The 277,713-nt window shown below is 47.3% G+C and overlaps 2 protein-coding genes and 1 long non-coding RNA gene across 6 annotated transcripts; 1 reads left to right on the top strand and 2 right to left on the bottom strand.

Annotated features, from left to right (window-relative positions):
• Nucleotides 1–15,951: 15,951 nt before the first annotated feature.
• LOC135911673 (uncharacterized) lies at nucleotides 15,952–18,426 on the bottom strand. Its single transcript, XM_065444015.2, has 2 exons — nucleotides 16,356–18,426; nucleotides 15,952–16,233 (listed from the first exon to the last, which is right to left on the bottom strand). Exons 1-2 carry the CDS (start codon nucleotides 18,420–18,422, stop codon nucleotides 16,147–16,149), a joined length of 2,154 nt encoding a protein of 717 aa, XP_065300087.1. The 5' UTR covers nucleotides 18,423–18,426; the 3' UTR covers nucleotides 15,952–16,146.
• Nucleotides 18,427–74,809: 56,383 nt separating this feature from the next.
• LOC139059570 (uncharacterized) lies at nucleotides 74,810–236,334 on the bottom strand. 4 transcript variants are annotated; one of them, XR_011514204.1, is made up of 4 exons: nucleotides 236,039–236,327; nucleotides 191,946–192,044; nucleotides 91,450–91,472; nucleotides 74,810–74,899 (listed from the first exon to the last, which is right to left on the bottom strand). XR_011514204.1 is itself a non-coding variant. In XM_070538007.1 (4 exons), the coding sequence occupies exons 1-4, from the start codon at nucleotides 236,108–236,110 to the stop codon at nucleotides 151,108–151,110; spliced, it is 339 nt and encodes a 112-aa protein (XP_070394108.1). In that variant the 5' UTR covers nucleotides 236,111–236,334; the 3' UTR covers nucleotides 149,928–151,107. The 4 variants fall into 4 exon arrangements, 1 of the variants encoding a protein (XP_070394108.1); XM_070538007.1 differs by lacking the exons at nucleotides 74,810–74,899; nucleotides 91,450–91,472 and adding exons at nucleotides 149,928–151,172; nucleotides 155,063–155,165 and having other exon boundaries at nucleotides 236,039–236,334; XR_011514202.1 differs by lacking the exon at nucleotides 91,450–91,472 and having other exon boundaries at nucleotides 236,039–236,323.
• A 7,737-nt stretch (nucleotides 236,335–244,071) lies between these two features.
• LOC139059568 (uncharacterized) lies at nucleotides 244,072–277,453 on the top strand. The gene is made up of 3 exons (XR_011514201.1): nucleotides 244,072–244,211; nucleotides 272,036–272,253; nucleotides 276,570–277,453. It is a non-coding gene; the product is annotated as an uncharacterized lncRNA (long non-coding RNA).
• The last annotated feature ends 260 nt before the right edge of the window (nucleotides 277,454–277,713 follow it).

Genomic DNA, 277,713 nt, shown 5'->3' with positions numbered 1-277,713 from the left:
CAGACCCAGGCCCTGCACAGGTGACTCTTTTGACTCCTAGATCTCCTGCGAGCTTCCACGGCAATGCCTACGAGGATGCAGAAGACTGGCTCGAGGAATACGAGCGCGTAGCCAAGTATAATGAGTGGCACGAAGAACAGAAGTTATCCCATGTGTATTTATCTCTTGAAGACAGACCCCTCACATGGTTCGTAAATCGCGAGGGAATCTGGGTAAGTTGGGATGAGTTCCGCCGCCAGTTCCTCGAAACGTTCGGGAGCACCGAAAGGCGAGACCACGCGCAGCGTCTTCTCGAATCACGGATTCAAAAGCCGAATGAAACTTTTGCCATGTTCGCTGAAGAAATGGCTCGTCTTAGTCGTCGTGCATACCCGGATATGCCCGAGGCGAAATAACTCAGCCACCTCATGCGCGGCGTAAAGGAGCAGCTGTTAGCCAGTCTTGTGCGGAACCCGCCAACAAGCGTCGATGAATTTATTAAAGAATCGACGGCCATAGAGCGCACGTTACACCTACGCAGCTGCCAGTATGATCACCTGACCAGCACTGGACTGGCAAGCGCCGCAGCAGTGACGGTCACAGGCGAGGGTTCATTGTGCCAGCTGATACGTGAAATTGCTCAGGAACAAATTAAAAAGCTCACTGCCAGGCCAAATGAATGCACAGCTGCGTCGGTGGCTGAAGTTGTGCGCTAAGAAATAAAGCAAGCGTTTGCAGCTCCCCAGGCAAATCCCCTACTGACGTGGCAATCCAGCTACGCAGATGTTGTCCGTCGACCGCCACCTCCAATGCCGAGGTCGCAGTATCACCGGCAGTCAGCACCTCCATCACCTTGGTACCATAGGGAACTACCGACGCGACCACCGCTTCGCAGAACTGACATTTGGCGCACAGCTGGCCACAGGCCCTTGTGCGTGCACTGTGGGGAAGCGGGCCACATCTGCCGTCATTGCCCTTATCGCGTCGAAGGGTACCAAGCGTTCCCATCCATTGCTCCTCGTGCTTTTGACGGCAGCCTAGCGAACATCGACGCGAATCCAACGAGCTGACAAGCCGATTCTCCCGGTTACCGGTCACGCTCCCCTTCTCTGGGACGTGGTATTCAAGCTACAACACGCAATTCCACCGACGTGGCTGGAGGGCGATCTCCCAGCCCAAGCCGGGGAAACTGAAGGCCGCGACCTCAGGGGTTCCCCCCTGAGGTCGCGGGTTCCCCCAGGGGTTCCCCCAGGGGTTCCCCCCGCTGCCACACGCCGAAGTGCCGAAAATCCCCCATTGCCGTCGAACGAGAAGCCGATACAGCCGGATGATTTGATGACAGACGACATTGTTAGCGCCGATGTTACTGTATCAATTGACGGCCACGACGTGACGGCGTTTGTGGACAATGGCGCGGACCTTTCAATCGTAACTGAAGAACTGGTGGACAGACTTCGCAAAGTGAAAATGGAATGGTCAGGGCCGCACATTAGAGGCGCTGCAGGCCAGCTACTGACACCGACTGGCAAGTGTACTGCAAGTGTCAACATAGGGGATTTGTCATTCATCGCAAATTTTTTTCATTCTCCCCAACTGCTGCAATAATGTAACCTTAGGTATGGACTTCTTACGCGAGTACGGCGCCGTCATCAACATGCCAAAATATATAATAACCTTTTCTGGGGACGAAAGTGCAGAACTACAGCGCAAGTCTTTGCGCATCATAGACGACAGGACCGTACCACCGTTATCTTGCCGTCTTGTTTCCGTCAGTTGCGACACAGAGTACGATGGGGAAGGTATTGCCGAGCAGATAATTACGCTTTTGCTCAGTGAAGATATTGCTACGTCCACAAGTCTCGTCAAGTTAATGCATGGGGAAACATAACTACTACTGACAAACTTCAGCAAGCAACTACGACACATTGCAAAGGCGCAGCAGTTGCTTACCTCGACGAGATTGCGGAATTCGGCGAATGCTTTGCATTACAACAAGGAGAACAAGACACTTCGGCACCGTCACCTGTTCTTGACGTGAGCGCGAGCTTATGACCAGCGGAAAGGCAGTCCGTTGTGTACCTGCTTTACCAGTTCCGTGATTGCTTCTCGTCGACATCTAGAGTTGGTGAGACGCCATTGACGAAACACTGGATTATCATGGAGGAGACAGCGAGACCAATCCCACAAAGCCCGTACCGTGTAGCACCAAAAGAACGCGAAACTATCCGAGGGCAAGTGAAGGAAATGCTCGACTACGACGTTATCCAACCATCAAAAAGCCCGTGGGCATCGCCGGTAGTGATGGTCAAAGAGAAAGATGGCAGTCTACGTTTTTGTGTCGACTACCGAAAGCTGAACTGGGTGACAAAGATATATACCCATTACCGTGTATCGACGATTCCCTCGACAGGCTGAGGCATGCCCGCTGCTTCCCGTCGATGGGCCTCAAAAGTGGCTATTGTCAAATCGAGGTTGACGAGAAAGACAAAGAAAAGACTGCTTTCGTAACGCCTGATGGACTTTACGAATTCAAGGTCCTGCCTTTTGGTTTATGCTCAGCTCCAGCAACTTTTCAGCGACTCATGGATGTGGTTTTGTCAGGCCTGAAGTGGCAGGCATGCCTAGGATACCTCGACGATGTCATAGTTTTTCGGAAACGTTGGAGGAACACCAGAGACGGCTGCTCGCGGTTCTACATACTATCCGGTCCGCAGGCTTAACACTGAAAGCAGAAAAGTGTCACTTTGGTTTCGAGGAACTCCAGTTCTTGGGTCATGTGAGTCATCAAGGCGTCCGCCCTGCCCCCCACAAGATCACGGCCGTCGCAAAGTTTCCAACGCCAATGGATAAGAAGGCAGTGACCGAAGATTTATAGCCAATTTTTCACATATAGCTTCACCGTTAACGCGGCTTACAAGAGAAGACGTTGCGTTCGTATGAGGCGAAGAACAAGCAGCGTTTAATGATCTCCGACAGCGCCTGCAAACACCTCCTGTACTGAAGCATAACTGCGAGTTGGTCTAGTTGGAACAGATTCATTATTGCACTAGATCACTTTGACGAGAACGCTCCTACCATGATTCATACGGACGCTAGCAACACAGCTCTAGGCGCTGTAGACGCAGGACGCTCTCACGAGCTCAGTCTAATTACTCAGCCACAGAGAAGGAATGCCTTGCGGTGGTGTGAGCCGTTATGAAGTTTCACCCGTATCTCTATGACCGTTCCTTCAGTGTTGTCAGCGATCATCACTCACTTTGCTGGCTGATGAAATTGAAGGATCCGTCCGGTCGTCTAGCGGGTTGGATCCTAAGGCTTCCAGAAGTAAGTAAGGATCATAAGGCTTCCAGAGGTAACTCGACATGGCAGTGGTGTACAAGTCCGGACGAAAGCAATCCGATGCCGACTGCCTTTCAAGGTCACCCATTGAGCAATAAGTCACAGAAGATGATGAAAACATGGCTTTTATAGGTGTTCCAGACACGGCTGCGATTCCTCGTCAGCAGCGGGAAGATAACAAAGTGACTCCGCTTATTGAATTTCTGGAAGGCCGGATTACAAGAGCGCCGAAAACATTTGTAAGGAGCTTGTCATCATTTTGCCTCCGTAACGATGTTCTTTACAAGAACTTCTCTGCAAGCGGAAGCAGCCGCCTACTTGTCGTCCCAAAGTGCCTCCGTAATGAGGTCTTGCAAGCCTGCCACGATGAACCTACATCTGGCCCCCTCGGCTACACTCGAACACTGGCCCGAGTCAAAGAGAAATATTACTGGCCAAGGCTTGCCACCTTTGTGAAACATTACTTGCGCACGTGCCTCGATTGTCAGCGCCGCAAACCACCACATACGAAACCAACTGGGATACTACAACCAGTCTAAGTGCCCAGGACCCCATTTGCCCAAACCGGCATGGACCTTCTCGGACCATTCCCAACTTCCAATACTGGAAATAAGTGGGTAAGAGTTGCCACCGATTACCTGACAGGTTATGCAGAAACCAAAGCACTTCTAAGTGGCACCGTAGTCGAAGGAGCGCGATTCTTTATTGAAAACGTGGTACTGACGTATGGTGCACCAGCTGTGATAATAACGGACAGAGGGACTGCCTTTACGGCTACACTTCTAAAGACAGTGCTTAGCCTCAGCGGCACGGCTCACCGAAAGACTACAGCCTATCACCCGCAAACGAACGGCCTAATAGAAAGCTTGAACAAGACTATCGCCGACACGTTGAGTATCTACGTAGACGTGGTGCACAAAATTTGGGATGACATTCTACGGCACATCACATTCGCTTACAACACTGCTCAACAGGAAACAACGTGACAGACACCATTTAGCCTTCTTCATGGCCGTGAATTAAGTGGCGACGATGCTCGCACAATGTTGCCACATGACAGCGGAGATATAGGTACGGACGCTGAAGCTTTCGCTCAACATGCTGAAGAAGCGAGACAACTCGCCCGCGTCAGAATCGCCCGACAGCAGGACTACGACGCTGGACGCTACGATCTACGGCGCCGCTCCATCACATATCAGCCAGGTGACAAAGTGGGGCTCTAGAGTCCCATCCGTCGGCGAGGACTTTCAGAAAAACTGCTCAGGCGGTACTTTGGTCCGTACAAGGTTTAACGACTCCTCAGCGACCTGTGAACTATGAGGTTAACCCTGGCAGTCCTGCTTCCTCCAGGGCGCGGCAGCGTCCACCAAAAGTTGTGCACATTGTGCGCATGAAGCCGTATTGTACAGAATGAAGTGCCAGCACGTCGTCTGACACATCTTCCTGCCACTAGGTGAGCATCGGGACGATGCTCCTTCTGGAGGGAGGCAAATGCCACATCCAATACGCGGCAGGTAGAGGAATACGAAGCTCTCGAGCATTGAGGAAGTAGAAGAGGTCCCTGCGCGATCGTTTTCAGTAGGCCTGCAATTAAAATGTCCTGCCCTTTTTATCAGTTCCTGCTGCTTGTGAACCGTGACAATGTATTTTATTCAGGAACCTGTGCACGTGTCCGCATTGTCACTCTCACATGTGCAGATAAACATAAAGACGTAAACCTTATCTGCTGGGTAACAGCATAGACCAAGACTGCGACAAGCTGTCACCTAAATAACCATGAGTCATTCTTACAGCATCATCAAATGAGGAAGAGATAACATTAAAATATATACAGAGGAAGAAAAACCGGAAGAGACCACAAGTATGTGAAATAAACGAATATGGCACTTAACAAATAACCACCATAAATGTGAAGGAATGGGGACATAAAACAGTTTGAAGAAAGCAAGAAAGGCAAAGAAAAATGTAATAACAAATGGGCCATATTATACCGATAAACAAATATGGTAATTACGTCATGAAAACATGAAGGCTCCAAATATGGATTATTTAGTTATTTATTCAAAATACCTTAAAGGCCCGAAGAATGGGCATTGGGTAAGGGGGGAAAAATTGACACAGTATAAAGAGCAAACAATTATACAAAATTATACAATTATACAATGCTTTGTTAATCAAAACACAACGAAGAGTCAAGTTTACACCAAGTAAATAATTCTAAGATAAAAAGAAAAAACAGCATACAAGAAGCAACGCAGACAATTTTTTTTTAAGTAAGAAATGAATGTTTATGTCGTGACAGAATTTTTCTTTGTTAGCTTCAGCTACCAGGATATCGGGAAGGTCGTTCCACAAGCGGATGACACGTGGAAACGCAGATGAGTTAAAAGCGTCTGTTTTGCCGTAGATGCGCGTGAAAGAAAGATGATTATGCAATCTTCGTGAGGTGAATGGAGAAACTTGCACAGCTATTGGTGATGGCCTCAGTCCGCGAACGTACTAGTGAAACAGCATTATAAGTGCTACATCACGACGAGTGGTCAAAGAAGGAATTGATAGATTGTTTTTAATTTGCGTTATACTTTCGTTCCAGTTGTAATTTTGTGAAATAAATCTAGCGGCTCTATTCTGAACTGATTCTAGCATAGTGGTTAACTAAATGTAATGAGGGGACCATACTGAAGAAGCAAATTCAAGTTTAGGGCGAACAAATGTAAGGTAGGATAATTTGCGGATATTTGTCGGCGACTTACGGAGGTTCCGGCGTAAATATCCCAAGGATCGGGAGGCATTTCCGCAGATATTGTTTATATGTGTAGTCCAGGAAAGGTTTTTTGTCAGGGTTACGCCTAGGTATTTGAAAGAAGTAACTACAGACACAGGATTGTTATAAATATAGTATGGAAAGCCGGAAAGGAAATGTTTGCGAGTGAAAGACATTACTTTACATTTATCTGGATTAAGCGAGATTAGCCAAGTCCTACACCAACTGCTAATAAGGTCCAGATCATTTTGAATTTTTACGTGGTCATCAGTACCAGCGATTTCTCGGTAAACTATACAATCGTCAGCAAAGATCCGCACATGAGAAGAAATGTTATTCGGTAAGTCGTTAATATATATAAGGAAAAGAAGTGGACCGAGGACACTAGCCTGTGGCACACCAGAAGACACGTAAGAGAGCGGGGAGGAAAAATTATTAACCACGGTGAACTGCTGCCGACTGGTAAGAAAGTTTCGAATCCAAGATAGCGTTAGTGAATCTAAGGACAACGAAGACAGTTTAGAAATTAGTCGGCAGTGAGCTACGCGATCAAAGGCTTTTGAAAAATCTAAAAACATGCAGTCAGTTTGCAGTTTTTTGTCCAGATTGAAATGTAATTCAGTCGTGAACTCAAATAGTTGCGTGTCGCACGATAAACCCTTCCTAAATCCATGCTGGTTTGTGAAGAAAAAGTTATTATTATCATTTTGGAGGTTGGAATGCGCAACAGTTTGACGATACACACAGAAGAGACGCACACCACAGAGCGCTACTTGCAACTATCGTTTTATTCCCTTGTCAGTGGAATAAATACAGGAAGATACTCAGGGGGGAGGGCGGTAGCCTTGGGATACATTGTAGAGATTGCGGATGTCGGCCATTATTCAAGAATTGTAAGATTGTGAGCAAAGATGGCAGCCAAATAACGCGGGAGATAATCGAAGCTGCTGAGATTGCGCGTTTGGGTAGTATGTGCGTGAGCACGCCCTCAGTTTCTCTTAGTGCAAAGGAATTAGATTTCCTCAAGCGCTAATCGGAAATTTCGTATCCGGGGATTTTTGTGATGAGTGCAGCGAAAACGATCGCATGACAAAGCCGGCTTGGCATTAGTAGATGGCAATATTTGTCAAAACTATTTTAGTTTTTTGTTTGTTTGGTTTTTCTTGTCGCTACCGCCCTCCCCCCTGAGTATCTTCCTGTATTTATTCCACTGACAAGGGAATAAAACGATAGTTGCAAGTAGCGCTCTGTGGTGTGTGTCTCTTCTGTGTGTATCGTCAAACTATTGCGCATTCCAACCTCCAATATGCTATACCAACACGCCCAGTCGTCAACCTTGGCAAGTTATTATTCTCTAAATGGTTGTAAATATTGGAGGTGATTATATGCTCTAGCATCTTACAGCAGATGGAAGCGAGTGAAATGGGTCTGTAGTTTAGTGGTGAATTTTTATTGCCAGATTTAAAGATGGGAATGACCTTCGCGATTTCCCAGTCTTGGGGAAGCATTCCTGTCGATAGCGACTGTCGGAATATGTGAGATAATATTTTACTCGAGACTGATATCGTGTTTTTTAGTATTTTTGAGTTTATGTCGTCAATGCCTGCTGATGTGGACACTTTCAGATTATTTATAATGGATGCGATGCCGTCGACAGTAATGTCGATGGGCTGTAAGAAAGGGTAGTCAAGATCAGCTACCTCAGGCACGTTTGAGTCGTCTTCTATGGTGTATACTGATGAAAAGAATGAATTGAACGCGTTTCGAGAGTCATATTCTGGAATGGGAATGTGGTCGTTATCATGCAAAATGATGTTGCCATCCTGTCGATCCGGACACACTATTTTCCAAAATTTTTTTGTGTTAGTTGTGAGCAGGGATGGCAAATCGTGCGAAAAGTACTTATCTCGGGCAGCGCGTACTCTGGAGCAGTAGCTTTGCAAGAAGTCGATGTATTTTTTCCAAGATATTGGAGTGGACGCGCGTTCTGCGGACGCGTACAATCGTTTCTTTTTATTTCTCAGTTGGTTAAGTGACTTAGTGAACCACGGATTGCATTTATCATTTGTTATTTTAATTAACGGAACATGTTGACTAACCAGTGTTATTAGCTTGTTTTTGAACAAATCCCAGTAATCTTGAACTGTTCGGTTACTGAAACGAGGAAGTAATACACTAACAAGAAATGTTTCAAGTTCAGCGTTAATAACACTGTAGTTTCCTCTGTTATAGTCACGAATTATCTTAGTTGTGGTACCAGAAAAACGGGACGGTACTTTAAAGTTTAATTGCATTAATTTATGGTCACTGAAACCATCTAAATATGTTATTTTTTCAACAGTATTAGGGACCGTTGTCAATACTAGATCTAGCATGTTGGAATCACGAGTGGGTTGACTTACGATATGTGACAGGTTGAAATCTAATGTTAAGGCAATGAAGTCTGAGGAAAGGCGGCAGGTCGATGACAACTGCTTCCAGTTTATGGAGGGAAGATTAAAGTCGCCGAAAAGAAAAATACTTTCAGCCGGACAAGCCCTAATGGCGTGAGTTATGCTGTTTCGCAGGTCGCTAACAAACAACACACTTGAGTCAGGAGGACGATAACAGCAACCTAACAATAACTTTTCAAAACGAGTCATGCACGCAACCCAGACAATTTCTAGGTTAGTGTCGCAATCAAATAAGATGTTACCGTCTTCCTAACGCCTATAAGTACGCCTCCACCTCGTTTATTAGTGCGATTGCATCGGTAAATATTATACGTGGTATGTATGGGACTTATTTCATTGTCTGAAATGTCAGGATGCAGCCATGTTTCCGTGAAGATGATAATGTCAGAACCTGTATCGTCTATGAAAGAAGAGACTTGACCGAGCTTGCGCACCAGGCTTCGAATATTAGTAAATGATATTGATTGTGACGGTATGATCCGAGGTTCTGATGCCTGATGGCAGTGATGGGTTCGAGTGCTATGCTTTAGCTATCTGCTCAGCTGTACTACTGTGCTAGTGACGCCATCGTACACGTAGGTTGTGTCATCTATGCGCATTCTGTCGACGCTGAGCTTGAAATATATATATATTTTTTTGCCTTCGCGAATTCGATCAGTTTTCTTCTTGCTTCTCGTGCAGCTGGGGAGAAGTCCTCGTATCGAAAATCCGGAGCCCTTAAGTTTTCGTGTAGTTGACAAGATGCGTTGTTTAACCTTGTAAAAGGTCAATTTCGCTATGATCGGTCTCGTTTTGTTATCGGCGTGCTTGCCTAATCTATGCACCCTCTCGAAGTGCGTGCTTGATGGGCTTAAGTCAAGTTTTTCGGCACAGAAATCGACAATGTTGTGCTCCGACGCAGCCCAGTCCTCTTTTTCGTTGTCCGCTATGTTAAAGAAGAGCAGGTTTGAGCGTCGCATTCTATTCTCAGTGTCATCGCACCGTGAAGAAATCGTGGCCAATCGATCAGACACACCGCGAAGGATATCAGCGCCTGCTGTTGTAACAGCCGAATTTCCGGATGCGGGAGTATCGACCAGCGCGGCGATCTTGGCGTTCAGCAGCTTGATTTCCCCTTCAGCGGCCTCCTGCTTTTGTTTAGAAATTTTTAGTTCAGCGAGTAGTGTTACCTGCTCGTTTTCTAGGTTTTGAAACTTGCTTATAACTGCCGTATTACTGGCTTTGACACTAGTTAGTTGAGAAAGCAAGTGTGAGTGCGCTTCTTCTAATTTCCTAATAGCCTCTAGTGCAGCAGCAAAAGCTTCTTCTTGAGCCTTAGTCATTGGTCCAGGATTAGTTTCAACGTCTCCCGACAGCATCAGTGTTATAGCAGACAAGGCATAGCATATTGTCAAGTGGTGGTGACGTTGAATAACACAGTAGCAATACTTTGAACAACAAAACCAACTTTTATTGGGCGAACCTGCGCCCACAAAACAGGCTACATTTAAAGCACAACGATAGCGGCGAACACAGTCGGCGATCGTCGAAAATCTGATCAGCGGTTCAAGGGCGTCGGCTTTTATACACAATCGTCGAATGTTCCAGACTAATCATTGGGACGCGCGTGCCTTCCATAAAGTTCTACATCATTCGCGTCAGGCGAATAAATCAGATAACACAAGTTTCGGCAACAACAGACTGCGGATAGAAGCATCGATAACTTTCCAGAAACTTCGGATACATGCAAGCGCGTCCCGCACTGTGCGAAAAGATTTGTTATGCGGTGAAACCTGGTCGCCCGATAAATATAAATACACGTGTCAATACCCCTCTCTTAAAGAGCATCGTCCCGATGCTACAAAGAGAGCGAAACACAAAGGGACACTTATTAAACATAAGTAACAAAACAACGGAAAGAAATAAAGTCCAAAGGTCAGTTACGCGAAGTCCCAAAGTTTGTCAACGCTGGTGGTACTGCTTGAGCCGCACAACGTGGACAATTTCAGGTCGTGAGCGGCGCCGCTGTGACAGCGAAATGCCGTCTGGCATGACCTCGTAGTCCAGTGCACCAATACGTCGGATGATCTTGTACGGTCCAAAATAGCGACGCAAAAGCTTCTCGCTCAGTCCTCGTCGGCGTATAGGGGTCCAAAACCAAACACGGTCACCGGGCTGGTACTCGACAAAGCGTCGTCGGAGGTTGTAGTGTCGGCTGTCGGTCCTCTGCTGGTTCTTGATCCGCAGGCGGGCGAGCTGTCGGGCTTCTTCAGCGCGCTGGAGATAGCTAGCGACGTCGAGATTTTCCTCGTCAGTGACGTGGGGCAGCATGGCGTCGAGCGTCGTCGTCGGATTCCTGCCGTAAACCAGTTTAAACGGCGTGATCTGTGTTGTTTCTTGCACCGCCGTGTTGTAAGCGAATGTTACGTACGGCAGGACGGCATCCCACGTCTTGTGTTCGGCGTCCACGTACATCGCTAGCATGTCGGCGAGGGTCTTATTCAGCCGCTCCGTAAGACCATTCGTCTGCGGGTGGTAGGCCGTTGTCCTCCTGTGCCTTGTCTGACTGTAGTTCAGAATGGCTTGGGTGAGCTCCGCTGTAAAGGCCGTTCCTCTGTCGGTGATGAGGACTTCTGGGGCACCATGTCGCAGCAGGATGTTTTCGACAACGAATTTCGCCACTTCGGCTGCGTTACCTTTCGGCAGTGCTTTAGTTTCAGCGAAGCGGGTAAGGTAGTCCGTCGCCACGACGATCCACTTATTTCCGGTTGTTGACGTCGGAAAGGGTCCCAACAAGTCAATCCCGATCTGCTGGAATGGTCGGCAAGGAGGCTCGATTGGCTGTAGTAATCCGGCTGCCCTTGTCGGCGGTGTCTTGCGTCGCTGACAGTATCGGAATGTTCTGACATAACGGGCGACGTCGGCGGTCAGGTGCGGCCAATAATACTTTTCTTGTATCCTTGATAGTGTCCGGGAAAATCCTAGGTGTCCAGCGGTCGGATCGTCATGTAGGGCGTGCAATACTTCTGGACGAAGTCCTGACGGGACAACAAAAAGGTAGTTGGCGCAGACTGGGGAGAAGTTCTTCTTCACGAGTAGATTGTTTTGAAGCGTGAAGGAAGATAATCCGCGCTTAAATGCCCTGGGGACAACGTCGGTGTGCCCTTCCAAATATTCGACGAGGCCTCTTAGCTCCGCGTCTGCCCGTTGCTGTGCAGCGAAGTCTTCCGCGCTTATCATTCCGAGGAAGGCGTCGTCATTCTCGTCGTCTTGCGGCGGCGGGTCAATGGGGGCGCGTGATAGGCAATCGGCATCGGAGTGTTTTCGTCCGGACTTGTAGGTTAGAGTGATGTCGTATTCTTGTAGTCTGAGGCTCCACCGCGCGAGTCGTCCTGAAGGATCCTTTATATTCGCTAGCCAACACAACGCGTGATGGTCATTGACGACTTTGAATGGCCTGCCATAAAGATAAGGGCGAAATTTAGCTGTAGCCCAAACGATGGCGAGGCATTCCTTTTCGGTCGTAGAATAGTTGCCTTCCGCTTTTGACAGCGACCGGCTAGCGTAAGCTATCACCTGTTCGACTCCGTTTCTCCTCTGGACTAGAACAGCACCGAGGCCTAGGCTACTGGCGTCAGTATGGATTTCTGTATCGGCGTACTCGTCGAAGTGCGCAAGTACCGGCGGCGACTGCATGCGTCGTTTGAGTTCTTGAAATGCGTCGGCCTGCGGTGTTTCCCACTTGAACTCGACATCACATTTCGTCAGATGTGTTCGCGGCTCCGCGATGCGTGAAAAGTCCTTGACAAAGCGCCTATAGTAGGCACACATGCCAAGGAACCTACGCACTGCCTTCTTGTTGATGGGTTGCGGGAACTGTGCGATTGCAGCTGTCTTTTGCGGGTCTGGACGGACACCAGATTGGCTGATTACGTGGCCTAGGAACAGAAGTTCATCGCAAGCGAAGCGGCATTTTTCCGGCTTCAGAGTAAGCCCTGACGACTTGATGGCTTCTAGTACTGTCGCAAGCCGCTTGAGGTGATCGTCGAAATTCCCGGCGAAGACGACGACGTCATCCAAGTAAACGAGACAGGTCTGCCACTTCAGTCCTGCTAATACTGTGTCCATGACGCGCTGGAACGCTGCAGGCGCCGAACACATTCCGAATGGCATAACCTTGAACTCGTAGAGGCCGTCCGGCGTGATGAAGGCGGTCTTTTCGCGATCCCTTTCGTCGACCTCTATTTGCCAGTAGCCAGACTTGACGTCCATCGATGAGAAGTATTTAGCATTGCAGAGCCAATCCAATGCGTCGTCTATCCGTGGGAGGGGGTATACGTCTTTCTTCGTGATTTTGTTCAATCGACGATAATCGACGCAGAAACGTAGGGTTCCGTCCTTTTTCTTCACTAAAACAACTGGAGACGCCCACGGGCTTTTCGACGGCTGGATGATGTCGTCGCGCAGCATTTCGTCGACTTGGTGTCTTATAGCTTCGCGTTCTCGCGTCGAAACTCGGTAAGGGCTCGGGCGGAGTGGTCGAGCGCACTCTTCGGTTATTATGCGATGCTTTGCGACTGGGGTTTGTCGAATCCTCGATGACGTCGAAAAGCAGTCTTTGTATCGTCGAAGCAGACTTCTGAGCTGTTGCTTCTTAATCACGGGGAGACTTGGATTTATGTCGAAGTCTGGCTCGGGAACTACGGTCGTCGGGGTAGATGCAACAGAATCCGAGAGGACGAACGCATCGCTGGTTTCCTGAAATTCCTCGATGTATGCGATCATCATGCCCTTGTTGATGTGCTTGAACTCCTGGCTGAAGTTTGTCAGCAACACCTTCGCGTTTCCTCCGTGCAGTCGAGCGATCCCTCTTGCGACGCAAATTTCACGGTCGAGCAGTAGACGTTGGTCGCCTTCGATGACGCCTTCTACGTCAACGGGTGTTTCGGGGCCGACCGAAATGACAATGCTGGAGCGAGGCGGGATGCTCACTTGATCTTCGAGCACCCTCAAGGCATGGTGACTACGAGGGCTCTCCGGCGGTATCGCTTGATCTTCCGACAGCGTTATTGACTTCGACTTCAGGTCGATGATTGCGCCGTGTTGGTTCAGGAAGTCCATGCCGAGAATGACGTCTCGTGAACACTGTTGGAGGATAACGAAGGTGGCAGGGTAAGTCCGGTCATGAACGGTAATTCTTGCCGTGCAGATTCCAGTCGGCGTAATCAGGTGTCCTCCAGCGGTGCGAATTTGAGGGCCTTCCCATGCAGTCTTAACCTTCTTCAACTGGGCGGCGATGTATCCACTCATGACGGAGTAATCAGCACCGGTGTCCACTAAGGCGGTAACTGCGTGGCCGTCAAGAAGCACGTCGAGGTCGGTGGTTCTTTGTGTGGCGTTGCAGTTAGGTCTTGGCGTCGGATCACGGCTGCGTCGTGTTGAACTGAAACTGGAACGTCGCGTCGTCAAGTCGTCTTTCGTCGGTGTAGTCTTGGTTTGCTGACTTCGTCGGGACTGCGGCGTGTCTTCATTAGGTCGTCGAGGTAGTTTCTTCGTCGTTTTCGTTGGCGGCGGAGGATCTGCCTCAGTTCGACGATCAGCAACCGCACCTCCATCGGTTGCTGCTTTTAGTTTTCCGGATATGGGCTCGCAGAGCGGTCCCGGGCTGGGCCGGTGTATGGTCGGCGCTGCGGCGACAGGTAGCGGCCTGGTGACGGCGAACGGGACGGTCGTCTAGGGCTCCACTGAGTAGCGGCGACGTAGTCGGCGATATCGCGAGGGCGTTCACCTTGTGGGCGCGGTGCGTTGACGGCGAAACCTCGCAGTCCCATGTCCCGGTATGGGCATCGGCGATACACATGGCCGGCTTCTCCGCAGTGATAGCAGAGCGGGCGGTGGTCGGGGGCTCGCCAAATGTCCGTCTTCCTCGCGTAGGTGCGCTGGGCGACGGGTGGGCGTGGTGGCGGCGGCGGCGGCGGACGACGGAATTGCGTCGTTGCAGGGCCCTGGCGGGGTCGCGGAGGGGGACCTTGACGGCGTGCGACGGCGGCGTAGGTCATCGCTTCTGGCTGGGGCTGCGGTAATTGAGGTTGCACCTCAGGAACCCCAAGCGATCGCTGAGCCTCATCTTTCACGATGTCAGCGATGGAAGCTACTTGAGACTGCGACGGAGGCAGGACCTTGCGCAGTTCTTCACGCACAATGGCCCTGATGGTCTCTTGAAGGTCGTCCGAACCCAGTCCTTGGATGGCATACTGCGGCGTGTGCCCCTGGCGGTTATATTGCCGGGTGCGCATCTCCAGAGTTTTCTCGATCATCGATGCCTCTGCAGAAAACTCAGCCACAGTCTTCGGTGGGTTACGAATAAGTCCGGCGAAAAGTTCTTGCTTGACGCCCCGCATCAGGAAGCGAACTTTTTTCTCCTCCGACATTTCCGGGTCGGCGCGCCGGAAAAGACGGGCCATCTCCTCCGTGAAGATCGCGATCGTCTCGTTTGGCAGCTGCACTCTGGTTTCTAGTAGAGCTTGGGCTCGCTCTTTTCGCACGACGCTTGTAAACGTTTGCAAGAAGCCGCTTCGGAACAGGTCCCACGTCGTTAAGGTGACTTCCCGATTCTCGAACCACGTCCTGGCGGCGTCTTCCAATGTGAAATAGACATGCCGCAGCTTGTCGTCGCTGTCCCAACTGTTAAACTTAGCGACACTCTCATACGTCTCCAGCCAGCTTTCCGGGTCCTGAAATGTGGAACCGCGGAACGTCGGTGGCTCCCTCGGCTGCTGCAGAACTATTGGGGCTGCTCCGGCTGCCATTGGGGCTGTCTTCTTGGTCGGCTCTGGACGAACTTCTCTGACGCTCTTCTTGGTCGTCTCTGGTAGAATTCCGTGTTCCGGGGGCAGCTGCTGGAGCCGGCGGCTTGCTCGATGTTCCGGGACGGCGCTGGTGTTGTCTTTGCGGTCCGAGCTTGAATTACGACTTGTCGGGGGTGTCCTGTACATGAACGTAAAGCACCTCCACCAGATGTCACGTGGTGGTGACGTTGAATAACACAGTAGCAATACTGTGAACAACAAAACTAACTTTTATTGGGCGAACCTGTGCCCACAAAACAGGCTACACTTATAGCACAACGATAGCGGCGAACACAGTCGGCGATCGTCGAAAATCTGATCAGCTGTTCAAGCGCGTCGGCTTTTATACACAATCGTCGAATGTTCCAGACTAATCGTTGGGACCCGCGTGCCTTCCATAAAGTTCTACATCATTCGCGTCAGGCGAATAAATCAGATAACACAAGGTTCGGCAACAACAGGCTGCGGATAGAAGCATCGATAACTTTCCAGAAACTTCGGATACATGCAAGCGCGTCCCGCGCTGTGCGATAAGATTTGTTAGGCGGTGAAACCTGGTCGCCCGATAAATATAAATACACGTGTCAATATTTCACACGCAAGAGCCAAGAACTGTTTGAACACATCATTCAGGTCTCGTGGGCACGACACCACCAACAAGCAATAATTACTGGATTTACCGCAAGCAGCACCTTTCAGGTAACTAACCTGAAAAGGCAACGGACGTAAGCCTGCCATTCTGGAAGTCGTGTCGTGCCCAAGTGAAGCGGCTGCCAGCTGACGTTTATGTAGGCAGCCGGTTGCGTCCACCGTAGTCGTGCTGGATCAATGTTGCCAGATGAGCTGGCAGGTTGTGTCCAAACTTGGCGTCCTGCGCAACCATGGCGGCCGTGCTGTAAGCGGATCCTCTGCAGCAACATGGCACGAACCGAGCAGTCCGAAACACACGAACCAGGTGAGCGTCATCTCAAAAGGCAACGGACGTAAGCCTACCATTCTGGAAGTGGTGTCGTGCCCAAGTGAAGCTGCTGACAGCTGACGTTTATGAAGGCAGCCGGTTGCGTCCACCGTAGTCGTGCAGGATCCCTGTTGCCAGATGAGCTGGCTGGTCGTGTCCAAACTTGGCGTCCTGCGCAACGATGGCGGCCGTGCTGTAAGCGGATCCTCTGCAGCAACATGGCACGAACCGAGCAGTCCGGAACACACGACCCAGGTGAGCGTCATCTCAAAAGGCAACGGACGTAAGCCTGCCATTCTGGAAGTGGTGTCGTGCCCAAGTGAAACGGCTGCCAGCTGACGTTTATGAAGGCAGCCGGTTGCGTCCACCGTAGTCCTGCTGGATCCATGTTGCCAGATGAGCTGGCTGGTTGTGTCCAAACTTGGCGTCCTGCGCAACAATGGCGGCCGTGCTGTAAGCGGATCCTCTGCAGCAACATGGCACGAACCGAGCAGTCCGGAACACACGACCCAGGTGAGCGTCATCTCAAAAGGCAACGGACGTAAGCCTGCCATTCTGGAAGTGGTGTCGTGCCCAAGTGAAGCGGCTGCCAGCTGACGTTTATGAAGGCAGCCGGTTGCGTCCGCCGTACTCGTGCTGGATCCCTGTTGCCAGATGAGCTGGCTGGTCGTGTCCAAACTTGGCGTCCTGCGCAACCATGGCGGCCGTGCTGTAAGCGGATCCTCTGCAGCAACATGGCACGAACCGAGCAGTCCGGAACACACGACCCAGGTGAGCGTCATCTCAAAAGGCAACGGACGTAAGCCAACCATTCTGGAAGTGGTGTCGTGCCCAAGTGAAGCTGCTGCCAGCTGACGTTTATGAAGGCAGCCGGTTGCGTCCACCGTAGTCGTGCTGGATCCATGTTGCCAGATGAGCTGGCTGGTTGTGTCCAAACTTGGCGTCCTGCGCAACCATGGCGGCCGTGCTGTAAGCGGATCCTCTGCAGCAACATGGCACGAACCGAGCAGTCCGGAACACACGACCCAGGTGAGCGTCATCTCAAAAGGCAACGGACGTAAGCCTGCCATTCTGGAAGTGGTGTCGTGCCCAAGTGAAGCGGCTGCCAGCTGACGTTTATGAAGGCAGCCGGTTGCGTCCGCCGTACTCGTGCTGGATCCCTGTTGCCAGATGAGCTGGCTGGTCGTGTCCAAACTTGGCGTCCTGCGCAACCATGGCGGCCGTGCTGTAAGCGGATCCTCTGCAGCAACATGGCACGAACCGAGCAGTCCGGAACACACGACCCAGGTGAGCGTCATCTCAAAAGGCAACGGACGTAAGCCTGCCATTCTGGAAGTGGTGTCGTGCCCAAGTGAAGCGGCTGCCAGCTGACGTTTATGAAGGCAGCCGGTTGCGTCCGCCGTACTCGTGCTGGATCCCTGTTGCCAGATGAGCTGGCTGGTCGTGTCCAAACTTGGCGTCCTGCGCAACCATGGCGGCCGTGCTGTAAGCGGATCCTCTGCAGCAACATGGCACGAACCGAGCAGTCCGGAACACACGACCCAGGTGAGCGTCATCTCAAAAGGCAACGGACGTAAGCCAACCATTCTGGAAGTGGTGTCGTGCCCAAGTGAAGCTGCTGCCAGCTGACGTTTATGAAGGCAGCCGGTTGCGTCCACCGTAGTCGTGCTGGATCCCTGTTGCCAGATGAGCTGGCTGGTCGTGTCCAAACTTGGCGTCCTGCGCAACCATGGTGGCCGTGCTGTAAGCGGATCCTCTGCAGCAACACGGCACGAACCGAGAAGTCCGGAACACACGACCCAGGTGAGCGTCATCTCAAAAGGCAACGGACGTAAGCCTGCCATTCTGGAAGTGGTGTCGTGCCCAAGTGAAGCGGCTGCCAGCTGACGTTTATGAAGGCAGCCGGTTGCGTCCACCGTAGTCATGCTGGATCCATGTTGCCAGATGAGCTGGCTGGTTGTGTCCAAACTTGGCGTCCTGCGCAACCATGGCGGCCGTGCTGTAAGCGGATCCTCTGCAGCAACATGGCACGAACCGAGCAGTCCGGAACACACGACCCAGGTGAGCGTCATCTCAAAAGGCAACGGACGCAAGCCTGCCATTCTGGAAGTGGTGTCGTGCCCATGTGAAGCGCTGCCAGCTGACGTTTATGAAGGCAGCCGGTTGCGTCCACCGTAGTCGTGCTGGATCCATGTTGCCAGATGAGCTGGCTGGTCGTGTCCAAACTTGGCGTCCTGCGCAACCATGGCGGCCGTGCTGTAAGCGGATCCTCTGCAGCAACATGGCACGAACCGAGCAGCCCGGAACACACGACCCAGGTGAGCGTCATCTGAAAAGGCAACGGACGTAAGCCTGCCATTCTGGAAGTGGTGTCGTGCAAAACAACCATAGCATGCAAAACACTATAGAAAACCATTAATGCAAAACAGCCATAGAAAGTGGCGTTGATGGCAAAGTTTTGAATTTACAAGCATGACATTGCAATGAGTGAAACCTGTAGAAAAATTTAACGCTCGGTGGCCTACAGCCAACAAAACCAAGAGACAAAAACAAAAAAGAACCTTGGACCACCAAGAGGATTTTTGTAAAAGGCATATTCCGGAAAATTGACTTCTGGAAGCCACTAGACAGATGGTTTGCTCATAGATTTGCCGCCATTTTTTAGTATGTAGAACGCTTCGACAATCTCCCTTTCAGTCTAATCCCTCGAATAGAACAAGGACATTGTGTTATTATTTGGTTTGCAAGGATTGTTCTTCCGTCGTCTTTATTTTCTCTGCATCTGTCGCAGTGCAGGGCCAAAGTGCTTCCTACCTTGTTTTTTAGATGCCACTGGTGTTCCCGCTCTCTTTCATTGAAACACTTCCCAGTTTGTCGAATACAAATGTCACATGTCCGGGGAATCGAATGCACTACCCCACAAACACAATCTGTGTGGTTAGTTTCAGAAAAAGACACTTGGCAAAGGACAACGGGAAACTTTTTTCAATCAAACCTGCAGACGATGGTTGGCAAGGACCCCTTTTTAGTCTGATCTTCAACTGAAGTCGTCAGACAACTGGAAGAAGGTCTTCCGGCGCCTACGACGGGGTTCTCGATTAAGTTCCAGGACCTGTGCTACTCAATCCCGCATGAAGGTCTGTTAACCGCAATAAGGCAACAAATTCAAGGAACCGGAGAAGTAGCCTTTCAGAATACAGCAGGGGTAAGCACAGAGCCTTAACTTTAACTGCTAAGCTTTTATTTAGGTTGGACAGCCATTGTGTATAATGGAATGTACTATGTGCAGAAAGCTGTAAAATGTATAGGTCCTTCAGTTGCACCTATTTTTTGCGACATCTATCTGTCGACGTTTCATCAACGAGTTCAAACATCAATTTCCGAGCATCACGTCGTGCGCATTTTCTGTTATGTCGATGACTACTTAGCCATACTCAACGTGTCCACACGATATAACCTTACTGATGCCGTACATTGCGTAATAAAGGTATTCCAACGAGCTTCAAGGGGGCTCATATTCACCCACGCGTTAGCCATGGTTAACTACCTTCAGGTTTTGGACCTCAGTCTTCATTTTGACTCAAAACGCATCTGTTCGTATCAAATGATAAAGACGGCCAACATAACTCTACCTCGTAAGTCCGCCCTTCAAAAATCATGCGATCATAACATAGAAACCAGTTTCTATCAGCAAGTTAGGCGCTTCCTCTCAGCTGCTTACCCTCAGAGTTTATTCGCAGGCGCCTGCGCAAATCTTTTGCAAAAACACATAGGTAGAAAGCAACATAAGGGGGGCATCAAGCGAAAAAAACTCCAGGTCGTGCCCTGTACCCGTCGAGTTTCACACATCGAAAAAGTAGCAAGCCAGAACTGGGTCAAGGTCGTTTATTTCGGATTCATGCAAGCTCAGTTGAGTGTGCCCCATGGTGACAAGTAAGAAAAAGAGTAGGCCACAGTATTCAACCATGCACAAGACACATTACAAATTGCGTTTGCGGGGTAGTGTATTCGATTCTCTTGACATGTGACATCATTTATATTGGACAAATGGGCAGATGTTTCACTGAAAGGGCGCGGGAACACCAGGGAAATTTAAAGAGCAGGGCAGCAGGTATTTTGGCCCAGCACTGTGACAGATGCAGACGAAAGAAAGAGGACGGAAAACAATCCTTGCAAACCAGTTTTTATTTCGCAACGTCCCTGCTTTATTCGAAGGATCAGACTGAAAGGAAGATTGTCGAAGCGTTTCACATACCAAAAGATGGCGACAAACGGATCGGCGCGCCATCCGTCTCGTTGCTTCCAGACGCAGCCAATTTTCTGAAATATGCCTTAAAAGAAATTTCTTTTGGCTGTCTATGGTTTGTTTTGGTTTTGTCTTTTGGTTTTGTTTGTTGTAGGTGTTTTGTGCTGTGAATGACGGCGAGCGTTAGTTTTATCACCACTTCACTCTTTCCATAGTCACGTTTATAAATTCACAACGTCGCCGTCATACCCACTTTCATGGTTGTTTTCATTATTAAATATGTTGAGCCGTCAAACTTTCAGAACGCGACAGCGACATTTGGTTATCGGTGTGATATTCCAGTTTGCTGTTATGTAGATTTTTTTCTTTCTTGCCTTTTTTGCTTTATAAACAATTTTATGCCCACATCCTTCGGCTTTACAGTGGTTATTTCTTAGGGGCTCTCACATATAAGGGGGAGGTAAAAATAAAATTATAAACGAGGAAAGGTTTCAAGAAGACGACGAGGATGGCGTTAAGGATGACGTGGATTAACCGAAGAGTGACGAAGATAAAGAAGAAGTACGCGGTGAGGTGACAAGGGACACTTTGTGGAGTTACGTTAACTTATTTTATCAAAATTCTTCGCTGCTGAAGACAACGACGGGGGCTGCAGCATTCCTACCGCACTCGGTGAACACCGCCAGAAACTGCACAAATAGGAAGCTACGGTATGAGACTGCCATCCTGCTTGTGTTTCCATGCCCACTGGTGACGATACGGGACATGTCGGCTACTATGCTTGGCGATATCTGTGTTGACGTCCCTCTGCCTAGGTGGCGGTGCTGGCAGTGTCCAGGAAAGGCGTCAGGCGCATTTCAAGTGGCAAAGCCAAGATGCTGATGGATAGGTGGGTGCGATTCAACACCGTCGACGAGCCTGGAAACTGTGTTCGTCGAAGAAATGCTGCTGAAGACAACGACGGGGACTGCAGTATTCCTACCGCAGTTGGTGAACATCGCCAGAAACCGCACAAATAGGAAGATACGGGATGAGACTGTCATCCTGCTTGTGTTTCTATGCCCACTAGTGACGATACGGGAGATGTCGGGTTTTATGTTTGGCGATATCTGTATTGACGTCACTCTGCCTAGGTGGTGGTGCTGGCAATGTCCGGCAAAGGTGTCAGGCGCGTTCCAAGTGGCAAAGCCAAGATGCTCAGGGATAGGTGGGCGCGATTCAACCCCGTCGACGGGCCTGGAAACTGTGTTCGTCGAAGAAATGCTGCTGAAGACACTGACGGGGGCTGCAGCATCCCTACCGCAGTCGGTGAACATCGCCAGAAACTGCATAAATAGGAAAATACGGTATGAGACTGTCATCCTGCTTGTGTTTCCATGGCCACTGGTGACGATACGGGAGATGTCAGGTTTTATGCTTGGCGATATGTATTGACGTCACTCTGCTTAGGTGGTGGTGCTGGCAGTGTCCGGCAAAGGTGTCAGGCGCGTTCCAAGTGGCAAAGCCAAGATGCTCAGGGATAGGTGGGCGCGATTCAACCCCGTCGACGGGCCTGGAAACTGTGTTCGTCGAAGAAATGCTGCTGAAGACACTGGCGGGGGCTGCAGCATTCCTACCGCAGTCGGTGAACATCGCCAGAAAATCCACAAATAGGCAGATACGGTATGAGACTCTCATCCTGCTTGTGTTTCAATGCCCAGTGGCGACAATACGGGACATGTCGGCTACTATGCTTGGCGATATCTGTGTTGACGTCACTCTGCCTAGGTGGCGGTGCTGGCACTGTCCGGGAAAGCGGCCAGGCGCGTTCCAAGTGGCAAATCCAAGATGCTCACGGATAGGTGGGTGCAATTCCACCCCGTCGACGCGCCTGGACACTGTGTTCGTCGAAGAAATGCTGCTGAAGACAACGACGGGGGCTGCAGTATTCCTACCGCAGTCGGTGAACATCGCCAGAAACTGCACAAATAGGAACTTACGGTATGAGACTGTCATCCTGCTTGTGTTTCCATGCCCACTAGTGACGATACGGGAGATGTCGGGTTTTATGCTTGGCGATATCTGTGTTGACGTCAGTCTGCCTAGGTGGCGGTGCTGGCAGTGTCCAGGAAAGGCATCAGGCGCATTCCAAGTGGCAAAGCCAAGACGCTCACGGATAGGTGGGTGCGATTCCACACCGTCGACGCGCCTGGAAACTGTGTTCGTCGAAGAAATGCTGCTGAGGACAACGACGGGGACTGCAGCATTCCTACCGCAGTCGGTGAACATCGCCAGAAACTGCACAAATAGGAAGGTACCGTATGAGACTGTCATCCTGCTTGTTTCTATGCCCACTGGTGACGATACGGGAGATGTCGGGTTTTATGCTTGGCGGTATCTTTGTTGACGTCACTCTGCCTAGGTGGCGGTGCTGGCAGTGTCCAGGAAAGGCATCAGGCGCATTCCAAGTGGCAAAGCCAAGATGCTCACGGATAGGTGGGTGCGATTCTACACCGTCGACGCGCCTGTAAACTGTGTTCGTCGAAGAAATGCTGCTGAGGACATCGACGGGGGTTGATGCATTCCTACCACAGTCGGTGAACATCGCCAGAAACTGGGCAAATAGGAAGATACGTTATGAGACTGTCATCCTGCTTGCGTTTCGATGCCCACTGGTGACGATACGGGAGATGTCGGCTTTTATGCTTGGCGATATCTGTGTTGACGTCACTCTGCCTATGTGGCGGTGCTGGCAGTGTCCGGGAAAAGTGTCAGGCGCGTTCCAAGTGGCAAAGCCAAGATGCTCATGGATAGGTGGGTGCTATTCCACCCCGTCGACGCGCCTGGAAACTGTGTTCGTCGAAGAAATGCTGCTGAATACATCGACCGGGGCTGCAGGATTCCTACCGTGGTCGGTGAACATCGCCAGAAACTGCACAAATAGGAATGAGACTGTAATCCTGCTTGTGTTTCCATGCCCGCTGGTGACCGTGCGGGAGATGTCGGCTTTTATGCTTGGCGATATCTGTGTTGACGTCACTCTGCCTAGGTGGCGGTGCTGGCAGTGTCCGGGAAAGGCGTCAGACGCATTCCAAGTGGCAAATGCAAGATGCTCACGGATATGCTCACTTCAGAGCGATCCAGGCAGCAAGTAGCACCTGCCATGTACTAAACCCGGACCTTGCATCTTTGCAGCTTTTCCCAGTGAGCGGATCAACACGGATCTAGCGTCGCCGTACCTGCTGAATCCTCTTCTGACGGCGCAGCTGTGAGGCATATCTACGAAAGATTGCTTGAGAAGAGGGTAACTCAACTGGTGGCCTACGACGGACCTATCGCCCGAACGGCTGATCGCGCTGTCACCACAGCAGCTCGTGCGCGCAGCGGCTATTCTGGCAAACGACGCACCTTGGCTTTGCTATAAGAGCCCTGTCTGGATGGAGCCAGCATCACTTCAGAGCGATCCAGGCAGCAAGTAGCACCTGCCATGTACTAAACCCGGACCTTGCATCTTTGCAGGTACGTAAGCGTTCAAACGTTCATCTCGAGTTGAAATTATAGCTGCTGGATCGCTCTGCATTGTTGCATTGTTGCTCTGTTGTACGAAAATTGTAATGGGTGAAAATCCGCTGAAATCATTTGGACAGGTTCTTGCGGACAAACCGCCGGGTACCATTAAAGAACTAGCTAAAGTCTTGCTTGACATAACCTCAAAGCTGGAAAGTATCACAACAAGCATCAGAGCTGACATAAGAAGCTTAGTAGCAGACAGCAAACAGTCCCAGTGGGACATGCAGGACATCAAGACATCCATGGATGTCATGAATAGGACATTTGAGCAACTAAGGACTGACGTGCACAACGTGCACCGCGAACTATCAGAAGTGAAACACCAGCAGGCTAGTATTATTGGCGATGTGCACCAGCTGCAGGGGGAAGTGAGGGAAATGCGACAGGAAATAATCGAGCTCAAGCAATGCAGTCGTCGAAACAACTTGGAAATAAGAAATGTTCCAGTGTCGGCAGACGAATCGCTGCCAGACATGATGCAAAACATAGCGACTTGCTTGAAGATGGAACTTCGTACCGAAAATATCGATGTAGTGCATCGAGTTCCGACCAAAAACAAGGCTCAACAGAATATTTTGGTAAGGTTTACATCCATTGCAGTCCGAGGCAAAATGATAAAGAATGCCAAGAAAGAGAGATTGTCTACATCAGCCCTTCGCTTCCAAAAGAATGAGCCCATATTCATTAATGAACACCTCTGCCAAGAGAATAAGATTCTTCGCGCAAAAGCTCGCCAAGCGAGAAGAGAGAAAAATTGGAAGTATGTATGGGTATCGCAGGCCAAAATTCTAATGCGCAAAACCGAGAATTCTCATGTCTTGCACATCATTTCTGAAGACGACCTGAAAAAGGTAGTTTAGAGCCTCTTGTGCTAAGTCTTGTTTGCCACGCCAATCATGGCGTTCTCAATCCGCGATGTTGAACGAAAATTCCACAAAACCCAGGGTATATCGATACTTCACTGTAACATTCGAAGTTTTCGAAGAAACAAAGATACATTGTGTTCCTTTTTGGCACAGCATAATTTTACCTTTGATGTAATTGGCTTAACGGAAACCTGGTTAAAAGAAGGTGAGCACATCTCCATTCCGGGATACAGTCTTGTAAGCAATCCTAGGAATACAGTATCTCGTGGGGGTGGAGTGGCTCTACTAATCACGCAGACAGTACCTTTTAGGATAATCACCAATACTGAAATAAGTAACAATACGGTTGAATCTCTCTTTGTTCTTTTACATCCACGCATACTTGTTGGTACAATATACCGGCCACCAAACTCGAGTCTGCCCGTTTTTTATCAATCGTTGGAATCTATCCTTTCCACCCTAAGCAGTATACTGCATACCATGTTCTTATAAGAACTATGGTATCATCACTATTGCTGGCGACTTTAACATTGATATCAGCAAAGACACGAATTGTGAATACACGCACCTACTGGATTCATACAACTTCAAAAATACAATCCAAGAACCTACTAGATTGTCACCAAGTGCATCTACAACTATAGACCATGTATTGTGTAACAGTGACAACATACATTCTAGCGTATACGATACGAGTCTCACGGACCACTGCCCTATTTTTGTGTTATTACACAGCGCAAATAATACCATTGCAAAAAAGACTCTCTTGGCAAATCGCAGGATTAATTACAAAATACTGCGACAAAAAATTAAAGAAAAGGTATTTCAAGATGAATTTAGTAGTGACGCTCATATCGAATGCGCGAACTTTACAAATGCATTAGCCCACATGATATCTCAGAGTACCACATATAAACAAAACAAATACGAGGAACCTTTCCGCCCGTGGATGAATAACACCATACTTACAGCAATAAAAGAAAAGGACTGGTGGTACCAAAAATGGAAAAAACATAGAGATAACACCTATTATTTGAAAAATTATCGAATATCTCGTAACCACGTAGTAGCTGTTATCCGGAGGCGGAAAAAAGAATACAACGCATTCTTAATAAAACAAGCACAAGGCAATACTGAAAAAATGTGGGAAATTATAAAAGCAGTAATTGATAAACCAAATAAAAACCAATCGCTCCTGAACATGTCGATGCCAAGTGCGCCGACACTTTTAATGCGTATTTTACTAGCATTGGCCCAAACCTAGCGGAGCGTATTCCAGTTACTGAAAGCAATGTCGATTGCCCCATCATCCATGCATGTTTTTCCTTGGATTAAGTGGACGAGCATACCATAACCTCAATTATATCAGGCATGCCTTGCTACAAAGCTACTGGCCACGATGGCATTACTGTAAAAGCATTGAAAGACAATATGGACATTCTTGTGCCAGTACTCACTAAAATAATTAATACCTGTATAAGCCGAGGCACATACCCTGATATATTAAAGATAGCTAGAGTTTCTCCTATATATAAAAATGGTGACGTCAATGACCCTGGAAGCTATCGGTCTATCTCTGTGCTTAGCATAATAAATACTGTATTTGAAAAGGTAATCGCGGCTCAACTAAAGCACTACGTAAACGAAAACAAGCTTCTAACAGATTCCCAACATGGATTTAGAGCCAATCGATCAACGTCATCAGCAGTGTTAGAATTAACCCAGAGTATATACACAGCTCTGCACAAAAACGAGATTGCCGTAGGATTATTTTTAGATTTAAAGAAAGCATTTGACACGGTCTGTCATTCCATACTTCTAAAAAAATTACGAACTTATGGTTTTAGCGAAATTACAATGGACCTCTTTTCAAGCTGCCTAAATGGTCGAAAACAATATATAAAATTTGGCTCCTTTGTTTCCCAGTATACTACTATAGTCACAGGAGTTCCGCAAGGATCAGTTTTGGGGCCCATAATGTTCTCGCTATATGTAAACGACCTCCCAACAATACTAAACTCATCAAAATGTATCATGTACGCTGACGATACCACGCTAATATTTTCGGGTAAATCTCCTGGAATATTGCAGAAAACTATAAACAGCGAGTTATCCAACATATCAACTTGGTTTGCTTGTAATAAATTAGCACTTAACAGAGATAAGACAAAATACATAGTATTCAACTCCCGTTATTCCATGGGTGACACAACTGGCATGCAAATTCACCTTCTAGGTGGAACAATAGAACAGCTCGATCACATAAAATATTTAGGGGTATTATTGGACTGCAACTTGAACTGGAGACCACATATATCTAGTATATGCGCGAAATGAGCTTCGGCTTGCTATTTATTAATAAAATGCAGGGAATATCTTGACCTCAGCGTACTTAAAGTTGTTTATTTTTCCATATTTCACTGTCACATCACATACTGTTCTGAATCATGATCTAGCACATATGAAACATACATAGATCCCGTTTTTCGGTTACAGAAAAGGGCCTTGCGCAAACTGCACAAATAGGAATGAGACTGTAATCCTGCTTGTGTTTCCATGCCCACAGGTGACGGCGCGGGAGATGTCGGCTTTTATGCTTGGCGATATCTGTGTTGACGTCACTCTGCCTAGGTGACGGTGCTGGTAGTGTCCAGGAAAGGCGCCAGGCGCGTTGCAAGTGGCAAAGCCAAGATGCTCACGGATAGTTGGGTGCCATTCCACACCGTAGACGCGCCTGGAAACTGTGTTCGTCGAAGAAATGCTGCTGAAGACACCGACGGGGGCTGCATAATTAATAGCGCAGTCGGTGACGATCGCCAGAAACTGCACAAATAGGAAGATACGGTATGAGACTGTCATCCTGCTTTTGTTTCCATGCCAACTGATGACATTACGGGAGATGTCGGCATTTACGCTTGGCAATATCTGTGTTGACGTCACTGTGCCTAGGTGCCGGTGCTCGCAGTGTCCAGGAAAGGCGTCAGGCGCGTTCCAAGTGGCAAAGCCAAGATGCTCACGGATAGTTGGGTGCGATTGCACCCCGTCGACGCGCCTGGAAACTGTGTTCGTCGAAGAAATGCTGCTGAAGAAAACGACGGGGGATACAGGATTCCTACCGCAGTCGGTGAACATCGCCAGAAACTGCATAAATAGAAAAATACGGTATGAGACTGTCATCCTGCTTGTGTTTCCATGGCCACTGGTGACGATACGGGAGATGTCGGGTTTTATGCTTGGCGATATCTGTGTTGACGTCACTCTGCCGAGGTGGCGGTGCTGGCAGTCTCCAGGAAAGGCATCAGGCGCATTCCAAGTGGCAAAGCCAAGATGCTCACGGATATGTGGGTGCGATTCCACACCGTCGACGCGCCTGGAAACTGTCTCCGTCGAAGAAATGCTGCTGAATACACTGACGGAGCTGCAGCATTCCTACCGCAGTCGGTGAACATCGCCAGAAACTCCACAAATAGCAAGATGCGGTATGAGACTGTCCTCCTGCTTGTGTTTCCATGCCCACTGGTGACAATACGGGAGATGTCGGCTACTATGCTTGGCGATATCTGTGTTGACGTCCCTTTTTCTAGGTGGCGGTGCTGGCAGTGTCCACGAAAGCGGCCAGGCGCGTTCCAAGTGGCAAATCCAAGATGTTCACGGATACGTGGGTGCGATTCCACCCCGTGTACGCGCCTGGAAACTGTGTTCGTCGAAGAAATGCTGCTGAAGACAACGACGGGGGATGCAGTATTCCTACCGCAGTCGGTGAATATCGCCAGAAACTGCACAAATAGGAAGATACGGTATGAGACTGTCATCCTGCTTGTGTTTCCATGCCCACTGGTGACGATACGGGAGATGTCGGCTTTTATCCTTGGCGGTATCTGTGTTCACGTCATTCTGCCTAGGTGACTGTGCTGGGAGCGTCCGGGAAAGGCGTCAGGCGCAATATAAGTGGCAAAGCCAAGATGCTCACGGATAGGTGGGTGCGATTCCACCCCGTGTACGCGCCTGGAAACTGTGTTCGTCGAAGAAATGCTGCTGAAGACAACGACGGGGGATGCAGTATTCCTACCGCAGTCGGTGAATATCGCCAGAAACTGCACAAATAGGAAGATACGGTATGAGACTGTCATCCTGCTTGTGTTTCCATGCCCACTGGTGACGATACGGGAGATGTCGGCTTTTATCCTTGGCGGTATCTGTGTTCACGTCACTCTGCCTAGGTGACCGTGCTGGGAGCGTCCGGGAAAGGCGTCAGGCGCGCTCCAAGTGGCAAAGCCAAGATGCTCACGCATAGGTGGGTGCGATTCCACACCGTCGACGCGCCTGGAAACTGTGTTCGTCGAAGAAATGCTGCTGAAGACATCAACGGGGGCTGCAGGATTCCTACCGCAGTCGGCGAACATCGCCAGAAACTGCTCAAATAGGTAGATACGGTATGAGGCTGTCATCCTGCTTGTGTTCCCATGCCCACTGGTGACGATACGGGAGATGTCGGCTTTTATGCTTGGCGATATCTGTGTTGACGTCACTCTGCCAAGGTGACGGTGCTGGCAGTGTCCGGGAAAGGCGTGAGGCGCGTTCCAAGTGGCAAAGCCACGATGCTCACGCATAGGTCGGTGCGATTCCACACCATCGACGCGCCTGGAAACTGTGTTCGTCGAAGAAATGCTGCTGAAGACATCGACGGGGGCTGCAGGATTCCTACCGCAGTCGGCGAACATCGCCAGAAACTGCTCAAATAGGTAGATACGGTATGAGGCTGTCATCCTGCTTGTGTTCCCATGCCCACTGGTGACGATACGGGAGATGTCGGCTTTTATGCTTGGCGATATCTGTGTTGACGTCACTCTGCCAAGGTGACGGTGCTGGCAGTGTCCGGGAAAGGCGTGAGGCGCGTTCCAAGTGCAAAGCCACGATGCTCACGCATAGGTGGGTGCGATTCCACACCATCGACGCGCCTGGAAACTGTGTTCGTCGAAGAAATGCTGCTGAAGACATCGACGGGGGCTGCAGGATTCCTACCGCAGTCGGCGAACATCGCCAGAAACTGCACAAATAGGTAGATACGGTATGAGGCTGTCATCCTGCTTGTGTTTCCATGCACACTGGTAACGATACGGGATATGTCAGCTTTTATGCTTGGCGATATCTGTGTTGACGTCACTCTGCCAAGGTGACGGTGCTGGCAGTGTCCGGGAAAGGCGTCAGGCGCGCTCCAAGTGGCAAAGCCAAGATGCTCACGCATAGGTGGGTGCGATTCCACACCGTCGACGCGCCTGGAAACTGTGTTCGTCGAAGAAATGCTGCTGAAGACATCAACGGGGGCTGCAGGATTCCTACCGCAGTCGGCGAACATCGCCAGAAACTGCTCAAATAGGTAGATACGGTATGAGGCTGTCATCCTGCTTGTGTTCCCATGCCCACTGGTGACGATACGGGAGATGTCGGCTTTTATGCTTGGCGATATCTGTGTTGACGTCACTCTGCCAAGGTGACGGTGCAGGCAGTGTCCGGGAAAGGCGTGAGGCGCGTTCCAAGTGGCAAAGCCACGATGCTCACGGATATGTGGGTCCGATTCCACACCGTCGACGCTCCTGGAAACTGTCTTCGTCGAAGAAATGCTGCTGAATACACTGACGGAGCTGCAGCATTCCTACCGCAGTCGGTGAACATCGCCAGAAACTGCACAAATAGGAAGATACGGTATGAGACTGTCATCCTGCTTGTGTTTCCATGCCCACTGGTGACGATACGGGAGATGCCGGCTTTTATCCTTGGCGGTATCTGTGTTCACGTCACTCTGCCTAGGTGACTGTGCTGGGAGCGTCCGGGAAAGGCGTCAGGCGCAATATAAGTGGCAAAGCCAAGATGCTCACGGATAGGTGGGTGCGATTCCACACCGTCGACGCTCCTGGAAACTGTCTTCGTCGAAGAAATGCTGCTGAATACACTGACGGAGCTGCAGCATTCCTACCGCAGTCGGTGAACATCGCCAGAAACTGCACAAATAGGAAGATACGGTATGAGACTGTCATCCTGCTTGTGTTTCCATGCCCACTGGTGAGGATACGGGAGATGTCGGCTTTTATCCTTGGCGGTATCTGTGTTCACGTCATTCTGCCTAGGTGACTGTGCTGGGAGCGTCCGGGAAAGGCGTCAGGCGCAATATAAGTGGCAAAGCCAAGATGCTCACGGATAGGTGGGTGCGATTCCACACCGTCGACGCTCCTGGAAACTGTCTTCGTCGAAGAAATGCTGCTGAATACACTGACGGAGCTGCAGCATTCCTACCGCAGTCGGTGAACATCGCCAGAAACTGCATGAATAGGAAAATACGGTATGAGACTGTCATCCTGCTTGTGTTTCCATGGCCACTGGTGACGATACTGGAGATGTCGGGTTTTCTGCTTGGCGATATCTGTGTTGACGTCACTCTGCCGAGGTGGCGGTGCTGGCAGTGTCCAGGAAAGGCATCAGGCGCATTCCAAGTGGCAAAGCCAAGATGCTCACGGATATGTGGGTGCGATTCCACACCGTCGACGCTCCTGGAAACTGTCTTCGTCGAAGAAATGCTGATGAATACACTGACGGAGCTGCAGCATTCCTACCGCAGTCGGTGAACATCGCCAGAAACTGCACAAATAGGAAGATACGGCATGATACTGTCATCCTGCTTGTGTTTCCATGCCCACTGGTGACGATACGGGAGATGTCGGCTTTTATCCTTGGCGGTATCTGTGTTCACGTCATTCTGCCTAGGTGACTGTGCTGGAAGCGTCCGGGAAAGGCGTCAGGCGCAATATAAGTGGCAAAGAGAAGATGCTCACGGATAGGTGGGTGCGATTCCACCCCATCGACGCGCCTGGAAACTGTGTCGGAGAAATGATGCTGATGACACTGACGGGGCTGTAGCATTTCTACCGCAGTCGGTGAACATCACAGGAAACTAAAAAAATAGGAGAATACGGTATGAGACTGTCATCCTGCTTGTGTTTCCACGCCCACTGGTGACGATGCGGGAGATGTCGGGTTTTACTCGAGGTGACATCTGTGTTGACGTCACTCTGCATAGGTGGCGGTGCTGGCAGTGTCCAGGAAAGGCATCAGGCGCATTCCAAGTGGCAAAGCCAAGATGCTCACGGATAGGTGGGCGCGATTCAACCCCGTCGACGCGCCTGGAAACTGTGTTCTTAGAAGAAATGCTGCTGAAGACATCCACCGGGGCTGCAGGATTCCTACCGCAGCCGGTGAACATCGCGAGAAACTGCACAAATAGGAAAATACGGTATGAGACTGTCATCCTGCTTGTGTTTCCATGCCCACTGGTGACGATACGGGAGATGTCGGCTTTTATGCTTGGCGATATCTGTGTTGACGTCCCTCTCCCTAGGTGGCGGTGCTGGCAGTGTCCGGAAAAGCGGCCAGGCGCGTTCCAAGTGGCAAATCAAAGATGCTCACGGATAGGTGGGTGCGATTCCACCCCGTCCACGCGCCTGGAAACTGTGTTCGCCGAAGAAATGCTGCTGAAGACATCGACGGGGGCTGCAGTATTTCTACCGCAGGTGGTGAACATCGCCAGACACTGCACCAATAGGAAGATACGGTATGAGACTGTCATCCTGCTTGTGTTTCCATGCCCACTGGTGACGCTACGCGAGATGTCGGCTTTTATGCTTGGCGATATCTGTGTTGATGTCACTCTGCCTAGGTGGCGGTGCTGGCAGTGTCCGGCAAAGGTGTCAGGTGCGTTCCAAGTGGCAAATCCAAGATGCTCACGGATAGGAGGGTCCGATTCCACCCCATCGACGCGCCTGGAAACTGCGTCGGAGAAATGCTGCTGAAGATATCGACGGGGGCTGCAGCATTCCTACCGCAGTCGGTGAACATCGCCAGAAACTGCACAAATCGGAATATACTGTATGAGACTGTCATCCTGCTTGTGTTTCCATGCCCACTGGTGACGATGCGGGAGATGTCGGGTTTTACTCGAGGCGATATCTGTGTTGACGTCACTCTGCATAGGTGGCGGTGCTGGCAGTGTCCAGGAAAGGCATCAGGCGCATTCCAAGTGGCAAAGACAACATGCTCACGGAGAGGTGGGTGCGATTCCACAACGTCGACGCGTCTTGAAACTGTGTTCGTCGAAGAAATGCTGCTGAAGACATCGACGGGGGCTGCAGGATTCCTACCGCAGTCGGCGAACATCGCCAGAAACTGCACAAATAGGTAGATACGGTATGAGGCTGTCATCCTGCTTGTGTTTCCATGCACACTGGTGACGATACGGGAGATGTCAGCTTTTATGCTTGGCGATATCTGTGTTGACGTCACTCTGCCAAGGTGACGGTGCTGGCAGTGTCCGGGAAAGGCGTCAGGCGCGCTCCAAGTGGCAAAGCCAAGATGCTCACGCATAGGTGGGTGCGATTCCACACCGTCGACGCGCCTGGAAACTGTGTTCGTCGAAGAAATGCTGCTGAGGACATCAACGGGGGCTGCAGGATTCCTACCGCAGTCGGCGAACATCGCCAGAAACTGCTCAAATAGGTAGATACGGTATGAGGCTGTCATCCTGCTTGTGTTCCCATGCCCACTGGTGACGATACGGGAGATGTCGGCTTTTATGCTTGGCGATATCTGTGTTGACGTCACTCTGCCAAGGTGACGGTGCTGGCAGTGTCCGGGAAAGGCGTGAGGCGCGTTTCAAGTGGCAAAGCCACGATGCTCACGCATAGGTGGGTGCGATTCCACACCATCGACGCGCCTGGAAACTGTGTTCGTCGAAGAAATGCTGCTGAAGGCATCGACGGGGGCTGCAGCATTCATACCGCAGTCGGCGAACATCGCCAGAAACTGCACAAATAGGTAGATACGGTATGAGGCTGTCATTCTGCTTGTGTTTCCATGCCCACTGGTGACGATACGGGAGATGTCGGCTTTTATGCTTGGCGATATCTGTGTTGACGTCACTCTGCCAAGGTGACGGTGCTGTCAGTGTCCGGGAAAGGCGTGAGGCGCGTTCCAAGTGGCAAAGCCACGATGCTCACGCATAGGTGGGTGCGATTCCACACCGTCGTCGCGCCTGGAAACTGTGTTCGCCGAAGAAATGCTGCTGAAGACATCGACGGGGGCTGCAGGATTCCTACCGCAGTCGGCGAACATCGCCAGAAACTGCACAAATAGGTAGATGCGGTATGAGGCTGTCATCCTGCTTGTGTTTCCATGCCCACTGGTGACGATACGGGAGATGTCGGCTTTTATGCTTGGCGATATCTGTGTTGACGTCACTCTGCCAAGGTGACGGTGCTGGCAGTGTCCGGGAAAGGCGTCAGGCGCGTTCCAAGTGGCAAAGCGAAGATGCTCACGCATAGGTGGGTGCGATTCCACACCGTCGACGCGCCTGGAAACTGTGTTCGTCGAAGAAATGCTGCTGAAGACATCGACGGGGGCTGCAGCATTCATACCGCAGTCGGTAGGAATTGCTAAATTAATCGAGTCTTTGAAGCACGATTCATCTCCGGGGTGTGATGAAATTAGTTGTAAATTCCTAAAAAGTACCTGCGCGTATAGTTCAATTATACTAACAAAACTGTTCCAGCAGTCGCACGATTCATCAAGCCTCCCTAACGACTGGAACATCGGGAAGGTAGTCCCACTCCACAAATGCGGTTATAAGCACTTGCCTCAATATTATGGTCCCATTTCACTCAATAGCACATGCTGCAAATTACTAGAACATATAATGTTTAAATACATCGCCACCTTTCTTGATGATAACTGTTTTTTTTTTCTTCAGCGCAACATGGTTTCCGTCAAACATACTCCTGCGAAACGCAGTTACTCTCATTCACTGATAAATTGCACTGCATTCTGGACCAGTCATCTTGCGCCGATTGAATCTTTTTAGATTTCGCGGAAAGCTTTTGACAATGTATGCCATCAATTGTTGCTTTATAAATTAAGTCATGCTAATCTTGAGCCACATGTCTTTAGATGTATTCAATCCTTCCTTCTCAAGCGCTGGCAGTTTGTTTTCACTAATGGCACAACCCCGCCGCTTACTAACGTGCTATCTGGTGTACCGCAAGGATACGTCCTCGGACCCCTTCTACATTTAATTTATATTAATGACCTTCCGTCCACCCTATCTTCTGCCTGCCACCTTTTTCATGACGACTGTGTAATTTTCCATGAAATACGTAACCTCAACGACATTAATACTCTCCAGGCCGACCTTAATTTGGTCCCTAACTGGTGTAAAACTTGGAACATGGAATTAAATATTAACAAATATAAGTTCATGCGTGTTTCTCGCTGCTCTAACACTCCCCCTTCTTCTTAGTGGCATTCCTCTTGATTCCGTCGCATCATATAAATATCTAGGCGTACATATATCCCGAAACTTAACATGGAATGCCCATACTGAATACGATACCAATAACGCTAATCGCATGTTAGGGTAGTTACGTCGCAACTTCTCTGCTGCTCCTTCATCCTTAAAACTCCTATTTTATAAATCGCTAATACGACCTAAACTTGAATACGCGTCATCTATATCGGACCCTGGGCATGAAAATCTTATATATTTTCTTGAACTTATACAAAATAACTCCGTTCGCTTCATTTTTTTTTTTTCAAAGTACAACCGTACTGCAAGTATCACAGTCATGAAAGCTAACCTTTCGCTCCCATCTTTAAAACTCGTCGGAAAATCAGTCACCTCACTCTGTTCCACAAGGTATATCATCACGTCAGGCTACATGACGATCTTATTTCACCACCGGAATACATCTCCCATCGCACTGATCATCGGCACAAAGCTGGCATCCAAAACTGCAAAACTAAAGCTTGTTTTCAGTCATACCTTCCCCAGACATCTGTCGAATGGAACTGCCTCCCTCCCGATATTGCAGCCATTGAGGATAAACAACGATTTCGTGATGCACTAACCTTTGTTTGTTTTGGAGAATGTTGAAATTATGTTCCAACAAAATTCACTGCATTATATTTATTGTCTTTGTAACCTATATTACCCACTCCCATCTGTAATGCCTTTCGCCCTGAGGGTGTAATAAATAAATAAATAAATAAATAAATAAATAAAAGCGCTTGTGCATGCTTACCAAGTGGTTTGGCAGAAAACCACGCGCGTGCTGGAAAGAGCAGCATGCGCGTGCTAAGCGCGCGGTTTCAAAGAAATCCACGTGCGCACGGCCAAAAGCAGCATGCACGTGCTTAACACTTTGGCTTGGTAGAAAACCACGTGCGCAGCCAAAAGCAGCATACGCGTGCTTCGCACATGGTTTTGGCAAAAAGGGCACGTGCGCGCGCTGGCAAACGCTGCATGTGCGTGCCTAGCACGTGGATTGGCAGAAGACAACGTGTGCGCGCTACCAAAAGATGCATGTGCATGCTTGCCAAGTTGTTTGGCAGAAAGAACGCGCGCGCGCTGAGAAGAGCAGCATGGGCGTGCTCAGCCCGTGGTTTGGCAGAAATCCACGTACGCGCGCTGCCATTAGCAGCATGCGCGCGCTTAGCACTTGGGCTTGGTAGAAAAATACATGCGCAGCCAAAAGCAGCATGCCTGCACTTAGCACACGGCTTTGGCAGAGAGGCAAGGTGAGCGCGCTGCCAAAAGCTGCATGTGCATGCTTAGGACGTGGTTTGGCAGAAAACAACGTCCGCGCGCTAAGAAAAGCTCCATGTGCATGCTTATTAAGTGGTTTGGCAGAAAGCCACGCGCGCGCACTGCCGACACCAGCATGCGCGTGCTTAGCCACTTGGTTTGGCAGAAAACCACGTGCGCGCGCTGGCAAAAGCAGCATACGTGTGCTTAGCACTTGGGCTTGGTAGAAAAACACGAGCTCAGCAAAAAGCAGCATGTGCGTGCTTAGCACATGGTTTTGGCAGAAAGGCCACGTGCGCGGCCAAAGCTGCATGTACATGCTTACCAAGGGGTTTGGCAAAAAACCACGCGCGCGCGCTGAGAAGAGCAGCATGCGCGTGCTTAACCTGTGGTTTGGCAGAAGTCAACGTGAGCGCGCTGCGAAAAGCAGCAAGCGCATGCTTAGCACTTGGGCTTGGTAGGAAGCCACGTTTGCAGCCAAGAGCAGCGTGCGTGCGCTTAGCACATTGTTTTGTCAGGAAGGCCACGTGCGCGCGCATCCAAAAGCTGCATGTACATGCTTAGTACGTGGTTTGGCAGAAAACGAGCGCGCGCTGCCAAAAGCACCATGTGCATGCTTAACAAGTGATTAGGCAGAAAAGCATGCGCGCGCGCTGAAAAGAGCAGAATGGGCGTGCTTAGCACGTGGTTCGGCAGAAATCCGCGAGCGCGCGCTGCCAAAAGCAGCGTGCGCGTGCTTAGCCCTTGGGCTTGGTAGAAAACCACAGGCGCAACCAAAAGCAGCATGCCCGAAATTAGCACATGGTTTTGGCAGAAAGGCCACGAACGCGCAATGCCAAAAGCTGCATCTGCATGCTTAGCACGTGGTTTGGCAGAAAACAACGTGCGCGCACTGCCGGAAGCTGCATGTGCATGCATACCAAGTGGTTTGGCAGAAAAGCACGCGCGCGCGCTTCCAAGTGTAGCATTCGCGTGCTTAGCGCTTGGTTTGGCAGAAAACTGTGTGCGTTAGCAGGGAAGAAGTTTGGGCGTGTTGGTGGGATGCATTCAGACTGGGATACATAGCGCAAAAAATTACACAGGGAGAAGCAGAACACAGGACGAGCGCTAACTTTCAACAATTGATTTATTGCAGCTGGTGAGTATATATATACTCACTGGGACGCCACTAAAATAGAACACACTGAAGGGAAGGGGGAAAAGACAGTCATGTGACTATTATACCCAAAAATTCAAGCTCTTTCCTTGATAAAAATATAGACGGCGCGCTAACGCACTCGTCACCTGCTCTGGCTATCTCAGCTGCTTCCACAATTTCCCTCGTAATCTTATTCTTGTGGCGATAGACAACAACAGTTCGTTCTAATAGCGGGAAGCATGGAGCCTTCGCGTCACATTTTCTACAATGGGCAGCCAGATGCCCATCTATTGCGATGCTCTCCACATTGTTACTATGCACTGTGTTACTATGCTTGTTACTACTACTATGCGCATTGAATGTTTGGGCATAATAGTCACATGACTGTTTTTTCCCCCTTCCCTTCAGTGTGTTCTATTGTAGTGGCGTCCCAGTGAATATATATATACTCACCAGCTGCAATAAATCAATTGTTGAACGTTAGCGCTCGTCCTGTGTTCTGCTTGTCCCTGTGTAATTTTTTTCGCTATGTATCCCAGTCTGAAAACTGTGTGCGCGCGGAGCCAAAAGCTGCATACGCGTGCTTACCAGGTACTTTGGCACAAAACCACGCGCACGCGCTGCCCAGAGCAGCATGCGCGTGCTTAGCCACGTGGTTTGGCCGGAAGCCACGTGCGCGCGCTGCCAAAAGCTGCATACGCGTGCTTAGCACTTCGGGTTGGTAGAAAACTACATGCGCAGCCAAAAGCAGCATGCCCAAACTTAGCACATGGCTTTGGCAGAAAGGCCACGAGCACGCACTGCCAAAAGCTGCATGTGCATGCTTAGCACATAGTTTGGCAGAAAACAACCTGCGCAAACTACCAAAAGCTGTATGTGCATGCTCACCAAGTGGTTTGGCAGAAAACCACGCGCGCGGGCTTCGAAGTGCTCCATGCACCTGCTCGTAGCATGGTTTGGCAGAAAACCAAGTGCGTGCGCTTCCAAGAGCAGCATGCGCATGCTTAGGGTGGGCTCGGTGGCATTGCCACGATGCGATCCACTCACCCGCTGCTGTTCTTCATGCAGGTTTTGACGTCAGTTATCATGCGAATGCTGCTGCTTCTTCTTGTGAAATTAACGTGCGTCACTTTGGGACGATCACACCCGTGCTCCGATGACGTATTAAGATCGGACATCAGAACCAATGTGGATTTAACCCATCTGGCCACGCCACCAGTGAAAGAATGGATCCTCGACGAAAAGCCGCTGGCCCTACTACCATCGTCAACAACAATCCAGCTGCCTATAAAAGGGGAGCGACTACCCCTGCCGCAATGTGGGCTCGGTGGCATTCCCGCGATGCGATCCACTAACCCGCTGCTGTTCTTCATGCAGGTTTTGACGTCAGTTATCATGCGAATGCTGCTGCTTGTTCTTGCGAAATCAACGAGCGTCACTTTGGGACGATCGCACCCGTGCTCCGATGACGTATTAACATGGGACATCAGAACCAATGTGGATTCAACGCATATGGCCACGCCGCCAGTGAAAGAATGGATCCTCGACGAAAAGCCGCTGGCCCTACTACCATCGTCAACAACAATCCAGCTGCCTATAAAAGGGGAGCGACTACCCCTGCCGCACTGTGGGCTCAGTGGCATTCCCACGATGCGCTCCACTAACCCGCTGCTGTTCTTCATGCAGGTTTTGACGTCAGCTATCATGCGAATGCTGCTGCTTCTTCTTGCGAAATCAACGAGCGTCACTTTGGGACGATCGCACCCGTGCTCCGATGACGTATTAACATGGGACATCAGAACCAATGTGGATTCAACGCATATGGCCACGCCGCCAGTGAAAGAATGGATCCTCGACGAAAAGCCGCTGGCCCTACTACCATCGTCAACAACAATCCAGCTGCCTATAAAAGGGGAGCGACTACCCCTGCCGCACTGTGGGCTCGGTGGCATTCCCACGATGCGATCCACTAACCCGCTGCTGTTCTTCATGCAGGTTTTGACGTCAGTTATCATGAAAATGCTGCTGCTTCTTCTTGCGAAATCAACGAGCGTCACTTTGGGACGATCGCACCCGTGCTCCGATGACGTATTAACATGGGACATCAGAACCAATGTGGATTCAACGCATATGGCCACGCCGCCAGTGAAAGAATGGATCCTCGACGAAAAGCCGCTGGCCCTACTACCATCGTCAACAACAATCCAGCTGCCTATAAAAGGGGAGCGACTACCCCTGCCGCACTGTGGGCTCAGTGGCATTCCCACGATGCGCTCCACTAACCCGCTGCTGTTCTTCATGCAGGTTTTGACGTCAGCTATCATGCGAATGCTGCTGCTTCTTCTTGCGAAATCAACGAGCGTCACTTTGGGACGATCGCACCCGTGCTCCGATGACGTATTAACATCGGACATCAGAACCAACGTAGATTCAACCCATCTGGCCACGCCACCAGTGAAAGAATGGATCCTCGACGAAAAGCCGCTGGCCCTACTACCATCGTCAACAACAATCCAGCTGCCTATAAAAGGGGAGCGACTACCCCTGCCGCACTGTGGGCTCGGTGGCATTCCCACGATGCGATCCACTAACCCGCTGCTGTTCTTCATGCAGGTTTTGACGTCAGTTATCATGAAAATGCTGCTGCTTCTTCTTGCGAAATCAACGAGCGTCACTTTGGGACGATCGCACCCGTGCTCCGATGACGTATTAACATGGGACATCAGAACCAACGTAGATTCAACCCATCTGGCCACGCCACCAGTGAAAGAATGGATCCTCGACGAAAAGCCGCTGGCCCTACTACCATCGTCAACAACAATCCAGCTGCCTATAAAAGGGGAGCGACTACCCGTGCCGCACCAAGGCCGATTCAAATAGGTCGCGAAGCTTCAGGCGAAAAGCGGTTCAGTACAGATTGTCACCGACATCAGCATGGGGGGTTATGGGAGCAGCGATCGAAGCGCGACTATGTTTGGAGGGAACAAACATTGGGAAAGAAAAACGCCTTTTTAATTCAAACGAGACACAGTTAGATTCATTCAACGAAAATAAAATTCCTAGTCAATTTTATATATTCGTGATGAGTTAAATAAATACGTTTAATTTTATTATTATTAATAAATGCATTTCTTTTCAGCGCCAATCGCTACAGGGGGCGTTGACGCCACTATCACTCGCAATGCAATGCACGTCTTGAAATGGGCAGAAAGGCGCACTCGTATCACCTGTTGAAATACGCCCCCCTCACAATTTGTGCTTTCTTGCTTGTCGAAGTTTGTCTGAATTTGGTGACGCGGGTAGCTTCATTGCTTCTTAATCTGTTCAGTCAAAAGTAGTGAGTTACGACCGCCAGATAATTGTGTAGTTGTTTTCGTGCGACTGCGCTGGCCGACGGACTTGGCATCCGACAATAGGATCAGCACTCTACACCTAAAGCTTTCGTCGGCCTCCAAAGAAAGTATGTTCTGCGCAGGGATGCGATTTCGACAACCGTACGGCTGGCCTTTTCCTGCATCACTTTCCACGCTGAAAGCTCGAAACGCCCATCAAGTCGAATGGCGGGGCATTTTAATATATAGCTCCAAAGGAAGAACAACAAAACAAATTTCGCGCCTTCGAAAACAAAATGACGTCACTTCTGCTTTTAACGGACATGGCGTCACGTTATTTTTTCTTCCGCCGGAAGTGTTCCCACCGCATACAGATGGCGCTAAGCCCCATGAACCGGCGATGGACCGCCATGTTTTGAACGTATGGGCTCCTATGGAAGCTTCGCTACCAGGTACATTTACCTTGGCCGCACTGTGGGCTCGGTGGCATTGCCACGATGCGATCCACTAACCCGTTGGTGTTCTTCATGCAGGTCTGTGAACCAAATTCTCTTTACGCTAAGAAAACCAATAATTGCTCTCTTGTGCAGCTACCGAGCCCGCAGTGCTGCTTGTGTGTTGTCTCTGCGTGCTTCTGTGTTATGAAATACCTGTTGTTACTCTCTGGGGACATTGAAAGTAAGCCCGGTTCGTATTACGCCGTATTACATGCCGAAATGAAGAAGGTATCCGCTGGCCAAGATACGATTATCGCTAAGATGCAAGATCTCAAAAACAAACACATGGCTACGATTGCATCTCTAGAGGCTTTAAGCGAGAGGCTGACGCACCTGGATGGCAATTACCGACGTGTTTTATCCATGCAAGCCGATATGCAATCCATACGGGAAGACAGTGAACGAACGACGCAGCTGGTTCACAAACTGGATTCCCGTGTAGATAGATGATGCTGAGTACCGGTCAAGGCGAAATAATTTCATTTTTTATAGCCTTCCCGATCCATCAGCATCAGAGCCATCAAACGAACCAGGAAAAATTATCTTACGCCTCTGCTCGGAACATCTGAAAGTACCGCTTGAGCCTAAGGAAATAGAGCGAGCGCATCGAATTGGTCGGTATTCCCATGATCGCAATAGCCCAATTATAGTTAAATTTGTATTCTTTAAAACAAAGAAAGCCGTCCTTTCTAATGGCCGTAATCTTAAAGGCACTGACTTCAGCGTTGCCGAAGATTTTTCGCCGGCTGTTAGGAATGCTCGTAAACACCTTGTCGTTTTCGCAAAAGCTAAGTCTGTGCCGTTTTCCCTACGTTTTAAAACACTATTCATAGGTTCCAAGCGCTACATATATGACGAAGCTTCGCAGACGATTAAAGAAGTATAGCAACCACTTCGTAATCAAAAAATAAATCGACGCCCCCGAATAGCACATATACCAACCACTTCTATTTCAGTAATCTTTACTAAGATACGAAGCTTCATTGCAAAACGCGAATACGTGTCTAACCTTGCACTAACGTCTAAAAGCAACGTGCTGGTACTCACGGAAACCTGGCTTATTGACCATATTCTAGACTCGGAAGTGCTGGCTGATTTACCGAATTTTAACGTGTTTCGGAAAGATCGCACGACAACACGAGGAGGAGGCGTCCTTATAGCTGTCAGTCAACAATTATCGTGTTCTGTTGTTAGCGTCACATCCAACTTACAAATCCTTTTCATTCATTGTCACGCCGCTCCACAATCAGTTCTTTTGGGCGTTTGCTATAGACCCCCTCGCAGTAGCCCAGATTTTGCCTGCCAACTTAGCAATGTACTCTGCAAACTAACTTTTCAGTACCGCAAAGCTGACCTCCTCCTCTTCGGAGACTTTAACTTTCCAGATATCGATTGGCACAATATAGCTCCGTCTCTTGTAAATCAGACAGAAGCAAGAAATTTCCTTGATGTTTGTTTTAATTTTAACCTCGCTCAACTTGTATCTGATCCAACGCGCGTCACACCAGACACAGCTAACGTATTAGACCTAATACTAACAAGTCGACCAGACAGTTTATCGTCAATTACATATCTGAAGGAAATTAGCGACCATAAGTTTATTCACGCTTCCTTTCACTTTGCGCCAATGCCACGCCAGAAACGTCAAAAGACAATACATCTTTATAACGAAGGCAACTACGAGGCTATACGCGATAATCTGTACGACTTCTTTATTTCATTCGAGGCATCCTTTAACAAACACGATATCCATACCAACTGGCAAAGGTTCAAAGAAAAAAATAAATGATCTAGCTGACAGGTTCATTCCAACGATAACGTTTCAAACGCAACTTCAGAAGCCATGGTTCACCAATTCTTTGAAGAGACTTGATAATTACAAAAAAACGGTTGTACCGTGCAGCAAACGGCAGGACAAACACATGCGTCTGGAATAAATATTACGCAGTGGAACGTGCATACTTATCAGCTATTCGGGAGGCAAAACAGTCTTTCTTTCAAGAAGATCTACCAAACATGCTGGTCACTAATCCAAGAAAGTTGTGGCAGGTGTTCAATCCTCGGGAAATAAGCAGTATTGCGTTAGTCAACGAGAACGGTGAAACGGTCGATGATGTTGAATGTGCTAATCTTTTTAATACAGCTTCTGTGTCAGTCTTCTCCCATGAACCTAGCTTGTCATTTCCCTCTACAGTTAACAACTCAATTAGTGTCATGCCATCAGTAACCTTCTTTGCCGATGGTATTTTGTCTCTAATTGATAATCTTAAACTAACATCCTCAGCCGGAGTGGATAACATAAACTCAAAAGTGTTAAAAAATACTAAAGACATCAGTGCTACTCATTTGTGCTTGTTGTTCTCGCAGTCACTCTCATCTGGCATCATACCACATGACTGCAAGGTGGGGAGGGTTGTTCCCATCTACAAATCAGGTGGCTAGAACTCTCCACTTAACTGCCACCCCATCTCACTGACAAGCATACCTTGCAAAATCATGGAACATGTCATTTATACAGAAATTATGAAATATTTAGACGCAGGAAACTTGTTTCATTCTTCACAGCACGGATTTCGCAAGGGATTTTCCTGCGAGACGCAATTGGCACTTTTCCTTCATGATCTTCACACTAATCTAGATACTAACCAGCAGACAGACGCAGTATTCCTAGACTTCGCGAAAGCATTCGATAAGGTACCACATCAACGACTATTACTAAAGCTATCTCTAGCGAACGTGCACCCCGATATATTGCGATGGATTGAAGCTTTCCTTAGTAACCGCTCACAGTTCGTTCTTATTAACAACAGCCCATCTGTTTCCCTACCGGTAACTTCTGGGGTTCTACAAAGATCTGTCCTCGGGCCTCTCCTCTTTTTAATATATATTAACGACTTACCTCTGCATGTATCCTGCAATATTCGCATGTTTGCAGATGACTGCGTCGTTTACCAAACAATTATTAACATGTCTGACCAAATCTCCCTTCAGGAGGATATTAACCGCTTGCAACAATGGTGCGATTGCTGGTTAATGACACTTTACCCAAATAAATGTAAAGCAGTGGTATTCTCCCGCCGACGTAACCCATTAGCTTACCCATACACAATAAATAACGTAGACTTAGAAACTGCGCAGTCCTATAAATACCTTGGTGTTACCCTTAGTAATGACTTGACTTGGAGCACACATATTCCTAACGTCATCTCATCTGCTAATAAATCTCTAGCTTTCTTAGAACGAAACTTAAAGCAAGCACCCAAGCATGTGAAATTACTAGCCTACAAGAGCATAGTCAGACCCAAACTCGAATATGCATGTGCCGTATGGAGCCCTCATCAAGCATATCTAATCAACGCACTTGAATCGGTGCAAACCCGTGCCATAAGGTTCATCCACTCAACGTATTCATATGATGTCAGCGTGTCATCACTGAAAAAGGAATCCGGAGTGGTTACACTCGCTGATCACCGTCGCATCTCAACTCTTTCCCTTTTTCATAAGTTTTATCATACTTCACTTAATCAACCACCATACATTATTCCCGCTGCCCGTGTATCACATCGCACTCGGCACGTGTACCAAGTTGGCCGCCCTCGCACTCATACTACCACTTGTTCAGGCTCATTCTTCTTTCGCGCAGCAACAGATTGGAACAACCTGCCCCACCAAATTGCCGCCATAACCTGTGCACCTACATTCATGCAAAGACTGACAGACCATTTTTCAGAATAAAAAAAATGAACGGGATATGCTATCTATGTGTGTACTAGATGGAATTATGTACTTAATGTTCACGTGTGTTGTGACTTATGCTCTGTTATTGTTAAAATGATGTATAATAAATATATGTATGCCCACCCCTTATGTAATGCCCCTATGGGGCTTTTAAGGTAATAAAATGAAATGAAATGGTCTTGGCAGCAAGCGACGCGCGCGCGCTGCCCAGAGCATGCGCGCGCTTAGCACTTGCTGTGGCAAAAAAAACACGTGCGCGCGCAGCCAGAAGCTGCATGTGCATGCTTAGCACGTGGTTTGGCAAAAAACAACGTGAGCGCACTAAGAAGAGCTGCATGTGCATGCTTACCAAGTGGTTTGACAGAAAACCACGCGCGCGCGCTGCCAAGAGAAGCATGCACGCGCTTAGCACATGTTTTTGGAAGAAACGCCGCGTGGCAGCAGCAGCAGCAGCCGCCGCCGCCGCCTTGCCAGCCGCGTCGGTGGGTTGTTTGAGAGCGTGCATAATGAACATGAGAGGGACGCGGGGAAGGCGTGTGCGAGTCCTTTTGGCGAGAACTTCGTGGACATCGCTACAATACTCTTTGGACCTCTTTGGCCGTCACAATGCCCACTGAAACACCCTGGCCATCGACACAACGCCCTCTGGAAGACTAACTACGTGCTAGCCCCCTCCTCCCCCCCCCCCTTCCGCAAAAGTAGTTCAGAAGGTACAGCGCTTACTTTTGTACTCACATGCAACAGCGCAGAGGAGAGATAGTATGGTACTATGGGGAGACAAGAGAATGCTTAAAGCCAACACCCAGACGAAATGTCATCACAGTTCCCACACTTTGCCAAGAAATTGTTGTTGTCATTCAATAGCCTTTACCACAACTGCACCCTCGCCGAGCAAAGAAGTTGGGCGATTGTATAGGCACAGCTATTGACTGGGAACAATACGAAATTGCTCTGCTAGCGGTAATTTGAGAGCGAGAGTGGTTGGGTTGAAAATGACTTGTCTACCGCATGCACAAAATACCTCGATTGTGAATATATCTTCTCATTACCCGCAAACTGCTATTCTAAGCAACTGCAGTAAGACAGAGACCGACATCACATTATAACAACGACAACTCACGGTGCTGTCCACCAAATGGGAGTCGTTGTTATATTTGTTCCTTCGTTTGAGCAGTCCTTCGTCCTTCAAACGAAGCAGTCCTTCGTGTTCCTTCGTTTGAGCAGGCCCCACTCGCTCACCCGCTCTTCAAAAAAAAAACGAGAACTGGATTCGCTTCGGTTGCACATTCACGACACCACGCAAAGAAAGACGTCTTGTACTTGGAAACTTAAGGTCTTCGTATAATTCTGCACATGTGAAATCTTGTGGTATCGGCTATACGTTTAGAAAGCTGTTATGCAAGTACTTCTATATCTGTCGTTCGTCCAAGCTATTTAAAATTTACGTGGGCACACCAGTTCAGAAATATGAGCATTGTTAACTTCTTAAAAATGCCAATTAAAGCATTTTTTTCTACCTCTCTCTTTCTCTGTGCATAAAAGAAAAGACATACTCGCAAGTACCTCTGCATCTTATACAATCAGGAAGGGCCACGTCTCTTTACAAATGAACGTCCAAACAAAAAACAAGTAAAATCTAGAAAATGAATTCACTCACACGCAGTTACCAGTCCATCTTTACCATTCCATTTGATTTGATACCAGCCAATGTTTCTGCGAATAAATTTTCAGTGAAACTACCCGTAAACACAGAAAATAATTTAGAGGCGTAGTTCAAAGGAATATTCAATAACACACGTAGTTCAAAAGAATATTTGTATTTATGCCTAGAAAACGAAACCGAAATTGAAATGAGTTCCCCCGCCAGGTGTCGCCGCTATGGCCGCTACGTCATTTCCCGCGTCTCGCGGCGGGCCCAGGCCCCGTACACTCTCAAGTTCAACTAATGGCCACAGAGGGCGAAAAAATCGACCGCGCGCCGCTGCTAACAAAGCCGACCTAGTAGCATCACCTCGGGATGCGTTCGTTAGTTCCAACATTTCCCGGTAGAGGCGTCGTAATAAGCGCAATTTTATCTTACAAACTTTCTCTTACAATTACCGAAGCATTTTCTTTTACATAAAAACAGGGCAAAATTATCATTGCTAATTAGATATTGTACTCTTTGTTAGTAAGTTTATTGTTTCTTCGCCATTATGAACGCAAATAGCGTTCAGCATCATCGATCTTTCACGTGACCTCTGGCCTGGATTTAAAATTTTTACCGGTATTTCCGAGTGCACGGCGGCACGGATTCATTCGTTCGTACACTCAAGACTGGTTGCTTCTTTGTTTCTAAAACTAGTTTCTTGCGCTTCTATGTAACTTGGGGTGAAGTTACGTGTTTGCAAGCGGACATGTAAGCCCGGCAGTTGGGTTTCGGTCGTGAGCCATTCGGAACAGGTCTGCATCGAAACGGGAGCTGGATTTTGCTGCGGCTGACAACGGCAATAACGGTGAGTCGTTTAACACCGCTGCTTCAATCGTTATATAATATCCGTCTCATTACCTTCCAGGCGGGCACAAGTTAACGAACTAGATCCTGCATTACATATGGGCAGTGAGGATCTCAGTTGCTGTTTCCTAAATAAACCTTTACTTGCGAGGCTGTCGTTTGGTTTACACACACAACCAGGAAAGAAAGAGCGATATCGGAACGCGCGTCTCATTTTTCATGTTATTGTAGCCGTGGTTGTAGGTGACTGAGTAGCCTTATCAATATACATATTAAACTTTTTTTTCGAGTCGGTCGGCAACGTCTTTCGTCCACAAAACCGAATAATCCTTTGGTAAAATGAAGTGAAAATACAGAATTTAATGTATTAAACAGTTGCAAGCATGATAATTCACCCATATTTCGTACTTGTTGGTTCCAAATGTTCTTGCTGTTCAGATTGGTTTACCGTAGGGCATTTATTTTTGCAGTAGTGAAGCGGTGCATCACGTTCGTGGAGAAAAATAATGCATCAGTTCTAATAGCTTCATGACTTTCATGCATTTGCTTGAGTAACTAGCAGTGTGATCACTTCTAGAGCATAAATGAACCCACAAATGTTCTCATTTGTGATCTTAATAGTACTTGCGCTGTTGACATGCATTGTAGTTAGGCAGACATCAATTTTATGGACAATAGCAATATTTATTTAACATGCTGCTTAAGCACCCTAGAATAGACAGTGTACACTTGCATGTGTTCTGTAGTCGCAAATCATTACAACATATGTCACACCTTTTTGCATTTCATATTGCAAAACTTTGCTTTTTCAATTTCTGATTCAGTCAAAATTTCTGTTCCAGACATGCAGTAATGAGGACGGCACCAGTATAAAGCAACACACTCCACGCACTAAACAGAAGCTGCTGCCTGCTACGACAAGGTCATTGTGTGGACATTGGCTACTACTACAAGGTAAACAACATATGGTTCAGAAATAAATATGTTTGATCTATGCTGTATTGGCTTGCTGTTTGCAGCAGATATGAATGTTTGTTCATATATATGGTTCAGTATAATTGGTTCGAACATATAAAACCCACATAAATTTGGCTAATCTGTGCTGTATCTCACGTGTCACCGTTTTGCCCCAACAGAGTCTATGCCAAGCACATCTTGGTCATCACAGGAGCTCCTATCTGCACCAACAGGAAAGGGCTGGAGCCGAATTTGCAAGGCTTTTACACCAAGAACAAAGAAGCACATGCACAAGAATATGGATGAGATATCAAGTCTGCAAAGGACTGTGTTAAGAATGCAAAGAGCTTCAGCCACCATTCCACCAGCACGGACATTTGGCTGAGTCATCCAAGTAACTCAAAAAGGACTTTCTAGAAATTCTTCGTCTTCAGATGCACCTGCAACATCTGACCAAGCACGGACGACGCTGGCCAAAAGATTGAGTTTCATCAGTTCGTCCTTAATCAGCTTCCAAGCCATGTTAATTCCGTTTGTGCGAAGTGTAATTTTTCTTCTATAAATGCAAGCTTTCTCATTGCCCATTTTTGTTAGAGGTTATTCATCCTCATCCAAATATAAAGGTCAACCTTTATATTTGGATATTTCGCGGATACTTAATACCAGTCACTGTCTAGCAGCCTAACATATCTGTAGCAGTATCTTCTAGTGTATGTTGTCATGCGCAATTACTCTCCTGAAATAGCTGATGCAGCATCGGCATGCGTCTTGCATTAACCTATGCACATGTGCTATGCACCATTTTACTTTTCTTGGTGTTTTTAGCCTTCAATGCTTGCAGAGCAGAGTGGCTTCTCTCTTGAATGCAAGCTTTCTCATTTTCCATATTCCTAGTCTCGTTGATGATTGCTCCTCTTCCTTGATAGCCTGGGTCTTTGTGCAAGCTACAGTGAAGTGATTGATTGCAGAATCTGGTTTTGCTGCCACACTTGGTTGTGGTAACTGTGTTACAGATGTGGGGGCCTGGTCAGTTGCATTGGTAAGCAGTCCCTCGAGGTAAGCATTTGCTCCTGCAGTCCGCAAAGCGACATAGACTCCCAGTATACACACACCGTAACTGGTGCGCCCCGTTCGTTCTGGCCTGCTGCAGCCATGGGCAAATTGTGCTTGTGGCCTACCTCTGCCATGATTTGCTCAAAACGGAGGCCAGCATATGTGCTTACATGGTTCGAAGTGTATGAAGTTGATAGCCGTATGGGTGGAAAGGCCCGCAAGAATGGCTGCCGAAGGTGATGCCCACAAAAGCGACTTGTCCACATTGCGACAAAGTGGGACACAAAGTGTGAGCCACACATAGCGGCCCCCGAAAGAAAATAAATGTGCAGGTTGGAAAGGAGTTAACGCTAAAATGCCGGGTAGTCCATGTCGCTGTGTTGGTTGCGGCAGCAGATGCCTGCGTCACCTGATTGCTTCGCAATGGAAGTTGCTCATCTTCAACGGCAACTGTTGGTTCAAACAGGTGCAAGGCTCTGTCCAATCTGTTTGTACCACAGGTTGTCGCTCGTTACCAGACCACCACATGTGACAAAGGCAAGCATTATGCCTGTAAGATGGTTCGTAGCCAATGTATAATGTATTGTCTGAACCTCAAGCGGTGACTGATTGCCGTTTAATTTTGCTGTTATGTCACTTGGTTACGGTCGCAGTTTTATGTTTTTCGAATATTGCTGCCTGGTCGGTTGCACTGGGAAGCAGCCTCTCGAAGTAAGAATTTGATCCTGCAGTCTGCACAGCGACATAGACTCCCAATTTACGCACACCGTGATTCGTGCTCCCCGTTCACCCTTTCCTGCTGCAGCCATGGGCAAATTGTGCCTCTGGCCTTTCTCGGCCGCGATTAGGCATGAACGGAGACCAGCATAAGTGCTTACATGGTCGGACGTGTATGAAGTTGGGTGGAAAGGCCCGCAAAAGTGGCCGATGAAGGTGTTGCCCATGAAAGCGACTTGTCCATATTGAGACAACGTGGGACACCAAGTGTGAGCCACACATTAGCGGCCTCCAAAAGAAAAAAAACATGCAGGCTGGAAAGGAGTCAATGCTAAAATGATGGGTAGTCCATGTCGCTGTGTAGGCTGCGGCAGCAGATGCCTGCGTCACCCGACTGCTTTGCACTGCAAGTTGCTCATCTTTAACAGCGACTGTCGCCGCAAACAGGTGGGACACTCTGTCCAATCTGTTTCTGCTGCTGGTTGTTGCTCGTTAGTAGACCACCACGTGCGACGAAGTCGGGCACTACGCCTGTAGGTAGGCAGCTCAATGTACCCTAAGAGACCCGTGTATGTGAATGCTCACTGTTGCCATATGGTTCGTCGCCAATGTATGATGTATTGTCTGAACCTCATGCGGTGACTGATTGCTGTTTAATTTTGCTGTTATGTCACTTGATTATGGTCGCAGTGTTATGTTTTTCGAATATTGCGGCCTGGTCGGTTGAACTGGGAAGCAGCCTCTCGAAGTAAGAATTTGATTCTGAAGTCTGCACAGCGACATAGACTCCCAATTTACGCACACCGTGATTCGTGCTCCCCATTGACCCTTTCCTGCTGCAGCCATGGGCAAATTGTGCCTCTGGCCTTTCTCGGCCGCGATTAGGCATGAACGGAGACCAGCATAAGTGCTTACATGGTCGGACCTGTATGAAGTTGGGTGGAAAGGCCCGCAAAAGTGGCTGATGAAGGTGATGCCCACGAAAGCGACTTGTCCATATTGAGACAATGTGGGACACCAAGTGTGAGCCACACATTAGCGGCCTCCAAAAGAAAGAAACATGCAGGCTGGAAAGGTGTCAATGCTAAAATGATGGGTAGTCCATGTCGCTGTGTAGGCTGCGGCAGCAGATGCCTGCGTCACCCGACTGCTTTGCACTGCAAGTTGCTCATCTTTAACAGCGACTGTCGCCGCAAACAGGTGGGACACTCTGTCCAATCTGTTTCTGCTGCTGGTTGTTACTCGTTAGTAGACCACCACGTGCGACGAAGTCGGGCACTACGCCTGTAGGTAGGCAGCTCAATGTACCCTAAGAGACCCGTGTATGTGAATGCTCACTGTTGCCATATAGTTCGTCGCCAATGTATAACGTATTGTCTGAACCTCATGCGGTGACTGATTGCTGTTTAATTTTGCTCTTATGTCACTTGGTTATGGTCGCAGTGTTATGTTTTTAGAATATTGCGGCCTGGTCGGTTGCACTGGGAAGCAGTCTCTCGAAGTAAGCATTCGCTCCTGCAGCATGCACAGCGACATAGACTCCCAATTTTCATGCACCGTGATTCGTGCTCCCCGTTCGCGCTTTCCTGCTGCAGCAATGGGCATATTGTGCCTCTGGCCTTTCTCGGCCGCGATTAGGCATGAACGGAGACCAGCATACGTGCTTACATAGTCCGATGCGTATGAAGTTGATAGCTACATGGGTGGAAAGGCCCGCAAAAGTGGCCGATGAAGGTGTTGCCCATGAAAGCGACTTGTCCATATTGAGACAATGTGGGACACCAAGTGTGAGCCACACATTAGCGGCCCCCGAAAGAAAAGAAACGTGCAGGTTGGAAAGGAGTGAACGGCTAAAATCTGGGGTAGCCCATGTCGCTGTGTAGGCTGCGGCAGCAGATGCCTGCGTCTCCCGATTGCTTCGCAATGCAATTTGGGCATTTTTAACGGCGACTGTCGCTGCAAATAAGTGGCACACTCTGTCCAATATGTTTCCGCTGCTGGTTCTTGCTCGTTAACCTGACCACCACGTGCGACGACGACGGTGAGCCGTTTACGAGCTCGCGTCAATGATTCCAGCGTATCTCGACATGCAAATTTTATTTCTGCTAGTGCACGAGAATGTACACTGCTTGTCTTCTGCCAATAAAGTCGCGCGTTCTGTTCACTCACTTGTGGCTTGTTTGTATGGGCGTTAGTAGAGGCTCTTGGCAATTAGAACGCACCAGCTAAGCGGCAGCGAAGGCATTGAGGCATGCCTGCAGGGCAAGCACGGCACGTACCAGCGTACGCGACCGGCAAAAAACGGCCATATTGAATTTTGCGCTAAAAAAAAAAAGTTTGCACTTCCGCTTCCGGATTGAGCAACGTCATCTGGCGTCCCCGAAAGTTAGTTCCATGCGCTGCCGCTGCTTATTTTCGAACCACTGCCAAAGGTACAGTTTCCCTTCTCTAAAGTTGTTCTTTATTCTATGGCGGGCCGCCGGGGGCATGTGTATGTGTGTTCTCCGTGACATTCTTGAAGTTGTGAGTAATTAGATTGTTTTTTGCTGCGTTTAGGTTGTACCACCTCGTTGTTTCCGTGTACTTTTGTGCTCATCGACGCCAAGTGAGCGTCCGGAGTGAAGGCGACGCCATTATGCGTGAGAAAGAAAGGCAGCAGCGGCCTACGACATCGGTGTTTCTTTGCGACAGTGTGTTTACTATGCCTACGACAGCCGTCATTCGTGGTGAAGGAGAAAACATCTTTCATTCGGCCTGAACAGTGATTAAGTGGACGTCTTGTTTTTCGGCAGAATGCATCGTCAACATCATCCATCCACTACGTAAACGAAATGGTGTGCCCAGTTTTGGTAGAAAGGCCACGTTCGCGCGCTGCCAAAAGCTGCATGTGCATGCTTAGCACGTGATTTGGAAGAAAACATTGTGCGCGCTACCAAAAGCTGCATGTGCATGCTTACCAAGTGGTTTGGCAGAAAAGCACGCGCGCGCGCTGCCAAAACAACATGCGCGTGCTTAGCACCTGGGCTTGATAGAAACCCACGTGCGCAGCCAAAATCAGCTTGCGCGTACTTAGCACAAGCTCTTGGCAAAAAGGCCACGTGCGCACTCTGGTAAAAGCGGCATGGGCGTTCTTAGCACTTTGGCTTGGTAGAGAACTAAGTGCACAGCCAAAAGCAGCTAGTGCGTGCTTAAAGCATGGTTTGGCGGGAAGCCACGTGCGCGCACTGCCAAGAGCAGCATGAGCATGCTTAACACGTGGTTTCCCAGAATACAACGTGCGCGCACTACCAAAAGCTGCATGTGCATGCTTGCCAAGCGCTTTGGCAGAAATCCACGTGAGCGCGCTGCGAAAAGCAGCATGCGCGTGCTTAGCACTTGGGCTTGGTGGAAAACCACGTGCGTAGCCAAAAGCAGCATGCACGTGCTTATAGAGTGGTTTGCCAGAAAAATACGTGCGCGTGCTGCCAAGAGCAGAACGACATAGAATCCTTATCAACTAGCTCAGCTTTCTGTCGTTCTAAGCTTCAGTGAGGCAACTGCCTGTCTGCCCTATGTACACTTTCCCGCAAGAGATGGGGAAGCTGATATATGTGATCTTGCAGCTGAAATTTTCCTTGTGTTCCTTTGGCCTGTACAATTGTTCCCTTGGCCTGTACATTGACGCATTTGCCTGCCAGCCCTATGTAGATTTTGCCACGGGAGAAAGGGAAGCGTTATAAGGTACATTCCAGATCCTGGTAATGAGGCATCTTCCTGTAGGCACTATTTACACTTTGACGCACGAGAAAGGAGATATACGAAACCATCCTATTCAATTTTTTTGTGTTCCCTTAGCCTGGCATTAGGGTATCTGCCTGTTTGCCCTATGCATACATCTTGCAGTTCAATTTTTCCTTGTGTTCCCTTACCCTGTCATTCAGGCACCTGCCTCTCTGCCCTCTGTACACTTTGCCGCAGGTGAAAGGGCAGCGATGTACACAACGGTGCAAATTAATTTTTCCTTGTTTCCTTAGCCTGTGATTGAGGCACCTGCCTGTCTGCCTTATGTACACATCGCTATAAAGAAAGGGAACCGATATACGACACCTTGTCGTTAATTTTTTTTTGTCTGTATACCCTCAGCCTGTCATTGAGGCATCTGCCTGGGCGTCCTATCTACACTTCGCCGCACGAGAAAGCGAAGCCTTATATGTCACCTTGAAGTTCATTTTTTTTTGTGCTTTTGATACATAGCATGTCACTGAGGCATCAGCCTGTCTGCCCTATGTACACTTTCCCGTAAGAGAAAGGGCAGGGATATACAACACCATGAAGTTCAATTTTTCCTGGTGTTCCCTTAACCTGTCATTGAAGCATCTGTCTCTCTGCCCTATGTACCTTTTGCCGCAGGAGAAAACGAAGCGATATACGACGCGTTGCAGGTCAATTTTTCCTTTTGTTTCCTTAGCCTGTGATTGAGGCACCTGCCTGTGTGCCCTAAGTACACAGGTACACTTAGCAGTACGAGAAAGAGAAGCGATATACGACACCTTGCAGTTCATTTTTTTGTTTTTGTTACTTAGCCTGTCACTGAGGCATCTGCCTGTCTACCCTATGAACACTTTGCCGTAAAAGAAAGGGAACCGTTATACGACACCTTGCCGTTTATTATTTGTTGGGTCCCCTTAGCCTGTCATTGAAGCGCCCGCCTGTCTGCCCTATGTAAACTTTGCCACAAGAAAAAGGGAGGCTCTATACGAACCCTTGCAAATCACTTTATAATTGTGGTGTCTTAGCCTGTCATAGAGGCATCAGCCTCTCTGCCCTATGTACACTTTGCCGCACGAGAAAGGGAGGCGATATATGAACCCTTGCAATTCCTTTTATAATTGTGTTTTCTTAGCCTCTGATAGAGGCATCAGCCTATCTGCGCTATGTACACTTTGCCGCACGAGAAAGGGGGGCGATATACGTACCCTTGCAATTCACTTTGAAATTGTTTTCTTAGCCTGTCATAGAGGCATCAGCCGGTCTGCGCTATGTACACTTTGCCGCACGAGAAAGGGAGGCTCTATACGAACCCTTGCAATTCCTTTAATTATTGTGTTTTCTTAGCCTCTCATAGAGGCATCAGCCTGTCTGCGCTATGTACACTTTGCCGCACGAGAAAGGGGGGCGATATACGAACCCTTGCAATTCACTTTGAAATTGTTTTCTTAGCCTGTCATAGAGGCATCAGCCTGTCTGCGCTATGTACACTTTGCCGCACGAGAAAGGGAGGCTCTATACGAACCCTTGCAATTCACCTTATAATTGTGTTTTCTTAGCGTGTCATAGAGGCAACAGCCTGTCTGCCCTATGTACACTTTGCCGCGCGAGAAAGGGAGGCGATATATGAACCCTTGCAATTCACTTTATAATTGTGTTCTCTTAGCCTCTCATAGAGGCATCAGCCTGTCTGGCCTATGTACACTTTGCTGCACGAGAAAGGGAAGGGAAATACAACACCGTGCAGTTAAATTGTTACTTGTTTGCCCCCTGACAGTCGTTTAGGTATCTGTCTGCCTGCCCTATGTACAGTTTGCCGCAAGAGACATGGACGCGATATACGACACCTTGCAGTTCAATTTTTGCTTGTGTTCCCTTAACCGGTCATCCACGCATCTGCCTGTCTGCGCTATGTACATTTTGCCGCAAGAGAAAACGAAGCTGATATACGACATCTTGCTGTTCAATTTTTCCTTGTGTACCCTTAGCCTGTCATTGAGGCATCTGTCAGTGTGTCTTATGTACACTTTGCCACAAGAGAAAGGGAAGCGATATACGATACCTTGCAGTAATTTTTTTCTCTGTGTTCGTTTAACCTTTCATTGAGGCATCTGCCTGTGTGCCCTACGTACACTTTGCTTCAAGGAAAGGGAAGTGATGCACGAAACCTTGCAGTTCAATTTTTTTTTGCGTTCCCTTGGCCTGTCATTGAGGCATCTGCCTGTCTGCCCCATGTACATTTTGCTGCACGAGAAGGGGAAACGATATACGATTTTTTTTCTTAGCCTGTGCACAAATGGCGGCCGATGCTTCTTCGTGCAGCCTCGGCGCGTCTTTCTCACCAGATCAGTGGCCTTACATTTGCATGATAGCTTTTGGGTAGCTGAAGATACGACGTCCGCATACACTTTTTGGGCCAGCTTCTTCAAACCATGTGATATTCCATGCATGTACGGTACAACTCTTTCTTTCTCCTTTCGTGGCTGCGCTCGCGCTCATCACAACGCGGCTTTTTATTTATTTATTTATTTTATTTATTCATACTGCAGGCCAACATACTGGCCCATGCAGGAGGGGTAATACAGTTGACAAGGCAATAACAATGCGACAAAAATAAAAAATAATAAATGTAAATAAAAATAAATAAATGATAATAAAAAATGTATATATAAGCAGTGCATGAAAATGATGCATCCCATAGCCACGTCACAAAAATCACAATGCTTCCCTTAGCACAGTAACTACAACAAAATAATCGCATATTTGAATGTGACATCTCTGTCAGGCGCCCGGTGGCGGTCCCGTGCTGACGATGACCTCTCGGTGAGCGCATATTTCCCCCCTCATCCCTTAAGAGGTTCAATACTTACAGGCATTTGTCTCGCAAACCATATTTATTTCAAGGGAATTCTCCATGTCTCAATAATTTCTCTCGTCGTATTCGAGTGCTGATTGCCGTGTTACAGTTTGTTAAGGAAGCTTTCCCCCAAGTCTAAATATTTTAAGGTAGTTTTCCTAGTCTCTAAAGCCGCTCGACTTCACGCTGCTCCTCTGGCGGCCATTTTTCCAAGAAATTATGCCTTCCAGACAACATCAGTCCCTTTCCACGTAAGTATGAGGCTCGGAGCAGGAGCTATGGCGCTTGAAAGTAACCCGGGGCCTGACGAACCAACCGACTGAGCTATCTTTCCGGGCAACATCCAAGGGTCATGAGTTCAAATCACCTGTCATGTTCCTTTTTTCCCTTTTTTATTTTTTTTTTCTTTCTTTTTACTGTGTTTTCCTTTATTTTATGACTGCACGGGAACCCTCTTAAATATATATATATATATATATATATATATATATATATATATATATATATATATAGTCATATAATGAGAAGCCAACAAACACTGACACCAAGTACAACATAGGGGAAATTGCATGTGCTTAATAAATGAAATAAAGTAATGATAAATTAATGGAAATTAAAGTGGATGAAAAAACAACTTGCCGCAGGTGGGAACCGAACCCACAACCTTCGCATGTCGCGTGCGATGCTCTACCAATTGAGCTACCGCGGCGGCGTTTCCCCATCCACTTTCTTGGGTATTTATGTGTACTAGTAGAACCCTGGGAGTGTTAGCCAGCGCCCCCACTCACAAGCCTTGGCGGCGGACGTGGAACGTCTTTTTTGCCGCAGGCGTCACGAGAACGTGATCTTTTCGGGTGAAGGCAACTGGTCAATAAACCCACATATGCTACCTGAAGGCATCAATGTTGCCGGGTTCGAGACCCTCGTTATGTAATAAACGAGAAGAAAGGGGGTTAACCGAGGGACCCGATAATTATTAGTCATATAATGAGAAGCCAACAAACACTGACACCAAGTACAACATAGGGGAAATTGCATGTGCTTAATAAATGAAATAATGATAAATTAATGGAAATTAAAGTGGATGAAAAAACAACTTGCCGCAGGTGGGAACCGAACCCACAACCTTCGCATGTCGCGTGCGATGCTCTACCAATTGAGCTACCGCGGCGGCGTTTCCCCATCCACTTTCTTGGGTATTTATCTTGGGTATTCTACTAGTACACATAAATACCCAAGAAAGTGGATGGGGAAACGCCGCCGCGGTAGCTAAATTGGTAGAGCATTGCACGCGACATGCGAAGGTTGTGGGTTCGGTTCCCACCTGCGGCAAGTTGTTTTTTCATTCACTTTAATTTCCATTAATTTATCATTACTTTATTTCATTTATTAAGCACATGCAATTTCCCCTATGTTGTACTTGGTGTCAGTGTTTGTTGGCTTCTCATTATATGACTAATAATTATCGGGTCCCTCGGTTAACCCCCTTTCTTCTCGTTTATTACATAACGAGGGTCTCGAACCCGGCAACATTGATGCCTTCAGGTAGCATATGTGGGTTTATTGACCAGTTGCCTTCACCCGAAAAGATCACGTTCTCGTGACGCCTGCGGCAAAAAAGACGTTCCACGTCCGCCGCCAAGGCTTGTGAGTGGGGGCGCTGGCTAACACTCCCAGGGTTCTACTAGTACACATAAATACCCAAGAAAGTGGATGGGGAAACGCCGCCGCGGTAGCTCAATTGGTAGAGCATCGCACGCGACATGCGAAGGTTGTGGGTTCGGTTCCCACCTGCGGCAAGTTGTTTTTTCATCCACTTTAATTTCCATTAATTTATCATTACTTTATTTCATTTATTAAGCACATGCAATTTCCCCTATGTTGTACTTGGTGTCAGTGTTTGTTGGCTTCTCATTATATGACTAATAATTATCGGGTCCCTCGGTTAACCCCCTTTCTTCTCGTTTATTACATAACGAGGGTCTCGAACCCGGCAACATTGATGCCTTCAGGTAGCATATGTGGGTTTATTGACCAGTTGCCTTCACCCGAAAAGATCACGTTCTCGTGACGCCTGCGGCAAAAAAGACGTTCCACGTCCGCCGCCAAGGCTTGTGAGTGGGGGCGCTGGCTAACACTCCCAGGGTTCTACTAGTACACATAAATACCCAAGAAAGTGGATGGGGAAACGCCGCCGCGGTAGCTCAATTGGTAGAGCATCGCACGCGACATGCGAAGGTTGTGGGTTCGGTTCCCACCTGCGGCAAGTTGTTTTTTCATCCACTTTAATTTCCATTAATTTATCATTACTTTATTTCATTTATTAAGCACATGCAATTTCCCCTATGTTGTACTTGGTGTCAGAGTTTGTTGGCTTCTCATTATATGACTAATAATTATCGGGTCCCTCGGTTAACCCCCTTTCTTCTCGTTTATTACATAACGAGGGTCTCGAACCCGGCAACATTGATGCCTTCAGGTAGCATATGTGGGTTTAGTGACCAGTTGCCTTCACCCGAAAAGATCACGTTCTCGTGACGCCTGCGGCAAAAAAGACGTTCCACGTCCGTCGCCAAGGCTTGTGAGTGGGGGCGCTGGCTAACACTCCCAGGGTTCTACTAGTACACATAAATACCCAAGAAAGTGGATGGGGAAACGCCGCCGCGGTAGCTCAATTGGTAGAGCATCGCACGCGACATGCGAAGGTTGTGGGTTCGGTTCCCACCTGCGGCAAGTTGTTTTTTCATCCACTTTAATTTCCATTAATTTATCATTACTTTATTTCATTTATTAAGCACATGCAATTTCCCCTATGTTGTACTTGGTGTCAGTGTTTGTTGGCTTCTCATTATATGACTAATAATTATCGGGTCCCTCGGTTAACCCCCTTTCTTCTCGTTTATATATATATATATATATATATATTGTAACGACGTGGGATCGACGAGTATGCGTAGCAGCACCGCCAAGAAACGCACTTTATCAGTCGTCCAAGGGAACAACAACAACGTCTTCTTCGTTTTCCCCCGCTTCACCTAAAAACCCGCGCTACTTCACCGTCGTCCTCACTGGCGCATACCCGCTGAATTATGGTTCTGCCCAATATAGTTGTGTCATTTGCTCCCCCTTTAGAAAAGATCATCGTCCCGATGATAGAGGCTTGGAAAGCAGCGGTAAAGAACTGCGCAGTCTTGGCAGTCCTCATAGTACGGCTTCATACGCAGCACGTGAACGACCTCGGGTAAATGCCGCCGGCGCTTTGAACAGTGCGAGCTGTCTGGAACGACTTCGTAGTTGACGTCACTGATGCGTCGGAGAACTATGTAGGGCCCGAAGTATTTGCGTAGGAGCTTTTCAGAGAGCCCACGCTGTCGAATAGGTGTCCAGATCCACACTTTGTCGCCGATGTTGTATGTTACGGCTTTGTGCCGAAGATTGTAGCGTCTGGCGTCAATGTCCTGTTGTTCGCGGATTCGCAGACGCGCAAGCTGCCTAGCTGCCTCTGCTCGGTGTGTTATCTCTTCAGCACCCGTCTCGTTGTCGTCAAATTCATGAGGGAGCATTGCGTCTAATGTTGTTGTAACCTCACGGCCGTATACGAGACTGAAGGGCGTCTTGCGAGTGGTCTCTTGACGAGCCGTATTGTACGCGAAGGTGACATAAGGTAAAACCTCGTCCCAGTTCCTATGCTCTACATCTACGTACATGCTGATCATATCAGCCAGTGTCCTATTGAGTCGCTCTGTCAGTCCGTTCGTTTGAGGGTGATACGCTGTTGTCTTCCGGTGGGCGGTACCACTTAAACGTAGAACGATATCTAAAAACTTGGCCATGAACGCAGTACCTCTGTCCGTGACGACTACTGCGGGAGCGCCATGCCTTAAAACGATGGATTCCAGAAAAAATCGTGCCGCTTCATCTGCTGTTGCCCGTTGCAGGGCACTTGTCTCGGCATATCTAGTGAGATAATCCGTGGCAACGATTATCCACCTATTACCAGTAGTAGACGTTGGGAAGGGGCCCAGAAAGTCCATGCCTACTTGTGCAAATGGTGTGGCCGGTACGTCAACAGGGTGCAGTAAGCCGGCTGGTTTGACGGATGGCGGTTTACGACGTTGGCAATCCAGACATGTCTGAACGTAACGTTTAACGACCGCAGTAAGTCTCGGCCAGTAGTAATTCTGCCGAATCTGTGCCAATGTTCGAGTATAGCCCAAGTGCCCAGCAGTCGGCTCGTTGTGGCAGGCGTGTAGGATTTCACGTCGAAGCGGTGATGGAACAACAAGTAAGTAGTTGCTGCCGCTAGGCGAGAAGTTCTTCTTGTAGAGGACGTTGCGACGCAAGCAGTATGATGCCACCCCTCTTGCAAAGAGCCTCGGCACGCTGTTGGTTCGTCCTTCAAGGTAATCAATAAGCGGCAGTAATTCAATGTCATCCCGTTGCTGGCGTGAAAGATCGGCAGTATCCACGAGTCCCAGAAAAACCGTGTCGTCATCGTCTTGTGCTGCCGGCTCAACAGGAGACCGAGAAAGACAGTCGGCGTCTGCGTGCCGTTTTCCCGACTTTTATGTAACAACAAAGTCGAACTCTTGGAGTCGAAGACTCCAGCGTGCGAGCCGGCCGGAAGGATCTTTCAAATTAATGAGCCAGCAGAGGGAATGGTGGTCACTAACGACGGTGAAAGACCGACCATACAAATACGGACGAAATTTCAGAACTGCCCATACCATTGCGAGGCATTCTTTTTGAGTGGTGGAGTAGTTAGCTTCGGCTCGGGATAGTGTTCTACTGGCGTAAGCAATCACTTTTTCGCTGGCGTCCTGCCATTGTACTAGCACCGCCCCTAGACCGACGTTACTAGCGTCTGTATGCAATATCGTCGGGGCTTCCTCATCGAAGTGTGCTAATACGGGAGGAGATTGCATGCGTTGCCGGAGCTCGTGAAATGCCCGTTGCTGGTCTTCGCCCCAAGTAAAAGGCATATCTTCTCGCGTGAGCTGTGTTAACGGCCATGCGATACGCGAGAAATTCGCAATAAATCGCCGGTAATATGCACAGAGTCCCAGAAAACGTCGCACGGCTTTTTTGTCTGATGGAATCGGGAAATTAGCGACGGCGGCAATTTTATCCGGATCAGGTCGGACTCCTTGGCTACTGACGACGTGACCGAGGAACTCGAGCTCATGAAAACCAAAATGGCACTTCTCAGGCTTCAAAGTAAGACCGGCAGAGCGTATCGCTTCAAAAACAGTTTTCAGCCTTCGTAAGTGTTCGTCGAACGTTGCGGAAAAGACAATCACGTCATCCAAGTACACCAGGCATGTTTGCCATTTGAGTCCGGAGAGCACAGTGTCCATTAGACGCTGAAATGTTGCTGGCGCCGAACACAAACCGAAAGGAAGTACCTGAAATTCATAGAGTCCGTCAGGCGTCACAAAGGCTGTTTTCTCGCGGTCTCTCTCATACACTTCGATCTGCCAATAACCGCTTTTCAAGTCCATTGAGGAAAAGTAGCACGAGTTTCGCAACCTATCCAAGGAATCATCAATACGTGGCAGTGGATAAACGTCCTTCTTTGTGACCTGATTGAGCTTCCGATAGTCGACGCAGAAGCGCAGGCTACCGTCCTTCTTCTTCACTAAAACTACAGGTGATGCCCACGGACTATTAGATGGTCGAATAACGCCATCTTCTAGCATCGTCTTCACTTGTTTTTGTATTGCTTCGCGTTCCTTTGGGGCCACACGATAAGGGTTTTGGCGGATGGGTCTGGCGTCGACATCAGTAATGATGCGGTGTTTGGTAAGTGGCGTTTGACCAACTCTTGACGCAGAGGAGAAACAGCCCTGGTACTGCTTGATGAGCTCAAGCAGACGGTTCCGCTCAACGTCCGTTAACGTCGGATTAACGTCTACAATAGGTGCAGCTGTGTGGATTGTAGAGGCCGACTCCTGCGCTAAGTGGCAGTCTTGTATTTCTGTCACTTCGTCGAAATAGGCAACAGCAGTGCCTCTAACGATGTGTCGGCGCTCCCTAATAAAATTTGTCAGCAAGAGTTCGGCGCTTCCGTCGATTACATTGATAAGTGCTCTGGCAATAGCCACACCGCAATTCAGTGCTAGCGCACTGATGTGTTCAGCTACTCCAGTCCCGCTTTGCAGGCTGTCACAGCGCACCTGTACGAGAGAGCAACTCCGCGGCGAAAGTATGACGTCGTCCGCGGCAATACGTAAGCGAGGTTGTTGTGGCTTCTCATGGGTGACATTATCTGAACTCGTGGCAAATGTAACGCTTCTGTCACGGATGTTAATCACGGCGCCGTACTCCCGTAGGAAATCCATGCCCAATATAAGTTCTTTACAACACTCAGTAAGGATGACGACGTTGACGACGAAGGTTGAACCGGCGATTAAGAGTTGGGCCGTGCATTTCCCGACAGGTGTCATCAACTGACCTCCGGCGGTTCTTATGTTGGGCCCATGCCATGGTGTCTTCACCTTCCTCAGTTTGTCAGCGACCTGTAAGCTAAGGATTGAAAAATGGGAGCCAGTGTCAACCAGAGCGGCTATTTCGTGGCCGTCAATGCAAACTATGAGCTCGGCGCTGACGATGTCAGTTACGTCTTTCGTACTTCTATCCGTCGTATTCGTCGTTATGCTGGGCGTCTTTTTCGTCAATGTCGTCTTCACGTCGTCGTTCGTCGATAACGGGGGATGTGGAGCAGTTCGAGTATTGGCAACCTCACCCCCGGAGGTCGCTGCGGCTAGTTTCCCCGTCGAGGGCTAGGCGATCTGCCCCTAGTGACGTCAGCAAAACTGCGACGAGTCGGCGAATTGTAGCACGCCGGAGATGGAGAAGGAGAACGTGGTCGGGGCGCCGTCGTATTTGGTGGCTGACTGTTCACAGGAGCGTCGTTGTAAGCGCGTCGACCGTCGTACGGAGAATAAGCATAGTTGGCAGGAAAGCTTGGGTGTTGAGCGGTGCGATAGTTGTTCCATTTGCGGCAAACTCTATAGACGTGTCCAGCTTCACCACAATGGTAGCACACTGGTCGACGGTCGACGGTGCGCCACAAATCGGTTTTCCGACGCTGGTAGTTCGGCTCTCCATGGAGCCAAAGAGTGGCGTGCGCATGTCGAAAATACGGCGTTGTTTGTGCTGGCATGATCGGCGGGGTTGGTAGAGTCGACGAGGGTGACGATGTCGGCTCTATTTGTGGCGTAGGTGGTGTTGTAGTTATGGGAGTCAACGGCGTTGAAGTTGCGTTGAGTGGACGGCGAACAGCTTCCGCATAAGTGAGGCGCCGCGGAACGTTGCCACAGTCTGGCGCTGAAAAAGCTTGCCGGACTTCCTCCCGGACTACATCAGCAACGAAAGATAACGCTGGCGTCGGTTCCGTAGGCGCAACCACAAAGCCGAGCTGCCGAAGCTCTTCTCGCACCACCTCTCGGACAACTTCACGCAGAGACATGTCATTACTCGCAGCCAGTACGGAAGTGTTCGCCGTCGAGTTGCTCATGTCATGCTGGCGGTATCGTTGATGCAGGGCCCGTTCAATGGCTGTAGCCTCTTTTGTGAACTGTGCCACTGTTGTCGGTGGATTTCTCACAAGGCCGGCAAACAGTTGCTCCTTCACTCCTCGCAGGAGATATCGCAGCTTTCTTTCCTCTGGCATGTCTGGGTCTGCCCTACGGAAAAGACGGGCCATGTCTTCCGAGAACATAGCAACACTCTCATTGGGCTTTTGAACGCGGATTTCAAGGAGTCGCTGCGCGTTTTCCCTCCTGTCAATGCTTGAAAAGGTATCCAGCAGCTGTGCGCGGAAGTCGTCCCACGTGGCAAAGCTCCTCTCCCGGTTTACGTACCACGTACGAGCATTGTCCTTCAAATAGAAATAGACACTCGAGAGTTTGTCCGCCGAGCTGGTCTTATGGTTGTACTGGGCGACGCGCTCGAACTGGTCTAGCCAATCTTGGACGTCTTCAAAGGCATCACCATGAAAGCTCTCCGGGACCATAGGATTCTGTAGTGTTACTTGCGATGGAGCTGCGGTGGCCATATTATTTGTAGGAGGCAAACGATTTCTCGAAGTTTCTTGTAGGGGACTGGACTCGGGCGCTAAGCCTAGCAGGCGACGACTGAAGCGTTGGACCGGAGTTTCGATGCACGATGGTGATTCCGGGCTCGATCGTCGGCTCCGCGAAGGGGTGCCAAGCATGAAGAATACGCCGCACCTCCCCCAGTGTAACGACGTGGGATCGACGAGTATGCGTAGCAGCACCGCCAAGAAACGCACTTTATCAGTCGTCCAAGGGAACAACAACAACGTCTTCTTTGTTTTCCCCCGCTTCACCTAAAAACCCGCGCTACTTCACCGTCGTCCTCACTGGCGCATACCCGCTGAATTTTGGTTCTGCCCAATATAGTTGTGTCAATATATATATATATATATATATATATATATATATATATATATATATATATATATCCTCAATTAGGTATGACGACACATGTGCAAGTCATAAATACCAGGTTCTCTAGTCGAGTGCCATCCTTGCCATATAACCGATCTCAGATTGGTCAACCTTGACTGATCAAATAGGGCACCACTGTAGGTTAAATGAGGCGTACAACTCCTGCGGGACCCGCCGTGGTTGCTCAGTGGCTATGGTGTTAGACTGCTGAGCACGAGGGCGCGGGATCGGATCCCGGCCACGGCGGCCGCATTTCGATGGGGGCGAAATGCGAAAACACCCGTGTACTTAGAATTCATCATCATCATCATCAGACTGGTTACGCCCACTGCAGGGCAAAGGCCTCTCCCATACTTCTCCAACAACCCCGGTCATGTACTAATTGTGGCCATGCCCTGCCTGCAAACTTCTTAATCTCATCCGCCCACCTAACTTTCTGCCGCCCCCTGCTACGCTTCCCTTCCTTTGGGATCCAGTCCGTAACCCTTAATGACCATCGGTTATCTTCCCTCCTCATTACATGTCCTGCCCATGCCCATTTCTTTTTCTTGATTTCAACTAAGATGTCATTAACTCGCGTTTGTTCCCTCACCCAATCTGCTATTTTCTTATCCCTTAACGTTACACCTATCATTCTTCTTTCCATAGCTCGTTGCGTCGTCCTCAATCTGAGTAGGACCCTTTTTGTAAGCCTCCAGGTTTCTGCCCCGTAGGTGAGTACTGGTAAGACACAGCTATTATACACTTTTCTCTTGAGGGATAATGGCAATCTGCTGTTCATGATCTGAGAATGCCTGCCAAACGCACCCCAGCCCATTCTTATTCTTCTGATTATTTCCGTCTCATTATCCGGATCCGCGGTCACTACCTGTCCTAAGTAGATGTATTCCCCTTACCACTTCCAGTGCCTCGCTACCTATCGTAAACTGCTGTTCTCTACCGAGACTGTTACGCATTACTTTAGTTTTCTGTAGATTAATTTTTAGACCCACCCTTCGGCTTTGCCTCTCCAGGTCAGTGAGCATGCATTGCAGTTGGTCCCCTGAGTTACTAAGCAAGACACTATCATCAGCGAATCTGAAGTTACTAAGGTATTCTCCATTAACTCTTATCCCCAATTCTTCCCAATCCAGGTCTCTGAATGCCTCCTGTAAACACACAGTGAATAGCACTGGAGAGATCGTATCACCCTGCCTGATGCCTTTCTTTAAGGAGCACTACGGTGGCTGTGGAGCCGCTATAGATATCTTTCAGTGTGTTTACATACGGCTCGTCTACACCCTGATTCCGTTATGCCTCCATGACTGCTGAGGTTTCGACCGAATCAAACGCTTTCTCGTAATCAATGAAAGCTATATATAAGGGTTGGTTATATTCCGCACATTTCTCTATCACCTGATTGATAGTGTGAATATGATCTATTGTTGAGTAGCCTTTACGGAATCCTGCCTGGTCCTTTGCTTGACAGAAGTCTAAGGTGCTCCTGATTCTATTTGCGATTACCTTACTAAATAGTTTGTACGCAATGGACAGTAAGCTGATCGGTCTATAATTTTTCAAGTCTTTGGCGTCCCCTTTCTTATGGATTAGGATTATGTTAGCATTCTTCCAAGATTCCGGTACGCTCGAAGTCATGAGGCATTGCGTATACAGGGTGGCTAGTTTCTCTAGAACAATCTGTCCACCATCCTTCAACAAATCTGCTGTTACCTTAAACTCCCCAGCTGCCTTCCCCCTTTGCATATCTCCCAAGGCTTTCTTTACTTCTTCCGGCGTTACCTTTGGGATTTCGAATTCGTCTAGACTGTTTTCTCGTCCATTATCCTCGTGGGTGCCACTGGTACTGTATAAATCTCTATAGAACTCCTCAGCCACTTGAACTATCTCATCCATATTAGTAATGATATTGCCGGCTTTGTCTCTTAACGCACACATCTGATTCTTGCCAATTCCTAGTTTCTTTTTCACTGTTTTTAGGCTTCCTCCGTTCCTGAGAGCATGTTCAATTCTATCCATATTATACTTCCTTATGTCAGCTGTCTTACGCTTGTTGATTAACTTCGAAAGTTCTGCCAGTTCTATTCTAGCTGTAGGGTTAGATGCTTTCAAACATTGGCGTTTCTTGATCAGATCTTTCGTCTCCTGCGATAGTTTGCTGGTATCCTGCCTAACGGAGTTACCACCGACTTCCATTGCACACTCCTTAATGATGTCCACAAGACTGTCGTTCATTGCTTCAATACTAAGGTCCTCTTCCTGAGTTAAAGCCGAATACCTGTTCTGTAGCTTGATCTGGAATTCCTGTATTTTCCCTCGTACCGCTAACTCATTGATCGGCTTCTTATGTACCAGTTTCTTCCGTTCCCTCCTCAGGTCTAGGCTAATTCGAGTTCTTACCATCCTGTGGTCACTGCAGCGCACCTTGCCGAGCACGTCCACATCTTGTATGATGCCAGGGTTAAAGCAGAGTATGAAGTCTATTTCATTTCTAGTCTCATCGTTCCGGCTCCTCCACGTCCACTTTCGGCTATCCCGCTTGCGGAAGAAGGTATTCATTATCCTCATATTATTTTGTTCCGCAAACTCTACTAATAACTCTCCCCTGCTATTCCTAGTGCCTATGCCATATTCCCCCACTGCCTTGTCTCCAGCCTGCTTCTTACCTACCTTGGCATTAAAGTCGCCCATTAGTATGGTGTATTTAGTTTTCACTCTACCCATCGCCGATTCCACGTCTTCATAGAAGCTTTCGACTTCCTGGTCATCATGACTGGATGTAGGGGCGTAAGCCTGTACAATCTTCATTTTGTACCTCTTATTAAGTTTCAGAACAAGACCTGCCACCCTCTCGTTAATGCTATAGAATGCCTGTATGTTACCAGCTATGTTCATATTAATCAGCAATCCGACACCTAGTTCTCGTCTCTCAGCTAAGCCCCGGTAGCACAGGACGTGCCCGCATTTTAGCACTGTATATGCTTCTTTTGGCCTCCTAACTTCACTGAGCCCTATTATATCCCACTTACTGCCCTCTAATTCCTCCAATAGCACTGCTAGACTCGCCTCACTAGATAACGTTCTAGCGTTAAACGTTGCCAGGTTCATATTCCAATGGCGGCCTGTCCGGAGCCAGTGATTCTTAGCACCCTCTGCTGCGTCGCAGGTCTGACCGCCGCCGTGGTCAGTTGCTTCGCAGCTGCTGGGGACTGAGGGCCGGGGTTTGATTGTTGTGTTCATATAGGAGGTTGTGGCCAAGTACTGCACCAGGGTGGCCAATCCTGCTCTGGTGAGGGAGTGCGTTACCGGTTGTGGTCACCGGGATCAGGCCACACTCCAGGCCTGTTTGTGCAATTTTATCAACACGCGGATTTTTTTTAATCCGGTGGAAAATTGCCGGCACGGGGATTCGAACCACGGACCTCTTGCACGCGAGGCGGGTGTTCTACCTCTACGTTAATCAACAAGCGTAAGACAGCGGACATCAGGAACTATAATATGGATAGAATTGAACAGGCTGTCAGGAACGGAGGAAGCCTAAAAACAGTGAAGAATAAACTAGGAATAGGCAAGAATCAGACGTGTGCGTTGAGAGACAAAGCCGGCAATATCGTTACTAATATGGATGAGATAGTTCAAGTGGCTGAGGAGTTCTACAGAGATTTATATAGTACCAGTGGCAGCCACGACGATCGTGGAAGCGAAAATGGCCTAGAGGAATTCGAAATCCCGCAGGTAACGCCAGAAGAAGTAAAGAAAGCCTTAGGAGCTATGCAAAGGGGGAAGGCAGCTGGGGAGGATCAGGTAACAGCAGATTTGTTGAAGGATGGTGGTCAGATTGTTCTAGAGAAACTGGCCACCCTGTATACGCAATGCCTATTAACCTCGAGCGTACCGGAATCTTGGAAGAACGCTAACATAATCCTAATCCACAAGAAAGGGGACGCTAAAGACTTGAAAAATTATAGACCGATCAGCTTACTCTCCGTCGCCTACAAAGTATTTACTAAGGTAATCGCAAATAGAATCAGGAACACCTTAGACTTCTGTCACCCAAAGGACCAGGCAGGATTCCGTAAAGGCTACTCAACAATAGACCATATTCACACTATCAATCAGGTGATAGAAAGATGTGCAGAATATAACCAACCCTTATATATAGCTTTCATTGATTACGAGAAAGTACTTGATTCAGTCGAAACCTCAGCAGTCATGGAGGCATTACGGAATCAGGGTGTAGATGAGCCATACGTAAAAATACTGGAAGATATCTATAGCGGCTCGACAGCCACCGTAGTCCTCCACAAAGAAAGCAATAAAATCCCAGTTAAGAAAGGCGTCAGACAGGGAGATACGATCTCTCCAATGCTATTCACCGCATGTTTACAGGAGGTATTCAGAGACCTGGAGTGGGAAGAATAGGGGATAAAAGTTGATGGAGAATACCTTAGCAACTTGCGATTCGCTGATGATATTGCCTTGCTTAGTAACTCAGGAGACCAATTGCAATGCCTGCTCACTGACCTGGAGAGGCAAAGCAGAAGGGTGGGTCTGAAAATTAATCTACAGAAAACTAAAGTAATGCGTAACAGTCTCGGTAGAGAACAGCAGTTTACGATAGGTAGCGAGGCACTGGAAGTGGTAAGGGAATACATCTACTTAGGGCAGGTAGTGACCACGGATCCGGATCATGAGACTGAAATAACCAGAAGAATAAGAATGGGCTGGGGTGCGTTCGGCAGGCATTCTCAAATCATGAACAGCAGGTTGCCACTATCCCTCAAAAGGAAAGTGTATAACAGCTGTGTGCTACCAGTACTCACATATGGGGCAGAAACCTGGAGGCTTACGAAAAGGGTTCTGCTGAAATTGAGGACGACGCAACGAGCTATGGAAAGAAGAATGATCGGTGTAACGTTAAGGGATAAGAAAAGAGCAGATTGGGTGAGGCAACAAACGCGGGTAAATGACATCTTAGTTGAAATAAAGAAAAAGAAATGGGCATGGGCCGGACATGTAATGAGGAGGGGAGATAACCGATGGTCATTAAGGGTTACGGACTGGATTCCAAGGGAAGTGAAGCGTAGCAGGGGCGGCAGAAAGTTAGGTGGGCGGATGACATTAAGACGTTTGCAGGGACAACATGGCCACAATTAGTACATGACCGGTGTAGTTGGAGAAGTATGGGAGAGGCCTTTGCCCTGTAGTGGGCGTAACTAGGCTGATGATGATGATGATGATGGATCAAAACGCTGTGCCAAACAACAATCGGACACTAAACATAACTAAATACAGGAAATTTCACATATGAAAACGAGAAAAATAGTGAAAAAAATTGTGTTTATGGTTGTGTTATTTTATGTGAAAAATAGTTTTCCAACGCATTTGTGAAGTTCCCCGGTAGAAGTACTTCAACGGGGAGAGAATTCCATTCGTTTATCGTACGCGGATAAAAACTATTCATGTGAGATTTTGTTTTATCAAATAATGGCGTAAGAGAAAAGTTTTGTCTATGTCTTGTTTTTCGTGCATTAAGAGGCGTTCCATATTGAGGTATTTGAAGCCCGATTTTTCCATTTATGATGTTATGTAAAAACTGGAGACGACTAACGTTACGCCTGTGTTCTAGTGAAGTGATTTTATTCCTAAGCATTAGTGAGGACGAGAATCCTCTCTTTTATATTTTCCAAAGATAAATCTAACGGCCTTTCTTTGTACCCGTTCCAAATTCATGATGTCCTTTTTGGTATGACGATCCCATGCAACCGCTGCGTATTCAAGTTTCGATCGCACGAATGTGTTATATGCTAAAATTCCTGTGTTTACCGGTGCCTTTTTAAGTTTCTTTTTCAAGTACCATAATTTCCGCAGGGCTGCTGAACATGTAAGGGAAATATGGTTTGACCAGGAGAATCTGTTAGTGAATGTGACGCATAAGTATTTGTATTGTTGAACTTTAGTTATTTTTGTGTCGTTTAGAACGTAGGAAAATATACTAGGTTCCTTTTTTCATGTTACTCGCAGCAAGGCTATTGTATGTACATTTAATTCCATGCCCCAAATTTGCACCAATTGGCAATTGCCATGACCGATTTCTGCCTGCATGCGTGATTGTTTCGTGAAGCGATTTTTAAAATTATGACACAGTCATTCGCAAACAGATTGACATGCACATCATCAGGGATCGCGTCTATTATATCATTATTATAGATAAAAAATAAAAGCGGTCCTAATACGCTGCCTTGCGGTACGCCTGAAGTTACCTGACGGACACTTGAGGAACATTTATCAATTTCTACGAACTGCTGCCTGTGTCGGAGATAGGCTTGGATCCGTGATATAATATTTAAAGGAAGACCAATGCACTCGAGCTTGTAGATTAATTTTCCGTGGGGTACCTTATCGAACGCTTTGCTAAAATCTAAAAAGAGCTTGTCAACCTGTCCGGACGAGTCAAGTACTTCAGCGATTTCATGAAGGACTGACACAAGCTGAGTTGAAGTCGATAATCTCTTTCTTAACCCATGTTGTAGTGGGGATAGGACATTGTGATTTGTCAAATACTGACGAATAAAGCCTGCAACAATGTGCTTTAATAATTTGCTGCATGTGCTTGTATAGCAACGGGACGATAATTTGACGCTGTGAGGTGATCGCCCTTTTTATGAATTGGGACAACTCTTGCCTTACGCCAATCTGATGGTACCTCTGGTAAATGTAAGGATAATTTGAAAAAATCTGTTAAGAATACACATATCTGTTCCGCATACCTTCGTAAAAACGCATTCGGAAGCTTGTCAGGGCCTGCAGATTTCCTAACGTTGATATTAAGGAGCATTTCCAAGACACCTTCTCGGGAAATCGTTATATCATGCAAAAAACAAGACAGACCTATTTGTATTGGACCGTTCCAAATCATCTAGGTCCGAGAATACACTGCCGAAGTAATCATTAAAATGCTCAGCAATTATGTGGGCGTCTTCAATAATTTTACCATTAATGTTTATTTTATATTCTGCCTCTTTTGACTCACTTAAATAGAACCAAAACGTTTGTGGGGCATTTGAAATGCAATCAACAAGACTATGACTGAAGAATCTTTCTCGCGCAGCTTCCAATTTTTCCAGTAATTCATTTTTTAATTGTGTGACTTGCGAACTCCTTGTTTTTTTATGTTTTCCTTTCATTCTTTTCAGCTTCCGTCTAGTTTGGATGATATCTCTGTTGATCCAAGGGTTTGATGGATGTTTCTTGACCTCCTTCAATGGAATAAATCTTTCAATACAATAAGTAACAGTTTCCCTGAACCTTTGCCATGAAAGCTCGACATCATCCTGGACAATGTTAAGGTGCAGGTCCAAGTAATCAATAATCGATTCATCATCTGCCTTAGCATAATCCCTAATCTGCATGTCCTTTTCGGGTGGTCTGACATTATTCACGGTCATCGATGACGAAAAAGAATTCAGTTTATGGTCGGAAATGCCAGTTTTAATTTCGACGGTCCCTTCACCAAAAACTTCGCTGAGGAATAAGAGGTCAAGAATATTCCCTCCCCGAGTACATACACTGACAACCTGCTGAAGATTGAAAGTTAGCATGATATCAATGAGTAAATCAGAGGAAAGACTGTGTCCATAACTCCAATTTTGGCATTCTATTTGTGGGAGATTAAAATCACCAGTTTTATGAAGTTTTTTCCTCTATATTTCAAAAGGTCATCATATAACTGTTGCATAAAGTGATCATGAGCATTTGGTGTCCGATACACAGAACATAATATGAATGGCACACCCCAAACAGAGACACTCAAAAACAACCTTTTATGATTATCTCTCTGATCTAATTCCCTAACTACAACACTATTCTTTGCAATAACTGCGACGCCACCGCCTCGGGAGGACCTATCTTTTCTAAACAGCTGGTGCTTTGGCGAAACGAGTTCATCATCATGTACCCCGTCGTGCAACCACGTTTCTGATATAACACACACATGAGGATCGTATACTAGTAAAATATCTTGCAGTTTCTCTATTTTGTTGACTATACTTTGGGCATTTAGTGAAAGCAGCCGAAACTGCTTCGAGTGTGACTGCTAGTTGGTGTGGTTTGGTCGTAATACTGCGCTCTCTTTTTCTTTGCAATGAGTTTCCGTGTGTGCTGTACGTCATCCGATTCCTTCCTTTGGCCATGGCATAAGGGTTTGCAAGATCCTAAAATCGGAGCGGCAACGCTCGATACAGATCCACAGGAGCCTCATGTACCGACGCATGCATTTGTCCACACAATGGAAAACGGAGGCCAATAATGCTGTCCGGCAATTTTTTTTCTTGGAGAACGGACAAGAGAATTTATGTGGTATAGCATGCTTTCAAGACTGCGAGCCGCCATGCCCGCCACACAGCAATCGTCGCGGCCAGCCGTCAGGGCGTCGTGCGAGGTTCGCCTTCCCGCCTTCGTCGGGAAAGGGCTCAGCCTTCGGACCAAGGTCGCCACCCAACTAAGGAATTCAGCCCCCGAGCTGCTCTCATTTGCCCGACGGGTCGGCAGTGCCGCACTGGATAGTGATGGTGTTCGTTGTATGGGTGAGCGCGTCGATGTACTTTCTCGTAGGAAGAAAGCGGTAATTCATGACCGCTTTTAAACCCGCTTGAGAAAACGCGATTTCCAACACTGGCCGCCGCAAGCGAAGAGCGCACAATAACTCACCAGCCGTGTCGGCTCGCCCAACCTGCACACCCCACGCAGTATTGTTGCAATACGATCCAACCACAACTCCGCCCCAGACAGCATATGGGTTCACTCACGCAAGGCAGCGTCGCAAGGTGAGCAGCTTGCCTCATCCCCCCTCTGCGCACACTGAATCTGCGCACACTCAATTCTCCACCCATCCGCCCCTGGACACTCCCTTAAGAGCGTTTGAACATGAGCACACATTTTACACGCACGAAGAGACAATCATTTTCGACTCACACTCGCGCTTTCTCTTGCTCCTACAGTATATCGCGCACGAGGCGCTATCTTATCGCACTGTCTTATACGGTAAATCACGGCGGAATTTCACCTGGAATATCAAATAATTGCTGTCGCAACAAATACTGTATTTCTTCGTCTTTGCAAAGCTGTTTTCTCCTACATGCTGGCTGCGTTGATCAGCAACATCAGTGGTCTGAGACAGCCCAACAACACTGGAGAGTACAAATAACCAATGCTCAGAAATTATGCTTTATTGTTTCGCCGTACAGAGACCTTTGTAAGCGCTCCGAGATGTCACAGCATTCCTGGACGTTTCACCTGCGAATAAGAGCAACGACGACGATGTTAGAGCGCAGAAACAGGCTGGCATGCTTTCTAAATTGTATACAAATATTTCCTTCGTACCAGCAGCACGAATTTGTAGTTTTATTCTAGAGGGATGCTTAGTTGCCCACTTCGAGGCGCGTGTTAACGTATCTGGCTTCTAACGCCGAAAGCCACGGACGCATGATTCGACAAGCAGCAAGAACACCCTTTCTCGCGGGTGTTGCACCAGGTGGAGTTTGGTCCAGTAATGCACCAGCCCATCGACGCGTGCGTCCGGTAGTTGCAATGAAAAAGAAAAGTTTTTATTTTACATTATTTACCCTGGCTACAGTTATGGAATTCCCCTCCATGTAGGAGAATATTAAACGTCTGAGTTCACAACAAGACACGTTAGCAGCACCCTCACTGCACCACTGGTTTCCGCTATTAACACCATCGTCTTCCCTAGGTGACTAGACTAGGGAATCTGGTGGCTATCGCTGCCCATCACAATCGTCGAATGGGTTGCAACATCACGCCCATGATATCACACGGTTCCGCTGCGCTCCGCCTCCGAGGTTGCACCGCCATAAGACGCAAGGGCGCAGCAATCTCGGAATCCGAAGTTGAAGCTGTTCCCACGGTAGCATCCGACGTTGGCCCTTTTCATGAATTAGTTTAGGTTACCAGGTTCAGGTAGAGGGGTCTTCTGTTAACCCGTCAACAGTCGGCGTCAACGGTGCGTCGACTTCCGCATGGGAGCTGATGAATGGGGGGGGGGGGGGGGGGGGGGTTACCTCGTGGTAATCTTCAAAAGAGTGTTTATTACCGTATGGAAACGTAACACGAGCAAGCCAGCGCGTGTCGATCCACATTTGCACTAGAAGGAACCGACGCATCAGAAACAACATGAGTGGAACACAGCATGGATCCACCACTGAACATTTGAGCAAATAATGTATGTATGATGTGCTGCATGTAAATGTGTGCATATTGTCACGTGGTGTTGACGTTGAAGAACACAGTAGCAATACTGTGAAAGACAAAACTAACTTTTATTGGGCGAACCTGTGCGCACAAAAACAGGCTACACTTATAGCACAACGATAGCGGCGAACACGGTCGGCGGTCATCGAAAATCTGATCTGCGGGTCAAGCGCGTCGGCTTTTATACATCAATCGTCGAATGTTCCAGACTAATCGTTGGGACCCGCGTGCCTTCCACAAAGTTCTACACCATTCGCGTCAGGCGATGAAATCAGCTAACATAATGTTCGGCAACAACAGACAGCGGATAGAAGCATCGATAACTTTCCAGAAACTTCGGATACATGCAGGCGCGTCCCGCGCTGTGCGACATTTGTTATGCGGGGAAACGTGGTCGCCCGATAAAGATAAGTACACGTGTCAATATAATATCCAGCCTGCTTAAATTAACTGCAACCAAACGCATTTTTCGTATAACATGCTGCTTTTTCATACAAATATTAATACCTCGAAAAGAACTATCCATATCACACACAGATGGTTGATGAAGCAATCCCACCAAGAATGCTTCGCTTAACTCAGATGTCAACTGAATATGAGTCTGCCTGTTTTTTTTTTTTACTTTCTGTAGCAAAAACAATAACACGTATTCCTTTAAATAGTTATGTACCCTAAAAGCCCGAAAGACCTTACATAGAAGCGACGGGGGGGGGGGGACACGACAATGAATAAAACAGAGTAGCGTAACTTCTTTACATACACAACTAAGCCTAAAAACAATATCAATACAGCATAGATTGTGTGGCAACAAAAACTAATGCGACATATGACAAACAAATGCGCAATTAATATTTATAACAGCAATTCGAAGTACTTCAGACATGATTTACAACTGCGTCGTAACCAGAAATACAGGCGATTCCTATTATAGTCGATAGAGATAAACTTTTTTTTGTTTGATCAGGCCCCTTAAACATGACCCCAAAGGCCTCTTTAATCCAGGTAGTCATGGCTCGTTGCCGGCGCCCGCGGTCTGTTCAGTAACCATAGCTGGTTTTTCGGGGTCTTGCGTCACCAGCAGAGCCTACCAGTCATCTTTCGATTCTTCTGGTTTCGCTTCTTCCTGCTCGTTATCGCCTGGTGGTGGTGATGATGGTGGTACGTTTGGATTATTCCTGCAGCTCATCACCATGTGGTGCAGGGTGTTGAGCGTGTCCGGCGGGCAGAACTTGCAGTCCTACCCGTAGGTCTCCGCACACATGACGTGGAACAGTGTTCCATACGGGTAGGTTCCAGCCTGGAGTCTTCTCGAGGTCACCGCTTGTTCCCTACTCCTCTTATGTGCGGGCCGGTAGCAACTCCTCTGCTTCCTTAAGTGTGCCAAGATCTCGGAGTACTTGGATATCGTCCAGCCTCTTTGTGACAGCCGTTGGTCCGTGTTCTCTGCGTGTCGGAGATGGCGTGCATGATCTCGAGCCGCGGCGGACGCCGCCGGGTTTCCCGCGAGAGATTTGTGTCCCGGCATACAAAGGATGTTTACTTCTTAATAATATATGGGGTTTTACGTGCCAAAACCACTTTCTGATTATGAGGCACGCCGTAGTGGGGGACTCCGGAAATTTTGACCACCTGGGGTTCTTTAACGTGCACCTAAATCTAAGTACACGGGTGTTTTCGCATTTCGCCCCCATCGAAATGCGGCCGCCGTGGCCGGGATTCGATCCCGCGACCTCGTGCTCAGCAGCCTAACACCATAGCCACTGAGCAACCACGGCGGGTGATGTTTACTTCTTCTATATCGGTGTTTCTTAAGAGCTGAAGTGCTGCTTTTCCGGTCCTTCCATCCATATACCTCCTGTGCGCTACTTGTGAATGCGTCAGCACGATAACCAGGGTCTTCTTGCATGTTGCGATGGCGAAGGCTATGCGCAGCTCTTCCGCTGTGCTGGAGTCCATGGCACGTATGGACGTGGCTGCAAGTTCTTCGACCTTCTCGTCGATCACACTAATAGCAAATCAGTCGTTTGTTGTGTACGCAACCACGTTTGTGTGCCTCACGTTTTCTTTGTTGCTGGTGCATTCGAGTGTTTGCCTGATGACTTGTACTCTCGCCTGTCTCCGTTGCCTGTCGTACTCGGGACGCATTTTTCTGGGTATGGTACTTACGTGTAGCTTTTCTCTGATCTCGTGTGGGTTACACTGCGGAAGGTACCTCTCATCCTCGATTTAATAGCCCAGAACTTGATGCAGGCCCCTGTACAGTGGTGCGCCGCAGACGAGACATCACCCGAGGCTCCAAGAAAGGGGAGAACAAGTGAATCCCCGTTTATTGAACAGCCGTGAATATATACACTAAATTGGGATAAGATGCGTTGCTTCACCGCCAAGTTGCATGTGTGACACAGATATCGGTCACGTCACATGTGCCGCAAATGCGAAGCTCGCGCTGCGCCAGAGACGATAAAGAGATACGATAAATCCCCTTTTGTTCGAAAAAGAAACAAAATAAAGAACATTGATATAACTGAACGTTCAGAATGAAATTTTTGGAACCCGCACAAAGCTTAAAAAAATTAAATTATGGGGTTTTACGTGCCAAAACCGCTCTCTGATTATGAGTCACGCCGTGTGGAGGACTCCGGAAATTTCGACCACCTGGGGTTCTTTAACGTGCACCTAAATCTACGTACACAGGTGTTTTCGCATTTCGTGCTCATCGAAATGCGGCCGCCGTGGCCGGGATTCAATCCCGCGACTTCGTGCTCAGCAGCCTAGCACCATAGCCACTGAGCAACCACGGCGGGTGCACAAAGTTTCGATCATAGCGAAGCCTCTGCGGTGGCCTCCGTTCTCGGGTTGACCTTCTGAATACAGCCTGCTAGTAACAGCGCAAAATGTAGACAAGAGACGAGACAGGAAGACACCACAAGCGCTGACTTTCAACAACGTTTATTCCGAAAGAAACACGGCTTCTTATAAACATTGCCCACACGTGTCGCAGTCACGTGATCGCACATCATGTGAAACAAGCATTTTTTTTTATTTTATGCACTCAAGATAGCGGTTGCACGTGCAAAAGCTCAAGTTCTTTTTTTGTCAGTAACAAGGACGGCGTGCTAACGCATTGGTCACGAAGTTTGGTAATCTCGGCTGCCTCAATTATCTCCCGGACCAGCTGGTCATTGTGTTTCTTTAGCACTTTACAGCGTCTAAATTCTGCGGCGCAATCTTTTGAGGGGCAACCCCTGATATGTATGCCTAGATTCCTGTTAGCCTGCTCGACGCTAAGTTTGTGTTCCTTTAGTCTTTCATTTGTGCATCTAGAAGTTTGCCCTATATACCTTTTTCCACATTTCAGAGGTATTGAATACACCACGGCTTCTGTGCACTCCACAAAACGATTCTGGTGATTAATCGTGCACCCTTCCTGGTTTATCGGCTCTTCAGCATTGACGCGTCGGCAGAGGGTTTTTTCGGGGCAGTAAGCACTACATTAACTCCAGCTTAGCGCCCAATCTTTTTCAAGCGGTGAGATAAGTTGCGCACGTATGGTAGGGCCACGGTCCGTCGTTTTTCTTTCATTTTTGGCTTCTCGCCACCTGGCTCGCCGTGGGCACGCTCGAGTTTTAGGTTAGGTTCTTGCTCATTCTTTCCGCAACGGACACAAGAAGGTGCGACGGGTAACCAGCCCTAGTAAGCCGGTCAACCTGCCGACGAAAACTTTGTTCCATTGCGTGGATGCACGATTTTTTGAGCGCATTTGTCAGACAAAGGTTTGCAATTGCTCTCTTCACTAGTTTTGAATGCGCTGATTCGAATGGCAGAGGCGCCTTGTCGCCTCTGGGCTAATAGGCCCAGCAGACCTTCCCTTTGGAGAGCTCGAGTCGGAGACCAAGGAATCTCAAAGACCCTTGCGTGGGGACCTCGTGGGTAACAGCAAGCGGCTGAAGCGCATGACTGAAGCACGTTAGTGCCTCCGAAACTGCGTCATCTGAATTCGTGCCAGAGCCATCACATAGAACCAAGTAATCGTCAACATACCGAAAGACTCCCCGGACGTTTGTTCTGGTTAGGGCGTTCTGAAGTAATCTATCTTTCTGGGCAAGAAACAAATCGCTAAGTACTGGTGCAATACATGACCCTATGCAGACGCCGCATTTCTGGAGGTACACATTCCCTTCCCACGTAACGTAAGTGGATTTCAAATATACAGAAAGGAGTTCCAGGAACCCACCAATTGAAACCCCGGAGGCGTTCTGAAAAGCGACAGCACCATGTGCATCTATACATTCTTCCACACACTCCAAAATTTCATGTTGGGGCATCGAATAATATAAATCTTTAACGTCTACAGCGCATGCTGCAAAGTCAATGCTAGAATTGTCTTTTAAAAACCTTATTAGATCGTCAGGGGATTTCACCTGGAAAGGATCGTCAATAGTTAGTAGTTTTAGTTTTTCTTGCAAAAACAGGGCAATCGTTTTCTGCCAAGTGCCCTTGTCAGATACTATAACCCGCAGGGGCCACTCAGGTTTATGCGTTTTTACAGTGAAAAACATGTCAAGGGATGATTTTTTGCTAGTTTCGATGCTACGCACAAAGCGGTCGAGCTTGAGATTTCCGCATAGCTTCTTTGCAGCTGACTTTGCTTTCCGCAGAAAAGACTTTTCATGACTGTTAAAAACAGAACTTATGGCCTCTAACGCCTTATATTGGTAGACGTCTTTCGGAATCACAGCGAAGCCCCCCTCCTTGTCAGAAGTAAGCAACGAGAGGGAATGTTCTTTCAAATACGTCACCACTTGTCGCACAGGTAGGCTGTTCGTGCCCATTTTGCAACGGGCGACCACGTCGACTCCGTCGGACAGGCACCTGGCACTTTCAAACTCTGGCCCTGAGCGCGCAACTCGTCGCACCATTGTCAGTAGTTCCGGTGTAGAAGTCCTCGGCTCGACGGCAAATTTCGGTCCATGACGTAGAACCTCCAGGATCGAGTGAGGCAGAGCCTCGACTCCGCTGGTATGGACACTGCTTCCAGGCGTCCGTGTTTATGCTGCTCTTTGTTTCAGGACACTGTCGGTGCGCAGCTTCGCCAGGGTGACGTTCCACAGAGCCTCGGTAGACCTGTCGATGACGCGCAACGTATCCCGCCATTGCCGGGTGCAGCTCGAGAGACGTAGGCGTAAGCAGTCCCTGTACAGACGGGCCTGGCGGTACCATTCAGATTTTAAAATCTTCAAGCATCTTCGCCCGTGGCTATCAGAGGGTGCATGCCCTCCAAAGAGGGCAATTACTTCCGGCGGAAGAATCTTCATACGTGCGCAGAACGACATGGTTCTCCCTCGGCAGACAGCGTTGACAATGAGGGCAATGAGTGCTGGGAAGTCGAGAGTGAAACATTGAAAAGGCCCGAGGTACTAGAAATGTATTTCGCTAGAATAGCAGCTTGGGCTTGGTGGTAACACCACTAACACACTAACACTAACACTAACACTAACATGCTTTAGTCATGCGCTTCAGCCACTTGCTGTTACCCACGAGGTCACCACGCAAGGGTCTTTGAGATTCCTTGATCTCCGACTCGAGCTCTCCAAAGGGAAGGTCTGCTGGGCCTATGAGCCCCGAGGCGACAAGGCGCCTCTGCCATTCGAATCAGCGCATTCAAAACTAGTGAAGAGAGCAATTGCAAACCTTTGTCTGACAAATGCGCTCAAAAAATTGTGCATCCACGCAATGGAACAAAGTTTTCGTCGGCAGGTTGACCGGCTTACTAGGGCTGGTTACCCGTCGCACCTTCTTTTGTCCGTTGCGGAAAGAATGAGCAAGAAACTAAAACTCGAGCGTGCCCATGGCGAGCCAGGTGGCGAGAAGCCAAAAATGAAAGAAAAACGACGGACCGTGGCCCTACCATACGTGCACAACTTATCTTACCGCTTGAAAAAGATTGGGCGCTAAGCTGGAGTTAATGTAGTGCTTACTGCCCCGAAAAAACCCTCTGCCGACGCGTCAATGCTGAAGAGCCGATAAACCAGGAAGGGTGCACGATTAATCACCAGAATCGTTTTGTGGAGTGCACAGAAGCCGTGGTGTATTCAATACCTCTGAGATGTGGAAAGAGGTATATAGGGCAAACTTCTAGATGCACAAATGAAAGACTAAAGGAACACAAACTTGGCGTCGAGCAGGCTAACAGGAATCTAGGCATACATATCAGGGATTGCCCCTCAAAAGATTGCGCCGCAGAATTTAGACGCTGTAAAGTGCTGAAAAAACACAATGACCAGCTGGTCCACGAGATAATTGAGGCAGCCGAGATTACCAGACTTCGTGACCAATGCGTTAGCACGCCGTCCTTGTTACTGACAAAAAAAGAACTTGAGCTTTTGCACGTGCAACCGCTATCTTGAGTGCATAAAAGAAAAAAATGCTTGTTTCACATGATGTGCGATCACGTGACTGCGACACGTGTCGGCAATGTTTATAAGAAGCCGTGTTTATTTCGGAATAAACGTTGTTGAAAGTCAGCGCTTGTGGTGTCTTCCTCTCTCGTCTCTTGTCTACATTTTGCGCTGTTACTAGCAGGATGGAAAACCAACAAGCCCAAGCTGCTATTCTAGCGAAATACATTTCTGAATACAGGTTTTTGGTGCTGCTCCGCGGATGCAGGAGAGTTGAATGGGGCAGGAATGCTGCCAGTTGTGGCCAGTGACTCCGCAACATCATTGCTGCTGTATGCTGAAGCACTTTGACCTGCTACTTGGCTGCAGTCCTCCTCATACTCATAAAGGCTTCTCTGACGAAAAGCCTCTCTTGTAGGTAGCAGATGCAGCCGATTGTGCCGCAGGACTGTGCCGTCTTCGGTGATTATATAATAATAATAATAATAATAATAATAATAATAATAATAATAATAATAATAATAATAATGATGTAATGAAGAAAGGAGGAGAATGGCATACCGATCATCATCAAGAACAGAGGGCACGAGACCGGCGTTCGAAGACCACCATCTTGCTCTCCGCGCTCACTGTTCCGAGCTACCGCCCGTTTGTTGGACTCGCTCAATAAACATCCTTACATTTGGTGGATCGTGCTGGGTACGCACATCGTCGGCACCCTGGAACTCCGATCCCGCACGTTGCACTCGACCATGCAAGCTGACGCAGCCCAACAGCCGCCACCTCTCCCGGCCGCCGTTTGTCCCGGCCCCGTTCGCCAGCGAGACCCCCCGGTATTTTCGGGTACGGAAGACCAGGACGTCGAGGACTGGCTGTCGTCCTACGAAAAAGTTAGTGGACCCAACAAGTGGGATGACGCTACTAAGTTGAGTACCGCGAACTTTTACTTGGCTGGCGTGGCGAAGCTGTGGTATACGAACCACGAATCGGAATTTGAAAACTGGTCTGCTTTCAAGGAGGCAATATCTGCCGTTTTCGGTCGCCCTGCCGTGCGGAAGTTACGCGCCGAGCAACGGCTGCGCACACGGGCACAGGAACCGAATGAAACATTTACCGCCTATATTGAGGACGTACTCGATCTCTGCAGGCGCGCCGATGCCTCAATGAGCGAAAGTGCCAAAATACAGCACATCATGAAGGGCGTCGACGACGATGTCTTTCAGATGCTTCTTGCGAAGTCTCCTGGCACAGTGTCTGAAGTGGTAACTCTGTGCCACAGCTACGACGAGTTGAGAAGGCAGCGGGCTCTCACCCGACGTTCATCTCAGACGTACAATCAACCGCTCGCTGCACTGGACATCATGCCTGCCCAGCCATACCTTATCGCACAAATGAAAGAATTTGTGCGTGAGGAGGTGGCCCGTCAGTTGCCTCTCCTGCCGTTTGCTCAGCGTCAGGAGCTCCCACAACAGCAGCAACTGCAGCGACCAATCCCGTTGGCTCCCGTGCTTCGACACGTCATTCAAGAGCAGATTTCCGAGGCCATGCCGGTGCCCATTCAGCAGCAACCTGTCGCCGCGCCTCTTAGTTACGCTGAGGTAGTAAAGCGGCAGCAGCTTCAACAGCCCTCACCACCCCATGGTGTGTCGTATGCTGCAGCCCCGATTCAGCCGTCCGTGACATGGTCTGCTCCCATCCCTGCAAATCCCTGGCGAACGCGCGACAACCGGCCGATCTGTTTTGCGTGCGGTGGCCCTGGTCATATCGCCCGATTCTGCCGCCGTCGCGCGCCAGGATATTCAGACGCCCGTTCACCGAACTACATAGATCGTCCCCGCTCTCGTTATGAAGATCCGGGTCCCCAACCAAGCACGTCTTCACGTGACTATCCGCAACCCACGTCTCGTCGCTCACCTTCACCCCGTCGCCGCTCCTTGTCGCCCATGCGTCGTCGACCAGCCCCTGAAAATGAGGGAAACTAGCCTCCGCAGTTCGTGAGGCAAGAACTGCGCTGTCGAAATGCTCAAGTCCTCGAACTTTGCCGTCGAATATTGTCGAAGTTTTCGTAGAAGGCATCCGTGCATATGCTCTTGTAGATACCGGTGCTGCCGTTTCTGTTATAGACGCCACACTTTGCCGCAAGCTTCGGAAAGTGACAACGCCTCTTGAGATGATGCCCTTACGTACAGCGAATGGAGACCCTGTTCGGCCTATAGCTGCCTGCACTGCTCGACTTATTATAGCTAAAGAACACTACATTGTCGAGCTTATCGTCCTTTCCTCTTGCTCGCACGACATTATACTTGGCTGGGACTTTCTATCGTACGTATAATCACGCCGTTATTGATTGTGCCAGATCTGAACTTGAGCTCTTCCCCTTGTGTGACGAGTCCTACTACCCCGCTCATCAAGCCGCACACAACATAGTCGTCACAGAAGACACAGAAATTCCGCCGACAGCAGCTGTTTTGCTCCCCGTATTCTGCAACAGCATATGTGATGAAGCTGCATTCTTTGAACCATCATGCCTTCTTCTAAATCGGAAGCCACTTCTTTTGCCTTATTCGACCCTCTCTATTTCGAATGGAACAAGCGCTCTCTGCCTCACAAATCCTCTTCCATATCCCATCAGACTGCTTAAAGGTGAATCCCTTGGATGCGTGCAACCCATTGATGTCGGCCAAATTTTTTCCGTGCAGCAAGATTCAGCTCGACGCGACCTCGACGTCATCAGTGCTCTTACCCCTTCTGATGTTCCAGCTGCTGACCTATTCGATTCGTCCATCGCAGACGGACTGTCCCCATTTGAACGCACTGCTCTTCTCCAGCTGCTCTACCAGTTCCGCGACTCCTTCGATGTTGCCCAACGTGCCCTTGGCCGAACTTCTACCATTGTTCACAACATCGACACCGGCTCCAACTCGCCAGTGCGACAACGCCCTTACCGCGTCTCCACCGCGGAACGTCAAGTTATTACCGACCAGGTTGACGATATGCTTAAACGCGACGTTATTCGCCCTTCACAAAGCCCGTGGGCATCCCCTGTGGTTCTCGTTAAAAAAAAGGATGGATCGATTCGCTTCTGCGTGGATTACCGGCGCCTAAACAAGGTCACTCGAAAAGACGTGTACCCTTTACCCAGAATTGACGATGCCCTTGATTGCCTACAAGGTGCCGAGTTTTTTTCGTCGTTAGATTTGCGTTCCGGGTATTGGCAGGTACCTTTAGCAGAGGCCGACCGTTGAAAGACAGCCTTCGTCACGCCTGACGGTCTATATGAATTCAATGTCATGCCCTTCGGCCTCTGCAATGCGCCTGCCACCTTCGAACGCATGATGGACTCGGTTCTGCGGGGTTTGAAGTGGCACATGTGTCTCTGCTATCTCGACGACATTGTTGTCTTTGCGCCAGATTTCGCAACCCATCTAGAACGCCTCAACCATGTCCTGACGTGTCTGAAAACCGCTCAGCTGCAACTCAATCTCAAGAAGTGCCGTTTTGCTGCGCGAAAACTTACAATTCTTGGTCACGTTGTATCAAAGGATGGTGTGCTTCCGGACCCAGCTAAATTACGTGCCGTGACTGACTTCCCCAAACCGACGACTCTAAAGCAGTTACGAAGCTTCATAGGGTTATGTTCCTACTTTCGTCGGTTTGTGCGCAACTTCGCCTCTATAATTGCGCCTTTGACCCAACTACTAAGCAGCGCCTCCAATATCTCGTCATGGTCTTCTGAGTGTGACCAAGCCTTCTCCACCCTTCGCCGTCTCCTGACGTCACCACCTATACTGCGCCACTACGATCCTACGGCCGCAACTGAGGTGCACACAGACGCCAGCGGTGTCGGCCTCGGTGCTGTTCTCGCGCAACGAAAGCCTGGGTTCGCAGAGTATGTCGTCGCATACGCCAGCAGAACGCTCACCAAGGCTGAATCAAACTATAGCGTCACCGAGAAAGAATGCTTGGCAATAGTCTGGGCGCTTGTCAAGTTCCGCCCTTACTTATATGGCCGCACGTTTGATGTAGTTACGGACCATCATGCATTATGTTGGTTGTCTTCGTTGAAGGATCCGTCAGGTCGCCTTGCCCGCTGGGCTCTTCGACTTCAAGAGTTTGACATCCGCGTTATATATCGTTCCGGACGCAAGCATGCCGATGCTGATGCACTTTCGCGGTCACCACTATCCACCGAAACTGCGTCCATATCCACTATAGACCTTCCATTGTCAGCTCTTGACGTCGCCACCGTCTCCTCTGCACAGCGCCACGATCCCTGGATCGCTTCGCTTCTTGACATTTTATCCGGGGCACCCACTCTTTCGACCACTCGAACTCTGCGACGCCAAGCTTCGCACTTCAGCATCCGTGATGGCCTCTTGTACCGGCGCAACTACTCGCCAGATGGTAGGAAGTGGCTCCTAGTTATCCCTCGAACGCTTCGCTCTACAATCTGCGCTTCCTTTCACTCCGACCCGCAGTGTGCTCACGGTGGTGTCTTCAAGACCTATGAACGCTTACGGAAAAGGTACTACTGGCGCGGAATGTTTCGCTTTGTCCGCAAGTTCATTCGCGGCTGCCACGAGTGTCAGCGACGAAAAAAACCACCGCATCCTGCCGCAGGTTCATTGCAGCCCCTTCCATGCCCAGAACGCCCATTCGACCGCGTTGGAATTGACCTTTATGGACCTTTACCTTTGACCACGGCCGGAAACCGATGGGCTATCATTGCTGTCGACCACCTTACACGATACGCCGAAACCGCTGCTCTTCCCACGGCGACAGCACAGGACGTCGCCTCTTTCATCCTGAGGCGTTTTGTGCTTCGGCATGGTCCTCCTCGCGAACTCCTCAGTGACCGTGGCCGCGTATTTCTCTCCGATGCAATTCAAGCACTTCTCCACCAGTGCAAAATTGTACATCGGACGTGTACTGCCTACCACCCTCAGACGAACGGTCTCACTGAGCGGTTTAATCGGACTCTGGGCGACATGCTTGCGACATATGTTGCATCTGATCAATCAAACTGGGACCTGGTTCTCCCATTTGCGACATACGCGTATAACACCGCTACGCAAGTCACAACCGGGTTTTCCCCCTTCTTCCTTTTGTACGGTCGCCAGCCGACGCACACTATCGACACGTTGCTGCCATACGCACCAGATACCTCAGAGTGCACGCCCGTGTCAGCAGCGGCCCGTTACGCTGAAGATTGCCGACAACTAGCCAAGCGCTTTACTACAGCCGACCAACAACGCCAGAAAAACGCCCGCGATGATGATCACTCTCCGGCCGCAACATTCGCTCCTGGAGCACTTGTGTGGCTGCTTGTACCACCCTGCGCCCCTGGCTTGTCGTCCAAACTGCTCCCAAATTATCATGGTCCCTACCGCATCGTCGAGCGTACTTCCCCCGTAAACTATGTCATTGAGCCTCTTACGCTGCAAGGCGACCGTCGTCGACGTGGACGTGATGTTGTTCACGTAAACCGCCTCAAGCCGTACTTCGACCCTCTTGTACCCACCTGTTAGATCGCCAGGATGGCTCCACCTTTCTCGACGGGGGCAATTGTAATGAAGAAAGGAGGAGAATGGCATACCGATCATCATCAAGAACAGAGGGCACGAGACCGGCGTTCGAAGACCACCATCTTGCTCTCCGCGCTCACTGTTCCGAGCTACCGCCCGTTTGTTGGACTCGCTCAATAAACATCCTTACAATAATAATAATAATAATAATGCCCTTATTTGTGTCGCATGTAGGGTACACGACACTGGAGGCCAGCAGTAAAAGCTGTCATAAATGACAGCTTGACAATGACAACTTGACAGTCCTCTGGTACAGGTTCTGGGCAATGTACTTACCATAACTCCCATTGTAGCTGCCGCAGACACTTGCGCGAGAGTTTCTTCTAGTAATTCTTGTATGAAACTCTATGGTATCGACCACACTGCCGTGAGCCCTTGTCATGCAGAACGCTATACATCACCGAAAGTGGCCGATGTATCGCTTATCTCATGAGAGAACGCACAGCTGACAACCGAGAGTGTGCACTTGTCGAGGCATGCAAGCAGCAACAAAATGATTTGGACGGGCTGGTCCATGTTGAGCATAACTCGAAGCAGCGCGAAGAAGGCGAGGACCGCAGAACAGGACAAGCGCTGACCATACGCACTCGTTAGTTGATCTGCGACAGGACGATGATCAATTAAGGGATCAGCGCTTGTCCAGTTTGTTTTCGGTTCCTGTCCTCGCCTGTTTCGCGCTACTTCGAGTTATATTCATTTAAGGCAATGTAGATCGACTCTGATGTTTGAGTGTTCCAGAGTGTTAGGCCGGCGAAAAGTATTCAGAGGTAAATGCAATTTAAAAAGAAGGCTAGAAAACACGCACTAAAACGAGAACAGCACAAGCACTCACTAACAACTGATCTACTTCAGGAAAAAGCGAAAACAAGTTCAAACCTTACGCATGCGCGAGAACAAGCGCCACCAGGGACGTTCAAAAGTAAACGAAAAATCGCGTTATATGTAATTAACATTTCCATTAAATTACCGCACACTAGAGGGTCGTCGCGGCAAAGTCTCTTTGTGCAGTTTTCACCAGAACAAATTGATATGTCCGCATGACGCCAACGGCGAGCTTGTGCCGCTCTCAGTCTGCTAAGCCCGGCGTTTCCTGGTTGCAGACAGGCAACGCTTCCTCAGCAACGGTACGTATATTGCGGGGAGGTGCCATAACGCGTACTGAAGAGTAAACACAGGTATCGAGAGTACACGGCACACATGTCACATCCCTTGACCGGTGGCACCATACGATGCAACTGCTACATGTCGGACCACTTCCGAACGAGACGGTAGGCCTAGCTCGCTGACAGCCGCAATCAGGGCCAACGGTACTTACGATCTGGCCACAGCCCGTCAGTTTGCTTATTTTTTACAACGTAATTAACGTGGGCTTAAATAAATAAGTTTTCCTAGTGTCCTCGGTGCAAATTGCAAACGAAACGACTCTAAGAGACAAGTATCACAGGTCATAGTTATTGGAAAAACACTTACATATGTAAAAGTCATTGCGCAGCACTTTAACTGCTTTTTTCGTAGCGTCTTTGATAAGACAACTCCTATTACGCCTCATAAAAAAATGTTTCGACTGACTCACGTTGACTTCATATCATACCCTGGTGTAGCTTCAATACTTCTGAACTTGAAGACAAAATCATCTTGTGGTCCAGACAACATACCTAGTGCATTTCTTCGCTGTTATGCAGAAATCATCGCTCATTTTCTCATTGTGCTGTTTTGATTTTCACTATTAACTGCAAAACTACCTAGTGATTGGAAGAAGGCTGGTGTTGCTCCCATCTTTAAGAAAGGCAACTATTTATTCTTAGAAAATTACCGTCCTATGTCATTAACATCACTAACTTCTAAAATGCTTGAACATGTAATAGCTAAACGCATTGCGGAATATCTTGAAGAAAACTCTATACTAACTCTCAGCGTGGCTTTATAAAGGGTTATTCAACCGTAACTCAGTTAGTCACAGTGATTCATTCATTTGCAGAAACTCTGGATAAGAATGGCCAAATGGACGTCATATTCCTTCATTCCTTCACAAAGATATTCACCACAATCTAATTACGAAACGTAAGGACATAAATCTGCCAGATATATTTATTGCATAGCTTGAAGACTATTTCGCCGACGATGCCCAGTTTGTTTCAGTTGATGGGAACACTTCCAGCCTTCTTCTAGTAACATCAGACGTGCCGCAGGGCAATGTTCTGGGGCCACTGTTGTTCTTACTTTATATGAATGACATTGTTAACGCAGTACTAGCAGGAACTCAATTCAGACTGTTCGCGGATGATCGTGTGCTCTTTCGTCAAGTTGCTTGTACTAACGATTAACAGAATTGGAGTTTAAGTCTTACTAACATATTAAATTGGTGTCATGAACACGGTATGGCTCTAAATGCACAAAAGACTGTTTATCTTTGCGTAACTCGCACAAAAACACCTCTTGACTTTACGTATAACCTTGGCTTAACATCAATACATCCAGTAACGAACTACAAATATCTCGGCGTAACAATAACTAATGACTTGTCTTGGAATATACACATACACAACATATGTTTTGCCGCCTTCCGTAAGTTGTGTTTTCTAAAACATAAGCATAGAAATTCAAGCTTAGAACGACAGAAAGCTGAGATAGTTGGTAAGGATTCATTATGCAAAAAAGAGGTGAGGCGTGCAGACAGGACGCAAGAGTAGACAAGTGGACAACACGAACGCCCAATATCAACTGAACTGAAGGGAGCACTGAGGCGAAAAAAGAAAGAAGACACAAAATCATCGACAAAACTTGCCGCATGACGGGTTGCTAAATTCCGTAAATGAGTGCATTGAAGAACAAGTGCAAGAGTCGGCTTTTATGGACAGATGCGGTGTTTCCACGGGAGCTTTTCTAGAAATTTTTCAATGCACTGGAAGTCGACGCTGATTGGGTGGAGAGATGGCGTTTTTCTTCAGAAATCAGGCATTTGTATTGGCTCAAAAGTTGCCCCTATTTTTAGCAATGTTTAGCTGAGTAAGGGTGACAATCTGCTTCAATTGATTAGAAAACTGTATAAACTATAACCTTCTTTTCTTTCTTTTTACACGAATTGTGTACTCAAGTGCTGAAAATGCGTACTACTTTAATTTCATGTGTGACCTCCTGAAAGCCTGCCACTGCCATGTTGCTGCCAATGTACGGGTGGCACGGCCTAGTCAGGCAAATGTTTGCCTTTAGCCGTGTCCCCTAAGACAATCTGTTCATTGTCTTAAATAAATCAATAAAGAAAGAAAGAAAGAAAGAAAGCTGCTTAGAGAAAGGCAGAGGTGTTAGCGTTATCAGTATACTTCGTTACGTTGGTGATTACCTGATTTTCTGCAATAGGGAAGAATTCGATTCCGCTGCTACCTCAGTAACTAAGCAATTTCAACTTGATGGACGAGGATTAAAGTTTACCAAGGAATTTCCTCAGCGACACGTAATTCAGTTTCTTGACATTTCCTTGGTCTTCGAACAAAATCACGGTTGTTGGCAGTACTCCCCAAGATCTTCGAAGCCGTTGCTAAACTTTCAATCCAAGCATTCCAAAGCAGTAAAGAACGGAATTTCCATGTCGTACCTTAAGTCTTCTCTCACCAGATCCTGCATGTAAAAAATGAGCGCCAGTTTTAATGCGCAGGTCCGGCGCCTATTAGAAGCAGGTTATCCTAGTGAAGCAGTGGCCACTGTGGCTGAGCGCCTAAAGAAGTCGGTTTCGAGGGGGACGGATGCGATTAAAGAAAGCAGTAATAGCAAAAAAAGAGTAGTGGCTGTTTCGTATATTCGTTCAGTGTCGCACAGGCTTAAAAAAGTTGCAAGTAGATATGATGTTAATGTTGCTTTCACTGCTCCCAACAAGCTAGGTAAGATATGCGCTGCCGTGCAGGGGAAAAGAGAGCAGGTAAAAGGCAAAAAAAGAACAGATAATAGTCCAGTGAAGCACAATAAGAACAACCGGTTTACTGACTGTCGTATGGGTGTGGTTTATAAAATTCCCCTTAGCTGTGGCCAGTTCTACGTAGGGCAAACGGGGCCGTGTATCAATCAAAGGCTAATAGAGCATAAAAGGTCGTTAACCGGTGGATCGCCTTCTAATCTTTCCCTACATTGTGAAGATTGTAACTGCACGCCAGAGTTAGATGACAGCGCAGTATTGTACAGGCATAAGAATGAAGATACGCGTCTTATGGTAGAGGCAGGGCATATCTATAACGGTGGAAGTGCGTGCGTGAGTCAGCCTTCGATTACCTTACATAAGGAAGAGATTAAGTGCCTGAACAGTAGTAGCGACAGTAGTAGGAATGTAGGAAAAGGGGTTTATTTTACATTATTCATACTGGCTCCAGATACAGAAGCCCACTCTGCGTAGGAGCATGTTAAACGTCTGAGTTCACATCAGGACACGTCAGCACACCTCCTCACTGCACCAAAAGTCTCCACTTCTAAAACAGTCGTCTTCCCTAGGAGACTAGACGAGAATCTGATGGCTATATCTCAGCCAACCCCAATCGCCGAATCGGTCGCAAAATCCCTCCCTTGATGTCGCACCGTTCCGCCGGACTCCGCCTACTATGTTGCAAAAGGACTTCTTCTTGGGCAAGTTGGTGCTTAGATTTCCTAGGTATACTTTGTGGCGCAAAATACATTTCTGGAAAAGGGACTGTCTCCCTTTCTTCTGTCCCTTTTCCAGAAATGTATTTTGCGCCACAAAGTATACCTACTATGTTGCAATGTTGAACCTTCGCCTCCGCACATGGCGCAAGCGCTTGGCAATCTGGGAATCCAAGATCGACGCTGTTCCCATGGTAGCCTTCGACGTTAGTCCCTTTGATAAATTAGTGATAAAAGTGTGTTTGCGCGTCCCGGTCTATGTTGAGCCTCGTCAATGTCTGGAATCGCGCTGATGAAAGCACGTCTTCGTGGGAAACGTCTAAGGAATGCTCATCGTATTGGGACGTAACAGACTAATCCGGCGCCGAGATTCAATCTGAGAAGGGTGACCAGCTGTCGGGTTGCCTAAAGTGTCGGTGTTGATTCGCGACCTCGAGGATTGTTCTAGAAGTGATGGCTCATGACACATTGCACCGTGAGATCACAACGTTCGAACGCGTGGCAGTTTGGGCGAGTTGACTGGAACGCTCACTCTGTTATCCGTTCCTTTTCATTACCCTTCCACCTTCCTTTTCGCTCTTTCCGAGCTGCGCTACAAGCCTAGAAAAGTCCCAAAGTTCGCTTTGGGACTTTGCGACATGGACACACACTCCATGCGGCGCTCCTCAGCGACACGCCCACCGGGCGCCATGATCCCTGCATCGCTTTACAATGTTCTAATCACCTCTCTCTGTGTATCACTATTTTTTGTCGTGCTCAGCCCACGGCAAAACAAAAGTTGCCTATCTAAATAGCATCCATAGGTATACGTTTATTGCTTAAAATCCCTGGTCTGCATCCGTCTGCATCCTTATTCTGGCTCCCCTTCATATACTTGACCACAAAGTTGTATTCCTGCAAAATGAGACTCCATCTCAGCAGTCTCCCTTTTTTTCGACATTTACTTCAGCCAGGCAACAGGACAATGCTCGCGCTCTACCGTGAATTTCCTGTCTTTTATATAGGATCCTAGTTTAAGAATTGCCTATATTGTGCACTGCTGCGACACTAGTTTGTGTCGAACCCGGCTCCATACGCTAGTGTGGCGGAGCCTTCCGATTGAAGAAATCCGGAGCTCGGATGTTGGGAAATCGAAAAACAACCGTTTTGCTGGAATTTCAACAAAACTTATTTACGTCGTTAAATAGGATCAACAGCAAAAGGTCAAGTGTTCAGCAACGAGCTTCTGGACGAGCCTCGTTTCTAGGGCTCTGAGTAGCTTGTTTTCTCTCCGCACAGGATCTCTGTTCCACCCTGCCTCCTGGCGTTAGCCACTCACGCAGTGTTCACAGCCCACCGGGACGACAGTCAATCGAGAAGACCAAATAACACTGCCGCAGACGTAATATCAGACCGGCGGCCCCCATCAAGTTCCAGCGGGCGCAAAGGCGGAACAAGGGTCTGGCCATGGGAGAGGAGATCGTTTGCTCCCAACTGGTCTTCTCCGCTGCATCTCAGTATGGGGCAGGCACCAGTTCATCCATGAAACGTCCACGAGCCTTTCGCGTCGTCTTTCGCGTCATCGTCAAGAAAAGAGTTGTCCGGAGTGGCATCTCTTTGATGATGTATGGGGTTTTATGGCGCAAGGGCTAGGTATGACCAAAGAGCGCCATGTCTGTGGTAGTGGGTTCACAGTGTAATTATGATTACTATGAAATTGATGTGACGTGGCTGTAAAGGGGCCTTAAAATATAGGCTCTAAAGTGCATAAAATCTGTATAATAAAATTATGGCGATGACGTATGACTTGTACTATGAACATTTAGATGCATTTAAAAGAATGATACGATAGGTAAAATATATCTGTTTATACGAAATCCTAGAGCACTACTGCCTCCTTAGAGCCCTTGAAACACAAGGGCCTGGAGGCATGTGCTATGCAAAACAATTATCGCAGCGGCATCCTCTAAAGAGAGAAAGCGCTACGAATGCATGGGACTAATAACATGTAAGACCACATCTCTGAGGAAATCTATAGGACTGTGTCGGCATTAAAAAGCGGTTCTGGACCAAGAAGCATTGCAGGATGAAGAGGAATGTGCTGTCGGTATGGTAATGAAAAATGTCTCTTTCTCTCAGATTCGGCTTCCCGACACTCCAGGAGGACGTGGAGTACGGTCAGCCTCTCCCCGCATCTACCACAAGTTGGAGGCTCACTTCCGGTGAGTAGAAAATTATGGGTGCCAAACGTGTGTTCTATTCTGAGACGACAGAATAGGACATCTGTTTTGCGCGATATTGTAGTAGAGGGCCAGAATCCTAACTGTGGTTTTATCAGGTGGAGCTTATTATTCGTTTCCGGGTCCCACATGCGTTGCCAGCGGTCCCGCAATCTCCTTCGCAAGAAAGGCCTCAGATCTGTGGCAGGCACCGCAGCGGTAGGGTTACCGGCTTGCGATGCGATAGACGTGGCCATCTCGTCCGCCACAACGTTGCCCTCGATGCTCCTATGGCCAGGCACCCAGCATACAATGATACGCTGGTTAATAATAATAATAATAATAATATTAGATATGTACGCTTTGCACAAGACGCTGTAGAGTTCATTAAGTACTGAATTTTTGTGTCTATAGAGTGACATCAAGGCCTTCACGACGCTTAGGGAGTCTGTATATATCGCCGATTTTTGAAGTTTTGATTTTTTTATATGATTTACAGAAGACAGTACTGCGTAGGCCTCCGCCGTGAGGATACTTCTTTCCGGGTGCAGTACACCAGACTCTGAGAAGGATGAGCCGAAGGCAGCATAAGACACCCCGGCATTTGACTTTGAAGCGTCTGTGTAGAACTCTGCACAGGAGTGCTTGTGCTGGAGTTCTAGAAAATGCATTCGGATTTCTATCTCTGGTGCGTGTTTTGTTACTTCTAGAAAGGATATGTCACATTCTATCAGCTGCCACTCCCAAGGTGGTAACAGCTTGGTTGGATGCATTAGGCGAAGCTCGAAGAGTGGGACACGCATTTCATCACTAAGCTCCCTCACTCGAAGCGAGAAAGGCCTTCTCAGAGAGGGACGATTATGGAAAAGTGTAGTACATGTCATATCGTTAACAGTGGGAAAACATGGATGTTGATGATTGGAATGTATTTTCAAGAAATATGTAAGGCTGATGTAAGTTCTCTGTAGATGGAGGGACCATTCATTTGATTCCGCGTATAAGCTTTCAATAGGACTAGTCCTGAAAGCGCCAGTGGCTATGCGGATACCTAGATGGTGAACAGGATCTAGAATCTTTAGTGCACTCGGAGCGGCAGAGTTATATACGACGGCACCATAGTCCAATCGTGATCGAATTAGACTCTTATAAATATTCATCACACTTCCTGTCACTACCCCATGTTGTGGTGGGATAGAATTTTAGGTAAATTCATTGTCCTTAGACATTTTTCTTTAAGATATTTAATGTGTTGAATAAAAGTAAGCTTGGAGTCAAGTATAATACCTAGAAATTTGTGTTCTTTGTTGATAGGTATTTGATGTCCATACAGTTGGACACAAGGATCTGGAACAAGGCCTCCCTTTCTAGTAAAAAGAACACAAGAACTTTTGTGGGGGCTGATTTTAAATCCGTTTGTGTCTGCCCACTTGGAAACCTTGTTCAAACCCTGCTGCACCTGCCTCTCGCATACTGCGAGGTTACAGGATTTGAAGCAGATTTGAATGTCGTCGACGTATATGGAATAAAATATGGCAGGTGGTAATGAAGCACGAAGCGTGTTCATTTTCACAATAAAGAGCGTACAACTAAGCACGCCTCCTTGGGGTACACCTGTTTCTTGTGTGAAAGGTCGCGACAATACGTTGCCGATTTTCACGCGGAAGATGCGATGTTAAAAATAGCTTTCGATTATTTTCAACATATTTCCACAGATGCCAATTCCCGACAAGTCTCGCAAGATGCCGTAACGCCATGCTGTGTCATACGCCTTCTCCATGTCAAGGAATATTGATAAGAAGAACTGTTCATGTACATATGCATCACGAATATATCCTTCAATGCGTAAAAGATGATCTGTTGTCGTCCTGCCTTCTCTGAAGCCACACTGATAAGGATCAAGTATATTGTTGAATTCAAGGAAATGTATGAGTCTGCGATTAATCATTTTTTCAAAAAGCTTGCACAGGCAGCTCGTAAGCGCTATCGGGCGATAGCTTGCCGCCAGGGATGGGTCCTTCTCATGCTTCAAAACAGGGACCACAATTGCTTCTTTCCATGTGTGTGGAAGGTATCCGGCAGCACAAATAGTGTTGAAGAGTGCGAGTAGTGTAACTTGTGTGTCATTGTGCAAGTTTTTGATCATGTCATACATGACTCGGTCAGGGTCATGTATGGCAGTGCTGTTGCATGAGATCAAGGCAGCTCTCAACTCTGCAATACTGAATGGCCGGTTATACGCTTCGTCGTGTCTGCATTTATGTACAACTGGCTTAAGCTCTTCTATTTCTTTATATTTAAGGAAAGATTCAGAATAGTGTATTGAGCTCGACACATGCTCAAAGTGTTCCCCAAGAGAGTCTGCCTGGTCTTGCAGGGTATCCCCTTGGTCGTTCACAAGAGGCATTGGATGGATTTGTTGCCCTTGTAGCTTTCTCAAGCCATTCCACACTTTTGCCTCCTGCGTGTATGAATTAATGCCGGAGAGGAACCTCACTCAACTTTGTCTCTTTGCCTGACGTCGTGTCCGCCTTCCCTGTGATTTAATCTGTTTAAAGTGAATTAGATTTTCGGCATTAGGCGATCTGCGCAATACGCCCCATGCCTTGTTCTGTTTCTTTCGCGCCTCTCTACAGTCTTCGTTCCACCAGGGAACACGTCTTCTTAGTGAACCACCATTTGTCTGTGGAATAAACTTCTCGGCTAAATCAATAATAAAAGCGGTAAAATATGCAATGGCATCATCTATAGTAAGATTATTTATCAAATCTGGTGATAAATAAGATGATTCTTTAAAATGCTCCCAATCCGCCGATGCTAATTTCCATCAAGGAATATGCGGAGGGTTTTCATGCAAAGTGATCAGGTTTAAAATTAGAGCGAAGTGGTCACTTCCATACAACTTAGTGATCACAGAACATTTCAGGAGAGGCAGAAGAGAAAAAGAACCGATTGCTAAATCTATTGCTGAATATGTGTTGTGTTGGACACTGTAATACGTCGGTTCCTTCTTGTAAACAGGCAGGCACTAGAGGTCAAAAGGAAATTTTCAATTATTCGACCTCTCGCGTCGCATCGCGAATCTCCCCACATGGTGTTGTGGGCATGAAAATCACCGACGAGTATGTAGGGTTCAGGAAGCTGATTAATTAGATTATGGAAATAGTTTTTTTTTCAGGCGACAGTTAGGCGGTATGTATAAAGAGCACACAGTCACCAGTTTGTTAAAAAGGATTGCCCGAACCGATACGGCCTCAAGGGGCGTCTGGAGGGCAATCTGTTGAAAAGCTACAGATTTATCCGCGAATATTGCAACACCGCCGGAGGCGTTAGCCTCGTTGCGGTCTTTGCGATAGATTATGTACTGACGTAAAAAGTTTGTCTGTGTGGGTTTCAGATGTGTCTCTTGAACACACAGCAACCTTGGATTATGTTGGTGTAACAGTTCTTTAATGTCGTCGAGGTTACGTAAAAGTCCTCGTACATTCCACTGTAGTATTTGTGATCAAAAATAACGTACAGCGCAAAGGACAAGGACAGCGATAGACGACATACACAGCGCTGACTTCCAACAAGATTTTATTGCGTTGCCACATCGTGTGTATATATACAGGGAGAGGCATGCGCAGAAAATGTACAACAGTCACAGGGGGTGTCCTAACAGCAAGTCATTGAACTAAGCACATGGTCACCTGAAAAAATAAAATAAAAGTTAAGCATTACGATTAATATCTGTTTAGAAACGCGACTTCACCAGGGGTCAGCGCGATTGAGGGCGCACTAACGCACATATTGCCAAGTTGTCTGATGAAATCTGCTTCCACAATTTCCGCATCCTAGAAGAAGCAGGGATAAATGCCGAGGCAGAGTGCAACGCACACAAGATTGCGCTCAGCGCGGCGGTAAGGGGCACTTTCAAGGTAGAACCGCTTCCGAGAAACGTCCACCCGCAATTCAACGAGGGGCGCCGAAAGGCGAGGGCCCGAGCACTGCTGAAATCGATCGCCAACTGCCCGGGCCTGGCGGCATTTGTAGACGCGGCCCAGTATGGGCGCAGCGACCGGTACGCGGCCGTCTCGGTACGCTGGGATGGCACAATAATTAACGCAGCATCGGTCAAGGGGGTAACGTCCGAAGTGGCCGAACAGGTGGCAATAGCCATGACAATGAGAGACCCCGAACGTCCTTACGTCTACACAGATTCGCGAGCGGCGGCAAGAGCATTCGCCTCGGGCTCGATATCCCGGGAAGCGGCGGCCGTCCTCGGCAGCGAGGGAGCCGCGGGTCAGCACCTCGTCAAATGGTTTCCAGCCCACATGGGGGCCGACGTGCACCCCGAATTTTCCAACGCCAACGAGCTGGCGCACGGACGCGCGCGAGGACTCACGCACCGCGGCGATCGTGGCGAGCGAGGTGGCGGGGAGGGAGGGGAGCACCGAGACCCGCTGCTCACCTTCAACGAAATAACAACACACTATCAGCTGTCGAGGAGGACCTTCCCACTCCCCCACGCTAAACTCACTAGACCACAGTCATCGATATTCAGAATGCTTCAGACAGGGTCGTTCCCCTCGAGAGGCAGACTGAGCCGTTATTCACCAGAAGTAGAGCCGCAATGTCCGGATTGTGGCGAATCCTACTGCTCGCTAGCGCACATGCTTTGGCAATGCTCCGCGTTAAGCGGCACCGTGTTCACTAAAGAAGAAGACTGGGTGGACGCCCTGCAAAGCGACGACCACCAGACCCAGCTCCGGGCCGTCCAGAGGGCTCACGAAAGGGCGGAGGCTCACGGGCTTCCCGTCCCAACGTGGGTGCGGCCCGCGACCCCTGCCGCCCACTAAACCAAGAGTGGGTGGAGAGGGGTTCCTCAGGACACATTAAAGTTATTTCCTCCTCCTCCCTGGTGAGCTGGGAAAGCCGTAACAACGTCCGCAGCACTGTACAAGGCCACCTGGGCATTCATTGCCGGGACTGCGGCTGCGTGCCATTCTTTGAAGATACGCAAGTTTTAGCGAGACACTGCTCACAGCTCACCAGGGAAATTGTGGAAGCTGATTTCATCAGAAAACTTGGCAATATGTGCGTTAGTGCGCCCTCAATCGCGCTGACCCCTGGTGAAGTCGCGTTTCGAAACAGATATTAATCGTAATGCTTAACTTTTATTTTATTTTTTTAGGTGACCATGTGCTTAGTTCAATGACTTGCTGTTAGGACACCCCCTGTGACTGTTGTACAATTTCTGCGCATGCCTCTTCCTGTATATATACACACGATGTGGCAACGCAATAAAATCTTGTTGGAAGTCAGCGCTGTGTATGTCGTCTATCGCTGTCCTTGTCCTTTGCGCTGTACGTTATTTTTGATCATGAATTACCAACTAGCCCAAGCAACCACCCTAGTAGTATTTGTGTTTCCATTATGATAATGTATTGGGTGCTGTGTGTTTAAGCGATAAGGATTAGATCACGGGCCTTTTTCAGGCGCCGTGACGGGAGTTTTGTCTCTTTTGGAGCGATCGAGAGTGCCTCGCCGCTCCTTAGGCGCTGGTGGCGCCGTCTTGCTGGTGGTTGTGTCCATCGCCTCTTGCGAGGCGCTGGACAAGCGCTCTTCCGAGCGCTTTGTTTGGCGTGAAGACCTCGGCACGTTGGACGAGGCCTTTGAGGTCACCTGCCCGGAGGCCGATGGCCCCTTCTGCGGGGTTGGCGTAGCAGCGCTAGCTGCAGCCGCCAGGGGGGCGCACTGCCGCCTCACTGGGTGTGAGTCGGACAGCCGCCGGAGACCGTTGTGGCGCTGCCCCCTGACGCGCCACTTCGGCAAATGTGTTTTTGGGCAGGTAGGATACTCGCCTGCGTGCCTCCTTGAAACTAATACTTTCCTTGACTTTTATCGTCACAATTTCTTTTTCTTTTTTCCAGGATGGGCACGACCGCGAGTATGCGGCGTGCTCCCCTTCACAGTTTACACAATGGAGTGTTCTCACAAGCTTCACAGGTATGTTCGTGGGCACTGCACTTCGCACAGGTTTGACGGCCTCGGCAGCTCTGCGAACTGTGGCCGAAACGTTGGCATTTGAAACATCTGAGCGGATTGGGCACATATGGCCTAACACGGAGCTTGATATACCCTGCCTCGATTGACTCGGGCAGGACACTTGATCCGAAGGTGATTATCAACTGCTTGGTTTGGATTTCTTTGCCATCTCGCCTAATATTAATTCTTTGCACATTGACTACATTCTGTTCACTGAAGCCCTCCAAGAGTTCGGCCTCAGTGAGCTCGAGCAAGTCATCGTCCGACACAACGCCGCGGGTGGTGTTCATAGTACGGTGCGGCGTTACTGTTAGTAGGTTATCCCTAAATGACACAAGCTTAGGCAGTTTCTCGCATTGTTTCTTATCGCGAAGCTCTAGGAGGAGATCACCGCTTGCCAACCTGGTCGCCTTATAACCGGCTCCAAAAACATCGGTCAAAGTCTTTGATACAAGGAACGGTGAAATAGTGCGCACTGGTTTGCCGGGTTTTTCCGAGTGAACCACATGGAAACGTGGGAAGTTGTGGACTTGGCGTCCGAAAAATTGAAAAACTTCATCGGTGCGCCCTCTTTTCTGAGGGCGATCAGGGAGTGGAGGAAAGGAGCTATCCATAAATATATGTGAAATTTCGGCAGTAACGCCAGCCACCCACCGTGGAGTCCTACAAGGGGACGCTGCAGGGCCTGAAAAACAGGGCCTGCAAACGCCAGCTGTACGTTACCACTATAACCAAATATGAAATAACCTAGGTTGGCTATTCACACAAGGTTCCCCTTTGCTGCCTGGAAAAATTGGAAGTAAAGAGAAGCTAGGAGAAGACAGGAAAGATGAAAAGTGAGAGCAAGACGAAGGCTAGAGGGAGAGAGAGACAGGAAAAGGCAACTACCGATTTCCCCCGGGTGGGTCAGTCCGGGGGAGCCGTCTATGTGAAGCAGAGGCCGAAGGGGTGTGTTGCCTCCGCCGGGGGGCCTTAAAGGAACAAACACACAGCATCAGCTCAACCCCCGGGATCCCCCTTTCCCCAGACACGCCTAAGCCACGCACGGCTACACGCGGGAGGGTCCAATCCTCGTGTGCTCGGGTACGTGGTGTCGCAACACACCAAATGCCTGCTGACGCAGACGCCGCTGCGGGGGAGTGGCAACTCTTTCTTGCCATGTGGCGCGTCTGGTGTGGCTAGGGGAGCTCGTTACAAAAAAATTAGCAGCGCCCAGCATCACGTGGGAACTGTCCGACCATCTTTTCAGCGTAGTTCTCGCATTCTGCTCTTGCACGTCACAAACTGCATGTTGTCTGCTGAAGGCATAACAGGACAAATACTATTTCTCAGAAGTACTGAACGCATCTTCTCGGGGTGTCAGTTTTCGACTGAGTTACAGCAGGGGATGCTCTTCATCGTTTTCATTGAGTTGGGCAAGAATGACATCTAGACCATGGTTGCTGGCGTCACCTTGGAGAGTGAGTTCTCAGCGAAAGTCTGGCGAGACAAGCTCACGCCGTAAAGACAAGGTTCTCTTCTCAAAACAATCCACACATGCCGAATAAAGCTCCGCAAATTCTCCACTTTCGTGTGACCCACGCACTAATATTTTCTTTCTTGTGCACAAAGGACCCACATTGAAGAAAAAAAAACAGTACCTAAATTACGCGCTCGAAACTACACGAAAATTTGAGCTTATTTCTTAATAATTCCGCTCGCGCTCTAAGCGCTACTCAAGATGATGCTGTCTTATGAATACACGTGAGACACGCACCAATGCCTTGTTTCTCTCTGTGAGAGCAAGACACGCCTTAAAGGAACAGTATAAACACTCTAAAATTGTTCGGTTAAACAACGGCGCCTCCAAATAACCCGCCTTATTTTCTAAGAAGATCTTGCGATCCCTTCCGAAAAGTGAACGGATACTCGAGCGCGCCAGTACAGGATTATACAATTAACCTGGATTGGACGGTGCAAGTGTATCTCACAAAGAAAAAATTAAGCCTATCTGCTCAAAAATAAGGAACGACATATTGAGAAAACAGCTCCTACAATTTAAGTGCGCGAGAACCATCCTTTCCACAATATCGATGAGTTTCTAAAATGAATAATATAAACAAAACTGCACAGAAGCACAGAAATTAATGTGAGCTCACCTCGCGCAGACATGCGCGAGGCGAGCATGTCTGCGCGCCTCTGGTCGCGAGTTCGTCTTCTACAACAGCTGGGCCCGATGGCGCTCATAACGCCATGCCGCTCATAATACTGCCCCTCCTTCCTTGAAAGCGCTGGCAGTACTGCCCGGTCAGTGCGGTTATTTCGGTCTGAAATTCTTTGCCTCAATATATCGCGAAATGAAAACACGTATCGAGCTGCGCTCAAATTTCGCGTTAGGCAGTATCGCAATCGTGGGACATTTCTCACTACATCCTTAGTTGCTGATTATCGTGACGTGTTCTCGGCATCGTGAGGTATAATTTAAGACCACTTTCGTGTTCTTATGGCATCTGCAAGTGACCTAATCGACCATTTCTTTCTAGAAGTGGTTACAAGATACTCAGATCCTAGATGCGTCAAATGCGTCTAAACTCGACTAATAGGACCTTGCCTTCAAAAATACGCGTTTCTTGAGTAAGCTGCTAATGAGAAGGAATCGGTTAAATAGACATAAAAAACTCCCGTTTCTTTCAAACACTTGGTGCATGAAAGCTGGTACTTCTTGTATATCACCAGCCTGGCTACGCCCACTGCAGGGCAAAGGCCTCTCCCATACTTCCCCAACAACCCCGGTCATGTACTAATTGTGGCCACGTCGTCCCTGCAAACGTCTTAATCTCATCCGTCCACCTAACTTTCTGCCGCCCCCTGCTACGCTTCCCTTCGCTTGGAATCCAGTCCGTAACCCTTAATGACTAACAGTTATCTTCCCTCTTCATGACATGTCCTGCACATGCCCATTTCTTTTTCTTGATTTCAACTAAGATGTCATTAACTCGCGTTTGTTCCCTCACCCAACCTACTCTTTTCTTATCCCTTAACATTACACCCATCATTCTTCTTTCCATAGCTCGTTGCGTTGTCCTCAATTTAAGTAGAACCCTTTTCGTAAGCCTCCAGGTTTCTGCCCCGTAGGTGAGTGCTGGTAAGACACATCTATTATACGTTTGAGCTTATACTTTTCTCTTGAGGGATAATGGTCAATCCGCGGTCACTACCTGCCCTAAGTAGATGTATTCCCTCACCACTTCCAGTGCCTCTATACCTATTGTAGATTGCTGTTCTCTTCCGAGGCTGTTAAACATTACTTTAGTTTTCTGCACATTAATTTGTAGACCCACCCTTCTGCTTTGCCTCTCCAGGTCAGTAAGCATGCATTGCAATTGATCCCCTGAGTTACTAAGCAAGGCAATATCATCAGCGAATCGCAAGTTACTAAGGTATTCTCCGTTAACCTTTATCCCCATTTCTTCCCAACCCAGGTCTCTGAATACCTCTTGTAAACACGCTGTGAACAGCATTGGAGAGATCGTATCTCCCTTCCTCACGCCTTTCTTTATTGGGATTATGTTGCTTATTTTATGGAGGACTGCGGTGGCTGTGGAGCCGCTAAAGATGTCTTTCAGTATTTTTACATACGACTCGTTTGCACCCTGATTCCGTAATGCCTCCATGACTGCTGAGGTTTCAACAGAATCAAACGCTTTCTCGTAATCAATGAAAGCTATATATAAGGGTTGGTTATATTCCGCACATTTCTCTGTCACCTGGTCGATAGTGTGAATATGGTCTATTTTTGAGTAGCCTTTACGGAATCCTGCCTGTTCCTTTGCTTGACAGAAGTCTAAGGTGTTCCTGATTCTATTTGCGATTGCCTTAGTAAATAGTTCGTAGGCAACTGACAGTAAGCTGATCGGTCTATAATTTTTCAAGTCTTTGGCGTCCCCTTTTTTAAGGATTAGGATTATGTTAGCGTTCCTTCAAGATTCCGGTACGCTCGAGGTCATGAGGCATTGCGTATACAGGGTGGCCAGTTCTCTAGAACAATTTGCCCACCAACCTTGAACGAATCTGCTGTTACCTGATCCTCCCCTGCTGCCTTCCCCCTTTGCATAGCTCAAAAGGCTTTCTTTACTTCTTCCGGCTTTACCTGTCGGATTTCAAATTCCTCTAGATTATTATCTCTTCCATTATCATCGTAGGTGCCACTGGTACTGTATAAAACTCTATAGAACTCATCAGCCACTTGAACTATCTCATCCATATTAGCAATGATATTGCCGGCTTTGTCTCTTAACGCACACACCTGATTCTTGCCAATTCCTAGTTTCTTCACTCCTTTTCGGCTTCCTCCGTTCCTGAGATCGTGTTCAATTCTATCCATATTATACTTCCTAATGTCAGCTGTCTTACGCTTGTAGATTAACATCGAAAGTTCTGCCAGTTCTATTCTAGCTGTAGGGATAGAGGCTTTCATACACTGGCGTTTCTTGATCAGATCATTCGTCTCCTGCGATAGCTTACTGGTATCCTGTCTAACGGAGATATCACCGACTTCTATTGCACACTCCTTAATGATGCCCACAAGATTGAGTTAAAGCCTGTTTTGTTCTGTTAAAACCTGTTCTGTAGCTTGGAATTCCTCTATTTTCCCCCTTAACGCTAACTCATTGATCGGCTTGTTATGTACTAGTTTCTTCCGTACCCTCCTCAGGTCTAGGCTAATTCGAGTTCTTACCATCCTATGGTCACTGCAGCGCAGCTTGCCGAGCACGCCCACATCTTGTATGATGCCAGGGTTAACGCAAAGTATGAGGTCTATTTCATTTCTAGCTTCACCGTTCGGGATCCTTCACATCCACTTTCGGCTATTCCGCTCGCGGAAGAAGGTATTCATTATCCGCATATTATTCTGTTCCGCAAACTCTACTAATAGCTCTTACCCTGCTATTTCTAGTGCCTATGCCATATTCCCTCACTGCCTTGTCTCCAGCCAGCTTCTTGCCTACCTTGGCATTGAAGTCGCCCATCAATAGTGTTTTGTTTTCACTCTACCCATCGCCGACTTCACGTCTTCATAAAAGCTTTCGACTTCCTGGTCATCATGACTGGATGTAGGGGCGTAGGCCTGTACAACATTCATTTTGTACCTCTTATTAGGTTTCACCTAATAGGAGGCCTGGAGGCTTACGAAAAGGGTTCTACTCAAATTGAGGACGACGCAACGAGCTATGGAAAGAAGAATGATAGGTGTAACGTTAAGGGATAAGAAAAGAGCAGATTGGGTGAGGGAACAAACGCGAGTTAATGACATCTTAGTTGAAATCAAGAAAAAGAAATGGGCATGGGCAGGACATGTAATGAGGAGGGAAGATAACCGATGGTCATTAAGGGTTACGGACTGGATTCCAAGGGAAGGGAAGCGTAGCAGGGGACGGCAGAAAGTTAGGTGGGCGGATGAGATTAAGAAATTTGCAGGGACGGCATGGCCACAATTAGTACACGACCGGGGTTGTTGGAGAAATATGGGAGAGGCCTTTGCCCTGCAGTGGGCGTAACCAGGCTGATGATGATGATGATTAGGTTTCACAACAAGGCCTACCACCCTCTCGTTAATGCTATAGAATTCCTGTGTTACCAGACATATTCGTATTAATCAGGAATCCGACTCCTAGTTCTCATCTCTCCGCTAAACCCCGGTAGCATAGGACGCGCCCGCTTTTTAGCACTGCATGTGCTTCCTTTTGGCCTCCTAACTGCACTGAGCATATTATATATTATTTACTGCCCTCTAATTCCTCGAATAGCACTGCTAGACCCGCCTTACTGGATAACGTTCTAGTGTTAAACATTGCCACATTCATATTCTAACGGCGGCCTCTCCACAGCCGGGGATTCTTAGCACCCTCTGCTGCGTCGCAGGTCTGACCGCCGCCGTGGTCAGTTGCTTCGCAGCTGCTGGGGACTGAGGGTCAGGGGTTTGATTGTTGTGTTCATATAGGAGGTTGTGGCTACGAACAGCACCAGGGTGGCCAAACCTGCTCTGGCGAGGGGTTGCGTTACCGGTTTTGGTCACCGGGATGAGGCCACACTCCAGGCCTGTGTATGTAATTTTATCAACACGCAGATTTTTTTTTTGCAGTCCGGTGGACAACTGCGCGGCACCGGGATTCGAACCACGGACCTCTTGTACGCGAGGCGGGCGTTCTACCTTTACGCCACAACTGCACCTACCTTGTATACCTTGTATTGTGTGAGTGTATATATATATACCAGAAAAAAAGCAGTTCTGTGTCCGGGTAAATATTCACAGTGAAGTAGACGCGCGTATGAAGCGGTTTATTGACGTTTCGGCCGTGGTCCGGCCTTCATCAGAAACTGGGGACTGTTATATATATATATATATATATATATATATATATATATATATATATATATATATATATATATATATATATATATATATATATATATATTGTAGTGACAAATACGGGCGCCAGCAGAAGAAGTAGAAGACGGTGGTTGTTGGTGCTCGCGCTCGCTCCGCTGGGCCTTGCCAATTTCTCTGCATTAATATAAAACCACTGAGTACGTGCTGGTGGGAAAGTTAGTTCTGCACGATTACAACGAAGGCGCCAAATAAAACAACGATTGTCTCGTGTCTCCGGGATGAGGCCATACTCCAGGCCTGTGTATGTAATTTTATCAACACGCAGATTTTTTTTTGCAGTCCGGTGGACAACTGCGCGGCACCGGGATTCGAACCACGGACCTCTTGTACGCGAGGCGGGCGTTCTACCTTTACGCCACAACTGCACCTACCTTGTATACCTTGTATTGTGTGAGTGTATATATATATATATACCAGAAAAAAAGCAGTTCTGTGTCCGGGTAAATATTCACAGTGAAGTAGACGCGCGTATGAAGCGGTTTATTGACGTTTCGGCCGTGGTCCGGCCTTCATCAGAAACTGGGGACTGTTATATATATATATATATATATATATATATATATATATATATATATATATATATATATATATATATATATATAAACGAGAAGAAAGGGGGTTAACCGAGGGACCCGATATTTATTAGTCATATAATGAGAAGCCAACAAACACTGACACCAAGTACAACATAGGGGAAATTGCATGTGCTTAATAAATGAAATAAAGTAATCATAAATTAATGGAAATTAAAGTGGATGAAAAAACAACTTGCCGCAGGTGGGAACCGAACCCACCTGTGCGACATGCGAAGGTTGTGGGTTCGGTTCCCACCTGCGGCAAGTTGTTTTTTCATCCACTTTAATTTCCATTAATTTATGATTACTTTATTTCATTTATTAAGCACATGCAATTTCCCCTATGTTGTACTTGGTGTCAGTGTTTGTTGGCTTCTCATTATATGACTAATAAATATCGGGTCCCTCGGTTAACCCCCTTTCTTCTCGTTTATTACATAACGAGGGTCTCGAATCCGGCAACATTGATGCCTTCAGGTAGCATATGTGGGTTTATTGACCAGTTGCCTTCACCCGAAAAGATCACGTTCTCGTGACGCCTGCGGCAAAAAAGACGTTCCACGTCCGCCGCCAAGGTCTGTGAGTGGGGGCGCTGGCTAACACACCCAGGGTTCTACTAGTACACATAAATACCCAAGAAAGTGGATGGGGAAACGCCGCCGCGGTAGCTCAATTGGTAGAGCATCGCACGCGACATGCGAAGGTTGTGGGTTCGGTTCCCACCTGCGGCAAGTTGTTTTTTCATCCACTTTAATTTCCATTAATTTATGATTACTTTATTTCATTTATTAAGCACATGCAATTTCCCCTATGTTGTACTTGGTGTCAGTGTTTGTTGGCTTCTCATTATATGACTAATAAATATCGGATCCCTCGGTTAACCCCCTTTCTTCTCGTTTATTACATAACGAGGGTCTCGAATCCGGCAACATTGATGCCTTCAGGTAGCATATGTGGGTTTATTGACCAGTTGCCTTCACCCGAAAAGATCACGTTCTCGTGACGCCTGCGGCAAAAAAGACGTTCCACGTCCGCCGCCATGGTCTGTGAGTGGGGGCGCTGGCTAACACACCCAGGGTTCTACTAGTACACATAAATACCCAAGAAAGCGGATGGGGAAACGCCGCCGCGGTAGCTCAATTGGTAGAGCATCGCACGCGACATGCGAAGGTTGTGGGTTCGGTTCCCACCTGCGGCAAGTTGTTTTTTCATCCACTTTAATTTCCATTAATTTATGATTACTTTATTTCATTTATTAAGCACATGCAATTTCCCCTATGTTGTACTTGGTGTCAGTGTTTGTTGGCTTCTCATTATATGACTATATATATATATTGACACGTGTACTTGTCTTTATCGGGCAACTACGTTTCGCCGCTTAACAACTGTAATCGCAGAGCGAGGGACGCGCCTGCATGTATCCGACGTTTCTGGAAAGTTATCGACGCTTCTATCCGCGTGTCTGTTGTCGCCGAACCTTGTGGTATCAGATTTCATCGCGTGACACGAATAGTGTAGAACTTTGTGGAAGACACGCGGGTCCCATCCGTTAATCTGGAACATTCGACGACTGATCTATAAAAGCCGACGCGTTTGACCCGCTGATCAGATTTTCGACGATCGCCGACTGTGTTCGCCGCTATCGTTGTGCTTTAAGTGTAGCCTGTTTTGTGGGCACAGGTTCGCCCAATAAAAGCTAGTTTTGTCTTTCACAGTACTGCTACTGTGTTCTTTAACGTCACTACCACGTGACATCTGGTGGAGGTGCTAGTGCGTTCATGTACCGAACGCCCCCGCAAAGTCGCGATCCAAGCCCAAAGCCCGAGGACAAAACTAACATCGCCGAAGACCAGCGTGCTAGCCGCAGACTGCAAAGACTGCCCCCAGAGCACGGACTTCTGCCTGAAACGACAAAGAAGATAGTGATCAAGACAACCCAAATGGCTGCCCCAGTGTCCCCCGTTATCCTACAGCAACCTCGGGACCCACCAACTTTCCATGGAGCAGCAACTGAGGACCCGGAGTACTGGCTGGAGACGTACGAGCGAATCGCGACTTTCAACAACTGGGACTCCGACGACAAGTTGCGGCACGTATACTTCGCCCTAGAAGACGCCGCCAGAACGTGGTTCGAGAACAGGGAGTCGACATTGACAACATGGGACCTGTTCCGTACCGGCTTCATGCGCACCTTTACAAGCGTCGTGCGCAAGGAAAGGGCCGAAGCCATGCTGGACGCCCGAGTGCAACTACCGAACGAGAACGTTGCCATCTTCACGGAGGAAATGAAGCGTCTCTTCCGCCACGCCGACCCGGATATGCCCGAGGAGAAGAAAGTCCGCCTTCTCATGCGTGGTGTGAAGGAAGAACTTTTCGGCGCAATGGTACGAATCCCACCGAAGACCGTATAAGAGTTCCTTCGCGAGGCAACCAGCATCGAGAAGACACTCGAGATGCGAAACCGGCAATTCGACCGCCGCACGAACGCGACAAACTACGCCGGACTTCAGTCACTGGCCACCGACGACCTGCGCGAGACTATCCGAGCTGTCGTGCGGGAGGAGCTACAAAAGCTGTTCCCATCATCACAGCCTCAGGTGGCTTCGATTGCCGATGTCGTGCGTGAGGAACTCCAACAACAACTTGGAGTAGCCCCTGAATCGCCGCAGCCCGAGCCGCAAGCAATGACCTACGCCGCCGTCGCACGCCGTCAAGGCCCCTCTCCGCGACCGCGCCAGGGCCCTGTCACGCCGCAGTTTCGTCGTCCGCCGCCGCCGCCGCCGCCGCCAGCACGACCACCCGTCGCCCAGCGCACCTACCCGAGGAAGACAGACGTTTGGCGCGCTCCTGACCACCGCCCGCTCTGCTACCACTGCGGGGAAGCCGGCCATGTGTACCGCCGATGCCCATACCGGGAGATGGGACTGCGAGGTTTCGCCGTTAACGCGCCGCGGCCAGATTGGCGAACGACCTCGCGATATCGCCGACTACCTCGCCGCCACTCAGTGGAGCCATCGACGAGCTTCCCGTTCGCCGTCACCAGGCCGCTACCTGTCGCCGCAGCGCCGACCATACACTGGCCCAGCCCGCGGCCGGTCCGTCAGCCCATATTCGGAAAACTAAAAGCAGCAACCGATGGAGGTGCGGTTGCTGTTCGTCGAACTGACGAAGATCCTCCGCCGCCGACGAAGACGAAGAAGCAACCATCTCGACGACCTAATGACGACACGCCGCCGTCCCGACGAAGTCAGGAAGCCAAAACTACACCGACGAAAGACGACTTGACGACGCGACGTTCAAGCTTCAGTTTAACACGACGCAGCCGTGATCCGACGCCAAGACCCAACTGCAACGCCAGACAAAGAACCACCGACCTCGACGTGCTTCTCGACGGACACGCGGTTACCGCCTTAGTGGACACAGGGGCTGATTACTCCGTCATGAGTGGACACATCGCCGCCCAGCTGAAGAAGGTTAAGACTGCATGGGAAGGCCCTCAAATTCGCACCGCAGGAGGACACCTCATCACGCCGACTGGAATCTGCACGGCAAGAATAACCATTCATGACCGAACTTACCCTGCCACTTTCGTTATCCTCCAACAGTGTTCACGAGACGTCATTCTCGGTATGGACTTCCTGAACCAACACGGCGCAATCATCGACCTGAAGTCACAGTCAATAACGCTGTCGGAAGATAAAGCGATACCGCCGGAGAGCCCTCGTAGTCACCATGCCTTGAGTGTGCTCGAAGATCAAGTGAGCATCCCGCCTCAATCCAGCATTGTTATTTTGGTCGGCACCGAAACACCCGCTGACGTAGAAGGCGTCATCGAAGGCGACCAACGTCTTCTGCTCGACCGTGAAATTTGCGTCGCAAGAGGGATCGCTCGACTGCACGGAGGAAACACGAAAGTGTTGCTGACAAACTTCAGCAAGGAGTTCAAGCACATCAACAAGGGCACGACCATCGCATACATCGAGGAAATTGTGGAAACCAGCGATGCCTTTGTCCTCTCGGATTCTGCCGCATCTACCCCGACGACTGTAGTTCCCGAGCCAGACTTCGACATAAGTGCAAGTCTCCCCGTGATTAAGCAGCAACAGCTCAGAAGTCTGCTTCGACGATACAAAAGTTGCTTTTCGACGTCATCGAGGATTCGACAAACACCAGTCGCAAAGCATCGCATAATAACCGAAGAATGCGCTCGACCACTACGCCAGAGCCCTTACCGAGTTTCGACGCGGGAACGTGAAGCTATAAGAGAACAAGTCGACAAAATGCTGCGCGACGACATCATCCAGCCGTCGAAAAGCCCGTGGGCATCCCCTGTTGTCCTGGTAAAGAAAAAGGACGGAAGCCTACGTTTCTGTGTCGATTATCGTCGACTGAACAAGATCACGAAGAAGGATGTATACCCCCTCCCACGGATAGACGACGCATTGGATCGGCTCTGCAACGCTAAATACTTCTCGTCGATGGACCTCAAGTCTGGCTATTGGCAAATAGAAGTCGACGAAGGAGATCGCGAAAAGACCGCCTTCATCACCCCAGACGGCCTCTACGAGTTCAAGGTTATGCCATTTGGACTGTGCGCGGCACCTGCAACGTTCCAGCGCGTCATGGACTCGGTTTTAGCAGGATTGAAGTGGCAGACCTGTCTCGTTTACTTGGATGACGTCGTTGTCTTCGCCGAAAATTTCAACGATCATCTTAGGCGGCTTGCAACAGTACTCGAGGCCATCAAGTCATCAGGGCTCACTCTGAAGCCAGAAAAGTGCCGCTTCGCCTACGATGAGCTTCTGTTCCTAGGCCACGTCATCAGCAAGTCTGGAGTCCGCCCCGACCCGCAGAAGACAGCTGCCATCGCAAAGTTCCCGCAGCCCACCGACAAGAAGGCAGTGCGTAGATTTCTTGGCATGTGTGCTTACTACAGGCGATTTGTCAAGGACTTTTCACGCATCGCTAAGCCGCTGACACAGCTAACTAAATGTGACATTGAGTTCAAGTGGGAAACGCCGCAGGCCGACGCATTTGAACAACTCAAACGACGCATGCAGACTCCGCCCGTACTTGCGCACTTCGACGAGCACGCCGATACCGAAATTCACACTGACGCCAGTAGCCTAGGCCTCGGTGCCGTCCTAGTCCAGAGAAAAGATGGACATGAACACGTGATAGCTTACGCTAGCCGGTCGTTGTCAAAAGCGGAAGGCAGTTATTCCACAACGGAAAAGGAATGCCTCGCCATCGTTTGGGCTACAGCGAAATTTCGCCCCTACCTATATGGCAGGCCATTCAGAGTGGTCAGCGACCATCACGCGTTGTGTTGGCTAGCTAACTTAAAGGACCCTTCAGGACGGCTGGCACGGTGGAGCCTCAGACTACAAGAATACGACATTACTGTAACATACAAGTCCGGACGAAAACACTCAGATGCCGATTGCCTATCACGCGCCCCCATTGACCCGCCCCCGCAAGATAACGAGGATGACGACGCCTTCCTTGGAATAATAAGCGCGGAAGACTTCGCTGATCAACAACGAGGGGACCCGGAGCTAAAAGCCCTTGTCGAGTATTTGGAAGGGCACACCGACGTTGTCCCTAGGGCATTTAAGCGTGGACTATCTTCGTTCACGCTTCAAAACAACCTACTCGTGAAGAAAAACTTTTCACCAGTCCGCGCCAACTACCTTCTTGTTGTTCCGTCGGCGCTGCGTCCAGAAGTACTGCACGCCTTACACGACGATCCAACCGCTGGGCACCTCGGATTCTCCCGGACGCTGTCGAGAATACAGGAAAGGTATTACTGGCCGCGTCTGACCGCCGACGTCGCCCGTTACGTTAAGACATGCCGAGACTGTCAACGACGCAAGACACCACCGACAAGGCCAGCAGGGTTACTACAACCGATCGAACCTCCTCGTCGACCATTCGAGCAGATTGGGATGGATTTGTTGGGGCCGTTTCCGACGTAAACATCCGGGAATAAGTGGATCGTCGTGGCGACGGACTATCTCACCCGCTTCGCTGAAACAAAAGCTCTACCGAAAGGCAGCGCAGCCGAGGTGGCGAAATTTTTCGTCGAGAACATCCTGCTGCGACATGGCGCCCCAAAAGTCCTCATTACCGACAGAGGAACGGCTTTTACAGCAGAGCTCACCCAAGCCATTCTGCAATATAGCCAGACAAGCCACAGGAGGACAACTGCCTACCATCCGCAAACGAATGGTCTTACGGAGCGGCTGAATAAGACCCTCGCCGACATGCTAGCGATGTACGTCGACGTTGAGCACAAGACGTGGGACGCGGTCCTGCCGTATGTAACCTTCGCTTACAACACGGCGGTGCAAGAAACAACACAGATCACGCCGTTTAAGCTGGTTTACGGCAGGAACCCGACGACGACGCTCGACGCCATGCTGCCCCACGTCACTGACGAAGAGAATGTTGACGTCGCTAGCTATCTCCAGCGCGCCGAAGAAGCCCGACAGCTCGCCCGCCTACGGATCAAGACCCAGCAGCGTACCGACAGCCGACACTACAACCTCCGACGACGTTTCGTCGAGCACCAGCCCGGCGACCGTGTTTGGGTATGGACCCCGATACGCCGGCGAGGACTCAGTGAGAAGCTGCTGCGACCCTATTTCGGACCCTACAAGGTCATCCGACGTATTGGCGCACTAGACTATGAGGTCGTGCCAGACGGCATTTCGCACTCACAGCGGCGCCGCGCACGATCTGAAGTGGTCCACGTGGTGCGCCTTAAACCATTTTACGGACGCTGATGAACTTCCTTAGTTTGTTGTTTTCTTTGCTACGAGTGCTTTTCTTTGTTACTTTCGTTTGTTTGCAGCATCGGGTCGATGCTTTTTAAGAGGGGGGTAATGACACGTGTACTTATCTTTATCGGGCAACTACGTTTCGCCGCTTAACAACTGTAATCGCAGAGCGAGGGACGCGCCTGCATGTATCCGACGTTTCTGGAAAGTTATCGACGCTTCTATCCGCGTGTCTGTTGTCGCCGAACCTTGTGGTATCAGATTTCATCGCGTGACACGAATAGTGTAGAACTTTGTGGAAGACACGCGGGTCCCATCCGTTAATCTGGAACATTCGACGACTGATCTATAAAAGCCGACGCGTTTGACCCGCTGATCAGATTTTCGACGATCGCCGACTGTGTTCGCCGCTATCGTTGTGCTTTAAGTGTAGCCTGTTTTGTGGGCACAGGTTCGCCCAATAAAAGCTAGTTTTGTCTTTCACAGTACTGCTACTGTGTTCTTTAACGTCACTACCACGTGACAATATATATATATATATATATATATATATATATATATATATATATATATATATATATATATATATATATATATATATATATATATATATATATATTGTAGTGACAAATACGGGCGCCAGCAGAAGTAGAAGACGGTGGTTGTTGGTGCTCGCGCTCGCTCTGCTGGGCCTTGCCAGTTTCTCTGCATTAATATAAAACCACTGAGTACGTGCTGGTGGGAAAGTTAGTTCTGCACGATTACAACGAAGGCGCCAAATAAAACAACGATTGTCTCGTGTCTCCTTCCTTCGTCCGTTGTTCTATTTGGCGCCTTCGTTGTAATCATTAATATAAAACGCCGAGCGCATCTATCACGCGTCTATCAATTGGTGGCGCTTACTGATTCCATTTTATCATCGTGGAACTCCGTACTCGAACTCTACCACCAGCCTCGGGTACTGATTTGCCCGAGCAAAATGCTACCGCACCACCGGTCGCCGCCTGCTCCGGAGCCCTGAGGTATGGAGACCCTATCTTTTTCAACGGCTCCAACGAGCACGACGTCGAGGACTCGCTTGGTATGGGCTGGTAAGCACCCACAATAGGTGCGATGACGGCGACAAACTCCGCAGCATCAACTTTTACCTGGAGGGTGTGGCTGAGCTGTGGTTCCACAGCCACGAAGCTGATATTACCAACTGGTCATTCTTTAAAACAAGCTTTGCGGGAGTTACCGGCCGAGCCGCTGTTCGCAAGCTCGGCGTAGAACAGCGTCTACGCGGTCGCGCCCAGCAATCCGGCGAGAACTTCACGTCCTACATTGAAGATATTGTCGACCTCTGCCATCGCATTGTTGGAACCTCAGTGCTGACACCCGTTATTGCAGTCGCACCGCTGGCACGAGTTGTTGCAAATGGGTCGCAAGCCCCAAGGGTAGCGTTGGCCTGGCGGCCTGGGGCACCACTGGAAGCATCCGAAGGTCCTGGCAAAGCATGAGTCGACTGCTAACAGAACAACTTGTTTATTCTAGCATCGCAAAAGAGCGGCCGGTCAGGTCGACCGAAGTGGAGAGACGGGAGAGCACGCTTCTCGACGGAAGAATTCGGAGCCTCTCTCTTGGCGTCCGGGAGCAGCTGCTTTTATACTCTTGGCGTCGCGGGCAAGAAGGAAGGTCGCGGGATGACACCACGTGACAGCGAGGCACGGACGGACTGAGAGACATGTAGAGACGAGTGTAGTGACGCATCAGCCGGGCCGGCGCCGGTCAGACCTCCTCGCTTCACACTTGGGGAGCTCCTCTCCCCGGCTGCCGCGCTTTGACAAGCGTGGGCACACACACACAGACGCACACACAAAGACACGTGGCACTGAACACGCCGGGACGCGCTCGGCGGGGATGCGTCGCGGCCGCTCCGAACGGGCCAAAATGTCCGCCGCTTTGAACGAAGCCCCGGCGTCCGTTGCATCTGCGCCGGCTACACCGCGCGTCGTAGGCGAAACGTAACAGAATCAACCCTGCCATGTCCGAAGCAGCTAAAATCAGACACATCATGAGCGGGATCGAGGATGACGCCTTCCAAATGCTCACTGCCAAAAAACTACAAAGTGTCGCGTACGTCGTTCAGTACGTCCAGAGCTACGACGAGTTGCGGCAACAGCGCATTTCTAAACGCCTCACGAGTTCTGACACGGCCAACATGTCAGCATTAACTGTAGGCGCCGTTTCTACTGACACCACAATGTTAATGCAGCAAATACAGCAGTTTGTCCGAGAAGAAGTGGCACGACAATTGGATCTTCTTCCTTACATCCCGGACTCCGCTCAAGCGCTTGCTCCGACGCTACGGCAGGCCATGGAGGAACCAATTTCTGAAGCGCTACCAACCTTTTACCAGCATCCGCCTGTTTCCGCTGGTCTGACCTATGCTGAAGCCGAACGCAGGCAGTCACCAGTAATGCCATTCGGCACGGATCCAGGTAAACTAGCAAATGTCTTCTACGCTGCGCATCCGCCTGTTCGGAACCCGTCACTTTTCGCCGTGCCGCACCGCTGTCCCCTAATCCTTGGCGCACCTCGGACAACAAGCCTATCTGCTAATTCTGTTGTCTAGATGGCCATGTCCCACGTTTCTGTCGTCGTCGTGACTTCCGTACTAGTCCGGGCGAAAAAAAAATCAAGGTTACTTACGTCCTGAATCCCGCATCCCATCTCCTCCCACTCAACGATGGACACCTGCTCACCGAATCGACGTGTCTGCGACACACGTCGATCGCCCTCACCACATCGCCGTTCACTTTCCCCTATGGTTCGTCGTCCCCCCTTCAAGCGCAAAACTAGCCATCGCTATTGTGGAGGCAAAACTTGCGCTCGTGTCGACAACTTCAAGGCCTCGATTTCTACCTGCGAACGAAATAACCGTGAATGACGAAGGTGTTTGTGTGCAAGCGCTCGTCGATACTGAAGCCGCTGTTTCTGTTCTTTGTAGAGAACTGTGCCGCAAGTGAAAAAAAATTAAGATTCCGCTTTCCGATGTCTTCCTCCGTACCGCAACCGCGCAGCACATTCAACCTTCAGTGGCATGCAGAGCTCGCCTTGTCATTCAGGAAATTTTGTACGCAGTCCAATTTGTCGTTTCTTTTTCACCGTGTTTACACGACGTTAATTTGGGTTGGGACTTTTTGCCAGAAACCGTGCCGTTGTTCACTGTGTGCGTGCCGAACTTGAGTTGCCGCCGATGTGTGACGCCTCATCTGACAAGCCACCTTGTCGAGTGGTCGTAGCCGCGGACACTGACATAGATCCTTTGTCTTCTGTTTTTATTCCGCTTTCTTGAGGCTATGCTCCCTCTTCCACCGCCCTGTTTGCACCCTCTAAAGTCTTCACCTCACAAAAAATTCCTGCTCCTTTTGCAGCTCTCGCAGTCGAAATCCCGTGCAGCGCAATTAATGTCATGAATCGGTTACCTTCCCCAGCCACTTTATTCCGTGGTGAAAGTATGGATGGGCTTGACGATATTGATTCCGTCTACTCTACTCAACTTCCTGACGGCACGTTGGCTTCTCGTCGACAGCATTATTTCTATTACCACTGCCAATTCGTCCTCCTTAGTGGCCTTCCTTCCGCCAATTGATTACAAACTCCCGCCTGCACAGCGCACCCAACTCTTGGAGCTCCTCGACCACTTTCGGATGTCGCTCGATTATAAGCAATCTTCCTTGGGCCGCACATCCGCCATCGTTCACCACATTGACAGCGGCACCCATGCAGCCCTACGCCAACGTCCATGCCAAGTTTCTCACGCCGAACTATGCGCCATTGACGAACAAGTCCACGACTTCACTTCACTCCACTTTGTTACCTTAGAGACCCCCAATAAGGGGATATTAAACGAGGGGTTCATACAGGTACCACTAATCGCATATGCAAAAAAAGTTATTGGTTAAATATGGCAGTTATACAATGAGAAAATGTAAATGGACAAGTGGCTTAAGTGACGTCGTGTGGAAGGCCATTCCAGTCTATGGCTGAGCGAGGAAAGAATGATGCAGCAAACGTTCTAGTATGAGTATGTGGAAGAGCCATTTGCAGGGAATAACCAATGCGGAGTGAAATGCGTGCCATAAGGCTGATGTAGGGCGGAATACGAAGCGACCTGAAAATAAAACTTATGAAACAAACACATACTAGCGATTCGAAGACGAAAAGCAAAATTTGTTAGACCGTATTCCGTTTTTAAAGATGATATGCTGGTATTGTACAAATAACACGAATGAATGAATCTAGTTGCTCGATTCTGTGGTGATTCTAGCGAAGTTATCAGATAGAATTGGTTAGAGCTCCAGATAGGGGATGTATATTCCGACATGCGACATGCTTCACCGTGGCGTTATTCAGCCCTAGTCCTTGGGCCTCCCCAGTTGTGCTGGTCAAGAAAAATGACGGTAGCATCAGATTTTCCGTTGATTAAAGATGCCTTAACAAGATGACGCGAAAATATGTTTATCCGCACCCCAGAATCGACGACGCTCTATAGTCGGATACACTTTAGAAAAAAGGGGAGGCCCCGCTGGCCCCGCCCAGACGACCGAAGCGCGACAGCCGATTGCCTCCGCGAGTAAAATAATCCCGCTAAAAGGATTGTGCTTCTGAAACGCGCAATTCTCGGTATAAACAAAGACTTTTCTATTTTGATGACTGGTTTAGTAGAGCTCTCATGTGCTACAGCACATGCTGGATCACGACAAAAAAAAATTACCCCGTGCCTTCCACAATGCTTCCTGTCGTCTGCTCTTTCGCTTCATTGCAAGTGACAAAAGTAGACAGAGCAGCTCTGCATGGCTTTTGCGCTTGTTTACAGGTACACGGCACATTTACTACTCTTTTTCCTAGCCCAAAGTGAATCAGTTGCTATTGGACAAGTACTTATATGAAACAATGTATTTATCGCAACAATTACAAACCTGGGGCGTGAATACTCGAGACAAGAAAGGTACAAAAATGCTTCATTCATCGTATTAAATCAACACTCATGGTGTTAAATAGCATAAAATTAACATTTTTTGGTTTTGTGTTTCACAAATGGTTTTCCTTTTTTTGCGATCCTGAAATCTCGCCAGTTCGCGCAAGGTATTCCGTTTGAGTTTTCCGACATGGAGCCCAACGGGGTGACATCGGAATATGCGATTCTTTTTTGCCACACGACCCTTGTGTAGCCTCGATGTCCACACCACCAATGATCGTCGACAAGAACAAGAGTGGCCACATCCTGAATAGCGATTCACGCAATATGATCCTCCACTGCTACACGTATTGGCGTAACAGGGAGCCTGAACACAGCGTGGAGGCCACGACCAAGTTTGTCGCCGAGATGCTCGGTGTCAGCGAAAGCAGTGTTCAAGGTGAGGAGGGAGGACAAAGCATCGCATATTTCGGGTGGCAAACTGTCGACGCCCTCGCGAAAGCGCCCACGAAATGCGGAGAAAAGAAGACGCAGCACGAAGTATGACAGCTTCACGTTGTGCGCGCTGAGGTCATGTGTGCACGATTTCTTTCGCCGCAACGAGATACCGACGGTCGAGAAGATAACTAACGAGTTCTCGAAGCGTATGGATCTCTCATCACTGAAGTGGTGTACTGTGCGTCGTCTGCTTGTCCAGATCGGATTCAAGCACGAGAAGAGGAGCCGCAATTCGCTGCTTATCGACCGCGATGACATAGCTGAATGGCGGAATCGCTACCTTCCTGACGTGGAACGATACCGGGCGGAAGGCCGAAAGATCTTTTTCCTGGACGAGACATGGGTGACGGCGGGACACACTCGGTCGATCGTGTGGACAGACACCGTGGCGCAGAAGCGCGGACGCCTATCTGCGCGAGCACATGGTCTGTCGACGGGTTTGAAACAACCTTCTGGGAAAGGCCAGCGCCTGATTGTGACGCACATCGGCAGCGAGGATGGCTTTGTCGACGGGTGCTTAAATATATTCCGAGGCCAAAAAACGGGCGACTACCACGAAGAAATGGACGGCAATCGCTTCGAGGAATCGTTTAATAACGTTCTGCAGAAGTTGCCTGCTGATAGCGTCATTGTTTTGGACAATGCACCTTATCATTCCCGGCGAGAATAGAAATTACCGACGACAGCTTGGAAGAAGGAAAAAATACAGGAGTGGCTCAAAAGCAAAAACATCACCTACAGCGAAAGGATGGTTAAAAAGCAGCTGCTTGAGTTGGTAGCATCTGTAAAGCGACGCTTTCTGAGCTACATCGTAGACAATGCAGCTGAAAGAGGCGGTTGCATTGTACTCAGGCTCCCACCGTACCACTGCGAATTTTATCCTATTGAGCTCGTGCGGGCAAAGGTGAAAAATGGCATCGCTGCGGACAACAGAGATTTCAAGCTGTCCACGGTCGAAGACGTCTTGAGGGAAAAAATCAAGCATGTAACGGCGGAAGACTGGAAGAAGAACATTCACCACGTGATGGATCTGGAGGCAAAGTTCAGGCTTGATACATCTGGGAGTGACCATATCCAACCCATCATCATCCAGCTGGGTGAAGATGACAGTGAAGAAAGCGACTCCGACTGCGAGCTGTCCGGCATTGAGCCACTCAATGAAGAATAACAGCTTCTTATCAACGAAAGAACAGCCCTTATTAGGGCTACCCAAATTTTGCCGGAGGGTTCGCAGCAGCCAAGGATTCTCCCGTGACCTCTCAAATAAATAAGCAGTTCATTTGGTGACACATTTCTTTTAATGGAAGCTCAATTCTGAACAAGCAATTTACTGCACAGATCGTGCTCAATATAAGTATTGGCATGGAAACGTGCTGAAATGCTGGAAAATATGAATGCAGATGCAACTATTAACCTTGAATAAATATGTGGGGCCCAAAATGCTCGTTCAGGCAGCCATTATCCAGCTTCACACGAAAAAGCAGTAGTCAACGTGAAATTGACAGCCACACTTAGCAGCCTGCACGCGATAGCACATTCATGTGTTTGCATTGTTTATTTTGGTTATCTGGTCCAGGCAAGTAATGCGAAGACAACAATTGTCAAGCATCATTAGCTTAATGAGGCCCAAAATACTCATTCGGGTAGCTATTCATAGCAGTACACTCTAAGAAAAGTTTACACCCTTTGGAGTGCCCCTTCTGCCGCACAACAATAATCGTCATCTGCCTTGATGCGTTTCCTTTCTTGAAAACGCCGCGCCCACTACTTTCCTGTCAGGAATGCTATCATGCTGATAACGCGCATGCCGTTCGTTACTGAAAAGTACCGGGCTCGCAGCGTTAAAGAAAGGAAACGCATCAAAGCAGATGACGATTATTGTTGTGTGGCAGAAGGGGCACTCCAAAGGGTGTACACTTTCCTTAGAGTGTAATCGAGGGCATGCTTGAAAGGCACCATTAGCAGTCTGCAAGTCAAAGCGCAATCATGCTGTCGCCACTGTTGGTGAAACGGCAGCAATCAACGCGAAAATGACAGCCACTGTTGGCAGCTTGCATGAAAAAGCACGTTCATGAGGTGGCATTGTTTAACATGGTTATCTGACCCAGGCAAGTAATGCGAATAAGACAACAATTATCAAGCATCATTAGCTTAGTGAGGCCCACAATACTCATTCGGGTAACTATTAATAGCATTAGTCGAGGGCAAGCTCGAAAGACACCATTAGCTGCACGTCAAAGCGCAGTCATGTCGTCGCCACTGTTGGTGAAACGGCAGCAATCAATGCGAAAATAACAGCCACTGGTGGCAGCTTGCATGAAAAAACATGTTCATGTGGTGGCATTGTTTACCCTGGTTATCTGACCCAGGCAAGTAATGCGAATAAGACAACAATTATCAAGCATCATTAGCTTAGTGAGGCTCAAAATACTCATTCAGGTAACTATTAATAGCAGTAGTCGAGGGCACGCTTGGAAGGCACCATTAGCAGTCTGCACGTCAAAGCGCAGTCAAGCTGTCACCACTGTTGAGGAAATGGCAGCAATCAATGCGAAAATGACAGCCACTGTTGGCAGTTGCATGAAAAAGCACGTTCATGTGGTGGCATTGTTTAACCTGGTTATCTGACCCAGGCAAGTAATGCGAATAAGACAACAATTATCAAGCATCATTACCTTAGTGAGGCCCACAATACTCATTCGGGTAACTATTATAGCAGTAGTCGAGGGAATGCTTGAAAGGCACCATTCGCAGTCTGCACATCAAATCACAGTCATGCCACAGCCATTGTATTTGTTTATCTGACCGGGCAAGTAACACCAATGTAAGCACAATTATTCACCCTGAATAGCTCTGCTAGCATTGTTTGTACTAAAAAATGCTGAGTGAAGCTGAATGTGTTTTATTGAGGCAATTATTTAATTCACAAGCCATCGGCATAGTGATGGTCAGCCAGGTTCAGACAATGACATTTGTGAAGTAATAAATAGTGAAAGTTGCAAAAGCTCTCAGTACACTGCTTCGCTGGGCTCCATTCACAGCAAAATGCCTTTGCAACGACGAAGGCGTCAGGCAGGAAATGACTCCCCACTGCACAATGTTATTCGTGTTGAAAACTTTTACCATCATATGTGATGGGCAGCGAAACCGTCTGTTTACTGAGACTGAATGCATGAAAAATGCACCAGCATAGAAAGATGTTGCTTCGCAATATGCAGCCTTTCATGTGAACTTTTGGCGAGCTGCCACATGTACTGATGCATATATATGAACAGAGGCAAGAGGCAAAGTTGCCGTGCAACCCACATAGCGCTTTTAAGAAAATGTATCACTAAACCTTTCTGTTTTCATAGGCGATCAAAATTTGTTTTGAGCAAGTTGGTTAATCACATCGAAGCAACAACACAAGAAGGAAGGACAGAAAACACAGCGAGTAGGCTGATTGAGAAGACGAGGTAGACCCGTGAAAAAGGTTTTAATGAGATGGAAGAGGCCAGCCCTGCAGTGTACAGGAGTTAGTGCTTTGAATGAGATTTGTTAATGAAAATGTGTAAAGACTTTGCTGAAAGAAAACTAGAAAAACAAAGGCTAATATAAAATAAAAGGACAGAAATAAGAGTATGCGCAAACATGCATGGAATCAGGCACACAAATGCGAAAACTAAGAAAAACTCAAATATAAAGAAATGTGGGAAATAAAAAAAAATTGACCAACGCAAGAAAACATACACACATGTACAAACAGACCTGGGTACAGGTATTACAGGAGCGGGTTCACAAGCTGCTGTGCCTACCTTCTCGTATGTTTTTTTTTTTCAACCGTTCTCTTAACACTGTCTTGTGAATTTTTAATTGCAACATATCACAAGAATTGAAAAGCAGCGCGAAGCTATGTTGTAGGAAACCATATCGAGCGCTGGCGACACAACTTAAGCGCGACTGTGCCACACCACGCATTCTACAGCTTGCGCGCGCGGTGAGCACTGGTGGAAAGCAATCAATCGACGGTGCCACACAACGCATGAGCACGGCCGTTAGATGCTCGGCCATCTCACTACTTAAAACGATCGTTCACGCTAAGTTGACGGCGACAAATCTTTGCGTTGGAGGCTTCTTTTGGAAATATTTTCTGTTGAGACGCTCGTAGGTTTGTTTCATGCGCGCACGCTTTTCTCATTTCTCCTGAGAATGGTTTTGCTCCATCACTTCACCCCGTCCGACGAGAAACGCAGCGACACAGTACACGAACACACCCACCGCTGACAGTAGGCACCAGACTTCGGCAAACTTTTCTCGTCGTAACTTCACTTGGGAGCGAAATAAAACAGACATGGAACAAACAAGCAGGATGTGTGTTTGCAGCGGTCGCCGTGGGATCCTGTTTTCAGGCAAAGCGTAATGCAGCGTCAGCGATGCTCGCTTCAATGTTTCTTCGCCGGATCATGGCTCGGAATAAACGCACGCGGCACAAATGCCGCATCGTAAGCTCGTAGTAATATTTCCGGCATGATAGACAATCACAAACAGTTTGGGAATTCACTGTGACGAGGCGTTGATGCGCACAGCTGACGCGACTTCGCCCAGTTCGAAGCTCGGGCGGCCATCTTCTCCGATGGCGGGGTCACCGGCCGTCTGGCGCATGACGTCGGTCCAGAGTGCGCGCCCATTAGTGGATGTTCGTGTGCATCCGCCTCGAAGGAGTAAACGCCCCCTTTTTTCTAAAGTTGTATCCGTCTATAGACTGTTTGCAAGGAGCAGAGTTCTTTTCCTCTTTGGACCTTCGATCTCGGTACTGGCAGGTCCCTATGAATGAAGCTGACCGTCCCAAGACTGCGGTCGTAACCCTGTACAGTCTATGTGAGCTTAACGTGATGCCGTTCGGTCTTTCTAATGCACCTGCCACTTTCCAACGTCTCATGAACAACATTCTTAGAAGCCTCAATTGGCAAACGTGTCTTTGCTACCTGGACGACGTCGTAGTGTTTTCAAAGGACTTTGCCTCTCACCTGACCCGCCTCGCAAGCGTCCTGACTTGCCTTTGAGACGCTGGACTGCAGCTTAATTTGAAAAAGGGCCACATTGCTGCCCGCCGGCTTACCATCTTAAGTCATGCTGTGAACAAAGACGGCGTCCTTCCCAACACTCCAAAGCTTCACGCCGTCGCCGAGTTTCCCAGGCCGCCTACGCTGAAAGACCTCCGTAGCTTTATAAGCCTGTGTGTGTACTTCCTCCGATTCGTGCGTAATTTTGCGTCCATAATCGCCCCTTCACGCAGATGCTTGCCAACCGCCTAGGCATCGCGCCATGGTCTACCGTTTGCGAAGACGCGTCCGCCCCATTACGCCATCTTCTGATATCCCCACCCTACGCCACTATAACCCGGACGCTCCTACAGAGATCCACACGGACGCTAGTGGAGTAGGCATCGGCGCTATTCATGACCAGCGTAAGTCTGGCTTCGCAGAGTACGTTGTCTCTTACGCCAGCCGCACTCTCACCAAAGTGGAAACGAACTATTCCGTGACTTAGAAAGAATGTATTGCAATCGTTTGGGCAGTTACGAAATTTCGACCTTACTTATATGGCGTCAAGCCTGGTCGACGTCGTGACCGATCCCTACGCGCTGTGTTGGTTGCCGTCATTCAAAGACCCATCTGGTAGCCTAGCTCATTGGGCGCTTCGTCTACAGCACTATTACATCCGTGTTGTCTATCGGTCAGGCCCTAAGCGTTCGGATGCCGACGCTCTTTCGCGCTCACCACTGCCCGATGAGTACAGTGCTCCATCCGTCTCCAGCTACGATTCTTCGTCTCTTACATTCGCAGACGTACTAGAAGAGCAACGCCCGGATCCTTGGATAGCTTCTCTTCTAGATCATTTATGTCAATCGTCACCACGCAGCACCGACCGTTCACTTCGGCGCACTGCTAGCCACTTTCCCATCCACGAAGGCCTCCTGTACCGCCCCAACTACCTATCTGATGGCCGTAAATGGTTGCTAGTGATTCCTCGCCATCTACGTTCCGATACCTGTGCCCCTTTTTAGGCGGATCCGCAATGCACCCATGTCGGTGTACTAAAGATTTATGCACACCTACGGCTTCGATACTACTGGCGAGGAATGTACCGCTTCGTTTGGCAGTACCTCCACTTGTGCTCCAAGTGCCTACCTCACAAAACAGGGCCGTTTCAACTATTGCTTTGTCCCTCCCGGCCTTTTGTACAGCCCTCTACCGTGCACCTCAGATGGCAACCGCTGGGTCATCGTCGCCGTAGACCACCTGACGCGCTGGATGGATGAGTGGATGAATAGATGGATGGATGTTCTGAGCGTCCCCTTTGGATGGAAAGGGGCGGTTGGTTGCGCCACCAAGCTCTTGCTATTATACTGCCTAATGTCCTATCCAGGTTAAAAAAGATATAAAGAAAAAAACCAGTATGAACTCCCACAACTAAATTTTCCATCAACCTATTGCAAACATTACTTTTGTTCGTCTACGTTTTCTGTCGTTTCCCTACTTTTCTTCCACCAATCTTCCAATCGCCTCTTACTAATCTCTATTGCGGACATCTTTACTTTTCCCCTGCTCTCGCTGAACCCAAGGACTTCAAGGAGGTCAGTGGTGCCTAAATCGACCGCTGGGCAGACGTCTTCACATTCTAATAAAGCATGCTCTATCGTTTCCCTAGCTTTAACGCAGCAAGTACATGCTTCTTCCTACTTATATCTGGCTTCAAAGGTGCATGTTCTAAGGCATCCCGATCTCGTTTCGAAAAGTAATGAGCGACATAATGAGTTATCATAAGTTGTTTCTTTCCTGATTTCGTTTTTTCCTCTTACGTAGCTACTCATGGCCGGTTTTTTTTTGCATTGTCGCCACCCACGAGATTATTTCAGCATGTCTGACTTTCCGCTTGATGTTCCTTGTTGCTGTGTTGCCCGCCCTACGAGCGGCATATTTGCTGGTAAGCTTCCTAGTTCGTTTCCTCCACTGTGAATCAATTCTTTTCCTGTACTGATACCTCGACACTCTCTCAGCCCATTTGCTTTCTTCTATTTTCCTCAGTCGTTCTTCATAATCAATTTTGCTGTCACTTCAAAACTACTTCAGCCCATATCACCCTGCACAGCTTCAGTTTCAGTTCATTATTCGTTCATAACAATTTGTTACAAAATATGGTACACAGACAAGGGTCCCAAAGTCAGAAACTGCACCGTAACCCTTAGGTTAGAAGTTATAAAAAAAAAATCAAGCGGAATACAGAGCAGAGAAACACATCATGAAATAAGCAAAATATAACCAAGAAACTCAGTGACGACACACATAAAAAACAAAAGGAAGAGGAAAGATGCACAATCAATGGTAATTGCACAGCTTCTAAATAGCAAAATAACACTGTAGGAAATTAATCAGACAGCAAATAATTCTTGAGTTCATATTTGAAAGAGTACAAGGTAGTTGACAACTTAATGGAATATGGAAGACTATTCCAACGTTTAAGCGCGAAAAAAGAGGAAGCCATCTTTCCGTAATTAGTAAGACATAAAGGCAACAAGAAATTTCCTTGTGCTGCAAACCTTGTGTTATTGGGATTAAAAAGGAGATCAGAACTAAGAAAGTTGAAAGAAAGTTGTTGAGTTAGTAATTTGAAAAATAATATCGCTAAATGATAGTTAAACAAATCAGTAACTTGAAGAATGCGGTTTGTACGCAGTTGTGAAGAGGCGTTAGAGAAAAAATGGCTTCGCGTTATAATGCGGATAGCCTGATTTTGAATGTGCTGAATAGAGGAAAGATGACAATGATAAGTATTACCCCAAAAAGCGATACCATAAATGATATGACAATTGAATGAAAGCGAAGTATAGCGATAATAATGCTTCTTTGGAAAAGAATGCACGTGATTTGAGTAGTGCTCTAATGCCAAATGCTTTTTTTTGTTTGATGTGTGCAATGTGGTTAGTAAACTTAAGGTGGGGATGTAATTTGATGCCTAGGAAAGAAACACAAGTGGAGGCAGGAATGTCATGCCCATTCAGAGTTATGGTCGGAGAGCAAGGTAAATGTCTCTGTGATGACTTAAATAACATCAATGGCGTTTTCGTAGGGTTTATAACTAGAAAATTGGCGTTACACCATTCAGTAATTTTTGACAGATCACTGTTTAGTTTCAATGCTAGCGAAAGTAATGATTTATCCGAGAGGGCAACAGTCGTATCGTCAGCGCATAATATAGGTAGGGTATAATTAAGGCAGTCAGGTAAATCATATATATAAATGCTAAATAATAGTGGACCTAAAATCGAGCCCTGGGGCGCTCCTTGGTTAACAATTTTGCTTTCAGCGAAAGCCCCGCCTGCGTACACTGTTAACTCACGATTAAACAGATAACTTTTTAATAAGTTAAGAGCTGGACCAGAAATGCCAACAGACTCCAGTTTAGTAAATAAAACTTTGTGGTTTATTGTATCAAAGGCTTTAGTAAAGTCTAAAAAGGCCGAGTCAACAAAGTAGCCGAGATCAAGTGACGGTCGAATATAATCAGTTAATGCTAGCAAAGCGAAGTTAGTCGAGCCTCCTGAACGAAAACCGAACTGACAGGGTTTCAGCAAGCTGAATTTGTTAAGGTAAATGTTAATACGACGAAGTATTAATTTTTCTACAACTTTACGAATTGAAGGTAAAATACATATGGGACGATAGTTCGCGACTTGAGCTTCGCCACCCTTTTTATGAACAGGAATGACTTTAGCTTTTTTTTAGACTTCTAGGGAGTATACTGGTCTTGAACATAAGGTTAATTAAGTTACTGAGAGCATCAGAAATAGTCGGAGCAACAAGCTTTAAATGAAATGCGGAAATTCCATCGAAACCACGACTCGTGTCCTTTAAGTTGAAAATCTCAGTAAGGACTTCTTCATATGTTACAGGAAACAAAAAGAAAGATTTATCGCATCGGCTCGTATGATAAACAGAAGGAACATGGGTAGTATTATAAATTTCATAAAAGTGATTACTGAACGCACGAGCAATGCTAGGCGGGCCAGTGATAGTCACATTATTGTAGATTACTTTTTCAATGGAACTGCCAGAACGCGGTACATTCAGAAACTCGTTGATAAGTTGCCATTGTTTTTTTTTTGGATGAAACTTATTTTTCATGAATTCATTTTCGTAATATTGACTTTTAGATTTCTTCAATAAATTACACAACATGTTGCAATATTTCTTATAGCGTAATGCTAAATTCACATTGAAAGGCTGTCTTTTACTGAAAATCATATTGACCGCAAGAAGGACGGGGACAGAGGAAGAAAACACATAAACAGCACGGGCGGTTTATGTGTTTTCTTCATCTGTCCCCGTCTTTCTTGCGGTCAATATGATTTGAATTATACCAACTAGGCCAAACTTAAGTTCTTCTGAAGCTGTTTTTTAGTCTTCCTACACATGTTTTCTTTTTTCCTCATGCTCACAAGCGGCCCATTAGTGATCCAAGGATTATGCGAAAATTTAAATTTCTTTTTGTACTTAACAGTGACAATGTTAGCATGAACAGCTTTCAAAAGTAAAAAGGAAAGTAGGTGAAGCGCTTCTTCTAGATTTAGTTCGGTAGCTATAACTGTCCAGTCAATTTTGTCAATTGTATCAACAAAATTTATAATATCAAGACGCGACGTAAGATAACAGGGATCTGACCTAGGAGGCTTAGATTTGAATGTGACGAATACAGGGTAATGATCTGATATGTCTATGTCAATTACACCAGACTCTGGTGAAGGCGAAATATCAGTGAGGGCATGGTCTAAGAGGGAGCTGCTTCCTTGAGTGGAAATCCTCGTGGCCGAAGTTATTAATTGCTCAAGCCCAAAGCCAGAAAAACAGTCCGAATAAGCGCATACAGTACTATTGTCGACATCGAGCAAGTTAATATTTATATCACCTACAATTAGGAGAGGCTTGTTTTCACTGGTAATTGTTTGAAGAACTAAGCTAAGATGACGAAGGAAATCAGGTATGGAAGAAGATGGAGAACGGTAAATACAGCCAATAATAATTCCGCCACAATAATTTGGAAAAGACAAGGCATCGGTTTCGATCCAAACAGTTTCGCAGTGAAATAGATCTATGGAAAGGTCCAGTCTACGTTTACATATAATGTGGGGTGCGACGAAAATCGCGCTACCACCATGTTGGTATGCAACACGGTTACAATACTCAGCCTGATAGGCACGGAACCCGTATAGATTGCTATCAGCCGGGCCAAGCCATGTCTCAGTTATGCAGATGAATGAAAAAGTATGGGAAAGAGAGTCAATGAATGAAGATATGTTATCATGATTCTTACGCAAACTTCGTGCATTGAAGTGAAGCAATGAACAACCAACAGATTTAAACAGTGACAGCTTCAGAAGGTGAAAACAAAGACATGTTTGAGGCAATGATTGGATGCCTAACACACAGACTAATCACAAATCAGGTTAAGTGATGACGCTGAGGTCATACTCAGAGCTTATGAAGAACACTTTGCTATTTTCAGTCTTGCGTGCTTTAATCTGACAGTTGTCACTCCAAAGGAACTGCCACTTATGCTGCTTCTTTAGAGCAAGAGCTCGGCTGAACAGACGTTTGTTCTCAAATGTGAGGTGCTCATTGACATATATAGGGCTATCATTATTACCAGAGAGCCCAATCATGGAGGTTCTCAGGCGCGCCTTACGAGCCTTACGAAGGAAGTCATTCTTCTTGACACGGGAGCAAAATCAAACGATTAAATTTTTATGGGGTGATTTGCTAGCGACCCGATGAACTGTGTCTATGTCCGCCACATCAATTTGACAGTCAATTGCCTCAGCGACAGTGCTCAAAATGGCAGAGCAATCCTCTCCTTGCGTTGACGGGATACCTTTAATTTCAATATTGTTCAGCCTGCTGCACTGTTCCATTGATGCAATTCTTTTTGTCATGGATTCATTTTGTGCTGTAAAAGCCTTGTTTGTAGCGGACAGTCCATCAAACGTAGTCCTCATTTCTTCATACTGCTGACTGATAAAGCGTACACTATCAGCAAGTTCAGAAATATTGCCAGCGCCCTGCTCTTCAAGTTTTTGTACAATCCTTGCAGCAATCTCTTCAACAACGGAATCCAGTTTGCCCTCAAGCAAGGATTGGGAAGCTCTTGCCCCACTACAAGTAGTGAGACGTGTCTCCGCGTCGGCTCCCGCTTTATGGGCAGTTTTGAATGGATTTTTCTCTCTTTGGGGCCTAATTCTGTGTTCAGCGGATCCGCGAAGTTACACGGTATACCGCGATATAGGACCTTCTTCAGTGAGTGGACTGTACTTGATTTTACGGCCTTTCTCGTCTAGACTACGTTGCCGGAGGTGTTAACCATTATCGCCGAGCCCGCCGTGCTCGTGGGCCGCGCCGGTTCCCCGGCCGCTTGACGCTTTTGTCATGATGGAATACGCTGTGGAAGGCAAAGATATTGCTCCGGAAGACGTTTCGGAGGATGCTGGCTGGAAAATTTACACCCAGAGGAATTCTACGACCAAGCCAAGGCCATCATACGGCGGCAACGCTGTTAGCCCTAACGGCGGGCCGGGACCCAAGAACGGCAAAGTGAGTCCAAACTCGCCTGCTAGCGTCAAGAAGGGTATCATCCTTCGCAGTAAAATGCCTCCGCCGCCGAAAAATGATATCAAGATTATCGTCAGGATTAGGGGAGGTCTGAATATTGCTAAAATCGGTGCGGCCACGGTGGCTGATGCAATCGCGGCTGCTGCTTGCATTGACGAGGTAAAGCGAGAAGCGGACACGATCTGCCCCAATTATCAGCAGAATATTGTGGTGGTTAGCACGCCAGAAGAAGAAAATGCTGCGAAGTACGTGAGGATCAAGGATTTATGCGTTGCTGGGAACATGCATGAAGCTGCGGCATATCGTGCGGCGCCGCATGAAACGTGCAAGGGAATCATAAGAAATGTTCCTCTCAGCGAGGCAACCGAAGCGCTCAGTCGCAAGATTGTCAACCCACGTAATCCCCTGGCCCTGGCAGCAAAACGCATCAAGGAGTCGGGTACGGTCATCATCGCCTTCGATGGATACAAGGTGCCCAACTACGTTCGCTATGGTAACGCGCTGGTTAGGTGCACGCTTTACCGCAAGCAGATTGATGTTTGTTATGCTTGTGGAAAGCTGGGGCATCGCGCTGACGTCTGCCCCTCGCCAGAAGAAGTGGTTTGCAGGGGCTGCGGTTCAACCAATCCCAGTGAGGCCCACCGGTGTACGCCCAAGTGTGAACTGTGTGGGGGAGAGCATATAACGGCTGCCAAGGAGTGCCAGCAGCGGTTCCGTACCCCATATGTGGTCCGGCGCCGTCGATTTGAGCGGGCTATGGCGGACATCAAGGCGGAGGATGAAGAGAAGGGAGGCTTCAGGTACGACGACAGCCAGTTCCCGACGTTGGGGAAGACGCTGGAGAGCGGGCAAGGACAAGATCGTGGGCGTCGACGTTCAAGATCAAGATCAAGGAGACCATGTAGAGCATCTCGCAGCCGCTCCGGTGGCCGGTCTGGGAGCAGATCGGCGTCTAAGGTGCGCTTCGGACTGGACGGGCAGGTGGGAACTGAGACTGCGCGTGGCCCCAATGGGACGTCAGGACAAGGTGTGCGCAAGAGTGGCGTGCTGCAGGGTCTACAAGGCAAGGGCCCCGATGGAGCGGCAAGTGGTACTACCTGGACGGAGCGCACAAGTGCTCGAACGGAGATGCCTAGTTTGGTAAGGCCAGAGCAAAGCAAGAATGAGGCGAGATTCAAGAGGCTAGAAGAGGAAAATGCAGAGTTGAGAGAAATGGTGAGGCTGCTTAGGGCAGCAATCTCGGCCCTTAAGGGTTTGTCTCACAGAGTCGCTCGGCTCGATTGATGGAAGGTTCAAGGAGCTGCAATGTAGAATAGAGGTGCTCGAAAACAAATCCAGTCTAAGTGCCCCTCCCCTTCTTAGGTCCGGATCTCAGTCGGCTGGTTCCTCGACAGGGAAGTCTCAGGTTCAGCAAGATGGCTCGCAGCAAATGCTTCAACATGGCGCGACAAAATGAGGCTTTTTGTGTGTGGCAATGGAACTGTAGGGGGTATGCTCGTAAACGGGCGCCTCTACAGCAGTATATTCGCGCGTGTAAGGGTAGGCCGCAGGCTATTCTACTGCAGGAGACAATGACGGAAGAAGTTTCTCTGACGGGCTATCGAACCGTCTTCGGCGGATCCAAAGCTCGGGGGACCTGCATTCTGTTGGATCGCAAACGGACGCATGTGATCCATGACCTTAAGATACCTTTAAGTTCCCTGGAATATGTCATGATTGAGGTGATTCCTAACCGGGTGAACAAGAAAAGCGTGTTTATTCTGAACGTGTATAGTGCCCCGAGCGACAGGGTGCAGAGATTCAAGCTGCTTCTGCAGAAGGCTTCTAAGCTTGCCAGGGACCATCCGCTGATCGTGGCTGGGGATTTTAATGCTCCGTATCACGTGTGGGGTTACAAGCATGACACAGTAAAAGGGAGAGACCTTTGGCAGAACGCTACGGAGTTTGACCTTACGCTGGTCACTGACCCTGCCTTTCCGACACGTATAGGGACGTCGACGTGTAGGGATACTACCCCAGACCTCTGCTTTGTAAAGAACGCAGCCAAGCCTAGTTGGTGCAATCTTGCCGAAGACCTAGGTAGTGATCATTATATTAACCAAGTCGTTTTTGAGGTTGAGGGTAGGCGCCCTAGGGCGTTAACGTTTATAGACTGGGATAAGTTTCGGATGATCCGGGAGGAGAAAGGGGGAAGGAATTCGAAGGCCTGTACCGGCCGTCCCTGGAGGATTGGGTCACCCAGGTGAGGGAGGATGTTAAGGAGGCTACGAAGGAGATCACTACGGATTTGGAGGTGGATAGTATTGATAGCAGGCTGGCCCATCTGATTGAAGCCAAGCAGTCTATGCTGGCTAGGTGGAAGAAGCAGAGGCTTAATCGCAGGCTGCGCAAAAAGATTTCTGAGCTGAATAAACTGATTGAGGAGCACTGTAAGCTTTTGTCTAGGCAACAGTGGGATGAGGTATGCAACTCGGTGGACGAGCAGGTGCGCAACGGGAGGTCGTGGGGCTTGCTTAAGCATTTGCTGAACGACTCCAATACGAGGGTTAGTCAGGGGCACGTCCTTGCTAGAGCTGTACACGAAGCAGTGGGGTCTGCCTCGGAGGAAGAGCTGGTTGAACAGCTGGCCAACAAATACCTTCCTGTTGCGGACCCGGATGCTTTTCTAACGGAGCAGGCCTACACGGGAGAGGACAACTTTTCCCTAGATGAGGACTTTTCAGTGGAAGAGGTACGCACGGTTTTGCATAACCTTAAGAGCAAGTCGGCTCCCGGAGCGGACGGGATTTCGAACAAGCTTTTGAAAAATCTGGACGATAGGTCAATCAAGTACGTTACCGGGGAGGTTAACGCTATGTGGAGAGACGGGGTGGTTCCGGAGCAGTGGAAGACAGCTCTCACGTTGCTGATTCCCAAGGCTGGCAAAGTCCCGAGCATCGATAACTTGAGGCCTATTTCGCTCACTTCGTGTGTGGGCAAGGTAGCCGAGCATGCGGTGCTTAATCGGCTTACAAGGTACGTTGAGGAGAACCAGGTCTACCCCCACACTATGATTGGTTTTAGGGCCGGGTTGTCGACTCAAGACGCAATGAAGCTCATCAAGCATCAGGTCATTGATGGAGATGGAAGGGGCGTTAAGGCCATCCTAGGGCTGGACCTGGAGAGGGCTTTTGACAACGTTCGCCACTCTTATATTCTTTAGTCCATTTCGGATCTTGGCCTCGGCGCACGCTTTCATGACTATGTCAGGTCCTTCCTGTCAGGCAGGAAGGCTACCTTGAAGGTTGCGAAGCTGGAGTCAAAGATGTTCAATCTTGGAGACAGGGGCACTCCTCAAGGGGCCGTCATCTCGCCCACATTGTTCAATCTGGCCATGGTCGGATTGACCAAGAAGCTCTTGGAGATTGAGGGGATTAGGCACACCATGTATGCAGATGACGTGACCATATTGTGTCCCGGTGGTAGTGAGGGCTATGTCGAAAGTGTTCTGCAGGAGGCAGTAGATGTAATTGAGAATTATTTGGACCCGACGGGGTTAAGGTGCTCCCCCTCTAAGTCGGAGCTGTTGCTGTACAGTCCCACTAGAAGGGGACGCAAGCCAAGGGGATGGATCCCCGTGGACCAGCTGAGCATTCAGCTTCGTACAAGAAATGGCAATCTCATACCTAGGGTAGATAAGATTAGGGTTCTGGGGATGATTATTGAGTCGAACGGCGCCAACACGCTGACGATCCAGAAGATCATTGCCAAGACAGAAAATGCGGTACGCCTAGTGAAGAGGGTGGCCAACAGGCAGACGGGGCTTAAGGAGGACAGTTTCATTAGACTTATGCACGCATTTGTATTGTGTCACTTTACTTATGTGGCGGCCATGCACAAGTGGAAACCATCGGAGAAGGAGAAGCTTGACACGCAGATTAGGAAGATCACGAAGAAAGTGTTGGGAGTGCCAATGTGCACCAGCACCGAGTTAGGGGTTCCTCAGGCGAAGATTTCGCAGCTTCATGTCGGTATTCCCGTGAAGGTCCGTAATCGGTATCACGTCAAGCCTGTTCCCAGGAACATGCATCCGGAGCGAAATGTTGGTAGAAGAAAGGCAAGGGGAACTTGCCTACTGAGACTCATTCGTGATGAGAATCAGAAGGTTGGCTTCGTCGATGCTTCTTTCAACGAGGAGAGATAGGTGTTTACCATAGTTGTCGTGGACAATGAGGGCAGTCTCGTTAACGCTGCTACCGTTCGGACTGATAGGCCAGAGGTCGCGGAGCAAGCGGCTATTGCGCTCGCCTTGGTTGACAGGCGCAGGCCTTTTGTATATAGCGATTCAAAGTCGGCCGTTAGGGCCTTTGAGAAGGGCACGGTGGCTAAGGTTGCTTTAAAAATTATGCAGACATGTGAGATCTCTCAACACTACTTATGTTGGTTCCCTGCTCACCTTGGGACGATCGAGGGAGCCCCTCCGAATCTCAATGAGTCCGCTCATGAGGCAGCGCGAGATCTTACCCTCCGCTCTGCCCCGCGCAACAGCGTGGCGGTACTCCCCGAGAATAGAGACTCCCCTTCAACATACAATGAAATCACGAAGTATTACCTTCTTAATCGCAGGGTTTACAGTTTGCCGCATCCTAAACTAAACAGGGCTCAGGCACTCACATTACGCTTACTACAGACTGGTACTTATCCTTGCCCACGGAGACTGCACATGTTTTATCCAGAGACGTATACAGAGCCTTATTGCCAAGATTGTGGTGCTTTAGCCACGCTCGAACACATGCTCTGGTCTTGCGAAATAATTGAAGACTCGGCGATCAAGAATGCGTCCAAGTGGGAGGCTGCACTTCGCAGCCCGGACCTGGATGAACAATGCTGGGCTGTCCAGCAGGCTCACGATGTGGCCGTGAGGCTTGGCCTTCCGGTCCCGACGTGGGAGCGGCCCGCTTAGTGATGAATTATCACTACTTGCAGGACCAAATAAAGTTTTCCTTCCTTCCTTCCTTCAAGCAAGGAGTCGAGCCGCTCAATCTTTTTGCATAGCTCAGCCTTAGTAGGCATCTCACAACCGAAGAAGTAGACACAGTCAAAAACCAAAAACCAGTGATCAGCAGTCGCAAAAAGAACCGTGACGTAAGAAAATTTCCAGGAAAAAAATGAAAACCATCCTGAGTGTGTAGAAGTAGCAGGGATTAGTGTTCGTTCTCGTTGTTGCGACTGCTGCTCAATGAAGCTGGAGCGGCAGCGGATCCGTTTATATCCTCTCCTTGCCAAGGTAGCGCAAGCGCAGCGTGGTCCAGGGAGGTGAAGCACGTGCCAGATGTTTGTACCAATGACTCGATGATGAATGAACTGCGCAGGACGCAGATGGCAGGAACCAAGCAGACACGAGACAGCGGCTTAGAAGAATCTCCAGTCAGTAGAAGTAGCAGGAATTAGTGTTCGTTCTCGTTTTTGCGACTGCTGCTCAATGAAGCTGGAGCGGCAGCGGATCCGTTTATATCCTCTCCGTGCCAAGGTAGCGCAAGCGCAGCGTGGTCCAGGGAGGTGAAGCACGTGCCAGATGTTTGTACAGATGACTCGATGATGAATGAACTGCGCAGGACGCAGATGGCAGGAACCAAGCAGACACGAGGCAGCGGCTTAGAAGAATCTCCAGTCAGTAGAAGTAGCAGGAATTAGTGTTCATTCTCGTTGTTGCGACTGCTCCTCAATGAAGCTGGAGCGGCAGCGGATCCGTTTATATCCTCTCCGTGCCAAGGTAGCGCAAGCGCAGCGTGGTCCAGGGAGGTGAAGCACGTGCCAGATGTTTGTACAGATGACTCGATGATGAATGAACTGCGCAGGACGCAGATGGCAGGAACCAAGCAGACACGAGGCAGCGGCTTAGAAGAATCTCCAGTCAGTAGAAGTAGCAGGAATTAGTGTTCGTTCTCGTTGTTGCGACTGCTCCTCAATGAAGCTGGAGCGGCAGCGGATCCGTTTATATCCTCTCCGTGCCAAAGTAGCGCAAGCGCAGCGTGGTCCAGGGAGGTGAAGCACGTGCCAGATGTTTGTACAGATGACTCGATGATGAATGAACTGCGCAGGACGCAGATGGCAGGAACCAAGCAGACACGAGGCAGCGGCTTAGAAGAATCTCCAGTCAGTAGAAGTAGCAGGAATTAGTGTTCGTTCTCGTTGTTGCGACTGCTGCTCAATGAAGCTGGAGCGGCAGCGGATCCGTTTATATCCTCTCCCTGCCAAGGCAGCGCAAGCGCAGCGTGGTCCAGGGAGGTGAAGCACGTGCCAGATGATTGTACAGATGACTCGATGATGAATTAACTGCGCAGGGCGCAGATGGCAGGAACCAGGCAGACACGAGACAGTGGCTTAGAAGAATCTGCAGTCAGTAGAAGTAGCAGTAATTAGTGTTCGTTCTCGTTGTTGCGACTGCTGTACATTTGTACTCTTCCGCTGAGCGCCCAATGCGAGGCGTCCCACTGACCTTTGCTTCCCATGCAGTCCTGATTGTACCCCTGATTTCAAGCACATAACCGCATTCCTAAAAGTAAGTCATGGAACCATTACACCTTTCCACATACCCCGGAGCACCTTGTACCTTTTGTATCCGCATAGCGCTCTGTATTTCATTATGGCGGCATTAATATTCCCCTTTACTGTAACTGTTTTTTCTTGTGTTTCCATATATACATTGCTACGGCACAATATGTGCGATCACGAAAGGCCAGCAGTGTGAAGCGACGACGACGGTTAGAAGCTTGCGCGAGCTGTCGCCTCTTGGCCAAGCGCAGCGTATTTTCCTTGTAAATATATTTGTACATAGCTTTTCGTCTGCGTCTTCCTACGTAACATATCTGGTGGAGGTGGACGTTCCCTGTACCTCGTCACGGAGCTTCGCAGTGGACGGTACGTCGAGCCTTCCTTCATGGCTCCCGGTGACGACAACCCGACTCCGCCGGCTCCGACACCTGCTGCCACTTCGCCGACCTACATCACTCTCCCCGCTCCCCGTGATTCTGGCGTATTCTCGGGCCACAATGGGGAAGACGTCGATGACTGGATCAGCCTGTATGAACACGTCAGCCGCAATAACCGGTGGGACCCTACTATTATGCTCGCCAACGTAGTCTTTTACCTCGGTGGCACACCTCGAGTTTGGTATCGCACGCACGAAGATGAGCTCACCAGTTGGGATTCACTTAAGACACAGCTTCGAGACTTGTTCGGCAACCCCTACGGTCAACAACTTGCCGCGCAGAAGGCGCTTTCCGGCCGTGTGCAGACGTCGACAGAGCCCTATGTCACGTACATTCAGGACGTCTTGGCTCTGTGCCGCAAAGTTGACATCCACATGACTGAGTCAGACAAGGTTTCCCACATCCTCAAAGGCATTGCCCATGACGCCTTCAACTTGCTCGTTTGCAACAACGTAGCCACGGTGGATGCTGTTATAAAAGAGTGCCGCCGCCTGGAACTCGCCAAAAGCCGACGTATTGACCAGCAGTTTGCCCGTCTGCCCAACACCCCAGCGACATCTTCCTGTGCCGACGCTCCTCGTCCCAACAACACTGCCGATGTTACCAGGATCGCCCGGCGTGAGATCGAGGCCGCCTATCCGGCTGCCTTCGACTCCAGTCCCACCAACACATCTGCAGTCACGGTCTCACTGATCCAGGCAGTTGTCCGCCAGGAGTTTGAAAACATGGGTCTTCACACCATCTGCTCGGCCCATCGCCCTGATACCCGCCCGGCTTCTTCGATTTCGCCCCGTCCCGCATCTTCTTACCCACCACGTTTCCGCAACCCATCTGAATGGCGCACTGCTGACGACAAGCCTATTTGTTTCCACTGCCATCGAATCGGGCACATTTCTCGGTACTGTCGTAGTCGCTGGAGTTCCCCGATCCGGTCTACTTATACTGCCTACTCTCGCCCCTCAGGTGGCCCTTCTCGTCCCTATGCCGCACGCTCCGATAATGCCGCCACTGATTCTCCTTCGCCGAACCGCCCCTATTCTCGTTCGCCTTCGCCCCCACGACGACAATCTCGCTCTCCCCAGCCCCGTCGCTCCTACTCGCCGACTCCCTTCGCACGCCGCTCCCGGCCGGAAAACTAGACGATGCAGCTCCTCGAGGTGACGCTGCATTGCTCCCTACGCCGCCAAATCCTCTACTGACTTTGCCCACTCATCTGAACCTTCTTGACGTGCAAGTCGACGCTGTTTCTGTGTCTGCTCTCATAGACACTGGAGCGCATTTGTCCGTAATGAGCGCTGACCTTCGTAACCGGCTCAAGAAAATTATCACGCCCGCCACGACGCCTGTTGTCCGTGTCGCCGATGGCGGAACAGCCCCCGTCATTGGTATGTGTACCGCCCGCGTCTCCTTCGCCGATCGCTCAACAATCGTGCTATTCACAGTAATCGCCCACTGTCCCCACGACATCATCCTCGGCTTAGACTTCCTCTCCGCACATTCTGCTCTCATCGACTGTTCCGCCAGTACTCTCCGCCTTGACCTGCCTGTTCTGGATCCTGCTGAACCCCACCCCATTCGCCTCAGTTCCGCCGACTTCGTTCGCTTGCCACCTTCGGCACTGACCTACGTTGACCTAGTGTCATCCCCACCAGTCCCCGACGGTCACTACATCGCGGCTCCTATGCAAGACGTCCTCCTTACACATGGGATCACAGTACCCCATACAGTTTTATCTATTACGGCGAATTGCGTCTGCCTGCCTGTGGTCAACTTTGGCTTGACGACACAAGTGCTGCCACGTGGGATGTTTTTGGCCCAGCTTTGTTCATTCGAGGATCACTCAGTAGCATCCATTGCAGTAGACGACACCTCATCCGATACTCCTCTACCATCGCAGTCGACAAATTGTACCATCGCTGACTTACGGAAAATGATTGCCCCCGACTTGCCCTCCGAGCACGCTCGTGAACTCTACTGCGTTCTGTTTTCCTACCACGATATTTTTGACTTTAACGATCGTCCTTTGGCCCAAACTACAGCTGTCAAACATCGCATTAATACCGGCGATGCCCCTCCTATTCATCGCCGCCCGTATCGAGTGTCCCCAGCTGAGCGTCAAGTTATTCACGCAGAAGTTCGCAAAATGCTTGCCAAGAACATTATTGAACCGTCATGTAGTCCTTGGGCGTCACCGGTTGTGCTGGTAAAAAAGAAGGATGGCTCATGGCGCTTTTGCGTGGATTATCGGCACCTTAACAGGGTTACCAAAAAGGACGTGTATCCCCTACCTCGGATTGATGACGCCCTTGACTGCCTCCACGGTGCTCGCTATTTCTCCTCTATTGACCTTCGCTCCGGCTATTGGCAGATTGCCGTGGACGATCTCGACCGCGAGAAGACTGCCTTTGTAACACCCGATGGTCTTTATCAATTCAACGTGATGCCGTTCGGCCTATGTAACGCTCCTGCCACTTTTGAACGCATGATGGACTCCCTTGTTCACGGTTTCAAATGGTCCACGTGCTTGTGCTACTTGGACGACGTTATCGTATTCACCCCAACGTTCGCTACGCACCTCGAGCGCCTCTCAGCAGTCCTTGACGTTTTTCGGCGAGCCGGTCTGCAACTCAACGCATCGAGCCAATTCGGCCGTCGCCAGATTACCGTCCTTGGACATCTCGTTGACGCGAACGGAGTGCAACCGGACCCAGGCAAGATCCATGCTGTTGCGCACTTCCCTGTTCCGAAGTGTGTCAAGGATGTGCGCAGCTTCATCGGCCTTTGTTCCTACTTCTGCCGTTTCGTGAGGAATTTCGCCGCCATAGCACGACCACTAACCGACCTTTTGAAAAAAGACGCTCCTTTCCAGTGGGGCGATAACGAGGCCTCTGCATTCTCTCATCTAATCGACATTCTCACAACACCTCCCGTTCTGGCCCATTTCGATCCTTTTATTTATTTATTTATTTATTTATTTATTTATTTATCATACCCTCAAGGTACGGTTGTACATTGCAGAGGGGAGGGGCAAAGTAAGTAAATACAGAGGCAGATCGCAAAATAAGAAAGGAAGGCAAACAACATGGCAAAAAACATCGTATACAAAATAATAATGGTAAAAAGAAACTTGTGAGCGTGGCAAAAATACATGGCATAACAAAATAAAGAAAGGAAAGAACATACGATATAAAAATACAAGCCAAAATGTAAAACAATGACATAAAAGCAGTTATTATACAGAACAAGCAAACGCAACAATAGTTTATAACATGAAGCTTTGAAGTGTGCTTTTAAAGTTATTGGTGTCAATAATGCTTGTAAGTAATGCGGGTGAGTTATTCCAATCTTTGCTCGTTTGGGGAAGAAATGAATATGAAAAGCCGACGGTGTTGCAGTGCGGAATGTTTACCTTTTGGCGGAGGTCTATGCGAGATGAAATGTATGGTGGGGGTTGGAAAAAGATAGAACGTAAATATGTGTTATGGTAGTAGATTTTATGGAAAAGACATATGCGAGAGAGTTTTCTACGGGTTGATAACAGCGGGAGGTGAAGGAGAGCTTTCATGTTAGTGACACTCGCAGTTCTTTGGTAGTTGGTGAGAATGAAACGGGCTGTTCGATTCTGTATTGCCTCTAGAGACTGTATGAGGGTGTCATGACCGGGGTCCCATACTGATGACGCGTACTCTAGTTGTGGGCGAATGTAAGTTGTGTACAGTAAGAGTTTTAGTGATGATGGTGCTTGAGAAAATTTTCGACGAAAGTATCCTAGTGTGCGAGTGGCCTTAGATGTTATGTGATCAATGTGAGTTTTCCAGGATAGATTGCTGGCAATGTGAACCCCCAAGTATCGATATGACGTTACACATTCTAGTGGGATGTTATTTAGCGTATAGGTGGGGCAGATGACGTTAGTACGAGAAATCCTCATTGTCTTACACTTTCTAATGTTTAATTCCATGCGCCACGTACGACACCACTCATTTATGTTATTGAGATCCTCCTGAATTAGTAGAATATCTGAAGAATTAGTTATTTTACGATACAAGACGCAGTCATCCGCAAAAAGACAAATGTTCGAGGAAACGTGAGTGGGCAAATCATTAATATAAATTAGGAATAATAAAGGACCGAGCACAGACCCTTGCGGGACGCCGGAGTCAACAGGGGCTGAAGGCGAGTTAGCGTCATTAGTGGTTACAAATTGAACACGTGATGTCAGAAACGCGCGAATCCAATTAATTACGGAGGGGTCTATGTTTAGAACGCCTAATTTATGAAGAAGCAATGCATGGTTCACTTTGTCAAATGCTTTAGAGAAGTCGAGAAATATACAATCTGTTAAAAAACCAGAATCTAAATTGGCATGTAGGGCATTAGTGAAGAGGATAAGCTGAGTGTCACAAGAGAAGTTCTTACGGAATCCATGCTGCATAACTGTGAAGAAGTTGTTATTTTCAAGAAAATTAACCAGATGCGTGTATATTATATGCTCCATAACTTTGCATGGTACAGATGTAAGTGAAATAGGTCTATAGTTGTGTGGATCATGGGTTGGTCCGGTTTTGTGAATGGGGATTACTTTGCCAATTTTCCAATCATACGGTAAGGTGCCAGAGTTGTAAGATTGTGAGTAAATGCATTCTAGTAGGATTGAACAGTATTCCGCTGTGTTTTGTAAGAATATAGTGTTAATTTCATCTACCCCACATGATGCTTTAGGTTTTAAGTTTTGTACTATGGCTTTGATACCAGTTGCGTCGAAAACGATGGGATCCATGAAATGGTAGTTAGTTGATTTTATCTCAGGCATCGGATCAGGGGTCTGAGGTGATGAGAATGACTGAGTGAAGGTATCGTTAAGTACAGTAGAACACAATAGGTCAGGTACTGGGTCCCCAGAAGTTGTTAGCAATGATATTCCAGTTTTATGGTTGTTTCCTCGTATGGCTTCCCAGAAGCGTTTTGGATTAGTCTTCAATAAATTTGGAAGTGTACAGTTAAGGAATGAAAATTTGGATGACCTTAGGGCTTTAATATATGAAATTGCTGCGTGTTTATATGCTAGCCAATGTGTCTGTTTTGAGGAATGTTTCGCTGTACGGAATAAACGTTTTTTTCCTGTTCGATAACCGATTAAGATATGTGCTGTACCATGGTGCTTTATTGTTGGCATAGACGGATCGAAGGGGTACGTGTTTGGTGAAAAGCTCACTTATTTTATTTTTGAAGATAGACCAGTTAGTTTCTACGGAGCGTTGCAGATAAAGTGGGAGGAATGTGTCTAGAAATATGCATAGTTCTCTGTTGATGGCTTGATCATCATCAGCCTGGTTGCGCCCACTGCAGGGCAAAGGCCTCTCCCATGCTTCTCCAACAACCCCGGTCATGTACTAATTGTGGCCATGCCGTGCCTGCAAACTTCTTAATCTCATCCGCCCAACTAACTTTCTGCCGCCCCCTGCTACGCTTCCCTTCCCTTGGGATCCAGTCCGTAACCCTTAATGACCATCGGTTATCTTCCCTCCTCATTACATGTCCTGCCCATGCCCATTTCTTTTTCTTGATTTCAACTAAGATGTCATTAACTCGCGTTTGTTCCCTCACCCAATCTGCTCTTTTCTTATCCCTTAACGTTACACCTATCATTCTTCTTTCCATAGCTCGTTGTGTCGTCCTCAATTTGAGTAGAACCCTTTTCGTAAGCCTCCAGGTTTCTGCCCCGTAGGTGAGTACTGGTAAGACACAGCTATTATATACTTTTCTCTTGAGGGATAATGGCAACCTGCTGTTCATGATTTGGGAATGCCTGCCAAACGCACCCCAGCCCATTCTTATTCTTCTGATTATTTCCGTCTCATGATCCGGATCCGCCGTCACTACCTGCCCTAAGTAGATGTATTCCCTTACGACTTCCAGTGCCTCGCTGCCTATTGTAAATTGCTGTTCTCTCCCGAGACTGTTAAGCATTACTTTAGTTTTCTGCAGATTAATTTTTAGACCCACTCTTCTGCTTTGCCTCTCCAGGTCAGTGAGCATGCATTGCAATTGGTCCCCTGAGTTACTAAGCAAGGCAATATCATCAGCGAATCGCAAGTTACTAAGGTATTCTCCATTAACTTTTATCCCCAATTCTTCCCAATCCAGGTCTCTGAATACCTCCTGTAAACATGCTGTGAATAGCATTGGAGATATCGTATCTCCCTGCCTGACGCCTTTCTTTATTGGGATTTTGTTGCTTGCTTTATGGAGGACTACGGTGGCTGTGGAGCCGCTATAGATATCTTCCAGTATTTTCACATATGGCTCATCTACACCCTGATTCCTTAATGCCTCCATGACTGCTGAGGTTTCGACTGAATCAAACGCTTTCTCGTAATCAATGAAAGCTATATATAAGGGTTGGTTATATTCTGCACATTTCTCTATCACTTGATTGATAGTGTGAATATGGTCTATTGTTGAGTAGCCTTTACGGAATCCTGCCTGGTCCTTTGGTTGACAGAAGTCTAAGGTGTTCCTGATTCTATTTGCAATTACCTTAGTAAATACTTTGTAGGCAACGGACAGTAAGCTGATCGGTCTATAATTTTTCAAGTCTTTGGCGTCCCCTTTCTTATGGATTAGGATTATGTTAGCGTTCTTCTATGATTCCGGTACGCTCGAGGTCATGAGGCATTGCGTATACAGGGTGGCCAGTTTCTCTAGAACAATCTGTCCACCATCCTTCAACAAATCTGCTGTTACCTGATCCTCCCCAGCTGCCTTCCCCCTTTGCATATCTCCTAAGGCTTTCTTTACTTCTTCCGGCGTTACCTTCGGTATTTCGAATTCCTCTAGACTATTTTCTCTTCCATTATCGTCGTGGGTGCCGCTGGTACTGTATAAATCTCTATAGAACTCCTCAGCCACTTGAACTATCTCATTCATATTCGTAATGATATTGCCGGCTTTGTCTCTTAACGCATGCATCTGATTCTTGCCAATTCCTAGTTTCTTCTTCACTGTTTTTAGGCTTCCTCCATTCCTGAGAGCATGTTCAATTCTATCCATATTATACTTCCTTATGTCAGCTGTCTTACGCTTGTTGATTAACTTCGAAAGTTCTGCCAGTTCTATTCTAGCTGTAGGGTTTGATGCTTTCATACATTGGCGTTTCTTGATCAGATCTTTCGTCTCCTGCGATAGTTTGCTGGTATCCTGCCTAACGTAGTTACCACCGACTTCCATTGCACACTCCTTAATGATGCCCACATCTTAATGGCTTGATAGTTAGCTTTTTTATAATCTCGGAACTTTTTCCGCTGTCGGTATGTTTTTTGTTGTGTTGTTGTAAGTGTAAAATGCAAGATGTCATGATCGCTCAGTCCGGGCATGTGTGTCACCGCAGAAAAGTTATCGGGCGATGACGTTAGAATGAGGTCCAGGAGTGAAGATGTGTTTTGTGCTACACGTGTTGGAAGTCTAACGATCTGCGATAAGCCGAAGTCAGAGCAAATGGAAATGAACCGATTGGCCTCGGCCGACGAAGGATTAGAAAAGGGATTGACATGTGACCAGACAATGTTAGGAAAATTAAAATGGCCTAAGAGTATGATTTCAGTTCCGGGGAAACGCATGGTAATCTTATTTAAACAATCATATAAGTCATCGCAAAAGGATGAGTCGCTTGATGGGGATCGGTAGCACACACCTAGTATTATTTTTTTAAAACTAATAGTTATACAGCACCAAATTAGCTCTAAATTGGTATCAATGGTCACAAAAAAACAATTAATACATTCTTTAACGGCGAGCAGAACGCCACCACCAATTCTACCAGTTCGGTCACTTCGGTAAACAACGTATTGGTTCTCGCACTCAAACAGTTCGGCGTTTGTTATTTTACTATTTAACCATGTTTCTGTGAGTACAATGATGTCAGCATTACAGTCGTTAATACCAGCACATAATTCGTCTTTCTTAGGAAAAAAACTACGAATGTTAGTAAAAAGAACTGAACACCCGCAATCTTTTAAGGCACCTCCCCTCGGATGGCCCTAACTTGGCTGTAACTTACGGCCAGAACGAAGAGTTGTACCAGGTGTATGCGTTCTGCGCATTTCATAAACACTTTCACTGGCTTCGTCATATGCGTAGCATTTCCCATCCAACATTAGTTTTTTATATCTTAGTTTGAAAAGCGTGTTTTTCGATTTGCCATATTCTATTAATTTTTTCCTTATGTTACGAGTGGCTTGGCAGAAATCTTCACTCATTGCTGTGTCTGTGTTTTTTAACAAACCTCGCTTTGAAGAGACTAGCTCCCTGGTTTTATAGGTTTCAAATTTAGTTATTAATGGTCGAGTTTTCGCTGAATCAAAACGGCCAATTCTGTGCGCCTGGCATATATCAGAACCCGTTATGCTAACCTTCAATGCATTAGTCAGCAGGTTTAGTATCTTATTTTCCGATTCTGATGAAGTTTCGTCTGCGGTCTGGGATACCATAAAAGATCAGATTATTTCTGCGAGATCGATCTTCTGCGTCATCAAGACGTGAGTGAAACGCACTCATGTCTTTTTTGAGGCGCTCTACCGTGGCATGCAATTCTTGCATATCTTTTTGGCACTGCTCGAAAACAGAAGTTAGGGTTTCGACTTTCGCTAGTCTGTCCTTTATTTCGGACATCGCTTCTGAAACAGACTGCTGCTGTTGCTTTACTTCAGCTACTGTTTCCAATATTGTTTTTTGCGCTGATTCAATTCTCTTTGTGCGCTCATTCAAGTCCTTCATCGTTTTCAGGACTTCTGCAAGATGATCGGGGCCAGGGTTGCTTTCAACATCCCCACAAAGAAGAAGCAGCAAGGAGCAAAAAGGCAATAGGACGGCTTCAGGGCACGGAAGCACGATAGCGAATGGGTCATCTGGTCTGAAGCTACGACAAGATAATTCAGAAAGGCAACTAACCTGCAGGACAAAAAAAGAGGTGCGTAAGCCTTTGGTTCTTCCGCTCATCGTGCCTCCGTGGCCACTGGAGAGATACTGTTCGATGCTTGGTCTTATCCTTTCCAGACGTGATGACGTTGACGTCGCAGCTGCGCACTGGCGGAATTGCAGGTGGCGCCCGATGCGCACTGTCAGGTCCACGTGAGCTGTTGCCAGCAGGTGTGGGTCCTTCTGCGCCTACCGAAGTCCGTACTGATGCCAGCGGTCACGGAATTGGAGCAGTACTGGCACAACGCCAGCGTGGCCACGACCGTGTTATCGCTTACGCCAGCAGGCTCCTCTCACCCGCGGAGCGCAACTATTCCATCACTGAGCGTGAGTGTCTGGCCACTAGGGCCAGACACTCACGCTATATAAGTATGGGCGGTTGCGAAATTCCGCCCATACTTATATGGCCGATCCTTTTCCGTTGTCACAGACCATCACGCGCTTTGTTGGTTATGCTCATTGAAAGACCCTTCAGGAAGACTTGGTCGCTGGGCCTTACGCCTCCAAGAATATTCGTTCTCTATCACCTACAAATCTGGCCGACTACACAAGGACGCTGACTGCCTGTCTCGCTACCCGGTAGACGAGCCTGACGACGCCGACAGTAGTACCGCCGACGGCATTTTCTCTGTGTCTGCCTTCGCTAACATCGCCGATGAGCAGTACCGAGACCTATCGCTGCGAGTACTCATCGAGCGTCTGCGCTCTACACCTACCGACGCATCCGTTCGCCGATATGTCCTCCAGGGCGGCATTCTGTACCGAAGGAGCTTCCTCCCTGATGGCCCTGATCTTCTTCTTGTCGTGCCACAACATCTACGACAGACTGTGCTCTTTGAGATGCATGACGCACCCACTGCAGGACATCTTGGGGTAACCCGCACGTACGACCGCGTCCGCCGCCGCTTCTATTGGCCTGGTCTCGCTCGCTCCGTTCGACGCTATGTTGCTGCCTGTGATCCCTGCCAGCGTCGGAAGACACCTCAGGTGCTACCTGCCGGTCATCTCCAGCCGATCACCGTCCCTGTGGAACCGTCCTTTCGTGTTGGATTAGACCTGCTCGGTCCCTTTCCCACGTCATCCTCTCGGAACAAATGGGTAGCCGTCGCGACTGATTACGCCACCCGATACCCTATCACTCGGGCTCTCCCTACCAGCTGCGCCACTGACGTCGCGGACTTTCTCTTGCGTGACATTATCTTGTTTCATGGCGCCCCGCGCCAGCTGCTTACTGACCGTGGTCGAAACTTCCTCTCGAAAGTTATCGCTGACATTGTGCGTTCCTGTTCCATTCAACACAAACTGACTACTTCATACCATCCTCAAACCAATGGCCTGACAGAGCGGTTAAACCGTACTCTTACCGATATGCTGGCCAAGTACGTTTCCAAGGACCACCACGACTGGGACATTGCCCTTCCTTACGTAACATTTGCGTACAATTCTTCCCGGCACGACACCGCCGGATTTTCTCCCTTTTATCTACTGTACGGTCGCGAACCTACCTTGCCCCTAGACACGGCACTTCCTCCTGCTGCGGTCTCAACAAGCGAGTATGCGCGCGACGCCATCGCCCTCGCCGACCATGCACGCCAGCTTGCCCGTGCACGACTTACGGCCTCACAGACCACTCAGCAGTGTCACTACAACGCCCGCCATCGTGACGTACAGTTTTCACCTGGTGCGCTCGTGCTCCTGTGGTCGCCCTCTCGTCACGTCGGACTTTCAGAGAAGCTTCTTTCGCGATACACAGGGCCCTACCGCGTGCTGCGCCAGGTGACGCCTGTGACTTACGAAATTGCTCCTGTGGGCTCAACCTCGTCCTCTCCTGTGGCATCTAGTGATGTCGTACACGTCAGTAGGCTCAAGGCCTACTACACTGCTTCCGAGTCCGATCTTTAGTCGCTCCGGGACGGCGCTTTTGCAGCCGGGGGTAGTGCTACGGCACAATATGTGCGATCACGAAAGGCCAGCAGTGTGAAGACGACGACGACGGTTAGAAGCTTGCGCGAGCTGTCGCCTCTTGGCCAAGCGCAGCATATTTTCCTTGTAAATATATTTGTACATAGCTTTTCGTCTGCGTCTTCCTACGTAACAATATTACCTTCGTTTATCCAAATACTAAGGTATTTTTATTATCTTACCCTAGATATTTCCTGGCCCTAGATTGCCACTGCCTGTTCACAGGTTTCATTGAATACCATAACATTCAATTTTCGAACACTAAATTTCAAGCCCAAATTGCTGCCTTCCTGTCCACAGACATTAGCAGAAGGGTTGAAATCTGGGCCAGTTGGTACATACTTGAACGAAAAAACCAGTCAGAAACACAAAGGACAAGAGGAGAGGTTCACACCACAACGACTGGACTATCAACTGAGGTTTATTAGAATCGGTGTAGTCCCAGCAAGGCCAGCAGAGCATGCGCAACTGCATCATCACTAATCACATAGCATGAAAAGACAAAAAACGTTTCTATCGTGACCGACCCAGAAATCCTAATTCTTTTTCAAGTAAGCGCACCGAGGTTGTACTAACACGGTCATCACCTCATAAACTGATGTAGTACGCTTCCAAGATATCTCGTAGGGGCAAGGGCAAAGAAGAGCGAGAAAGTGGAAGTTCACGTGTCAATATTTTTATGCAAAATCATTTCCAAGGTTTTGACTATAGGTTCAATTTTAATTGTTTCCGGGCCAATCGTTTTGGTAAAATTGCAGTTTACGGACTTATTTTTGGGACCAATGGGTACTGATTTAGAGGTGTTTATAATTAACGAATTGCTTAAGAGCCATGTGTTCAGCATTCCAAGACACCGTTTGCTTTCTTCACAAGTTTATGCAAATCACCGTCCTTAAAAAATAAGCTTGTATCATCTGCATCAATAATGAAAGTTGTGCTATATCGATGTTCACGAAGTCATATACATAGTTATTGAAAACTAGAAGACGCAGGACACTACTTTGGGGCACGCCAGTTAATAATTCTTTAAAGCTAGACATAGTGTAGCATTTAGAGGCAATACCACCGCTGGCAACCAGTTGTAGGAGTTGAGGAGGACTTCGGGATGAAAAACTTGGAGGTTTATTTACATTATTTACAGTGAGACGACGAATGAATTAACAGTCATAGAAGCCATTACGGGCCGGCAGCAACTCGGACGCTTCGGCCCGTGGCAAGAAACTCAAAAGAGATGAATCAAGGAATGCTCTAGGAATGCTCTCTTGCTGCTCCCGGTCTGTGTTTTTTAAGCCCTTCGGTGTCTCGAAGACACGTCACGTTCCGCCAATGGGAGAGCCCGCTCAAGTGACGCCATTTTCGGCCAATCGGCGAGCCCGCTCAGGTGTCGTCATTTTCGGCCAATGGTAGGTGCCCATGCTATGGTGTTACACCCGGCGGAGAGGGTCGCTGCTTGGTCCCCCATTGTCCGAGGGTTTACTTCTCCCTGCGGTATTGCCTTGCTGACTTGCAATGCGCCGTCACAATAGGCAGATGGGGGCGACGGCAGACCAAGGCCCACAGGGTTTTCACGGTGCTTTACAGCCGTCTTGCCTCTGGAACCACGTTATCTGGAACAGTGCCAGGCTCTCGCTTCACTTTCGGGAAGAGTCAAGTAGTGAATAGCTCCACCTGCGGCACACGAGGAGGAGGACGTCAACTGGTTTGCACGTGCCGCGCCTCGGGAATGTGGTATCCGTGCTTCTGCTCTCCTTAATTAGCTGTAGTGCTATTCGATGTGGTCTGGTGAACTCGAAGTAGGCTCAGGAAACGGTCCCGTATCTAACAATAGCTATTATTTCAACTGTTTGCTGTCGGTATTCCAAATATGGTTGGATGACATTTCAAAAGTTACACCGAAAACTATAGTGGTCTAGATTTTTTAATTAGTGTAATGTGGTTAATTCTATTGAAGGTTATTGAGAAGTCAACGAAAAGTGCAAGAGCATATGTTTCCTTTTCAAATGCATCCAGCATGATTTACTTTTGCGTTAGTAGCGCAGTTTCGGTTGAACGCTGCTTTGTGAAAGCAAACTTAAACTAATACATAAACGAATGGTTTCAATCTTAAGCAAGCATCACATTATGACGCCTTTTTTAATTACTTTAGAAAAAACTGGCAGTTATGAAATGGGTCTATATTTCGATATATTATTCTTGTTTCCACCCTTGAAAGTAACAGAAACTTTGGCTATCTGAAGACGCCTAGAAAAGTGCCCAATGAAAACACTAAATTAATGATATATTATACAATATGAATAACATGTTTAAGTGGCCCAATTTCTAGGCCGTCAGTGTCACAACAACTGCTGCTCTTTAGGGACATGAAATGAGCCGTGAGCTCCTGTGTAGTTACCGGAAACAGAAATGCACTTTCGCTTGTTTGCATTCCCATGAAAGGGGTGAAATTATTGTCATGTGAGCTCTCTCCAATGGAGGTGAACAATTTATTAAAAGCTTCGGCAAGGTGAGCACCAGTGAGGATCTCGTTCTCCACGGTAAGTTTAATCGGGTATGAGATGCCGTCCGAGCATGGATTAAGCAACATGTGCGGCTTTTTCCAGACGGTGCGTCAGATGTTTTGGTTTTTTCAGGGTCAAAGAGGATACTGAAACATTTAAGTTTGCTTTGCTTAAGAGAGAATTTGTAGTATTCTTGTCTTTTCTAAACGTCTTAAGGTCTTCTTTGTCACTAGATTTTAAAAAGCGCTCGTAAGGTGTATTTTTTAATGTTATAGCTTGAAGGCACTCTGAAGTAATCCCAGATTTTCTTGCCATGCTTCGTTTTGAATGGAAAGCACTTGTTACAGCTAGCCTTCCATAAAAGTTTAAATAATGAAATTATACGCTGTATCTGCATCATTTTCACAGAAAACACGTCCCCTTTTATGTTGGATATACATGCAGTAAACATATCTATAGTGCTTCGTTATATGTACCGGAGTTGTGCAGGCGGTGGCTTTGCACCCTTAAATTGAAATTTCTTTTGGCTTAAAATTACATATACAGGCAGATAGATAGTCACTAATAAGTTTTCACGACACCAGAAGAAATAGGCGCGTTTTTGTTATTTGTTATAAAGATGTCAATAAGTGTGCAGGAATGAACATGGAATGGAGTAGGTTCTTTTATAACATTTGCAAATGCATTATATTCCAAGATATCAGAAAGTTCAAGACGTTGGGGGCTGGAAGTTAGCACGTCACTATTTACATCACCGCGGATAGTAAGGTTGTAATCATTCTCATTAGCCCACGACAGGAAAGTTTCCAAAAACATAAGAAAGGTGGACATGTTGCATTTAGGAGGGCGGTATTGAAAGATCTGCATGAGAATTCTGTGAGAAATGAACGAGATGTATGCCTGTCGCACAGATTTGACGAGAAATGAACGATACGCTATGCATATTGAACGACATTTCGTAGAAAATGTGCGTGATCTGTATGATGTGCTACGAAGACTTTGCTACGAAGTGCACGAGATTTATCCGATGTGCTACAAGAATGCGTAGAGCATGTATCAGATGTGTGATGTGCTATGTAGACTTGAAGAGATCATGTATGAAGTGTGTGAGGTGGCATGTGATGTGTACATACTGTAGTATATGAGCAACATGATCTTTGAGGATGACTATGAGCTGACTACAAAGTATGTGCACTTAAGTCGTAGTGCATACAAAAGCTCAATAATGACAGTGAGATTTATGATGAGTTGTTTGTAGTACATGCAAGAGCATGATCAATGTGCTGTAGATGACATTTAACCATTGTGACACATATACCAGAATAAATTACAGAGCAAATAGGAGGTTTTGAGTTCAACTTCTCGAATTTCGTGCAATGCACGCGTACATCCCAATCAAAGCTGGTGTCAGCACTTTTGGTGCAATGGTTTTCACTTGTGGACGTATTCTCGGATGAACACTTACGGCGATACTGCTGCCTTTGCATGACACATTCCCCGGCCAGCTAATAAGCACTGGATAAAACAATGATATTGTCGAAAGCTATTATCAGATGATACATCTCTTGTTCAGAGTACATCTGCCTAAGATTTCAATGCAATATAGGAGTTGGCTACCTTCAAAGTTTCATAATAAAATGTTACGTTTGTTTGTGCACACAATAAAAGAATCTGGCAATGTGATTATAGTGCATTGGAAACACATCAAACTAGGACGAGTTGGCAAAGGAGTTTATTGCATGCAGTTTGATCAGTGAGAGAAGATGCATGCACTTTGCCACATCCTAATAATTTTGTTTCCATCAGAGATGTCAGTAACACATAGTAATGGGCGAACTTGAAGCTGCATATTTTCCAAATAGCCAAATGCGTCAACCACAAAACCATCAAATACAAATCTGCTAATCTCTTTTCATTAGCCATGCTAAGAGCATGCTAGTGTCTGTTTATGTGAAACCGTAGTAGGCAGGCATGACATTGGCCATGCATGCCCACATATAAAAAATCAAAAGCAAAACCAGAAAACACAGTATAAATAAGTCGGTGAAGAGATAGCCAAAACAGCAGTCAAAATTCATCGCACTTTGTCACAAATAAAGAAAAAATAAGAAAATTAAATAACCATCAATCCCTAAAAATGTCATGCGATCAATGCACAATTTTGCTATGAAAAATGATTTCCACTAAGTCGTTCAAAACTTGCTGAGAGCTTGACCCAGTAAGAAATACTCATATGTTCACAGCAGTGGCAATAAAACGAGATTGGCGTCACAACTTGACCATTATCTGCCTACATACTACACAAAACTGAATGTGAAATTAAAGGACAAGTGACAAAGTAATTCGTGTGCCAATAAAGGTTAAGCGCACTGCAATGCCGTGCCATGCGTTGAAAGCTGACCTCAAAACAACGAAAATGTAAGTCTCCCTACATTGAGGAGACCGATGGGCGGCGTCGAGGTGTGCAGCAGCACCCGTTACGAGCTCCGCAATATCCATGTTTTTCGTTGTTTACATTTCCAGTAACCGACAGAAATTGTATACCATCAGAACCGTGAACGTCTGCGGAATCCGGGGACACCATCCTCTAGGACCTAGGCCCGTTTCCGGCGGCTCCACAATTTCAAGAAGCTGCCAGGTACGCGGTGTCGGAGCTAGCATGCATCAGAGCTAAGGCGCGGTGGCCGCCGCCGCGTCACGTCGGTGCAGCGTCTGGCACAAGACACCGACGCATATGGCGTCTCAAGAGATCGCTTCGGTTGCGGCGGGCGCCTCAAAGGGCGCGCCGTCCCAACCGAAACCCGGTACGGAGGAAGACGGCATGAATTTTTTCGAAGCCTCCTCATAAAGACGAAACTAATACAACGCTTCTCACGAACGCTAAGGACCTGCGGCGGTTTACGAGAGAACCTGACGAGGAGGGATGGCAAACGGTGCTAACGCTCCGCCAAAAACGGCAGCAAGCGAAGGAACGCCTGCAAGCAAAACGGAACGAGCCTTCGCAGAAGGAACAGAACTCGCCCCCCATCCACCGACGCAAGGTGCAACGGAACAAGTTACCACCACTGCCGCGGGATGACTTCAAGATCATTCTCCGCCCACACCAAGGACTCCCGTCGAAAACTCCAACCAGTCCGATACTCGCAGAAGCAGTGATCGCGGCCTGCGACAACAAAGTAAAGGGTGAGCATTTTATACTGCGCATAAAACAGGGCTCAAACATAGCAATAGTCTCAACGTCTGAGGAAGAGACAGCTAATCTCCTACGCAATAGCACAGCTCTCACAGTCAATGGCAAGACGCACGCGTTCAATGCGTACGCTGCCACAGGAGAAGGTGCCGTCAGAGGTGTCGTTCCTGGGACTCCCGCCGCACACGCCCGGAGAGATAATCAAGGCAAACCTCCGCGTCCGTACCCAGGGCATCGAGATAATCTAGGCAAGAATGCTACGGGACTCGAAGAGCGCAGTCATCACATTCCTCGGCACGGTCCTACCGCGGTTCATCTGCTATCCGGCGGGGAAATGGCGTATCATCCATACCGCAACTCGGTGCAGGTGTGCAAGATTTGTCACAGCGTCGGCCACCGCACGGACGTTTGCCCGCAACCGGACACAAAAGTGTGTGGAATCTGTGGGGCGCTCGAGCCCGAAGACGGACACGAGTGCTCACAGCGATGTGCCGCTTGCGGGGGGCAGCACCTCACGGGCGACCGAAGCTGCAAAAAACGTCTGAAGCAAACACGACCACAAAGCCGACCTAGAAGCGGAGCGCACAAAGCTGCTCAACAACACCGACCCCAATGGGTTGCAACAGAAGACGAAGAATTGGAGCTCAGTGACTTTCCGGAGCTCCCTCAGTGGCAAGAGGGGACCCACTCGAAATTGAGACAAGAAGGAACATCGACATCCAGATCGAGATCGCGTACCAGGCGGCGGAGTCATCAGAGATCTAGGTCAACATCCTGGGCACGCAATGTCAATTTCTCTAGCCCACAAACAGGAGAGGGCTCCACAGGCTAAACATCAGACGGCGGCCACCGCCACACAACAGGTAAGCTGGGCGCGAATAGTGTCTCCCACTGCCGATCCAGTAACTCAGAGTCCAGCCTATCAAAAAAATCTTTGAGGAGAACAGAATTTTAAAGGACAGTCTTGCAGAAATTCGAAGGGAGCTAGCTGATTTGAAACAAAGGAATGAGCCCCACACGAACAAAGACAAGCCAGGAGAAACCAAGAACGCGAACACACAGGTGACAGGAAAAGACGATAAACTGGATACCATAGCCCAACAAATCCAACTTCTTTTCGCAGAGCTCTACAAGCTCAAACGACAGACAGAGGACTCCTCTTCTCATGCCACAAAAGAGGGACCGAACAAACGAAAATGTGCCAGCCCGGGAACTCCTGCAAGCAGACCTAAAGAGAGAGAGCTGACCGACAGCGAAAGTACTATAGATGGCTAATCGCCACACGAGAGTAGCCGAAAACCTCGAGGTCTGGCAGTGAAACTGCAGGACTGTTAGAACTAAACACGCAGCACTTTTGAGTTTTATAGATGCGACGCCTGTTCCCCCGGATATAATATGCATACAAGAACCAGGCAAGAACATACCGAACCTGAGAGGATACAAGATGCACACGAACCTTGACCCTCCTCAGATAGCAGCACTGACACGGGCAGACATAGCGGTGAGCGTGGACTACGTCCCTAACTGCGGTGTCCAACATCAGGTTCTCACGGTCTGGCCATGTAGACGCTGCAAACCAAAAACAGTTATTGCCAACGTCTACAGCCCACCTAGAGATAGGAAGGCAAAGTTCGACGTGCTAGTGACGGTCGCATTGTGCAAAGTGAAAAGCAACGACCGGGCAATTGTCCTAGGGGACTTTAACGCTCCGCACTCTGATTGGGGCTATGATCGAGGTACTCCTAAGGGCCAAAGGCTAGCCGACCTCACGGAGGAGCATAAGCTAGTCCTGCTGACGCGACCGGGTGAACCAACCAGAACGGGAAACAGTGTAGTCAAAGATACCACGCCGGACCTAACTTTCAGCAACAATGACAGAGGTGTTACCTGGACCAACCTAGGCGAACACCTTGGCAGTGATCACTGCATTATTAGTATCTCAGTTAACACGACGCGGGTTCACCATAGATTAGGAAAAGCCACCTAGGAAAAGCCACCATAACCGACTGGACAGCTTATAGACAGAAGCAAAGGCAGGCCACACCGTGCGATAGTGCTACAGAATCGACGGAACTCATCAGGAGAATACACAGAAGCACTACACGGGAAATATCGACAACAGTCGAAACACCGGCAGTAGACAGGCATCTACTACACTTGTGGGAAGCGCGGAGAAGTCTAACCAAACGTTGGAAGAGACAGATACACAACAGAAAACTCAGGATCAGGATAGCCAGACTTGCGCAGGAAGCCAGTGAGTACGCGCAGCAGCTGCAAGACACCAATTTCCTTCAGTTTTGTGATGCCCTCAAAGGAACGCTTAGCACAAAGCGAACATGGGCTATTCTGCGCGGTATGATAGATCCGACAGGAACACGGACCACCACAAACAGAACACTGAAATTAATTGAAAATGAATACGATGGCACGGCCGATGCCCTCATTGAGGACCTTAAGAGCATCTACATAGGAGTACCGGATACAACAGTGCAATACAACTATGAGGGACCAGACAACGCGGAGCTGGACGCACCCATAACAACGTCAGAGCTCTATGTATCCGCACAATCTTTCCGTAACAACACCGCACCGGGTCCGGAACACATTACAAATGCGATGCTGCGCAACCTGAGTCAGGAATCACTGCGCGAGCTTGGGACCTATTTCAACGATAATGTATGGTCCGACGACGGGGAACTGCCAAAAGAATAGAAAGAGGCTACTATCATACTCATACCGAAACTGGCTAAACCCAGAGATCTGCAAAACTTGAGACCAATATCGCTCACGTCGTGTGCAGGGAAGTTTATTGAGAAGGTGATCCAAACACGACTGAGCAACTACATCGAGCGGAATGAACTTTTTCCCCACTCTATGCTTGGCTTCAGGCCACACGTCTCGGCACAGGACGCCTTTCTTATGCTTCGCTACGAAGTTTTGGACCCGCCACGAAGCAAAGCCAGGACAGTTGTGGCGCTCGATGTCAAAAAAGCGTTTGACACGATATCTCACGAAGCAATCCGCGAAGCTCTGGAAGACATAGGTTGCGGAAGAAAGGTGTTTCGGTACGTCCTTACCTTCCTTCGCGAAAGGAAGGCAACGATTGGGTTGGGCAGTACAGGCTCTGAGGTTTTTGCGATGCCCAACCGAGGAACTCTACAGGGCTCAATCTTGTCACCTTTTCTTTTCAATGTCGGGATGAGGCGACTGGCCCTAGAACTCGAGCAAGCACGGGACCTCGGATGTACGATCTATGCCGATGACATAACGTTGTGGGCACACCGGAGTTCCTACGGAGGAAAACAATACCTATTACAGGAGGCCATAGACAAGGTAGTAAATTTCACCAAGCACGCGGGTATGACGTGCGCACCGGAAAAATCAGAGTTCATGTGCGTACGCAGCAAGCGTCATGAGAAAACTACTACACCAAGGATAGACTTACATCTCGACGGCAAGGCCATTCGTGAAGTCGCCCAAATGAGAGTGCTTGGCCTACTTATCCAAGAGAATGGCAACGTCGATGCCACAGTTCGGAGCTTAAAACTAACCGTTAAGAGCGTGGCACGTATGATATGGCGAGTTGGACGCAGCCGCAACGGACTCGCGGAACAAGAAACTATTAGGCTGGTGCAAGCATTTGCGATTAGCCGCATTACTTACGGCCTGCCGTTCCAAAAACTTAACCAAACTGAAATGAAGAAGGTGGACACCCTTATCAGAACGGCATACAAATCTGCTCTGGAACACCCGAACACAGTCAGCACGGAGCGCCTGGAGCGGTTGGGTATTTACAACAAATATGAAGAACATGCCTCTGCAGTTCTGATATCGCAAAGAGAAAGGCTGGGCTCTACGCCCCAGGGTCGCTCTATTCTCCAAAGACTGGGATACAACGCTCCACCCCTGTTCTGCGGAGACGAAACAGACTTGTCACGAGATTTGAGGGAGCATGTCCATGTCTCACCTATACCAAGAAATATGAGTGCCAGGTACCACGCAGGCCGCAGACAAGCCAGGACGAGGACTCTGCAGAAGCGATTCGGCAAGGATTCGGCCGTCTACTACACGGACGCGAGTGCAACCACTCGCAGGGACTTCTACGCGATCGCCGCAACCAATAGAGTCACCACGATAACCGCTCCGGTTAAGACTACCTCGGCATGCACAGCAGAGGCAGCGGCGATAGCGCTGGCGATACGAGGCGCCGACGTTAAGGGTCAGTCGGCTCATGTGCTTACAGACACGCAGGCAGCGTGTCGACTCTTCATGCGGGGAATGCCTACCGCGCAGCCCCCAAAGAATACTCGGCTCACGACTGGACCTGGACCACGGCATTACATGGCGCCCCGCGCACAACGGACTCGACGGGAACGAAAGGGCAGACCGCATAGCTCGAGGAAGCAACGACCGAGCAGCGGCCAGAACCCTAGGGGAACCACTGTCCACAGTGCGCGACATATTAGAGAATCAGAGGAGGGAGAGACGGACCTACGGCCCTCCGCACTGCAAATAGAAGACAAGCCCAAGACTGGCGTCACATACAAACCAATTCATAACCACACCTAAACCTCTTACACAAGAAGCACCCGAAATATTACACCGACACCTGCCCGTGGTGCGGCAAAAAACCCACGCTGGCCCACATAACGAGGGAATGTACGGCTCGGCCAAGCAACGTCAATTCACCTTTTCTAAGCGTCACAGACTTCGTACGGCAGTGGGAGGCACTACTCGCAAGCGAGGATCAGGCGAGCCAGTTGGCCCTCCTGGACCAAGCTCAGCGAGCCGCAAGAGCCAGTGGAGTCCTGGACTGAGGGCCCCACCCAGACCTGCCATAACTCCGATTAATTGAGCAATAAAGTTTTTCTCTCTCTCTCTCTCTTTCCCTACATTGAAGCAGGGTCTTTAAATGATCAACACGTCATTCGCGGACGCCGTCACCAAATGAAAAACACCTTTTCAAAGCGTTGGCACAATAACCACGAATGTCAGAAGTGCGCGCACACAGACAGAACGCAAGCAGTTTCCGAAAGCACTCGCGACAGACTGTATGGGCACTCTTACGCATTCGACGCATATCAGACGCGCGCGAAAGACGGTACGGATGTTCTTACAAGAAAGCAAATCCAGCCGGCATGGCAGCACTACCCGATGCGCAAACAGCACCACTCATGAACAGTACACATCCGTAGGACGGCGCACAACAAGCTCGACGCCAAATCCGTTGTTGATTACTCCGCTGAGAAACACGAACACCTTATAACACTCACAAACCAAACGACGATGTGCTGCGAATTTCAAACAGATTTTACAGCCCTGACTGGTTGATACGGCTGCTCCGAAGGTAGCTGTCCTCGCTGTTGACAGCAATGCCAGCAAAGCTGTTGAAACAGGCCGCGTATTACGCACAACATGAAAATAATACAATCTACCTCTGCTACCCATGCGATCACGGTTACCGGAATCAGAGACGCCGAAGTGAACATGCTCTATCGTTAGGAAATGACGTCATTTCCCCTAATTTCGGACCGGGGTTTATAGTTACTTTTCCGTGGCGCAACTCTTCTTTTCGAGCAAGGCGCGACTTGTTCTTGGGACTGTGAGGGCGCTGCGGTCGAGCTTTGCGCCAAGTGAGTGGCGCTGCTCTGCTGACATGTGCCGCTTGTTGCGGGTGTTTGGGCTTCTTGGTACATGAAAAGGCCTTCACATATTACTATCTCATGCATAACTGCACATCCACTTATGTTAAATAGGCAGTGGGAGGCATGGCTTGCGGACGAGGGAAAGGAGAGTCAAGTGGCTCTCCTGGACCAAGCCCAGCTAGCCGCTCGCGCCAGTGGAGCCCTGGACTAAGGGCCCAACCACGCTCGCCTACTTTTCATTTTGAAAAATAAAGTTTATTTCCTTCCTTCCTTCCTTCCTTGCGCTTCCTGTGAGGTAGCCGATTTCATTTTCTCGCTGTGTGTGCCTTGCCACTGTCCTCGTGCACGTGGCCGGCGGTGGAGGCCTTTTGCCTCCGGTCCAAGTTCTGCGCTCACGGAGACGCGAGTACTGGCGAAGTGTGGGTTACCGAGCGCTGATGTTGCGCGAGCACTTTGGTTTGTAGGCCGACTTTCTTTTTTCCATCTCATTCTTCTCTTCGGACGTGCACCTTCATGTATCGTGTCTATCGAACATTATACTCCAGCTTAAACAACAACAAAAAGAAATAACGGGTGCTTTATTCGGCGAGCGCCATGTAAATGCCGAGTGCCGCGACAAGCAACGTGCCAGGCAGACGACGCTCGTACGCTTGGCGCGGAGGCCGATGGCGGCGCTGCTGTCGCGGGAACGGCAGCGGGCCGCTCGGTTCGCATAGACGAGGCGAAGAGTTGGGGTACTTACGAAGAATCTATAAACGTTGTGGCGACGGCCCGCCGGCCGATGAGATAGTGACCGCATAGAGAAAGAAATTCAACAAGAGGGGACACTCTTCAAACATTGGCAACAGGAAACATGTCACGCCTAGTTTCAACTGCAACCGTGTGCTGACGCGAACATCAGAAAAAAAAGAATGTGAAATGAACTTACAGACACCGTTTTACTTTTTTTATTCTTTCTCATTGAAACTAAAAAAGATTTGCGTGTAAATTAACTTATACTTTGCAACTTATTTTTCGTGCGTTGCTTAGCAACAAGCTAGCGGCACGCCAGACGCACGTGCATACGTCATGCGCCAGACAAGCCGCAGGAGTGAGCGAGGCCGGCTGCGCATGTGAAGCTCGCGTGCTCGGCGACCCGTCTCTTTTGTATGTAGCCCGTTTTTTGGGCTCCCGGCGTTCTCTTGTGTTCCGTCTGAATTTCGAAAAGGCACCACTGCACTACTGGTCTACAGCAAGGTGAGGAATTTTGTTTGGCAGCCTGCGACGCACTTCAAGCACATTTAGGCTTACTGCACAAAACTTAAACTATATAGTGACGCAGTTATCGAAAAATAGCTCCGCCGTCCAAGCCTAGTTCATTTGAGTTAATTACTCGTACTGGGAGATGTTTGTAACGCTTTCTATGAGCCCAAGCATAATTATAACTTATTTCGGTAGTTTTTGAGCACGCTCGCCGCACCTGGCTTTGTGACGAAAAGCACCTTGGCCGTGTGACGCAGTTTTCGCGCCTTCTCTGACCCCAGACATTATTGTAACTAATTTCGCTACTTTTTGGGGCACTTTTCAAGCACAGTGGCCGCGCTCGGCGTAGTGGCGCAGTTAGCGAAAAGCCGTTCGGCTGTGTGCCGCAGTTAAATTCGCGTGTACTGAACCTTACTGGCAGAAGTTCGTGACGCATTCTCTGACCCCAAAAAGTATTGTAATTCATTTGGTAACTTCTTGGACTACTTTACAGGCATGCTCGCCGCGCCTGGGGTTGTGAGGCTGTTAGCAAGAAAGCAAGCCGGCCACAGTGAGTTAGTTTTGCGTGTACTGAATTTTAGTGGGACAAGCTTGTGACGATTTTATGGCCCTGCACCAACATATACCTTATTTCGGTACTCGCGCATGTCGAAAACGCGACGAGCGATTGCCGAGAGTGATAGCGCGGGAGTGTTGCTTGCGCCGGCAAGACGCGTAAAAGATAACGCCGAGGAGCTCAAGAACTTGACATTTCTGTCTTCTGAGCGATTGGATACAGGCTTTGCACCCACGAATATGTATTGAGTGCGACTAGAAGGCATTGTGCGAGCGTGTAACATGGTCTGGCTGAGAGCCTGTGTTGTAGGCACTTCTGTTTACTTGGCGTACGATCGCGTAGACTGAGGCCAAGTTTTGGAAACGCGCTGTCACCCGTGTATTTGTGCTCTTATAGTGCAGGAAATAATGCCCGGGAAGGGAGGGATGCTTGAAAATCTGATGTTTTAACGCGATAGCGTTAAGGAGCTCGTGTCGCAGAAAAGCCGGTGTCGTCGGCGTCGGCGGCGTTGACCGTGAGCGATAAATCACGGCAGGCACTTCATAAATAAAAAGCAACTTCCAAGATCGGCTGGGTGGGAATCGAACCAGGGTCTCCGGAGTGTGAGACGGAGGCGCTACCACTCAGCCACGAGTTCGATGCTTGAAAACGGTACAAACGCGCGTCTAGTGAACGCGGTGTTGCCTGAAAAACGTGCCGTAGAAAGTTATACTGCGGTGTATATCGGTAATTATGAGCCTGTAACTTACAGAAGTCGCATTTACACGATAGCGAAGTACGTTTCCGCTACATTTCTTCTGCGCTTACTGCACACGCAGAGCCATCTTGCGGCAAACACAGAAGACCACCTCTCAATGTACGGCGCTGCCCCGACAGGTGGCGCGCCATACGCACATTGGGGCTGTGCGCGGTCCGGTTCCCTCTCCCCCGACTCCCTCTCCCCTGACGACGCTTCGCCGTGCTCCCACGCGGGTTGCAGAACCAAGCACCGTTCCTTCCTTTAGATTACTATCTATCTATCTCTCTGCCCGTGCCGATCACGACGTTTGGCTGGCGTAGATCGTTTCCCCCTCCGAGACATCGAGTTCTTTGGTTCGTTCCGTTTGCTCAGGCGCACGTTTCGTTGCCGCGCCGAACGCTGCGTTGCTCGACGCTCTCCGTGTGATAGGTGGGCGCAAAGTCCGATGCGGGGCGCCTCGTAAGTGATCCCTGCGCCGTAGCGCATTGTCTTACACCCCTTGGCGGGTCAATGGGAACGCTGTCGCGTTCCACACTTGAAGGCGAAGCTTAAGCGTCCTCCAATTTTCCTTCAGATTTTATGGCATTGTTTGGGAGAAGTATATTTGCCACGAAGTGTACGTAAAAGTGGATTTATCTGTAATGCCGCTCATTCACCACTTAGGCACGTTTCGCCTCTACACGCAATATTCCTATTAGGTCATTTTACCAAAATGATAAATGCTTGTAATTTTTTGCAGCTGATGGCATCCGGTGGAGCTTCGTACGGCAACGACTACTGCTTACCTGGTGCCACAACTTTGTATGAATGCACAAGAAGCTCGGAACGAGCATTTATATAGAGCAAAATAAACATTTCATCATTTCAGAAGACGTCTTGCCTTTTCTTTATGAAATTGCACGTGACACAGATTCGGTGGAGGCTTATAAAGTTCGTTCGCAATCATTTTTACTAAATAATAAAATGATTCCGCGCCAAGGCCGCACGTGGTTCAGCAGCAGAAGCGACAAAACTAAATGCCGCGCCGTTCAGTGGAGCCGGCGCGGCGCGTACCAACTCGTGTTTAAAACGCGCGCGCCCGAAACCGAAACCAGAAGGTGTTAATACCATCCGCTTGGTCTGCTACAGTTAATTCGGCCACTGGGCTCTATAGGAGTGTCCGCTCTTGTTGAAATTTCTTTCTCTATGGTGACCGTTTGATCATATCTACACGGTGCTCACAGGAAATGTGCTCCTTTTTTGTGTGCATTAGGGAGAGAGAGAGAAGGGAAGAAGGAAAGGAAGGGAGGTTAACCAGACTGAGTCCAGTTTGCTACCCTACACGTGGGAAGGCGAATGGGGAGTGAAAGAGAGAGAACTTAGGTGTAGGATGTCTATAGTCGGGCACTCAAGTCTGTTGCCTTCAGGTAGTGAAAAAGCGCTCGAACTGCTTTCTGCGCTAATGAACTGTAAGGCCAGGCTCCCAAGACCTTCGCTTCCGTAAATGGCCTGTCATCCAGTCTATTCAAGGCACACTGGAGAGTCTCACGTTGATTATCGAAGCGAGAACAGTGGCACAGAAGGTGACTGATGGTCTCTTCACATTTGCACTTAGCGCAGATTGGTGAATCCGCCATTCCAATACGATAGCTTGTGGGAGTTGGTGAATGCTACTCCTACCCACAGCCGACACACCAGCGCTGCGTCACGTCGTGGAAGATTCGCTGCTGTGCATTAACACTCACTACGCCCTTGGGCCTGTACAGCGCTATTAGCTCGCTGTATGTTTCTTGCGGCGCGCCGTTGTTGATCATCGTAGTTCGGTACATTCGCGCTTTCTTTGTAACCGGCTCATGAGAACCTCTGGTACTCTCGCCGCTCTCGCATCGGGTCAGAGAGCACAGAAAGATGTGTTGATAGCTGTGCTATCGCATGCTGCAGTTCATCCGCAATTCAACAGTGTTTACGCCGAAAGGAGCGTTGGTGCAGTCAATGCAGCGTGAACTGACACGAAGGAGCGTTCGCTTGAAAAGGTAAGTGCGGCACCTAGCGCATTTTTTATGGTTAATGTAGTGTGCCTTGTCATGCAGAACAGAAGGTGATTAGTACAGCTACATAAACAATAAAAGTGACAATAAAAATGATTTCCTTATGTTCGTTTTTCATGTCGTAGTGCACATTTAGCGAAAGGTTTCACGAAAATTACCCTGAGACGCTTTGATGTTGCTAAGAGCTTCATGTATTGTTTTATTTGCTTTCTGTTATGAAATATGCTAGCGCCGGGGATCGCTTGGTCTGAACGGGCACAAGAATTCAAGCAGGGAGTGCCACTGCTTCTGTACATAATTTCTGAGCAAGAAATCGTATAGACATTTCTAGAAGTACGTTGATGAGTTGTTTTCACAGTTAACGTCAACGCGCGACAGCACCCGAATGTTCTGACTCGTGAGAAGATTTTAGCTTGTATGCAAATTTGTCCGCTTTTAGATTATCGCCAAGGCCACCTGTGCTTAGCGTTCTTCGTGCAAAAAAAAAAAGGTGAGGCGTGCAGACAGGACACAAGAGTAGAGAAGTGGACAACACGAACGCTGTGTGTTTTCGTGCCTTTGACACGTTGAATAACCGCATGTGATGTAAGAATGAGATATATGTCTAAGCGGCTGTACGAGAGATTTTCACAATTTACGATATTGTTAAATCACACGTTTGCAGTTTCAGCAGTGATTATAATAAGCTGAACATTTCTTATTGTTTAGGGATGTCACACTTTCCTGAGAGGGAGGCACCTCTGCAGCACTAATGCAGCCTGAACAGCACGACAAAGCATCTGATCTGCTTGCTTTGAGAAGGTGCGTACAAAACGATCACGGCCACTTATGTGTTCTAGATTCTGTTCGTGTATTTGGTACCTGCCAATTTTCCTGAATCTCGTGCAATTTACAAATTCTTGCTCATTCTACAACTTAACTAATGTTCCATTAAGTAATAAGAATGAAGTTCTATTGGGGAAGATTTTTAAAGCTGTTGAGAGATGGGGTGTAGGGTGTCTACCAACCGGGAAAACCGGAAATTTTCAGGGATTTTGAATAGTCTGGGAATACTCAGGGACAGCTCAGGGAATTTATGCTTCTGTCAGGGAAAATTAGCTGTAATTTTATTAAAGGGAACGAACGTCGCGGTAATGCTAGCTCAAGTAACAAAGAGGGATCGTAACGCATCGTTTCTGACGCCGTGTCGTCTGATGGAGAAGTTGCCCGTGTACATACAGTCAACGACCGCCTTTCCGGACGCCCGATCATTGGCACGGCTTCGCGACACCACCAGTACTCCAAAGAGTCGGTGTATAAGGTCTGAAATTTCACCTTCACCATCCGATCTGCCGTACTTTTTGCCGTGACCGCAGGTCCGAAACGGCATTCAGCAAAGCCACCACCGCCGCCGTGTTGACTACCTCGCTGCCTCGAAACGGCGCTCTCGTACGCAGATCCGCTGGCAGCCATAGCCACCACCGTGGCAAACGCTAGGCCTAGCTGTTTCAATGTTCGCTATTAAGCTTCTTGCCGTTCGGCGCCGTATTTTTCATTGAAAGAATTCGCCGCTGTCACCAATGGCACCGACTCCGCCTCTGTGGTCCTCGCGATTGGCTTCGAAACTCGGAAAGCACGGTGCGTTGCATAATGCCGGTTCCCGAAAGTCAGCTTCGCCTCAATATAGCGATGTTAGGCGGTGATGCATAACAAGAATGGGAAGGGGCAATTGCCACGCGACGCAGTGCCTTAAGTGGAAGCTTTTTACAGATGTATTGCAATCGCATCACGTCGCAGCACGCGACGTATTCTCGGATGATTGCTTTCAGTGCGCGCTGCCTTGGTTGGTTGAACAAAACTTCTCTAATTATCCAACGTGATGCGTTCTGCGTCACGCGAAACTGATAGTGTCGCCGGAAGCGCGGTGGCGCGGTTTCTGTAGTGCTAGTGACAGCTTGCAAGAATACGGAACACACGCACATCTGTCGCGGAATGCATTTGCGTGGGTCGCCAAGACGCACCTTTTTACCACTGAGGACGCGTGTGAGGCCCCGAGTACAGCTTGCTGATACGCTTGCTCGTGCTTCTTTTTTTTTCACTCTGCCAATTTTAAGAGTGCTTAAAGCAGTTGGATGCATGGAATGCCTTTTCCTTAAATGATGTGCTCAGCGATGACTGAAGTTCTCACCGTGTGCAAAAAAAGTTGTGCATAAGTGGTTACCTTCATGCAGCAAGAATTGAAGGTTAAGCAGTGAGTGTACAATTCATTATGACTGGCTTAAAGCAATATGTATGTATTGCGGTGACCTTATGCAGATATATGCATACTCATGAGATATGTTTCCAAGGGGAGTATTTATTTGAACGCATATAATTTACATTGCTGATAAGAAAACTTATTTTGAGTGAAATAAAACAATTGCATTCTTTCTTGCCAGCCTGGGTGGCCAATATGTTGCCACCTTACTACTTAACATACCTAATTTAACATTTCAACAATGTACAAACATTACCAAAGCGCACAAAATTAAGCAGTACCTTGAGAGGCATGCTCCCTCTCTCACCCATGGCACCAAACAAGGATGTTCGACTTGAGACTGTTTGATACTGTCGGCATCATACATGCGTGTTCTATTTTTATTGCTCTACATATAAAAAATAAGCTCTACTCAGGTTATATGAGTTAGTTGGGCATGGGCTGCATGTTGTTTATGTATTTATGTAGTAACAACCTTGCTAGCTCATCCACAGCCATATTTTAGGAAAATGAAAAATGCACAGCATAACATAAACAGCTGGCCAGTGCCTGTATTTATTTGAAAGCAAACCAATATTATCAAGTGTAGCTTAGCAGTGAGTTCAGTGACCTCTTGTGGTGTGAAAAGGTTGATGTAGTTCGTAGTTTTGTGTTTGTCTTTCTTACTTAGTTGCTGTTTTAACATGCACATGACAATGAAATGAAGGTGCGTAGGGCAGAAGACAGGGCCACACAAAAAGCGAGGAAACATTCATTGCCATTTTTTATTTCCATAACAAACCAGCGAATAGTTCCTTAGGTTCAATTTTGTGAATAATGCACAAGGTGTTCTGCGTAAAACTCAAAGATTGTAGTGCTCTATTACCTATTCACTATTCGGGTAGCCAATTGAACGATACTCCCATTAGCACTGTGAGAGCACAGAAATTTGCAGTCAAGAGGCCATAGTGGCTCAGCCTCTGTGGCAATTATCAATCATCCTTAGCTTAATGAGGCCCAAAGTACTAATACGGGTAACTATTAATAGCAGTAGTCGGGGGCATGCTTGAAAGGCACCATTAGCAGTCTGCACGTCAAAGCGCAGTGAAGTCGTCGCCACTGTTAGTGAAACGGCAGCAGTCAACGTAAAAATGACAGCCACTGTTGGCAGCTTGCATGCAAACACACATTCATGTGGTGGCATTCTTTATTTTGGTTACCTGGCCCAGGCAAGTAATGCGAATAGGAGAACAATTATGAAACATCGTTAGCTTAGTTAGGCCCAAAATACTCAGTCGGGTAACTATTAATAGCAGTAGTCGAGGGCACGCTTGAAAGGCACCATTAGCAGTCTGCACGTCAAAGGGCAGTCAAATCGTCGCCACTGTTGGTGAAACGGCAGTAGTCGACGCGAAAATGACAGCCACTGTTGGCAGCTTGCATGCAAACACACATTCATGTGGTGGCATTGCTTATTTTGGTTACCTGGCCGAGGCAAGCAATGTGAATAAGAGAACAATTATCAAACATCATTAGCTTAGTGAGGCCCAAAATACTCAGTCAGGTAACTATTAATAGCAGTAGTCGAGGGCACGCTTGAAAGGCAGCATTAGCAGTCTGCATGTCAAAACACAGTCAACGCGAAAATGACAGCCACTGTTGGCAGCTTGCATGCAAACACACATTCATGTGGTGGCATTGCTTATTTTGGCTACCTGGCCGAGGCAAGTAATGTGAATAAGAGAACAATTATCAAACATCATTAGCTTAGTGAGGCCCAAAATACTCAGTCAGGTAACTATTAATAGCAGTAGTCGAGGGCACGCTTGAAAGGCACCATTAGCAGTCTGCACGTCAAAGCGCAGTCAAGTCGTCGCCACTGTTGGTGAAACGGCAGCAGTCAACACGAAAATGACAGCCACTGTTGGCAGCTTGCATGCAAGCACACATTCATGTGGTGGCATTGTTTATTTCGGTTACCTGGCCCAGGCAAGTAATGCGAATAGGAGAACAATTATCAAACATCATTAGCTTAGTTAGGCCCCAAATACTCAGTCGGGTAACTATTAGTAGCAGTAGTCGAGGGCACGCTTGAAAGGCACCATTAGCAGTCTGCACGTCAAATCACTGTCATGTCGCAGCCATTGTTGCATTTGTTTATCTGACGGCAAGTAACACCAATGCAAGCACAATTATTCAACCTCAATAGTTTGCTAGCATTGTTTGTACTAAAAAATGCTGAGTGAAGTTGAATGTGTTTTATTGAGGCAATTATTTAATTCACAAGCCATCGGCATAGCGATCGACGGCCAGGTTCAGACAATGACATTTGTGAAGTAATAAATGGTGAAAGTTGCAAAAGCTATCAGTGCACTGCTTTGCTGGGCTCCATTTACTGAAGAATGTCTTTGCAACGACGAAAGCATCAGACAGGAAATGACACCCCACTGCACAATGTTATTCGTGTTGAAAGTTTTTGCCATCATATGTGATGGGCAGCGAAACCATCCGTTTACTAAGACTGATTGCATGAAAAATGCAACAGCATAGCAAGGTGTAGTTTCACAATATGGCACCCTTTCATGTGCGCTTCTGGTGAGCTGCCACATGCACTGATGCATAAACATGAACAGAGGGAAGAGGCAAAGTTGCTGCGCAACTCCCACGACGCTTTTAAGAAAATCTATCTCTAAACCTTTCTGCTTTCATAGGCGATGAAAATCTGTTTTGAGCAAGTTGGTTAATCACATTGCAGCAACAACACAAGAAGCAAGGACAGAAAACACAGCGAAGAGGCAGACTGAGAAGACGAGGTAGACCAGTGAGAAAGGTTTTAATGAGATGGAAGAGGCCAGCCCTGCTGTGTACATGAGTTATTGCTTTGAATGAGATTGATTAATGAAAGTGTGTAATGACTTTGCTGAAAGAAAACTAGCAAAAGCAAATGCTAATATAATATAAAAGGACAGAAATAAGGGTAAGCACAAACACGCATGGAAGCAGGCACGTATTCACACACAAACGCGAGAACTAAGAAAAACTCCAATATAAAGAAATGTGGGAAATATAAAAAAATTGACAAACGCAAGAAAACATACATTTACAAACAGACGCGGGTAGAGGTATTATAGGAGAGGGTTCACAAGCTGCTGTGCCTACCTTCTCATATGTTTTCTTTTTTAACCGTTCTCTTAACACTGTCTTCGAAATTTTTAATTGCATTTATAAAATTAGTGCTCTCAGGCGCGTCCACATTTCACGACAGCGCTGAACGTCTTGACGTATGCAATTATTATGATGTTCCCTAATTTCCCCCCACCGATAGAAGCATCTTCAACCACGCAGTAACAACTTTTGAAAGAAACGATAGATGTACGAAGCAAGAAAGGCCGGTGTGATAGGGCTTATCTGTAAGGGTACTAAATATGAAAACGCGATCGGCAACACTTATGCTCAGTTCATTTCTGAGCACACGAACATCGCGTAGTACGACCACTTCTATACCCAGTAACGCTGCAACACATCCCACATACATATCACGATTTGTAGCTTGCAAACGCTCTTCATAACAGCAAGAGCACAGCTCGAACGTCGCGGTCACCACGACGCATCGCAGCCAGAAAAACTGCTCACACGCAGTATAGCACACGCAGAATGGCAGCGATAACGAGGCAATAAAAACTTATCGCTACTGATCGTATAATTACTTCTGAAAGTTGTGAAGGGCTGGCGTTCACCACCCCGCGGCAACGATTCGCATACACAGAGCAGAAACCAAACGTGTACGCCGGGTGCGCCAATCGGACGCTACTTATTTCGCCACGACTTGAACGTGTGTGCTGCTCAGAATGCACGTGTATGTGATGGAGTTCTCGTCTGCGACGCACACGCGAAGCATGGCACAAGAAATCACGAAGTCGACGGCTTCAAATGTTTCTTCCGACGCTCTCGTAAACACAACACACACTTCCTGCGCTCCGTCTGTGTCTGTTGGCGATCGCACGCACTGATGAGGTCTGGAAGGGTACACCGGCTTGCTGCTTTCGATGACTATCTCCGTGGGTGCCAGATAACTCTAGTAAAAATCACAAAAAGGAGAAAAAAATAGACTGTTTCTGACGCGGCTGTAGCTTGGGCCTTACGTACCCGCTTCGCATCGCTTCGAGCACGCGCCATGTTTGCTGTGACGACAGCCGAACCATCCGCCTCGGACCAGCCAATGAGAGACGAGCAGGCGTGCGGACGGGAAAGTTGCGACCGCTCCTCGCTCACCAGTAGAGAGCCATCAGCACGCGGGCGGTCGAGGGCGGAACGGACGGGCGGACTGACCATGTACGGGCCCTACGCTCGGGCCCAACTCCAACGCGGCCCATTCAAATACATGTATAATTCAAACACGTTTTTCTGGGGTAACCCTTGGACCGGTTTTAATGAAGTTTGTTGCATTTCATAGAAAAGGCTAAATTCTAGTGACTATTGGAAGCGAAATTTCGAGTTACGGTCTAAATTTTGTTTAATAAAAGATTTCCGAAAATTCGGAAGTTTGAAAAAAGTACAAGCACCAACTTTATAAATTCATGGCTCTGCATTAAGAACAGATATCGAGGTTCTGTAAAAGGCATCTATTATATCATTCAAAGCGGACAAATTCGATAAGTCATTTTATATCTTACGTGAATTTGTTACATTGCGTACAAGGGTTCTGCAAAAGTCCATTCCCATATCACTAGATTTCTTGAGATTCATGTATGAGCTATCAATTTTGTCCGCTTTAGATGGACTATTACAAGCAATTCACAGAATTGTATTATCCTTTTTCTTTGTTGAGTTACAGAGTTGTAAACTTGATAGTGTTGTTTTTTGTTGAAAATTTTCGATTTTTGTCGATTTTTAAAAGATTGACGACCTAACTCAAAAATTCGAAACCAACAGTCACTAGATCATAAGTTTTTTTCTTTTAAATGCAGCAAACCTCGTCAAATTTAGTGCAGTGGTTGCCAAGGAAAACGAATTCTCCTTTTACATGTAGTTAGATAGGAGCACTCGAGCTAAAGCTTCCTCTTAATGATACACACGTGTACCCGCCATCTCCTGTCACAATACGAGCAAATATATGCCTAATAAGTGTACTGGTAGGCGTCTTCGGATGCGCCTGTGCCGATTTGAGCCCTTAAGGGTAGTAAAAGACATGCATTCATTTTTCTGGAACTGCCCGATTTTTCGGATATTTTCGCTGCCCCTAGGGAGTCCTAAAAATCGGGCGTTGACTGTGCAACTGACCAAGAGGATGATTCAAATGGTCTGTGGGGCGAACGCGTGGCAGAACAAGGACAAGAACAATGTACCGTCGCATTGAGGAATGATAGGGAAAAAAACTGTGAAGGAGCTTGAGCTGAACAAGCAAAGTATTGGCTGACGCCGAGATGCAGGTGACTTTTATCCAAACCAAAATAAACTTTTTAAAGCAGTGAAATGCAACACCGAACCGTTGTGCGCGGGCTGAATGTCAGGGCAGTTGAGGTTGACTTGCCAGCTGTTTAGAAAGAATCTCACATGTCACAAAGTTGAGGCCTCATACCAACGAGCTTGCTACCAGTTGACAGAAATAGCGGCGTTCGTGTAGTCCACTTCTCTACTCTTGTGTCCTGCCTGCACGCCTCACCTCTTTTTTGTTTTTGTATAATGAACTCATATACCTTCAGTCACAGCATACACATTTGTGGACGGAACTTATTTTTGCCATTTCCGTGCAGTGACAGCAAGGAATAGAACACAAACATTAAGCATAGGCTAAATTGAACATTCTGATAACCTAAATTACTTTCAATTTCCTTCTGAGATATGTGTATCGTTACAGAGTACAGCTTTGGTGAAGGCATTACCGTCTATTACGTAACGTTTGACATGGGGAATGTCGGTAGCAACCTCGGAATATTATTTTTCTTTCTTGAAATGCTAGAGGACAATGAATGATTTTTGTATGTAACTCGAACGGGGGATTTATTGCTTTTTATGAAGAAACGTAGTACGACTCACTTTACAATATTCAAATATTTATTTACTCTATAATTACGATGTCACATTATAAAATGCTCCAAGAGTCATTACACCGTCTTGATTTACTTTCAGTGGAGTCCCAAGCACCATCTATGTTTCACGCACGTATCGACAGTCTATCATAATTCGTGACTGAAAGGGATGTTCGAAAATATTTGTTTCTTTAGGCATCTCCTTCTTATTCGTATTTGAAAATGTTCGACTCGATTTGCAATGGGTTTTACCATTTTTTTTTCGAAGATATACTATTCAATGTGCATTTTGCAATCCCTACCTTTGATTTCTTTTTGAATAAAATAAACACTACTCCTTACTATTCAAACTGAATTAGGTTATTTTCTTTGTTTTTTAGCATGATTACTAGGAAGTGACAGCATCGAGCGACATGGTGTCCCCGGGCGGTTGTGACATAAAACAAAGTTCTGTGTCACAAAGGAACTTTTGCAAAGGCACTCAGGGAAAACCTGGAAAACTCAGGGAATTTGGAAATGTCGACTTGGTAGACACCCTGCGGCTGGCATGAGATTTCGAAAATGCACATAAAAAAATAGATTCTCGTAGCACTTATGCTGCTTCTTTAATTATTAGCAATGAAAAATCCCTAAGGAAAATACCAGAGGGGCACTTGCTTTAGGTAGGTTTATTAAGACACTTTCTGAAGCAGGCTAAATTGGCAGCAACAAAAGCAGTGAGAAAGACTTCCTGATCCAAAAACATGTCAGTTTCTGCTGTTCCAAGTGTGCTATTTGTGTGCAGCGTGTCAAGGTAAATAACGGTTCATAACTTAGGCATAGAAAAATGTGTGTGCTGAGAGAAAGCTTTTAGAAAGTGCGTGCTGTCATTCCAACATAGGATTTCTGTCTAGAAATTTTGCAAAATATAAAGTGCTTTAGATTTTAATGTAGCCAGTTCATAATGTGTCCCTAGTACAGCTTAGCGTCAAGCTTGAAAGATGATCTCTGATGTCACATCAGTTGCAGGTTGTAATAACGTGGCATCCCAAACTACTTGTTACGCATGTCAGTCAAGCTGGTGTCAGTCACTGGTCGCAGGTGAGAGTATGACTGAAAGCTGGATATTCATTGCCCTTCTGCACATGCACATGCACATGCACTTCTAGAGGCTTGATTATGGTGTTGACTGCTGAGCATGGCTTATGTGAATTTCAGTAGTTTGTGGTACCTTCAAAGATGTAGTGTAATTTGCGTGCATTTTAATATGGTCAATTTGAAATATGTGTAGCGAAGAGAGACGCTAGTGGGTTCAGTGCTACTGGCTCTAAACGGGAGTGGGTCGAGCGCTCCTGCTCAGCAAAGGCTCTCGTGCTTGGAAGCTGTGACTGCCCTGCCCGTCGGCGTTGCGCTGCTCCGAGCTCTGCCTAATAAACACCTTTGGATATGTAATTGGCTGTGGCATTCTCAGAGAAACAATATATTCTGGTTCTCTTCCGGGGAGAAACATATCGACCGATATGTTTTGCGTGCGGCTACGCAGGCCACGTCGCACGCTACTGTAGTCGCGTGCAGTCGCCTAGCGCTACACCATATGGGCCAAGTTCCATGGTGGGTTATCCGCGCCCTTATTAAGACGACGAATCTCGGGCTGCGTCACCACCAATCCGCCGGTCCGCTAACAGCTATTTTTGTCTGTAACCCCTTCCCAGACCCTGTGATGCTGCTTCAAGGCGAATGTCTTGGCCACGTGGAAGTGATCGACGCCGTACAAATTACGGATGTTTCCGAAGACACGTCCTGCGCCAGTTACAACACGCTCGGTTCTCTCTCTACGTCGGACCCTTTGCCCACAGGTGTGTTCGATTCATCTATTGCCGATGGCCTCACCCCACCTCAGCGTTCACAGCTTCTGCGCATCTTAGAAGAATTTCGTTCTTCTTTGGATGTCGGGCAACCTTCCCTTGGCCGGGCGTCTGCTGTCACGCACCATATTGGCACTGGCTCCCAACCGCCATTGCGGCAACGACCATATCGCGTCTCTGCCACAGAACGTCGTGTGATTAATGAGCAAGTGAACGATATGCTTCGCCGCGAAGTGATCCGACCCTCGAACAGTCCATGGGCATCTCCTGTCGTCCTTGTTACGAAAAAAGACGGCTCGGTACGGTTCTGCGTAGACTATCGGCGCCTGAACAAGATCACTCGCAAAGATGTATACCCGCTGCCGCGAATCGATGACGCCATCGATAGCCTACACGGAGCAGAATTCTTTTCATCTCTAGATTTACGCTCCGGCTATTGGCAAGAACCCATGGCTGACGTCGATAGGCCGAAGACAGCCTTTGTCACACCCGACGGCTTATACGAATTTAACGTCATGCCGTTTGGACTTTGTAATGCGCCAGCAACCTTTGAACGCATGATGGACACAGTTCTCCACGGTTTGAAGTGGCACACATGCTTATGTTATCTCGACGACGTTGTTGTTTTTGCCTCTGACTTCACCACGCACCTTCAACGTCTACGGCGTGTTTTGACGTCGTCTGGTAACCGCTGGGCCATTGTGGCAGTAGATCACCTTACACGATACGCCGAAACCGCCGCTCTCCCAGCAGCTACAGCGCGCGATGTTGCATCATTCCTGCTACGCCGATTCATCCTGCGGCATGGTCCACCTCAAGAACTGCTCAGCGATCGCGCACGCGTTCTTCCTGTCGGAAGTCGTTGAAGCGATTCTCAGAGTGCCACGTTGCTCATCGTGCGACTACAGCGTACCACCCTCAAACGAATGGCCTCACAGAACGCTTCAACCGTACGCTCGGCGACATGCTTTCAATGTACGTTGCCTCCGACCACACGAACTGGGACGCCGTTCTGCCATTCGTCACCTACACGTATAATACCACTACCGCTACACACTGTTTTCGACACCCTTCGCACACCATCGACACCATTCTTCCGTACCGGCCGGATGCATCCGAGTGCGTGCCTATTTCTGCCACGGTCAGACATGCAGAAGAGTGCCGCGACCTCGCACGGGCCTTTACTTCCGCTGATCGAGAGCGCCAGAGGAGCACTCGCGGTGACGCCACCGCCACGGTCACCTTCGATCCGGGAGCGCTCGTGTGGCTCTCAGTTCCTCTAACTACCCCTGGCCTCTCATCAAAACTGGTCCCTAAGTATGAAGGCCCTTATCGTGTTCTCGAACGTGCATCTCCTGTGAACTATGTCATCGAACCAGTTGAGCCATCTTCAGACATGCGCCGCCGTGGACGAGACATTGTCCATGTCGACCGTTTAAAGCCTTACTACGACCCGCTCATCGTGACGAGCTGTTAGGTCGCCGGACGGCTCCCTTCTCGCTCCCGGGGGGTGATTGTAGCGAAGAGAGACGCTAGTGGGTTCAGCGCTACTGGCTCTAAACGGTAGTGGGTCGAGCGCTCCTGCTCAGCAACGGCTCTCGTGCTTGGAAGCTGTGACTGCCCTGCCCGTCGACGTTGCGCTGCTCCGAGCTCTGCCTAATAAACACCTTTAGATATGTAATTGGCTGTGGCATTCTCAGAGAAACAATATATTCTGGTTCTCTTCCGGGGAGCACCCTATAGGCTGCTCCCCGGAAGAGTACCAAAATATATTTTCTCTTGAACAAAAGTGTTTTATGCACGTGATGCTCAAGCCGTGCTATCCTACAAGAAATATAGCTGCTATATCAACCGCTACACGCTATTTAAAGCGGCTAACAAAGGTCATAACGGACATTAATTTGACGGTTAAAAGGTTGTGGCTAGCTAAGGTTCACCCTTAGCCCCTTCTGGCGTAGACAGAATTAGTGCAAAGGGAGGCGTATCTCATTAACAAGCCTTTGGGATAAGTACAGACTGAATAGCATGTGTTAAGATATTGAGGTAGCGCCATAACATGGGTCCCCACCCAAAGCATAATTTCATTTTTATTTTACCATTCAGGCCATGAAGCCACGTTTCTTTTAACATGTGCAGTTGCTTCACATTAGGGGAATCCCACTCATTTCTCTCTTTACAGTGACTCCTGTTATTCTGTTTCATATTGTTTGGCATACAAAGGCACTTTAAGCATGGCCGAAGTTACAAAGTGGTTTGAATTTGTGCAATTTGAGTTGGGACAAATATCTCACTGAATAAACTTATGGACTTGGCCTTAAACGAACACTAAAGACAAGCACTAAATAAGTTCAGATGCACCCAGTACTCTTTCATGTTGCGCTTATTTTCTGATGGGTGGTTATCTATAGAGGAGTGTGTGAAGGTCAAAGCTTCATTTTCTGCCAAATTTTGCAACAAAACATCACTGCCGGTATGTAAAGGACATTATTCATTCCAGAGTATTTGCTGCATTTTGGCTGCTGCGGCTCAGTACATTTGCTCAAAAATTGCTGAAGTACAGTGTTTGGCTTTTCTGGAAGGCTATATAGTCAATATTTGCCAAAAACAAATTAATTGGGCCTTAGCAGACGGCGAGAAAGTGCGGCAGCTTCATTGTGGTTCCACCACCTCTTTTTCATTCTTGCCACTTTCCTGGTTTACCAAACCTCCTCTTTTGGTAACTGCAGCATTCTTCTGGTGTTGCGGAAGAGTAATTTAATAATGCAGCTCAGATAATTAGTTTTCTCTGCAGCGTCCCCTTAAAGATTTGCCTGAATGATGTGGTGTGTGACAACGTTGCCCGAAAATTATTTTGCATCACAGCGGTTTGTGTTGCCATGTAATCACCAGTATTGTCTGAGGTGCTCAGAGATGCCACTGCCCTTGTTCCTCATTTCCGAAGTCACTAAGAAGCCATAAAGAGCCTCTATTTGCAACGTCCTGCAGTTAACTATATCATACTGTGTTTGCTGAAGCTCTGGTAGACGGTTGCAACAGAAAAGCACTGTCCTCTTTAAAGCATTTACAGTATGTCAGGAATGAGTAGGTGATTTTTTTACCTCAACAATCATGGAAAGATTGGTTTGCCGTGTTGACTGTGGCACATATATATCAAGCCTGATCTCTCTAGCTGGCTGCATACTTATATATTACTAAAAAATTAAGCCAGTTTTCGATGATGCCACCTTTTCGCATACTCCAGAGCGACCAGTTTGCTGAAATAATAGAATTAATGTAACTATATTTTCTCTAAAAGCAAACTACTGTCTTGCACAGCAACTTGAGTAAGCTTTCTTCAGCACAGTGGCAGGCTTGGGATGTTAGTTAAAAATTAATTCGCTTAAAGGTGTGCCGCATCGGAGGGCATGATTCTTGCTCTTTCTATCCATTGTAGCATTATATGATCTCAGTGTTCCTTTCCATGCTATTCACAGTACACACATACTAAAGCAATAAGGGACAGGCAAATGATGGAATGTCCAGCGTGCAAAATCCAATAAGGGACAAGCAGCGTGCTAAAGGGGACAGCGTTTTACCACTCTCTGTTTTTTTTGCTTATTTTTAGTGTGTGTGTGCGCTGTGAACACCATGAGAGTGAGCTGTTACCAACTTTACCAAACTGCAGCTCTTGTGATTGGTGTTTTTGTCCACAAAATGCCCATATGTCAGTAGTAGTGCTGGTGATATATGCATGAATGAAAGAGAGGATTACTTGATTCCAGAACAATTTGATTTGTTCTACACATGATACTGAACTTGCCAGTCTTTCTTAAACGTACAATTGGATAGGAAGCTGTTGTGGTATTTTGTATGGTGCCTTGGTGTATTCAGCTTGTGCAAATGCTTCAAGCTTGTATGTCTTGACAAAAATTGGGGTGAAGCCACAGGAGGAGTGTTGGAAAGGTGTAATGAAAGCCTCCTAATATATATGCTGATTTGTGCTGCTGTGGACGCCTATCGGTTCGCCCTACAAGGTAATGATGTTAGGGTTAGGGGTGATTTTACATAGTAGGGCCTACAGGATGGCTAGTATTACAAAACACATTAAAACAACTGTAAGGGTGTATGTCGTGCTATTCTATCATATTTGGCCCACGAAGTGACCACCTTTGCTTACACTATGTGGCAGTCTGGTCCAGTTTACTTAACCTGGTCGCCGTCTATGCACGAGGAGGAGGACGGAGGCAAATAAAAGGACCTTCAATTAATGTTTCTGCACAGATGGCTCATAAATTGCATTTTTCTTATCTGGCAGGCTTTGTTACTCAATGCTTTCTATGGGCGATATGTCAGCATTTCATTCCTATTTATACCGAATAAGAATTGCTTTGTTCACAGTTACTTTTCATATTATACTCTTGTGACACTAGGCTCACTTGTTTTGAAGCAGGTATGGCTGGGTCTACCGAAAAAGTGTAAGCAGGCTGCTGTGTTGCTGATCAGTGCTGATCTCTACATCAGAGTTGGTCCTAGAACATCCAGGCACCACTCTGCCTTGCTTCATTGACGAGGTAATAGGATATGGACACCTTGCAAATCAGTATTAGTTTTGACAAATATGTTAAGAAGACAAAAGAGTTGGCCTTAGCGATAAATACACTCATGTTTTTTTTTAAAGTGCTATTTTTGCACTGTTGCTCATGGACATGTTTTCAAAGGATGCTTACACTCTTTAATTGCAAACTGCCATGGAGCTTGTTCACGCCTTAAAGCAGCACTCTTTCACCAAAGGAAAGCCTTACTTAACACATAATTCATAAGAAAAGTAATGAGGTGACAGGACACAACAGATAAATCGGCAATGCATGTTGCTCGCACAACGCGAATATGACGCATGGCATGGCTACTGTGACACTTGTTTTACAATGATAGATAAGCAGTCTTGCTATCTTGATAATCCTCTGGAGGGGAAACCAACTTCGCAGATTCCCTGTCACACATATAAGGAAAGCCTCAAATTTCGCCAGCCCTATAGTCCTTATACATTGTCAGAGTTGCACAGTTTTCAAACAAAATAATACAAGTGAGCTGTGCACTACCAAGTGGCCGCCAAATAATCTGAGCATCAAGTAAACATGGTTGCGAATCCAGTAATATATACATTGGCCTGTTTTTCCGACGTAGTGCCTACCGCACGATAGTGGTATTTAATATCCATCAACACCTGTCTGCTCTACGTAATCTTTTATTGCATGCTTTATTTCACTAGTAGTGATACATGCCTCTTCATTATTTACATGCCTACACAGCAAGGCAAGCTTCTGCCATGCCGAGAAAGAATTGCAGGAAAAGCCGACGTGAGGCTACTTTTCTCAGCACTCAACAAGCTAGGTTTCTTGGTTTGGGTTTGCGTTCATTGGTTCGATGGTTTTTGGAGCCCCATACGAATTTTTGGTCACACTGAGGCAGACAAGCTTGTGGGATGTGCTTCTGCAATTTGTACAGTCGCAGATGTGGGCCTCATCTTCGGAAAGAAGTGCACTAATGGCACCATTCACAGCGCAAATGACTCTTATTGAGTAAGGCAAGGTACCAGTGTTAATGTTTGCTCCCTTGTCCAATACAGCAGGTTTAGGTACAGTGCAGTAGTAGGAAGACATGGTAAACATAACTTCTATGCTTTGAGTGGGTGCATTTGTCTTAGGGCATGAAGTTTTTTTTCTTGCATCTGTCTGCACTAGTGCTTCCTTAGCATTAGCATCACGTTGCCATGAAATTGTGCATACCGAAAGTCGTAAACAATGGCTGCTTAGTCGGCACATTGCAAAGAAGCGATCAGCTCTGATGTCCTTCATTTTCTGTTGCCATACTTGTGCTGTCAGTAATTTCTTCTCAGCTTGCCGAATTATTTTGAGGCCCGAAGCTGACGCTACTGATGTCTTCAAATGCAGACTTTTCAGGCTTTGCAAGTGTGGCTGAAGAAAAGGCGGCACTCACAGGTGGCTATTCTAGATGTGAGTGAAATGTACTGGCAAATTTTGGGTACATGTTTTGTTTAGTTTTGTAGGAGGTAAATGTTTGATAAAAATTCGTCTCGTTTCTAACGTGATAATAATCACTTACTCGGTCAGTGACCGTATCTTCACAAATCATGTTATGTGAGTAAATGAATTGTCGTCGAACCCTTGGCAACACTTTCTACCGAACTTGTTGACAGAACATTGTAACCGAGACTTACTGGTTCGTCTCACTCGCATCCAGAATAGAAATATATATATGCCACCTTTCCCTCAAACAGACTTACAAAGCAAAGAATCTTCATCCAAAAAGTATGCATATGAACGCATCGGTGGTGTCAGCGTGGCGCCTCAAGATAATTCGACTAGCTGGGAAGAAATTACTGCGAGCAATAGCTCAGTGCTGAAAGCGAATCAAAGGCTTGGAAACTTGGGTGTTCTCTGCAAGGAGCGAACTATAGCAGATCATTACTTGTGTCTTCTCGGACATACAGCCAACTTCCCGGCGACACTAAATTATTACTTGTGCACAGTCTCAGGAAAACTATGTATTGAAACCAAAAGAGCCCGTTGAAACCACAAAGATATCTTGAGGTTGTCTTCCTACAAGCCCACTAAACCTGCAACTTTCATTCTGCACAAAGGAACCAACACTGGCAATTCACCCTACCCTGACGAAAGTGACTTTTACCGTGGAACGTGCCAACAGTAAGCTCTTTCTGAGGCAAGACCACGAGCTTAACCTGCCAGAACAGGAGCTCTGTTGGCTTGACTTGGGTCAGTGACCCCACATTCATCATTATGAAACAGGATGCATTACCAATTGCAAACTCAGGTTAATGTCTTCATTGGCATCATTTTCTGAACAACAGACGAAAAAAGGCCCAGCGTGACTAGTGATCCTGCCCAGGAGTCCATGATGTCAAGAAGTGTGAAAATCATTTGCAAAGGTTAACAAACGTAAAGTAAACTTGCGCTGTCGGTTGAAACAATACGATGCATTTTAAGGAGTGGTGCCAACTTTTTAGGTGAAGTGGGCACCTGCACTGCACTGCACATATAATTTACATAAAAAGAAAGTAAGGCACAATGGGCCATATAGAACTAATGGCAATAATTTTCGCGTAAACAGATGTTTGCTCAAGTAATCTGACAATTTCCTTTTTTAGGAAGTATGAAACTTTCTTAAACATAGCTGCTGTCAGATGATCTTGTTTAAGCATTCGTCCTTATGCATATACTATTTGCATTTTTTAAATTAAATTGAGGAATTTTACTTGCCAAAACCACAATATGATTATGAGCGATGCTTTAGTGGGGACTCCGGATTAATGTTGGACACTCGGGGTGCTTTAATGTGCGCCCAATGTACTTTATGTTTCTGCATTTTGCCACTATCGAAATGCGGGTATTGTGGCCAGGATTTTACCCTGCGCCATTTGGCTCAGCAGTGCAATGTCAAAGCCACTACGCCACCATGGCTTTTATGTTGCTGGCAGAGGGGTAGTTCCGAAGTAATTTAGTTCGCTCAACCCATTTGTGCTGCTTTTTTAAATTTACATTTTAGGCTTGTTATTCTGTTGCTTCAATACTAGTAATTGTTCATCAAACAGTGTCTTTCTTTTTTTACGGTGACAACTTGTTCCAGTGGCCTGCTAATGTGACAGATTATTATACCACAGTAATGCATGTTCTTTTAGACGTCATAAGCATTTCAGAAAACCACTTTTACTAAACTTTGTTCGGTAACCGATATGTTCTGTACGCTGGAGCACTCTTACCCGTGTGAATGAAGGCAAACTTGCTTTTGCCTATGCGTAATCTTATTACATGGGTGAAAATGAATTTTTGGCTTTTTACTTTTTCGGGTGCCCTGCAACAGAACTCATAGTTGGGCGAGTTGGTACGAATTCGTAGTGAAATATTTTGCGCGCACAATCGAGAAGGACACAGTGAAGGGGGACACACGCCTGCCTTGTCCTGCAAGCTCTCACCCAAGGAACGCATTCCGATGGTCATCTGTCAGCAGATTCGGTGTATCAAAATACCCTTGGAAGGTCCAATAAACAACACTTGGGAGATGTATGACATGCTATTGCTCAACTTCAGAGGACATCACTATAAACGAAAACTTCAATCACTGTGCAAAAAAACCTGTGTAAAGTATACTCTTTTGTTTACAAATACAAGCCATTACTTCATCTGACATTTTCACATATAAATTACTCTTTACCACTGCCAAGGTCAGCACAAGTGATCATGCATGTGGTACCACTTACAAGAATTGTATTTGCACTATTATAGCAAACATGTAAAGGAAGTGCCAATATTTTTTAGGGTTCATACTCTTGCAGGTCGTACTATTTCGTTCATCTTGTGTGCACTCGGCTCGTACAAACTCGTTCATGATGTATGAGAATCCCGTTCAATGGCAAGAATGCAATCTCATACACACGTGTATTACGAGAAATCGTTCCGTCGACGGCAAATCATACAGTTGACGAGAAGTCATTCAGTCGATGAGAAATCGTACAGTCTATGGGGGCAATAATAGCGTACATTTCTCTCAGATTCTCGTTCACACTTTTTCAATAGGGGTATGTCACAGAAAAATTTCTGAACTACATTTCACATTCAACATCTCATAATCTGTAAAGAAGTTATTGGGCTTCTTGGTAAGACATCGGGAGGCTTCATCATCATCATCATCAGCCTGGTTACGCCCACTGCAGGGCAAAGGCCTCTCCCATACTTCTCCAACAACCCCGGTCATGTACTAATTGTGGCCATGCCGTGCCTGCAAACTTCTTAATCTCATCCGCCCACCTAACTTTCTGCCGCCCTCTGCTACGCTTCCCTTCCCTTGGGATCCATTCCGTAACCCTTAATGACCATCGGTTATCTTGCCTCCTCATTACATGTCCTGCCCATGCCCATTTTTTTCTTTATTTCAACTAAAATGTCATTAACTCGCGTTTGTTCCCCCACCCAATCTGCTCTTTTCTTATCCCTTAACGTTACACCTATCATTCGTCTTTCCATAGCTCGTTGCGTCGTCCTCAATTTGAGTAGCACCCTTTTCGTAAGCCTCCAGGTTTCTGCCCCGTAGGTGAGTACTGGTAAGACACACCTATTATATACTTTTCTCTTCAGGGATAGTGGCAACCTGCTGTTCATGATCTGAGAATGCCTGCCAAACGCACCCCAGCCCATTCTTATTCTTCTGATTCTTTCCGTCTCATGATCCGGATCCGCCGTCACTACCTGCCCTAAGTAGATGTATTCCCTTACGACTTCCAGTGCCTGGCTGCCTATTGTAAATTGCTGTTCTCTTCCGAGACTATTAAGCATTACTTTAGTTTTCTGCAGATTAATTTTTAAACCCACTCTTCTGCTTTGCCTCTCCAGGTCAGTGAGCATGCATTGCAATTGGTCCCCTGAGTTACTAAGCAAGGCAATATCATCAGCGAATCGCAAGTTACTAAGGTATTCTCCATTAACTTTTATCCCCATTTGTTCCTAATCCAGGTCTCTGAATACCTTCTGTAAACACGCTGTGAATAGCATTGGAGAGATCGTATTTCCCTGCCTGACGCCTTTCTTTATTGGGATTTTGTTGCTTTCTTTATGGAGGACTACGGTGGCTGTGGAGCAGCTATAGATATCTTTCAGTATTTTTACATACGGCTCGTCTACACCTTGATTCCGTAATGCCTCCATGACTGCTGAGGTTTCGACAGAATCAAATGCTTTCTCGTAATCAATGAAAGCTATATATAATGGTTGGTTATATTCCGCACATTTCTCTATAACCTGATTGATAGTGTGAATATGGTCTATTGTTGAGTAGCCTTTACGGAATCCTGCCTGGTCCTTTGGTTGACAGAAGTCTAAGGTGTTCCTGATTACATTTGCGATTACCTTAGTAAATACTTTGTAGGCAACAGACAGCAAGCTGATCGGTCAATAATTTTTCAAGTCTTTGGCGTCCCCTTTCTTATGGATTAGGATTATGTTAGCGTTTTTCCAAGATTCCGGTACGCTCGACGTTATGAGGCATTGCGTATACAGGGTGGCCAGTTTCTCTAGAACAATCTGCCCACCATCCTTCAACAAATCTGCCGTTACCTGATACTCCCCAGCTGCCTTCCCCCTTTGCATATCTCCCAAGGCTTTTTTTTACTTCTTCCCGCGTTACCTGTGGGATTTCGAATTCCGCTAGACTATTTTCTCTTCCATTATCGTCGTGGGGGCCACTGGTACTGTATAAATCTCTATAGAACTCCTCAGCCACTTGAGCTATCTCATCCGTATTAGCAATGATATTGCCGGCTTTGTCTCTTAACGCATACATCTGATTCTAGCCAATTCCTAGTTTCTTCTTCACTGCTTTTAGGCTTCCTCCGTTCCTGAGAGCATGTTCAATTCTATCCATATTATACTTTCTTATGTCAGCTGTCTTACGCTTGTTGATTAACTTCGAGAGTTCTGCCAGTTATATTCTAGCTGTAGGGTTAGAGGCTTTCATAAATTGGCGTTTCTTGATCAGATATCTTTCGTCTCCTGCGATAGTTTACTGGTATCCTGCCTAACGTAGTTACCACCGACTACCATTGCACACGCCTTAATGATGCCCACAAGATTGTCGTTCATTGCTTCAACACTACGGTCCTCTTCTTGAGTTAAAGCCGAATACCTGTTCTGTAGCTTGATCTGGAATTCCTCTATTTTCCCTCTTACCGCTAACTCATTGGTCGGCTTCTTATGTACTAGTTTCTTCCGTTCCCTTCCCAGGTCTAGGCTAATTCGAGTTCTTACCATCCTGTGGTCACTGCAGCGCACCTTGCCGAGCACGTCCACATCTTGTATGATGCCAGGGTTAGCGCAGAGTATGAGGTCTATTTCATTTCTAGTCTCGCCGTTCGGGCTCCTCCACGTCCACTTTCGGCTATCCCGCTTGCGGAAGAAGGTATTCATTACCCTCATATTATTCTGTTCCGCAAACTCTAGTAATAACTCTCCCCTGATATTCCTAGTGTCTATGCCATATTCCCCCACTGCCTTGTCTCCAGCCTGCTTCTTGCCTACCTTGGCATTAAAGTCGCCCATTAGTATAGTGTATTTAGTTTTCACTCTACCCATCGCCGATTCCACGTCTTCATAGAAGCTTTCGACTTCCTGGTCATCATGACTGGATGTAGGGGTGTAGACCTGTAGAATCTTTATTTTGTACCTCTTATTAAGTTTCACAACAAGACCTGCCACCCTCTCGTTAATGCTATAGAATTCCTGTATGTTACCAGCTATATTCTTATTAATCAGGAATCCGACGCCTTGTTCTCTTCTCTCCGCTAAGCCCCTGTAGCACAGGACGTGCCCGCTTTTTAGCACTGTATATGCTTCTTTTAGCCTCCTAACTTCACTGAGCCCTATGATATCCCATTTACTGCCCTCTAATTCCTCCAATAGCACTGCTAGACTCGCCTCACTAGATAACGTTCTAGCGTTAAACGTTGCCAGGTTCATATTCAAATGGCGGCCTGTCCGGAGCCAGTGATTCTTAGCACCCTCTGCTGCGTCGCAGGCCTGACCGCCGCCGTGGTCAGTTGCTTCACAGCTGCTGGGGACTGAGGGCCGGGGTTTGATTGTGTTGTTCATATAGGAGGTTGTGGCCAAGTAATGCACCAGGGTGGCCAATCCTGCTCTGGTGAGGGAGTGCGTTGCCGGTTCTGGTCACCGGGATCAGGCCACACTCCAGGCCTGTTTTAAGCAATTTTATCAACACGCGGATTTTTTTTTTATCCGGTGGAAAATTGCTGGCACCGGGATTCGAACCGCGGACCTTTTGCACGCGAGGCGGGTGTTCTACCTCTACGCCACCGCTGCAATTACCATTATTTCTATCTTTACGGAAGATTATGTACTGTTTTAAGAAGTTCTGGTGTGTAGAGTTTAAATGTGTTTCTTGAACACAGAACAGTCGTGGCTGATATTCTGCTAGTAGATCTTTGATATCATCTAGATTGCGAAATATGCCCCTGGCATTCCATTGAATTATTTGTGTAGCCATATCGAGGAATATTTTGGTTGGCTGTGTTCAAGAGCACGTAGTAAAGATAGATGATATGTATACTAGGGCAGTAACCGTTTAGGTTACCGGTCCCTTTCTTTGAGCAGTTACAGGAATTTTCTCTCTCCTAGCGCGCTCCTGAGAGCGCTGATCTTTGGGCGTCGATGACGCCGGGGATTTTTGATGGACCTCCGTAACCTTTTCAGAGGTGCTAGAAGATCATGAACTAGACGCTGAAACTCGCGTCCCAGGCCGTGGAGTTCGGATTAGCTTTGGGACCTGAGGGACTAGAGTCGGCAGGTCCACTTTTGATGTTGATGGAGCAGCACTTGCTGCAGCCACCAGGGGGGCAGGCGGAGTGATTGCCGGGCCAATGTCAGTGACCACGGTAGACTCCCGAGGGATTTTTGACGCTGCCCCCCGTCGCGCCACCTCGGAAACGCTTGTGTGATTCAAGTATGACAGACGTTTCCTTGCTTCGTGAAATGTTATATTTTCTTTGACCTTTAATGTAATGATTTCTTTTTTCTTTCTTCCATTTAGGGCGTGTTCTAGAGTAGGCTGGATGGCTTCCATCATAGTTCACGCAATGTGGAGATGAGTCGCAAGTGTCTGATGGATGATCGTTCGAGCTGCATTTCGCGCAAGTCTGCCATCCTCGGCATGTCTGGGAACCGTGTCCATACCTCTGGCACTTAAAGCACCGGCGAGGATTTGGAATGTACGGCCTTACACGTATTTTGATATAGCCTGCACCCACTGTACTAGGCAACACACTAGTACCAATTGGTTAGTACAATGTGCTTTGTTCGAAGTTGTTCGTCATTCCTGCGGATTAGAATTCGTTCTACCTTGAGGACATTTTGGTCCTGAAAACCTTCAAGCAGCTCTTCGTTACTAAGGTCCATGAAGTCGTCTTCGGAGATTACTCCACGGCTCGTGTTCATGGTTCAATGTGCGGACACAGTGACCGCTACATCACCTATGCATTTCAAGTCATTCATTTTCTCATCTTGGGATTTATCTTTCAGTTCAAGGAGCAGATCTCCATTAGACATTTTTGTGGCTTCGTAGCCAGGTCCTATCGTGTTGCGAAGGCATTTCGCCACCAAGAAGGGGGAGAATTTACGTACGCTCGTGTTGCTTTCACTATGGATTACATGGTACTTTGGTAAATTTTCTTCATTGTTTTTCAAAAAGCATTGAAAGGTTGCATCGGTGCGCCCTCTTTTTAGAGGGTGATCAAGAGAAAGTGTTTTACTAGAAGCGATATAGAGGTCATGAGTTCGGCAGCAGCGCCAACCGCCCACCACCGAGCCCAACATAGGGACGGAGCAGGTCTTACGAGTAAGACAAGCCCTCGCCAGTTGTACGGTGCCACTATAACCCAATCTGGAGTACCCAAGGTTGGCCACCAGCGCTCACTCTGTTTTCCGTTCCCTTTGATTACCCCTACCTCCTTCCTTTTTTGCTCTTCCGAGCTGCGCTACAAGCCTAAAACAGTCATGACATACCAACTCGCCCAAACTGCCACGCTTTTCACCCACACAAGGAAAGTTGCCAGGAAAGTTGGAAGTCAATAGAAAATACGAGAAGGCAGGAAAGATGGAAAGGAAGAGAAAAAGATGCAGAATGGAGAGGAGGACAGGAAAAGGCAAATACCGACTTCCCCCGGGTGGGTCAGTCCGGGGGTGCCGTCTACGTGAAGCCGAGGCCAAAGGGGTGTGTTGCCGCCGCCGAGGGGCCGTAAAGGTCCAAACACCCGGCATTGGCTCAACCCCCAGCATCCCCTTTTCCCCGGACACGGCTAAGCCACGCACGGCTACGCGCGGGAGGGTCCAACCCTCGTGTGCTCGGGTACGTGGTGTCGCAACACACCAAACGCCTGCTCACGCAGACGCCCCTGCGGGGCTCTAGGGCGGTAGTTATATGTACAGGCGCCGACAAAAGTGGTATACTCCATGCAGCGGGTGCCGGAGCAGCCACAGAACACCTATACAAACTTAGAGAAGGGAAACTGTACCTTCCACAGTGCAACGGAAATAAGCGTAGTGGTGGCGTCATGAACTAAAGTATGCGACCACAGATGGCGCTGTACAACAGGAAACGGAAACAGTATTGCCGCTTTACCAGGTGTTCTGTGGCTTTACTGGGTTTCTGGCTGCTGCGCCTCGATCGTGCTCCCGCCAGTTTGGTTGCAAACGTAATGTAGGCGCTACGTTTGCCACACAGCAACCAAACTGGCGGGAGAACGATCGAGGCGCAGCAGCCAGAAACCCAGTAAAACCACAGAAGAACTCGTAAACTGTGCAAAACCCCGTTTCCGTTTCCTGTTTTCACAACCCCGTTTTCGTTTCTACAAGGCATAGAAATCAAACCACGAGGGAGATTGTGGAAGCACACTGGATTGAAAAACAAAAAGAAAAATGCATCAGCCATCCTTCTGTTTCATTGTTGGATAAAGAAAATTTACTTCTATCATCACATCTTTAACGCATTTTATCGTAAGTGGTTGTTTCATGCACCTTGCTGTTTTTATGTTGACCGGGTGTCTTTGGTCCACGTCTTTTTATCACAAGTGTTATACGCACTATAGACGTGCTCTCTTGACTTGACAGCGCAGATCTGTGTGCATTATATGCGCTATAGGCATGCTTTGTTGACTAGATCGCGCAGATCTGCGGGTACTTAAGCAGGTGGTTCTTCAAAAATAAAACCAGTTGTTAGAAAGCGCTCGTCCTTGTGTTTCTTCTATTCATCGTCCCTGTTTGTTTGCGCACAAAAAACTTTAAGATGAATCTGTTCCAACTAGGCCGACTCGCAGTTATGACACATTATCGCCACACTCACCGTCGCGCCTGATAAAGCTGTGACGTCGGAGTGCTGTGCAGGAGCACAGCAGCCTCGCGCGCTTGCGATTGCTGCCATTACGTCGAGCGAAACCTTGATTAATGAAATACTGAGCACATTTATGGACAAATATTTGTGCACCATTTCAAGTCGTAGCGCTGGATTGACACGGACAAGACGACTAGACGTGCGAACGACCGAACCAACTAGCTCAAAAATCTGCACTCCTGGAAATATTTGTGAATGTGGATCCAAATTGCAACTATTTCATAGAATACGTTTCACTCTCGTATTATGATCAATTCGTCGAAAAGAGCGAGAAACCAATTTTTTTCGGGCACTCACATTTACTCTCAGATGAAATTCCATTTAGTACTTTGCGTGCTTGCCTTTCTATACATGTTAAGCATCGACTTCCTATTCATGTCTGTCAAGTTATTCTGCATGTTCTGCATGCCTGTCAAGTTCTTCTGCCACGGCGTGTATAAGGTCTAGAGCAGTATGACTAAAGAACTAATAAGGCATTTCTCAGGAAAGCGATCTAACACCATGTCCTTTCAACCACATGCCGCTTATAACCGCGCAACTTAGTACGAACGAACAGCATGTTGTGCTCAGATCATAGCCTCCTGTGCATGCTGCACATGATTCGCACAATGCCACAAGAAATGTACCGAAACGTCATCTGGTTATGACTACACAAAATACATGTTTTCGCATTACAAGTGTAATTTCTGTTCAGTTAAAGCTGCTTCTTTAGAGTGTATACAACAAATCATGCAATGTTCTCTGAGCTGTTAAAAGATGACTACCTGAACAATGTCATTGTGTACATCAAAATAAAAAAAAAATCGTACAATTGCGATAAACTGCTCATTTGTCGAGTACGGCAAGGCAACATGTGGAAAAACAAACGTTTCTGTGCCGACCATATCGAACAAGAAGGAAAGTATCAACGGCCCTTTTGAACGCTAAACAGGTTCTCGATATAGAAGGTCACAAATTAACACATACACAGTCTAGTTACCTAATAAATTATAAAACACAACCACCATTCCAACGCTGCGGTGAATGTTTAAGCGTGCTACACACTTAATAGCACGTCCCGGCTTAGAAAAATGCAGACAACGGTATTTAACATTTTTTACTAAAAAGAATCCCTTTTCTTCCCATGCTCTATAGTGAGCGATGAACCACTGGTGTCAAATCAAGATACCTTGTACTATTTAAAAGCTATAGGAACCCTACAGGGACTGTAGCACATTTCATGCTCTTATACTTACTCGGCCATTTACATTATTTTACCACATTTGAACAAATAAGCTACTTCGAAAAACATGTGCTTGGCACATCATAGCCTGCACGGCTGCTGCGCCATTAAAATCCCAAATCATCACCATCAACGCAGACGAAGACCAGACCTGCCTAATTCATTTCACCAACTGTATCCGAACAAAAAGTAGTAATAAGGCTCTCAGCCTTCTGGTGCCATAATTGGAACGCAAATCAGATGAACACAATACTAAGTTGAAATGCTCACATGCTTCTGGATGCATATCTTCAGCTGCTGGAACTGCCTCGTGCAATCGTGCACCTTCAGGTCGTCAGCTGTGGCGACGCACTTCCCATATTGCGCAGCCTGCAACAAAAGCCACGGTCGTGTACAACCTGCAATGCGGCCTCTTTTTAAGCGCCACCAACAGCACTGCCACGATTATGTTTATCATAGTATGATTACTGAAAAAGAACGAACGATTTATGCTCTTATCCGGAACAGTGTGTAAAACCTGCTACCTATATTTCAAGGCAAACGACCCTGTAATCATTACGTCAGGCTACACATGACCAGTAACTGTACCTCTATCACGTCCTGGATAGGGCGAAACATTTCTGCGTCATTTTGTCCTAGACGGATGCTATCACTGCTCCATTCCGCAAATTGTGGATTTCTTACATCACTGCAAACGACACTCATGCAATGAACAGGCAATTGTGCTTGTGGTTTATGCACGAGAATTCTGGCCATGAAAGGGTTTTAGCGCATAAACCACATGAGAAGTGTGGCACGAAGCTGTAAAAGAAAGGAAACCCTTACAGGTTGCAAGATAAAATCCGGTAAAACACGTCTCACGATAAATGTTAATGCTACTAGTACTGATGCAATGTATTGTCACGTGGTAGTGACGTTAAAGAACACAGTAGCAGTACTGTGAAAGACAAAACTAGCTTTTATTGGGCGAACCTGTGCCCACAAAGCAGGGTACACTTAAAGCACAACGATAGCGGTGAACACAGTCGGCGATCGTCGAAAATCTGATCAGCGGGTCAAGCGCGTCGACTTTTATACTGCAGTCGTGGAATGTTCCAGACTAATCGTTCGGACCCGCGTGCCTTCCACAAAGTTCATCACCATTCGCCTCACGCGATGAAATAAGCAAGAATAAGCAAACAGATTACGACGTAAAGCTTTTTTATTTTGGATCGCAACTTGAACATGTCTCAAGCCATTCGTTTCTGGGTGTTACATTTCACAAAAACCTAAGCTGGACAGAACACATAAATAAGGTACGCACTAAGCTTGCACGATCTGCTGGCTTGCTACAACGGATCCAATGCATTGTGCCTATCGGGCTTCTCATACAATTGTACTTTTCGTTTGTGCACTCGCATCTTAGCTACTGCCTCTTAGTATGGGGAAACGGTAACAAAACAGATATAGAAAAATTGGCAGTTTTGCAACGGTGAGCTGTCCGGTTGCTGAACTTCTCGAAACAATACATAGGATCTTCTATACTAATGATGCGCTACAACATTCCTAATATTAGAAACTCTTACAAAACAAAGATCTGCATACGGCTATTTAAGCACATCTCCAGCAACAGGGAACTATTTTCAACTCTTTACCTGAGTAGAGACACGGGATACAACCTACGTCACACATCAATAGTAATAAAGAAACCAAGGACAAAATATGGCACGCAAACGATCGAATATGAAACCATTTCTTTATGTAATATGTACCCTAACATTGTTGACGAAGCTATAAATTCTAGAACAATTTACAAATTTAAACATGCAATACAAAACATAATATGTTCTGATCACTGTGTGTTTAACGAATGTTAATAAAGTTTCTTTGTTATATCAATAGTAATGTTATTAATGTTCTATTCTGAATGTATAATTTTTGTTAATAACAGAATGTTCTTATTTTCCCTGCGCTGTATTTATTCAGTTACTTACTATTTGGCAAACGGTTCATACTTTTCATTGTGTTTAAAATTTTGCTGTAAATAGTTTTGAAGTTTTGTGTCATATTAGTTGTACTTTGTTATCAGTTGACTGCTACTTCTGCTGCTCCAGCGAGGTAAACGCCTTAGTCAGGAGGATTACGCCCTCCTTTTGCCTTACCTTGCGGGCAAACCTTGTATTTATGTTGCCCAAATAAAAAATAAAAAAAAATCAGATAAGACAGGGGTCGGCGACAACAGACAGCCAGATAGAACCATCGATAACTTTCCAGAAACTTCGGATACATGCAGGCGTATCCCGCGCTGGGCGATCACATTTGTTAGGCGGCGAAACGTGGTCGCCCGATAAAGATAAGTACACGCGTCAATACCCCCCTCTTAAAAAGCATCGTCCCGATGCTGCAAATATAAGAGAGCGAAACACAAAATGACACTTATTAAACATAAGTAACAAAACAACGAAAAGAAACAAAGTCCAAAGGTCAGTTACGCGAAGTCCCAAAGTTCATTATCGCTGTAGTACGGCTTGAGTCGCACAACGTGGACTATTTCAGGTCGTGAGCGGCGCCGCTGTGATAGCGAAATGCCGTCTGGCACAACCTCATAGTCCAGTGCCCCAACACGTTGGATGATCTTGTACGGTCCGAAATAGCGACGCAAAAGCTTCTCGCTCAGTCCTTGTCGGCGTATAGGGGTCCAAACCCAAACACGGTCACCGGGCTGGTATTCGACGAAGCGTCGTCGGAGGTTGTAGTGTCGGCTGTCGGTACGCTGCTGGTTCTTGATTCGTAGGCGGGCGAGTTGTCGGGCTTCTTCGGCGCGCTGGAGAAAGGTCGCGACGTCAAGATTCTCTTCGCCCGTGACGTGCGGCAGCATGGCGTCGAGCGTCGTCGTCGGGTTCCTGCCGTAAACCAGCTTAAACGGCGTGATCTGTGCTGTTTCTTGCACCGCCGTGTTGTAAGCAAAGGTTACGTACGGCAGGACCGCGTCCCACGTGTTGTGCTCGACGTCGACGTACATTCCTAGCATGTCGGCTAGGGTCTTGTTCAGGCACTCCGTGAGACCATTCGTCTGCGGGTGATAGGCAGTTGTCCTCCTGTGGCTTGTATGGCTGTACTGCAGAATTGCTTGGGTGAGCTCTGCTGTAAACGCTGTTCCTCTGTCGGTGATGAGGACTTCTGGAGCACCATGTCGCAGAAGAATGCTCTCGACGAAAAATTTCGCCACTTCGGCTGCGCTGCCCTTCCGTAGAGCTTTAGTTTCAGCAAAGCGGGTGAGATAGTCCGTCGCCACGACGATCCACTTATTTCCGGATGATGACGCCGGAAACGGTCCCAACAAATCCATCCTGATCTGCTGAAATGGTCGGTAAGGAGGGTTGATCGGCTGTAGTAATCCTGCTGGCCTTGACGGTGGTGTCTTGCGTCGCTGACAGTCTCGACATGTCTTGACGTAACGAGCGACGTCGGCGGTCAGACGCGGCCAGTAATACCTTTCCTGTATCCTCGACAGCGTCCGGGAGAATCCAAGGTGCCCAGCGGTTGGATCGTCGTGTAGGGCATGCAATACTTCTGGACGCAGTCCTGACGGGACAACAAGAAGGTAGTTGGCGCGCACTGGTGAGAAGTTCTTCTTTACGAGCAGGTTGTTTTGTAATGTGAACGAAGTTAATCAGCGCTTAAATGCCCTAGGTACTACGTCGGTGTTCCCTTCCAAATACTCGACGAGGCCTTTTAGCTCCGGATCTGCGCGTTGCTGTTTAGTGAAGTCTTCTGCGCTTATTATTCCGAGGAAGGCATCGTCATCCTCGTCGTCTTCCGGCGGGGGATCGATGGGGGCGCGTGATAGGCAGTCGGCGTCTGAGTGTTTTCGTCCGGACTTGTAGATCACCGTGACGTCATATTCTTGCAGTCTGAGGCTCCACCACGCCAGCCGTCCTGAAGGGTCCTTCAAGTTAGCTAGCCAACACAATGCGTGATGGTCGCTGACGACTTTGAATGGCCTGCCATATAGGTATGGGCGGAATTTTGCTGTAGCCCAAATGATGGCGAGGCGTTCCTTTTCAGTCGTAGAATAATTGCCTTCCGCTTTTGACAGCGACCGGCTAGCATAAGGTATCACCCGTTCATGTCCGTCTTTCTTCTGGACAAGGACGGCACCGAGGCCTAGGCTACTGGCGTCAGTGTGGATTTCGGTATCGGCGTCTTCGTCGAAATGTGCGAGTACCGGCGGTGATTGCATGCGTCGTTTTAGTTCTTGAAATGCGTCAGCCTGCGCCGTTTGCCATTTGAACTCGACATCAGATTTGGTTAGATGGTGTTAGCGACTCAGCGATGCGTGAAAACTCCTTGACAAAGCGCCTGTAGTAGGCACACATGCCAAGGAATCTACGCACTGCCTTCTTGTCAGTGGGCTGCGGGAACTTCGCGATGGCAGCTGTTTTCTGCGGGTCGGGGCGTACTCCGGATTTGCTGATGACGTGGCCTAGGAACAGAAGCTCGTCGTAAGCGAAGCGGCACTTTTCTGGCTTCAGAGTGAGCCCTGATGATTTGATGGCCTCTAGTACTGTTGCAAGCCGCCTAAAGTGATCGTCAAAATTTCCGGCGAAGACGACGACATCATCCAAGTAAACGAGACAGGTCTGCCACTTCAATCCTGCTAAACCCGTGTCCATGATGCGCTGGAACGTTGCAGGCGCCAAGCACAGTCCGAATGGCATAACCTTGAACTCGTAGAGGCCGTCTGGGGTGATGAAGGTGGTCTTTTCGCGATCTCTTTCGTCGACTTCTATTTGCCAGTAGCCAGACTTGAGATCCATCGACGAGAAGTATTTAGCGTTGCAGAGCCGATCCAATGCGTCGTCTATTCGTGGGAGGGGGTATACGTCCTTCTTCGTGATCTTGTTCAGACGACGGTAATCGACGCAGAAACGCAGGGTTCCGTCCTTTTTCTTTACCAGGACCACAGGGGATGCCCACGGGCTTTTCGACGGCTGGATGATGTCGTCGCGGAGCATTTCGTCGACTTGTTGCCTAATAGCTTCACGTTCTCGCGTCGAAACTCCGTAAGGGCTCTGGCGGAGTGGTTGAGCGCACTCTTCGGTTATTATGCGATGCTTTGCAACTGGTGTTTGTCGAATCTTTGATGAAGTCGAAAAGCAGTCCTTGTATCGTCGGAGAAGACTTCTGAGCTCTTGCTGCTTGCTTATGGGGAGACTTGGATTTACGTCGAAGTCTGGTTCGGGGACTATGGTCGGCGGGGTAGATGCGGCAGAATCTGTGAGGACTAAGGCATTGCTCGTTTCCACAATTTCCTCGATGTACGAGATTGTCGTGCCCTTGCTGATGTGCTTGAACTCTTGGCTGAAGTTGGTTAGCATCACTTCCGTTTTCCATCCGTGGAGTCGAGCGATCCCTCTTGCCACGAAAATTTCACGGTCTAGCAGTAGACGTTGGTCACCCTCGATGACGCCTTCTACGTCGGCAGGTGTTTTTGTGCCGACGAAAATGACAATACTGGAGCGAGGCGGGATGCTGACTTGACTTTCGGGCACGCTTAAGGCATGATGACTACGAGAGCTCTCCGGCGGTATCGCTTGATCTTCAGACAGCGTTATCGACTTCGACTTCAAGTCGATGACTGCGCCGTGTTGGTTTAGGAAGTCCATGCCGAGAATGACGTCGCGTGAACACTGTTGGAGGATAACGAAGGTGGCAGGGTAAGTCCGGTCATGAACGGTAATTCTTGCCGTGCAGATTCCAGTCGGCGAAATCAGGTGTCCTCCAGCGGTCCGAATTTGAGGGCCTTCTCATGCAGTCTTAACCTTCTTCAACTGGGCGGCGATGTGTCCACTCATGACGGAGTAATCAGCCCCTGTGTCCACTAAGGCGGTAACTGCGTGGCCGTCGAGAAGCACGTCGAGGTCTGTGGTTTTTTGTCTTGCGTTACAGTTAGGTCGTGGCGTCGGATCACGGCTCTGTCGCGTTGACCTGTGGCTGGTATGGGACGTCGTCAGGTCGTCTTTCGTCGTCGTATTCTTTGCTTTCACACTTCGTCGGGTCGGCGGCGTGTCGGTATGTCGTCGAGGTAGTTTCTTCGGCGTCTTCGTTGGCGGCGGAGGACCTTCGTCAGTTAGACGAACAGCAACCGCACCTCCATCGGTTGCTGCTTTTAGTTTTCCGGATATGGACTCGCGGATCGGCCCCGGGCTGGGCCAGTGTATGCTCGGCGCTGCGGCGACAGGTAGCGGCCTGGTGATGGTGAACGCGTCGGTCGTCGAGAGCTCCACTGAGTAGCGGCAAGGTAGTCGGCGATATCGCGAGGGCGTTCACCTTGCTGCGGGCGCGGAGCGTTGACGGCGAAACCTCGCAGTCCCATCTCCCGGTATGGGCATCGTCGGTAGACGTGGCCAGCTTCGCCGCAGTGGTAGCAGAGCGGGCGGTGGTCGGGGGCGCGCCAAATGTTCGTCTTCCTCGCGTAGGTGCACTGGGCGACGGGTGGTCGTGCTGGCGGTGGCGGCGGCGGCGGACGACGGAACTGCAGCGTGACAGAGCCCTGGCGCGGTCGCGGCGGGGGCCCTTGACGGCGTGCGACGGCGGCGTAGGTCATCGCTTCTGGCTGGGGCTGCGGTAATTCAGGTTGCACCTCAGGAGCTCCCAGTGATAGTTGAACCTCATCTTTCACGATGTCAGCAATCGAGACTACTTGAGGTTGCGACGAATTCAAGACCTAGTGGAGTTCTTCGCGCACAATGGCCCTTATGGTCTCTTGGAGATCAACGGAGCCCAGCCCTTGGATGGCGCACTGAGGCGTGAGCTCTTGGCGGTTATATTGCCTAGTGCGCATTTCTAACGTTTTCTCAATCGTCGTAGCCTCTGTCAGGAACTCGGCTACGGTCTTCGGTGGGTTTCGGATTTGTCCAGCGAAAAGTTCTTGCTTTACGCCTCGCATCAAGAAACGCACTTTTTTCTCTTCGGACATTTCCGGGTCGGCGTGCCGGAAAAGACGGGTCATCTCTTCTGTGAAGATAGCGATGGTCTCATTAGGTAGTTGGCCTCGGGTTTCCAGCAGAACTTCGGCCCTTTCTTTTCGGACAACGCTCGTGAACGTCCCCAGGAAGTTACTGCGGAACAGGTCCCATGTTGCTAGGGTGGACTCCCGGTTCTCGAACCAAGTCCTCGCGGCATCTTCCAAGGAGAAGTACACGTGTCGTAGCTTATCTTCAGAGGTCCAGTTATTGAAGGTCGAGATCCTTTCGAAGGTTTCGAGCAAGGTTTCAGGATCCTCCGACGTAGCTCCACGGAAGGTAGGGGGCTCTCTGGGTCGTTGAAGTACGATGGGTGAGACTGGGGCAGCCATTGTGGTTGTCTTGGCCACAATCTTCTTGGTCTTCTCAGGTAGAAGTCCGTGCTCCGGGGGCAGCTGTTGTAGACGACGGCTTACTCGATGGTCCGTGACTACGTTAGTGCTCTCTTTACGGTCCGGGCTTGGATCACGGCTTGTCGGGGGCGTCCGGTACATGGACCGAAAGCACCTCCACCAGATGTCACGTGGTAGTGACGTTAAAGAACACAGTAGCAGTACTATGAAAGACAAAACTAGCTTTTATTGGGCGAACCTGTGCCCACGAAGCAGGGTACACTTAAAGCACAACGATAGCGGTGAACACAGTCGGCGATCGTCGAAAATCTGATCAGCGGGTCAAGCGCGTCGGCTTTTATACTGCAGTCGTCGAATGTTCTAGACTAATCGTTCGGACCCGCGTGCCTTTCACAAAGTTCTACACCATTCGCGTCACGCGATGAAATCAGATAAGACAGGGTTCGGCGACAACAGACAGCCGGATAGAAGCATCGATAACTTTCCAGAAACTTCAGATACATGCAGGCGCATCCCGCGCTGGGCGATTACATTTGTTAGGCGGCGAAACGTGGTCGCCCGATAAAGATAAGTACACGCGTCAATATTGACACACCGCGCACTGTAACTGCCGAAACACGTCATGCATGAAGCGCGTACGCAGCCAGGCTTCCTTCACTCGCGCTTCCCTCTGCAGTGTCGCCGCAGCGAAGTTGACTCGTGCGTGAATACATCTAAGATTGCCTAAAATATATGACGCCGTTTCGAATCCGCCCAGCACATGATAAATTCGAAGAAATTCGCTGCGCATTCTAGCCAGGATCAAAGAACATGACAGGACGGGCGCCAGCTTCCAATTGACTTTACAAAGAACAAGAAAGTCAAGTCGCATGACCATAGTGAAGATGCTACAACATTACACCCAATACAAGAACAAATGCTTAGCGTTCAGCTGCACATCAGCTTCGAATTACGACCCCAGACTAGCTCAAAACATGATTCTCCTCAATTTTTTTTGTAATTGTGCAGCGCCACATACCAAATGACACACACCCCGTCACCCAAGTTGGCGTGAAACAGGTTTACCGAGGAGCTACACATAATTTGTGGCACTTACTCAGTGACCCAAATCGACATCAGAGATTCATTGAAATGATGACATCTAGTTCCACATACCCAGTGATTCAAGTCGGGGTGACATGTTGAATGAAAAGTTGTAGATAATGCAGTGGCACATACCCAGTAATACAAGTTGTGTTGAAACGGGTTAACTGATAAGAGGCACATACCCAATGTCACACATCCGCGACCCAAGTTGGCCCGACGATTCCTTTCGAACCCGGTTCCCTCATCACAGCATCCAAATGCTCTAAGAAATAGACCATGGACTACCCATTACCACAGTTGGCGAGAAAACGGTTGGAGGCAGACACAGCTGGAGAGCCAGATAAAGAGCCCCGGAAACTGCAGGAAGTGCCACCTGAATGAGAAATTTGAGAGCAAAATATCCGCTACGCCAAGTGGCCTATTATGATGGTGACGCGGTAAAGCACATCATACACAATCTTGGCAGGCTTCGTTCGCTTTTCATGCTTATGCACTTGTGTGCCGGAATCAAAGCTGTAGCTCTGCTTGTGCTCAAAGGGGAGCTCCCAGGTATACATATCTGGGCTGCTCGCTGTATGTGCGTGCGTGCGTGTGTATGTGTGTGTGTGTGTGTGTGTGTGCGTGCGTGCGTGCGTGCGTGCGTGCGTGCGTGCGTGCGTGCGTGCGTGCGTGCGTGCGTGTGTGTGTGTGTGTGTGTGTGTGTGTGTGTGTGTGTTTAAAAAAAACTTTGTTATGGGCGAAGTGACCAAACTTACCCAACGCAGAAATGGACTTGCTAGGAGCGCCTAGCCGGTCCTAATTCTTTCTTCGAAAAGGATGCGTCTTCGCACCTTAAAGGAACCTTCAAATACATTCAAGCCACTCTCCTTCTGCTAGAAGTTGCGTGAACAGACAGTTAGCGATGCTTTCAAAATTAAATTATAGGACTTTACGTGCCAAAACCACGATTTCATTATGAGGCACGCCGTATTGGTGGCTCCGCAAAACCTGGACCACCTGGCGTTCTTTAAAGCACACCTACATCTAAGCACGCGGTTGTTTTCACATTTCGCCCCCATGGAAATGCGACCGTCATGGCAGGGATTCCATCCCGCGACCTCGTGCTTAGCAGCGCAGCCACCAGCAAACCACGGCGGGTAGGAGATGTTTTTAGCGCTGGTCAAAGCACCGATATGACAATATTCAATATTTCAAAACAAATCACTACATCGCTGACGACCGCGCCATCGCCCAGGGGCGCTCGCCAGAAACATTTGTGCAAGAATCGACGTATCTCCTAACTAGTCCGTGAACGGTTAAAAACAAAGTTGCATATCACCAGTCCGCTGCGACAAGAATGTGATCAGTTAAGATTTGGTTTCAATATAATTTGGCATGGTATGGCATGGTGAAACTTTATTGAAGTCCTGCGGATCGTGAGTCTTCACGATCTCGTACGGTCGCCGCACCGTCACCGCTTCGTAATGTACGGCGATGCATTCAGAAAGGTGACAACAGCCAAAGAAAAGATACTCAGCCATCATCTCAACAAGGACGGCAGCCTCATGGTGATAGTATCTACACTTCCTGCAGCTAATCGCTTCTTCGCGGTGACAGATCTGTCGGGTATTACTGTAGAAGACCCGCCGTGGTTGCTCAGTGGCTATGGTGTTAGACTGCTGAGCACGAGGTCGTGGGATCGAATCCCGGCCACGGCGGCCGCATTTCGATGGGGGCGAAATGCGTAAACACCCGTGTACTTAGATTTAGGTGCACGTTAAAGAACCCCAGGTGGTCAAAATTTCCGGAGTCCCCCACTACGGCGTGCCTCATAATCAGAAAGTGGTTTTGGCACGTAAAACCCCATATATTATTATTATTATTACTGTAGAAGCTCGAGTTCCATACTCCTACTCTGCCACGTGCGGGAAGATACAGGAGGTTCCTGTTGAGTACTCGGATGACGACCTCAAGGAGTATTTGAGCGAACAAGGAGTCATATCTCCTAAAAGGCAAGTTTCGTACGTCCCTAACGAGGATGGCGTGGTAGCTGAAACCTGAAACCTGGTAGCTGAAACCTGTGGTAGCTGAAACCTGTGTCTGTGTCCCTTCACTCGTCCCGTCGTTTAGCGCTGTTTTTATTGCTCGTAATCATGAACCAACCAGCCCATTTGCGTACTCTTTTGCAGAAACCCGAAGACTCTCGGTCATCCTGGAATTCTCTAAGGACGCCCCTTTAACAAACCGAGTGTTACCTGAATTCTGCAGTTATCCCGTGACGGAATACATGGGGTTCGCATCTCAATGTTTCCGATGTCAAAGACATGGGCATATAGCGAAATATTGTAACGGCCCCATCCGCTGAAAGATATGCTCTGCTGCACATACGCATACGGAGTGTACGTCACGTTCCCAGTCTCGATGTGCAAATTGTGGAACTGAGCATGCTGCATCATACGGAGGGCGTCCCAAAAAAGAAATCAGCTGCTCTTGCACGGACAATGGAGCAATTAAAAATCCACGGAAAATTGCGGAAACGACGAGAATCACCCCCGAATCCGGATATACATCGACAAACCAAAAGCAACACGATACGGTACACCGCAGCGACACGGCTTCGAAAACGTCCTTCACCTCAGCCGTGAGAGAAAACCAGCATAGGCATTAATCTGCAAAGAGCCAATCAAAGCCCTCAAGTGATATAGCCGCAAGCCCACAACAAGTGTCCCCAAGGCCGCAGCAGAAGAACAGGAAGAGCCAAGAAAAGCTGTTGGTAGCGCTGTAAATGAGATATCAAGTATGCTGATTCCCATGATGTTCGCAGCAATCAAGGGTATTCTCCGTGCTAGTCCGTCGTTTAAAAGCATCCCTGAGGTAGAGGCTATCCTGGCTTTGGAACCACTGGTGCCGTCTTCTTTCACGGCACAACGCCGTGATTCTTCGGAGTAGAAACGATGGCTTCCCCAACAATCGTCTCGCAAGCAGTGTCCACCAACAAACACTTCCGCACGTGTACTATTTCTAGTGGGACGCTCGCGGCTAGCGCTCGAAGTTAGCAGACTTTAAGTATCTTGCGCGAATGTACCGATTCCATTTTATGGTCATTTCCAAATCTCACGGCGGCGAGCAGTTTAGGATAAACGGTTACTATTTTCATCATTCAAGACGACAAAACGGAATTAGCCGACTGCTCATTGGATTTCGCAACGACGTGCCTGCCTCTGTGATTGACGTAGCATCACATGACAAGAATGAATATATTTGCGCAACCCTAGTGATAGCACCTAAAGTGTTTATCCTGAGCGGCATCTACTTGGAACCAGGATCACCTTTAAAAGTGTGAACTTTTTGACAAGCACTCAATCTGCGCATACTATTTGTATCGATTTTGATGCTAAGTTGGCGAAGCTTCTTGCAAGATGCAATACAGAGACCTTGAACGATAGCCGCATAGCATACCTGAAAAATCCGACGACTGTTAGCTGCATTGACGTCACATTCGCATTAAGTCAAGTTGCCCCTGTGTTCGTATGGTGTACAGATTTCGAGACTCGAGGTAGTGGTCACTACCCGACCCTAATCTCTGCCCTTCATATCGGAAGTCGCCCAGAAAAGTGAAACTGAACCATGTGTACCACTCAATCTACAGGGTTTTGTTTGGCTCAGTGGAATCCAGAGCCAGAACCGGTCATGGCGCACCCTAGTGTGGTCGCGCAGTTCCGTAGACGGCTTTGGGGTCTCCATGGTTGTATACCTTGACCTCTGTTGTGTCAAGGCAGTCCGAAAGAATGCCAGGCTCGTGACCTGTAAGACCAACATAGCTGCTTGTGCCTTGAGTGCAGTAACTCAGTTGCACTGCACCACAGCAGCCCCCTTGTCCGGGAAGTACCGCTGGTCCAACCCAAAGCCCTCCGCCCAGGCAACCTGGGTAGCGGAGGAGCACTGGGGTCAATGTACCGAAAGATGTTGTGTTGATGAGTACATGTAAGCTCTGGGACGCAGCACCGCCAGGTACCAAGTCCTCTTCCCATCTGACAATGGCGCCCAGCGCCTCGCATGAGGCGATGAACGTAACAACCGGCCAGACGGTGCTGCCAGCGCCTAAGGAGTGGCGAGACTCATGATAGCTCCAAAAAAGAAAATTACTGCATAGCAGGGCCCCCAAGGGGCTCTGTAAGTTAAATTAGTCCATTTGCATGAGGTGCACAGCACAAACATTGTCTGCAACATGGATACACAGATACTGCAGTGGAATGTCAGAGGACTTCTATGTAACCACGACATAGATTTAATCCGACAGTGCTGTGTGTCCAAGAAACACACTTAAAGCCTACACAGTCGAGCTTTGTCAAGCAATATGAAATTTTCCGTAAAAACCGTGACAACACTTCTGCCTTGTCGGGAGGTGCAGCTATAGCTGTAAATAAGTTGGTTGCTTGCCAACAGTTTGCCCTTCAGAGCCCCTAGAGGCTGTATCTGTGCGAGAAATTTTATTCAACAAGCTGAAAACTATTTGCTGCATTTACATATCACAAAACTATCACCTCAATAAAACTGAATTTTACAGCCTCATTGACCAGCTCCCAGAACTATACATAATAGCCAGTGATTTTAATGCTCATAACATGCTTTAAGAATCTTGATGCGATGTGCGAGAGGTCGACTGATGGAAGCTTCTTTGTTAACTCCAGTGCATGCATCTTTAATAAGAAAGAACCAACACATTACAACCTTTATCATCAATCATATTCATCAATGGACCTGTAAATTGGCTCTGCTTGTCTTCTCCTTCATTTAGAATGGCATGTCATCAAAAATCCACTTGGAAGTGACCACTTCCCAGTTACTCTGAACTCAGTAACACAACATAGCCCCCTCTGCATGTCCCTCACTGGAAACTAGCATCAGCTGAGTGGAAATGTTTTAAGGAATCCACCTAGTTATCATGAGATTTTATAAGTAATCTTACTATAGATCATGCTGTATCATATTTTACCGCTTTCATTACTGCTGCTGCAGGAAAGTTCATCCCTCAAGCAAAAGGTCATTCATATGGAAGACGAGTTCCCTGGTGGAATGAAGACTGCAAGCAAGCTCGAAAAAAGCAAAACAAAACATGGGGCACTTTGCACCAATACCCAACTGCATAAAACCTTGTTCAGTTCAAACAGTCTAAATCACAAAGAAAACCCACATGACGGCAGGCTAGGAGAGCAAGCTGGAAGAGGTTTCTTTGCGGAATAAACTCATATACCCAAGAAACAAAAAGTGTGGACTGCGCTCTGAAGGCTGAAGGGGCCGCAACCGCATCCACTGCCCTTGGTAAATAACCAAGGTAGCGGGTTGGAAGGCCAGGCAGATACTCTTGGTAAACATTTTGAATATGTATCTAGCTCCACGCACTATTCACAAACATTCCTTAAATACAAAGAAAAAGAAGAACGCAAAACACTGGACCACAAATGTGGAGGAAACAATCTATATAACCATCTATTCAACATTCCCAAGCTTGGAGTTGCACTGAATGCCTGCAGAAGCTCTGCGCCGGGAGCCGACAGGTTCAACTTTCAACTATATTTAGAATTTTCCTTCCTTTCTACAGCAAAAGAAATGTAAGGGCAGGAAGAAGCTGCACAACTGCAGCTTGACGACTTTCCTGTCCCCTTTCTTTGACAACCATTTGTAGCATATTGACATGTGTACTTACCTATCTTGACCAGGCGACCACGTTTCACAGCCTAAGAAATGCTATCGCACACCGCAGGACACACCTGCATGTATCGGAAGTGTCTGGAATGTTATCAATGGTTCCATCCACTGTCTGTGACCGAACGTTGTGTAACCTGATTGCATGTGTGCACAACACGAATAATGTAGAACTTTGTGGAAGGCACACAGGTGCCAGCGATTACTCTGGAACATTCAACGACTGATGCATAAAAGCCGACGCTCTTGACCAGCTGATCAGATTTTTGCAGATCGCCGATCGTGTTTGCCGCTATTGCTCTTGTTTAAGTGCACCAGTTCGTCCAATAAAACGCTAGTTTCGTCAATCACAGTCTTGGTACCTTCTTCACCGTCACTACTACGTGAAATCTGGTGAACGTGCTTTTCGTTCACGTACCGGACGCCCCCGAAAAAGCTGTGACCCAAGCCCGGACTGTAAAGAGAACACTAACGTAGTTTCGGACAATCAAGCAAGCCGCCGTCTACAACAGCTGCCCCCGGAGCATGGACTTCTACCTGAGAAGTCCAGGAAGATTCCAGTGGACTTCCAGTGGAATCTCCTCATCCACTTCACTTGCCTTTTGTGCAGACAATCACCTTGACTCGCCTGGTAGCGCCCCTACTGGCGCCGCCCTGTGCACCCGACGGGGGTCCGATGCTTGCGGACTACCAACCGCTTAACCACTCAATCACTGCTGCCCTTGTCCAGCCATTTCAGTGCCAAAGTACAAACTGCCTACAGTTCTACACAAGAGCAATGCTGACTTGCTTATCAAACAGCTGCCTCGTGTCCTTTCCTTGACTGGATGGACCAGCGCTACCTCATCAAACTTGACGCCACTGCCTTTCCATAAAAAGCCAGACATGACAGCGCCACTTTCTAGTGGGTTTGGCGGCACAACTACAGCCCACACTCATTCACTTCCCTTGCCTTTTGTGGAGGTAAAGAGTTACTATTCCCTTTTTGCACACCACAGTCGATACAAGGCTTTAGTTGTGCTTCCAGACTGGGATACATAGCGCAAAAAATTACACAGGGACAAGCAGAACACAGGACGAGCGCTAACTTGCAACAATTGATTTATTGCAGCTGGTGAGTATATATATATACTCACTGGGACGCCACTACAATATAATACACTGAAGGGAAGGGGGAAAAGACAGTCATGTGACTATTATGCCCAAAAATTCAAGCTCTTTCCTTGATAAAAATATAGACGCCGTGCTAACGCACTCGTCACCTGCTCTGGCTATCTCAGCTGCTTCCACAATTTCCCTCGTAATCTTATTCTTGTGGCGATAGACAACAACAGTTCGTTCTAATAGCGGGAAGCATGGAGCCTTCGCGTCACATTTTCTACAATGGGCAGCCAGATGCCCATCTATTGCGATGCTCTCCACTTTGTTACTATGCTCCGCCAGACGCACATTTAAACATCTGCCCGTCTGGCCCACGTAGTACTTCCCACACGAGAGTGGGATCTTATACGCAACATTGCGAGTGCATGCAACAAAAGGAACTTTGTGCGCGGTAGTGCAACCAGGCTTTGGTTTTCTCATGGGACAGCTCATCACAGCAAAGACAGCTGTCTTTTCCCCCTTCCCTTCAGTGTATTCTATTGTAGTGGCGTCCCAGTGAGTATATATATACTCACTGGGACGCCACTACAATAGAATACACTGAAGGGAAGGGGGGAAAGACAGTCATGTGACTATTATGCCCAAAAATTCAAGCTCTTTCCTTGATAAAAATATAGACGCCGTGCTAACGCACTCGTCACCTGCTCTGGCTATCTCAGCTGCTTCCACAATTTCCCTCGTAATCTTATTCTTGTGGCGATAGACAACAACAGTTCGTTCTAATAGCGGGAAGCATGGAGCCTTCGCGTCACATTTTCTACAATGGGCAGCCAGATGCCCATCTATTGCGATGCTCTCCACTTTGTTACTATGCTCCGCCAGACGCACATTTAAACATCTGCCCGTCTGGCCCACGTAGTACTCCCCACACGAGAGTGGGATCTTATACGCAACATTGCGAGTGCATGCAACAAAAGGAACTTTGTGCGCGGTAGTGCAACCAGGCTTTGGTTTTCTCATGGGACAGCTCATCACACTCAACATCAAGAGTTTGTTAGGTGCTGTAAACACAACGTTTACACCAGAACCTTGCCCAACCTTTTTTAGGTTGTGGGAAACCTTATGAAAGTAGGGAATTGCCGCCACTTTTCGTTTTTCCCTTTCTTATTTCCTTTCTCTTACGTGGTCCGCTCTCTGCTCATCGCTCATGCATGAAGTTTTTTTTGACGATGCAGGCCTTCAGCAACCGAGATAATGATATGTCTCGGATAGTCCGCTGCTTCCAGACGAGCCACCTGCTCACTAAGGCCTTCATCTAGCAAGTGAGCACATGACTTAGATAGAGCGCATGACAGGAAAGAACGTACGATGCTTCTTTTTATGAGTTTAGAGTGTGCAGAACTGTACCTCAAAGGCGGCTTATTAGCTCTGGGCTCATATACCCAACACACGTGTTCGGCTTTGAAATGCAAACGCAAGTCTAAAAACCTGATATTGCCCTGCGCTGGAAATTCAGTAGTGAACATAAGTGGCCTATAATTCTCATTGAATGAGGCAAGAATACAGCTAACAGCAGGTTTGAACAGTCAAAACGGCAATCTACATGAGAACTGGCAGCCGGATCAAGTAGGGATCTATCTAAAAATACCAAAAAATCATCTACATATCTAAAAACCTTCACAACGCCCAAATCACCCACCCGCACAGCAAAAGCTTTGTCACAACGAGCTTAAAAAACGGGTCACTTAAAATGGGCGCTATGCAAGAGCCTATGCAAACACCCTGCTTTTGCAGGTAAATGTTATTGTCAAATTGAACAAAAGTGGACTTCAAATAAAATGATAAAAGCCCTAAAAACCTTGCCACACTAACACCACAAGCGTTAGAAAAAAGGACAGCGCCGTGCTCATTTATTGCCGCCTCAACACTGCACTGCAAACCCTCATGTGGCAATGAATAAAACAAATCTTTCATGTCCACAGAAAATGCAGTTAAACACTCGCCGTCAGCTCCATTTAAAAAGTTGATCACAGCTGAAGAATCTTTGGTAAGAAACGGATCCTCCACGTTGAGGAGTCTCGGGCTACTTTGCAGGAATTCTGCGACGCACTTCTGCCACGTCCCGGATTCAGAAACAATGACACGAAAAGGACAATCATCCTTATGCGTCTTCACGGTGAAAAACATTTCTAGGCAGTCATGGTCAGTGCCATTGATTTTCTTTGCGACGTTTACCAAATTAAGATCTTTACACATCTGCTTAGCTCGCAACTTTACTTTCTTCAGCGAAACACGTCGAATAGGATTAAAGACATAAAGACAACACATACCGCAGCACAGGCTTTATCACGGTAAACACCCTGTGAACGCACCACGAAACCCCCTTCCGTGTCCGCAGGCAGGACACATAGCCTGCGTTCCCGAAGTGAAGCCGCCACTCGGCCGATACGGTCACCCGTGCGCTCATGTCCGCCACAAGAGAGCACCTTGACTCCCTGAGAAACACAGGCCTCACGTTCCTCCACAGGCGCCATCTTAGCCACATCACGGACGCAAGTCAGAAGCTCAGCGGGATCCTTCCGAGGCTGAACGGCGAATTTTGGACCGAGGCGCAGAATTCGGTGAACATCCTCCCGAACGTCGGCGTCACCTATAGTGTGGAGCCTGTCCTCACTAGGCGCGGCCTTGCGGGAAGCCAAGGGACGAAGGGCGTCCAGAACGCCGTGCCAGAAGGTTTCAGTGGAATACGTCAACAGCCTTGAGTGTTCCCACCATCTTCGGCGTGCTCGCCTCACGTCGTCGTCACAAAGGATGCTTGCGTACAACCAGTCACGGTAGAAACAAGCCTGTCGACGCCACTCAGCACGAAAAATCTTGCACAACCTTCTGCCATGGTTAAAAGACGGAGGGAACCCCCCAAGCATAGCCAGAATTGCAGGAGGTAAAATCCTGGACCGAACGCAGAACGAGAGGGCACGAGCTTGAACCTCGGCATAGGCCACACGAGTAACCAAAGAACAAAGATCAGGAGGAACAGCATAGGGAAGGCCCAAGGTACTAGAAATGCACTTTAGCAGGGAAGAAGTTTGGGCGTGTTGGTGGGATGCATTCAGACTGGGATACATAGCGCAAAAAATTACACAGGGACAAGCAGAACACAGGACGAGCGCTAACTTTCAACAATTGATTTATTGCAGCTGGTGAGTATATATATACTCACTGGGACGCCACTACAATAGAACACACTGAAGGGAAGGGGGAAAAGACAGTCATGTGACTATTATGCCCAAAAATTCAAGCTCTTTCCTTGATAAAAATATAGACGGCGTGCTAACGCACGCAGAAGAACGCACGCTAACACAGAAGAAAGGGAAAAACGAAAAGTGGCGGCAATTCCCTACTTTCATAAGGTTTCCCACAACCTAAAAAAGGCCGGGCAACGTTCTGGTGTAAACGTTGTGTTTACAGCACCTAACAAACTCTTGAGGTTGAGTGTGATGAGCTGTCCCATGAGGAAACCAAAGCCTGGTTGCACTACCGTGCAGAAAGTTCCTTTTGTTGCATGCACTCGCAATGTTGTGTATAAGATCCCATGCTCGTGTGGGAAGTACTACGTGGGCCAGACGGGCAGATGTTTAAACGTGCGTCTGGCGGAGCATAGTAACAAAGTGGAGAGCATCGCAATAGATGGGCATCTGGCTGCCCATTGTAGAAAATGTGACGCGAAGGCTCCATGCTTCCCGCTATTAGAACGAACTGTTGTTGTCTATCGCCACAAGAATAAGATTACGAGGGAAATTGTGGAAGCAGCTGAGATAGCCAGAGCAGGTGACGAGTGCGTTAGCACGCCGTCTATATTTTTATCAAGGAAAGAGCTTGAATTTTTGGGCATAATAGTCACATGACTGTCTTTTCCCCCTTCCCTTCAGTGTGTTCTATTGTAGTGGCGTCCCAGTGAGTATATATATACTCACCAGCTGCAATAAATCAATTGTTGAAAGTTAGCGCTCGTCCTGTGTTCTGCTTGTCCCTGTGTAATTTTTTGCGCTATGTATCCCAGTCTGAATGAATCCCACCAACACGCCCAAACTTCTTCCCTGCTTTAGTTGTGCTGCCAAGGTGTTTTTTTTTTTGATGATTTGTGATTATGCTCAAGTTCTTGAACTCCTGCTACTAGCAAGTGACATTGAAGAAAACCCTGGCCTTTTACTCAATATACTGCAACACAGACATCTTGTGATATTATGTCAGCATTGATCAAAGTTCAAGCTGGGCAAGCAACGTTACTATATGAAATAAAATCGACACATTCCAAATTGTACCAAAGCTAAAAAGCTTTTGACGGCATCAAAAAAGAACTAGGCGAAATTACGGCTGTTTGTCCAGCAATCATGTCTATTAAAAAACACATCGCCGAAGTAGAAGCTCTTGCTGGACAGAGCACCAACCAGGTCACTAATTCAATCACTAGGATGGACAACTCTGCAGAAAGCACTGGGTGCTCCAATCTTGTGCTTTTTGATTTCAAGGACAGCGAACGCAAAACATGGCAACAATCTGAAAAGCTAATCCTCAACCTTTGCATTTCAAAGCTTAGCACTTCATTGGAGCCAAGAGACATTGAACGCACCCACAAGATTGGCTGCTTCCAAACAAACAAAACTAAGCCAATCATTGTCTGGTTTGCCCACTTTCCAGACAAAGAGCACGTCTTGTCACTAAGTGCACAACTGAATGACACTGACCACAGTATCACCCCAGGCTTCTCACCAAACATCCGACTTACACACAAAAAACTTGAACTATTAATTACAAACAGAACCTACATTTTTTATCCAAATGAACAGAAAGTCCTTGCACAGCCACAATGGCTATCGCCTGATGCTAGATCTGCTGACAGAAACCTTTCGCATACTGCTTTATCACTAATATATACCAACATCAGAAGTATCTTGCCAAAGCAAGACTCTCTTTCACATATAGCCGAAACAAACAATTGTAACCTTATCATTTTTTTACTGAAACCTGGCTGAATTATACAGTTGCCGATACTGACCTGGCTTCTTGTTTTTCTGATTTCCATATCTTATGTTATGACCGACTAAACAAATGTGGCGGTGGCATGCTGATAGCCGCTCATACCAGCATTGTGTTCCACCATCAACAATCCCTCCCCCTTAGAAATGTTATTCATATGCTGCCACGCATCTATCCCACCCATTATAACCGGCACGTGTTACCACCCGCTGGGTGCCGATGCCACCTTCATTAGTCATTTCCATGATGCTCTTCATTCCATTATGACAGCATATCATAACACTCCGATTATCTTACTTGGCAACTTTAATTTTCCCAGCATAACATGGTCCAATAAAGCAAAAACAGCATCAAAACATAATACTCAAAGTGATTTCCTCACTTCATGCGTAACATTTGGATTGTTGCTGCTAATTTTGTCAACACGACAAATGGATCGTGAGGCTCATAGCGCGTTAAAAAGACAAGGACGAAAGTGAGACATGACACACACAGGCGCTAACTTGCAACAATCCTTATTTCGGGCAACGGACCCATACATATTGTTACGTCCAAGCGCGTCAAAGGGACGCGGGGATCAAGAAGAGGGAAGAAGAGAAGAACAAAGATTGTGCAGCGGCCATTCCTGTTGTTCGTAGCCTGCCGTTCCTGCTCTCGCACGCCTAAATAAACCCCTTTTCCCGGTGCTTGTAACAAATTGGTGGACGGTGCGGGGTACACCTCGTAACCACGGAGCCTACGCTGCTACAACTTCGCCGAAGCCGTCGACTTGCCGGACTTCCGCCACCCTCACCTGACATGCCTGAATACGCCTGCCAGACTCCCGAAGGATCTGACGCGGCTTCTAGGCCAGCACCTGGTGTTCCGTGGCAATACTACCGCGTGCCACTCACTTTCGGAGGAAAAGTCGGAGAAGATGTCGACGAGTGGCTCACGAACTACCGAAGGGTGAGCCGGTCTAACGGTTGGAACTAGACCGCACAGTTGTCCAATGTTGTATTTTTTCTTACCGACACTGCGCTCGTCTGGTACGAGAATCACGAAGACATGCTCACTTCGTGGGAGCTTTTCGTCGAGGAGCTCAGAGCGTGTTTTGGAGATTCTAGCGCAAAAAAGAAATGCGTTGAACAGACGCTTTCGCAACGAGCTCAGATTCCCGGCGAGACCTGTACGACTTATATCGAAGAAGTGCTGAAACTGTGTAAAATAGTCAACTCTCAAATGTCTGAAGATGACAAAGTTGGACATTTGTTGAAAGGAATAGCCGAAGACGTCTACAATTTTTTGATCGGCAAGGAAAGCTTGGATTCCGTGTCTGACGTCATTCGCCAGTGCCGGACCTTTGAGACGCTGAAGATGCGACGGATAATACCGAAGTTTGGTCGCCTGGCTAATGTCGCGATGGTGGCAAGTGTAGACCCGAGCTCGTGTGTTGACCTTCCATCCACTATACGGCAGATTGTTCGCGAAGAGTTGCTCCATCAGGAAGAGATGTACCGTTGCACACCCGGCATCACTGGCGCGTACTCACCACACGAGATGAGAAACACGGCCGTTTCGACATCATGGCAACCCACGGTGAACTCAGCGACCATCGAGTATAGGTCTACCCCACAAACGAGAGGGACCATGAGCTATCAAGGTCATGACTACGACCAACGCCCACGCCGCACGCACGCCTCCCAGCGGCCGATGCCTAGCCATGATGAATGTCACCCACCTACTGTCTATGCAGTCGACAGCAACATGCGCGACTACATGGAAGAACATCGCAATTTGAGGCATCTGCCGGTATGTTTCCAATGCGGTGTCGCGGGCCACATAGCGAGGTTTTGCAATCGTCGCCCAACAACGTGGAATGGTCGATCCGGATCTTCAACAAGGCCCACACCTCCTAAGAGGACAACTCAACAGCCGTACACCACCTCTTGGTCAGCTGGCGTCCCTTCTGGCAACGAATACTGGCAGAGAAGCTTCCGGAGCCGCTCGCCGGCATCTGACAGGAGTTTGATGCCACCGCCGACTTCTCGTGCACCGCGTTTACGTCAGTCTCCATTGCCAGTGCGCCGCTCCGCCTCGCCTTCACAACCGGAAAACTAGCTAGCGCGGCCGATGGGGCTGAGGTCGCTCGACACGTGCTATCGACAGAAATGCCCCCTGCAGTTGCTATGATTAAGAACAAAGTGCATGTACTTGTTGATGGTGTTGCTACAATGGCTTTAGTGGATACCGGAGCAACTGTATCCGTAATGAGTCTCGGTTTTAAAGGTCGGTTGGGGCGTAAAGTTGTATTTCGGTGGGACCAGGCTGCAACGTTTTGTGGAGTGAGCAGCGAGTCGTTGCGCCCTGTTTGTGTGTGCACTGGTGACGTATCCTTGGCTGGTGGAGTTTTCGCGACAGTTTGTAGTTATTCCCCGATCGACGCACAAAGTGATTTTGGGCATCGACTTTTTGCGACAGTGTGGTGCGACCGTCGATTGTCGCACGGGGGAAGTTTGCGTTGATGGCCATGTTTCATCCGGGCTCTTAGAGGAGACTTGCAGTCAAGGTGAACTTTGTGTATCTGCAGATACTGTTGTGCCTGCATCCACCTCTGTGTGCGTGCCGGTTGTGTGTCGCGGTGAAGTTCCAGACAGTTTCGATGCCTCCGTAGAGCCAATGCATCTAAATTGTATGAAGAAGAACATTTTTGTCCCTCATTGTGTGGTATCCATCAGCAAGGGGCGTGCTGGCTTGTGGACAGCCAACTGCTCGGCAGAACCCGTCCTGCTTCCAGACGGCTTGAAACTCGCCTACTTTACAGAATACTCGTCCTCGTCCGAAGCCGTACTAACAGATCCGCCGTGTGAACCTGCTGACCTTCGCCACGTCTCAGACAAAAGGCTTCTGTCTATGATAAACAAGTCACTCAGCACAAGGGGGCGCCATACCTTGGTGGATACGCTTTCTAAGCATCTGTCAGTGTTTGACTTTGCGCAGCCGGACAAAGCGTTCTCGATTCCCGAGTCACGAACACGCCACACTATAGATACGGCATCTGCGCGCCCGATCAGGCAAAAGCCTTATCGCGTGTCGCCTAACGAGCGGAAGATAATCGGCGAACAAGTGAATGACATGATGAAAAATGGAATAATACAAGAGTCCTCAAGTCCTTGGGCAGCTCCGGTCATACTTGTCAGAAAGAAAGACGGTAACTGGAGATTTTGCGTACATTATCGAAGATTAAACGCCGTGACTAAGAAGGATGTCTACCCCCTGCCCCGGATTGATGATGCAATTGATTGCCTGCATTCGGCCTCTTATTTTTCTTCAGTGGACCTGCGCTCAGGATATTGGCAAATCCCTATACACCCGGCAGACAAGGAGAAAACAGCCTTCATAACCCCGGATGGATTATTCGAATTCAATGTGATGCCATTTGGGTTGTGCAACGCTCCAGCAACCTTTGAAAGGTTCATGGACACCAGTCTGCGTGGGTTAAAGTGGAACATCTGTATGTGCTATCTTGACGACGTTGTTATATTCGGGCGCACATTCAATGAGCACAATACGCGCCTGGATATTGTCCTCGACTGCATCAAAAACGCTGGCCTGGTTCTGAACTCCAAGAAATGTAACTTTGGTGACCGTCAAACCCTTGTGCTGGGTCACCTTGTTGACAAAGACGGTGTCCGGCCTGATCCCCTCAAGACGGCAGCTGTCGAGGCATTCAGTGCACCGCAGTCAGTGAAGCAACTTCGTAGTTTTCTGGGTCTTTGCTCTTACTTTCGCCGATTTATTCCTGGTTTTGCTGACGTCGCTTATCCTCTGACAAATCTGCTACATAAAGACGCACGGTTTGAGTGGACACCCGAGTGCGATTCTGCATTTCGTCAGCTGAAGTTCCTGTTAACCTCCCGACCTATCCTTCGCCATTTCAATCCTACTGCGCCGACAGAAATCCACACAGATGCTAGTGGCGTTGGTCTGGGTGCCGTATTGGTCCAACGCTATGACGACCGTCAGCACGCGATTGCTTATGCAAGCCGCTCATTGAGCAAACCTGAACGGAATTACACGGTGACAGAGCAAGAATGCCCCGCTGTAATCTTTGCGGTTCAGTGATTTCACTCGTACTTGTACGGACGCCCATTCCAAGTCGTCACAGACCACCATTCCCTGTGCTGGCTCGTGAACCTTCGCGACCCTTGTGGTCGCCTTGCGCGCTGGGCTTTGAGGTTGCAGGAATATAACTTCACTGTTTCCTACAAGAGTGGCCGAAAACACGCTGACGCAGACTGCCTTTCCCATATGCCGCTTGCCACGACAGACTGCGACGCAGACGATTTTGATCATCTCGTCGCTTCTGTGACACCCGCTTTTCCGGATATCGATGCATTTAAAGCAGAACAACGGACAGACACTAAATTGGAGCCACTCTTTACTTCTGCCCATTCAAGTGCAACAAGCAGCTACTGTGTACAAGACGGGCTCCTGTACAAAAGGAACTACTCAAGCATGGGTGCACGCTTCCTTCTAGTGGTGCCGGAGCATCTCCGGCCAGCAATCCCTCAGGCTATGCACGATGACCCTACCTCCGGTCACTTAGGCACTGTGCGCACACTTTATCGCATTCAAGAACGCTTTTACTGGCCCCGGATGCAACATTCGGTTGAGTTTTATGTCGCCAGCTGCATACAGTGCCAACGTCGGGAAACGCCCAACCCCTGCCCCATCTGGTCTCCTTCAGCCTGTGCCGCCTTCCAGCTCACCCTTTCCGCAAGTTGGAATTGATCTGTTAGGCCCTTTTCCAAAGTCATCTAAGGGGAACCGCTGGATAATTGTCTGCGCCGACTATTTCACACGCTATTGCGAGACGGCGGCTATACCATCAGCAACTGCCACCGAAGTGTCGCTTTTCTTACTTTACGCTATTGTTCTACGACATGGACCGCCTGGTGTTATCATAAGTGAACGGGCACGTCAATTCACGGCGGATATCGTGGAAGAACTTGTGCGTTTATGTAACTCGCACCTCCGGCACTCGACGCCGTATCATCCGCAAACGAACGGCCTCACTGAGCGCACTAATCGAACAATCACCAATATGCTTTCCATGTATGTTGCGTCCGATCACAAGAATTGGGATGAAGTTCTACCAATTATTACTTACGCCTACAACACCGCCAAGCACGAGACAACCGGCTACAGCCCCTTCTTCCTTCTATATGCTCGGCCGCCCCGGTATACGCTCGACACTGTCCTCCCTTTTTACCCCCACGACAATCCTACGGTCGCCGATACGCTGTGCCTCGCTGAAGAGGCTCGGCGACTTGCGCGTCTTCGGACTTTGGCATCACAAGATAACTCCAAGGCCCGCTACGACGCATGACATTGGCCTGTTACATATCACCCTGGTGATCTCGTTTGGCTTTGGAATCCCACAAGGAAGCGCGGTTTGTGTCAAAAGCTGCTGGCAAACTACGATGGACCGTATGTTGTCATCGACAAAGTCAGTGAAGTGAACTATACTCTCGCGCGCCTCACGAACACTGGTAGACGTTCTGCTAGGACACAAGTCGCACATGTCGCACGGTTGAAATCATGCACGCCACGACAAGCTAGTTGACTCGCCCAGGGGGCTTTGTCTGCGAGGGGAGGTATGTTACGTCCAAGCGCGTCAAAGGGACGCGGGGATCAAGAAGAGGGAAGAAGAGAAGAACGAAGATTGTGCAGCGGCCATTCCTGTTGTTCGTAGCCTGCCGTTCCTGCTCTCGCACGCCTAAATAAACCCCTTTTCCCCGTGCTTGTAACAATATATACAACTTTTTCGCGTACATCATACATGCGCTGTTTGCAAAAAAACCCTTACACACTATTGCGCAGGTATGATAACTCTTTGCGGGAAAGGGCAATTGATGGTTTAGACACACAGTTATCCCCAAGCCTATCAATCATTTCTGCTTCTATAATTTCGCGAGTTATCCTACCTCGGGCTTTTCCCACAATGGAGCAGTCTCTGTATGCTGGAGCACACGTCGAGTTGTCACCATCATCCACACCGGGAACAGTGCAGCTGCAATGCCTGCAGTGGGCGTCAAGGAACCCACCCCACTTTTCTGCAACATTATACCGGTGTTCCTTTAAACGCTCGTTGAGGCACCTTCCGCTTTGCCCCACGTAGTTCTTCCCACACTTTAAAGGAAGGTTGTAAACAACTGCTTCCACACATTCAACAAACGGTTCCTGGTGTTTCTTTTTGCACGTGCGCTTATCAGAGAGGCCTGGTCTGGTTAGTCTGCAAAGACATTGCAATTTTGTAGAAGCTGAAAACACAACCTTAACATTCGCATGTTGGCCTATTTTCTTTAAACGGTGCGATAAGCTGTGGATATATGGGATGACAGCAACGCTCCTCTTATCTACACAAGGCACGCTGGTGGAATTCTTTGATATTCTCATTTTGAGCAGACCCTCAGCAACACTAATAAGTACATGTGTAGGGTAACCTGCCAATCGAAGATGGAGGATCTGATCCTTGATGCTTTCGGCCATCAGCTCCGGGCATGACTTACATAATGCGTTTGACAAACATGTCTTTGTGATTCCCCTCTTAACCAACTTGGAGTGCACCGACTGATATGGGAGCAGTGGCTTGTTCACGCGAGGCTCGTACTTCCAGCGTACATGGTCGTTGAAAAATAAAAACTTAATGTCAAGAAATGGGATACTTCCGTCAATCGGCAGTTAATGCGTTATTTTTCGAGGAGATAAACCCTCGCGTATAAAAGAAAGTGCATTAGTGATTAAAAAATCGAAACAGTTAGAAATTGGTAGGCTTGGGGATAAGCATGTGTCTAAACCATCAATCGCCCTTTCCCGCAAAGAGTTATCGTACCTGCGCAATAGTGTGTAAGGTTTTTTTTTTCAAACAGCGCATGTATGATGTACGCGAAAAAGTTGTATATATGTATGGGTCCCTTGCTCGAAATAAAGAGTGTTCCAAGTTAGCGCCTGTGTGTGTCACGTCTCACTTTCATCCTTGTCTTTTTAACGCGCTATAAGACTCACAATGTATTACCAACAAGCCCAAATCACTGCTTTACAACAAATGGATCATTCTTCTAACATTCTTGACCTTTTACTGAAAACTCATCTGGATAACTTCTCTTATATTACACATTTATCTGCTATAAGCAATCATAATGTTCTTCACACAGCATTCAAGTGCTACCTACCTAACCCCCCAAAAATAAAGAAAACAATAACATTATATGATAAAGATAACTATGCTGCCATAAATAATGATCTGCCCATTATTCAAGAATGGTTTCTCACCCATTTTGCCCTCAGCCCTATCGAAACTAACTGGCATCTCTTTAAAGCTAAGCTGCAGCAACTAATCCGAAGTTACGTTTCCACCATTGCAATCAACATACAATCAGCCTCCCCATGGTTCAGCACTGCACTGAAACGACTTTAAAAACAAAAAGTGTCAATTCCAGTTCGTAAAGCTCTTAAATAAAAAATGCACTTGGGATACATATCGGCCCATGGAAAGGCTATTCGTTTCTCTTGCTGCTAACGCCAAGCACTCATCCTACTCATTTACTTGGCACGTTACGCAATAACCCCAAACAACTCTGAAAAACTCTCAACCCATCGTCCACTACACCTTCATCGATCATTGTGCTGAAAGACAATCATATTTTGATCCTAGAACACAGTTGCACAAGTATTAAGTTAGACTGTTTGTTCAGTTTTTCACAGAACTTGATAACGAACTATCTCATGCATATCATGAGAATCACCCAATTATGCCTAAAATCAGGTTCGATGCCAATGGTATTTCCGAAATCATCCATTTATTAAAGCTGACATCATCCACTGGTATTGACAGCATCAATTCTAAACTATTGAAGACTACTGAAATCGTAACAAGTATGATTCTGTCGTTAATAATCCAGCAGTCTCATCTGGAGTGGTGCCACAAGACTGGAACATGCATTGAGCATGCATTGCATTTGGTCCCCTGAGTTACTAAGCAAGGCAATATCATCAGCGACTCGCAAGTTACCAAGGTATTCTCCATTAACTCTTATCCCCAATTCTTCCCAATGCAGGTCTCTGAATACCTCCTGTAAACACGCTGTGAATAGCACTGGAGAGATCGTATCTCCCTGCCCGACGCCTTTCATTATTGGGATTGTGTTGTTTTCTTTATGGAGGACTGTGGTGGCTGTGGAGCCGCTATAGATATCTTTCAGTATTTTTACATATGGCTCATCTACACCCCGATTCCGTAATGCCTCCATGACTGCTGAGGTTTCGACTGAATCAAACGCTTTATCATAATCAATGAAAGCTATATATAAGGGCTAGTTATATTTCGCAAGGTTGATGACTGGGCGTGTTGGTATAGCATATTAGAGGCTCGATTGTGCAACATTTGGACGACACACACACAGAAGAGAAACACGCACCACAGAGCGCTCTGTGGTGTGTGTTTCTCTTCTGTGAGTGTCATCCAAATGTTGCGCAATCGAGCCTCTAATATTATATTCCACACATTTCTCTATCACCTGATTGATAGTGTGAATATGGTCTATTGTTGAGTAGTCTTTACGGAATCCTGCCTCGTCCTTTGGTTGACAAAAGTCTAAGGTGTTCCTGATTCTATTTGCGATTACTTTAGTAATACTTTGTAGGCAGCGGACAGTAAGCTGATCGGTCTATAATTTTTCAAGCCTTTGGTGTCCCCTTTCTTCTGGATTAGGATTATGTTAGCGTTCTTCCAAGATTCCGGTATACTCGAAGTCATGAGGCATTGCCAGGGTGGCCAGTTTTTCTAGAACAATCTGCCCACCATCCTTCAACAAATCTGCTGTTACCTTATCCTCTCCAGCCGTCTTCCCCCTTTGCATAGCTCCCAAGACTTTCTTTACTTCTTCCAGCGTTACTTGTGGGATTTCAAATTCCTCTAGACTATTCTCTCTTCCATTATCGTCGTGGGTGCCACTGGTACTGTATAAATCTCTATAGAACTCCTCAGCCACCTGAACTATCTCATCCATATCAGTATGATATTGCCGGCTTTGTCTCTTAATGCATACATCTGATTATTGCCTACTCCTAGTTACTTCTTCACTGCTTTTAATAGCAGTGAAGAAGAAACTTCAATTATCTTCAATAGCAATTGTTGATTCAAACAGGTGAAATGCTCTGTCCAATCTGTTAGCACTGCTGGTTCTCTCTCGTTACCAGACCACTACAAGCGATGAATGCTTGTACGTAAGTGGCTGAATGTAGCATAAGAGACTCGTGTACGTGAATGCTCACTGTTGCCATATGGTTCGTCATCATCAGCCTGGTTACGCCCACTGCAGGGCAAAGGCCTCTCCCATATTTCTCCAACAGCCCCGGTCATGTACTAATTGTGGCCACGCCGTCCCTGCAAATTTCTTAATCTCATCCGCCCATCTAACTTTCTGCCGCCCCCTGCTACGCTTCCCTTCCCTTGGGATCCATGGTTCGTAGGCATCCCTTCCCTTGGGATCCCTACGAACCATATCCTTGGGATATGGTTCGTAGCCAACGTATAATGTATTGACTGAACCTTATGCGGTGATTGATTGCCTTTTCATTTCGCTGTTATCTCACTTGGTTACAGTTTCCGTGTTATGCTTCTCAGATGTGGGAGCCTGGTCAGTTGTATTGAGAGGCAGTCTCTCTAAGTAAGCATTTGCTCTGCAATCTGCACAGTGACAGAACTTCCAATTTACATGCACCGTGATTCGTGCTCCCTGTTCGTCCTTTCCAGCTGCAGCCATGGGCAAATTGTTCCTGTGGCCTTTCTCGGCTGTGATTAGGCATGAACGGAGACCAGCACACATGCTTACATGGTCCGATGTGTATGAAGTTGATAGCCATATGGATGTCTGCCGAAGGTAATGCCCACGAAACCAATTTGTCCATACTGAGACAAAGTGCAGCGCCAAATGTGAGCCACACATTAGCGGCCCCCAAAAGGAAAGAAACGTGCAGGTTGGAGTTAACGCTAAAATGCCAGACAGTCCATGTCACTGTGTCGGCTGCGGCAGCAGGTGCCTGCTTCACCCGATTGCTTCGCAATACAAGTTAATCATCTTTTAATGGCGACTGTCAATGCAAACTGGTGGGACACGGTCCAATCTGCTTGGGCTGCTGGTTGTCGCTCGTTACCACATAGGCATGTGCGACGATGATGGTAAGCCATTTACGGGCTCGCGTCAATGATTTCAGCACATCTCGACATGCAAATATTATTTCTGCTTTTGCACGAGAATATGCACTGCTTGTTTTCTGCCAATAAAGTCGCACATTCTGTTAGCCCACTTGTAGCTTGTTTGTATGGCTGTCAGTGGAGGTTCTTTGGTCTCCTGGCAATTAGAATGCAAATGATACTGCGCAACAAAAAACGACACGGACATGAGAGAAGACGACACACCAAGCGCAATTAAACAATAGGAGAGCATCCATGCTTTTCAAACGACCGCGGCAATAAGGGAAACAGTGGAACAAGGATCACGAAGAACATTTAGAAAAGGGCCCGTTGAACTAGAAATGAACTTAATGAGAGCAGCATTCCGGGCAAGTTGGTAATCCATAACTCAAATGATATTGCACAACAAAAAACGACAAGGACGTGAGAGAAGACGACACACCAAGCACAGGTTTTGCACTTGGTGTGTCGTCTTAGCACGCACTAAATTAGAACGCACTAGCTATGCGGCAGCCAAGGCATTGAGGCATGCCGCAAAGCCGGCACGGCGCATATGAGCGTACGCGACCGGTGAAAAGCGGCGATATTGGATTTTGCTCTAAACAAAAAAAAAAGAAATTCTGCTGGATGTGTGTTATGAGAGTCCCCTTTGGAGCGGGGCGGCGGGTTCCGCCACCAAGCTCTTTCTATTGTACTGCCTAATGTCCTACCTAGGTTAAAGATGAAAAGGAAAAAAAAATGCACGATGAATTCCCATAACGAAATTTTCAGACCCCTTAATGTCAACTTTGCTTTTGTACATCTGTTTGTTGTCATTTCCCTACTTTTCTTCCACCGATCTTCCAATTGCCTCTCACTAATCTCTATTGCGGACATGTATACTTTTCCCCTGCTCTCGCTGAACCTAAGGGCTTCAAGGAGGCCAGTGGTGCCTAAATCAAGTGCTGGGCAGGTGTTTTCCCGTTCTAATAAAACATGCTCCATCATTTACCTAGCTTTACAAAGCACATGCATTCTCCTTCATTCTTATATGCCACTTTATAGGTGCATGCTCTAAGGCATTTTGATCTCGCTTTGAAAAGTAATGAGCTTCCTTTTGAATTATCATAAATTGTTTGTTTCCTGATTTCATCTTTCTCTCTTAAGTAGTTACTCATGGCAGGTTTCTCTTCCATTGCTGCCACCCATGAGATTATTTCAGCCTCTCCGACTTTCCGCCTGACAGTCTTTGTTGCTGTGTTGCTCACCCTACAGGCTGCACACTTGCTAGGAAGCTTCCTAGTTCTTTTCCTCCACTGTGAATCAATGTTTTTCCTGTACAGATACCTCGACACTCTCTCAGCCCATTTACTTTCTTCCATATCCCTCAGTCATTCTTCATAATAAATTTTACTGTGAGCTTCCCTCACTTCAAAACTTGTCCAGCCCATATCACCCTTCAAAGCTTCATTTGCAGTCTTCCTGTGAGCACCCAATGCGAAGCATTCCACACACCTTTGGTTGCCATTCAGTCCTGATTGTACCCCTTCAAGCAAACAACCCCATTTCCAAATATAAGTCCTGGATTTCAATAGGTGATGCGTCAATAGTGACGGCACACAAGAAGAAATAGACACAGGACAAGGCGCTTCTTCTTGTGTGCCGTCACTATTGGAGCATCACCTATTGAAAGCTATGCACCAACTAGCCCCACGTGTTTCACTGCAATAAGTCCTGCAATCATTACACCTTTCCACATACCCCGGAGCACCTCATACCTATTGTATCCCCATAGTGATCTGTGTTTCATTATGGCCGCATTTCTCTTCCTCTTTGCTATAGTTTTTTTCCTGCGTTTCAATATATCTATTGCCTTCGTTCATCTATATACCAAGGCATTTATATTCTTTTATCTCATGTATTTCCTGGCCCTGTACTGACACTGTCTGTTCACTGTTTTCATTGAATACCATGACACCTGATTTCTTAAAGCTAAATTTCAGACCTATATTCTCGCCTCCCTCTCAAGAGATACTAGCCACACATTGTGTATCACCTTGCTTAGTTTGCTAGCACCACAATGTCGTCCACATAAAACAAACCTGAAAGCTGCTCTACCACTGTACCCGCAAGTTTGTATTTATTATTTATGAGATTAAACCCGATATTACTTCCCTCTAGCGTGCTTTCCATCCTTGCCACATACATCATAAATAGCACTAGAGATAAAGGGCACACCTGCTTCAGTTCCTTGTTGATATCAACTTTTTCCTCGCTCCCCATCCCTTTCCATTGCACGCAAACGGTATAGTCTAGGTAAATCTCTCTCAAGAGCTGTATACAATCATCGCCCAAGTGTTCCCCTTCCAATATATCCCACAAAATGTTGCGGTCTATGTTGTAATCTGCTCCTGTATACCTAAAAAGACCACCTATAACGGTCTGCTCTCTACTCTTGATATTTCGATGCATTGAGTAAGAACAAATAAGTCATCATCCAAACGCCATTATTCTCTGCCCAGCTTTAATTTGATTGCCTGCATTGCTAACATGTATATTACTAATGTAATGAACAAGGGTCTATACGAGTGCATTCTATCCTTCTCACCCTTACCTTTATAAATTAAATTCATTCTACTTTGTCACCAACTGTCCCGTATTCTTCTATCTTTTAAAGTTTTTTCTTCTTTCACCAGAGCTTCCTAACTTTTGTTCCTAGTTCATTAATCAGCCTAACAGGAACCTCGTCTAGCCCTGTGGCGGTGCGCCTAGGAATTTTCTCTTCGGCTTTCTTCCAGTTGAAATTTGTCAGCACCAGCTCCTTTTCCATCTGGTTCTCTTTAATGCTCTTTTTTTTTTCTTCAAATCCAACCTCGTCATTGCCTTGGAAAGATTCGGCTGTAATTTAATCCTGCTTCTCTTTCCTATTTGTTTCCACCTTCGCGTAGGATATGTTGTATTGTTGTTGACTTCCGGCCTAATAATTTTATATGGTTCCAAAATATTCTAGGTGCATCCTTCTTTATCTCACATTTTTCTGACAATGAATGCTCACTTTCACATTTTATCTTTGCTTGCACCAGTATTTGAACTATAGAGTTTTTCTCTCGGTACATTTCCCATTTACTGGCCACCACTTCATCCTGTGCTAACTGCGCCTTCTTTGCCTGCCTGTGCTCTTGGGATGCTTTCTGTCATTCAACAATCGCTTCTCGTATCTCGCTGTTCTACCAGCTTTTCGGTTTCTTTTTTCCTTTCCAACGAACATGTTGTTCCCCTTTCCGTATTTCTGTCATTATTAAACTTAGAAGCTCACTATATTCCCACTTTTTACTTGGCCATTTGCCAAGTTCTTCCTCGACTCTAGTGACTATATTTGTTATTTGTTCAGCATTCAAATTTGCACTGGCCATTTTGCACTCCTTGCTCTCTTTCCCAACTACATGTCTCATTTTCAATATGATGCGTTTATGGTCACTCCCTATGCTGCTATATCCTTCCTCATCAATGACCATTTCTCTCAATTTATAATGAATTCCTTCTGTCATCAGACAGTAATCCTTTCCTTTCTTCTACTGCCCTGCATGTTGATGTAGCATATTGCACGGCGAGCTGTCTTTCTTGTTTTTCTCCTTTTTCTGGTATTGACGGCGATGCTATTCTGATGTTCCCCTAGGTGACCTCCTTCATTACTACTTACTCTGGCCTCCCGAGCACCCGTGGGCCCCCTAAAAAATAGCAACAGCGTGACCAGCAAGCCGCCTGCCCACTCCTCATCCAAGCATGTAATTGAAGTGCATCCCATCTCGTTCAAAACCACCACACCTTCTCATTTCTCTGCTTACTTCCTGGTTGAGCAACACCATCTGGCATCCATCTACGTAAGTTCCGTGCGCTTCCGCTGCTTACTTTTGTACGACTATGGAAAGTACAGTTTCCCTTCTCTAAAGCTGGTTCTTTATTCTATGGTGCAGTCGGCACAATACTTTGAGTGTGCATTTTAAAGGTTGGTTGTCTGGCAGCAGAACAGGTTTCGCCTGTCATACCAGCAAACATACGCTGAGCTATTATTGAGGTTAATGGCCTTTGAGATTGGCATGCACGCTTGACGAAGACTTTGGAAGCCACGTGGGGTAGCGGCCAGTGGGGTTCCGCCAGCCACACGTGCCGCTCGCGACCGACACTCAAAGCTGCAAACACGGGCAGAGAACAATGGCATTCTGGGAGAACTTCAGAATGGCTTCAGAATAGGCAGGTGTTTGGATGATAACTTATTTTACTTACTCAGTGTATTGAAATATCAAGAGTAGAAAGCCGACCATTATATGTGGCCTTTTTAGACATTACAGGAGCCTATGACAACGTAGACTGCAACATTTTGTGGGATACTCTGGAAGAAGAAGGCTTCGGTGACGATTGTGTATAGCTTTTGAGAGAGATTTACCTACAAAATACTGTTTGTGTTGGATGGGAGGGGATGAGGAGCGAGGAGAAAGTTGATATCAATAAGGGACTGACGCAGGGGTGCCCTTTATCCCCACTGCTGTTTATGATGTACATGGTGAGGATGGAGAGGGCACTAGAAAGAAGTAATATTGGGTTTAATCTCTCATACAAACAGGCGGGTACAGCAGTAGAGCAGCAGCTTCCAGATTTATTTTATCCGGACGACACTGTGCTGCTAGCTAACAAGCAGTGATTTGCAACGTCTGGCTAATATCTGTGGACAGGAAGGTGAAAATTTGGGTTTTAAATTTAGTGTTAGAAAATCAGGTGTTATGGTATTCAATAAAAACAGTGAAGAGACAGTGCCAATACAAGGCCAGAAAATACCCGAGGTAAAATATTGAAAGACCACAGTCGAGATTACACTTTATTCCAAGAAGGAAAAATGGCGCCGATGCAAAAACGAGCACGAGCCGATGATTGATGACGGCTTTGTGCATATGAAGATGAAGTCCGCATGAATGCTTACACTAGTTTTCCTACTTTTGTGTCCTGTCTGCACGCCTCACTTCTTTTTTGCATATTAAATCCTTACCAACTAGCTCAGCTTTCTGTTGTTCTAAACTGATTTTCCCCGTGGACAGAAGCAGCCAGCCTGGCCACACATTAGACAGTGGAACAGAGATGAAAGAGCTTCAGGCTGGAAACATGCACAATCTCTGTTCTGCACCAGCATTGGTCACAGTTGGGGCATCAACAGGTGTAATGCAATGGTTTACCAGCGAGATCTGCTCTATGACTTTGTAGGGGCCAATATACCGAGACTCAAGCTTCTCACATAAACCAGGTGTTTGTGCAGGTGTCCACAGGAGCACATCATCACCAGGGTGGTAGGAAACGGCGCAGTGAGAGACATCGTACCGATACTTGCGATCATCTTGGCTTGCTTCTGTGTTCATACGGGCGCGACGACGACATTGGGCTAGACGAGACACAAACCGGTTGCAAATGAATGGTGAAGCAATGACGGGGCCAGAGAAGAAAGAAACGTCGAGGATGACGTTGGGTGGCGGCCGTATAATAAGCAAAACGGAGAGTTTCCGGTGGTGCATTGAACAGACGTATGGTATGCAAAGGTTACAAATGGGAGAATCACATCCCAGTTAGGATGGTCAGGTTGAATATACATGGATAGCATGTCACACAGCGTGCAATGAAATCGCTCTGTTAGACTACTGGTTTGATTGAGGGTGGTAGCTAGACGTCTTGTGCACAGTGTTAGACACTTGCAGAACTTGATTAAAAGTGCTTGAAAGAAATGCCTTGCCACGGTCGCTCAAAAGAATGTGAGGCACCCCGTGACATAAGTAGATAGCCTGCAAGAAGAAGGTCGCTACTTCTGAGGCAGCTCCTGAACGTGCTGAGGCTGTTTCAGCGTACCGAGTCAAATGGTCAACAGCAGTGACGATCCATCTGTTGCTGTCTGGAGTAGTAGTTGGAAGTGGCCTGAAAAGGTCAATACCGACGACAGAGAAGGATTCTGTTGGACAAGGAAGTGGTTGTAGCGTTCTGGCAGGAGCAGTAGTAGGTCGCTTACGGTGTTGGCAAAGCGTGCACGAGGCAACATATCTAGCTATGCTCGTGGAAAGAGCTGGCCAAAAGGATTGGCTGCGTATGCGCTCGTGCGTTTTGTAATAACCCAAGTGGCCTGACGTAGGGTCATCATGTGAGGCCTGCAGAACTGCAGCGCGAAGAGAGCGCGGTGAAACGGGAACCCATCGATAGCCTTCTGGGTGAAAAATGTAATGGTAGAGCATGTCGTCTTCGAACTTGAACAGTTTGAGCTGTTTTCGTAGCCTGGCATTGGGTGGAGATGAAACACCGCTAAGGCGACTGATGATACCATGGCAATAAGAATTGGAACGACAGAAAGCTGAGCTAGTTGGTAAGGATTCATTATGCAAATGCAAAACACGACACTCGTGTTGTCCACTTCTCAACTCTTGTGTCCTGTCTGCACGCCTCACCTCTTTTTTGCCCAATAATAATTGGCGTGCTGGTGAGTGGAAAGCACTGAAGGGCAGTTTGTTGGAGTCAAGGAGGAAATCGATGTAATAGACGATGCGTCCTCTGTGCGGCCAATTTGACAAGGTGATGTGATGCGCTCCGATTATGGTGTTAATGGGCATCGTGAAACAGCATCGGCATCTTGGTGCTTCCTTCTGGACTTGTATATAACATTGAAATCATATGCTTGTAATCGGAGTATCCAGTGGCCAAGGTGTCCAGACAAGTTTTTGATCATCGACAACCAGCATAGGGCATGGTGGTCGGTCATGACCGCGAAATGACAACCATGCAGGTATGGACGAAACTTCTGAATGGACCATACAACAGCCAAACACTCCTGTTCGGTTATCGAGTACTTCTTTTCTGTGGAAGTCAAAATGCGGCTTGCATATACAACAACCTTTTCGCAAAATTCGTGGTCGTGCTGCAGCAGCACGGCACCAATTCCTTGACCACTAGCGTCAGTATGCAGTAATGTGGGTGCCTTATCATCAAAATGACAAACAACAGGTGGGGATGTAAGTGCGCACTTGAGTTCCTGGAACGCGGCTTCACACCAATCGTTCCAATCGAAGGAACTGGAACTAGCAAGGAGCTTGTGGCGGGGCAAGGCAATGCTGGCGAAGTTGCTGATAAAATGTCGAAAGTATGAGGCGAGTCCAAGGAAGCTGCGCAGTTCTTTTGCACAAAGTGGGTGTGGAAAGTTGAGCACTGCGAAAATTTCGTCCGGATCGGGCTGGATGCCATCTTTGCTAACGAGATGACCCAGGACTTTAATTGTTGTGCTAGAAAACGGCACTTCCTCATGTTTAGTTGAAGTCCGGCATTAGAAAGGCATGTGAGCACTTCATCTAAGCATTGCAGATGGTCAGTGAAACTCGAGAAAAACACAATGTCATTGAGGTAACATAGACAAGTTTTCCACTTGAGGCCTTGAGGCCGCGAAAAACAGTGTCAATCACTTTTTCGAATGTGGCGGGAGCATTGCATAGGCTGAAAGGCATTACGTTAAACTCGTAAAGACCATCCGGAAAACAAAAGGCGATCTTTTCTTTGTCCGCTTCGGGCATTGGAATTTGCCAATATCCGGAGCAAAGATCAAGGCTGGAAAAGTATTGTGCGCCTTGCAAAGAATCAAGAATCAAGGGCGTCATCGATACGGGGCATCGGATATACATCCTTACAGGTGATCTTGTTTAGCGCACAGTAGTCAACCCAAAATCATACCGATCCATCCTTCTTCTGCGCTAAAACAACGGGTGATGACCAAGAACTGGTGGAGGGACGTATGACGTTTCTTTTCAGCATATCGACGACATTCTCCTCGATTATTCTGCATTCGGTCAAAGAGACTTGGTAGGGACGACGGCGCACAATAAATAGTCTGGCCATCGGTGTCGATACGATGGGAGGCAACAGAGGTCTGTCCGAGTGACGAGGCATTCGTATCAAAGGAGGCCTGATGTTTTGTGAGCAATTGTAACAATGCTTCACTCTGAGCAGCCGCAAGGTCAGGACTTATCACAGAAGCAAGGGCAGATAAAGCGGATTTACCCTGTTAAGGAAGAGCTTGCGAGGTGACAAGAGGGAGCAGGAAGACTGGTTGGGTGTCCACATAACAGGTCACTGCAGAGCCTTGAGGTAGGAGGATTGGCTCAGTGGTCGTGTTTAAAGTGATGATTAATGTAGAGCTTTCTTTGAACCGCACCAGACAGGAAGCGAAGACAATCCCACGGGCAACTTTGGAACGGACCATGGGTGTGCCAAAAATCCGCTGTAGCTGATCCTTGAAAGACGACCAATCACAGAAGTCAGTCAGTCAGTCAGTCAGTTCTTATTTGCAGGAAAATCACGTCATCCTGCGGGTGGCAGAGACTAAAGGCATGATTGCCCGACGAGGTCTCTGCCCCCATAACAAAAGGAGTGGACTACAGCAGTACAGCAGAGGGCTGGTGACAAAAGAGAAGCGGCGTTACAAATAGTACACGCATACAGCCTACACAATACATACATCATACGTCCTATACAATATGGGTGTCCTTAAGCACTATGGACAGTTTATTGTTAAAAATCACATTGAAGATTTGCTCATATCACAGAAATACTTAAAAGGAAGTAAACAACCGAAACGGAAATTTACATTTATCATTGTAACTTAACAATTTCTACGGAAAACAACATCGACAGAAAACAAAACTGACCGCAGTTCACATTTGAACGTTTTTCTGGGTAGGCAGAAATCCAAAATAAAAGCACAGTTATTTAACATGTCTATTACCTGATATTCTAGATCTTGTTTTCCATAATTTGTTCTTTTTTATTTCTGCGTTTGGGGTTACGGATATCATATTGCGCCAAGACAGGTGTGTAAATACTGTGGAGTTTCTGTTCATAAATTCGCTGCACCAGTATCCATAAATAGACTTTATTTGCAGGTAAAACATCAAATCTAGGAAAAAGTGGTTGCGTCGACAACAAACTAATAGGGCCGGTGTGGTTCACAAAAATCCGGAGGACACGTTTTTGCAGCAGTTGTAGCCTATCGTAGTTCCCTTTTGTCGTTGTCCCCCAGACCAGTATGCCACACAAAAGTTTAGAATAGAACAGGGAGTAATATACTAATTGCTTTAGCCAAAGAGGTAGAAGAGGAGCTATTTTTCTAATACATCCAATAGACTTCGCGAGTTCGGAGAGCAGATGATTGACATGAGGGGTCCAAGACAACTCTTCACTAAACCATACCCCAAGGAACATTTGCACACTTACTTGTTCTAAGTTATGTCCTCTGTACTGTAAGTTAATCATATTTTTATGCTTATTTATTGGCCTAAATATCATGTACTTTGTTTTTACTGCATTCAACTGAAGTTTGTTTTGTTGCAACGATGTGGATAAATCATTTAAATAGAGATTGGCCGATTGTTCAATTTCATGCAGTGTTCTACCTGTAAAGAATAAACTAGTGTCATCTGCAAACATGGTTATTGTGGGTGTTTTTTGTAGTTCCGTAATGTCATTCACATATAAGAGGAAAAGTAACGGGCCTAATATTGAACCTTGCAGGACACCTAGTTTAATGTCAAGCTGTTTTGAAGAACCACAGTCTATTTTAACAAACTGACGCCGAAATAATAAGTAGCTCTTGATAAGGTCCAATGTGATACCATGAATTCCATAGCAATTTAATTTTATAGCTAAGATTTCGTGGTCAACGGAATCAAAAGCTTTGCGCAGATCAAGAAAGATTCCTAAGGTGAAGAGCTGATCCTCAAAATTTCTGATTATTTGCTGCTTGATGGCAATAAGAGCATCCTGAGTTGTCTTATTTTTCTGAAAACCATACTGTAACGGTGATATTATATGATACTTGGTTAGATAGTTTGACAGCCTGTTATTGATTGACAATTCATAAATCTTTGAAAACACCCGAAGCACTGAGATTGGCCGGTAATTCGTAATATCATCAATTCTACCTCCTTTGTGTATTGGAATTACTTTGGCCAGCTTTAGTTTATCTGGGAAGACTCTAGTAGAAAATGTCAGACTAATGAGATAGGCTAGGGCAGGGCTGATAATTAATGACACTCGCTTTACAGGTTCAAATTTAATTTCATCATACCCACTTGCGACATTACTTTTTAGGTGTATTATAAGACCATTGATTTCTCTTTCGGTAATGGCATCTAAAACAAATGAATTTGCTCGACGAGAAGGCCAGTAGAGCCCACTTTGTTGAATAGACGGCTGGGGTACGGCTGCATTAATGAAATACTCGTTAATTTCATCTGCTAGCGTCTTGCCTCCTATAGAGTCATTGATTACTATTTGGTCAGTCTTAACTGGTGATGGGTTTCTGCCAGTAAAGTAATTTACCTGTCTCCAGATCTTTGCCAGATCTGTTCTTATCCTAGCAAACATTGCTTCATAATATGCGAGTTTGGCTTTTTTATATCAGCGTTTAATTGATTGCGATATTTTTTTTAATTCCTTGAACAAGTCACCATTTTTGCATTTTATGAATTTGTGGAACATGATATTTTTCTTCTTGATGCGTTTTAGTAGGGCATCATGATTCAGGAACCATGTTTTGGCTACTTGAGAGACGTAAAATTAGACGTTTTTTAACTTCAATGTCTCGTTCCAGTTGTTGTACTCACTGACACGATCATAGTTGTCGAGCCAGTCTTCAACGCCCTCACCAGGCAAGCCAGAGAAGATTTCAGGATCGCGATACCGATTGTTGGCAGGGCTGGGAGTGGGGGTGGCTGGCACTTGAACCAAGCTGATGGACGCGGCGGCGGGCTGGTCTTGCGACATGGCGGCCTCTTGGCTCAAACAGCGTCCTGAACGTAGCTCCAGGAGAGATCTTGAAGAGGAGTGAGGTCGAAGGGATTTTAAAGCGCCTCCACCACTTGAAAGACCACGGTCGAGATGATGCTTTATTCCAAGAAGGAAAAATGGCGCCGACGCAAAAACGAACACAAGCCGATGACTGATGATAACTTTGTACAGATGAAGTCCGCCTAAATGCTTACAATATAAATACCTTGGTATATGGATAAACAAAGGCAATAAATATATGGAAACACAGGAAAAAAAACAATAACAGTAAAGGGGAATACAAATGCAGCCATAATGAAGAACAGAGCGCTATGGGGATACAATAGGTACAAGGTGCTCCAGGGTATGTGGAAAGGTGTAATGGTTCCAGGACTTACTTTTGGAAATGCGGTTGTTTGCTTGAAATCAGGGGCACAATCAGGACTCGACGGGAACCAAAGGTCGGTGGGACGCCTCACACTGGGCACTCACGGGAAGACTACAAATGAAGCTGTGCAGGGTGATATATGGGCTTGACTAGTTTTTAAGTGAGGGAAGCTCACAGTATGATTGATTATGAAGAATGACTGAGGAATATGGAAGAAAGTAAATGGGGTGGGAGACTGTTGTACAGGAAAAACATTGATTCACAGTGCGGAAAAAGAACTAGGAAGCTTACCAGCAAGTATGCGGCCTGTAGAGTGAGCAACAAAGAATGTCAAGCGGGAAGTGAGTGAGACTGAAATAATCTCATGGGTGGCAGCAATAAAAAAGAAACCTGCCATGAGTAACTACTTAAGAGGGAAAGACAAAATCAGGAAGGGAACAATTTATGATAGCTCAAAGGGAAGCTCATTACTTTTCGAAGCGAGATCAAGCATGTGCGCAGTAAAGCTAGGGAAACGATGGAGCATGTTTTATTAGAATGTGAAGACATCTGCCCAGCAGTCGATTTAGGCACCACTGGCCTCCTTGAAGCCCTTGGGTCCAGTGAGAGCAGGGGAAAAGTAAACATGTCCGCAACAGAGATTAGTAAGAGGCGATTGGAAGATTGGTGGAAGAGAAAATAGGGAAATTACAAAAAAACAGAGACGTACAAAAGCAAAGTTCACAATAGGGGTTTAGAAAAATTGGTTGTGGGAGTTCGTGTTTTTTTCCCTATAGATAGTTTGCACAGACATCATCGCGGCCGCCATCTTTACGCACTAGCACGTCGACAAGGAGTGTAATCAAGAAACGTGACAGCATGACAGGACAATGGGTCCATCTTGTGTCGAACAGCAAAGTGATAACAGTGATAAACCAGTGAAAAACAGTCACGGTTAATAAGCAAAACAATGCGCTGGGGTACTTGCGACGCAACTTAAGAAATGTTCCTTCAGACGTTCGCAAGCTAGCTTACCTAACTCTCATTCGTCCCAAGCTCGAGTATGCATCTCCCATTTGGTCCCCTCACCAGAAATACCTAACTGAAATGCTGGAACGTATCCAAAACAGAGAAAGCCACTTCATCATAAATGATTACAGCTACCAGTCTAGTGTTACACAAATAAAACTTAAGCTTTCATTACAATCCTTGAGCGCTCGCCGAGACATTGCCCTTTTATCACTGTTCCACAAATTCCTTCACTCCACTCGAACACTCACATGCTTGAAACGACCCTACTCCACGTCACATAGGCTTCATAATCATTTCAGCTATGCCCGCCTTTACGGGTCTACAAAAGCATTCCATTACTCTGGTCTTCCTCGTGCTATCAGAATATAGAATTCGCTCCCAGACAGCATTGCAAGCCAGTCCAACTACGATTCATTCCGTGATGCCTTGACTGAATGCATGACTAAAGAAAAGTGAAGTTTTACGTTTGTCGCACAATGCTTTCTATACTTGCACTACCTTTTACAGCTTGTCGCATTATTACCGTTATGTCGCTATGTTTACCGTTTCGTTGGAATGTCGCGTCCGTAACCTTTCTGTCGTTTTTTATTATTACTACTTAACACTCTGATCTTATTAATTACACGACTTCACTGAGAACAATCTGTGTGATTTATTCCTTGTTATTATATTATGTTTGTTATGTTTCTTCTTTTCCCTAGTGAATCGTGAACTAAATAATTCTTTTTTTCATTTCAGTTGTACTTGTGGTTGTAGGATATAAACAGATACGGTTTATAGATGTCTTGTATTCTATGTATTTTCTATGTACTGCTCCCCTTACTCAATGCCTCACTTTGAGGCCTGTAAGGTATCTTTAAATAAATAAATAAATAAATAAATACAATGCACTCACGTCATAGGGGCCGCCACGTTTGGGTACTAGCACAGTGAGAGCTGCGTCTGTGACGTCACGTGAAGACTATCTATATTTAACCTAGGTAGGCTATTAGGCAGTATAGTAGCAAGAGCTTGGTGGTGCTACCCACCACCCCCTTCCAAAGGGAACGCTCATAACATTCATCCATCTATCCAGTGAAGAGGAAAGGGAAAGAATTGGGCAGCTTTCTTTTTATTTGTATTTTGTATTTTATTTATTTTTTTGCTAGGCCGTAGACATCTAGTAAAGGAGGCAATGCTCCTTCCATGCTCGCTCATGAGAATATCTGCGACGCCTAATGGGACTTCACCGTCTGCATTTTTGAAAATTTCCTTCATGATTTTGCTCAATAATAAAAGCTATAGCTAACGCATTTTGAGTGCACCTAGAAATTCTTATCGCAAAACAAACAAGCGTGCGTCAAAAATTCTCAACCGTGATATTACACTAGTCAACACAAGCACATGCAAATGCTCACTTGCCATCAGCCGCTCCACAATCAATTGCAGGACGTTAACAACACCTCTGCCGGAGCATGGACACTACAGAAGTTAATCAACAACAGTTAGAATGCTGGCTTGATGGGGCTCACCGGTCGTTGTCGCAGCAGCGTCAGGGTGTCACATTTACCACATTTCCCCCGAGCAAGCACATCCTTGCGCTTCTTTCTATTACCTACTTAGCACAGAGCAGCGATCGACTTCACACACACTGTTATTACCTGCTTGGAACACCTCAGAAACGCATCTGGATAGGAACTCAACCGACGTTTTGCTTTCTGCACGGCGTTCATTGCGGCAGCTTGCAGCGCTGTTCCTCCACGCACCAACGGAAAGAATGCAAACACCTCCGACAACTCCGGGCCGTATTCTGAAACGTTCGCCACAGAACACCTATACAAACTTCGTTCGCCTTCCGCGAAAGTAGGGTACCGCCGTGTTCACATTTCCCGACAGATGCAGCTACGGGGTCCCTCTTGGCGTGCGGTGAAGCCATAGAATTACGGACCATGGTGAAGCCAAAAGACCGTAACGCCGTTGGGGCCGCTGCGATCGGTAGCACTGGTTCCAGTACCGATCGGTAGCACTGGTAATGGTTCCAGGACTTACTTTTGGAAATGCGGTTGTTTGCTATAAATCAGGGGTACAATCAGGAATCGACGGGAACCAAAGGTCAGTGGGTCGCCTCGCATTGGGCGCTCACGGGAAGACTACAAATGAAGCTGTGCAGGGGGATATGGGCTTGACTAGTTTTGAAGTGAGGGAAGCTCGCAGTAAAATTGAGTATGAAGAACGGCTGAGGAATATGGAAGATAGTAAATGGGCTGGGAGAGTGTTCTGTACAGGAAAAGCATTGATTCACAGTGGAGGAAAAGAACTAGGAAGCTTACCAGCAAGTATGCGGCCTGTAGGGTGGACAACACAACAACAAAGGTCAAGCGGAAAGTCAGAGAAGCTGAATTAATCTCATGGGTGGCGGCAATGGAAAAGAAACCTGCCATGAGTAACTATTTAAGAGGAAAAAACGAAATCAGGAAAGAAACCATTTATGATAACTCAAAGGGAAGCTCATTACTTTTCGAAGCGAGATCAGGATGCCTTAGAACACGCACCTATAAAGCGAGATATAAGAAGGAAGAAGAAGCATGTGCTTGCTGTGGTAAAGCTAGGGAAACTACGGAGCATGTTTTATTAGAATGTGAAGACGTCTACTCAGTGGTCGATTTAGGCACCACTGGCCTCCTTGAAGCCCTTGGGTTCAGAGGGAGCAGTGGTAAAGCAAAAATGTCCGCAATAGGCATTAGTAAAAGGATCGACATTTGGGCGAGTTGGTACTGGTTGAACATCTTGAAGGGGCAGCGCAATAAGACGATGACAGAAGGCAGGAAACACACAGGACAGCGCTGTCCTGTGTGTTTCCTGCCTTCTGCCATCGTCTTATTGCGCTGCCCCTTCAAGTTGTTCAGGCATTAGTAAGAGGCGACTGGAGGATTGGTGGAAGAAAAGTAGGGAAACGACAAAAGACGGAGACGTACAAAAGCACAGTTCGCAATAGGGGATCAGAAAATTTGGGCGTGGTAGTTCATAGTGTTTTTTTGTGTCTTTTTCATTGTTTACCCTAGGTAGAATATTAGACAGTATAGTAGCAAGAGCTTGGTGGCGCAACCCACCGCCCCGTTCCAAAGGGGACGCTCATAACATCCATCCATCCCTCCTCACGCGCGGTCATAGAGTTTCTCACTACATTACCTTATAGTGAGAAACTCTATGCGCGCGGTGGTGCAGATGGTGGTATAGTGCCTAACGAGCCTAGAATATACTGGCTAGTGTGCCGTCCGCGGCCTCTCGGGTGGCACCAAATGTAATGAATGCCGGTGATTGCCACTAGGGGCGCTGCAGTGTAGGTGGGTGCCGCCGCACCATCCGGTCTTCGTAGCCCGCCGTGTTTCCACAACTCTATGGTTTCCACAGCATCGGCAAACGGGCTGCTGCTCTTTTTGTTTTTATTAAGCTGTAGCTGCAGCACAGTTCAAATGTGGGCAGCTGATTTATAAATCAGGGTTTGTTTCGATTACAACAGGCTTCTCTAGCGCTTGTCGCTTGCGTGAAAAGCGTGTGCTAGCTCAGCTGGGCTTCGAGCGGGAACCTGATGTGTTTCCATGCTGGCGAAGAGAAAAACGTAATTTCTAAGGCAAATGCCTTGATCTGCATGTTCCAACGCCGTGTTGCGAGGTACAGAACATATCACACGATCCAAGGAAGGCCAGAAAGGAAGCAAATTTAATTATTCATATAGTGATTGGATTAAGGGGGATAAGGCTGAATTAGAGGGATTAAGGTGTATTAATTAAGGAGGATTAGAGTGAATTAGAGTAGGCTTCACAATGCGTTCGCCTTCGTGTCTCTTCGGCGATAGCTAAGGACACTTGTTTTTTATTCTAGCCATGATTGCAGCGTAATTTTTTTAAGGGTAAGTTTTAGGTTACATTTTTCATTCTAATAAAGTAAAGGAATTCTAAGGTTACGTTACTGTTCTATTGATGTTATATTAATGCATAACCATTGAAAACCGCTGTAACAGATCATCTTTTGAAATGACTTGAATTTCGCTGTACTTTCTTTTTATTTTATTTGCTTCTATTTCTGCCTATTATCTTATTGTTGTGCTCATAGGTTTGAATGTTTTTAATTGTTTGTACACCATGTACCCATCTCCTAATAATGCCCATTTGGCCACGAGGATAGGATAATAAGTAAAAAAAATTGCCAGTAAAATGGACTGCACGCGGTGTTCTGTGTACTATACATTTTTTAATACCTGGTACACACGTGCAGATTTCTTTTTATGTCTGATATAAGGGAACGAAAATGGGAAACAGATCTTTAATTTGAGCGTTACAAATATTTTATTCTTTCGTAACAACAGTCAAACGCGGGCATATAAGACAGGCCTAGATGAGATAATGCACACATACATGAAGAAGATAGATCTAGTGGCAGTGACGCAGTTTAAAGAGCTTCTGTCGTTGCCTTTGCGCTTCCCTCTCTTTGTTGATGCCTTAAAAAAAAACGAAACCTCAAGAAAACAGAACTTCACAAGTGTTGTCAAAGCTGGTTTTTCATGCTCTGGGCAACCTAGTTGGGGAAAGGCCAGTGTCTGCAGCTGACCTGAAAAATCAGCTAGACTCGCTACATCTAACTTGTTTTTGCTAAAGAACACAGTAAAAGCATCTTCCACGGCCTTCACAGCGGTTGAAAAGGTCTGACTAAGATAGTCGAGGCCTCCATTGTCAAAATGCGTATTGCAATAGTGAAGCAGCGTCGGCACTAGCTTCAGCTTACGCAAAGGAAGCCTGCACACTGTGGTTAAGAATTTTGGGCAGTGATCTTTCGTGCAACATAACAGTATAGTAGATCAAAGCAATTTTTCTTGTTTTTTTCCCCTGGTACTCACGAAAAGTAAGGTGCATGCTTAGGATACTCAGGAAATATCGTGGGTATAGCGTAGGGTTTCAGGCGTGGTTTATCGCGGGGAATCTCGTGGATAACGCCGTTCACGGTGATAGAGAACGCGCGTCGAACTAAGCTGTTTTCGAAATGTTTTTCACAAACCACAGCAGTTGGTACCGGCCTTCTGTCCGCTCTCCTGATCATTCTTGCCCATTCTGCTGCCGCTTCGTACCAGTGGTGGAGTGAACAAGGATACACGCCCTTTGTTCGAGCGTTAACCGCTTCGACACAACGGCACAAAGCAGCTCCTCCAGCTCCTCTCCTTGCACTGTCTCTACGGCATTTTATCACCGCCGCCGCATAGTTCTTGTAATGACAGGCACACGAACACAGCAGCGACGCACTCACCCTTTGACAACACCAACAACAAACATGCAACGCTGTAATAACACTGAAAACTCCAACAGAGATACCGACGCAACAGCTGCGAAACTGATATGCGAAGCAGACGACACGCGCAGTCGGCACCCACCTAAAACCCCTCAATCTCCCGAAGTAGCGCCATTCACTTCCCTCCTCCTCCGCTCGGCGCGGCCTCGACGGTGGCGCCGCTGGTAGTGGGCCTGCCGTAGCAGACGACGGCTAACACGCTACGGGAGGAAATAAAGTTCGTTCGAGTCCTGCGGAGCAGTTTTTTCAATCTAGATCTTGCTTTGTCAGTCGGTAACTGGCCTTAAGAATGTCGTGTCGGATTTGCGGAAGAAATAGAGAAAAGCACCATTATTCAAGGCGTATTTAAGGCGTAAAGCGCGCGCACGTTGAAAGTTCGTGTTGCTGAAACACGACACAAGCACGCGGTGTGCTCAGACACGCGAGTAATTATCAGAGTTTCAGGTTTTGACAGCGCGAAAGTATGTGCACATGGTTTCGTAGGTTAATTTACGTACCTGCAGGATGCTTTTGTTCGGCCGGCGCGTGAGAGATTCCGACTGTCTGCGGTCAGCAATGCCTGGCAGCAGGGCCGTTTCTGTTCCGCGCCTTTTACAGATGTACGTAGCTCATGCACAGGTTGTGGTGGCCATGAGCAACGTTTTCACACATAGGCGGTATAGATAATTTTAACAACGTACCAGCATATGAAATCGTTATTTATTTATTACAGTGCAAATGGTTAGAATTTGATAGAAAAGAAAGAAGGAACTTGATGGGACAACTGGAAAGAGGTTCAGAAAATAATTATCCCCCTCCCTCATTGGCACCAGCAACACTTTATTTATTTTATTTATTTACAGATACTGCTGTCTCAATACATGAGACATAGCAGGGGTGGATACATCAGAGATCTCATCAGAGTGCTAATTTTATCTCTGTATACTACGTGCGTCTGTATTCTTTTGCGTTGTAAGTTTTCACAAGGAAGCAGTGTTGCGTTAACTGGAACAGTCAAGGCACACAAGACAGAAGAAAAGTTGATTCTTGGGTTTTACATCCCAACACCACGATCTCATAAGGCACGCCATAATGGGGGCTCTGGATTAATTTTTTTTTGCAGCTGGGGTTCTTTAACGCACCGCCAATGCACTGGACACGGGCCCGTTTTGACACGGGTGTCAAAAGAAGAGGTTGGAGGAGCCGTGTCACTTCACAAAGCCGCGCGTTCTTTGCCACTTGCTCGAAGTCAGCCCGCCCGATCTTGTGAATCCACACTTTTCTTCGTTTTGCGTTGCGCCCGGCGTATGGTAAAACAAAAAGCTTTCTGCCGTCACTGGGTCTGTTGTGGCAACCGTAGGCGCAGCAGCACGGCATCGCAATTAAGCACTCGGCCCTAACACATTGTATAAAACTACCGCCCTCCTTCAAACCGCCTGCCGTACTTCGTCGCGCAGGCCCAAAAATGGGGGTCGCAGGCCCAAGATTGGGGGTCGCAGCGCGCTGGAAAGAAAAGATATACAAAAGCGCGGCGCCTGCTCTGCGCCGGAAAGAAAAAAATATACAAAAGCGCGGGGCCCGCTTTCACGTGACACAGATTGGCCAATGGGGGAGCGGAGGAGGCTGGGGCGACAGGAGGAGTGGAGGAGGAAGCGCCTGGGTAGCCTGGGTGAGCGGGGTGGCGGAAAGTTCTAAGAATGGCGCTACTTTTGGAAAATTGAGGGGCTTTACACCCACCCGTGTGGCAGCGACCTCAGTCGGCCACCGTGGGCATTCATTGCAGGCGGCGCCATGCTCCTCCATTGAAAAGAGCGGATGCACGGCACACTAGCCAGTATATTCTAGGCACTATAATGGTGGTTAGAGGGGGAGGTGTCGGCCATAGAGTTTCTCACTACATTGTTATAGTGAGAAACTCTATGGTGTCGGCATCGGAGCGCCGGAGAGGCAGCATTTTTTCAGGACGATGCGGCGGCGCTGCTGTCGGCTCCGAGATGCCCCCCGTACGCTGCTACGATTATTTGGTTGCGCTGTGAAGTGCTTTCTGGCTCCGGGGCTTCTTGGGGCGCAATACGCGCATTGGAAAAACATTTTAAAGGCTAGGCGACATTATCACTGCAGCTGGCCTAACGTACTATGCACAAAATTTTGGTCATTTTATCGCCGCGCTTTAGCTTCGCGCTCAGTGCAACACTTGTGGAACTCATAATTGCACCAAACAGAAAGCATCCGCAGTAGGCGCTTGTTCGCAGTTTGCCAGTGCCACTTTAACATATTAAGGGACTATTATGGGGTGCCGTATGCAGTTCTGTCTGGTGAGCTACAGGCGCTTGTCCTAATCGTCTACTGGTTGGTGCGCGCCTCAATTGAAACGGGCCGCTCGACTGAACCATGATTATTTCAAGTTTATTTAATTTTGCAATGAAAGGTGGAACTGTAGGCACCAATGGTCAAAACTCGTCATAATGAGAGCGCTAAGGGAAATTTGGTTGCCAATATTAGAAACCTGCAAAGAACTAAGTTCGCGTATTTAGTATCATCATCATCATCATCATCAGCCTGGTTACGCCCACTGCAGGGCAAAGGCCTCTCCCATATTTCTCCAACAACCCCGGTCATGTACTAATTGTGGCCATGCCGTCCCTGCAAATTTCTTAATCTCATCCGCCCACCTAACTTTCTGGCGTCCCCTGCTACGCTTCCCTTCCCTTGGAATCCAGTCCGTAACCCTTAATGACCATCGGTTATCTTCCCTCCTCATTACATGTCCTGCCCATGCCCATTTCTTTTTCTTGATTTCAACTAAGATGTCATTAACTCGCGTTTGTTCCCTCATCCAATCTGCTCTTTTCTTATCCCTTAACGTTACGCCTATCATTCTTCTTTCCATAGCTCGTTGCGTCGTCCTCAATTTGAGTAGAACCCTTTTCGTAAGCCTCCAGGTTTCTGCCCCGTAGGTGAGTACTGGTAAGACACAGCTATTATACACTTTTCTCTTGAGGGATAATGGCAACCTGCTGTTCATGATCTGAGAATGCCTGCCAAACGCACCCCAGCCCATTCTTATTCTTCTGATTATTTCTGTCTCATGATCCGGATCCGCAGTCACTACCTGCCCTAAGTAGATGTATTCCCTTACGCGTATACCGCTCAGATAATGCCAAGAATGCCTTACAAAAAAAAAGATTATTTATTGTTAATAAATTAATACACACGACTCTATATACATGGTTGTTAGCCCTCAAACAAACAATACGACACGAAATGGAGCGCAAATCCAATATATAATGGAGGTATATACCCAGAAACGGTAAACGAGGTGCAGTGCAAACAATAATTTGTCGGGTGGGAAATTCTGTTTAGATATGCAGATATTTCTGGGCATACAACGTGATGTGAACAATTCCTGTTTTACATATACAAACGCTTTATGTTGGTCTTGCTGATATAAACTTTGCAGTTATGCAGTTATGTTATGCGCCTCAACTTGAGGTACTTCATTTTTTCTCGCTTCCCTTGCTTCGATGCGTTCTCTCCTGCCACAAGGACGTGCAACCGCGTGATGACAAAAGCCGTATCACTTGGGTGGTGATTTCTACGCTATGCTGCGCACAGGCAACCATATCCAGCTTATTTATTGACAGGCAGGAAATAAGGCCCATGATGCTGTCAGCCTTCAACTGGTTAAAGCTGGAACAATACGTGAAGACATCTTCCATCGAAGCAACCAAGTCTTTTAGTGCCTGAGATGGGTAAAGTAGGCCACCTCTATCCATGTGGTTGGTAAGGCACGACTCTTCCGGAAGCAAGCGCGAGTCTTTTGCTTGAAGCAACAGCTAGAGAACACTCTTCGCAGTTTGTTCTCATTAGCATTTTTTGGTAATATACCCGCTAACGTAGTAGGGTATGCGAGAGTCGCTATTTGATCCCACCATTTCACGATGATCTGGCATCGCATCACAATGCTTTACCCTCTCGAGAACTTCATTTAAGTGGCCCACATCCAGGAGATCATCCAGCTTACTCTGCATACCGACCAAATTTTTCCAGTAGCGTGAGTCAAGAAGGCTACTCAGAACTCCTTATGACAAGCAAACAAAAGCGGGGCAGGCGAAGCTAACTTCACCACAGATTTCACGACGCGCGCTTGGAGCCGGAGAGATTGTTCAAACGCATCACGCTAGGCATCTCGGAGACGACGAGCGCGCCACCTGTCGCTGTCATGAAAAAATGCCGCACCGCCATACGCGGCGCAGCCCAGCCGGTGCTTACACCTCCCCCTCTAGCCACCATAGTGCAGACGAGCACATCGAAATTGGATTTCACCGCTCTTTCTGCGCACGCGCGAGGAGCAGTGGTTGCGAGGGAGAAATGTGGGGACTTTAGGTGCTCAAAATTTCTCGTCGTATAGGTACTACGGGGAAGACAACCGTTTGCTCCGTTTGTCCCTAGCCGAGCTTGCAGCACAGAATCGACAGGATGCGTGGGCGGCAACACGACAAAGCCGCGTCCGAGGTGAGTTTGTTCCTATTATGTTACGACGGTAGCATATTAAATTTTATAGTCGCAGGGGATACGTTTGGAAGTGAGGTGTCTTCTCGGATGACTTTAGTGGCAAAGCATTACGTCGTGCCGATGCATTGTTCATTAGTGTCGTTGATCAAGGTCAGCATACCACATACTTCAGGGGAATCGCGGGAACGGAAATAGTTTACGAATTCAACTGCCGTGCCGATGCATTAGTTCTTAATGTAACTGAGCATACAGCACACTTGGAGATTCGTGGGAATGGAAATTTTGTACTCTGCATGTGTAAGTACTAAATCTTGCGTCGCCATGCAATCTGAGCCGTAGATCGTTGTGACAGCTGTACAGCCACACTGGCAAAACACTACGCGCTGCGGATGAATACGGAACAAATTTATGCTAAAGAAAAGTGGTCGTCATGCAATTTCATAGCAGTAGACCGTTGTGAAAGCTCTACAGTAACACTGATATTGGTTACGTGGTGCAGATTCGTAGCGTTTCTGAGGTGCTTGTGCGCAAGGGTAATTAATAATCCCGGCTGTTACGATGTCTAGCTCATATACGGGGCGCTCTATGTGGGCGAAGCAAGGGCTCAGACCGCTACAACCGCATGCGAAATAGCTCTGAATGCCTGCCAGTACACTTGTTCGGCGTCTCTGTGCTTGTACTGCGGCAGGAGACGTGACGGCAATTGCAAGTATATCACAGTGGCCGCTTTCCACTCTTGGTATACTTTGCCGCAATACAATGCGCATGCTTCATTGCATGACACTGGTGCCCTACAGCGAAGCTGGCTTTAGGCAAACGGCATTATGCAACGCTTGAGCCATGTTGTCCGTCACTGTGGCTAGAAAACGCATACACGTTCAAGCTATTTGAGCTGCATCATTTTGTCGATGTTTAACCCTCTGTACTAAATGAAGAGGATAATGTACGCCTGTGCGGGTGATCTAAATGATTAATAAAAAGCCTGGTAACATATGTGCAGTCAGTGAAAAAACACTATTAATGCAGGACTCCACGCTCCTGGAAAGAAAGAAAGAAAAAGAAAAGATGCAATTCAGTGGTGACCCTCTGAAGGTGAATCCGCACCTATGCAAGCACAGCCGGCTCATTAGTCAAAAAGTAGGAGCTGAAGAGAATTTTTAATGCTCATAACACTACATTGACAGCGATTAACTTGTGGTCAGCCAGTGACAAACGCATTGCACGAAACAGTGAGACTTTGTTTAATCCGCAATGCTTATGTGGCGAACAGGAGAGCAAAAGATGAAAACAATGTTTTCATACAATGCAAGTCATCCATGTAGTGGAATTTCATTTATCGTTGGTGTAGTGTTGATGCACTTTCTGAAGTCCAACCTTTAATGCAACTTAGTTTTCGTTGGTGCAAGTGCTTCCACTGGAAACATCCAAAATATGATTTAACAAATCAGGTTGCTGTCTTGTAGTTTTAGAAATTTTCCTCTGGTCTTAAGTCCTTTCTGAATCTGGAAGAGCTGGCTGATTGCGCATTTAATCTCGAGATAGCTCACACACTTCCAGCAGCACAGGTTAGCACACTTTGTTGAGTGCAGATGAGCTCTGCAAATTCAATCATTTTGATGAGGCACCGATCTAATGCCGCTCACTCTTGCCACAACACTTTTTCAACTTGTACTGTACTTGTTTCTTCCACCTTCCATTTGCAGCACCAGGGCTAAGGCACAACAGCAATAACATTTCTAGCAGAAAATTCTTGCTCCTTGGCATCTGAGCTCCCCATTCATTTGCTATTTTCTTCAAATTTTTCTTTTCATGTGATGCTCTTGCTTTCACACACTGTCAGGCTTCTCCTTCATGCGTTTCTTTAATACTCCTTCTGTCTGCTTCTTGCTCGACATACCGTGCATGCCTTCAGTCATGTCCAATTGATCGATGCAGTCTCTCTCCTCCAGAACCTGCATCTTTCGACAACCACTCCCCAGCATTATTTTGCTTCTTTTTGTGATAGTGCCTGGCTATCTGTTGCTGATGCCACACATTCACTTTGCAATGGTTTATTAGACCACATACATAAATTAATAGCTGTACAAAACCTTGACTCTCCAGCACTTCCACAAAATTCATGCAGAAGTGGAAACAAAGATTACACTTAATTCCTCACCACAGCTTACTATGTCTGCATCAAAGCTTGATCTTACCTACACGTGTGCACTGTCTTTGTGTCTTCCTTTGTAGCTGTAGGTCACTGCATGTGCAGAAAAAGATTTTGTTGCTTAAATGTTCATGTGCTTAAGTAGGTAATGTAGTGTACTTGATTTTCACAATGCTTAACTCAATTGGTGGTATGCCTGCACTATAACATGCACAAACTGAACAGCATATCCAAACAAGAAAATTGCTAGCCTATCACAGTTAGGTTGAGTCATTTAAATGAAAGTTGGGACAGTTTTTGTATGGGATGGCTGATGGCATTCAGGCTCATTATGTCAACATCAAAGTGGGAGCAAAAACGCAGTACATGTATAAAATATGAGCAGTTTTATTGGATTGTGGTGCTTTACACGCACCTCACTTCAAGCACAACGATGTCTTTGCGTGTGACCTGTGTCGAAATGAAGCCACTACAGCTGGTGAGCAATGTGCTTCTAGATGGCACTGGCTACATTCCTTTCGAAAGGCATCCTCATATTGCACAATGTAGTGAAGACGAAGGCTTTTAAATTAATGTGTACTTTATTTTTTTATTTACCTCTCACCTACTGTTGCCAACACAAATGATGTCTCCTGGTAAGCCGAATGTCTGTGAACATTGCAAGGCACAGTGTCAGGCAACCGTTTATAATCTTCAGCATAATACTGTAGAAGGCGGCCTTCTGGTTTGTATACATGAAAGCACCAGGAAAGCAAGCTAGATAGACTAAAGACTAGCTGACTTGACAGCTCTGTACAGCCTGTACTGCTTACAGAAAGCAAGTCACACTGGTCATGGGACCTATAGAAGCGGCATGCAAATAGAGGTTTGTATTGCCTGTAGTACATATACATAGCCTTTCTTTGAAAAATATGTTTGGTCACTTTTCATTAACTTTACCTAGTCAGGACATGCATTATCACTTAAGCTGCTTGGTCTTCAAATAAAACGAGCATTTTCTGCATAGTAACTTTTACTTACATGAAATATGTGGTGGTGTTGACCTGTAGAAGTGTACAGAATACATAAAATCTTGAAGCACCTAAGCAGAATTTATAAACAATGCTAAATTTGGGTGGACTGACAAACTGGACTGTACAACACAGATAATATAGGGCACTTGCAAGACAGTTTCTTGATGGCCTAGTTCCTAGAAGGTATTTAGAACGAAAACAGTGTCAACTGATTGGAAAAGGAAAGGGGACAGACACAGTGCTCACTTATGACTCAAGGTTTTTTTTTGTGTGTGTGTGCAGTAATATATACGAGGTGGATTCAAAAAGAAATCGAACTTTTGAAATAGCATGCCAATCAGCAGAGCGAGCGCGCTGCGGCTACTGAGCGCATGTAGCGGCAGGTTTAGACAGCAAACTGCCCTTTGCCGCGTTTCGCTCTGACCGTAGTTGGCGAGCTACAGCCGCTGAAGTGAGCACATGAACAAGCTGCTCTTCGGATTGGTGCCAAAGTGACAATGAAGGAATTGGAAGAACAGTGTGTGTGTGTGAAGTTCTGCTACAAACTTGGGAAAACTTTCACATAGACTTTTCAGTTGCTTAGCCAAGCATACGGGGAGGACTATGCGAGTCGCACGCAGTGCTATGGTTGGTTCAAGCGTTTTGAAGAGGGAAGAATGTTGGTCGGTGACGATCCCAAGCCTGGACAACCTTCCACATCCACAGATGATCACCATATTGAGAGAGTTCGAACTGTGATTCGTGGAAATCGTTGTTTGACTGTTCGAGAAGTCGCTGATGAAGTGGGTATCAGCGTAGGATCATGTCATGAAATTTTGAGTGACAAACTAGGGATGCGCCGTGTCAGTGCAAAATTTGTGCCACATTTGTTGTCTGGTGCACAGAAGCAGACCCGTGTTGAAATCAGCCAGGAAATGCTTGCCACTGCCACTGACGATGAAAACTTCCTTAAGAACATCATAACAGCCGATGAGACGTGGGTTTATGCCTACAATGTTGAAACGAAAGTGCAGTCGTCGCAGTGGGTGGCCAAAGGTTCTCCTCGTCCAAAAAAAGCACGCATGAGTCGGTCAAAAATGAAGGTGATGTTGGTTGTGTTTTTTGACTGCAAAGGCATTGCCCATCAGGAATTTGTGCCACATGGTTAGATGGTAAACAAAGAACTTTGCCAGGGAACCCTAGCATGTTTGAGAGATTCTATGTGCAGTAAGAGGGCTGAATTGTGGGAAAATCAGGCTTGAATGTTGCATCATGACAATGCCCTGGCTCACATGTCGCTCCTTGTCCGCAGCTACTTAGCGAAACACCACACTTCTTTTGTGCCCCACCCACCATATTCTCCGGACCTAGACCCTTTCCAAATCGTAGAGGAGATGCGAGAAGAGACGTGCATGCCATTCCAGAAATTTCATTCCAGGAGGTTGTCCAAAAATGGAAGAAAAGATGGGAAGAGTGCATTGCCAGTAGAGGGGACTATTTTGAAGGGGACAGCACTTAAGATGTTGTACCATAAGCAGCAAAGCTGTTATAGCAAAAGTTCGATTTCTTTTTCAACACACCTCATATGTATGGAAAGGGTGGGGTTCAAGGCAGGTGCAACAAGAACGCCCAATGTGAGGTCGAATGTAGAGTTTAATGTCCAAACCACAGCAGTAAGCTGGTAACCTTTAAATGGTAAGCAGAACAGTAATGCTACGGGAACTGTCATGCCCTTCATAATTGTAACAACCGTCGGAATGTTGAAGTGTCTTTTCAATGTCCCATTAATTTCCACTATTCTCATTCTAAATGGGCAAATGCACCTCCGTTCATTTACCATAAGACATATCGAGAGATCAACCCCACTAATGCTAGTTCTTTCTAGGTAGCTGAAGCAAAATAGCATTTCGTTCAGTCAGTATTGATGCAAGTTTTCAAACACTCCTATCATGATAGCTCAGTTGTCCATCTTGAGCAAGGCAGTTATTAGCTGGTATAATGTCAGAATTTGTTTATCATTTACTGGTAGACCTGCTGATGATAATGTAAGCAGAATGCTGCAGAGACCAATGAGAAAGTGTGAAAAAGAAAATAAATATTACATTGTTCCAGCCATCATTCCCTAAGGTGTCCACCCTGCCCCATCGTAAGCAATCACTTTACATCCCAGCATGCATATCTTGCGCATTTCTTTATTTCACTCTTTCTCTATTGTGTAGGACTGGCCATATTAGTTTAAAGCACTAGAAATCAATAACAATGACATCAGCCTTGCCGCTGAGGAAAGACTGAAGTTAAAGAAAAGAGAACAAAATCATACAAGGAAAGTAAGGAACACCCGAGCACCTATTCACAACTGGAAGTTTATTGGTGAAAAAACAGGTACAACACAAATTAATAAGGAAAAAAAAAATGTTCACGGAAGAACTGTACATGTGTAACAGAACCTTGTGGGTGCATAAAGAAAAAAAGACTAAATGTTAACCTCATCACCCAAAAGGTCCCTGAAACTATTTTATTGGTGTGACCTACACGTACACAGTATCTCTCCTCGAATGGTTACTCAAAAAAAGCTTCATGTCACCATGCTATATAAAGAGCTGCAAGTGGTTAAAAATTACCCTCCTCTAAAGCCTTTCCTCTCCAATGTCAATATTATTCTATGTGGCCTTGGCTATGTCCTGCCTCATCGGACACGACATCGTACAGTGACAGTAGTGTTGGCTACTTGCAGTTTACTTGAATCTAGTGTGTTCCCGTATGACTTAGAGATGCAGCTTTTTTTTGTTATTGTGGTGATGATGGCCTCAAAACGAAGTTTACGTATAGCGCTTATGTTTTGTACAGTGTGCAGTCGCGGTAACTTACTTTCTGCGCTCACCTGCAGTACAAGAATATAAGTGCAATCGGTACAGTGCAAGTTTCTGCCACCACATGTACCCCTCTGCTGCTTTGCTTTGGTTGCTGTCGTCACTGTGCTATTGTTAAACATTATTTCATTCTTTTTCACTCTTTGCCTGCACATATACAGCCTGGCACATCTATAGCAAAGCCCTGCTTTTTTGGAGAAACTCTCTAATTCATACCTTCCCTACCACACACGTACAAATGTACTATCGACCCAAAAAGTTAACGAATGAAGGGATCTTACAAAAAGCTGAATATCTCCGCAGCCTCAAAGCGAAGCCTGGTATTCCAATTTCCAGCCTCTACTAGTATATGCGAACATTGTGATGTACGGTTTTACTGGCTACTTTTAAAGGCTGCGCGGATATTTAGCATTTTCTGAGATCCCATGGTTCGTAAACTTTTTTAGTCGATAGTATGTGTGTAGATAACAGTGGCAGACAATCTGCTATCTCAGGCAAGTCTACCATTGGACTCAAGAAACATCTACATGTCTTACATTAGTGTGTTTACTTTTACAGGTACATCAATTACTATGCCTTCATATCCTACTAAAAATAAGCTAAATGAGGAGGCTGCTTTGTGTATTCTTAATGATGTCATGTGGGAAGCCAATCCACTTCATGAAAAAAGATCACTTGTTCGTTCTACTAGAGGTGGCTCAAAACCTGGGGAGTGGTGCCGCTATGACATCTAGCAATGGTGATGTTTATTACCTAATAATTACACAATTGATGCAGAATACCTAAATTTTATTTCATCATTCATCATTAGTACAGAAGGAGGTCCCGGAGGTACAAGAACTGTCAGTGGGACCTATTAGTAGTTTAACAATATAGTAATTTATTTATTTATTTATTTATTTATTTATTCAAAAGAACTTTACAGGCCCTATGGAAGGGCATAAAGTAAGGGGGGCACATTAAACAGTAAAAGGTATAAAAAGTACAAATTTCTAATAGGAACAGTGCTATAAAAAGATTACCATGTTACGCAATATTGAAGGCACTAGGAACACAAAGCAATATCTGAAGGCACACGAACACTTGTTACTGTTAACAGAGCAAAGGAATACCGTTTATGAAAATGATATACAACATAGCAAAAATGCACGATAACATACACTAGATTGGTCACTCGTGAACGGTGTTAAATGGGAAAAGCATGAGTAACTGAGAGCGGAACGTGTCGGGATTAGATATGGAGGCTATGTTATCAGGGAGGTCATTCCAGAGACGGATGGCACGTGCTAGTGCCGATGAATTAAATGCATTTGTTTTACCGTATATGCGCATGAAACTGAACTGATTATGTAATCTGCGTGAAAAAGAGTGGGGTATTTGTAGTTGCAACCGGGTTCGTTTATTAGTGTAAATATATTTGTGGAATAAGCACAGAAGGGCGATGTTACGGCGGATATCTAATGGCGGCAACAGTAGGTCTAGTTTAATTTGTGTAATGCTCGAGTTTATACTGTAGTTACGCGATATGAACCGGGCTGCTCTGTTTTGTATCCTTTCCGTCATATTTATTAGGTAATTTTGATGAGGGGATCAAATTGGGGAGGCGAATTCTAACTGTGGCAAATTGAATGTTTGGAAAGCGAGTTTTCGAATGTTTGCCGGGGCATTTCGCAAATTGCATCGTAGATAGCCCAGAGAACGTGATGCTTTGGCGCATGTACAAGTGATGTGTGGGGCCCATGAAAGATTCTCTGTAAGAACAACACCAAGGTACTTATGTGTGAGAAAGCATAGTGTTATTAAGATGATACGAATATTTATAATTTACACATTTTCAGCTGAAGCACATCACTTCGCACTTTGTCAAGTTTAGTGTCATAAGCCATTTGTTACACCAGTTAGCGATAAGGTTAAGATCTGCTTGAAGTTTCAAGTGATCGTCAGTCGTGTGATTAGGACGGTAGATTATACAATCATCGGCAAAAAGGCGCATGCGGGAAGTAATCTGGGTCGGTAAGTCGTTAATGTAGATTAAGAAGAGTAAGGGGCCGAGGACGCTGCCTTGGGGCACACCAGAGCTAACAGAAGAAGGCGGGGAAGAGAAATTGTTAACAACAGTAAACTGTTCTCGAAAAGAAAGACAATTACGAATCCAGGATAATGTTAAAGTGTCAAGTCGTAAGGCAGATAATTTAGAAATTAGGCGACAGTGGGGCACTCGGTCAAAAGCTTTAGAAAAGTCAAGAAAGATACAGTCAGTTTGAAGGTTGCAGTCCATGTTAAAGTGCAAGTCAGTCGTTAGTTCGAACAATTGCGTGTCACAAGAAAATCCCTTCCTAAAACCATGCTGGTTAGAAAAAAAGGAATTGTGAGCTTCTAGGTGGCTGTACACGTGGGAAGTGATTATGTGCTCGAGCATTTTGCAACATATGCAGGTTAAAGATATGGGCCGATAGTTGGGCCGATAGATACATTATGGCAACATAGCAGTGATACACATCAGAATACATGAAGTTAATGAAGCGAGTAATCAAATACAAGGAAGGTGCTTACAAATGCAAGCAAATGAAATAGATGCTGCGTATGAATAAATAAAAATGTAGTAATTGGCACGTTATGGAAACATAAGGATGACACATATCAAAGAACACAAGGTTAATCTATGAGATAATCAGAAACAAAAATGTGCTTACAATATGGAAAGTACAAGTGAAATATATACTGTGCGACAAAAAACTTAAAATTTCTAAATATAAGGAAGGAAAGAATGAAGACAATGGGATATAGAGAATAAAAGCGATACATTAGGCAAATACAGAAGCACTGAAAGTGGTAAAATAAATTTGTATGTAATATATGTTCATAGTAATGAGTCTGTAGCCAGTGTCGATAGTAAATATGTCTTCATATCTCTCTTGAATGTTAATGTTGTGCGGCAGGCTTTAATATGGGGTGGTTTAATTTAGTGTTTAATCGCCATAAAAGAGCAGTAAACATTGACAATTAGTGTTTATTTGAGGAAGGAAAGAATTGTTAGAGGAATATCTCGTATTGTTAGTGTTAGTAAGAGCAGATATATTAAATGCTGAACCCTTGATGATCACCAGTAGGTACGCTACTGACGGTGCACTTGCACAAAACTCAAAATAATTTCATAGCCCTGAAAACGAAACTTTTTTTTCCCTACTCGTCAGGTGTTTCACAATCTGCATTGATGGTATTCTCGAGTATGGCTGGAGTACATATTTGTGCTGTGCGAATGTTCAAAATGTCAAATGTAAATCAAATAGCTGTTGACCATTTGACTTGTATTCAATTGGAGAACACACAATTAGAAGTTATCAAATCTTCCTTTCTGTCAATAACTACACATACTGGAATCTTTAGGGAGAAAGACAGGTGCTTGTGGTGACCATTCTCAAAGGGAACTGCAGTTCCTGAGCGGACATATACAGCAGGTACTTTTTTGCTTTGCTTAGTAATTTCTAGTCGCGCAGTAAGGATGCCTCGCCTTTAGGCAGCCAACGGATTTTTCTCAATTGAGGCTGTAAAAATTATCATTTGGACAATGTGAACATGTTCCTGATGTCATCTTGGTGCAGCAGATACTATCACCTTTCAGTCACTCTCATTTACAAACTTATCAGTTGACCAGAAGCCTGGTTGTGAGTGGCATTACATGTGTCAAACAATCTAAAAAACATCTCTTCTAAAGCTTTCCATGGTTTCTTTTCCACCTCTCGAGTTTCAAAACCTGCCATAATGCCCTGTGCATTGTGTGCTGCTAATCCCAAGGGCGCGGAATCAAATTCCGACTGCAGCAGCTGCATTTCCACGAGGAAGAAATGCAAGAACACCTGTTGACCATGCATTGAGTGCACACAGAAGAATTCCAGGTGGTCAAAATTAATCCGGAGTCCCCCCTATGGTGCGTCTCATAATCATGTCGTGGTTTTTGCACATAAAACCCCAGACTCGCCTCTTGTGTTCCCTGTAAGTAGCATTGGTTACACACATTTAAGGCCATACTGCTCCACTCAAGGCCCATATGTAGTAGGGGTTTTCGTATTCAGATATTTCTGGATAGAATTAAATATTGATATTTGACGAAACTGACCTATTGAATGTTGAATAACAAATATGTTCACATTTCAGAGAAGTGTGAAGTATTCTTGAAAAAAAAGAAACTTTACATTGCAAGGGTGGACTTTTAACATTGTTGGTTCAACATTTTTTTAGTGCTTAGCGCAGAAACCATAGACAAGACAGACGAGAGAAGAGACACAAAAGTGGTACTTTCAACGATTTATTGGAAGTTGGATCACGGGTTTATACATGCAAGCATTTGCTAGCATTCTTGATAAACCTGGCAAGATTGATGTTATATTCCTGTATTGCAGACAGAAAAGCATTTGAGCTTGTTTGACACTCTAAACTAATTGAGAAGCTCTAAATCGCAAATCTTCTGCCATACTTAATTGGCTGAATCTCTGCATGCTTAACTAAGCACAAACAATTCGTCAGCATAAGCGATTGCCCTTCCCATGAAGTGCCAGTTACTTCCAGTGTTCCTCGAAGCAGCATGCTTGGCCTCTTGTCATTTTTAATATGTATTAATGATATAGAAGTAGTCAGTCACCCCTTTTAAATAAAGTTGTTTCCTGATGATTGTTTTTTATTTAATGAAATACATTTCTGTGAGCCCAAACATCTGTTATTTCAATCTCAAAATTGGCCTTCGTCAGATAATTCGAACCTCACTGGTCAGATTCGCACAAATACAGCCGTGTTATGCGCTGAAGCATATGCAACTTACTGTGGTGAAGCATACCGAGAATGGAAAAGGGCCACTGTCACAGGACATCGCGCATGTTCCTTGATTATACAGGCATGCAGTTTCCTGTCACAGTAGGAGAACCTAGCCACCTAATAAGCATAGCGGCAGCCATTCAGAGCTGTTTCTTACGTTTCAGTGGTGATTTGAGTCCTTTTTTCACCTTCCATGCATGTCTCGTATATGAGACCGTTAATGAGGCCTAGTACGTCTTCTTTAAGTAAATGTGCCGTGCACATAGAAGTGGAAAACAATCATGTGTTTTGGGAAAGCTAGCAAAAAGGAAGGCAGTAAGTTGAAAAAACTGCGTTAAGCCGAGGAGATGTTAAAAGCCAACAAAAGAGTGTGAATATATCAAACTCTGAAGGCCTGCCCATACACCTATTAGGCGTCTTGGTGCTCATACTGTGACTGGAGACTGCACATGTGCATGTATGTAAATTAGGGAACACGTGCTGTCTTGCAACAATGGCACCTTTCCCTGCTTGGTATGGTTCTATGCATAACATGGCTGTATTGCAGTGAAGCTAACATTAAGAAAAATAGTAAACTGGGCGAGTTGGTAGCTGTTGATGGTTGCAGGTGTAGCGCTAAACTGAAACGCGGCCAAAGTTAATTTTAAAGGCAAATACTGCAAAGTGAAGCAATGGCATGTTTCAATGTTTTTTTATGCCTTTTGTTTAATTCGACCAGTCTCAATGGTGCCGTCAGGATCGAATTAACGGGCATGCCTCATAATCCGAACTGGTTTTGGCAAGTAAAACCCCAGAAAGATGATCAAATTAATGGAAGTCGACTGTATATATGGCTGAGTAGAGCCGCACTGTCTAAAACCGGTACAACAAGAAAACACCAAGAAACCTAAATGACCCATTGCAAATGCAGTCAACTTTCATTGCATGCGAAAATAATCTAACTTTCTCACGGACAATGATACTGATAGTTTGCTGGTACATTGGTCAGCGGCCGATAGGATTTGCCCAGTTTCTACTATTAATCTTACACACTTGCGCTTATCCCTGTATATAATAACGGTGTCATTTAGAAGAGGGCGACATGGACATGTATTGCAATGCAAAGCAAGAAAATCGTCACCTGATACACCATATTTCTGTGCTCTCTTAAGTGCTCATTAATGCATCTTCCGGTTCGGCCTATGTAGCATCTACCGCATGACAGTGGAATATGATAGACCACTCCTACAGCGCATCCGACGAACTCATCTTTGCAACGCTACCACAAACCGGCTTATTTGTCCTTATTGGGTTAGTGGTTTTACACAAGGTGCTTAGCTTATTTGGAGCTGAAAAAACACCCGCACATTACCTTGGCTTCCTATCTTTTTCAGGCTATGTGATATCTGGTGTATATACGGAATCACAGCGGTTTTCACCTGGTCATGGCTGCTAGCTCTTGCATTTGCACGGAGGCATCGTCTCGAAAGTTCCTGTTTGAACAGCCTTTCTGTCGCCGACACCAACACGTGGTTAGGGTAACCAGCCTCCTTAAGACTTGCAGCCGATTGCTGGAAAGTGGTTTTCATTAGGACGTTTCTGAAACACATGTTAGTTACGAAGGGTGTAAGATTGGGCTTGTTGATAAATTATGCTTCAAAGTCAGGTTAACAGCGCAAAGCCACCAGAAGGGATAGAAGAGAGAACGGAGCGCTGAACTTCCAACTGTTTCTTTTCTTTTCAGAAAGCATCGCTATTTATACAGTCACACAATAGCCCACCAACCATGCTTAGAACGCCACTACAAAGCCACACAAAATTCAACGTGGTGATAGCCCGAGGTATCTGATCACCTTGTCAGTGAGAGCGATAGAGGGGTGCTGATGCAACCATCCTTTAAACGTAGAATTTATCCCGCTTTGATTATCTCACGTGTAACATGGTCTCCGTGTTTTGCAACGATAAAACATTTTTCGAATTTCGGCCTACATCCACGTGCGCAGCAGTGGGCAGAAAGCCATCCCTATTAGTTAGTTATGCCCCTCTTCACCAAATTCAAATGGGCTGAATGAAATTGGAGAAGGGGTTTCTTAGCTCATGGACTGTAAGCCCAGCAAGTCCTACTATCAGTAGAGATGAACTGAAAGTCAAGAAACTGAAACGTATTGCACTTCAAAAGTCACTTCAGGAGTTCTCAAACACTCGCAAAAATCTTAGACATCGGGACATTTTTCTAGAAAACTATTACTAGGGAAATCCGGAAACACTAAAAAACTGTTGAAAAATCTAAAAGCTCGCTGGAAAACTGTTAGTCCCGTGAGGTGGTCATATATGTGCCTATCTAATTGTGCTAAATATAGGTTGCTAAAGGCGGGAGCCAGACACAACCCTATGCAAATGCCTTTCTTCTGCAGATGCAGCCTATTGTTCCACTGTGCAAAGGTTGGCGACATGTAAAAACACCATAATTCTAAATACCCTTCTACGGAAACAACCTGCTTCCTGTGAAAACCTTACGGCGCCATATTTGTCAATACAATCCTCGACACATTGAATAAGGTCATTGAGCAGGATAGAATAATATAATTCTTTGACCTTAGCTGAGAAGGCCTTGAAGCCCTTTTTGCCATGAAACCTAACAAAATCAAGGATTCGTCAGAATCTTTTACAAGAAACTGGTCATCAATCTCTTTAACGTTCAGCTTTGAAACCAGGTATGGGGCAGCTTGCTTCTGCCAGGTACCCCTTTCGGAAATTATGAGCCGAAAAGGAACATCCTCCTTGTGCACTTCTAAAAATTACATCTTTGAACTTTTCCTTAGTTTATCGAGATTCAACTTTCTGTAAATTTCACTTGGTTTCGCTGCTACTTTCATAAGTGATACATCCTTGCGCTCATTGAACACTGCAGAAATTGCTTGACTGGCTTTTTCCAAGAAACATTTAAAGGAAAAAAACTGCAAAACCACCCTCTTTGTCAGCTGGTATGACACACAATGAATTGCTCTTCAGGTAAGACTACACATTTTACAGGTAACTTAGAAGGTTGGGGCTTACATCACAACAGGGCATCTAAACCTTCCGAGTTCATCCTCACACCATCTTCTTGCGGGGCTCTTCTGGACACTTTACTTATGACGGACAGGGAAGTTCCGGTTTAGTCCAGCTGGTAGATTGGGCAAATTTTGTACCGAGGCCAATAACTTTGCACACACTGTAGGGTAGGATGAAACCTTCAGAAACGTAGACATCACTTGTTGCTTTCTGTCAATCCTTGTTCACATGAGTCCGTAGTAGTCTTATTTGAGGTTGTCAAAGGAACTTGGTGACCTGATCAGCTAAGTGCAGGTGCCTCCACAGAAGATTCCTTGCGACGCACGGCTCATACTGATAAAACATCTGCACGCTGAGGTAATCTCTGTGGAGACACGCCTGCTGAAGTTGTTTAGCACGTACAATCTTCAAAATTCTTTTTCCGTGACCGACATCCGAATGGTGCGAAACCAGTAAACAACGATTTTATATCCTATGGAAGCTGGTTGTTATGAATACAGAACCTTAGGACACACGTGCTGCTGGCAGCCATGGCAATGAGGGCAACAGTATGCCTGGAATCCCGAGGAACATATTGAAAAAAGCCTGTTGTACTAGAAATGAAATCTACAAGGGTGGCAATATGGGCTTGTTCGTCGGTCATCATGGAATGGTATCTGGGTAGTGCAACAAAACACGGACATAATAAAAGAAAGCTAGAACTACCTGAGAGCACATATATATGCACAAGTGCATGGTTGAGTAAACTCACAGGTGTTTAATTTGTTTTCTTCTGTTGCTACTTTTTCTTGCATTTTGATTGCTACATATATTGTAATTCCCGCAAAAAGCATCAGCGGGTAGTCACCACTGTATTTTGCTATGCAATTTGTATTTTGTTATGCAATCTTATCATCTCAGCGCGCGCCTGAAGGCGAAATTGTTGTCTAGGCAAACTATCGCCGAAGTGGAACGTTTCAGAAGACGTCCCCAAGTATGTGCACAAATATTTCATTGAAAAACATTTCAGGCGTATGTTTGCTTTGTTTTTACTAAAATTTCGCAGCAACACAGCATTTCTTTACTCCAAGTTATTTATGAATCACTAGATGTCATTATCTATGTCGTTCATACGTACTTTAGGCAGTGAAAACGGCACACCCACCTGCGAGCTTCTCCGATACCGACGTGTCTGTTATAAGGCGATGATATATATATTGTTACGTCGAAGCGCGTCAAAGGGACGCAGGGATCAAGAAGGGAGGGAAAGAGGAGAACGAAGACGGTGCAGCGGCCATTCCTGTTGTTCGTAGCCTGCCGTTCCTGCTCTCGCACGCCTGAATAAACCCCTTTTCCCCGTGCTTGTAACAAATTGGTGGACGGTGCGGGGTACACCTCGTAACCACGGAGCCTACGCTGCTACAACTTCGCCGAAGCCGTCGACTTGCCGGACTTCCGCCACCATCACCTGACATGACTGAATACGCCTGCCAGATTCCCGAAGGTTCTGACGCGGCTTCAAGGCCAGCACCTGGCGTTCCGTGGCAATACTACCGGGTGCCACTCACTTTCGGAGGAAAAGCCGGAGAAGATGTCGACGAGTGGCTCACAAACTACCGAAGGGTGAGCCGATCTAATGGTTGGAACTCGACCGCGCAGTTGTCAAATGTTGTGTTTTCCCTTACCGACACAGCACTCGTCTGGTATGAGAATCACGAAGACACGCTCACTTCATGGGAGCTTTTCGTAGAGGAGCTCAGAGCGTGTTTTGGCGACTCTAGCGCAAAAAAGAAACGCGCCGAACAGACGCTTTCGCAAAGAGCTCAGATTCCCGGCGAGACCTGTACGACTTATATCGAAGAAGTGCTGAAACTGTGCAAAATAGTGAACTCTCAAATGTCTGAAGAGGACAAAGTTGGACATTTGTTGAAAGGGATAGCCGAAGACGTCTACAATTTTTTGATCGGCAAAGAAAGCTTGGATTCCGTGTCTGACGTCATTCGCCACTGCAGAACCTTTGAGACGCTGAAAATGCGACGGATAATACCGAAGTTTGGTCGCCTGGCGAATGTCACAACGGTGGCAAGTGTAGACCCGAGTTCGTGTGTTGACCTTCCATCAACAATACGGCAGATTGTTCGCGAAGAGTTGCTCCATCGGGAAGAGATTTACCGTTGCACACCCGGCATCGCTGGTGCGTACTTACCACACGAGATGCGAAACACGGCCGTTTCGACCGCATGGCAACCCACGGTTAACTCAGCGACCGTCGAGTATAGGTCTGCCCCACAAACGAGAGGTACCTTGAGCTACCAAGATCATGACTACGACCAACGCCCTCGCCGCACGCACGCCTCCGGGCGGCCGATGCCTAGCCATGATGAATGGGGCCCACCTGCTGGCTATGCAGTCGACAGCAACATGCGTGACTACGTGCAAGAACATCGAAATTTGCGGCATCTGCCGGTGTGTTTCCAATGCGGTGTCACGGGCCACATAGCGAGATTTTGCAATCGTCGGCCAACAACGTGGAATCGTCGATCGGGGTCTTCAACAAGGACCACACCTCCTACGAGGGCAACTCAACAACCATGCACCACCTCTTGGTCAGCTGGCGTCCCTCCTGGCAACGATTACTGGCAGAGAAGCTTCCGGAGCCGCTCGCCGGCATCTGACAGGAGTTTGACGCCACCGCCAACTTCTCGTGCACCGCGTTTACGCCAATCTCCATCGCCAGTGCGCCGCTCAGCCTCGCCTTCACCACCGGAAAACTAGCTAGCGCGGCCGATGGGGGTGAGGTCGCTCGACACGTGCTCTCGACAGAAATGCCCCCTGCAGTTGCTATGATTAAGAACAAAGTGCATGTACTTGTTGATGGTGTTCCTACAATGGCTTTAGTGGATACCGGGGCAACTGTATCCGTAATGAGTCTCGGTTTTAAAGGTCGGTTGGGGCGCAAAGTTGTATTTCCGTGGGACCAGGCTGCAACGTTTTGTGGAGTGAGCGGCGAGTCGTTGCGCCCTGTTTGTGTGTGCACTGCTGAAGTGTCCCTGGCTGGTGGAGTTTTCGCGACGGAGTTTGTAGTTATTCCCCGATCGACGCACGAAGTGATTTTGGGCATCGACTTTTTGCGGCAGTGTGGTGCGACCGTTGATTGTCGCACGGGGGAAGTTTGCGTCGATGGCCATGTTTCGTCCGGGCTCTTAGAGGAGACTTGTAGTCAAGGTGAACTTTGTGTGTCTGCAGATACTGTTGTGCCTGCGTCCACCTCGGTGTGCGTGCCAGTTGTATGTCGCGGTGAAGTTCCAGACAGTTTCGATGCCTCCGTAGAGCCAATGCATGTAAATCTTGTGAAGAAGAACGTTTTTGTCCCTCATTGTGTGGTATCCATCGCCAACGGGCGTGCTGGCTTGTGGACGGCCAACTGCTCAGCAGAACCTGTCCTGCTTCCAGACGGCTTGAAACTCGCCCACTTTACAGAATACACGTCTTCGTCCGTAGCCGTACTAACAGACTCGCCGTGTGAACCTGCTGACCTTCGCCAAGTCTCAGACAAAAAGCTTCTGTCTATGATAAACAAGTCGCTCAGCACAAGGGAGCGCCATACCTTGGTGGATACGCTTTCTAAGCATCTGTCAGTGTTTGACTTTGCGCAGTCGGACAAAGCGTTCTCGATTCCCGAGTCACGAACGCGCCATACTATCGATACGGGATCTGCGCGCCCGATCAGGCAAAAGCCTTATCGCGTGTCGCCTAACGAGCGCAAGATAATCGGGGAACAAGTGAGTGACATGATGAAAAATGGGATAATACAAGAGTCCTCGAGTCCTTGGGCAGCTCCGGTCATACTCGTCAGAAAGAAAGACGGTAACTGGAGATTTTGCGTCGATTATCGAAGATTAAACGCCGTGACTAAGAAGGATGTCTACCTGCTGCCCCGGATTGATGATGCAATTGATTGCCTTCATTCGGCCTCTTATTTTTCTTCAGTGGACCTGCGCTCAGGATATTGGCAAATCCCGATACACCCGACAGACAGAGAGAAAACAGCCTTCATAACCCCGGATGGATTATTCGAATTCAATGTGATGCCGTTTGGGTTGTGCAACGCTCCAGCAACCTTTGAAAGGTTCATGGACACCATTCTGCGTGGGTTAAAATGGAACATCTGTATGTGCTATCTTGACGACGTTGTTATATTCGGGCGCACATTCAATGAGCACAATACGCGCCTGGATATTGTCCTCGACTGCATCAAAAACGCCGGCCTGGTTCTGAACTCCAAGAAATGTAAATTTGGTGACCGTCAAACCCTTGTGCTGGGTCATCTTGTTGACAAAGACGGTATCCGGCCTGATCCTCTCAAGACGGCAGCTGTCGATGCATTCAGTGCTCCGCAGTCAGTGAAGCAACTTCGTAGTTTTCTTGGTCTTTGCTCTTACTTTCGCCGATTTATTCCTCGTTTTGCTGACGTGGCTTATCCTCTGACAGATCTGCTACAAAAAGACGCACGGTTTGAGTGGACACCCGAGTGCGATTCTGCATTTCGTCAGCTGAAGTTCCTGTTAACCTCTCGACCTATCCTTCGCCACTTCAATCCTACTGCGCCGACAGAAATCCACACAGATGCTAGTGGCGTTGGTCTAGGTGCCGTATTGGTCCAACGCTATGACGACCGTCAGCACGTGATTGCTTATGCAAGCCGCTCATTAAGCAAACCTGAACGGAATTACACGGTGACAGAGCAAGAATGCCTCGCTGTAATCTTTGCGGTTCAGCGATTTCGCTCGTACTTGTACGGACGCCCATTCCAAGTCGTCACAGACCACCATTCCCTGTGCTGGCTCGTGAACCTTCGCGACCCTTGTGGTCGCCTTGCGCGCTGGGCTTTGAGGTTGCAGGAATATAACTTCACTGTTTCCTACAAGAGTGGCCGAAAACACGCTGACGCAGACTGCCTTTCCCGTATGCCGCTTGCCACGACGGACTGCGACGCCGACGATTTTGATCATCTCGTCGCTTCTGTGACACCCACTTTTCCAGATATCGATGCGTTCAAAACAGAACAACGGACAGACACTAAATTGGAGCCATTCTTTACTTCTGCCCATTCAAGTGCAACAAGCAGCTACTGTGTGCGTGATGGGCTCCTGTACAAAAGGAACTACTCAGGCACGGGTGCACGCTTCCTTCTAGTGGTGCCGGAGCGTCTCCGGCCAGCAATCCTTCAGGCTATGCACGATGACCCTACCTCCGGGCACTTAGGCACAGTGCGCACACTTTCTCGCATTCAAGAACGCTTTTACTGGCCCCGGATGCGACATTCGGTTGAGTTTTATGTCGCCAGCTGCATACAGTGCCAACGTCGGAAACGCCCAACCACTGCCCCATCTGGTCTCCTTCAACCTGTGCCGCCTTCCAGCTCACCCTTTCGGCAAGTTGGAATTGATCTGTTAGGCCCTTTTCCAAAGTCATGTAAGGGGAACCGCTGGATAATTGTCTGCGCCGACTATTTCACACGCTATTGCGAGACGGCGGCTATACCATCAGCAACTGCCACCGAAGTGTCGCTTTTCTTACTTCACGCTATTGTTCTACGACATGGACCACCTGGTGTTATCATAAGCGACCGGGGACGTCAATTCACGGCGGATATAGTGGAAGAGCTTGTGCGTTTGTGTAACTCGCACCTCAGGCACTCGACGCCATATCATCCGCAAACGAACGGCCTCACTGAGCGCACTAATCGCACGATGACAAATATGCTTTCCATGTATGTTGCGTCCGATCATAAGAATTGGGATGAAGTGCTACCGTTTATTACTTATGCATACAACACCGCCAAGCACGAGACAACCGGCTACAGCCCCTTCTTCCTTCTATATGCTCGGCCGCCCCGGTATACGCTCGACACTGTCCTCCCTTTTTACCACCACGACAACCCTACGGTCGCCGATACGCTGTGCCTCGCTGAAGAGGCTCGGAGACTTGCGCGTCTTCGGACTTTGGCATCACAAGAAAACTCCAAAGCCCGCTACGACGCACGACATCGGCCAGTTACATATAACCCTGGTGATCTCGTTTGGCTTTGGACTCCCACAAGGAAGCGCGGTTTGTGTCAAAAGCTGCTGGCAAACTACGATGGACCGTATGTTGTGATCGACAAAGTCAGCGAAGTGAACTATACTCTCGCGCGCCTCACGAACACTGGTAGACGTTCTGCTAGGACACAAGTCGCGCATGTCGCACGGTTGAAATCATGCACGCCACGACAAGCTAGTTGACTCGCCCAGGGGGCTTTGTCTGCGAGGGGAGGTATGTTACGTCGAAGCGCGTCAAAGGGACGCAGGGATCAAGAAGGGAGGGAAAGAGGAGAACGAAGACGGTGCAGCGGCCATTCCTGTTGTTCGTAGCCTGCCGTTCCTGCTCTCGCACGCCTGAATAAACCCCTTTTCCCCGTGCTTGTAACAATATTATTCTGGACAAATCGGGCGAAGCCAACATGCTAAGCATATAATGAACGATGAGTACCAACAAATGGGATCTTGTATTGAAATCGAACTAGAACTGAAGGAAACGAAAACGCAGGTTAAGATTGCGGTAGATCACGGTAGAGATTACGGTTACGGTAGTACCCATGTAGTGGTTTCAATACCACTTTTCATCAGGCCTATAAGAAAGTGGCGGTCAGATGCAGCTGCATACCGATAAAGCATGTAGTTAAATTACATATATTGCCCGACGAAGGTCGGCGCAAGCTGGCTGAGAGGGTTTGCTTACCTCCAGAGATGGCGCGTGTACAAAGACACACACGTATCGATGCAGGACTTTCTAGAGGCTCCACAAATACACACAGCATCTGTTCAATGACATTGCGTTATGCATAACGGCACACGAAAGCTTCGAGACTCAGCTGCGTTAGTTACGCCAACTTCGAAAAGTAAACAGGAAGCTGCCATGGCACTTTTTGCAGGAAGCAGGTGGCGCTTCATGCGTCAGAAACATGCATAGAATGTGAAGACGTCTACCCAGTGGTTGATTTAGGCACCACTGGCCTCCTTGAAGCCCTTGGGTTCAGAGGGAACAGTGGTAAAGCAAACATGTCCGCAATAGACATTAGTAAGAGGCGACTGGAGGATTGGTGGAAGAAAAGTAGGGAAACGACAAAAGACGGAGACGTACAAAAGCACAGTTCACAATAGGGGATCAGAAAATTTGGGCGTGGTAGTTCATAGTGCTTTTTTGTCTTTTTTCATTGTTTAACCTAGGTAGAATATTAGGCAGTATAGTAGCAAGAGCTTGGTAGCGCAACCCACCGCCCCGTTCCAAAGGAGACGCTCATAACATCCATCCACCCATCCACCGAAACAGAAACTAGCAAAACCATTTTTTTTGTAAGCGTTATTCTTGTTTTCGGCGCTCGGAACTTATTCCATTGGTTTGTTGCAAGACGTCCGTGTCATTGAAGGATTCAGTCCCAGTTTAAATGGTTTAAATTCTTCAAACAGTTTGTATTTTTTGCGCCGCCAGTACACAGAAGCGTTTTATAACGATCTTTATTGATAAATCGATATATGGCCATTGTTTATTGCGTTTTGAAGAGCACTCGCTTCGTCTTTCCAACAAGACGCGTAGGTTCGGCGCTCCGATTTCTATTTAAAGTGAGCTTTTGATAGCCTTACTTTATCCATTTACGCGCTGTATATGCGTTGTGACGCCTTTCACTAGTGTTATACTCTGCGACGACGCAGAGTATAACAGCGGAGTCCCGCTGTTTACCTTTAACATGTTAAACGAAGCAAAACCTCGGTAGTGCATCGTATATTTTTCCTAAACATAATGCAGGCACCACTCGCACCGTTAAAGCATGATTGTTAAGAAGCATTTGCAGCAGCTCATTTGTCACTACGTTGGAGCGAGAATATTGCTCATTCTGCCGCTTTACTTTTCTTTACTGCTCCGTATTTTTGTGTATCCGGATATTTTAATTTTATGCAAACCACCCCTTCCGTGTGAAAAAAAAAGAATTTAAGGAAAGGAAGATGCAACAGTTGCAAGGAAGGTGCAACAGTTGTGTGAAATAGTGCTTTACTAACATCTGTAGTGACCTGGTGATCGTGCGCCTTGGGCGAATTCATTTTGTGTCAAAATGTGTTCCGGCTACTTAAAATGTAAGCGTGACGTTGTGGCATCATCTGCTATCTCTCTTGTTGAATGAAGTTTTGACAATACATCATTGTCATGGTACCGAGGCAAAACACAACTGAAAGTCACCTTGCAACCAAAACGTTGCCTTTCAACATACGACAGGAACACATAAACAAAACATTAGTGCATGCTTCAGTATACCTTATTTTTACAGCTATTTTGATCTTTAAAGCTTAGGTAGTTGTGAAAATGAGAGGCAACTGTGATGGATAAAGAAGAGCATAGTGTGCTTGCATGACGAAGAAATTTTTTAAGGATGAAATTTCAGTACTTGAAAACAGTGCATAAAAGTAGAGCACTGCATGGATACTTTTCCCTGGCCTGACCCGAGCCAGTGCTATGCACTGGTCCACCCTTGTCTAGCTCAGCTAGGTTTGTCCAGTTAGCCTTTGAGCCTCAGTGTAGCATGATCCACCTCTCTGTTGTTATGAAGATGCCAACTGCATATGTATTTGCTAGATGCATATCTTGCTAAGCAGTTTTCCACTTGCGTTGCTGCCAACAAGTGGCTAAAAAAAATTTAGATTTTTCGCAGCAGTGAATACTTTGCCGCCTTGCATTACTTTAGCTGTGGTCATAGTAATGCAAGCACAAAAAAAATTAGAAAATTTCTGAGAGAAATGAAATTAACTGGAACTGGACTGGACATTAACTGGACATGGAAGGAAATAAATTATGGATATACATTCACCAATTATGTTGCACGTTAAGGTGTAGTCCAACCAACTAATAGTTTCCATTTAATTTCTTTATTGATTGTTCAAGCAAGTTGAATGAAGTTCTGTGATTCATTGCATAATTACATCAGCATGAATGAATTCTTGATTGAAAGTTTTCTTCAATAAATACTTGGAGGGGGGATGCTGTGAAATTTCTCATTAGTGAAGGGGATTTGGAAAACAGAAAATATTTAATGTGTCACCGCAATGTCGATGGGATCGGTGGATGAATAGGCGACTAGACTGTAGTGGCTCCGGTTTGAAGAGGGAAGGCAGGCGGCGGCAGATGGTGGTGGCGTTCTGGCCAGGCAGCTGGGCGCAGAACTCGGGCCCATAGCCTGACTGCTCTCGTTCTGCTCATGGGCGCAGAAACTCGCCGGTTTTGAGCAGCAGTTCATGATCGGGTAGAGTGGCGAAGCCCAGGAACGGGTTGGCAGGAGGTCCCGGTTGGGTGAAGTCCTGGTGGCTCGGGTCCGAAACCTGCCGGCCGGTCTTGAACTCCCGGTCCGGTGGCCGACGTTCTCTTGGCGTCGCTTCCTGGAACTCTCCCTTCTTCTGCCAGCGCACCTCGCTTTTCTGCCGCTCTGGTCGATTTGTCCTTTCCTGATTGGCCCCTGGAAGCTCCCTGTTTTCTTCTGATTGGATGCCTTTTCCTTTTATTTTTTTCTTCTAGTGCTGCGTGCTCACGTGCCGGACGCTCTTCAACGTTGCCTTCCATCCAGTACGGAATTTGCCTCTGCGTGCACATTCTTTCTCGTCTGCTTCTTGTCTCTCTCCATCTACCGTACCATGTCACGCACTACACACCAGACTATGTAGTACAGACATTCATATTATTACGATCTCATCGAGAGATGCTCAAGAGACGAGCCACCGCGAGGAATAGATGAAGTGTCTGGGCTCATGGCGTGAGCGAGTGTTGGCCTGGCTGTCTGGCTCCAGTGTCAATAGGATGTAAATAGCCTCTTTCTTCTGTGTATTTCGTCTGTGTCTGCAACATTCTGGTGGAGGTTAGCGATCCCCGTCCTCTTCACGGCACTCCGAAGTGGTCGGCATATCGAGCTTGTCACCATACCTCCTGGTGACGAGACCGCATCAGCAACGGCTTCAGCTTGTCCGACTGCTCGTATCGTCATGGTTGCCCAACATCGTGACCCTGGTCTCTTCTCTGGCCTTGAGGGACAGGACGTTGATGAATGGCTCAAGCTCTATGAATGTGCCAGTGCTAATAACAGGTGGAATCCAAGAATTATGCTTGCTAATGTAATCTTTTATCTCGGTGGCACCCCATGCGTGTGACTCCAAACACATGACGAGATAATGAGCTGGGACAGTTTCAAAGTAAAGCTACGAGAACTGTTCAGTGACCCCTTCGGGTGCAAGGTTGCCGCGAGAAAGGCTCTTGCGCCTCGTGTCCAGACATCTACAGAGCCATACGTTTGATACATCCTGGACGTCTTGGCTCTTTGCCACAAAGCCCACGATACTATGTCTGAAGCGGATAAGGTGGGTAAAAGGCATCACCGACGATGCTTTCAATTTTTTGTTTTCGGCAACGTCTTTCCTATCGGCGCCATAATAAATTAATGCCGTCGCCTTGAATAAGCTAAGAGCCGCCGTATCACACACCACATCACGCAGCTACCCAACACTGCTGCTACGTCGACATGTGAGGGTCGACCACATCAGACGACGACCTGTGATGACCTAACCCGTATTGTTCGCCGCCAGCTCGAGGCCACCTGTTGGCCAGCCTTCTCCGCGACACCTTCCGACCCGCCAGCAACCACAATTGCCAGGATTCAGGCCGTCGTCAGACAGCCCAGCGACTCAACCCAGCGTTCCCCCGTTCTCTAGCGGCCCTCCTCGTCCCCAGCACTCCTTTTCTGCCACATATCGCAACCCGTCCAAATGGCGTGCCCCTGATGACAAGCTGATCTGCTTCCACTGCTGTCGCATCGACCACGTCGCTCGTCACTGCCGCAACCAATGGCCACCACCTCCTCGGACATACAGCTGCGCTTATTCCTGCACCTTTGTACCTACTGTTCCCTATGCCACCCGCCTAGAACCCACTGCCGCTGATGCTCCACCTCCGAACCTTCGCTACAGCCACTCGCCCTCACCTCAACACCATCAGTCTCGTTCGCCCCAGGACCGTCGCTTCTCCTCGCCGCCTATCGCCTCCTGGATGCAGCCAAAAAACTAGGCACTACAGCTTCTCGAGGTGAAGCTGTGTTGTCGACCCTGCCCTCAAATTCTCTGCTCATGTTACCTACGAACCAAAACTTTCTTGACGTTGACGGGTATCCTGTGTTACATTCGACCAACGGGGGCTGGCGATCTTCGAGGAAGGGACCGACGGAAAGGCGCCACCAGTTCTGCTGTGACGACTCGCTTTGAAAGGACGACCAGACATCAGTCCCCAGCCCATGGGCGCCACCATGGCTGTGGCGGCGACTGGTTTTGTAAGGAGGACAATGCGCCGCGTCCCCAACGGAAGGGCGCCGAGATGGCTAGACACAGTGGGCGGAGCAAGTATTGTTAGCGTGTACACCGTCAAGGTCTGCTTGAAGCAGGGGAGCTCCTGGAAGATATTTTGCGGTGCCGTCTCATGCAGCTTAGAACCCGTCTCACGTGTCAGTCAACGGACAGATGCGGCGGCCACTGACTGCAGGGTCAACTCTGGGATAAAGAGGCGCCTGCTCGGGTCAAGCACAGTGTCTGCGAAAACCCTCTCACCTCGGTGTGGTCAGTGCAACCTGTGCAGAAGTGAGTGCATAAACCGCCCCCCTCAAAGGCGGGTTGGTTACGATGACTTTGGACGCTCCGAATTGGTCGGCGGTGAACTGCTGTGTTCCGTCACCTAGGCATTTCGGGAGGACAGTGTATTTAAGGAGCTGTTGGCGGCTCTTCAGGGTGCATTCCTTTTTCAGTCATGTTAGACCGATGAACTGTAACATTGTCGTGCAGATACTGTAAATAAATCCCAGATTCCTCGTTCTTGATGAGAACAAGGCTCTCCCTTCAACAACGTCCTCAGCGTGGATAAATCTGATGACCGCATGGGCCAGCTACCATCTATTTCATGCCCGACTCCAACCATTACACCTGTCACTGCACTCGTCGATGCAGGAGCACATCTTTCTATTATAAGTGCTGCCTTCCGACGAAGACTGAAAAAAGCACTTCACCCCAGCGTCAGCACACGTTGGTCGCGTTGCGGATGGCGGTACTGTGCCTATCATCAGCATATGTACGGCATGTGTCAGCATCGCCGGCCGCCACGCTCCTGTCCTCTTCACCGTGATTGCTCATTGCCCCATGACCTAATTCTCGGACTCCATTTTCTCTCGGCGCATTCTGCTCTTATTGACTGCTCTGCCAGTACCCTTTGCCTTGAGGTGCCGATTCTCGTAGAACCTTCTAACGCACCCCAGTGCCGCTTACGCCCCACCTGCTTTATTCGCCTGCCACCGAAGTCAACAGCCTATACTGAACTGTTGTGTTGCCCACCTGCTCCTGATGGCGAGTACCTCGTCACTCCCCTGCCCAACATTCCACTACAGTATGACATCACCGTGCCTCACAGCATTCTGACTGTTGCTGCTAACCATACTCGCATGCCTATCTTTAACTTTGGATTGGGAAAGCAAATCCTACTGCAAGGTATTTGCCTTGTCAACGTTGATTGTCTCGGCGACCATCACGTAGCAGCTTTATCAACCGATGGTTCTGAGCTTAGCAGGCCCCTCGCACCAGCCTCGGGCACCGATGCCAACATAAAGAAAATGGTTGCGGTGGACCTCTTCTCTGCGCAGGCTGACAGCCTTTGCAAAGTATTATCGTCCTACCGAGATAGTTTTGACTTCAAACGATCGGCCTTTACGCCAGACGCTTGCGATCCAGCATTGGATTTCTACTGGCGATGCTACGCCTATTCACCGATGACCATATCAAGTTTCTGCATCGGAACGCCGAGTAATTCGAAGTGAACAAAATGCTAGATAAAAAAAAATTAAGCTTTCTTCGAGTCCCTGGGCATCACCTGTGGTTTTGGTTGAGAAGGACGGCACGTGGCGCTTCTGTGTGGACTACCGTCATCTGAACAAAATTACTAAGAAGGACGTCTACCCGCTCCCAAATATGTTCAATCAGCTTAGTAAGCTTAAAAAAGTAGGGTACGCTCTTCACTCCATAGAGAAATGTTTTGCGTTCCTGGTTCATTGGCCTTGAGACGAAATTGCCCTCGCTGTACAGACTATAACATGGTTAAACTTCAAAAGTTCCTCCCATGAGAATGCAAAGAAGCTCTCCAGTAGGACGGGTGCAGTTGTCTAATGTGGCTATGGCTAATATTACCCACAGTCAAGATTCTATGGCACATATGTTTCTTTAATTAACAAGGCCAACTTAAAGCAAGACGTGTGTTTTTACACGATAGATCAGCAGCACATAAGCTCCACCTTAAATGTGATTGTTCACCTAAATCTGCCTGCATTTGGAAAGGTAGTGCAAACCTTAAAATTAAATTAAATTATGGGGTTTTACGTGCCAAAACCACTTTCTGATTATGAGGCATGCCGTAGTGGAGGACTTTAGAAACTTGGGGTTCTTTAACGTGCACCTAAATCTAAGTACATGGGTGTTTTCGCATTTTGCCCCCATTGAAATGCGGCCGCTGGGGCCGGGATTCGATCCCACTACCTCGTGCTCAGCAGCTTAACACCACAGCCACTGAGCAACCATGGTGGGTAGCGCGAACCTTCTGTGCGGTTAGAACCCAATTTCAAAGTGTTTGCCCAGCCCTGTGCACTGTAACTTGATGGTTCCAAATTGCTGGTTTTTAGGGCCTTGCCCAACTGGTTTGTTGGGCAAGGGCCACTGTAATTTCAGTGGTGTTCACAGCAACAACAGATTTGGTGAAGTAAGGGACAGGCAGATTGCTAAAGAGAACTGTGAAATCCATCAAACGGATATGTCGAGCTAACAATGTGGACTTGGCAGTGGCGGCAGCAGCGGGACAGCACGGCTTACGCTGTGTCTCTTCTTCTATGCCTCGCAGATTGCCTATCGTCAGACGGCCCCATCGATGTATCGGCCGCCCATGATCATCCCGTGACAAGCCACGAGCCCGCTTTTACGTCACGGTCTACGTCATCACCATACCGCAGTGCTAGCTCTACATAAACCCGACGCAAGCACTGGGACGCTTCACTTGGCAGCGGCGGCAGCAGCGGGACAGCACGGCTTACGCTGTGTCTCTTCTTCTATGCCTCGCAGGTTAGGCACTATGTGCGACTGAATTATTCACGTTGCTTTTTTACTGGTGTTGCTACTGCCAAAGTCATTTTTTCTGTGTCTGTTTTTGCTGCAATGTCCCCTGAGGAACAAAAAATGCTGAAAGATTTGAAACAAGAAATTCGTGATATGCGCGCATCTCTGGAGAGAGAATTTAGGAAGGAAAATAGAGAGATTAAGAATAGCCTGGATAATATGAACAAATGTTTTGAGGAAATGTGTACCACCATGAAAGACATTCAGAAGGAAAACGCTGAAATTAAGGCTGAGAACGCTTGCCTCACTTCTGAGTGCACACTACTGAAGAAGCGCGTACTGGAAGCTGAGCTCAGAATTGTACAACTAGACCAATATTCCAGAAATAAGAATCTGGAAATCAAAGGTGTTCCAACTTCACAAAGCGAGAACCTTTCTGCCATTCTGAAAAAAATCAGAGACGTTGTAAGTGAGCCTATCAGTGAAAATGATGTTGAGATCTGTCACAGAGTTCCAACGAGGGATTCTGGGCAGTCCAACATTGTGGTACAGTTCCGCAGCCGATCAAAACGCGACGCTGTCCTCAACAAAACTCGAAAGAAGCGACTATCAGCCACTGATCTTGGCTACACACAGTCTTGTGCTGTGTTTGTCAATGAACACCTGTGCTCTGAATTGAAAAAAACTTTTGGGCATGACGATCGCGCGAAAAAGGGAAAAGAATTGGCGTTTCGCTTGGACGCGGGACGGCAAGATTTTCGCTAGGAAAAGTGAATCCTCCCGGTCACTGCAAATAATGCATGTCTCTGATCTAGAAAAAATTGACTAACCAAGGTTTCATGGCTACTAATGATGACGTCATGTCTGGAAGCACTACGCACGCATATTTTGCGCCGCATGAAGTTGGCAGCCTGTATGCCGAAAATAAGAACTGCCTATCTTTTATCCATCTTAATGCGCAGTCTGCCCGAAATAAAGAGGAACAGATTCTTGCACTTATCGCTACGTTTGGCTTTGCTCCTGATATATTAATGGTAACAGAAACATGGTATCAATGTGAATCGGAAGTTCTTAAGTTACCCGGCTACACAACATTTTTTATGAATCGATCATGTCGAAGAGGAGGTGGCGTTCTGTTAATGGCAAAAAGCACACTCCGTTGCAACATTGTTGCATCTTTTTCTCTTGTTACGTTGGATTATGAAGTGCTTACTGTTCAGTGCAATGATAATGTTTTCTGCGTCCTATATCGACCACCAGGATCGAGCACGCAGAACTTTGTCTTTTATGGAAAAATGCTTCTGCTGGGTGACTGATAATGGTTACAAGTTAATTCTGGCAGGGGACCTCAACATTGATTTCTTAAAGGCTTCTACTTCTCGAGAACTTAGCAAGACAATCGAATCTAATGGTTTTGAAAATGTTATAAATAGTCCGACTCGTATTTCAACAGATGCATCGACATTAATTGACGTCTTCATAACCAACATCCACCATTCTAACATTTTATCTGGTGTTGTGAGTGCTCATATAAGTGATCACCTTCCAATATTTCTTTTGATGACCCAGTGTTCACCTTCAACATCCAAACACCGTTTACCACAAATGGTTCGTGATGTCAATATGCAAAGCCTGAAGTATTTTCGTGAGGCAATATCGCTAATAGATTGGTCAGAACTGATGCGTGCCAGTGATCCAGAAACTGCTTATGAATATTTTTGCGCTAGGTTTAAGGATACCTATGATAAATGCTTCAAATACAAAGTAGTTAAACCAGCACGTAAAGCCAAAAAACCATGGATGAATAAAAACTGTATCCGTGAAATTCGTGCCAAAAACCGCCTCTATACGACTTTTATTGACACCAGGACTGAAAAAGCTTTGCATGAATTTAAGGTGCAAAGGAACAAAGCAAATAGTCTTTTGCGTAGAGAGAAGAGACAGTATTTGAATAATTTGTTAAATAATGACGTAATAAAGAAATCTGATGTTATCTGGAAGCGTATTAATGGTTTTCTTGGGCGAGGAGATAAGAACACGACTATAACAGAAATTACACTAGGTGATAAAGTTTTATCAAATGAGACGCTTGCAAATACATTTAATAACTATTTAACAACCTTAGTAAACAGTACTCATGATCCTAATTCTTTGAGTTATCTTCGCTGCAGGACTAAACAATCTGCATTTTTAGCGCCTACTACGGAAAATGAGGTATTTACTACTTTTATGTCCATCAAAAACAGCCGATGTTGTGACGTCGAAGGATTCGAGATCATGCCAATTAACATGTCCTGGACTTGATTCTACCTGCATTAGTACACATAATCAACTTGATATTTTCCAGGGGCTCGTTCCCGAAAGGACTTCAGGTTGCGAAGGTAGTAGTTTTATACAAAGGTGGTGATAAAAACGAGCTGACAAACTACCGTCCAATATCTGTGTTGCCCATTTTTTCTAAAGGTATAGAAAAACTAGTACATGCCCGCATGACATCGTTTCTGATCAAACACGACCTTATAACTAGTATGCAGTATGGCTTTGTGAAAGGGCAGTCAACAGAAACTGCCTTACTTACTCAAAAGGAAATTATATTGCAGTCGTTTGAACAGCAATTATGTACTCTGGGCATCTTTGTTGATTATTCGAAGGCGTTTGATTGTATAAATCATTCCACACTACTCAACAAACTTGAACATTATGGATTTCGTGGCGTATTTCTTGAATTAATACAGTCGTACCTGCAACACCGTATGCAACAAGTGATCATAGAACGATATGTGTCTAATTTAAAGCCAGTTCACGCGGGTGTGCCACAAGGAGGTATTCTGGGGCCCCTGCTTTTTTGTATTTATATCAATGACTTAGTTACTATAGATAATAATGTGAAATTTATTATGTACGCGGACGACACAACTATTCTGGTTACCGCACCGAATTCCACAGAGGCTATCGGTATCGCAAATGAAGCACTAACAAAACTGTCCTCGTGGTCTACCGCAAATTCACTTAGTATAAATACTAAGAAAACAACAGCTGTTCTGTCCAGACCGAGAAATCGTAACGTCGCTACAGACCTAACACTACAACTTAATAATTCTATTATTCCGATTGTGCCTACTGTTAAATGTCTTGGGGTTGTATTCGAACAAAATATGTCGTGGAATTTGCATGTGGATTTAGTCGCTGCGAAAATATCCCGTGTGAGTGGAATTTTATGCAGGTTAAGATATTTTCTCCCTAAAAACATCAAACTTCTCCTATACAAATCCTTGCTTCTCAGCCAAATTCATTATTGCCATCTTGTTTGGGGTACTACGACACTTTCTAATATCACCACATTACATAGCATACAAAAAAGGCCGTCCGTAGTATTCTGGACGTTCCCCACGACACACATACGCGTCCACTTTTCAAAAAACTGAATTTACTTCCTATGCCTGATATTTATGAGCAAACACTAATTCACCGATATAAGACAGGTGTTAAAAGAAATAATAACACGCTAAATACTATATCGAACTTAAAACGTAGAGATGGGAAGCTAAATACGCGCAGTTGCGAACTCTGGGAGATGCCACGGGCAAGGACTAATTACACATACCAAATGTTGCGCTTTACATTACCATCTTGTCTCAATAAAATCAACACTGTATAAGGTTCATTATTGTGCTTTCTTTTTTCTTGTCTTTCCTTTGTTTCCGCAAAAATGGAAGAAATTGTTTTTGTAACAGTGTATTTACCAAAGTGTGCATTGCAGTATGTTTTGTGTGACACATTTGTTGATTTCATATATGTATAATCTGCATTAGTAATTAACGTTAATTCTTTCGGTTTTAATTGTACGTGAGTGCTATATGTACTGCATATACATTCTGTTTCACTTGAATTCGTTTTACACTTGTATGTATGTATATATTATACATATGCATTATGCCTGACACTCGTGTTATTGGGACTTAGGTAATTCTTGCTTAATATGTAATACGTAACCCTATGCGCTGTCACTGCTTGTTAAAAGGGGCTGCGGACCTTGTGAAGCCATAAAAGGCTTTTTGTTCGCGGTCCTCAACATTGTGGTGTTGAAAATAAAGTGAATTGAATTGAATTGACTGATTGTATAAGGCGAGCAAGCTGCAGAGAATTGCTAAGCTTGATGTGCAGACCTCATTTCTCAGGCAAATAAACTGTGCAATGTCTTGTTTTATTATTGATGATTGCTCTGCCAGTCTGCCCGAGTTGTCATTTTTTTGCATTTATCATAAAGCAGACAACTTCATGTTTTTGTAGTTGTGTGACACAGAGTCATTTGTTTCTTACAGTTGTCTTCTCGAAAGCAGGCACTGATGCTTGGAGACCTGCAGAGCACAAACTGCAGCATGTATGCCGAAATAAACAGCTGTTGCCTATCTCAAATAGAACCAATGTGAGGCAAGGCCCCTTTTTGCTGTACTGTGCTTGCAAATTGCAAAGCAATGATAAGACACAATGTAGAAAGAAACATTTTCTTTTATTTGGCGGACATTAAAGTGGCATCAAAAAAAAATATTGAGCAGCCCCAAGTCACTCACTACACTAAGCAGCTCCACTGCAATTCACATGACCTAGGAATCCAAGCCATACAACCGAATGATTATTCATATAAGTGACGATCAAGATCATTCTTCACTTGAATGCCACGGAGCGCTGTTCAGTAACAGCAGTCAGTTTGTGTCCTTGCAAGCAGGAATATTAATTCGTGTTTTGGTTATTGGTGACATAACGAAATTTATAGTTTTCTGGCCCATCAGATGTTTGAATCGGAAGTAAATTCTCCAAAGATGTACACCTTGTCAGCGGTACATGCAGGATGATTTGAGGTGGCCAGAGAGTTTTGAGTGGGACTTCGGTATCAATGGAGGTATAATGTGTGTGCATGCTTCAATACAAGGGAGATTGGAGGCAGCATCAAGGCAACCTATAGGCACTGTGTGAAAAATCTTGAAAGCTACACTATTTGCGAATGCTCTTCTGCCCTCTGCACTTCATAGAATACTTTCCAGCTTTAATTTCAATCAGAAAAGAAATTTAGTATTTTCTGATGCTACCTTGACATGCAAACAAGTTTTTGTCATGTAGTTGGAGGAGGGGGGTTACGTTAAACTATAACACCATTTATCTATAAGCTTTTCAGCGTCCTATTTCATGTGTGGTACACGTTCTTTAATTTGGCTTGCTGACCTGGCAGTTTGGCTTGCGGACCTGGGCCAGGGATGACTGGATGGGAGAAGACAACGAGGAGTACTGTTCATTGTTTAATATGCGCTTGTGTAATATAGTATGTAAAAATAAAAAAACGAGTGATATTTTTATGCTTTAAGCGTTTTGCAGAGTGAAGTAAAGTTATAACGAATTTTTTATTCTCTAAGAGATGAGAGAAGATGGTGTTGCTAGCTCATGATGTTGCTGGGATACCCTAGTACCTAG

This window comes from Dermacentor albipictus, chromosome 4 (genome assembly GCF_038994185.2).
Source record: "Dermacentor albipictus isolate Rhodes 1998 colony chromosome 4, USDA_Dalb.pri_finalv2, whole genome shotgun sequence".
NCBI classification, from domain to species: Eukaryota; Metazoa; Arthropoda; class Arachnida; order Ixodida; family Ixodidae; genus Dermacentor; species Dermacentor albipictus.
The sequence above is the reverse complement of the archived record's forward strand: the minus strand, read 5'-3'. Positions and strand labels throughout refer to the sequence as shown.

Coding starts and splice junctions, on each gene's coding strand:
- LOC135911673 (XM_065444015.2), bottom strand. CDS start 18,422: ATGGCAGGCTTGCGTCCGTTGCCTTTTGAGATGACGCTCACCTGGGTC. Junction 16,234..16,355: donor ACGACACCACTTCCAGAATG/GTAGGCTTACGT, acceptor ATGGTTGCGCAG/GACGCCAAGTTTGGACACAA.
- LOC139059570 (XM_070538007.1), bottom strand. CDS start 236,110: ATGAACGCCGTGCAGAAAGCAAAACGTCGGTTGAGTTCCTATCCAGAT. Junction 192,045..236,038: donor TTCTGAGGTGTTCCAAGCAG/GTAATAACAGTG, acceptor CTTTTGTTGCAG/GCTGCGCAATATGGGAAGTG. Junction 155,166..191,945: donor AGATATGCATCCAGAAGCAT/GTGAGCATTTCA, acceptor TTGTTGTCGCAG/GCCGCGATCACTGCTTCTGC.